Source organism: Euprymna scolopes, chromosome 32 (genome assembly GCF_053919585.1).
Source record: "Euprymna scolopes isolate OS-2025 chromosome 32, ASM5391958v1, whole genome shotgun sequence".
NCBI classification, from domain to species: domain Eukaryota; kingdom Metazoa; phylum Mollusca; class Cephalopoda; order Sepiida; family Sepiolidae; genus Euprymna; species Euprymna scolopes.
Window position 1 is genome coordinate 37,922,773 of NC_136513.1, and position 265,000 is coordinate 38,187,772.

Genomic DNA, 265,000 nt, shown 5'->3' on the forward strand with positions numbered 1-265,000 from the left:
AGATATTTGCCGGTGACGTTCTTTCATAGTGCTAGGGGAGATCTGGAGTATATTTTCTAGAATTTGTGAAATATGAGAATTTTTTTAATCAATCGATATTCTTTCATTTTGTTTTCCTTTTATTTTAACTCTTAGTCTGGTTTAAAAGGGGACATAATTCTGTCAATACGAATTAGAGTTACAACCCTTGATCAGTACTTATATTGATTGCGATATTTCAATTCTGTATTGCGTCTTATTTAAGAGAAGATGATTCTTGTAACATGTTTTTACCTCCCTTGAACATCTGTATTACTCTGGTTCTTTCTGTTAGAAAATTACGGTTAATTTGTAGCTGAACGCATTTAAACGAAGTTAAAAAAAAAAAAAAAAGATGTAGAAAAGTTTCACTAATTCTACTAAATAGCTAGGTGTATCAGAATTTTTGTAGGAATTTTTGACACCCCTAACACGAAACTGCGAATAAAATATTTAAAAAAAAAACTCGTAATTCTCTTTTAAAAGTGGGATGTTTATTTTCTTTATGGATTATACTTCCAAAATAAACTATTAAAGTTGGATAAAAAGTAATAGAAATATTAATTTTTTATTTTTTTAAAAACAGTTATGGAATTAATTGATTTTACGAGTTCAGTATTTTTCAATTTTTAAACTTTAAAAATCTATCAAAGTTTTTTCTATTGATTCTATTTTTACGATATTTTCAGGATCAATGTGAAATTTTATGCTCTTTCCAATAAACTGAATATAATATTTTAGACAAACTTTTTTTTTAAATTCACGCCTCCGCCCATTTTCAAATGTCTATTTAAAAGTAAATAATTAATTTACTCACCAAAGTTTTATATATCACAAATTAAAATAAAAGATCAATAAATAATATATTCAAATTTAAAAACAAAAAAAGTAGTGTTTTTTTAGAAATTTACGTGTAAAGTCCGAAGTTTAAAACCTTTTTTGTTAACAAATCACGTTGTTTTGTTTTTGTTTTTGTTTTTTTAATGAAACCTTGGTCCTTGCTCCTTTAATTGAAAAAAAAATTAGGGCTTGAATTACATTTTTCGAGTAGTTATAAGCTTGGAAAGACAGGGTGTCAAATTAATTCACGCCTCCAATTTTGTAAATGTCTATTAAAAAGTAAATAATTAATTTACTCACCAAAGTGTTATATATCACAAATTGAAGATAGAACATCAATAAATAATATCTTCAAATTTAAAACAAAAAGTAGTGTTTTTTTATAAATTTACCTGTAAAGTCCGGAGTTTAAAAGCTTTTTTTTTTTAAAACACGTTGTTTGTTTTTATTTTTGTTTTTGCTTTTTTTTTTTTAATGAAACCTTGGTCCTTGCTCCTTTAATTGAAAAAAGAATTAAGGCTAGAATTACATTTTTCGAGGAGTTATAAGTTTGGAAAGACAGGGGTGGAATTATTCAATATTTTTCACGAAATTTCTGACACACCTACCAAATATCCTAAAAAACTACAACTAACTCTGAGTAAGAATATGTGTCTGCCGGCACTAACCCTATTCGGGTTTAACTGTCTACCTCAAAACGAGGAAGTTTTATGGGATTATGAAATTCAAAAGCGGTCTCCAGTCGCATTTATTTTCCAAAAATAACCTCTCGAAGCTTCTGAGTAAATTAAGATGCTGACGTTAGGTTTTGCGACTCTTGCAGGGCGATGTCGACGTCTTCCTACATACAGCGCCTGGAATTCCCAAATTGGTCACCCATTTTAGTAATAACTAGGCTCAACGTTGCTTAACTTCGGTGATCTGACGGGAACTGGCGTGTCAACGTGATTATGCCGTATGAGTAAGAATAGACACTACATCATCTTTTTAGAAAAAATAAAAATGTTTAAACCAGAATCTGGTTATGTTTAAGATTTTATTAAAACCAAATTATAGTTTTATGTATTTCAAACGCTGTCTAATTGAAAAATGTGTAACCATTAACGTTAAACTGATTTCTACTTTACTGAAGAAAACTTCCGATTTATATTAAATATTCTCTCTTATACGAATGATCTACTAAGTTCGTCAGCGCAATAAATGAATAAATAAACAAACAAATAAATAAATAAATAAATGAATAAACAAAAATAAATAAATAAACAAACAAATAAATAAATGAATAAATGAAAAATAAATAAATAAATGAATGAATAAATAAATAAATAAATAAATGAATAAATAAATAAATGAATAAATAAAAAAATAAATAAACAAAAAATAAATAAATGAATAAATAAAAAATAAACAAATAAATGAATGAATAAATAAATAAAACCTAAATAAATGAATGAATAAATAAATAAATAAAAAACAAAAAATAAACACAAGGATGTAGGTAGCCGTGAATAATACGCTTATCGACCAAGAGATGTGAACATGTATTCAAGTTAAAAATTCTAAGTTCAAAACACAAGGTTTAAACTTATCGACCAAGAGATGTGAACATGTACTCAAGTTTAACTTCTTAGTTAAAAAAAAAAAGAGGATGTAGGTAGCCGTGAAGTATAAGTTCACCAACCAAGAGATCTAAACGTGTATTCAAGTGGATACTTCTAAGTTTAAAACACACGAATGTAGGTAGCCGCGAAGAATACGTTTATCGACCAAGAGATGTGAACTGGCACTCAAGTTGAAAATTCAAAGTTCAAAACTCAAGGATATAGGTAGCCGTGGATAATACGCTTATCGACCAAGAGATGTGAACATGTATTCAAGTTGAAAATACTAAGTTTAAAACACGAGGATGTAGGTAGCCGTGAAGAATGTGTTTATAAACTAAGAGATGTGAACGTGTATTCAAGTTGAAAATTCTTAGTTCAAAACATGAGGATGTAGGTAGCCGTGAAGAATAAGTTTATCAACTAAAATATGCTAACATGTATTCAAGTTGAAATTCTTAGTTCAGAACACAAGGATGTAGGTAGCCGTGAATAAAAGGCTTATAGACCAAGAGATGTGAACGTGTATAAAACTTGAAATTCTTAGTTCAGAACATGAGGATGTAGGTAGCCGTGAAGAATGAGTTCATCAACCAAGAGATGTGAACTTTTATTCAAGTTGCAATTTCTAAGTTCAAAACATAAGGGATGTTGGTAGCAGTGATTATCACCCAAAAGATTTAAATATGTATTCAACTTGAAATTTCTAACTTTAAATTACAAGAGATGTTGCATTGAATTCTTAGGCAGTAAATGCACAGCATTAGATTTGTGGAATTCATCCTTATAAATTCATTTAAAATCCTAAAAACCAACTTACAAAATATTTTGGTGTGAACTGTCACAGTATAACAGCTCTTAAGAAGAGGGACACATCACACTTGCATTTATCAGGGACTCTCAAGAGACACAGGCGAACAAATTAACCTGGTGTGTGTAGTCACTTTGACGAAAAATACGTACGTATGTATGTGTGTGTGTGTGTGTGTGTGTGTGCATATTTATCCATATTGATATGTATATAATCAGAGAGATAAAGAGAGGGGCAAGGGGATAAACAATTAACTTGAGAGATAAAATCAGAGTGATAATGACAGAGAGGGGAGATAATTAAATTTCTACAGAAATTTAATATCTATTATTTGAATTACATGCTAGTAAGAAATATTGCATGTTTTTAGGAGTAATGTCTTCATAAACTCCATTTAAGCACACTTAGTATATCAGGGATACAAGCATTGTTTTAGCTGGTTAATTTTACATAAAAATACACTTTTAGATTTTATGTAGATTCTTTTCTATAGGGAATATACAAAGGGATGATCACACATGACATCTACACATATACATATATTTAATAAAAGTTATGAGATATATCTGAATTACTCCTAAAAACGACAATATTAAGTTTATCACTTAGCTTTGAAATTTATCCAGGCGGTATGCCTACCCACATTTAATTGAACACCAGAAAAACATAATCCACTGTTTGGTCGATTATTTTTTATTTCTTTATACACATTTGTAATTATGTCTTACTTTATAGAGTTTTTATTTCTAATCTGTTGTTTTTTTTTTTTAATTACATTTTCACCCCAAACAAGGCACATTGCCACTTTGGTGTAGGGGGCTACTATCAGGGGAAACATCTACTGGGGTACTATGTAGGGATTAGGGCAGCTAGATGTTGGTTCACGTTGCACTTGAACTTATGCATGTCAGTACAGTTGGGGAAGCAGTTACCTGGAATGGAATTCCAAAGTCTAGCAGTTCTGGGGAAGAAACTACTGGAGTAGAAAGATCTTTTACATCTAGGGATCTCTACAGTGTGGGGGTGGGATTTTGCAGCTTGTCGGGTCTGTCGAGGGTGTTCACGTCGTGGGGGCACAAGTGGTTGCAGTTCTTCAGAGCATTCACCATTATAATACTTGTAGAACAGGCAGAGGGATGCAACGTTTCGACGATGGGACAGAGGCTGAAGTTTAGATGCCAGTTTAGGGCCTATCAGATGTGCACAATACTAATGCCATGTTGGGGGAGGGGTTAACATTAATCAATGTTTGTGATTTTGCTTAAAATGTTTTAAATATTTTTTAGTTTACAGAGTCATTCAATTACTAAGTCTGACACTGTAATTGCTCTGGAAAGCGTTGCATTGGGAAGTATTTTTTGAAGTGTGGGGGAATTTCAGTAGGGGAAGTAACTACTGAATTCAGATTCCAAAAGAACAAAGTTGTATTTTATTGCTTTTTGCATTCTTTTATCAATTTCTTACAGATGTTTTTTGTGTTATCAAAATGAAGATATATACAGTATGTTTTTGCATTTTTTTTTTTTCAATACTTCACCTTTTTTTTTATGAAATCCTGAGAGTGGACCAAGAAGGACGAGTTTTATTCAGCAGAGTTTTGTTAAATGCAAAAATAAAACAGGGTATCATTGGTTGGCCTCAATGGATCTGTCCAAAGTAAAATGTGTCCAAGTTATTGCCCTACAGATTGAAACACAAAAAGACAAATATACAATCAGGATAAAGTGATACACATACTCTAAATCTACTACAGAACTCTACTTATGTATTGAGCAGTCACAGAGTTGCTGAACTTACTATGTCGCTTTACTTAAGAACTGAGCACTGTTAAAGTAAATTTGTAAAACAGAATTGCCAAATATGTTTTAAAACTTTTTTTTACAGAGCTTTACTTTTAATTGAGCACTCTCAAAGACAATTTGTCTAGCATAATTTCGAAATATATTTTGAAAAGTTGCTATAGAGGCCTAAAATATATACACATAAATAGGAAACGTGTTTTGACTAATTGCCATATATATTTTGAAATCTTACTATATATATCAATACTTATGTATTGGTATTTATGTTTTCAAAATATATTGCAGAGTTATACATGTATAGCTGAATTGCCATATATGTTTCCTAAATTTGATGTTTTGGTCTACTAATGTATTGAGCAATGACAAAGTATATTTTTGTATCTGCATTGCCATATATATATATATATATATATATATATATTTGTTTTTTCAGAATTTAAACATAACCACTAAACTTATATATTGCTCTATGCTTAAATATCGAGCTTCTCCTTTTTGGCTAGGATCGCCCTGGAAGTATTACTTCAAGTAATATTTATTAGGATCTTTTATCTGATTTCTAATCAGTGTCTTATCTCGATTATATATATATATATATATATATATATATATATATATATATATATATATGTGTGTGTGTGTGTGCGTGCGTGCGTGCGTGTATGTGTGTGTTCTCCATACATTATATTTAGCTCTACTAATGGATTGAGGCCTGTCCAAGTAAATTTATGTATCTGAAATGCCATATCTTGTATCCAAATGTTCGACTTAGGTCTACTAATGTATTGAGAAGTCTTACACATCATTTGTCTAGCATAAATCCAAAACTTACTATAGAGCTTTACACGTATATTAAGCAATTACAAAATAAATTTGTTTAGCATGCGTGCCAAGATATGTTCACCAAACTTACTACAGAGCTCTACAATTGTATTGAGCACTCTCAATTTAAATTGAAATATTTTTCGTGTCTACTCACGGTTATTTTTAAGGAAAAGTAAATAAAACAATAAAATACATAAAACAGAAGAAATGACAAAGTAATTTTAATCTGTTTTTATTCGATCGAATAGGCTTTATTTAGTATATATCTTTCTTCATCAACAAAGGCAATCTGTGTTCTTTGTTTTTAACCATTTTGACGTTCTTTCGTACATTCGTATTCCTGAAATAATAATAATAATAATAATAATAACAACTAAAAACTTTGCAAAGAGAATGTAAGAGATTGGAATTAGAGGGACTGAGGAGAGAAAGCACTATCCAGACCTCCGCTGGATCAGTACAAAACAAGACAACTAATAGGTGTAGAGAAATGCGTAAATTAAGAAAATAAGTTGAAGGTTTACATCTCCAACTGTAAAAGAAAATGTTATCAAGGGTGTGTTAGAATTTGAGATCGATTTTGAATGCAGAGATCAATTTTAATTTAGAGATCGATTTTGAATGCAGGGATCAATTTTAATGTAGAGATCGATTTTTGAATATAGAGATCAATTTTAATGTAGAGATCGATTTTAAATGCAGAAATCAATTTTAATGTAGAGATCGATTTTAAATTTAGAGATCAATTTTAATATAGTGATCGATTTTGAAATTAGAGATTAATTTTAATGAAAGATCGATTTTGAATGTAGAGATCACATTTAATGTAGATACCTATTTTGAATGCAGTGATCAATTTTAATATAGAGATCGATTTTGAATTTAGAGATCAGTTTTAATGTAGTGATCGATTGATCGATTTTGAAATTAGAGATCACTTTTAATGTAGAGATTTTGAATGTAGAGATCAATTTTAATGTAGAGATATGTTTTGAATGTACAGATCCATTTTAATGTAGAGGTCGATTTTGAATGTAGAAATCGATTTTGAATGCAGAGATCAATTTTAATGGAAAGGTCGATTTTAGATGTAGAGATCAATTTTAATGTAGAGATGGATTTTTAATGTAGAGGTCACCTTTAATGTATGACCGATTTTGAATGCAGGGATCAATTTTAATGTCGAGATCGATTTTGAATTTAGAGATCAAATTTAATGATGAGATCAATTTTGAATGCAGAGATCAATTTTAAATTAAAGATCAATTTTAATGTAAAGTTCGAATATTTTTGGCGATTTTAATGTTAGACATCAATTTGATGTTGAGATTAATTTTAATATATAAATCGATTCCAATGTTATGATCGATTATAATGTAATGATCGATTTTAATGTAATGATCGATTTAATGTTGTCGATTTTAATGCAGTGATTAATTTTAGTAGAGTAATCGATTTTAATTTAGAGGTCGATATTAAATATAGAGCTTGATTTTATTGTAGAAATCGATTTTAATGTAGAAATCGACTTTAATGTAGAGATCGATTTTGAATGTAGAAATGGATTTTAATGTAGAGATAAATTTTAATGCGGAGTTCGATTTTCAGAATATAAATATGAATATTTAAAATGTCACCTTTTAGCACGGCACTCGGCTCGCGTCCGTTTTACTAAAACAGATTTGATCTACCTGAAAATAGAAAATACAACCAATGACAAGGAGAGAAATGCAATTTACTAAATTTTCATCACAAAAATTCATTTAATATTTATTAATTCATAAAAATTAATGATTTCAAAATAAATGCTAATCAATATTAATAATATATTACTTAATAAGTTTTGACTCTTAAATATAGCAAAGTAAACCAACACACATGCCATGTCATATACTCATACATATATTACTTACACATGCACATTTACACTATGAACAGATTGATTTACAAATTTCTAAGTTTTATGGCGAACTCAACTTTCTTCACACATTTGCATAAATGACTAAAACTTATATTCTTGTTTCAGGTTATAAAATTTCGTTTTCTCCATTTTTCGTTTTCAAAACTGGGTTTATGTTTTAGGTGGCACTTGCTACCTAGTGATTCGTCTATTCGTTTTTTTTTTTTTACATTTTCACCCCAAACAAAGCACATTGCCACTTTGCTGTAGGGGGTTACTATCAGGGACACAAGAATCCAGGGTACTGTGTAAGAAGATGTCGGTTCATGTTGAACTTGAACTTCTGCATGTCAGTATAGTCGGGGAAGCAGGGACCCGGAAAGGAATTCCAAAGTTTAGCTATACTGGGGAAGAAACTACTGGATTAGAAGGTTCTCTTGCATCTAGGGATCCCTACTGTGAAGGGGTGGGATTTAGCTGCCTGTCGGGGTTGTCGGGGGTATTTACGTCGAGGGGGCACAAGTGCTTGCAGTTCGTCAGAGCATTCACTGTTAAAGTACTTGTAGAACAGGCAGAGGGATGCATCATTTCGTCGATGTGACAGAGGCTGAAGTTTAACATTTCACTTCTCTTTGTCATGTTATATATATATATATATATATATACTAGCTGTACCCTGCCACGCGTTGCTGTGACTCAATTCGTGTAATGGAAAATTCTAATAAAAAGAGGAAATGCATGTTTCTTATATTCTTAGTACAACAATCCACTCCAAAAAGTTAAAAAGAAAAAAAGGCGAAAATGAAAAAAATATGGTACTCTTGCAGAATTGGATCCAAATCCTCGGGAGTTACCATCAATCATGGCTTGGGCTCGACCAACATTCAGTGGATTAAGCCGAAAGTTGCTAAACCATTGAAACGCTAAATAGTTTTCTTTTTTATTGTATTAAAAAATGTGAGTTTTTAATTAATATTTGGGTAAGGGGGGATGTTACTATACACAGATTCGAAAAAGTTGTTCAAAAACGAATAAATGAAAGCAAAGGTAAGGTAAATTATGTTTCTATCTAACTGGATAATTTTTTAGTGTTTTTATTCAATGTAAAATGTTTAATCGGCTTAAAAAACACAGTGTTTATCTATGTATTTGAAAAAGACGAATGGTCGCGGACTATGTTGAATACGTTAAGTTTGGGAAAATAAGTTAAAAACTATACAAAACAATGTCAGACACTTACTGATTATATGTTATTGCGACATAGGCTGACATATTCGGTGGGTTTCTTATAGTATTTTGTATAGTTTTTGTTATATCGTAGATTATATGAATAACAAGTCATTACTGGGGTTGTACAGAAAGGGTTTATTTAGGTAAAAAGGTACACACATTTCTAAGCGTCCATTGACAGCTTAGTACTAAATTCTGTCTCCCACGTGAGGAGAGTTTGCTTGTCTTTTTATAGACGTAACAGTCCATTCATTTCAGGGGTGTTGGATCAGTCCATTATATCACCTTCCTCCCAAGCTAAATTCTTCCCTAGAATTTCGCTTCACCATTTTTTTCTTTTTTGACTTTGTCCAAAAACTTCAGTTCTTTTTCTTTTTCTTTCACTTCTTAAAATTTGCGTTTGCGAATTTCTTGATTTTGGAGAGTGACTTGTATTTTCAGTTACTGGTGCTTCCTTTTTTGGAGGCTCTATGTGAAAAATGTCATACAGTACTTCCATCGGTATTTCATTGTTTTTAACTATTTCAATATATCGGGGTCTGAGTTGGTTTATATGTTTTTTGTGGGAAAATGTCTGACCTTTTATAATGTAGACCATTCTTCCAATTCTTTTTGAGATTATGCCTTCTTCCCAAAAACTCTTCCCTGCCCGATAATTGTTGAAAAAAACTTTATTCCCGTCCTTATATATCTTGTATCGTACATTATCTTTTACACTTTTTTTAAACTTTTTTACTCGGAATTAACCGGTCGAACACAGAGCGCACTTTTCTGGCAAACATTATTTCCGCTGGGGATAAATTTGCATTTGTATTCGGATTAGGCGTTATCCTGTACACTGCTAAAAATTTCTGAAGACTTTTTTCTTCAGTGTCGATGTTATCGTTCTTTTTTAACGCTCGTTTAAAAGTATCGACAAATCTTTCAGCTTGTCCGTTAGATCGAGGGCTAAAATTTGGTGTTGTGATATGCTCTATGGCCAGTGACTCACAGTAGATCTTAAATTCTTGACCTTTGAACATGGTGCCATTATCACTAACAATTGTTTTTGGTACGCCAAAACGCCCAAATACCTCGTCCAACGCCTTTATTGTGTTTGCCGCTGTAGGATGTTTGAATTTAAAAATTTCTGGCCATTTCGACATGTTATCTACTATTACCAGGTAATAATATCCTTTTAGAGGTCCTGTGTAATCTATATGGATCCGCGTCCATGGTATATCTGTTTTAGGCCAAGGTTGCGTCTTAGTGGGCGGCGCTTTTGCTGCTAGTTGGCAACCCTTACATAATTTTATCATTTTTTCTATGTCCTGATCCATTCCAGGCCAGTACGTATATGCTCTCATTAGTGCTTTCATTCTGGAGATTCCAGGATGTCCCATGTGGAATTCTTTTAAAATTCTCTTCTGTAATACTTGAGGTACTACCACTCTATCTGCGTACATTAGAGTTTCATCGCACTTTGAAAATGGAAAAACTGTTAATCCTTTCCTCTTCTTTTCTTTTTGTCCCACTTGTTTTTTTATCTTGTTAATGTATTCATCTGTTCTTGCTGCTTTCTTTATTTCCTCAAGTGTTACCGGAAGTTCCCTAACAGTATTTATTAATATATCTGTTAGTTCATTTTCTTCTTTTAGTGCAGCTATAACAGTTTTTTCAAGTAATTCACTTTTATTTGGGATTAACCTGGACAAACCATCTGCATGTGCAATTTTGCTGGGTGCTAGGTGTTTCATTTTAAAATTGTAGTTTAACAGAATCATGCTCCATCTTTGTAACCTATTAGCCGTATGAGTAGGAACTCCTTTTTTGGAACCAAAAATCGATAACAAAAGTTTGTGGTCCGTTTCCAAGATAAAAAATCTTCCATGGATGAACCTATGAAATTTCCTCATGGCGTATACAATTGCCAGACCTTTTTCTATCTGACTATAATTTTTTTCTGCGGGTAGCAAAACCCTTGAGGCATGAATAATTGGTTTAGTCGATCCATTTTTGAGTGTGTAGTAGCACAGCACCTAAACCGTATCCGCTCGCATCTGCTGCTACAATTAATTCTTTTTTCGGATCGTAGTGAGCTAGTGCTAAATCCGATAACAGACATTTTTTAAGCTTTAGGAATGCTTCATCACATTCTTTTGTCCAGAGACATTTTTTATTCTTTTTCAATAATTCGTTTAAAGGTGCTCTTAGTTCATGCATATCTGGAATATAAGAATTATAATAATTAGCTAGTCCCAAAAATGACTGTAGCTGCACTATATTTTCTGGTCTAGGCATGTTTTTGATTGCTTCACTCCTATTAGGATTAGGTTTTCTACCATTTCGATCAATCACTTGTCCCAAATATTCAATTTTGTCCATCCCAAAATTACATTTTTCGAGAGCCACTTTCAATCCATAGTTTGATATTCTCTCGAATACTTTGCCAATGTGGATTTTATGCTCTTCCACATTTTTACTTCTTATAAGGATGTCATCTAGATAAGCCATAGCAAAATCCAAACCTGCTAGCATTGTATCCATAATTTGCTGGAACAAATTTGGGGCTACTTTTAAACCAAAAGGCAAACGTTTTAGTGAAAATAGTCCTTTATGGGTATTTAATGTCAGGTACTTAGCACAATCTTCCTGGACTTTTACTTGCCAATACGCTTCAGACAAATAAATTTTTGTAAAAATTTTTCCTCCGCTTAACTTCGAAAAAATTTCCTCTGGGGTAGGAAGCGGGTAGTTATGCTCCTTGAGACAATCATTTAGACCTGTCGAAAAGTCCGCGCATACCCTGATTTTATTATTTTTCTTCTTAACGTAAACCGTGGGTGAAGCCCATTCAGAGTAGTCCACTTTTTCTATTACTCCAATATCTTGAAGTCTCTTTAATTCTTTCTCTATAGTTTCTAATGCTGAATATGGAACCTTTCTTTTGGGTTTGAAAACTGGTTTAGCTTCGTCCTTTAGTTCAAATTTCACCTCCGTTTTCGTGCAGCAACCCAAACCTTCAGAGAATACCTCTTTAAAGTCTTTTTTTAATTCGTCAATAAACTTTCCTGGTAGTTTGGAATTTTCTAAACCCGCCAGACTTACTTTATTTCAAAATGAGCTTATGGGGTTTCCCCATAAATTAAAAAGAATCATTAAGTCTATACCGAACAAATTAGAATTTTTCCCCGGTACGACATAACTTGGTTTTCACAGCATTCTCCTTTAGAGACACATTGGTAAAAAATTAACCCTTAAATTTTAGTTTATTTCCAGACACACTTCTGACAATTTTTTTTGTATTTTGTAACTTTGGAAACCCAATTTTCTTCCAAGTTACTTCGTCAATTATACTTATGTCGCTTCCCGTATCTAGAAGACAGTTCACATTACAGCCATTAATTTTAATTTCAATATATTTTCTTTTATCACACCTAGACTCATTTTTAGAACCAATGGTCTTTATTTCTGCTTTTCGGTATTTTCCTTTCCTGCATACCGTTGATTTATGGCCTTTTATTACATTTGTTACATATTTTGTATTTAAAGTAACAATCTTTAGTGAAGTGGTTTTTTCCCCCACATGTCTTACAGGATTTTTCGTGTGCACATTTCATCACCCTTTCCATTTTTTTTTCCATATTTTTTTCTTCAAAATTTTTTCCTTCGATGCTTGTATTGCCCTGCTTTATATTTAGCAGTTTCTGACACTCTTCCGTAACTTTTTGTCACGTTATTTCTGTGTCTTGGTTCATAATGGATAATATCCTTGAACGAATATCCTTATCTTTAGAGGCTGTTAAACCTTGCACAAAGATTAGACTTTTAAACATATCCTCTGAGGTCTTTTAATTTAAAGGATTCACAATGAGCATTCACTTTCCCTGCATAAGTAATAAAATCTTCGTCCTCCTGCTTCGTGATATTTAAACATTTATAACGTGTATAGAATAGACTATCTCGTTCACTGAAAATGTTTGACAATATTTTTTATTGTTTCACTAAAAGAAATCTCTTCAGGTTTCTTTGGCAGGATAAAATTAGTATACTTTGTATTTTCCTGAAATCCAAGTTTTTGAAGAAGAAGGATAATCTTCTCTTCGTCTGTCCAAGACTGACATCTCTTAGCAAAAATATTTTCGTATCTCCGAAAATATGCCGGAAAAGTTAACCCATTTGTCGGCTCGTATACAAATTCGGATAAAAAATTTGCTATTCCTTCAGGAGTGAAACGACAGTCTTTCTGCTGCGTTAAAATACTCTGTAGTATTTCGCTTTGCTTCAATTGTTGTTGCTGAAGTAATTCCATTTGCTTTTGTATTGCAAACAATGCCGATTGCATAGTTCTAGTGAATTCCGCTAATTGCTCCATGTTAAATTTTTTTTTTTTTTTTTTTTACAAAACCACACAATTAAACGAAAGATTAACTCAAATGTCCTATAAATTCAATGTCCTTCCGAAGAGAAAAAATACTTCCAGCCGAATAAAACTTGAAATGGACACTTCTTTTTTTTTTAAATGTTCTTTTCAAACAAATGTTCGCTTCAAAATGTCAATTTCTCTTTTTTTTAGGGCCGTAACAGACTGAAACACTTACTTTTTAAATGTTGGCTCTGTCGAAGTTTTTTTTTTTTCTTCTTCCTTCTTTGGATTTCTTTTGTTTTCTGCTCGTTAATCTTCTTGTGTGCTTTTTCCTTCGCTTTGTTTTTTTTAGTGAGTTTCGTTCGAATTCTTCGTCGCTAGTTGTTTTATCGTAGATTATATGAATAACAAGTCATTACTGGGGTTGTACAGAAAGGGTTTATTTAGGTAAAAAGGTACACACATTTCTAAGCGTCCATTGACAGCTTAGTACTAAATTCTGTCTCCCACGTGAGGAGAGTTTGCTTGTCTTTTTATAGACGTAACAGTCCATTCATTTCAGGGGTGTTGGATCAGTCCATTATATCAGTTTTTTAGTTTTAAATCATTTTCTCAAACTTAACATCATCAACAGTGTCCATTACCGTTTGTATTTTTCAAATACACCGATAAACACTGTTCTTCGAGCCGACTAAACGTTATAGTAAATAAAACGGGGTTGTATTACTAAATACAGAAACGAAAAAGTTGTTGAAAAATAAATATAACAAATAAATGTTATCAAAGGCAAGATAAGTTACTTTTCTACCAAACTGGATAAGATTTTAGTGTTTTTATTTAGTGTAAAATGTTTAATCGGTTTGAAAAAATGTAGTGTTTATCACTATATTTAAAAAATACAGATGGCGGCAGACTGTTGAACACATTAACTGTGGGAAAATGAGTTAAAACTAAAAAACTATAAAAATACTGTCAGGAACTCACTCAATATATGTTACTGTGACATAGGCAGACATGTATTCAGTGGTTTTTAACAGTATTTTGTATAGTTTTTTAGTTTTAACTCGTTTTCCCAAACCTAATGTGTTAACACAGTCTGCCGCCATTTGTAATTTTTAACTATAACAGTAAACGCTGTGTTTTTTGAGCCGAATAAAAATTTTGCATTAAAAAAACAAAAAAAATTATCCATTTCGGTAATAAAGTAACATATGTTGCCTTTGATAATATTTGTTATACATTTATTTTTTGACAGCTTTTTCGAATCTATATGTACAGTAGTACAAACCCAATAAAAACACTAAAAATTATCCAATTAGGTAGAAAAGTAACTTATCTTGCCTTTGAAAATATTTACTTGTTATATATTTGTTTTTGTTGACAACTTCTTCAAGTCTTTGTGCAAGTACAAACCCAAAGGTGTATTTTTCTGGCCAGTTTTATTTTTGCTACCGCGCTTAAATTAAAATTTCACAATATCTTTTTTTTGGGGGAGGGTATTTTTTTTTACATTAGGTCCACCTCCACAATTTTCGACTATGCTGAATAAGAAAATCTCATTAAAAATTTGCAGAGGCCATTAGTTTTCGAGATATAAAGACCTGTACTATGCACTATAATTCACTGACAGCCATGAATAAACACTCCCAACCACCCCATATTAAGAACGACTTTCGGAATAAACAACACCCATGCCTAACCACATGTTTTAACCTTTTACCTGTCTTTCGTCTTTTAAAAACGGCTTTTGAAATAAATGCCACCATTCTCCCATGTTAAGAACGGCTTTCAGAATAAACACCCCCAATCTACCCATGTTAAAAATTGTGGAGGTGGACCTAATGTAAAAATTTACCTTTTGTTTTTTTAATAAATTGTTAGTTGAAAGCACAGAATAGTGACAAAACATCATCCCCTCCCCTTGGTAAGAATAGCAAAAAAAAAAATGGTTTTCTTGGTAGAAACCTTTCTGTATTTCACCTAACAATTTCTGGTGCTAATGAACTTACTAATCCGCGCTATTTTTTAAATCGAATTTCCAAGTTTTATGATATGTTTTTTTATTCAATTGTAAGGTTAAAGTACAGAATAGATACAAAACACCCTCCCCTCCCCATGTTAAGAATGGCTTTTTAAATAATAACGTTATTATTTCAACACGGATCACTCTCTACAGGAGTACCTAATTCTTTTTCAGCCATTCTTACCATAGAGAGGGGATGGTGTTTTGTAACTATTCTGTGCTTTTTTAACTAACAATTTATCATTAAAAAAGGATATTGTGAAATTATAAAAAAATAAAAAGATATTGTGAAAGTTGAATTTAACTCGAAAAAAAAAAACAATGTGAACGGCGCGTTCAACATTGTAGCCGGAACTTATTTGGCAATAAGGTCACGTGAGTTGATTAATAGGTGCTAATGCACTTACTGATCCGCGCTATTTTTTTAAATCGTATTTCCAAGCTTAATTAAATTTTTGTGTTTTTTTGGTATTTTTTTTAGATTAGGTCCACCTCCACAATTTTCTTTTAAATGACGACTTTTTAAGGTTTCCGACTATGCTGAATACAGAAATCGCATTGAAATTTTGCAGAAATAAGTAGTTATCGAGATATAGATAGTTGTTTTATGCATTGTATTCTTTGGCGGCCATCTTTGTTATGCGCGTAGATTTGTTTATGACGCGTGCAAAGTCCAGAATAGTTACAAAACACCCTCTTCTCGCAATGTTAAGAATAGCTTTTTAAATAATAACTTTATTATTTTAGCACGGATCAATAAGTGCACGAGTACCCAATTTCTTTAATAAAGAAAAAGCATTCATATTTTCTTACGAAAAAACAACTTCTGTAAAAAAAAGAAAAAACGTGTACTTTCAATTTTTGTTAAAAAAGGTTTTCTTGAAAAGAAAACAAAAAAAATACGGTAAAAAAAGCAAAGAACAAAACATTAATCGGTATTCATGCAGAGAGTGATCCGTGCTGAAATAATAACGTTATTATTTAAAAAGCCATTCTTAACATGGGGAGGGGGTTTTGTACCTATTCTGTACTTTAACCTTATAATTGAATAAAAAACATATCATAAAACTTTAATTAAACGTAGAAATGCGATTTAAAAAATAGCGCAGATCACTCTCTGCATTAGCACCGAAAGTACAGATTAGTTAGAAAACATCCTCCATCCCCATGGTAAGAATGGCTTTCTAAATAATGTTAATGATTCAGTACTGTTCCTTGTCTGCTTAAGTTTAACTTTTGTTTATTAAATTGTAAGGTGAAAGTCCAGAATAGTTACAAAACACCCGTATCCCCATGTTAAGAATGGCTTTCTAAATAATAACGTCATTATTTCAGTGGGGTAGCTTCTCTGCATAAGTACCATGTTTTGTTTTTAAATTGTTAGGTGAAAGGACAGAATAGTTACAAAATACCATCCCATGTTAAGAATGTCTTTCTAAATAACATTATTTCAGCACGGTATTTTCTATGCATACGTACTATCTATTTTTGTTTATTAAATTGTTAGGTGAAAGTCTAGAATAGATGCAAAACTCCCTCCCCATGTTAAGAATAGCTTTCTAAATAACGGTATTATTTCAGCACGGTACCTTCTCTGCATAAGTACTATCTTTTGTTTATTAAATTGTTAGGTGAAAATATAAAATAATTACAGAACACTCTCCCTTTCCCATGTTAAGACAGCCTTTCTTAATAGCGTTATTTCAGCACGGTACCTTTTCTGCATAAGTACCATCTTTTGTTTATTAAATTGTTAGGTGAAAGTATAGAATAGTAACAAAACGTCCTCCCCATGTTAAGAATGGCTTTCTAAATAACGTTATTATTCTATTATTATGGTACTTTCTCTGCATAAGTACCATGTTTTGTTTATTAAATTGTTAGGTGAAAGTACAGTACTCATGCAGAGAGTGATCCGTGTTGAAATAATAAAGTTATTATTTAAAAAGCCATTCTTAACATAGGGAGGGGAGGGTGTTTTGTACCTAATCTGTATTTTAACCTTTCAATTGAAAAAAAACATATAATAAAACTTTAATTAAACCTGGAAATCCGATTTAAAAAATAGATCGGACCACTCTTTGCATTAGCACCAAATATTATTTAAGCAAGTTACCAATCCGTAAAAAACCTGTACTTTTACCAACCAATCTTATATCGAAAAAAAAACTCAAAAAGCAAGCGACAAACTTTTTTTTTGCCTGATATAATAAAGAAAAAATGTTTAAATTAAAAAATTTGGAAGATAAACAAATGAATTATGTTGTTTTTTTTTTTTTACTTATCGAGTAAACAGAAAATGAAATCTACTTCGTTTCGTCAATTTGTGGCTGTGAAATGAATCGAACCGGAAGTTCAGTTTTATCAACAAAACAGGTTCGCACTAACGGTTACGAAAATATATTTATTTTATTTAATATTTTAATAATTCGCGACGTAAATTTATTTTAATAACATAAAAACATCCATCGACGCTAAAGATGGGTTGTCTGAAAATTTCAAATAAATTGGTAACGTAGAAATATGGTTTTATTCACTTATAACGTACCAAGAATTACATTTGTATATATATATATATATATATATATATATATATATATATATATATATATATATATATATAATTGTGATAAAACAATAACCTTTAAATGCATTTTATAACATTTAATATCCAATTAGATTATTATTTTAAAATATTTAAATTATTTCAGTGCAGCTGATGGTGCAAATTTAGCAGGATTTTTGTTAGAAATCAATATTGTATTCGTCACTTTACTTTTGTATGCAATAAAAGTAAGTTAAACATCTTACATGTCATGAGAAATTTGGTTATAGATGGACGGTCAGTTTCACTTTTGATTTTGCAAAACCTAGTGACATTTTTTGGTACTACTTTTATACCTTCTGCTTGCAAAAAATTATTTGCTTACGTGTTAGCTGATGGCTATTTAGGAGCATTATTTCCTTTCAGGAATGTGATGTAAACTTCTAGAGTACGTTCATGCACATAGCTAATAGTCTATAATTTATAATCTTTACTTTAAAGTCTTGTGTTATTTGACTCCTTGAGGCCGCGATTTAGCGATAATTAGAAAACTTTACACCAGACACAACTCTGATCAACCTTCTGCCTGTAGGGTTAGGGAAATTCCATGAATGGAAATTTCAAATATGGTAATTTCCTAATCTATATTTCAGCTATCTTAGAAGAACGAAAGGCTCATTTAACCCTACCAGACCGAGTTACCGGTATTTTTCCGACCACGTGTTTTTGTGTTGTCAGGGAGCTAAAAATAGCTACTAAATCGCGCCTTCTCATTTGACCACATCTAATAGCTAAGATACAATAGAACACAACCTGGAGCATCTTACAAAAACAAACATGTCCGAACAGTTGGGGAAGCAGAATCCCGGAAGGGAATTTCAATGTCTAACAGTTCTAGAGAAGAAACTATTGAAGTAGAAGGCTTTCTTACACCTAGGGATCTCTACTGTGTAGGGGTGGGATTTAGCTGCTTGTCAGGTTTGTCGGGGGTATTTACGTCGTGGAGATACAAGGGCTTGTAGTTCGTCAAAACAATCACCATTAAAATACTCATAGAACAGGCACAGAGACGCAACATTTCGTCGATGGGACAGAGGCTGAAGCTTAGATGTCAGTTACGGACCTATCAGATTGAGGACTCTTTTTTTTTTAACCCTGTCCAGGAATGAAAGACTAGTAGCAGATTCACCAGCCCAAATGTGACAACAATACTCCATACATGAACGAATAGGGGCTTTATAGAGGTGCAGGGTACTTTCAGGCGTAAGTAGTTTTCTAGCACGGTAGAGAGAACCTACCTTCTTCGCAGCGACCTTAGCAATGCTCTCAATGTATCTGTTCCAACTCATGTTTCCTGTGAATGTTAGGCCGAGGAGTTTAAAAGAAGTACTTTCAGTAATGTCTGTGAACATTGCTATTCGTGGTAGAGAAGGTTTCTTGTAATTATTGAAGGAAACAAGCTTAGTCTTAGCAGCATTGAATGTCACCATCCATTTTTGTCCCGATTCCACTATAGATTGGAGGTCTTCCTCAAGTGTTTCTGCCATTCCCTTAGATATGTGTTCATTTGTTTTCCCGTCATGCCTGTTATAGGGTGTGGTGTCATCAGCAAATATACCCATCTCAGAAACAATTTCATCAATCAGGTCATTTATGAATATTAGGAATAATAAAAGTCCAAGGATAGACCCCTGAGGTACTCCTGTATTTATATCATATCGTTTAGATGTACGACCGTCGAGGACAAATTGGATTTTTCTCTTATCTACTTTTTTTGCGTCTTCTCTTTTTCAGACATCTTTTTGCCGATATCTTTCCCGTTTAACGATAATTTGAATAAAAGAAAACAAAGCAGCAAAGGAAAAGGAAGCTGTACATGTTTTTATTAAATGGCTTCATCATGAGATTATTTTTATAAATTAAAATTTTGGAGAAATTATTTTATTTTTAATTTTTATTTATTTATTTAGAATAGCAGTTATTTTCTTAAGGAAATTTGTTGCAACTTCCTTTTCTTTAACTTCAGAAAGAAGACTATATAAAATAAAAGCAAATGAAATAAGAAACAAAAGTGTAATTATTTCAAAATAACTATTTTAAGACGCAAAAAGCCGGTATTATCTATTTTATTAATTTTAATAGTTTTTGCGTGAAAATACGGAACTTTTCGATTGCTATTATTTTACTTTTATTCAAATTCTTGGTAAATGCACATGATTTCGGGTGAAAAAACTTGTCTGGAAAAGAAAAAAATGCTGAAAAGTTGTTTTTATTTTTGCGTCAAAAACTATTAAAACGAATTTCGTTCTTATATCCATTTCGCAATTTAAAATTATTACGTGACGTCATCGTCAGTCGGCCATGTTGGCTAATCGGAAGAATCTCTATAATGGTTTGTTTTTGTATATTTCGCTTGTTCATAAAAACTTATTTCATGTAAATATATTTAGATAGGTAATTGTATACTTACCTGACTTATCAACTGGCAGAGTATATCATCTCGATTTGTGCATTTAATTTGTAGCGATCCATCCATAAATCTTACACCATACCTCTATATATATAAATATATATATATATATATATATATATATATATATATATATATGAGAGAGAGAGAAAAGTGACATTATATAGCATTAAGTCAGTAACTATATATTATATAATTCTTATTATAAATTAAGTCAGTATATTATGTACAGGTATTATGAAATATGTTTTTTTATATAATTCTTATTATATATAATATATATTATATAATTCTTATTATATAATATATATATATATATATATTGTTATTATGAATGAAGTCAGTATCTATATCATGTACATGTATTATTAAATATATATTCTTATATATTTCTTATTATATAATATATATATTATATAAATCTTATTATATAATATATATTATATAATTCTTATTATATAATATATATATTATATAAATTTATTATATAATATATATTATATAATTCTTATTATATAATATGTATATATATTATATATTTCTTATTATATAATATGTATATATAGTATATAATTCTTATATAATATATATATAGTATATAATTCTTATTATATAATATATATATTATATATTTCTTATTATATAATATATATTATATAATTCTTATTATATAATATATATTATATAATTCTTATTATATAATATATATTATATAAATCTTATATAATATATATATTGTATAAATCTTATTATATAATATATATATATTATATAATTCGTATTATATATGTATATATATATTATATATTTCTTATTATATAATATGTATATATATATTATGTTTCTTATTATATAATATATATATTATATATTTCTTATTATAAATTATATATATTATATAAATCTTATTATATAATATATTATATAATTCTTATTATACAATATATATTATATAATTCTTATTATATAATATGTATATATATTATATATTTCTTATTATATACTATGTATATATATTATATAATTCTTATTATATAATATCTATTATATAATTCTTATTATATAATATATATTATATAATTCTGAGTATATAATATATTATATAATTCTTATTATATAATATATATTATATAATTCTTATTATATAATATATATATATTATATAGTTCTTACTATATAATATATATATTATATAATCCTTATTATATAATATGTATATATATTATATAATTCTTATTATATAATATATATAGTATATAATTCTTATTATATAATATGTATATATATTATATAATTCTTATTATATAATATATTATATACTTCTTATTATACAATATATAGTATACAATTCTTATTATATAATATGTATATATAGTATATAATTCTTATTATATAATATATATATATATTATATAATTCTTATTATATAATATGTATATATATTATATAATTCTTATTATATAATATGTATATATATTATATAATTCTTATTATATAATATGCATACATATTATATAATTCTTATTATATACTATGTATATATATATATTATATAATTCTTATTATAAATGAAGTCAGTATATCATGTCCATGTACTATTAAGTATATTTTCTTGTCTTTTAACCTTGCTATACATTCTTAGAGCCTTAGGTATTCTTGTTTTTGATTTCAATCAATCAACAATTAATTACAATTAAAAATAATAATGCATGCAAACGTAGAAGATAATCTCTGACATACTAATACATATGAGAAATGCTAATCTGATTCTATCAACGTTAAATAACTACATCTTTGTCAGTAGAAAGAAACCATTCTTTAGCCCTCTGGTTCGCAGCGGTACCCTGGTCTCTTATTGAGATATTCTTAGAACTGTGTTGACCCCAGTCTTTAAGCTATTTATTCAGTTTTATAATAAATATTATATGTATTATATTGTATGTGTGAAGTGGAGCCTTCTTAGAGTTTCTGTGGTATTTTGTTCCCGGGGCTGACTTGCATTTGATTTTGATAATAATGAGATAATGCAGCTGATAGCCGAGCGAATGTAGACATGGTTAGTTCCTAACTAGTATTACAGACCATGTGATGTTAAATAGTTAAATGGTCGGTTCGTTTCCTTATTTCTGAGAAGAGACTAAAATAACGAGATTCTTCCATCCCCTAAAGAAGACCATTAAATAATTAAAGAATATTTGTCAGTAGAATGGAACCATTCTCTAGCCCTCTGGTTCACAGCGGTACTCTGGTCTCTTAGTTGATATGTTATTTTTTGTGTTTCGAGATGAATATAGTGCAGTAATCGGTATTTCAAAAGATTCATCTGGACGTCGTGGGAAGATTTCGTATGTGGCTTGCGTCGGTGGAATAAGTTAGTCAAAGACAAGAACAACAACGAGACTCTTCCAGCCCCTAAAGAAGACTTCCCAGCAGGTTCTGAACTCCTCCGGAAAGAGTGGCTAGCACTCAATAGGGTGTGAGGGATGGTTTCTAAAATACCTAACAACTTGCACTAATGGGGTTGCGTACAATACGCTTGACGCCTCTGTGGTGCTGACGTGCAGACTATCGCACACCTCATCGCAGACTGTCCCCAAAGCGAGGTGTTCTCCGATGCGAACCTGAGGGATGCCTTGGACACTGTTGGACGATGGACTTCGAGATGGAGTGAAGCGAAACACAATGAATATGATAACAGCTTCTTACAATTGATATTATTATTAGTATTAGTACGGCATAATCACGTTGACACACCAGTTCCCGTCATATAGTCAGTTATAAATTGGGTGACCATTTAGGAATTCCAGGTGCTGCATGTGCTGTGTGCTTATCTCTACATTGTCTCCGGTCAGGTTTGGGCTTCTCATTCTTACTAGACTCACGCAGTGCCGATTCAGGAGTGGTGTCGCTTGGGATTGCACAACCCTTGCCTAAGAATTACATGCGCAACTACCCTCACACGGGTGACCATTGTCCCTTGAGACTGAACGGAGTAGAAGTAATATTAGTAGTTATATCATTATTTTTTTTCATATTTATTATTAGTCGCTTGTGTCAAAACAGGCAACATTAAAACACATGGAAACATAGAATATGGCTGGGTTGGGCGGTTTTCCACAAAAACAGCAACATTCTAAAATGAATGCCAATAACCGTTAAAGTAAAAACTTATTGAATTTATCTTCTCCCAGTAGCTTTATATGGCCTTGATTGTATCACATGGGCTAAACAATTAGCCAATTGCTTTGAAGTGTTTCAAAATCACATAATGCATTTCATTACGGGACGTCGTCTGATAGAAAAAAATCTACCCTCCATCACACTACTTTTTTACCCCTCTATATCCAAATTTACAATCAGCACAAGTTTCATTCATTTTTAATTTTTTTTCCCTTAGATCAGATCGTCTTTAGTAAGAAAACACATTTGATTTGCATACCGACTCTAGAAGTGTAAGCCATTTTGAGTTTCAGAACAGTTTCAGATGGTTCGCTGTTACACACAAGTCCTGGGAGGTGACTTGTTTGTAGTAGACAGTTCCACAGAACAAAATATTCTTACCGTGTCGAATACAGTTCCATTCGGGTATACCAGTTTTGATTTATTGGGACTAAAGTTTATATTTGCACCTTGTTTTGTGGCAGCTTGTATAGAAAATATATTTTGTTTAAATTTTGGGATTAGAAGAGCGTTTTCTAGAATACAGAAACAGTTCACCTTTATTGTTCTTTAGCGAGATTTTCGCATTGCCTCTTTTAAAAAAGATATCATTGACTCGACTCCCGTCAGCTAGTTCTACAAAATGATTTTGTGGCTTAAAGTTGGGATCAAAATTGATAAAATCAGATACCTTTATAATCACATGTGCCGTGGCCCCACAATCGACAAGAAAATTATAATTGTTTGTTGAAGCATCAAATGTACACGAATATAAAAATGTATGTTCGCTAACAGTCGCCATTTTGAGTCCTGTATCTACATTGGAAACTCTTGTGATTAGGTCGTCCACAATTATAGCAAATAATTTTTGTACTTTTCTTAGGAAAAAAATTGCTTTTGGTAAAGTTGCGTTTTTTATTCCTGGCATGGGTATAATTCGATTTTGGTACTTTTATGTGTGTATTTTTAAATTTCATGACATTCGGGGATTCGTTTTTTTCTGTGATCATTTTTTTCAGTTTCTTCGTAACTTCTGAGTGCTACCTTGAATTGGCTAAAAGTCATGGGTTTTTCTTTCTGGGTTATCCTTTCGATAAATAATGCTCTCTCAATATGTTTAATGCTTTGCAGCCGTCGTCCAGGGCTTCTCTCATTACCAGTGATAGACTTCGGTCATCTAAACACTGTATTAATTCCGCAAAGACATCATAGATAATCATTACATAGATCTAGTTAAAACTTACCAAAAACTTGATCCAGAACACATGTTCGTTCATCACTTGCGAAGTTGACAAGCAATTATTCTACGGGTTTGGAGATCGCTTTTAAAATATATTTATTAATTTCAGCAGCACTTTTGAAACATATTAAGGTAATGATTATGATATGTCGGATTTTGGGATCAAATACAGTAAAACATTTGAGATAATTTTCTATGAAATCACAAAGTTCCAACAATTAACTAAAACTTTATGTAGAACACCTTAAAACAACAGTTCTTTTTCTTTTGGGCGGCTCGCCATAAAAGAGCCGTTTTGAGAGCCTTACGTTAGGCATGCGGAATATACGACCTGTCCAACGAAAATGGCACTGCTGCAAGAATGTCTACTAACGGGAAGTTTGACCGGGCTTAAACCTCTATGCATTGTATCTTGTCTTGCCGCTTGATTTTCAATAGTCTGCAGAGGCAGGTCATCTGGAAATGTTTCAGTTTCTTGACATGCTTGGCATATATCTTCCAAGTTCTATAAACTTGAAATTTGATCTACAGTCGAATTCCTCTACGCTACCACACAAGAGTTCGGAGACGTTCAAACGTTGTGTTAGCCTTGGCTATCCTGTAGTACACCTTACGCAAGTAAACGCAAACAACGCGTATGTATTACCGTTCACAAGCAAGAATTGGCTTAAATAGGACAAAAGCATGAAGTACGTGCAATATTGTTCGACACATTGGTTGGCATTATCTAAGAATTGAAAGATGATACCAACTCATATTGGTCTACTCCGATGAATTTTTATTGAATGTGGGTCTCTTCTGTATAGTGGAAATCCATTTAATATTGATATATGGTCAGTAGAATTGATACATCGATAGTTGAAAATCTTCTTAGCATATAGTATAATAAATGAACGAATGAATCGTTGATTATACGAGGTGCTTTCAATAAGTTTTCAGACTTTTTATAAAGTTTTTTTTTAAATAGTTGTAGACACTTGAACATTCAGTATTTCATTGCTATGCATGTTATCAGATGACTGGCCAATTTTTATGATTTCAAGTTCAAATGAACAGTTACAGCAGTAATTAGAATACACCGTGATTGTCACAGCTGGTGAATTTACAAAAATGCAATAGACGTGAGTACATTTTAGAAGAACGATATGTAATAAAACCCTGTTTTAAACTTGGGAAAAATGTTACATAAACATATGGAATGCTTCGGACTGTTTTTGGACCATCTTGCATGAATCGAGCATCAGTTTTTTGAATGGCATAAGGGATTCAAAGAAGGCAGGGCGTCTGTGAAGGATGCTGAGAGGTGTGAGAGGAGTAAAAAAATCAGAAGACCAGAGTTGATGGGCCAAATAAAGAATTTCATGAATAAGGGCCGTCGTGTGTCTATAGACAACAAGAGCACTGTTTGATGCCAGTGTGGGAACTGTACACACAATTATTCGTGAAGAACTGAAGATGTGGAAGATTTTTGTGAAGTCTGTTCCAAAGGTGCTCCGAGAAGATCAGAAAGATAGACATTGCCATGGGCATCAAGACAATTTCTCGCTCCCCCTATTCTTCAGACATTGCTCCCTGTGACTTTTAGTTATTCCCAAAGCCCAAGGAAAACCTCAAAGCCCGTCATTATGAGACAACTGAGGAGGTGAAAGAGGCTATGACGAGGGTCATTGACACACTCACACAAGAGGACTTCCAGAGGTTGTTGGACCGGTACAACAGGTACATTGCTGTCGGAGAAAATTACTTCAAAGAGGCCTAGAGTTTCATGTATGTACTATCAATAAAAGTGTCCATGCGAAAAAGCGTCTGGAAATTTATTCAAGGCACTTCGTATCATAACAAAAAAAAACAACATAAAATTTACAAACAAACGGAAGAATACAAACATATATCTAAGAAAAATAAAAATACAACTTACGCTTCCTGAGTCCACAATATTGAGTTTATGTATGTGCAAATTACACCAGCATCTGCTATTGAGCTGTTTTACTTCTTCTTTAATATTCATCTAATAAGAAATAATGATAATAATTATAATAATGAAATAATAGTGTAAATCATTAAAAGAAAACGTATGAAAATGACTGAGCCGTGTGCGAGATGACGTCATGGCAAGGAAAAAGGAAACAGATTATACTAAAAAAGAATGTGTACGTAAACCGATGATCACGACAGAGACATGTGGGTTATGCCACAGACAAGACGAGAAGTCGCGCGTGACCGGAGAAGAAGGAATAATAGTCTTGTTGGTAAAACTTATAAGAACGAGTTGAATTCCTTTCCTTTGCCTTTCTTATGTTCCTTTCCACGGAGCCTACAACGCGTTGTGTCCCTACTTACGGACGACCATGTTACACCAAATGAGATAAATTAGTAAGTATTAATAAATACTCAGAAAGTAATATTGTGCTACATAGTTCAATACAAATAATGAAATCACATTTTAAGAGACAACCTTTAATTTGCTCCTTCAGTCCAGCACCTCTTGGCAGGCAATATTCTTTTTTGCTGTTTCTTTCGAATGTTCCCTTTGTTACGTAACCGTTTGCTGACTTCTTTCTTCCGTGAAAAACCGCTGCACGTCGAAATTACTATTAGTTTCTTTTCTCACGCTATTATAACAATGATCCTATTATTATGATATTCGAAAACGAGGCTACATCAAAACAAGATCACTCTCATATTCTTGTCCAGTGTTGGCAGGTGGGACTTTTATAAAGAAAAATTTAGCGAAGTTAGCTTTTTTGGAGCATTTTGTCCCTCAAAAATTGTATTTTGACTTTTGTAAAGCGTAACGTATGGACTAACTAAGGAATGAATTAAACAGAATAAACAGGCTCCTTCTTCAGTCTTGGACAGACAATAGATACCCACGAGGGGTTTCCTGCACGTGAAATTTTTGTGGCAGGAGGTGCACAATCTCCAACCACACATGAGACGACATTGTTAAATACCAGTGGCAAGTGAAGTACAGGACGACTAGAAACAAATGCCGAGATAAGTGGAGAGCGCATACAGCACTTAGAATTCACAAATGGTCACCCATTTGATACTAACCAGGCTCAACGTTGCTTAACTTCGGTGATCTGAGAAGAACGCGATTATGCCGTATATAAATAAACGGAATAACAACTCGAAATTGATATCAGAGTTGGTTGATGATTTCAGCCGGTGAACGTTTTTTTTTTCTCTCGTCAAATTCCTCGCCGTGCATCATTCTCCCTCATATTGCCAAATCGTTACCACCATCGACAATAAAGATTTACTATATTTTTATACAGTGTGGCCAAGTTAAAAGTAGTCCGATCTTTCCAAACTTTCTTACACCAACTGACACCACATGAAGAAAAAAAATGTAATTCTTTTCCCAACAAGATGGAGCTACATGCCACATGTTTTACAGATTACTGACACGAGTTCATGACATATTTACGGAAGAGAGAACAATAAGCAAAGGGTTACGGCCACCACGTTCCCCGGACTTCATTCAATCCCGACAACGTCGGGTCTGCCTGCTAGTTAGTCCATATTGAGACATAGATTAAAATATTGATGGAAATAGTCAAGTTTTAGAGAGCGGGGAAGGGGGGGGGTGATATCGCTGGAAATCTTCTGGAAGGTTGGATTTAATTTGTAACATTTAAAAAAAACTTTGATAACATGCGTATACTTGTTTTCAATTATCTCGTAAAGAAGCAAAAAAAAAAAAAAAAAAAGAAAAAAGACCAGCTTACCAATAACCAGTGAGGCATGTCTGGATATATTCCCCATGAAATCTAAAAAATAAAAATAATATGATGAGCTAAATAAAAGTAATTACGGATTACAATAGAAAAATCCGAGCATGAAAAGTAATATGGTTAAGCTTAAACATGGAAAAGTAAAGAACTAGTTGTTAAAACTGGGAAAGAAAAAGACAAGATATTCTAGTAAAAAATATAATAAATTTATAACTTAAGACATTGCAGCATTATGTTTATTTCTATGCTTTTTAATGAAGACATGTCAGAAACAAGGAAATTTTCAAAGTTAAAGATTAAGAAATTAATGTTCTACACATTTGGCAGAGAGAAGTTTTATCACTAATTTATATTTGCACTAGCAGGCCACCCGGCATTGCCAGGTCGTAAAACATGCTTAAATATGATATTTTTATTAATTCAGATTTCGTATTTATCACCAATTCATATTTGCACTGGCAGGCCACCCGGCATTGCCAGGTCATAAAACACGCTTAAATATGATATTTTTATTAATGCAGATTTCGTATTTATTATTATACTAGCGGGGGTACCCGGCGTTGCCCGGGTGTTTGGAGATGTGTGTTGGTGGTGTTAAAAAAAAAGTTGGCCGGGTGTTTGGAGGTGTAAAAGAAAAAAAAGTTTAGTAGAAAGGTAGGCTTGAACCCTGAACCTTTGACGCGAAGGTGGAAAGGAAATGGAAAAAAAACCTGCGACCAAACCATCTCGACGACGGGATCAGATGAATTGATAAATGTGTTAAGTTGACGTTTATAAACCGAAATTAGCAGGTGCGACAACGTCAAGTTGCGTGATGTTTGACCTAGTTTTGCGCTGGAAGCCAGTTTCTGTTTTCCCCGCTACGAGGCGACCTAAAAGTTTCTCGAAAATAGCTTGTAAAAGTCGTGTAAATTAAAACGAAGTAAAAGAAAAAAAAACACAAAATAACTAACGTAAGGCAAACGAACGATGTTAAATGCAAAAATCTGAAAAACAAAACAAAAAAGAAAACAGAAAAACGAACGTTAAAACTTATCTGAAAAATAAAGCGGGGAGGGTACCCAGCGTTGACATAGTGTTTGGAAAGGGTGGTGTTGTTAATGAAAACCTAAGAATAAGCGAAGTAAAAATGAAAACAGAAAGCGGGGGGTATCGGGAGCGGGGGGTAACCAAAACATCGAAAAAAAAACACAAAAAAACTAACGTAAGGCAAACGAACGATGTTAAATGTAAAACATCAAAAAAAAAAAAAACAGAAAACAAAATAAGACTGAAATTTAACAAAGAGCAAATTGGAATCCTGGAAAAATCGTGGATTACAATAGAAAAATGCGAGCATGAAAAGTAATATGGTCAAGTTTAAACATGGAAAAGTAAATACTAGTTGTTAAAACTGAAAAAGAAAAGGACAGGATAATCTAGTGAAAAATGTAATAAATTCATAACTTCAAATATTGCAGAATTAAGAATTGATTATATAATGTTATAAATTGAATTAAAAAATCCTAATGCTGCAATATTTTAAGTTATGAATTTATTATATTTTTCACTAGAATATCTTGTCGTTTTCTTTTCCAGTTTTAATAACTAGTCTTTTACTTTTCCATGTTTAAGCTTGACCATATTACTTTTCATACTCGCATTTTTCTATTGTAATCCATGATTTTTCCAGGATTCCAATTTGCTCTTTTTTAAATTTCAGTCTTATTTCTTCTGTTCCAATAAACACATGTGTAATAACGATGTACGACACTCGTCTGCTTTCAATAAAATCTCCCAATTATCTCCCTTTCACGCTTCATTCTCTCCGTTTCACGTGTTACTTCTCTTTCCGCGACAACAGTGAATTAGTAGCAACCGTAGTTTCTGAAGCGACGTGGTTGCTATGGAAACCAGTCATAAAAAGTGTCGCTCACCTCCTTGGATATTTTTACGATTTTGAACACCAGAAAATCCATCATAACTTTTATTTTACTGATAGAAAATTAAAAATTATTTTTCATAATATAGGGGAGAAGGTAATCTATAAACTGCAATAATTGTTTGAAATTTGGTCGAAATTTGAGCGGTGAAGCTTTAAAGCAGTTCGAAATGACTAAAACTGCCACTTTACCATATATTAAAACATTACCGTGTTTAAATTATAAAATAATCGGATAAAGGAAAAATTTTAAGCAAAAAAAGCCAAACTGCTTAAAAAAAAGCTAGTGCTTCTACACTATCAGAACAAAATTTTGTAGTCGATAAATGGAGTTTTCAGATAAAAAACGTGTTTGAATGATAATGGAAATTAAAAGCAACATCTACGGATTGAAAAATTAGTGACAATGATTATTTTCTGAAACACGATACATTAATCGCATGATTTGGACTCATTCGACTACTGTTCTTATTTTAAGTGTCATTTTCATCACGTTTCGGTCGATGTAACCTCCGACCTTCTTCAGGTGTTTCTTGTCGAACTGGGGAATGTTTCTCTCGAACTCGGGAATGTAGACGGAATTTCGAACGAAACCCTTTATTTACTTGACGGGTGTAGCATGCTCTTGTCCCGTCATCCATGACTTGATAGAAGTTCTAAGTAATTAGCAAGTGCATTTTTCGGTCGCTCACACTAAGAATTGAACCTTCAACCGTCAGTAGAATATCACTTTTACAATTGATTTTTCAAGCACTCTAAGACTGATGACAAAACCCGCACCCAAGAATATCTGGACATAGCCTATAAGGAAGACGGAATTTAAGGAGGGGGAGGGGTTAAATCTCGCCAAATACAGAAATTGGAAAATCTGAAAGTTAAGGACGTAAGATTCCATGTCCACCATTCACTAATAATAACAAAAGTAAACATCAGCTAACTCCCCCTGAGGAACCAGTGCTAAACGAAGATCTTAACTTCGCCCAACATCAAGTGGATTCCATATTAGATATGATAACTCAAATAGACGAGGCAGTCTTGAATAAACCCAAGACACAAGCATATGAATTAAGATGGAAAATGAGACACGCACTCTAGAATTCAAAGCCTCCAAAACCTAACTCCTCAAAGGAAGAAGTATTGGCAACTAAGTCACTGCGCAGTGACAATGCTACCAGCAGATAAAGACATAGCTATCGTGTTGAGGGATGGATCAGAATATTCCAGAAATTGGCAGATTTGATAGAATTTCGTGTCTACTGTAAAGTGAAAAAGAATCCGACTACGAAAACGGATAGGTAGCTGTCATAGATCCTCAATAAGAACAAAGACCTAATCGTCATCGGCTCCCGCTCGTGTCTGAGTATTTGGTCCTGTCGCTTGTCACCAGTCTCCTATCTTTGGGACTAGCCTGGGTGCCCAGCGTTTCCCGGGTGTTTAGAGGTGTGTGTTGGGCAAACAAAAAAACAGTGGTAATAGGCAGACAGGCTCGAACCCGTACCACGAAGGGGAAAAAAGTGAAAAAAAAAACAAAAAAACTGACGTCTTTGCCGTTGCGTCCATTGCAAAACCGGAAGTGATGAAGGTTTAAATTAATGCTAGTCAATTGAAAAGAGAGGATGACTTTCGAAAATATCGGTGAAAAAGGCGACCCTCCCTGTAGAAAGTGCCTCTGTCGAAAGTTTTGGCCAGACATGCATCATACATTTAAACAGACAAGTGAGATTTATATTATAGTTTAGCCTGGGTGCCCGGCGTTGCCCGGTATTTGCAGGTGTGTGTTGAGCAAACAAAAAAGTGGTAGCAGGCAGGCAGGCTCGAACCCGTGCCACGAAGGCGGAAAAAAAGTGAAAGAAAATCTGACGTCTTAGCCGATGTTTCCATGAGGCGACCAGCAATCAAAACCGTTGAAATTAACCGAAGTCAGTCCAACGGTGACGATGACTTGCTAAAATATCGGCGAAAAAAATCGACCCCTTCTTATACAAAACGGCCGAGTTTAGGCCGAAGAAATTAATGTTTTTGACCAATTTTTCGATATCTGTCGTCCAAGACGTAAAGCTTCAAAATGATAGCGATCTTGTCAGGATCCGTCGCCTCTGTCGAAAGTTTTTGCAAGACATACAAACATACACACATACATACATACATTTAAACAGACAGGTGAGATTTATATTATAGACTCAACGGGGTACTAGGCGTTGCCCGGATGTTTGAAGGTGTGTGTTGAGAAAAAAAAGTTGTAGTAGACAGACTCGAATCCATACCGCGAAGGAGGAAATGAAAGTGGAAAAAAGTTACCGCCGAACCGGAAGTGCCGAAGGTTTAAATTAAAGCTAGTTAATCAAAAAGAGGCGATGACTTTCGAAAATATCTGCCCATTGTAGGATACTTCTGTCAAAGGAGACATTTATTTTTATGCGTAACTTCTACATATAGCATTCTTCACATCATATCGACTGAGTTATGGTTATTAGTATATCACATTAAATTAAATCATTTTAAATAATTAACTCGATTATATTGCCTATTCAATAGCCTTGTTAATACTGTACTATTTAAAAATATAATTTTAAATGTAATTATTTAGCTTATTTTCATTTCAATTTATATTTTATTTAACTTAAATTTACTTATTATTATTGTAAATCTGAAATCTTTTAATTTTCAAGCCAGAAAATCAAGGGGAGTAAATGTGATAATTTAATTCTTTGAGCACGTTATTAAATATTTTCTATAATAGATTTGTTTTCATTTCAAAATATTCTTCTAAGTTGAATTATTATTTTTATTTTTAATTCGGAGGTAATTTTCTTCTCTTATTCTTAATTTTTAAGTAGCCTTTTGGTACTCATGCAGAGAGTGAACTCAAAGTCCACCCGGCTTTCTCCGGAACATGACGCCAACAGCGGGAGTAAACCAAGCGTTGCTGAGGAAATTCAGCCGAGCGCCACCGATGAAAGCATAACAAGAAAAGAAAACCTACCTTAAATTTTAGATTTTATTAACTGTAAAGAAAAATTTATAATATTTTTTGTTTTGTTTTGTTTATTTTAGATAAATAATGTTAAAGATTTTTGGGTCAATGTCAAGTTTCTTTCCAACTCCTCAAAAAACTTTAAGATTACGACTTTTACAGGTTTTCGGTGGTGCTGAAAACGAATATCACATTTAAATTTGGGGCTTGATATGAAGAAATTACTTTTTCAAAAAGTGGGGGATCATTGTCCTATATAAATTTAACGTAAAATGAGCACCCACATTCTGGCCACCTAATAATTTCTTCATATCATAAAACAAATTTAACTGTGATTTTCGTTTTTAGCACCCCGGAAAACCGGCGCTGTTATTATTTTTTTTTTTTAATTTAGAGATTCGTTCATTTTTTTATAAATTAGGACGCTACTAGTGCCGTCAGTAAGCTTACACGAGCGTTTTTTTTAGGTTGGTATTCAATTATAGAACTTGTATAGATTTTAACAGGTGCTTCTGTAGTTTAATTAACCGTTTTTCCGTAAGTAACGTGCCGACATTAACCATTAAACCATTAAAGCAGAATCGTTTAATATTTCACATTATGGGGCTCCAAAACCCCCCAATGTAAACAGAATTTTTGTGAAATATTTAACTGAATATTAAGCACCTGTTAACAACTATACAAGTTGTATAATGAAAAAAAGAGTATGTTTTTGCAAACTTACTGACAGCATAATTAGCGTCCTAAATTATGAGATGAAAAAATGAACGAATTTTAGTAAAAAAAAAAAACAGCGCCGGTTTTCGGAGATGCTGAAAACAAATATCAGTTAAATTTGTTTTAATATAAAGAAATTACTAGGTGGCCAGAAGGTGGGTGCTCATTTTACGTTAGATTTATATAGGAAAGGGATCTCCCAGTTTTTGAAAAAATTTCTTCATATCATGAAAACTACTTATCTGACCCAAATTTAAATGTGATATTCGTTTTCAGCGCCACCAAAAACCTTTAAAAATGTTTTTTGAGGAGTTGGAAAGAAACTTGACATTGACCGATTTTTTTGTCCGAGAAAAGGTTCACCTGGTAAGTCAAATAAATACTTTTTTTTTGTAAAGTTTTTTTTTCAAGAAACATTGAACAAAAATTATTTCGTTGTTTTTTGGGGTGCTATTTTTATTTGTTTTATTTTTCTCAAGGAAAAACCTGAAAACTAGAAAAATTGAAACAAAACTGGGTGGGATAGATTTTTTTTCTTTTTTTTTTTCATATTAAAACAGATATTGATGTTGTTTCCTCAGACAGTTGTTGTGTGTGTGCGTAAATCGTATTCCGCATTCGCGCTGGAGGTCTTTCTGTGTTGCTCGCTCAAATGCCCACAATGGCAATTGCAGGTATAGACTTGGCAAAAAAAATGTCCCAGTCCAAACGATGTAAAGGTTCGGCATGTGGTAGCCTGACACCTCCAGGCACAGCCATCGCTTACCTTTCCTTGTCAACATCATGCACAAGATTTCGTCCGTGCCAGTAAATTTTTTTCTTAACAAAAGTCGAGGACTTCAGTTGGTGTTTCCAGCTGATCACTTGAGGCTGTAAAATTCATTTTTTTTTGTTGTTTTTCTGACGTTAAAGTACGAAATGGTATGCTTTTTTTTACGAATTTATTTTCTTTTCTTTCTCTTCCAAATTGTCGTCTGCTGCTTTGAATTTTCAACTCGCATGAACGTGCGTCGCGTTGAAAATTATCGCGCTACATTGTCACAGGTTCAGCTTTATGTTTCGTCAAACAGCTTAATTTTCTCGGCGACGCTCGGCTTACTTCGGCTGTTGATGTCATGTTCCGGAGAAAGCTGGGCGTGCCGCGTGTGCTGAGTTACGTCTGGATCACTCGCTGCATGAGTATCAACCTTTTTTATTTGTTATTGTTGAGTTATCCGGGGGGGGTATTTTCACTGTATTTAGTAGTTTTACGCCGATATAATTCATCCTTCTGTTTATAATTTTTATTTTTGATTAAAAAAAACTTACAGCCATTGAAATATAAGTGGTGTGTTTGCCATACTTATAGGTAAATGTGCACTGAACAGATAGCATAATAATTAAAGTTAAATTCAAATTTTGATGTACTTTTAATTTAAACGTGAAAAAGAACCAATTGGGATGCTGAAAACGTACGCAGTAAAACAATACGTTGTAAAATGCTCTTATGGTTGTCAACGGGTTAATGTAGATTTATCTGTAAGAAAATTGCGTTAAAATAACTTAAACGTAATACGGAAATGAACGATGTAAAAAAAATGCAGAAAGTATTAACAATTTTTATTTGGATAATTTAAACGCAAAAAAAAACAATTGGGACGCTGAAAACGTACACAGTAAAACAATACGTGCACAACGGGTTAACGTTGATTTATTTGTAAGAAAATTGTGACAGTATAGTTGTAATACAGAATAGTTGCAAAACATCCCCACCCTTCCCATGTTAAATAATAATTTCTAAATAATAGCGTTAATATTTTAGTGCGCAGATCAAATTCTGCAAAAGTAGCGATTTATATTTATTTGCTTACGCTGTTATGGGTTTATATTTATGTACGCATACGCAATCGGAAGTTGTAAACCGAATGTTGGGGCACAATACCCGTTACAAGATCATTTGAGTTTTATAATTATATAGATTTAATATAAAATATATTTTTTTACCATATATGATATCACATACATCGCTATGGAATAATTATTACTATAAATCGGTATTTTTTTTTTTTTTAGTTTACCGACCCCTCGGCATTCACCTTTGAATTGTTCACTTTTTAAGGTTTTGAGGGACGCCGAGAACGAATATTGTATTTATTTCTTGTGCAAACGAATAGTTATTCATATTTGAAGACATTCAATATCCAACGTAATCACTACAGTTTGGCAAGCAAGATGGCCGCCAGTACATTTACTAAAAAACACCCAAAAGAGCCAAACAAGCCAAAAAAATGACCACAGGCCTCCTTTCACTTTCTCATGATTGGACAAATAATTATTTTTATGATAAAAAAAGACATTTATTTTCGTTTTTTTGTTACAAACCGATTTTTTCTTCTGACACCAAATATACCGTTTGCATGGTATGAACTCCTGGATCCTGAGATTTTTTAAAAGAAATGTTAGTTTCAATAAAGTGGGGGATCATTTTTCTATGATAATTTAACCTAACATGAGCACCCACGCGTTGATCTACCCCCAAAAACATTTTGGTTAAATAAACATTGGGGCGGTGGGGGGAAGTCGACGGAGGCCGGGGGGATGGTGGGGTGTTGTTGTAATTGTACTATTTAAAAATGTTTCCTGTGAAGGTGTGTTTTGCCATGAGCATAAATAAAAGTCAAGGTCAGACGTTTAAAACCACTGGCGTAGATCTAACATCAGACTGCTTCAGTCACGGTATGTTCTACGTCTCCATCAGCCGGACAGGTAGTTCAGAAAAACTCTACATTCTGGCTCCAAATCAAAGAAGCAGAAATTTAGTTTACCACGAGGCTCTTCAATGAAAAGTTCTACAAAAGGATATGATGAAAAACTGATCTGATCGGATTGTGGTATGTTTTCAGTATTCAATGTGTTAGATAAGATTTTTTTTTTACATTTTCACCCCAAACAACGCACATTCCCATTTTCGTGTAGGGGGCTACTATCAGGGGCAACAACTACTGGAGCACTATGTTATGATATGAACAGCAAGATGTCGGTTCACGTTACACTTGAACTTCTGTATATCAGTACAGTTGGGGAAGCAGGGACCTGGAATGGAATTCCAGAGTCTAGCGGTTCTGAGGAAGAAACTACTGGAGTAGAAAGATCTTTTACATCTAGGGATCTCTACTGTGTGGGGGTGAGATTTTACTGCCTCTTGAGTTTGTCGAGGGTGTCAACGTCGTGGGGGCACAAGTGTCTACAGTTCGCCAGAGCATTCACCATTAAAATACTTGTAGAACAGGCAGAGGGATGCAACATTTCGTCGATGTACCACCAGTTGGAAACAGCAGCCAGGAACTGTCAATCAGGTACCCTCAACCCATCAGAAGAAGGTCAACCCAATCTAATTGCACAGGCATGTGTGGTACTCAAGCACTCCCAAGTGCCTAGTTTTGAGGGGTGGGATGTGTTGGGAGATGGAAAAACGGCGTTCATTGCCATAGACAAGAAACAAGATCTACCACTAAGTTTTTTGCCGAATCACTGTGATAGTGTTTCTGCGCCTGACTAATAGGCAAAGAAGGAGTATGGAAGCCGGGCGATAGACAGAGACTATCTACTCCTTAAGCAATTTAGGTTTGCAGACCGGTAATTTATTTGAGTCACCAGCTCTAGGAAGGTTGTCATTCAAAACTGGAGAGGCCTCCCTCCCCTTAGATTTAGTTTCAGAGTTTTCCTTCTCCTAGACGGGTGATCTGGGAAGATCTACTAGGTCCATCAGCCCTGAGAAGGTTTGCTACGCGCGGCTGGGTCCTAATCCAGGTATTTCTGCGACCCCGCGTGGTTAGTTAATGTTACAGGGTTAGTTTGTAGAGGTTATGTATCTAATGAATAGTTACACCCCTCAAAGTGATTTAGGGGCATTGCTATTTCATTGTTACTAAGAAGAAAAAAAACTCAAGCAATTATGTGAGCAGGCTTGTTAGAAAGGCGTTAGTGCGGATTAAGATTCTACCTTTGGATTTTTCCATTTTTTAAAACTTTATATGTAAGTTTAGGTACAGGATAACGTTATAGTGTGAGTAGGTATTAGGAATTGAGCTAAGAATTTTGCCCAGTTACTGTATATTTTAGATTTAGGAGGGTTAAGATGTAGGTGCAGTACAGTAAGGGTATAACTGGAGGTACATTTTAAGTCATGGCGTATTCCGTGTGTATAATTAAGTAAATAGATATTTGGGCAAGTTTTCAGTAGATGCGAATAGATAGAAGTTGTGTTAGTGTGTTTCTACTATTGAAGGGAGATAATTTCAGTTTTCATTTAAGAGTCATCGAGCGTTTTGCATAACAGGGAGTATCGGATTTGTTTTTGTATTGATCGTTGCAAAGCCATCTAGGAAGAGGCATTGTTATGTAATGAAGATCCCTTTGCATCTGAGTGCATACTTTTGCTGATAAGTACCAAACTGGATAAGAATGAACTCTAATGCATGTCATAGAGGTGGAAATGTATAGATGTTTAGTGATGACTGTTAGGCGGTTAGCATGTTAAAGTTGGGAGCTGAAGGCTAAGGATTCTACTACCAAGGCGTGTGTAATGAAGAGTTTTAGTGGCAGCTAGAGGGGGGGAGCAGATTGTTAGCTTTCAAAGGACGGGGTTATTAACTTAGAGAATACAGTAGAATTTCATTAGGATTTAGAGTTTCAAGTAATCTTTTAGCTTGGGAGAAAAGAAAAAAAACATATTCCCTTCTTTTTCCCTATTTAGCATGCAGGTTAGACATAGACAGTTGTCTTGGAGGTAAAGAGAAACAAATATAACATAGTGATTCGGAATTCGTATTTATAGGAAGTCATTAAGGTCGGGGACAAAACATTGTATCTATACAGAAAATAGTCCTAGTGACGCAGCTAAGATCACTGTAGATTTCAATTACAATTATAGTAAGAGTTATTTATAAGCTATATCCAGTGGTTTGGTACAGATATCAACGGGGCCTATTTATTAATACAAGCGAGCATATGGTAGTTGTAGATAGTATGTATATTACTTAAATAAAGTTCTTCTGACTTCTATGGCAGAAAAAATAAATCCACGTTTGTGCTAATTTCGGAAAATTTATCCTGCCCAAGGTATTTTTATCTCTAACCTTCCTTAGTACAGAGTGTGGAATTAATCATTTATTTAAGCTGGTAGAGAACTTGGTTGGTGTTTTGCTGGGGGAGAATTTAAAACTAAGCAAAGAAAACAAAAAGACAAATGCATATATAAATTATTAAAATGCACATAATTACAAATTACAAAATGAAATAAGAAATTTAAAAGAGAAGAAATAACAAAGTTAGTATTTTCTTAGGATGAGGATGAATTAGGATAACGCTTATCTAGTCATGAGCACCACAGCACTTCCAGTAACACGGATAACTATATTTGGTGGAGGGGTGGAGTTATTTCTTTGACCGGATATTATACGTGTTTTTATCTATTTATATCTTTCGATATACACATCGAGTTGAAATTTACTTCCCTCTTACAACATTCACTTACTGGAAAGGTCCCCACAAATCGCGTACCTAAGTGTAAAAAAAAAATCCTGTGCGATGCGCGGGTATCATTGCTAGTACTTGATATTTCTCGTCCAAAGGGTTGAGCTTCAAAACGATACCGTGAAAATTCATCGCTTCCATCAAAAGCTTTAGGCTGACATACATGCATAATACATACATTTAAACAGACATGTGAGATTTATATTATAAACTAGCCTGGGTGCCCGATGTTGCCTGGGTGTTTGTAGGTGTGTGTTGGGCAAAAAAAAAGTGGTAGTAGGCAGGCTCGAACCCAATATGTGAAAGCGAAAAAATAAGTGGAGATATGTGTAAAAGTGTTGGTTGAGCAACAAAAAGGGGGGGGGGAGCGGTTGTAGACAGGCAGACTCGAATCTGTACGGCGAAGGAAGAAAAGAACGTGAAAAAAGCGTGACGTTTTCGCTGTTGTGCCCAACCGGAAGTAGCGAAGGTTTAAATTGATTTTAGAGTTTTCCTTCTCTTAGCCTTTAACTAACAAAGCACATTTGATAAGGCAGCAGTGGGTTTGGATTTAGAGTTTTCCTTCTCCATATATATACATCAATACGCACACACATACACACACACACACACACACACACATATTTATTCCAGATAGAAAAATATTCAAAAATTAAGAATAATTGAATTTTAACAAGGATTACTATATATATATATATATATATATATATATATATATATATATATATATATAGTAACCCTCCAAAATCTCGATAGGGAGCTAACAAGTGCTACAGTGCCAATAGTGACCTAGAATTGTGGAAGGCAGGGGCGTTCATCTACCTGAAGGAATTATACATATCCGCATATGTAGAAGGACATAATACTACTTGCAAAATACAGGCAGCTTGTACAGCATTGCAGCAAGCTACCACACCTGTCCAGCCTCTGTAAGATTCATAAAGATGGTTTTCCGTTAAGGCCATTATCCAGCGCCCGAGGTTCAACATGGCATTCATTGAGCCGATTCCTGGTATATATAATCATCACAATTATCAGTAAATCGCCATCGTACGTCAAGAATTCAGCTCATTTCATGGAAATAATTAACAATGCTTCCATTAATTCCAACCAGATGGTGATTTTAGATGTTGCGAGTCCGTTCACGAAAGTACCCACTGATGAAACTCTGATAGTGGTACGGGATAAGCTGACTTCTGATGACTCACTGTAGGAACGCACTTGAATCCCAATTGACAATATAATGGAGATGCTGACCGACTGTGTAGGAACTGCTTCGTAATAAGATCTGATATATATCGGGAAGAAGAAGTCTGGCGATGGAATCAGCATTGTCCCCAGTACTGTCGAATTCATGCATGGAATAATTAGAGGAAATGGCATTACGATCAACACCACTAAAGCCAACAATGTGGTTGCGATATGTGGGTGGTACATTCATACTCTGGCCCCATTTGAAAGATGTTCAAACATTACTAAACCATGTGTGAATTTATCCGTCCAACTATACAGCTCACGATGGAAAAAGAAGATAACAAAGGTATCGTTTCTGGTCAGGGGATTATTTTATCTATATACTGAAAGCCAACTTACACAAGACAGTGATTAAACTGAAACCCCCACCATCCATATAATGTAAAGTAAGGAATCGTCTATTGCCTAAAATACTGAACAAAAGAGATACGAAGTAATATATCAAGAGGAGATGGACAGCTTAAGAGAAATCCTCCATCGAAATAATTATCCAGAGAGCATGCCATCAGCTCCAAGAAATCTGGACCCGACACCAAAGAACAGCAATTTTTATACCATACCGTTGTCTGGAAAACTTCAAAGAATAAGTAATTCATATGACACCAGGAAAGTATTCAGAAGCGATTCAACTCTCTGAAAACTGCTTGTGAGAGCCAAGCCCCCTACAGAAAAAAATCATGACTAAGAACTGTGTATATGAAATTATATATAAATGTGAAAAGCTAAACAAAGGTGAGACATGCCGCCTACTAAAATTACGGTTAGAAGAACATCAAAAAGCCGTAGTACGTGGAGACATTGAAAATCAGGTATGGATCACCATATCTGGAGGGAAAAGGGAAACCATCTAGCATTATGGGACAAAGTAATAATTAGAGAAAGAGAAAGAACAGTGCAGAGAAAGTCTCGCAATAAAGACGGAACGTTGATGAACACATAGCTTGGTTTGTTCCTTTTATTTCTCCATTAAAAGTAATTGATTTTTTCCAGCATATATATATATATATATACATACATATATATATATATATATATATATATGTATATATATATATATATATATATATATATATATATATATATATATATATATATATACTGGGAAACAATCAATTACTTAGTAAATCCAGTATAGAATTTTACACGATATGAGAACCGTTAATGAAAAATAATAGGTAATATATACTGTAATTGATAAATAATATATATGCAATAATGTATATATAGTCACATAAATAATAATGATTAGTAATAAATAGTGATATTTACAAATAGAAATGAAATAAGTTTAAGGCTCCTAACATTCGTACTAGAACTGTCCGCAAGAATCCGTAGCGCAGTGGTTAGAGTACTTTGAAAATCAATTGTAAAATCAAGGTTCAATTCTCAGTGTGGGCGACCGAAAAATACAATTGCTAGTTACTTAGGACCTCTATCCAGTCATGGCTGACGAAAAAAAGAGCATGGTACCCTCGTGAAATAACTAAAGGATTCCATCCGAAATTTCGTCCAAATTCCCGAGTTCCACAAAATACATCTGAAGAAGGCCGAAGGTTACTTCGACCAAACTGGCAGGTGCTCGTCTGAACTCCAATCTCTGGCCCCCCTTCGCCAATCTTTCACGAAAAACACTCGTCTAGCTGAATCCACTGTGAAAAATTTCCCCCACTCTATATCTGTGCCTAAATCAAAACGCGGATTCCATGAACAAAGCTTCTTTCTTAGAGCTGCACACCTGTGGAACTCTGTTCCGTCTGCCTGCTTCCCACCGTACTACAACTTGGATGTGTTCAAGTCCAACGTTAACAAATTCCTAATGAACCGCCCCCTTAAGTAAACACTTCATCAAATCTCCACACTAACGTAATGTACTTGCAATAACCCTTATCCCTGAGTGGCTTCCGAGCCTTGATAGGTGGTGATCAAAAAAAATGATGATGTAAAAAAAACAAAAAAAAACTGTTATCAAAATGACGCTCAAGATGAGAACAGTAGTCTGATGACTCCAAATAATACTAATAACTAATCCTCGTCTGAAAAAGTTAAAAATATGATACGTTAAGAGTTGCAATGAACTATTTTGCATTACAAAACCTATAGAACCCACAATACTCTTCTTGAGACAAAGTTGGCCAAGAGGAAGTTTGATGCTCAACAATTCAATTCGTGCATCTAGTCGAGTTAATACACATGTATTCTATATAGCACCGAGGGGAATTGATTAACAACGACCATTCAAACGGGCATCCGACAAAACAAAAGTTAGACGACGGACGTGTATTGCCTGTTTTATCTCAGCTCGAGATGGATGGAAAAGATGCGGCCAGTCTTTCGGACTTTGTATGAATGTCAGTTCGAAGAGGATAGCTACACAAACAGTTTTATCATTTCTTGTCTGTTCATTAGCGCCGATAAAGTTCTCTGTATTTACATATCTAAATAACTGTTTCTTTCGTTTCGTCTTCCTCGAATAAAGGGGGTGGGGAGAGGCAATTACAACAGCACATCAGACAGACAAGCAATAAACGGATGAATATAAGCTGCTTGACTCCAGCTTAAGAAATGGGGAGAAGATACGCCCGTATTTTGGGTATTTCTATTTGGCGCCACACGATGAGCGTAGCGGTACACAATTTTTAAATAAAAGCAATGATCCGTATTATTTAAATTTTTCGAACCATTGTTCCTATCTTAATGATTCGGTCGATGTAACCTCCGACCTTCTTCAGATGTGTCTTGTCGAACTCTGAAATCTTTCTGTCGAACAAGAGAATCTGCATCGAATTTCGAAAGGAAACCTTTTACTTAAGCAACGGTGTAGTGTGCTCTCTTTCCATCAGTGGCGGTCCTTAGTAAATCACAATCGTATTTTTTGCGATTGGTGTAGAAGATAGTGCCATACTTTGAGTATATCTATTTGGCGACACACGGCGAACATATTTGTAAACGATCTATCCATATCTATCTATATATCTATAAACGTGAACGTGTCTGTATCTGTCTGTGTGTCCGTCATTGTACATTTCCATACGCAATAACTCCGTCAATTTTAAGTCTACAGACTCGAAATTTGATATACAGTGTACTGAGTTTGGGAAAATCGATGTGATTAGTTTTCGGTCAGAAGGTTGGCGATTAAGGGGTCAAAGTTTAACGATTTGATCTTTGAGAACTCTTCCAAACTCTTCCGACAATTTTGTGTCTAAATACTTGAAATTTTAGATATAGGTGTATTGAACATGGATCTAACTTAATAATGTGATTTGAGCTCAAAACAATAAATTTTAAGGTATCATAATAGGGGTCAAAATTAAAAAAAATGAACGCTTTTTTTATTGTTCAGCATACACCTCCAAATACCCGAGCAACGCCGGACACCCATGCTAGTATATCTATAAAGTGAACATGTCTGTGTATCTGTCTGTCTGTGTATCTGCGTGTCTGTCTGTATGTGTACATTTCCATACGCAATAACTCTGTCAATTTTTAGTCTACAGACTCGAAATTTGATATACAGGGTACTGAGATCTGGGAATATCTACGTGATCGGTTTTCGGCCAGAAATTTGGCGATTAAGAGGTCAAAGTTCAACGATTTTACCAAACTCCTCCGACAATTTTGGGTCTAAACACTTGAAATTTTAGATATAGGTGTCTTGGACATGGATCTAACTTAATAACTTTATTTGAGCCCAAAACAATAAAGTTTAAGGAGTTATAATAGGGGTCAAAATTAAAAAAATTGACCGCTTTTTTCTTTATTTTTCTGCTCAACATTCACCTCCAAATACTCGGCCAACGCCGGGCACCCAAGCTAGTACATATATATAAAAGTGAATTTGTCTGTGTGTGTGTCTGTGTGTGTACATTTCCCTACGCAATAACTTTGCCAATTTTTAGTCTACAGGCTCGAAATTTGATATGCAGGGTACTGAGATTTGGGAAAATCTTTGTGATCGGTTTTCAGCCAGTAATTTGGCTGTTAAGGGGTTAAAGTTCAACGATTGTACCTTTGAGAACTCTACCAAACTCCTCCGACAATTTTGGATCTAAACACTTGAAATTTTAGATATAGGTTCCTTGGACATGGATCAAACTTAATACCTTCATTTGAGCCCCCACCCCAAATAAATGTTAAGGGGTCATAATAGGTGTCAAATTAAAAAAAATTGACTGCTATTTTTTTTTTTTTTTGCTCAACATACACATCCAAACACCCGGGAAACGCCGGGCAGAAATGCTAGTATATCTATAAAAGTGAAATTGTCTGTGTGTGTATATTTCCCTCCCAAACTACTCTGTCAATTTTCAGTCTACAGTCTCGAGATTTGACATAAGGGGTATTGAGATTGGGGAATACCTTTTTAATCGGGTTTCGGCCAGAAATTTGGCTGTCAAGGCGTCAAAGTTCAACGATTTGATATTTGAAAACTCTACCAAACTTCTCCGCCAATTTGGGTTTCAACACTTGAAATTTTAGATATAAGTTACTTGGACATGGATCAAACTTTTTAACTTGATTTGAGTCAAGAACAATAAATGTTAAGGGGTCAAAATTGAGGTGAAAGTTTTAAAATATTGGAAAGCTTTATATATATATATATATATATATATATATATATATATATATATATATATGCACATGAAGTTATTAACAGTACACAGGGCCCGAGCAAAGCCGGGCTTAACTGCTAGTTTTTAATAAAAGCAACAATTTGTATATAGCTTATAGCAAAAGTAATTATTAAAATATTAACTTACCTTTACATTTTCATCCTAAATAAAAATGAAAAACACCAATATTATTTCAGAGTAACGAGAGTTTAAGATACAGTCTTAATAATTCAAAATCAATATGTACAGTTTCTGAAATGAAGGTTAGTCAAAATTCGCATTTTTATACATCACTAGCTGTACCCTGCCACGCATTGCTGTGGCTCAAATTGGCGCAATGGAAAAAAGTTCCAAAATGAGAAAAAGCATGTTTCTTATACGTTTAATTTTCCATTTTGCATGGGTACACAGTTTTTGTTGTTCCATTTTCTTAGCTGATATAGAGATTTTCCGGTTTGGTGACTCTTGAATACGTTACATAAATTGTTCATGTGAAAAAACAGTCAGTGTGTAACTGTAAGGCCCACAATTGTAAAGATTGTTTCCTGTGCTTTGTTGATGGTTATTGCAAATGACAATAAAATTGGAAAGTGCAATTTCCTAAAGTGTAATGATGTATCCGGTTGAATCATAGGAATGCATGGAATGAAGATATATTCATCTGTGAAAGGTCCTGACGCAGTGGCATCCCTGGCAAATATAGCTGTTGGATAATTAACCACTTTATCTGCTTTCACAACATTGTCGATGGATTTGTATTTGACTACCTCACTTGGAATTTTACATTGAATAATAGCGTTAAGTTCATGGGCATCTTTGTATTGACCTGCAAGAATAGCTCATTCACTCAGTCAAATGGAATTCTTATAATTTGAATATCTGCAAAAACCTTTTAAACTAACTATTCTTTTGATGAAATAAAATTACAGAAATTACAGAAGTTAAAAGTCAAAGAATTTTGCCCTTAACTCTGATCAGCTGGCACCTTTTCGTACCCAATTTCCCACAAGTGATGCAAAAGTTTTTGTGCGGATCGAACAGTCTGCAACTGTACATGCATATTTTGAGTTAAGTTTAAGGTCTTCACATGGAACAAAAAAGTAGTGTATTTGAGGTAAGCATTTATTTCATCTGCTGGTGTTGATTGAAGAATAACAGGTAACATTTGTCTGAAATCTCCTGCAAGCAATATTACTGCATTCCCAAATGGTCTGACATTGCCATGCAAATCTTGCAAGGCTCGACCAAGAGCCTCAAGTGATTTTTTGCGTACCATTGTGCATTCATTCTAAACAATAAGTTTGCATTTCTGCAATATTTTTCCCCATATTTGATGTTTTGGATCTTTTGGAGATGTCGAACATGAGATTTTTGAAAAATTAAATGTTTTAAAGTACAATAAATAATTCTTCTACTTGGCAGCAAGGTCGCAGGTATTCCTCAGGCAGCAAGGGCTAAGGCTATGTCATTTTGTTACCAAATGGCTGCCAAAATCAATTTAATTAGAAAGGTTTTACCAGTTACTTCTGGTGCTGTTCAAGGTAGCAGTAATTTCCAAATAACTTCTATTCTCACAGTCAGTAAATTAGGTGACTAAAATAGGATTTATCCATGTTTTGACAATGCCTTATTCACTGTAATTAATTTAGGAGACTAAAATAGGATGAGGGATAGAGATGGACAGATAGAGAGGAAGATATATAGATAGAAAAGAGAAAGTGAGAGGAAAATAGAGAAAGAGAAGGAGATAGAAAGATAAAGGGATTGATAGATAAACAGAGAGAGGGGGAGAGTTAGAAACAGAGAGGGATCAGACAGAGGAAAGATGAGAGATAGAGGGAGTTAGAGAGAGAAAGGAGCTCAAAGAGAGATGGAGGGGGTGATATAGAGAAAAAGATAGAGAAAGATAGGGAAAGGGAGAGATGGATAGAGAGAGATATTAAGAGAGGAAGAGAGAGGGGGGAGAAACAGAAGGTGAACTACACTTCACCGTTTTTTTCCTCTTCAGTAGAGAAGAAATCTTTCGAGACTGAGGCAATTTTAATGTTTTGTTATTGTCCAGAGTACCCCTTTTTTGGGGGGGGGCTAGATTTTTCTCACATTAGAAACCGACCGGGTTATCTGTACTTTCACTTAACAAATTAATAAAAGAAAAACATATTGTAAAATTTGAATTTAATATGAAAATACTATTTTTAAAAATAGCACAATAACATAAGTGCATAAGTGCCACTTTAGGTACTCCTTGGGCGTTGAGTTCCATGGCGACCAGCATAATTATTTAATGGTTGCTCCCTTAGCCCCCCCTAGTCAAGGCTAATGCATGCGCACGTAACATTTTTTTATTTACTGACGTTGACTTAGTAACTAAACGATTTATTGATAATTTCGTAACCCTTAAACGCATGCCGGAAGATTTAAATTGGTTCATTATTGTTGTAATGAAAAAAAAAAGTTTCATTCAACACAAAACCAAAAACACATATTAATGATAAATGATTTATTATTCTATTCATTGAAATTTACTAATTTTTAAACAAAAAATTAAAAAAAAGTTAATAAAAAAAATAGTTGCTTATGTGCGCATAAAAAACTTGTTTTTTTGTTTGTTTTTTAGATTAGGTCCACCTTATAATCACCCCCAACCTCCTCATCTTAAGAACAGCTTCCGGAATAAACACCACTTTTGGATGGGGGTGGGCTATTTGCAAAATTTAACTGATATTTGTTGTCAGCATACCCACCCGAAAATACTATTTAAAAAAAGGAGGGGTTCAGTGCCCGTGGCAGAGAAGTAGATTTATTTATCAATAAAAGTTGCGGAGAAGTAAATTTATTTATCAATAAAAGTCGTCATTTAAAAAAGAAAATTGTGGAGGTGGACCTAAATGTATATATTTACCCCAAAAATTATCCCGAAGTTTATTACAAAAACGTTTTGTTTTCGCACTATTCAACAATTTGTTCATCCGCGCATGTAAATTAAAAAATATTTATAAAAGTGAGAAGTTACACTGTGCAACAAATTTGAATTGAAAAAAAAAGTACAAGAAATATAAGACCTGTTTAGGTGTAAGAAAAGTATGCTGATTCCAAATCTGACATTTATTTCTCTGGATTAGGTACCATTTTCATGTACTTTATTATTAATTATTTTGAATTCACCAGTTTAAACAACATTTGTCCTCTTAACTCTCTTGTGTAGAGTGTCATCATCCTTTTTTAAATTCCAGCAGTAGTCTGCCAATATACCAGTGTTCCATTTTCCTTTAAAACGTTTTTCTATTAAAGAAATATCTTGATGGAACCTTTCGCGATGTTCATCACTCACATAGCCAAGATTCTCAGCAAAAAAATCCAAATGAGAGTGGAGCACATGAACTTTTAGAGACATGTTACATCCCATATCATGAAAATGATGCAATAGATCATTCACAGCTTGCACATAGTCTTCTGAACGATGTTTTCCCAGGAAGTTATCACAAACTTTCTTGAATGACTCAAAGGCACATTTTTCTTTTCTCGTGAGATGTGTGTTAAAAGTTTCATCAAGAACAATTTTTCGAATTTGGGGACCTATGAAGATACCTTCTTTTATTTTAGCTCGACTTAATGAAGGAAACTTTTCTGCAAGATATGCAAATGCCAAGGAATCCTTGTCTAGTGCTTTCACAAACTGCTTGAACAAACCGATTTTAATATGCAAAGGTGGTAAATGGATTCTATTACTTTGCAGAAGTGGTTTGTGTTTGATGTTATGTTTTCCTTGCTCAATTTCATCTCTAGCAGGCCAGTGCTTGCGTACAGCATTATGTTTTTACTTTTGAAAAAATTAGCCCTTGGTCTAGAAAATATTATGCTAACCAAGCTAGCTCTGTCATCTAGCTCTCTTAAATCTGGAAAAATAGCTCATTTCGGCTGGCTTTAGCAAATAAATGATTCAAATAAATGATTTAACAAATAATGTACATAATATGTGTATATTAAACTGTGTTTTTCTCTTAAGCATAATATGTGACTGCAAAGTCGTCAGTAACCCATTTTTGACGTTTTTACTGACATTTACGACTGTGGCAATTTTGCACAAATTATACCTAATTCAACAAAAAGAAAGCCAGAAATAAAATTTCCACGTTACTAGGTATACAAAAATTGCTGCAGATATCCTGTACATTTTTTAGTGTTGCACAGTGTTATCAGTAAATGATTTAGTTTTTTTAAAAAATGTATTTATTTATTTTTTTACATTAGGTCCACCTCCACAAATGTTAAGAACGGCTTTCAGAATAAACACCCTCAACCTCTCCATGTTAACAACGGATTTCGGAATAAACACCATTTGGGGGGGGGATATTTAAAAAAAAGTCGATAAAAGTCGTCATTTAAAAAGAAATTTAAAATCAAATGTTTGTAAAAGTGAGAAATTATTAATAAATGTTTAGTAACATTTTTCGGGGCTAATGCAGAGAGTGGTCCGCGCTATTTTTAAAATCGTATTTCCAAGTTTAATTAAAGTTTTATGATATGTTTTTTTTTATTCAATTGCAAGGTTAAAGTACAGAATAGGTACAAAACACCCTGCCTTCCCCATGTTAAGAATGGCTTTTTAAATAATAACGTTATTATTTCAGCATGGATCACTCTCTGCGTGAGTACCCATTTTTCTTTCAATATTCATAAAAAGTAAAACTTTTTTCAAAATAAATAAATAAATGTTTGTAAATGTGACAAATAATCGTTTAGTTACGGCAACGTCAGTAAATAAAATATGTTACGTGCGGGGTGGGGGGAGCGACTATTGTTTTTTTCTGCTGGTCGCCATGGAATTCAACGCCCAAGGAGTACCAAAATGTAATTTTTTTTGTCAAATAAATAAATTTCAAGCAATTTTTGCAATAAATAATAGATAACAACTTAGTTAATTTTACGACTCGCCCCAGCATATTATAAACACCCTAACTTCCCCATGTTAAAACAGCTTTCGGAATGAACACCCCCAACCTCCCCATATTAAGAACGGCTTTCGAGGTTTATGGAAGGGCGTTTTTTTTGCTAACATGGGGAGGTTAGGGTGTTTATTATACGTTGAGGCATGTCGTAAAAATAAAACAGTTTAGAAAAAGTTAAAACAAACTTTTTTATGTAAGCAATGCCGTGAAAAGAAACTAAACAATTAAAACGTAATGTTTCATGAGTGAAAAGCCTTAACGTAAATAAAGGAATTTAAAATTTAAAAAATTGGTAAGTACATAAATGAATTTAAATTTTTAAAATATGGGATTATTTTTTTGTGTGTGTGCTAATGCAGAGAGTGATCCGCGCTATTGTTTTTAAATCGTATTTCCACGTTTAATTAAAGTTTTATGATATGTTTTTATTCAATTGTAAGGTTAAAGTACAGAATAGGTACAAAACACCCTCCCTTCCCCATGTTAAGAATGGCTTTTTAAATAATAACGTTATTATTTCAGCACGGATCACTCTCTGCATGAGTAATTTTTTTTTTTTTTTTACTTATCTGGTAATTCGAGAGTAGTTGAAACGGAAGTTACCAGAAATAAAACCGGGCAAGTCTCGCAGAAACGACTTCGAAAAATATTTATATTTTATTTAATATTTTAATAATTCGCGAGGTAAATTTATTTTAATGACATAAAAACATCCCTCGACTCTAAAGATGGGTTGTCTGAAAATTTCAAATAAATTGGTAACGTAGAAATAAAGTTTTATTCACTTTTAACGAACCAAATTTACATTTATATATATATATATATATATATATATATATATGTATGTATATATATATATATATATATATATATATATATATATATATATATACGGCATAATCACGGCCACAGATTCTCGCCGGATCCCAGTAGTTAAGCACGATGACACTGGCCACTACCAGTTCGGTGACAATTTAGGAATACTAGGCTCTGTATAGGGTAGTCGGACAATACTACTGTGCGAGACCCTTGGGCAACTCACTTCGCTCCGTCTCTCCCAATCCTGAGAACGTGAGATCATGGAAAGCAGCTTACTGATATAATACATAGGTTTTGTATCTCGTTGTGATGAGCAGAAGATTTCTTTAGATCAAGACCATCACCTAGTACGGACGCTGCACGGAGAGAAAGAAATCACTGTTTGTAGATCTGTAAGGACACCTATGGTAATACATCAAACGCTTTCAATAAAGCGTGAACGGAGTCCTGAATAATGAGTAACAATGAATTCATGAATGCCTAGAGAGAGAGAGAGAGAGAGAGAGAGAGAGAGAGAGAGAGAGAATTGGACGAATATAAATATTTCAATTTGCATTTTTAACAATGAAAATTCTATTCCAAAGACAAACGTGATATCTAGGGTAGGACAACAGCATATTCTTTTCATTATTTTGACTCTCCAGTGTGTATCAGTTGATATCTTACATGTTTGATATAGAGTAATGTGGTTGTCGGGTGATTATATGTGTCTAATTGTATCGGATATATACTCGAAAGTCAAAAGGATGCAAAAATATGCTGTTGTCATAGCTCTAGTGATAACATCTAAAAATCGAACAAAAACTATTTAATCTGAGAGTAAAGTTTAAAAAAAAAATGATTATCCTCTTACCAAGCAGATGACTCTTACGGGAAAATACACGGCGCACACCAAAGCCAGCAAAAGTAGTTGACGACAAGCCATGGTAAAGGAATTAGTGAAACAAGTTCCGTTTGAAGAGAAGCCCTATCTCTAGTTATATAGGAGATTACAGGAGAGGTGGTGTAAGTCAGTAAAGAGAACTGGCGTACTTCTTCATTTAAGAGATTACAGGAGTGGTGGTGGTGGTGGGAGGGCTTGATCGACTCTTTTGGAAAAAGTTAAAAAGTGATAAATTAGAAAAAGAGATGGAGGGAGAAGGGTAAGAGAAAAATGATAAGAAAGTGGGGGGGGGGCATTAACAGAATATAAAGTAAGTAAAGAGAACCGGCGTACTTATTTGACGAATAGAAACGTGTCGACGTTTACCGAGACACGTTGGCGGTTGCATGTTACGAGTGATGATATTTTGGTTATTTTGACATAAGATCAATGAAATGGAGTTGGACATCATGGATCTAAACAATTGTACACATGTAACATTGTTCGTCGAACAAAGACAGGATTGTGGAATAAAGAAGATCATAGAAATCCACAACAATAACATTTACATGTGAAAACAAACTCGCATTTATCTATACATATATATAATAGCCTGGGTGCCCGGCGTTGTCCGGGTTTTTGATGGTGTGTATTCATCAAACTCGTATCGCGAAGGAGGAAAAGAACGGGGAAAATTCCCATCTTTGCTGTTGCGTTCATTACCAAAGCGGTAGTGATGAACGTCAAAATTAAGGCTAGTCAATAAAAAGAGCGAATGACCTTGGAAAAACTCTGCAAAAATGCGACCCATCCATGGATAAAACTGTCGGGTTAAGAATGAAGGAATCAATAATTTTGGCCAATGTTTCGATATTTGCCGTCCGAAAGTGCGAGGTTAAACACGATACCGGTTTCATCACATTCTGATGTGACTGTCAAAAGTTTTAGGCAGACATACATACATGCATACATACATAAATAATGATTGCAACGTCTTGTTAGACGAGTGCCACTCCCTCAGACACTTAAATCCATGAGCCCAAAAATGACTTTTTTTAGTCCTACTGGTAAATTCACACGCTCAAGCAGTCATAACACTGAAGACTGTCATTGAGATCAATTATTACATGATTCAAACAAATTAAAAAAAAAAATCAATTCAGCCTTCAAAATTTAATATTTCCAATTATTCTCGTTCGAATGCATAAAAACACAACTCTCGAAATTTTTAAATTGTCTACAACAGAGTTCAATGTCACTACATAAAAACAGATCAATCCAGCAAAAATGTTTTGTTAAGGTTCACGAACTGCTGAAAATAGTATTCTCGTTTTTTTCCCAAAATAACTTTTTTTTAACGAAAGTCAATTACCGAAATTCTCCCTTCACAATTTAAAATGGTAACTAAAGTTAAAAATCATTATCATCAGAGCCCGCCCGCTCTCAACACAACTCAACGAATAGTCACTTTAAAATAAGTGAACAAAACTCTCTACCCTTGTATTAAGCTATTCTCGAGGTAGGGTACCCCCTTTTCCTTCTAGATATCGCATCGGGTGGGTCATGGGGCCACATGTCACCTCATTTCCGATTTCTCGTTCCCCAGGTGGCAGGCATTCTCTCACAATTCTCATTTAACCTCAACAACGTTATTCGTCGTTAGTCTCTGGTGACACCAACCAGAATCAAGCCAGTCTTCCGGCCCTACAGTAATTTCTCTGGGCTGCCGGGTTGTCTCTTGATATCTTTGTTCTCAGCCAACACCACCGAGAGGGCTGCTAAGGCCTTCTCTCCTCCGTAGTAAAAGTTAATTCTGCCACCAACAACATCGTTCCCTGACGCCACGCACTCCCCTCCTTGTTGTTATAATGCCTGCATCTCGTAATCCCTTTTACGTCTTAACTAAACATTCTCGCACAATTCCATTATTTATCTCATCAGTATTATTGATTATCTCTCCGTGCTCCCATGATATCCAATCCGTCATAATTTCTCGTTAATTCAATTAAATCACCCTACGTCCTTATGATACTCAAATATTCAAATATACACAATATCAATTACTTCTATAATTACATAAACAACAAAGAAGAATAACAAAATTCAATTATGCAATCACCAAAAAATTTTGAACAAAAACAATAAAAACCTCCTCACCTTCTCCTCCTTCTTTCAAGACTTTAATTCAATATAGACAAAACTATAAGGTTTATTTAAGCATCAATTGGATTATAATCGATTGTTTTAGTATTTAAAAAAACAATAAAACTTTCTCTTTCTTCTATCTCAAGACTTTTAATTCAATAAAAAGAAAATATATACGATAACTCAATCCCACCCCCAAAGAAAACGTCCAAGCAACAACGACCGATCAGCCTACCTCAGTTTTTTTTTCTTTCTTTTCTTAAAAAAAACTTTCGTTCCGGTCTACTATGACCTGAATTTACTGATTAGATGACTATGTGTACTAATATTACGTTAAATTCACAGCGACAAGCAAAAACACGCGTTCTTATGCTCTCTCTCTCTCTCTCTCTCTGATTATATACGTTAATTTCATAGCAAAAACACGCTCTCTCGCCCCTCTCTCTCTCAATGTCAATTGCACAAACGACAACAGAGATAAAGGGTTCGCTTACCCGACTCTGTTGCATCTTTTTCCTTACCCTCGATGTCTCGCCGCTGATTTGTCGCATGCACCTGTCGTCAACTTTCGATTTATCTCCTCTCTCTGTATCGTTTTTCTCTTTAAAAGTCTTTCTTCTCCCTATTGCCATATATATTTTATAACTTACTATCTAGCTCTACCTACGTATTGAGCACTGTTGAAGTAAATACTTAGTTAAGTTTACGCATAAATGTTACATGATAAGGGCTGTCCCCTGTTCATGTAAGTATAAAAATAGAGAGATTAGTTAAAATGAAAATAAGAGAAAGCAGAAATCGAACCCTGGACATAAGTTTTAAAGAACAATAGGTTTAAATGGAATTTCCAGTAAATTGTTAATTCGGATGAAATAAATAATAGATAAACTATTCAATTGTTAAAAGAATGTGGATAATAAAATATGGGTTAAATAAATTAGATATGTAGGTTGAATTCCTTTGTGGAAATAACACAAGAAAAATAGGTTATTGGGAAATCAATGTTGGAAACGTGCAAAGTCGCGCATGTTGAAACACGTGAATTTTGCTCACGTGGCCGGGATGCATGGATTTCTCAATATAGGAAGGAGAGTTAGTTGGTCGGGGAGACGGTCAGTGAGAAAACTCAGAGACAGGCGGACGTCTGAAGCGAGACGTCACTTCAGAAACTAAAATGTGAAACTTTGAATTCTTAATGAGGAAATCACGACCGGTCGTAAGGAAATAAATTCATCATGTGTTTTGTGATAAAGCTCATCTTTGTGTTTGATTTCTACAAAAAGGTAAATTGTATTGTTATTATATGTCTGTGTATAAAATGTCATTACATACACATCTCTCTCTCTCTCTAAGATACAACATCATATGTAATAAGACAAGAACTCTCACTAAGACTCATATCTTTACTAATAAGAACTCACGTAACATACGCGCACAAGTGGTATCGTCTAATACTAATAATAATAACTATATAACATAAATTTATACGTTCGTATATTAATTGATGTGATTAAATGAAGTAATCATATATATATATATATATATATATATATATATATATATATATATATATATATATATATATATATTAGGCACCGCCTAAACTGGGGGGGCAGGTCAGTACTTTTTGACGGACCGTCTTTTTAAAAATCTACCAAAATTCAGGTAATTATCCGATCAATACGAAATTTTCAGCGATTATTAAGAGAAGAATAAACTTTATAACAGTGTACTTATTTTTCATAAACGATATTTATATATATATTTTTTGCTTACAACCCCCCCTTGTTTTGAAGTGGGAACAAATATGCTTAAAATAATCATCTGAAACTGAACACAACATATTGTGTTGTTGTAAGGGACAGAATTATAGATTAAAAAAAATGTTTGCATACCTTATTTTGACGTCTGAATATCAGAACTTCGATTGTGTTTAATTATCCCACTTTTGAGTTTTGAAGTGTGAAATTCAATGAATATGTTAAGTAAAATAATTAATTTAAGTTAAGCAAAACAAAAAATTTTTTTTTAATATTTATACGAAAAAAGCCATTTTAAAATCTTTGATAAATAAATTAACAATTTTTTTTAGCGAGCCGAATAATGCATGATCATTATCAAACAGGGCATGCTTTGAAGAATCGATACAAAAAAAAATTCGATAAATATTGTGCCCTTTGTGTTAAAAATAGCATCATTTTTTTCGATCCCATTTGAAAACGTTTGCCGCCTTTCGACCACGGTGGACCAAACGCGCTGAAATAATTTTCTTTTATTCTGCTTTAAATTGGGGAGGGGGGCATTTTGGGGAGCCTGGCCCTCACACACATACACATTAAAAATCAAACTCATACAAATGGTCACCCATCTGGTACTGGCCAGCCTCAGCTTAATAATATATTGAAATTTTCGTCACTGAAAAATAATTTTTTTTTGCCTGTTTGGTCTTCCATAGTTTGCTTTTTATCAAATGCAAACGTAAACAGTGTCGATCTAGACTCTAGATCGACGCAAAATTACTGGTTGCCTATATGAATAAGTGGAATTATTTGAAATCAAGGTACTTATATTATAATATTTTTGAATATTCTCTTAGAAAATCATCCTAAATCTTAGTTAGACAACAAATAAATTAATTATTTCAAAATCTTCTTTTTTTTTTTTTAAATATTTATGTACGTTTTTTGTGCAAGACAAAAAATGTCAATTGTTAACTTTTTGGGAAAATTTAACATTTAAAATGTAATTAAAAATAGTAGAAAACTTTTTACATTATTCTGTTTTCTATATGATAAAATTCAGGGTTTTATCTTTCTGTGGACAAAAAGTTACTCAGAAATAATGGATTTTAATAAATTTAATTTCGTTTTAAAAAACAACAACAACTTGATTTTTCTGCCATTTTTGGCGGTGCCTAATATATATATATATATATATATATATATATATATATATATATATATATATATATATATATATATATATATAAATGTAATTCTTGGTTCGTCTAAAGTTGATACAACCATATTTCTTACTCGTGAAAGAATCTTTTTACTATATTCACTTTTTCCCCCTTTCTCTTGTCAAATGCTTGTCAAGGTTCGATTTAAAAAAAAAAATTCACAGAAACCTACTTTATCTGTCAGGTATTGGTTTTGCCTCGGAATGCCTCAGATAAGTATCGAAAATTGATAATCGAAAAAAAATCCGACTAAGAAGGTAAGGTTCGATTTTGAACACAGTTACCATAACCCGTGCATTTGAGAAGATTTTTCATCGCATAAGTAGAAGGATCGGGCGTATAAAATCAAAAGTATATTCTTGGATATGACAACGGTCTATCTGAAATTAATGTTTCTGTTTAGAGCACAACTGAATCACAATACTTGACTTTTCCATTTTAACCTTTAATTGAAGCCATGATATAAAAATAATTGTATAAAATCCACAGTATATTAGAGAGAGAGAGAGAGAGAGAGAGAGAGAGAGAGAGAGAGAGAGAGAGAGAGAGCGGTGTAAATTATATTGAGACACGTTGACCGGAAGTCAAGATCAGCTGATCAGATTGCGTGTGAGTCACGTGATCAGGTTAGCTGACTCGTCGAGATTTGGTTTGGGCTTAGAAGGCGACGGACGGCTTCACTGGGGTGGGACGCTGACGTGTGTAGAAACGAGACCAAGAGAAACCACACAAGCCATAGGTTCACTTTCCATCTTCTGCGAGACACCTGAAAAGTGAAATAAAAACTATAAAACAAATTCATCGTGTTGGAGTGAATGAACCCTCGTCCAAAACAGGTACCGTCTCCCCTCCAAGACACGAGATGTTTCCAGATGGACCAACATCCAAGACACAGAAGATATGTTGAAAAATACATGTACCACACACACACACACACACACACACACACACACACACACACACACAACGGCATATGAACATATTTAATAGACTGGACCACTAGACGATCAAACGACATTAAGGCTGATGAGATATATCACACACGATCCCCTTTATGATACAACAACACAACAGATGGGTCTCCTACTAGAGCAATCAATTAGTGGCCAATTTAACTGATTTCGATGACAATAAAAAGTATTGGAAGTGTGGAACATTCGTTGATTCTCATTTAATCCCGGGCAAAATCAGGTTTCCCTGCTAGTCTGATATTGTTTAATCCATTGGTATCTTATAGAAATATTTTGCTAAATAAAACTTAGCAACATTATGACAACCTTGTGAAATAATCTTTTTTACTACATTCAATTTTTCCGCCTTTCTCTTGTCAAATACTTTTCAAGTGTTATAGCTTACTCTAACAATGTCTTTATTAACTTTAACAATTATCGATATTGTGTTCTTGTTCAGTTTATTGTTAAATGTCATGGTATGATCAATAAAAGAGACAGCTTGAAAACAAGACGGGAAAACGATGTTGACATTTGGATGTTTTAATGTTATTCTTTCAAATAAACATGCCAGATTGCCGGAGCATGACTCCAACGCGCTCATCCCCGATCGAGTAATGCAGAGAGAAGTAAACATAAAATGCATTGGCGAGGTTGACATTTGCTAAAAATTTAATAAAATTGAACGATTCGAAAGATAAAGCGCGGTTTATATTACAAAGGATAAATAGTTTGCGAATATATGTTCAGGGGAAAAAAAGGTGATGAGCTGTGATCAGTAGCGGAATTAAAAGTCGTCGAATTAGCAGCCAGATGAATTATAGCCGACTAAAGAAGGAAAAGTTCGATTTTGAACACAGTTACCATAATAAGTGCATTTGAGAGGTTTTTTCATCGCAGAAATAGAAGGGCCGGGTGTATAAAATCAAAAGTATGTTCTTGGATATGACAGGGGTCTATCTGAAATTAATGCTTCTGTTTAGAGCACAACTGAATCACAATACTTGACATTTCCATTTTAAACTTTAATTGAATCCATGATATAAAAATAATTGTATAAAATCCACAGTAGATTCTCTACAGTGCAATGTAGACTACAATGTATTGTGAACTTCCTCTTGGTGTAGCACGATGGGTCTTCTGCTAGAGCAATCGATTGGTGGACAATTTAACTGATTTCGATGACAATAAAAAGTATTGGAAATGTAAAACATTCGTGATTATCATTCAATCTTACAAACGACAAATAGTTTGCGCATATATGTTCAGGAAAAAAGAACAGTCATTTATGGGTTTAGTTCAGACTAGTCAAAAGTGATGACAAATCGATAACAAAGATTATATACGAATTCGAATTCGGTGGGATCCTTGAAAGATGGATCATAGACGGGTGCAGATAGAGTAGCGATGTTATTTACGCATTTTATCCGATAGTAAGGTTAAATTACGCCCTCAATTTAACAGAGGATGGAGAGAAAAATTGTTTCCCTCAATTGTCTTGAAATTACATAAAGGCATATTTCCACTGACGGGTACACTTCGTACAAACTTTGCACTACAAAGAGAAACTAGAACACTTGAGTTTTTAACGGTTTCAAGATGCAGGTATTTCTCAAATTGGATTTCTTCAGATTATACTGGGATTAATCAGGAACAATATTGGTAAAGGGTTGTACAATAAGATGCTTGTTCTTATTATATTAAACACTCTACATAGTGGTGAGGAAAACAAGGAACAGAGAGGGAATTCCAAAATCAATCGATCCGATGAAAAGAACTCTTAGATTAGGAAATCAGTTGGCATGTAGGTGCTTCTACATTGAAGAGGTGAAATTATGCTGCTAGTCAAGTGAATTCAGCGTACTTAACTTGATACAAAAGATAAACATCCTTCATAGATATGAAACTGTTTCTTTTCTATATAGAAATCGCTCTCGACAAGACATGAAGCCACTTGATGCAAGGACACACACACTTCCTAAGTAACTCATTTGTTGATGATGATGATTCACCTAACTGAATTATGTGAGTTTATAATCATAAACTCACATAATTCAGTTAGGTGAATAGGTGTTGTATAGCGGGATGTGCATATATCGGGGACACATATATAACCGTGGGTGACATAACACTGAGGATGGAGGAAGCGACATTTATGTAACATGTTACACAGCCACGACTGTGATGACATTTCTTATTACATTTAGGTGATGAACATTCATTACTGGAAGCTTCTATACGTGGGAAGAGAGACGTAAAATACTGTTATTTTTAGCACCGGGGGAATTATTTTTTTACAAAGGAGTCAACTCTTATCAAGGCTCAGAGACCACTCGAGGATAAGGGTTAATAAGTGTACAGCGGTCAATGGGTTAGTGACGGAGTAATTGTTAGTAGTGGAAATTTGGTAAATTGGATTACTTAAGGGTGAACGGCTCATCAAGAACTTGTTTACGATGGACTTGAAGACGACCATATTATAGTCAGATGGCAGGCAAATGGAAGACAGTTCCACAGATGTGCAGTTCTAAGAAAAAAGATTTGTTCATGGAATCTACGTTTTGATTTAAGCACGGATAAAGAGTTGGGAAAATTATTGATTGTGTTTTCAGCCAGACGAGTGTTTTTCGTGAAAGTTTGGCGAGGGGGGATTATAGATTAGAGCCCAAACGAGCACTTGCTAAAAAAATAACGATAAGGCTGAGAAAGAGGTTAAAGTGAAGAGAAAAGGTTACAAAATGTATTTTGAATTCTGGCAATGCATGATAAGGTCTTTTACTTAGCTCCTGCCCAGATGTGGCAACAGTACTCCATCCTCGGACGGACCTGTCTCTTATATAGGTAGCATCAGCAGTAAGATATCTACTGAATCGATAGAAAGATCCCACATTTTTCCCAGCGATTTTGGCAACAGATTTTATGTACGTGTTCCATTTCATATCAGGAGCTTGTCAAAACATGGAGCCTCATCAGTGAAATTTCTACTAGAGTGGTAGAACGACCCCACCATTTTTTTCCAGCAACCTTGGCAACGAATTTGATGTACGTGTTCCATTTCAGATCAGGAGTAAGGTCAAACCCAGAAGAGTATAAAAAAATGGAGCCTTCCCAAGCCAAGAGCCATTCATTTCAATTGATAACAGATGGAGATCAGGCCGTTGATGATGTAAAGATAGAAGCTTGGTTTTAGATGCATTAAAAGTAATCAGCCACCTCTTTCCACTCTATCATTAACACTGTGGGCTTCTGCTTTCTGCCCATCAACCACTACTCTTATGAACCTATCAGAGAGAAATGATTTAATAACTGAGAAGACATTTCCAGCTATACCGGAGCTGGAGATTTTGTGGAGAAGACCTTATGCCATACCCTACCAAAGGCCTTTGATATGTCAAGAACAATTTCCCTAGAAAGGAAGCCTCCGTTAAGAGATTCATATTGCCGAATAATGCGTGTTTATTATCTCTCAACAAATTAGTTACTCAGAAAGTGCCTGTGTCCTTACATCAAGTGGATTCATGCTTTGTCTGGAGCTATTTCCATGCAGAAAAATAACTAGTTTTATATCTGCAAAATGTGTTTATCTTTCGTAGATGTTTAATCTTATTCCACTTGTATCGTAGCAAGTTCAATACGCTGAACTCGCTTGACTAGCAGCATAATTCCACCTCTTCATTGTAGAGGCACCTACATATTAAATGATTTGTCCTTATTATAATTCTTTTTGTTGTGGGTGTCTCTTGGATGAGAAGAAAAAAATGTTAATACCTTTAAACGGAAAATATGGGAGGGAATTTTATCTTCAAATATCTCTAATTTCGAATTAGAGCTACGAACTTATACTAAGTATCATCAGGGGTTTAATAAGTCCTTTAAACCCCCTTATTTAATGGAGAGTAGACAACGCATTGTGGCTGCGTTATCAGCAGCTCTTGTTACTCTCCCTTCTACTTATTTGTCCCTCAGCCCTTATTTCGAATGAGTGATTTTTCTGACAAAGGGTAAAGAAAAAGCTGCTTTCCAGGACGGCAGAACTTCGAGAAAAGTAGCCTGAGATGTCGGAAATCTTCTGTTTCTATGTCTATCCTTGTGCCCATGCCACTAGTAAAGGTACTGAGGGTGAACGTTTCATCTGGGTTGATGTTATCCGCCTGATAGGGACCCGAACCTTGGATTAACAACTAAGGAGGCTGTCCTATCAGCAAGTCCAAAGGACTGGGGCTGCTGTATTGCCACCTGGTGAATGGATTCTGGACCATGTTTCTGGACCATGTTTCTGGTGGGACCTCTCGATGTCATACTAGTGGGTAATTGCTAAGGCTTTACCTTATCATGTGCAACAAAAAAATAAATAAAAAATAACTTTTTCCTGTCCTTTTCTCTATTGCTTTCCTTCTCTGTCCTGCTCTAACCAAGTCTGTCGACCTGTTCCACAAATCCCAAATCTTCAACATGAAATATCTCCAGAGAAAACACGAATAAACCTAGAACCCCATCCTCCAACGTAGACCCCTACTACCATGTCTCATTTTCGAACATCAGGGGTTTACGTTCCAACCTTCCAGAGGTTGAAATCCAATTACAGGAGACAAAACCAGACATATTCTTCCTAAGCGAAACTGGCATAGGGCCGACCACTTCCCTGGGAGTTCATAATTAAAGTATACTCTAACTTAACATCTAAATCTGACCCCCCAAAATCGCCATGGGCATGGAATATGTGCCTACATTACTGATGGCTTTCCGTGTGATAGGGATATCTCCAGTGAAAACCGTAATTTACCTTATATCTGCTTCCGGGTTGCACTTGCTTACACCACTGCATTTATATTTTTCCCTCTATCGCCCCCACAACAGCGGAGTTACTCTCATTAAGAGTATATCTGAGAAATTTTCCACATCCTGTCTGCTCATCCTTCGGCCAACATCCAATGTGGAATGGCTGACCCACTCAAACAAGACAGATGATGAAGGAAGGTTCTGTCATGACCTCGCCATTGCCCCACCCAGATTGTTCAAAATCCCGTGTGCCCGATACTTCCGGTAAGTACACTAGCCTTCAAGACCTTTTTCCTTCCACTTTCCCTGAACTATGTTCATGTTCCGTTCTGTCTCCACTGGGATCTTCCGACCACTCGGTTGTATCAGTTAAGATAAAAACGAAATGCAATAAGTCTTCAGATGTACCTTTCAACCGTACTGTATATCGATGCTCTCCGGCTGACTAGGATAGCTTCCGTACATTTATATCTGATCTACCCCTGCATTCCATGTTTAAAAAGGATGTGTCCTCACTTTTTCCATAGCTACCAACGTAATAGATGTACTGAGACTAAAGCTGCTTTCAGGACTGCCAGCAACCACTGTAAAAGAGTAATAAAAATGCAAGAGAGCTATATACTCAGTCCGTTAAATCCAACGTAGTTGAGCAGCGGCTTGATTCCCACCAGTTTTGGCAAATAGCAAACAGGATCCTGAACAGAAGTGTGCGTTCTATCCCAATCATCATCAATGGATGAGGTCATCTCGTCAGCATCAGACAAGCCAAAGTATTTGCCTAGAACTTTGCAACTAATTCTACCCTATGCGACGAAGGCCATCAACTCCCCGTATTTCCTCCTATAACAGACAACACGCTATGAAGCATACGCGAAGTCGCCAAGCTAATCAAAAACCTTGATTCCAGTAAAGAAACTGACCCTGACGGTATTCCAATTATAGTGCTAAAAAAGCTTCAACCATAACTTGCCCCCATACCTACAAAACTGTTTAAGATTTGCCTTAAGGAGAAGTGCTTTCCAACACCCTGGAAAACCTCATCAGCATGCCCTGTATTTAAGAATTCAGGTGATAAGTCATCTCCCTCTCATTACGTACCAATAAGTCTCCTGTGTGTCATGAGTAAGTTGCTGGAATCCATATTAAATAGAGAAGTTGTAAACCACCTTAGCAGAACTAACCTTCTTAGTGACATGCAATATGGTTTCCGCTCTGCCAGATTTACAGCAGATGTGCTAACGGTTATATCTCATAGGATTAGTGAATCTCTTGACAAAGGCTTCCTTTCTAGGGCAATTGCTCTTGACATATCAAAGGCCTTCGATAAGGTATGGCATAATGGCCTACTTCACAAGATTTCCAGTATAACTGGAAATGTTTCTCAATTATTAAATCATTTCTCTTTGATAGGCTCATAAGAGTAGTGGTTGATGGGCAGAAATAAGAGGCCCTCAGTATTAAAGCTGGAGTCCCTCAGGGGTCCATCCTGGGCCAAACTCTCTTCCTGATCTACATCAATGATCTTCCAAAAAACATACTTAAATCATTCGTTGACATCTATGCTAATTACAGGACCGTCTATGACAACACATCATAGGCCGTAAATGACAAAGTTCTCTCTGATTCTCTCTCCTCTGATCTTGAGCGTGTGGTACAGTGGGGAAGTGGTGGCTGGTTACTTTTAATGCATAAGCATCTGTTTTTACATCATCAACGCTCTGATCCCCATCTTGCATCAATTGAAATGAATGGCTCTCGTCTTGGAGAGGCTCCATGTTTTGACAAGCTTCTGGGTTTGACCTTTACTCCTGATCTGAAATGGAACATGTACATGAAGTCAATTGCCAAGGTCGCTTGGAAAAATCGTAGGATCCTTCTACCGCTTCAGAAGATATCTCACTGCTGATGAAATTCTCTATCTATATAAAAGCCAAGTACATCCAAAGATGGAGTACTGCTGCCATATCTGGGCAGGAGCTGCTAAAAACAGCCTATCCTAGAACCCCTTACCCTAACCCTAACCTCTGCTGTCTGGAAACTTAGGCTCGGATCGTCTAGTCCTTCTCAGAGGGTTGTTACATTGAATCCTGTATGCTGAAAGCGAATATCGAAGCTGCAGACAGAAAGAAAAACAGATACGTGAAATGCTAATCTACGAGAATTAATTCACGAAATTATGTACAAATGTTTTTACAAATATCATTCAGTTCTTAGTAAGTTTTCAAAGCCCCAATCTCTCTTCACAGACAGCGTCAGACGTGTTTGGAGGAGGATGGGGGTCACGTCTCCGGGAGCTGTGTGATTACTTCGAGTTTCATGCAAAAACTCTCGCTGGAAACTGCTTTGAAACTCCTTCAGAAACTGACTAATTTCGTGCGACACCAGCATTAATATGAGTGTGTGTGGTCGGGGTGGAAGTTTTCTCTGCCAATCAAATCACGCTACATACTTATGGAAAAAACCCATACTGCGGGTTTGCCATTCAGCCGGCGATCTGAGATTCAAGTCAATATTAAATTCTCATGACCACTAAGGTCAACACTGTCAGTCCGACATCTGACTTTTGAGTTCATCGAGGTCAGACAATGTTATGTTATTGTTCTAAGTTTTCTGTCATCAATTTCAAATGCAAAGTATATCTCTCTGACTTCTAAACAATATCTATTTTGACAATGAAATAAAATATATATCTATATCCTCTATTTTAAATCATCGTGATATCTGCTGTTACTCGGGATCGATTAAAGCTATCTTAGCATACCCGGCTCCCCAATGAGGGGCAATTCGCTCCCTCAGGTCGAGTACGTTACATTCGCCCCCATTAGACTGTATTGCTTCGATATAACTAATGGTGTCTAATTCCTCAACACACTGCTCCATCCCTTTCACAGTTCGCCGTCAAATTTTTCACAGACCCCTCTCTCCATCATCAAATTACCTGTCAAGAAGATAACATACACACAACCCAATATCCACCCTTTAATCAGGGTTTTCTCCCTTTTTCATTCAAAAGCCCATAAGAAAGTCAATTCAAAAAGCTCATAAGATCATAAATGTAAAAGTTCAGAGTTCATCTAATACAGTCTCTTTTTTTTCACATGCGAGTTTTTTTTTGTTTGTACATTCTTTTTTTTTCAATTCTACATTAATAATTCAAAGATAAGATAATCACCATTTAAAAGTTGTCACTCAATTAGCTCATAAGAGTTACTTCCCTTGGTTAAAAGTTTTTCCCCCTTTCTTTCTCCAGGGTTGTATAAGAGTTATTCCTCTTTCTCCATTTTTTCATCAATTCATAGTTCAATTTTTGTTTTTCACAGAGTGTCAGTCACAATTTACAAGACTTTTTTTCACTTCGGAACCACTTTTTATTAAGCTAGGGGAATCTTTCTCACCTTAAGCAGTTGTTGAACCTTTACCTTTTATTTGACAGTTCAAATCTCCTTCATAAGCATCTTGTAAGACTTTCTTTAACTGAGGACTTCTTCTCACCTCAATAGATGGTCATTCAGGATTGGGGATCTTCCTTCGACGTTTCTCAGCTTCAGCGTCCTGCAAAAATTTTGATAAAACAGAGAGAAAAGAAAAGAATCTTCAAGCCGTCTTCAATTCCTTTGGGTTTCCGCATCAGGGAGGCCTTCGGGTTGCATCTCGTTTTCGTTAACACCAGCGTCCGTATTTTCCAGAATCACATGCGGGTTCGAACCAGGGTCTCCCTTGCCACCTGTGCAACCAGCCTCGAAATGCTCATCACCTTACTTTCTTCCTACATTCGCTCTTTTCATGCACCATCTAATGACCAACAACAGCATAATTATCGTTACTAGCGTGATCACTCCCGCTCCTGTAACCACTACTTTATGAAGGCTATCCCTAGCTTCTGTAATCTCCAGACCGTTTAATCGGGCCTGCAATTCACTCAAATCTATTCGTTTAACTCCTCCCATAGCTTTTGGTAGCCTAAGTCGGTATGAGGCGGTGAACGATGGATCAGGGCTTCCCAGAGGTCAGTGAGGTTAGTCAATTGGTCATTCGCCCACTCTACCTCAGGTACTTTTAACAAATACCGTTCCTCAACCTGATAATACGCAGGTAACCCTATGCCCTTTCCCCGGGCTTCACAACCCCTGTCTAGTTCTACCATAGTTAAAGGTGGTCTCACCTTAATTACCCCAGTAGCCGTATTACCGCATACCTTGGACAATTCCATCTTCTGTTGCATGGATACCAACTAGGTGCATTCAGCTACTCTTATAGTCAGTGGCAACAGACCCTCATTTGCCACTTCAACCTTGCAGACGCTATTTATCACTCTCTCATCCCCCTGAAATAATCTCAACACACACAACTCATGATCTCCACTGACATACAACGATGTACAACGGACTTTGTGACCGGCAAATTCCAAGGCCATTATTTCGGCATTTTCCTGCCTCTCACTGATTCAGCAGCATGAATCTATCTCTTGTCATATTAAACGCTACATATTCGGACTCCACTCTGTAACTGGCTACCAACTCTAACTTGGATGTTCCCAGAAGATATAGAACGGGTGGAGTAATAACTTGATAAACCTCATATTTAGTTCCTCGGTCTATCGAATCCTCTTCGATAATTCAAACACAAACACTAATGTTTTCTTCTCCAAGAGTTCAACATTCGGGTATATTATTCTACTACCCCCAAATATCTCTTGTATCCATTAACGCAGCTATGACTGACAGCCATCGATCTCCCCAACTGTCCTGCAGGCGGAGCGTTCATCAATGCTATTTTTTCCTAACCACAAGCAGAGCGAACGTGGTGCTCAGGGCCACCGAGGATCAACAATTTGTGATTCTGCCCACGTCGCATTACACAGCTCCCTCCTTCTGTCAGCTACTGCTCGCCTCCCTGCTCTCAGACCATCTCTCCTGGTCTCCATAGATGCACCAGCTTGATCACGACCATTCCCGGAACAAAGCGAGGAAAATTCCGCCCGTCAGCACACAACTATTTACAAAACGTCAATACCTTTTTGTCACAGGCTGTTTTAAACAACCAATTCAGTTTCACTAAAATTACTCCGTACCCTCATGAATAGTCAAAATAATAATAAAAACTACAGGAAGCTAGATACGCCCCCTAATTTATCGAATTCCTTTCGATATTTCAAAACACGTTCCCATAATACACTTCTCACTCTCTGTGTGACGCACACACGCTCGTGCAGACAACGACCTTAATTCCAACATCTGTCTCCTTATGGACAGCTAATAATAAAAAAAAACACAGGGAACTATCCACGCGCCCATAGCGTCCTCCCAGGCGAGGTGTTCGAATGAATCCATATCCAGGAATGCACAACGAGGTCACGCAAGGATCGGCAAACTTCAATCATTACTGATTCTTACTCACAAAATTCAACTTAATTTTCCACCAGAATTAAAATTGATTACTAAAATGCGTAATATTTAACGGCTTTGCAGGCAGCGTCCTTCAAGGAGACTCAGTTAATGCCTCGTTATTGCATGAGAAAATCTGTCTTTTTGTCATTAATATCTCCAGGTGCAAACATCATGCGCCTGGCCTGATTTACTCGCAATGAAAAATCCATCTAAAAAATAATAAATCACTTTTTCGCGCACAATTGAGTGTACCACACTTCACTCAGTGATGCTAATAATTATTTCAAATTATTTTCATTCAGTTTTGCGGCCTTTTGACCCTTATTTCACAATCAAGAAATCCTTCCTGACCGAGGAAAAATTTTAATTCCTCCAAAAGTCAATTCAATCGCCGAAATTAAGCCTCCTAATTATTCTCAATTGAACTCAACTAAAATTTGTTCAGTTTAATCCTTCCAGACTGAGGTAACAAAAAACAATTTTTCTTTCAAAAATTATTTCAACCCTCAAAATTTAATATTTCCAATTATTCTCGTTTGAATACATAAAAACACAACTCTCAACAAAAAGTTTTAAATTCTCCACAACAGCGTTCAATATCACCACATAAAAACAGATCAATCCAGCCAAAATGCTTTGTCAAAATTCACAAATAATTTTAAATAGTATTCTCGTTTAAAAAAAACAACTTTTTTTTCAACTAAATTCAATCATCGGAATTCTTCCTTTCATAATTTACATGTAACTAAAATAAAAAATCATTATCATCAAAGCTAACTCGCTCTCGACAGAACTCAACAAATAGTCACTTTAAAATAAGTGAACGAAACTGGAAAACCCCAGATACGTACCATGATCTGATTGGCTGAGTAGATTTTCCACCCCGACCTGACACGGTATATATAAGGCCAATGCCGCTCGAAATTAGACAGATTGGAGGAAGATTGGAGAGAGGTTTGCACCAACCTCAAAAGGAACCAGCTCCCAACGCCTGACCCCCTCTCCATTCCACCTCAGTACCCTCTACGAGAAAAGATTTGAGACTTTAAAAATGTGCTAAGCACTGAAGTGTACATATCTGTAAAAAGTTTATAATTTTTGTGAAATTGATTTTTAGTAGAATAGAACTCAATTGTCTTCCTTTCTTTCTGGTATATGCGACGAGCTTCATTTTTTTTCCACTTCCAGAGAATTCTACACCGAGGCGTTCAGAATTAATGTGGAGACTCCCGGACACTAGACATCACAAGCCAAAGTCCGAAGATGATCTGGGGTCAGTTGCTTGACCTCACCACGGGAGTCGGCCACAGTATTTTAAATAAGTTAGAAGGGGGATTTAACAGTATAGGACGATAGAGAATAGAATACGCTTTAGGCAATGGTTACTATATATCATGAAATTTCATTGACTACTTAATTGATCAATTAGGCTTCAATGAAAGTTACATATGTCGATCTATACAAGTAAAATAAAGAAGAAAAGATAAGAATAAAATAAGCGTATGAAACAATAAAAATATAAAACGGATAAACGTAAAAACATAAGGTAAATGAGGAAAATAGAATCTGTATGCAAGAGGTGAAAAGTAAAAAGGGATGCTGACAAGTGTTAAGTTGGTGTTGTATAGTAATAGGATAACGGGACAGGTGTTCGTACAGATAAGATATATTCTAGTAAAAGCAGAAAAATCTCACTCCAAGACAGGGCCCAAAAGAAAGTCGCCAACCTGATAGGTTCTGAACTGTCCTCTAGGCTTCAGCCTTTGTCCCATCGACGAAATGTTGCGTCCCTCTGTCTGTTCTACAAATACTTTAATGGTGAATGCTCTGACGAACTGCAAGCACATGTACCTCCTCGACGTGACTACCCCCGACAAACCTGACAAGCAACTAAGTCCCACCCCTTTACAGTAGAGATCCACGGGTGGAAGAAATCCTTTTCCTACAATAGTTTCTTCCCCAGAACTGCAAGTCTTTGGAACTCTCTTCTGGGATACTGCTTTTCAAACTGTACTGATATGCAGAAGCTCAAGTGTAATGTGAACATTCATCTTTCTACTCATCTCCCTTCATAATAGGCAATAATATCCCTTCAAAAGTTCTGCATAATCGATATGGATGCATGTCCAGGGTACATCTGTTTTAGGCCAAGGTTGCGTCCGTATGGGGGGAGATCTCGCGGCTAGTTGGCAACCTTTACATAATTTCACCATTTTCTTAATGTCCTGATCCATTCCAGGCCAGTATGTGAATCCTCTCATTAGGGCCTTCATTCTGGAAATTCCAGGATGTCCCATGTGGAATTCTTTTAGAATGTTCTTTTGTAATACTTGCAGTATTATCACTCTGTCTGCATACATCAGACTCACATCACACATAGAAAATGGCAACACTTTTAATCTTTTTCTATTCTTTCTCTCTTGTCCCACTTGATTTTTTTATCTTGTTAATATATCTATTTGTTTTCGCTGCCTCCTTTATTTCTTCAAGTGTAACAGGAAGTTCCCAAACAGTATTTATTAATATATCTGTTAGTTCATTTTCTTCTTTTAGTGCTGCTATAACAGTTTTTTCAAATTCAGTTTTACTGGGGATCAAACGCGACAAACTATTTGCATGTGCAATTTTACTTGATGCTAGGTGTTTCATTTGAAATCGTAATTGAGCAAAATAATACTCCATCTCTGTAATCTATTTGCTGTATGAGTAGGAATCCCTTTTTTTTAAACCAAAAATCGATAGTAATGGTTTATGCCCCGTTTCCAAGGCGAAAAATCTTCCATGAATGAATCTATGAAACTTTCTCACAGCATACACAATCGCCAGACCCTCTCTTTCGATCTGACTATACCTTCTTTCAGCGGGTAATAAAACCCTTGAGTCGTGAGAAATTGGTTTAGTAGATCCATTTTCCATTCTGTGTAGACGCACCGCTCCTAAACTGTATTCGCTCGCATCTGCCACTACAATTAGATCTTTTTTCAGATCGTAATGTGCTAACTCTAGATCCGATAACAAACATCTTTTAATGTTTTTGGAATGCTTCCTCACATTCTTTTGTCCGGACCCATTTTTTTTATTCTTCTTCAATAATTCAATAAGTCTCTAATTGCGTCTGTCCTATTTTCAAGCAATTATTTGTCCCAAATATTCAATCTTGTCCATACCAAAATTACATTTTCGAGAGCCACTTTAAATCGTAGTTTTCTATTTTCTCGAATACCTTACGGATATGGTTTTTATGTTCTTCAACATTTTTGGTTCTTATCCAAATGCCGTCTAAATAAGCCATTGCAAAATCCAAGCCTTCTAGCATGGCATCCATAATTTGTTGGAATAAATTTGTTGCTACTTTCAACCCAAACGGCAATCGTTTTAGGGAAAATAATCCTTTATGAGTATTCATTTTCAGGTATTTAGATAAATCTTCGTGGACTTTAACCTGCAAATATGCTTCTGATAAGTCAATTTTTGTGAAAACCTTTCCTCCATTTTATCTAGAAAATATTCCCCAGTCAATATATCCATAGTTAAATTCATCTATGAAGTGCATAGTTATGATCCTTTAAGCAATCATTCAGTCCCGTCGAAAAATCCCCCCATACCCTGATTTTTTCTTTTTCTTTTTCACATATGGCCATTAAGAGTAGTCCACTGTTTTTATTACTCCGATATTTTCGATTTGAAGGTTATTTCTATGTCTTAGTTCATAATGGATAATATCCTAGAACGAATCTCTTTATCCTTCGAGGATGTTAACCCTTGCACAAATATCAAGCATTTAAACATGTCCTTTTTTAGGTCTTTCAACTTAAATAACTCGCATTGGGCATTTACTCTCCAAGCATAGGTGATAAAGTCTTCATCATCTTGTTTCAAAATATTTAAACACCTATAACGAGTATAAAATAAGCTATCCCGTTCCCCGAAAATGTTCGATAAAATTTCTATAGTCTCTTTAAAAGAAATATCTTCGTGTTTCCTTGGGAGTATAAAATTGTTATACTTGGTATTTTCATGGGAACCCAGTTTTTGCAATAGTAAAATAATGTTTTCCTCATCCGACCAGGTATTACATCGTTTGGAAAAAATATTTTCGTATCTATAATATGCTGGAAACGTTAAGCCATTAGTTGGTTCGTATAAAAATTCTGTCAGCGATTTTGCAATTCCTTCCAGAGTGAACCGACAACCCTTTCTTTTTCTTTTTGTATCATTAATATTATTTTTAATACTTCATTTTGTTTTAACTGTTCCTTTTGTAAAAATTCCATCTGGCTTTGTTGAGCCGCCAGTGCTAATTGTATAGTTTTTGTGAACTCAGCTAATTATTCCACTTTGAAGAATTTTTTTAAACACAGTAATAAAACAAAAGGTTAACAGTACATGCAGAAAGCATTAAATAAATTCAATGAATAGTTTTTTTAAACCACAAAACATATTCTTTTGTAGACAAGGTTTTTGGAGGGGGGTACACACATAAAATTGACACCGAAAAAACAGCAGCAATATGTATACGTGCGTTCCTTTCCACCGTATTTTTTTCTTATGAAACAAAAGATATTGAAATAGACAACTTTCTTCCGTTCCGAGAAAAATTGCTTTTTTCTTCATGCAATACAAATAAATTTGAAATAAAGAACTTTTTTCTGAGAAAATTGTTCTTGTCAATGCTTCGTGAAATGTCAATTTCTCTTTTTTTCAGTAGGACCGTAACAGACTGAATTAAAAAAATAACTTACTTTTTGTGTGTGTCTAAGATTTTTTTTCAGTAGTTGATTTTTTCCATGCAGTATTTGTTCCCATTCGTTGTCCAATATCTTTTAGACTTAAAGTTTCCTTTTTGTGAATTCGAATCCTTTCACCATTTGTTATATCCTTACTTTAAATAAAAATACAGCAAGAAACACGGGGTTATGGGTGAAGAACAAAGGGGTTTATTTACAAGGGAATACATGTGACATAAGAGTTACTCGACATATTTTCTTAATCTCTTTCTGTCTTTTTTCCTTCTGCCTCAGTCACGTGAGAGGGTCAATATACACATAGTTCATTTTATCTATAAACGAATATTAGATTATTCCATTACATCACACACCTAGGCTGGGAGCACGTATTCAAATTTGGCTAATTTTCATACACCGACTTGCTACATGTATCCATCTTCTGTCAAATGCCACGCGATGCAGCTTTCTTCTATCACATCTGACCTTCACCGGTAGTTGGTGTTTAAAGTAAGCAATCAAATTCTGATCAGAAAAAGACAACACCCCCGGCCACCTTGCAGACGCGACGTCCAAATCACCATTCTCGCCACGACCAGGATCGTAATGTAGACCATTTGTATTTCCCTGTCTCACGGCGGCCTCATGTTGTCAACGACATTGGATACGGTATTCGGGTGAGGATGTTCGGGATCGATATGATCTGTCACCTCGCTGACATACAACCAGTACCGGCGGAGTTCGTGGCAATCAAAGAAAGCGTGATCAGTCGTTTCTACGGCCATTGTTTCACAACAGGGACAAGCAGGCGACTCCAAAAAACCGGAACTGCATTGTGTGTTGTATAGTGGAAGTGCATTCCGGACTAATCACCAGGCCAGAGAGAACTCCGAATTGTTCAGATGACTCGAACTCCGTATCTCTTTGCTGCCAACCCAAACACGCACATAGCGGGTCGTCGGTAGACACTCTCACTAGATCCTTGTGGAGTTCCCTACGGGTAGCAGTTACAAGATCGCTGGACCTTGGTAGTTGTTTTAGTGCGGCTCGGCACTCTTTTAGGAAGGCAGAAAGGTGACAGTAACCGCAGGGTGCGAGTGTTGATCATCTTGCATATAATGGGTTAGGAAGGCCAGCTTCTCAGCGCCTCTATGATGCTTCAATTCCGGTATTCCGAAGTCTCCCTCACATGGACATTGAAGACCTGTCTACTCACCCAGTGTCTTCCACTGTCCCAAAAGAGCGAGAGCAAGAGTTCGACAAGAGCTTTTAGGTGTTATGCAGGAAAGGGAAGTATGGCTAGTCAGTAAAGGATGAGAGGAAAGACGTACGTGGTGCACGCCTCAGCTCTACTCTTTAAGGAAAGTTTCCTAGGAAGCCACGAGTTGATCGCAGCCTCCACCTTTGACCATACCTTCGACTAATTTTTATTAAGCTTGAGACCCTGTCTGAACCACATTCCGAGGATCCAAACCGGGTCATCCGTCCAGCTGAAGGGTGCCGGGAGGTTTGCGTTGCCACTCCAAATGCCAAACCGCAGTCCAACCGACTTGCTGTGGTTTATCTTTGCTCCTGTAATTCTTTCATACCGATCGAACGCCTCTGACACGATCTCAATGTCTTGGAAGCTCGACACAAAGACTATGATCCATCGCTGAACGCGGATACCTTGGCTGCTGAGCCATCAGGTATACAATTCCGTGCAGGGCTGAATTTGCTTCCCCACGACTCAGCTTACAGAGCAGAGGCTCCAACGCAGAGGCGACAGTGGACAACCCTGATAAACCGACCAAGAGACAAGAAAGGGTTTCGAACACTTTCTGTGTACTTGCACAACCGCCGTGGGCTGTCATTACATCATGGAGATCCACTTGCAGAAGTCCGGTTTAAAACCGGCGGCCTCAAAGACAAATGCCAGGAAGCGATTGTCGACCCTATCGAAAGCTTTGGACTGATCTAAATTGATCAGCGCAGCTTCCATGCCGTCTTCTATGGCCCCCTCTAGGATCGTGCGGATCAAGTGCAAGTTGTTGTGAATCGATCTTTTCTTCACGGTTTGATCAAGCCGCCGATAACAACCTGAAGCCGATTCGATAAGATCTTGGCCAAAGTCTCCAACTCAGTTTAGCAGAGTTATAGGCCTGTAGTCATCAAATTCTTCTCCGCCCGCCATGCCCGTCCCCAGGGATGGATCCCTGAGCAAACCAATGGTTGAACACGTCCGTCAGAAGAGGCAGAAGCATGGGAAACAGTCTCAAATATAGTTCGCATGGCAGACCATCGAGTTCCGGCGATCTGTCATAGTTGATCTGCTTCAGCACAGTAAAAACTACCCGCTCCGTCACCTGGTCCTCGCAACTAGCCGATCTAGCTGCATAAAGGCAGGGGGAGTCTGCCAAATAGTCGCTAAACTCAAGAACCAATGAACGAAATGTTCTCGAAACCGCTCGCAGATCTCTCGAGTCGATTCCAGGGTGCGTCCATCTGGATGTTTCACTTTGTAAATATACTTTTCCGAGCCACACCTATAAACCTTACGACGCACGTCCGCATCAGAATTAACTGCTTCGTTGCCTATATTTCTAAGCCTAGCTCTAACTAATTGGTCTTCGTAACGCTCGCTAGTCTCGCATAGTAGAACCTGCTTAGCTAGTTCCTGATTAACCCTATCACCCTCCCCTGTAGCCCAGGCTAGTTTCTGCTCTAGCTGCTTCTTCGGCTTGGCCTTATCTAGTGCGAGGAGCTGGGCATGCTTGACGGAGAAGCTTCTGATCTTGGCTTTGAGACCTAACCACCACTTACTCCAGGTAACCGCTCCAACTAGCGCCTTTTTAATTAAATCTCTTAACTTATCTCGGAAGCCTTGTATCTCCAGAAGGGAGGTGTTTAACTTCTAGTACCCCGCTAACTTAGGCATATTTTCTAGCTTCAGCTGGGGCCATAACTAGTTTATGCTCCGTCTGGCCTAGTCAAGTGAACGTGGGACAGGATAGGAAGTCTACTTCGCCTTTCCTAACTAACATCCTGTCCAAATAGGTATTTGGATAGGAAGGAACGCTATTGGTCCACGTCCACATCTCCCTCCCGAGATGCTCGACGCGAAACCTGTCGACCAGACCGCATCTAGCCATTAGATCAGCCAGACTGGACTCAAACCTCTCCAACCCTCTAGCTTTGCTTCCTACCTTATCTATCTCGGGGTCTAAGATGGCATTCCAATCCCCCATTAGCATTACCCGCTTCCAACAATCTACAAACGCGTCAAGCTGACTGAAGAATGAGACCCTCTTACAAGTGGTGCTGGGCGCATGAATCGCGATCACCCGAAACAGCATCTTTTACGGCAACATCGGCCACGACCAGCCTGCCCTCCATATCCCTATGAACAACGTCGACCGTCACGGACAGGGTACGTTTAACCAGCAATGGCTCCCTTCCCTGCGGGCTGCCATATGTTGAGAAAACCTCAAAATCTCGGGCCAGCACGTGACAGTCCACAGAAGAAACGATATGTGTCTCCTAAATCGCAACTACATTCACACCCAGGGACAAAAGGTCGTGCCAGAGACGAGCCGCCTGGCCCAATGATCTCAAGCCTCTCGCATTCAGACTAGCCAAATTCAAAGCCATGCTACCTACCTTAGGGTGTGTCATATTCAGCTTCGAAATCAGTCAGGGAATGGACGCCGACGTTTTATGCAATGCTCAAGGTGTTCAAGTTTTCATGTCCTGGTCTTCTCTCACAATGCCAATAAAGGAAAAGTCAATTTAAGGGCTTTATAGAGTGATGGATGAACCAACACTAGGGCCCTTCCCTTGCATTGTTTTGACAGTTCATCCAGGGAACGGATATTTTTCCTAATAAGTTCAATTCCAAGAACAGCCAGCAGCCTCCACCATTGTCCACAGGTGGGTCTTGCAGGCCTTTGGAAGCCTGACAAAAGTTTTAGGAGTGGGGCTCCAGGAAATTAGAGGGGCCATTAACGTCTTTTTCTCCTATCTGTTGGTAGTCCAGCAGAGGTTTTAGATTTTTTCTCTGCCGGTGATGTAAATCCATTGCCACAGACAGGTCCTCCCTCGTTTCAAGTAGGAAGGTCCCTGTTGGGGTAAGTCCGTGAGTGGGAGAAGCTAAAGGGTCTCTCTCCCTCCCAGGTTCAATTTTTTCTTTTTGAGGTGGTGGCTCAGTTTGCATTTGTGTGGGGACAGGTGTTTGTGTGGTGTTTGGTGTTGCTATTGATGCTGGTGCAGTGTCTGGTGTTGGTGAAATGTCTGGTGTTGGTGCACTGTTTGTTGTTGGTGCGGCATGTGGTTTAGGGATGAAAGTGGATCATGTTTTTGTTAGGGGTGTATGCTCAATGGGGGTGGGGGCAACCTTATCTTCCCCTTTCATTCTTTTCTTTTTTTATTTCGAATGAACCAGAGAGTGAGGTTAAGTTCTTCTCTCTCTTGCTGGCAGATTCATCCTCAGAGGAGCAGTCTTTTCTCCGCTTGGTCCCTGTCTCAATTAGTATGAGGACTGTTGGTTGTTGCTGCTCCTCTAGTTGCTGCCCCTGTTGTTGATTTTGCTGCAGCTCTGGCTGCTGCGGCGGTTGTTGTTGCTCCTGCTGCTCTGGCTGTTGCTCTTGTTGTTGCTGTTTCGTCAGCTTTGGTTGTTGCTGTTTTTGCTGCTGCAGCAGTTGTTGTTGAAGCTGTTTCTGTGGCTTCGGCTGCAGCAGCTGTTATTGTTGCTGCAACTGCTTCGGCTGCTGCACCTGCTGCTGTGTCTGTTGCTGCTGCTGCTCTTCCTGTCGTTGCACCTGCTGCTGCTGATGTTGTTGCTGCTGTTGTCGTTGTGGCTGCAACTGTTGCTGCTGCTCCTCTTGAGAAGGTGGTGAGATTGAGGTAGAGATAGATGTGGTCTTCCACTTACGCCCCGCCACCATACTCCACTGATCCTTTGTTGATTCTTTAGTTAGACCCTCGACCACCAACGTCATGTTAGCTTCCTTGAAGGATATTGTTGACGGTATACCTAGGAACCCCTCTCTTTTTACCTGCATTGCTACTGTATAGCTTCCCAGGTGGACACCGTTTTTGGAGCGCACTGGGTCCATCCGCTCCACCTCTCCAAAATTACTGAGGAAGGCTCCGAGCAGTTCTGAGCGTAGGTCAGCACGAGCATTAAATAGTTGTACCCGGGTTCTTCTCCTATCTTGGTACTCTGGCAGTAGCTTGACTCCTGTGCATTTCAGCTCTGTACGTGAGAACTTTTCTTCTTCATCCTTGTTGGGAAGCAATATGTCCCATATCGCGAAATTCCTCTGGTGTATATACTTGGCAGGTATATTCAGTTTCTGGAGGAGCTCAATCATTTTGTCTTTTTTCATCGCCTTGAGCCGATTTTCCCTGATGTCCGAAGTGACAAAGGACAAGACGTTGTCCTCCATCGCCTCCCAGTCCTCAGGTATTGGCTTGAGGACGTTCCCCTCAATATATTCCTTTTATTTGGTGAGGTACAAGTCTTTATATTCCTGTGGGGAGAGTCTTTTTTCGGTAGTTTTACCCCATGTGGATCCTTCTAATGTGTTGGGCAAAGGGTCTTTTTGGGAGTTGGATGATCGTTCCTCTGTCTTTGAGGTGTTTTGCAAGATGGCTTTCCCTTTAGGGGTTGATTCTCCCGTGCTTTCCTTGGTTATGCCCAGTACTGCTCCCTTATTTGGGGAGCTTCCCTTTGGGAGAGCATTCTCCTTTATTGTGTCTCTTCAGATAGCTACCTCCTTGCCGGCGTTCATTTCTGGGCGGTAATGCCTCTTCTTTTTCGGGGAAGCTTCCCTCGTGGGGAGCTTCTCCCCGGTAATGTCTTTTGAGGCCGCTGCCCTTGGTTTGGAGGATCCCGTGGGTGTGCCTCCTCAGTTTTGTAATTTGCTCCTTCTTTGGGGAGCTGTCCGCGTGGGGAGCATCTCCCCACGCACAATCTTTTGGGGCTGCTGTCCCTGCTCCCATGTTATCTAGGCGGTACGCCCCTTCGTTTTTTTAAGTGTTGCTCCCCTATTTGGGGAGTCGTCCTTTAGGGGAGTTATCATTTCCTTGCTGAGGGTTGTGTCCTTTTTCTCTCTTTCCGTATCTGTAGTTTCCATGGTCAGTCAAGGGGTGTGGTAAAAATCTGAAAAATTTCACTGACATGGAGACGGTGTTGAAAGTGGGGAGTCTCGTTTGGGGTCCAAAACAGTAACATGCCCAGCTCATGAATTGAACATTATTTACAATTTCTGAAAAATATAAAACAAAAGAAAAAGCAAAAATTATGTACAAACTTAGGTATTTTTTTTTTAAACAAACAGAAAACAAAAGGATGAGACATTGGGAGTGGGACAGACGCTAAGATACATCAAAAAATAAAGAAAATATAAACAGCTAAAAAAAGTGCCTATGGCGCGGGTTAGTAAGGGCCCTCTCTACCTACTTCTAAGTGTAGAACGCCCGCTGTTTTCCGACACGAGTCAAAAACAAGCAGATTGTTCCCTAGTGTAGAGTGGAGGACATAAGGGTAATGTTTCAAAAAACAAATTAGGAAATATATAGGAAAGTAGTGGAATGAACGTATAAGGCCGGGGACAAAACAAAGCCTGGAATGAGCATCTTTGGAAGCTCTCCTAGTACCGATAAAAAAGTAAAACTGAGACAGTATAAACTTTCATACTCACCTTAGTCTAAAGCCTTATAAAGTTTTCCACTCGAAGTTGTTTTACCCTTACTAGAATCTTCGGGACTGCGTTCCGTAGAACCTGGTACCGCATGCGCCATGCCTAGGGCAGGAACACAAACTTACTTGCACAAGCTACTGATGTTCACCCATCTATCGAAATCCCTGTGTTGCAATCTGTTCCAATCGCATATGATTTGTTACTGTAAGTTGGTGCTTAACATAAGCAACCAGATCCCGATCGGAAACAGATCCCACTCCATGGACTACGTTAAGACATGTAGTCCACGTCACTAACCTAGGTACTGTTAGGATCGCTAGAAACATTATTTGTTTCTCCGTGGTCTCTATGAAATCGACTGCAGAAGAAAAATGCGTGGTCTCTTTTATTATCAGCGCAGACAGAAGGGAAGCTTGTCTTCGTTTCCTCCATCCCTGGCGAGTTAGTCGTAGAGTGGCAGAGCATACCGGACAAGCCTCCATGTTATTGAAAACTCTGAATTGTTTTAATAGCTTTGGCCAGGCGCCCAATTTTTCTGCAAGCGGACCGCCTCTGCCAACATGCGTAGCTGCTTAACCAGCGGATCTTTTGCGGTACTCACCACTAAGTCCCAATATAGTTTCTTCCTAGACCAGGCAAGGTCACTAGACTCTGGCAATACCTTAAGGGGAACCCAGCATTCGGCGAAGAAAAGCAAGTGGTTCGGTATGAGTTGAAGAAAGGAGCACTCGATCACAGGAACCCATGGAGAATCTTTGAGTAATGTTCTACTCAGGAAAGCCAATCTTTCAGCGTGCCAATGACACTCCAGGTTGGACATTCCCAAGCCTCCCTCACTAAGACTTTGCATAAGACCTGTCTACGGACAAACGTTTTTCCCCTCTTCCAAATTAGCGAAAAGAGGAGTCGCTCAAAGACCTTAAGCGGTATGCAGGCAGAGGTAGTACAGACAAACAGTAAATTATCCATGAAAACAAGAAAGAGGCGCACGTTTTCGCGTAACCCTTCAAAGACAATTTCATCCAAATCCAAGTCCCCAGAGACGATTTTAACGTAGCCTGTACCTCCGACGAATTCTTTTCCAGCTGGAGACCGGGTCCAAACCATATTCTGAGAATCTGAACCGGACCATCCGACCAACTGAAATCACCTGGAAATGTAAGAACCCCCGACTGGACTCCCAACCGCAGACCAACGGATTTGCTATGATTGAAAACGGCCCATGTAAAGTTTTCATACTCAGCGAGTGCTTGAATCACCGCTTTAATATCTTCAAGGCTGTACACACACAGAGATATTATCGGTGTACGCAGACACCCTGGCACATTTTCCGCCGCCTCGTCCCTTAACTTGCAACGGAAGGGCTCCAACGCCAGGACATAAAGCAGAGGTGACAGCGGCCAACATTCACTCACCGACCGACAGACCCCGAATGATTACGAGAGCCTACAATTTATCTGCACTGCTACCGTCAGTCTGAGATACAGAACAGAGACCCACTTGCGCAAGTCAAGAAAAACCCGGCGGTCTCTATAACAGCCTCTCAGAAACCATGGGCAACCCTATCGAAAGCTTTGGACTGATCCAAATTGATCAGCATGGCTTCTGTGTCGTTTTTCAACCTCTCTAAGATTGTCTGCACCAAGTGCAAGTTGTTTTAAATTGATCTCCCCTTCACAGCGTAGTTCTGATCCGGTTCGATCAAATCGGTGATAACAACTTGCAGTCGTTTTGCAAGAACGCGGAACAAAATTTTCCACTGTGTTTAGCAGTGTGATGGGCCTATAATCGTCAAAGTCCTCCCCACCATGCCGCCTTTTTCTTCAGTAATGTAACTACTCCTTTAGTAACCTGCCCAGGGATGGATCTCTGAACAAACCAGTGGTTAAACACATCCTTCAGAAGAAGAACAAACATGGATGGAAGCCGCAAAAGCTGCTTCAACGTAGTAATAGTCTCACGCTCCCTAACCATCCCATCACAGCTAGCCGCTCGGGCTGCAGTAAGGCAAGACGAACCAGCTAAATAACTGCCAAACTCCTGGCCGCAGAGTCTGGGTAGTTTGGTGAAGCGCGCCTCCAAATGCTCAGGAAACTCTTTGTGAATCTCGCCAGTCGACACGAGAATACGTCCTTCCAGGTTTTTCATTTTCCAAATGTATATCTGCGGTGTAAGGCGACCTTACGCTCATTCACATTAACATTCACAACTTCGGTAGAGACTGTTTAACGTAGCCCTAACTACTTGGTCTTTATATCGCTCGCAAGCCAAGCGATTGAGGTCTCCCGTTTCTAACATTATCTCTTGGGGATTTCTCCCAGCCACAGCCCAGGTCAGCCTATCTTCTACGTGGTTTTGGCTCGAACCCTATTTAGAGCAAGGCTTTGGCTATATTGGATATAAAAGCACCTAATTGTCTAATCCACCAACTACTCCCAATAACCGCCCCCCACGTCAGCTGGTCCTGGAGGTCGACCATCTACAGTAAGGAGGCGTTCATCTTCCAGTACTCAGCCATTCTAGGCTTGTCGCTTAACTTCCAACAGGCCATAACGAGTTTATGGTCCGAATGACCTAGCCAGTGGAACGTGGGACAAGATAAAAAAATCTATGTCGCCTCTTCTAAGTAACATTCTGTCCAAGTAGGTACTCGAACAGACGCTCGGTAGCACCCCAGACACTTGTTCTCAACTTCCGTCGCGTTAAAATAGATGAAAGAAAAATATTTTTACAATACAAATATATGGGGGGGGGGGTCCAAAGAGTACCTTTTAGCATTTATTATTTAAATAAAATTTCGGGCATATGATTCGGTGGCTCGCACATAATCAACGCATTAAATTAGTCTGTATTTCGGCAATGCTTTCTTCCAAGTAAAAATACTCTTACAGGGTAAAATCGCACGAACAAGATGTCCAGTGGATAACTCCAATTCATGAAATTATTCATTTATCAAATTTTTCTATTAGTAAACTGATCGTATCATGTTCAGTTTGCAAACACTGCTCGGGTGTCAGTCTCTTCATAATGAATTGCCAAACCAAGCTGAGCATAAAATAACCTATAGTTACCAATCTGCAATTAGTTAAAATAGAGTTGTCAATTTAAACTTCGCTCCTTCTAAGAAACACTGTATTAAATTAAACTATGAAGGAGACTATGAATAAGACTTAAAATTGACGTGATGGAGGCATTAGGAATGTGATTTGAAAGAGGTCACAATCGAAAAAAGGCCAAGAAACACTTGTACACAACTAGTGTCCCAAATTAATTGCTTACCCTACGAAGGCAAAGTTAGACATAAGATCAGTTTTTAATGTCAGGAAAGTCCGGTTTCCTCCAGATATGCCATCGATTTTCCAAACAGCATTTGAAAACTACTTAATAATTCAGAATTAAAGTTTAATCAAACAAAATGTACACCATCTGGGTCTCGATTATTTTATTCAATCATTTCTATTAAAATTGTTTAGATATCGATTTCTTTGGGTTTGGCCATGAATCATTGTCGAAATCTGAAAGAAATATGCAAAATAGGTAATTCCTTCCAAAGTTCAACTCTGCAAAAGCGAGCAGGTGGCGTATCCGTCCGAGCGCTTACCGCCACGTTGTAATTCAACAGCTGGTTTAGTTAGTAACTATCCACATTTTTAACCTATCAAATGTATAAATTTAAAAATTGCAAAATAGCTAAGTCTCCCCCCCCCATAAACTCTGCTACCCCCCCCCACACACACATACATGATCGGGTTCTTATGTTATATTGTGGGGTACCAACACAAAAAGGGGTTTATGAGTGATAAGCATTTTAATCTCAGACAGGTCACATATATATATATATATATATATATATATATATATATATATATATATATATATATATATATTTGTTTACTGTTTTATGGGAAAGAATTCCAACAAAGTGCTCGATTACAAAGAAAAACTTTTTCGATATAAGAGCTTAATATTTATTTATTTGATTGTACAGAAGTCTAGAAAAACATTGGTACCGTCGGTTTCAAGGCCAACATAAAGGGGACCAGTTAATGGTAAAACGTAAATGATGTTAGCCTCTCGTCAGCCATATATATATATATATATATATATATATATATATATATATATGTATATATATATGTATATATATATATATATATATCTTCTATGATATAAAGCTGAATGTCTGTGTTTGTGTGTGTGTCTGGTCACGAATAGGCTCCTATATGGTTAGCTATTTTAAAAAAATGATCACATATAATGATAGAAGATGTATCGAGACACAGGAATGGGTATGTTTGATCTGGCAGAAAGGTGGTTCATTAAAATTGTGTATGGTGTATGTATGGAAATAAAAATGTAAAAATTAAAACAAAAACGTTTACAAGTGTTTTTGATATAGATGTACATAATAATACTTTGATAAGTGTTTTAACTTAAATAGGGATGGTATAATAAGATTGTGGGCACTGCGTTCGCGCCTGGCCTCCATAGAATGGAAATAGGCACAAACTTTAATAAATACTTTTCATATCTATCTGCGTAAGTATACTTTGATAATTATGTTTCAGTTTGAAGAAATATGGTATAATAAAATTATGGGGTGTTCGTTTGCGCCTGACCTCCATAGAATGGAAATATGTCACAAAGTTTAACAAGGTTTTTTAATATAGATCCACAGAATATTGTGATAAGTGTTTCAGTTTGGACAGGTATGGTATAATAAATTATGGGGTTTATCTATTTTATTTTTACTTTCATCATATTTTGCTTTAGTTTTGATACCCCTAAATTCGAAGCTATCTCTTTACAACCCTTCCTTTTCATAATCTGTCATACTTTTATAAATCAGAGTCCATTTTCTGTAGGCTGTTTTTTAACCCAGTCAACGACGGGTACCTTTGCTAGTATATATATATATATATATATATATATATATATATATATATATATATATATATATATATATATAGGGTATATTTTGTATAATCATGTCGATGGTGTATTCTTCACTATTTGGATCATACGAAGTCTTATATAGGAAGTCTCGAAATAAAGATGAAACGTTGATGAACACATAATACGGTTTGTTCCTTTTTATTTCTCTCTCTCTCTCACACACACCCTCTCTCTCTCTCTCTCTCTCTCTCTATATATATATATATATATATAGTAATTTATAAAATATATATGGCGATTAAGCTACACTGAATATTCTGCGTTTCATCCAGTATAGGATTCGTCAGGCTTATGCGCGAATTCTGTGGTTGTTTCTTGTTTTTATATATGTTGAGGATTTTTAGTTAGCCAATCAGCTTTCTAGTATCCATCGCGCCCCTTCCTATCAGCCAATGGGCATGCATTTTATCGAACAAAGGATCTGTTTTAGAACTATGTTAGTGGTTTAAGGTAGACGTTTTCCTTTTTTTTTATATATATAAATATACATATGTGTACACACATACATGCACATATACACACACACATATATATATGTATGTATATATACATATATGCGTGATCGTTTATGTATATTCATGTTTATTTAATTTATTTATTTGTTTGTTTTCTATTGTTATTGTTAGTTTTAAAGCTATTTTGTATCGCTATCCTAGAGTAAGTTTTATTTTGTGAACACAGTTGTTTGCTATTTCTCGTCTACAGTTTAATAGATTTTGGGGTTCTTTAAAGTACAGAATAGCAAATTTTTCATGGAGGAATAATTTACATGGGTCGTCTAAATGTCTGCACGTGGTAGCTTGTCTTATTATTTTCCATTCGACTACCGGCGAATGTCCGCTTTCTTTGAGTTCCCAGTATTTATTCGCTAGTGTTGTTTTTATATGGTGTTTTTTATTCTTGAATGTACTTCTGTGGTCATAGTATCGGGTTTTGAAATCTAAGGAAGTCATGCCTATGCAATATTTCTTGTTATTCAGGTTGTTGCTTGATAAACTACGCTTTTTGTTAGACATTTATTTTGGACTGGGCAAAGTGTGCGGTGTCTACAGTTGCATTTATCTTGTTCGTTATTAGTATTTTTATTTATGGTATGGTTGTTCTTGTCCGGGGTTGGTTCGTTATTATTATTATTATTATTATTATTATTATTATTATTATTATTTCTGCTAGTGTTGGTTTTATTTTTGGCATGATGTCTACTTTTTTATTGTTTATTTTGTTGTTGTTTACATTGTTTTCATTTAGTATTTTGTTATTATGTGCTTTAATTATCATCTCTAAATTTTCGCAACAACTGTAAAATAACCTCAAGGTATTTTATTGAAGATTTTGTGTAAGGGGTTGGTTGCAGGAAAGTGTTTTTCAATAAGATCTAGAAATTTCTTGCCAAGTTTTGTTTTTAACATTTGATTGTATGAGGCCTTATACCAAATTATAGTTCTTTTTCTTCTATTTTTGATTTTATTATAGTTGTTGGTGTTTTGTTGCTTATATTTGATATCGATATTTTTGTATCCACTATTTTGTAGGGCTGTTTCGTAGATATTGGTTGACCTGTTAAATACATTTTCATCGCTTGAGTTATTACTGAGCCTACTTACGATCGAGTTAGGAATGTGTTTTATAATTGATGGTGGGTGGTTGGACTTGGGGTTTACGTAAATTGGAGTAGCGTTATCTTTTAAGTATGGTTCATATGTATTTTTATCTAAGTTTAACGTGACGTCCAGGAAGTTTGTTATTTTTATGTTAGCTGATACGTCCGCTTTTAGGCCTAATTTTTTCATTTCCTTGTGTATGATTTTCTTAAAGTTTTCTCCCTTGACTTTGTTGGAGTTTTTTATTATAGCTAGTCCGTCATCTCTATATAGGCCGATATCCGTAGTATCGAATATGCTTGTGAGGGTATATAGAATTAATAATCCCACAAGATCTGATGCCTCTGCAGAGTCTCTGGCACTCATCGCCAAATCGAATGAATTTTTCATTTTAGTTTTTATCCATTGGTTATTGTTATTTATTAGAACTGATTTTCTACATTTTTTAATGATGTTGATTTCTTCTGAGGATATATCAGTGTATGCCTCGGCAAATTCTAGAGCGATGTTAAAAAGTTCTTCGGATATCGAGGGATAAAAGTCTATGATGTCAAACTGTATGAACGTACATTTATCTTTGTTTTCTATATTTTTAAACCAGGTGATTGCTTCGGTAGTATTTGCCCACTGGTTTAGTTCTAGGTCCTGTTTGATTTGTTTGTTTACTCTAGAAAGTATAGTTTTGCTAACCTATTTCTGGTTTAGTTGGGTTTATCAGGCGGGTGCTGGGATTATTATTATTTGTGGTCTTTAAGCAGAATGTATGACTCTCTAGGTTTCAATTTGCCAACTTTATCGCTAATTTTTAGTTTATCGGTAATTTGTTTACTTTCAGTATTTATTATATCTATGTAATCGCATTCGTTTGTGTCTAGTTTTTTGTAGTTTTTGTAATGTTTTCTGTGATTAGTTTGTTATATTCTTGCTTATCTATTTTATAAAAGTTTCTGGTTTTATCTGCTTTTACAAAGATTTTATTAGAGTTGTTTATGTTTCTAACGATTTTGTATAGTTTCCGTTGGAAATTGTTAGGTGTAGGTTTTTAATTACGTTTAAAAGGTCATTTTCAAAATTTATCAAAAGGTCTACTGTTTTCGCATTTTTAAGGGTTTTAAAACCATAGGATTCTTTTTTGTTTACGTTTTCATTTTTTAGGAAGAAATTTGCTCGCCATCGCATTCGGCGTATTAGTTCATCTGTTTTTTTGATTAATTTAATAATATAGCTATGCTTGCTGGGTGTGGGGATGTTTTTTAGCAATGTTTCGAAATCAACTCTTTCCATATCTATTTTTAATGTGGTGAAATAAATTCTTTTGAGAGTGCTCAATACGTAGGTAGAGCTAGTTAGTAATTTATAAAATATATATGGCGATTAAGCTACACTGAATATTCTGCGTTTCATACACTATAGGATTCGTCAGGCTTATGTGCGAATTCTGTGGTTGTTTCTTGTTTTTATATATGTTGAGGATTTTTAGTTAACCTTAAACCACTAACATAGTTCTAAAACAGATCCTTTGTTCGATAAAATGCATGCCCATTGGCTGATAGGAAGGGGCGCGATGGATACTAGAAAGCTGATTGGCTAACTAAAAATCCTCAACATATATAAAAACAAGAAACAACCACAGAATTCGCGCATAAGCCTGACGAATCCTATACTGGATGAAACGCAGAATATTCAGTGTAGCTTAATCGCCATATATATTTTATAAATTACTAAGTAGCTCTACTTACGTATTGAGCACTTTGGAATAAATACTTAAAGTTTACACATAAATCTATACTTTCGTATATTAATTTATGTGAGTAAATGAAGTAGTTATATATATATATATACACGTAAAAGTCTATTTTTAGTGTTTTTACTGTGCATGTGTGTGTCAGACATATATATATACATATATATACATATATATATAATCGACCACACACACACACACACACATATATATATATATATACACACATATATATATATATATATATATATATATATATGTATATATAATCGACCACATCCTGTCTGCTCATCCTTTGGCTGTGGAGACTTCATTGTTCAAACAAGACGGATTATGAGGGGAAGTTCTGTCATGTTTTCTCCATTGCTTAGGACCTCACTCAGATTGTTCACGAACCCACCCATGTGCCCGACAATGATGACCAGTATGTAAGTCTCACAATTTGCCCTGAGTTATGTTCATCTTCCGTTCTGTCTCCATTGAGATCTTCCGACCAGTCGTTTGTTTCATTTAAGATACAAACAAAATGTAATAAGTCCTCAAACGTAGCTCTCCATCGTACGGCATATCGATACACTATAGCTGACTAGGAAAGCTTCCGTACATTTATATCAGATCTACCTCTGCATTCCATGTCTAAAAAGAACGTGTCCTCTATGGTATGAGACCTGACGGAATGGTTAATTGTAGGTATAGACCGTTTCATACCCTTGAAAAAATTCCAGCAAAAACCTAACAACCAACCGTGGTTTTCTCCAAAATGTGCTGCTGCAATTGCGCATAAAAAATCACTTTTTCCATTGCTTCCATCGTAATAGATGTACTGAGACTAAAGCCGCTTTTAGGACTGCCAAAATCACTGTAAAAGAGTAATAAAGAACGCAAGAGAGCTGTATGCTCAGTCCATCAAGTTCAAAGTAGCTGAGCAGCTGCTTGGTTCCCACCAATTTTGACAAATAGCAGACGGTATCCTGAACAGAAGCGTATGCTCTATCTCAACTATCATCAATGGACCCGAAGTAATCTCGTCAGCATCAGATAAAGCCAAACTCTTTGCCAAGAACTTTGCAGCTAATTCTACACTATGCGACCAAGGCCGCCAACATCCAGTATTTCCTCCTGTATCAAAAAATACTCTATGAGACATACAAATATCTGTGTGTGGTGTTGCCAATTTAATCAAAAGCCTTGATTCTAATAAAGCCACTGGCCCTTACGGCATTCCCATTATAGTGCTAAAAAAGCTTCAACCAGAAGTAGCTCCCTTACTTAAAAAGCTGTGTTAAGCGGTGTCTTAAGAAGAATTGCTTCCGAACGCCATGGAAAACCTCGTCAGTATGCCCTGTATTTAAGAATTCAGGTAATTGGTCATCTCCTTCTCAGTATAGACCTATTAGTTTCCTGTACATGATGAGTAAGTTGCTGGAATCTGCGTTAAATAGAGAAGTAGTCAACCACCTCAATAAAAATAAACTTGTTAGTGACATGCAATATGTTTTCCGTTCTGCTAGATGTACAGCAGGTGTGCTTATGGTTATATCTCATAAGATTAGCGAATCTCTTGACGTAGGCTTCCTGTCTAGGGCAGTAAGGCCTTTGATAGAGTATGTTATAAAGGTCTACTTCACAAGATCTCCAGTTAAGGTATAGCTGGAAATATCTTCTCGATTATTAAATCATTTCTCTCTGATAGGTTCATAAGTGTAGTGGTTGATGGACAGAAATCAGAAGCTCACAGTATTAAGGCTGGAGTCCCCCAGGGATCCATCCTAAGCTGAACTCTTTTCCTGATCTACATCAATGATTTTCCAAATCACATCTTAAGATCATTCGTAGACATTTATGCTGACAATACTAGCATTTATGGCAGTACAGGAAGACCGTAAATGACCAAGATTCTCTTTCCTCTGATCTTGGGCATGTGGTACAATGAGGAAATAGGTGGTCAGTTACTTTTAATGCATATAAAACCAAGCTTCTGTTTTTACATCATCAACGCACTGATCCCAATCTGGCATCAATTGAAATGAATGGCTCTCATCTTTGGGAGGCTCCATGTTTTGACAAGCTCCTGGGCTTGATCATTGCTCCTGATCTGAAATGGAACACGTACATCAAATATGTTGCTAAGGTCGCTGGGAAAATGGTTGGATCTTTCTATGAATATGATAGATATCTCACTGCTGATGCAATTCTCTACCTATATTAGAGCCAGGTACGTCCAAAGATGAACAACTGTTGCCACATCTGTGCATGAGCTGCTAGAATTCTTTATCCTTCCTTGACAGAGTTCAAAATAGATTCTTAGCCTAGTAGGGGATGCCCTTTTCTCTTCCCTGCAATCTCTTTCTCACAGAAGACAGGTTACGAGCCTGTCTCTGCTTTATCACTATTTTCATGGCAAGTGCTCGCCTGGGCTCCAATCTATGCCCCCCTACGTCGCCAAACTTTCACGAGGAGCACTCGTTTAGTTAAAAAGACTATCAATAATTTCCCCCACTCATTATCTGTGCCTAAACCTAAACGTAGATTCCATGAAGAAAGTTTCTTTCTTAGAACTGGACACTGGATCTCTCTTCCATTTGCCTGCTTTCTGGATGACTATAATATGGTCGTCTTCAAGTCCAACGTAAACAAGTTCTTGATGAGCAGTTCCCTTAAGTCATCCAATTTACCAAATTTCCACTACTAACAATTACTACGTAACGTGCCCACTATACACTTATTAACCCTTATCCTCGAGTGGCTTCTGAGCCTTGATAACTGGTGACTTCTTTGTAATTTTTTTTTTAAATATTAAAGTAAATATTTAGTTTTAAACTGATAAAAATATTAAAGTATATATAAAGTTTTGAACTGATAAAAATATTAAAGTAAATATTAAGTTTTAAAGTGATAAAAAATATTAAAGTAAATATTAAGTTTTAAACTGATGAAAAATATTAAAGTAAATATTAAGTTTTAAACTGATAAAAAATTAAGTTTTAAAGTGATTAAAAAATATTAAAATAAATAAAGGTTTTTAAGTGATTAAAAAATATTAAAGTAAATATTAAGATTGAAACTGATAAAAATATTAAAGTAAATATTAAGTTTTAAACTGATAAAACTTCGATTTAACCTGAAAAAAAAAACATATTTAAAAAAAGGGCGGTATCAAAAGTGCATTTTTTTTAAGTTGGAATTATTTTCAGTTTGTTTTATTTTTTAAAGTTTTTTATTAAAAAAAAAACAAAACAAAAACAAAAAAATGAATTTTACGGACAGCAAAGTACCACAACCGTTGCAAAAACCATGTTCATAGATCTTTCTAGACTGAGGCAGCATTACAGAAATTCGCTTAAGCTGGTATATAGTCATCAAAAAGTGCTCAATATCCTGAGAATGGCTTGTTATAGAGTATATTTTATTTTTGAAATTGTTGGGGAGGGGGGTATCGACGTTGCTCACGATGTAACTGACATATAGGAATGAAGAGTTAATCGATATCCATAGTATAGCAGATGTGTCCAAACGAAACTTCATTTCGATCCTGGAAACGCTGAATATCCCTGCGAGTATATATATATATATATATATATATATATATATATATATATATATATATATATATATATATATACACACACACACATACATACATATACACTTGTGCCCGATATTATTCATACCCCTCAGATCTTTGAGATTTCTATAAGAATATTGCTCAAACCAGAAGGTAGACAATATTAAAGGGATTTCAAACAATAAATCAAGCATAAGCATTTAATTTAAACTCAACAAATAAATAAATTATGCAAGTTTGAAACATTATACAAAGAAAAACAATAATGGCACTAGTTCAAAATTATTCATACCTCTCTTACTAATAGTCAATAGCATGCCCTTTATTCTTAATAACTGCCTGTAACCGTTTTGGATATTTATCAACAAGGTTTTTACAAGCATCAACACTGATTTTTTACCATTCTTCAATGCAGTAGTTCTCCAAATCCCTCAAATTTCTAGGTTTACGCTTTTTAACCTCAGTTTTCAATATGTGCCAGAGGTTTTCGATAGGGTTCAGGTCGGGACTCTGGCTAGGCCATTCCAAAACATTAATTTGATTATCCTCAAACCATTTCTTTACTATTTTGGCAGTATGTTTTGGATCATTATCCTGTTGAAGGACCCAGTTTGGTCCTAAATGGAGCTTCTCCGCTTCCTGTCTAATGTTTTTCTGGAGTATCTCCAAATATTGCTCCTTCTTCATGGTTCCATCTATCTTGACCAAACTACCTGGACCACTAGCCGAAAAGGAGCCCCAAAACATTAGGCTACCACCACCATGTTTCACCGTGGGTATGGTGTTCTTTGGGTTGTAAGCTTCTCCTTTCTTCCTCCAAACGTAAGAAGCATCCATATGGCCAAACAATTCAATTTTTGTTTCGTCAGTCCACAAAATACTTGAGAAAACGGACTCTGGAGAATTCACATGGGTTCTAGCAAACTTTAGACGTGCTGCAAGGTGTTTTCCGGTGTGCAATGGAGTCCTTCTTAGTCTTCTTCCGTTCAGACCATTTTCATGCAGAGTCCTTTGCAATGTTTGCCTTGATATTTTTATGCCAGAAGACTCCAGATTTTCTAAAAATGTCCTTAGTAGTGGTGGTTGGATTTGTATTAACACTTCTTACAATATTCCTGGTGGCTCTAGCAGACAGTTTCCTTTTCCTTCCTCTACCAATCAAGTTGTTTGTTGTGTGGTCGCTCTGGAATGTTTTGATGATGCTCTGTACTGTTGCTGTAGGGACCTCAAATTTCTTGAAAATTGACTTATAACCTAAACCATCCTTATGTGAATTCACAATTTTAGTCCTAAGATCATTACTAAGCTCTTTTTTCTTCCCCATTCTAATAATTTTTATTCTTTTATTCGTTTTCAGTTGATATCATTTTAATTTCTGAAAAATGCAAAAAACGAAATTAAATTAATCAAAGGTTGTATAAAAGCATTCAAAATAAGAATCAAACAGGAAACAAACAGTCAGAAACTCGATTAATACTGAAAAAATAAGGGGGTATGATTATTTTTGAACATTGCAGATTTTATAAATAGCTGTATATTTCTTTTATTACAAGTATCCCGAGATTTTAAAATGACGAAAATGATCAGAAGAGGTTTATTAAGCATATGTATCAATATGGACGTAAACAATAAATTCTTACAAAGTTACACCTAATAAACTCAATTTTCAAGGGCGGGTATGAATAATATCGGGCACAAGTGTACATATATATATATATTATATCTATAAAAGTTAAAGTGTCTGTCTGTCTTTCTGTGTGTGTATCTGTGTGTCTGTGTGTGTATATTTCCCTACGCAATAACTCTGCAAAATTTTAAGCGTACAGACTCGAAATTTGAGATATAGGGTACTGAGATTTGGGAAAATCGATGTGATTGGTTTTCGGACAGAAAGTTCACGATTAAGGGGTCAAAGTTCAACGATTGGACCTTTGAGAACTCTACCGGGTACATTGGACATGGATCTAACTTAATAATCAAATTTGAGCCGAAAACAATAAATTTTAAGGGGTCATAATAGGGGTCCAATTTTTTTTTTGCTTAACATACATCTCCAAATACCCGGGCAACGCCGGGCAACCATGCTAGTATATAGATAAATGTCAGTTTGTTTTCACATGTAAATTTTATTGTTGTGTATTTCTATGATCTCCTTTATTCCAAGATCCTGTCTTTGTTCGACGAACAATGTTACATATGTACAATTGTTTAGATCCATGATGTCCAACTCCATTTCATTGATCTTATGTCAAAATAACCAAAATATCATCACTCGTAACATGCAACCGCCAACGTGTCTCGGTAAACGTCGACACGTTTCTATTCGTCAAATAAGTACGCCGGTTCTCTTTACTTACTTTGTATTCTGTTAATGCCCCCCCCCCCCACTTTCTTATCATTTTTCTCTTACCCTTCTCCCTCCATCTCTTTTTCTAATTTATCACTTTTTAACTTTTTCCAAAAGAGTCGATCAAGCCCTCCCACCACCACCACCACTCCTGTAATCTCTTAAATGAAGAAGTACGCCAGTTCTCTTTACTGACTTACACCACCTCTCCTGTAATCTCCTATATAACTAGAGATAGGGCTTCTCTTCAAACAGAACTTGTTTCACTAATTCCTTTACCATGGCTTGTCGTCAACTACTTTTGCTGGCTTTGGTGTGCGCCGTGTATTTTCCCGTAAGAGTCATCTGCTTGCTAAGAGGATAATCATTTTTTTTTTTAAACTTTACTCTCAGATTAAATAGTTTTTGTTCGATTTTTAGATGTTATCACTAGAGCTATGACAACAGCATATTTTTGCATCCTTTTGACTTTCGAGTATATATCCGATACAATTAGACACATATAATCACCCGACAACAACATTACTCTATATCAAACATGTAAGATATCAACTGATACACACTGGAGAGTAAAAATAATGAAAAGAATATGCTGTTGTCCTACCCTAGATATCACGTTTGTCTTTGGAATAGAATTTTCATTGTTAAAAATGCAAATTGAAATATTTATATTCGTCCAATTCTCTCTCTCTCTCTCTCTCTCTCTCTCTAGGCATTCATGAATTCATTGTTACTCATTATTCAGGACTCCATTCACGCTTTATTGAAAGCGTTTGATGTATTACCATAGGTGTCCTTACAGATCTACAAACAGTGATTTCTTTCTCTCCGTGCAGCGTCCGTACTAGGTGATGGTCTTGATCTAAAGAAATCTTCTGCTCATCACAACGAGATACAAAACCTATGTATTATATCAGTAAGCTGCTTTCCATGATCTCACGTTCTCAGGATTGGGAGAGACGGAGCGAAGTGAGTTGCCCAAGGGTCTCGCACAGTAGTATTGTCCGACTACCCTATACAGAGCCTAGTATTCCTAAATTGTCACCGAACTGGTAGTGGCCAGTGTCATCGTGCTTAACTACTGGGATCCGGCGAGAATCTGTGGGCCGTGATTATGCCGTATATATATATATATATATATATATATATATATATATATATATATATATATATATATATATACATACATATATATATATATATATATATATATATAAATGTAAATTTGGTTCGTTAAAAGTGAATAAAACTTTATTTCTACGTTACCAATTTATTTGAAATTTTCAGACAACCCATCTTTAGAGTCGAGGGATGTTTTTATGTCATTAAAATAAATTTACCTCGCGAATTATTAAAATATTAAATAAAATATAAATATTTTTCGAAGTCGTTTCTGCGAGACTTGCCCGGTTTTATTTCTGGTAACTTCCGTTTCAACTACTCTCGAATTACCAGATAAGTAAAAAAAAAAAAATTACTCATGCAGAGAGTGATCCGTGCTGAAATAATAACGTTATTATTTAAAAAGCCATTCTTAACATGGGGAAGGGAGGGTGTTTTGTACCTATTCTGTACTTTAACCTTACAATTGAATAAAAACATATCATAAAACTTTAATTAAACGTGGAAATACGATTTAAAAACAATAGCGCGGATCACTCTCTGCATTAGCACACACACAAAAAAATAATCCCATATTTTAAAAATTTAAATTCATTTATGTACTTACCAATTTTTTAAATTTTAAATTCCTTTATTTACGTTAAGGCTTTTCACTCATGAAACATTACGTTTTAATTGTTTAGTTTCTTTTCACGGCATTGTTTACATAAAAAAGTTTGTTTTAACTTTTTCTAAACTGTTTTATTTTTACGACATGCCTCAACGTATAATAAACACCCTAACCTCCCCATGTTAGCAAAAAAAACGCCCTTCCATAAACCTCGAAAGCCGTTCTTAATATGGGGAGGTTGGGGGTGTTCATTCCGAAAGCTGTTTTAACATGGGGAAGTTAGGGTGTTTATAATATGCTGGGGCAAGTCGTAAAATTAACTAAGTTGTTATCTATTATTTATTGCAAAAATTGCTTGAAATTTATTTATTTGACAAAAAAAAATTACATTTTGGTACTCCTTGGGCGTTGAGTTCCATGGCGACCAGCAGAAAAAAACAATAGTCGCTCCCCCCACCCCGCACGTAACATATTTTATTTACTGACGTTGCCGTAACTAAACGATTATTTGTCACATTTACAAACATTTATTTATTTATTTTGAAAAAAGTTTTACTTTTTATGAATATTGAAAGAAAAATGGGTACTCACGCAGAGAGTGATCCATGCTGAAATAATAACGTTATTATTTAAAAAGCCATTCTTAACATGGGGAAGGCAGGGTGTTTTGTACCTATTCTGTACTTTAACCTTGCAATTGAATAAAAAAAAACATATCATAAAACTTTAATTAAACTTGGAAATACGATTTTAAAAATAGCGCGGACCACTCTCTGCATTAGCCCCGAAAAATGTTACTAAACATTTATTAATAATTTCTCACTTTTACAAACATTTGATTTTAAATTTCTTTTTAAATGACGACTTTTATCGACTTTTTTTTAAATATCCCCCCCCCCAAATGGTGTTTATTCCGAAATCCGTTGTTAACATGGAGAGGTTGAGGGTGTTTATTCTGAAAGCCGTTCTTAACATTTGTGGAGGGTGACCTAATGTAAAAAAATAAATAAATACATTTTTTAAAAAAACTAAATCATTTACTGATAACACTGTGCAACACTAAAAAATGTACAGGATATCTGCAGCAATTTTTGTATACCTAGTAACGTGGAAATTTTATTTCTGGCTTTCTTTTTGTTGAATTAGGTATAATTTGTGCAAAATTGCCACAGTCGTAAATGTCAGTAAAAACGTCAAAAATGGGTTACTGACGACTTTGCAGTCACATATTATGCTTAAGAGAAAAACACAGTTTAATATACACATATTATGTACATTATTTGTTAAATCATTTATTTGAATCATTTATTTGCTAAAGCCAGCCGAAATGAGCTATTTTTCCAGATTTAAGAGAGCTAGATGACAGAGCTAGCTTGGTTAGCATAATATTTTCTAGACCAAGGGCTAATTTTTTCAAAAGTAAAAACATAATGCTGTACGCAAGCACTGGCCTGCTAGAGATGAAATTGAGCAAGGAAAACATAACATCAAACACAAACCACTTCTGCAAAGTAATAGAATCCATTTACCACCTTTGCATATTAAAATCGGTTTGTTCAAGCAGTTTGTGAAAGCACTAGACAAGGATTCCTTGGCATTTGCATATCTTGCAGAAAAGTTTCCTTCATTAAGTCGAGCTAAAATAAAAGAAGGTATCTTCATAGGTCCCCAAATTCGAAAAATTGTTCTTGATGAAACTTTTAACACACATCTCACGAGAAAAGAAAAATGTGCCTTTGAGTCATTCAAGAAAGTTTGTGATAACTTCCTGGGAAAACATCGTTCAGAAGACTATGTGCAAGCTGTGAATGATCTATTGCATAATTTTCATGATATGGGATGTAACATGTCTCTAAAAGTTCATGTGCTCCACTCTCATTTGGATTTTTTTGCTGAGAATCTTGGCCATGTGAGTGATGAACATCGCGAAAGGTTCCATCAAGATATTTCTTTAATAGAAAAACGTTTTAAAGGAAAATGGAACACTGGTATATTGGCAGACTACTGCTGGAATTTAAAAAAGGATGATGACACTCTACACAAGAGAGTTAAGAGGACAAATGTTGTTTAAACTGGTGAATTCAAAATAATTAATAATAAAGTACATGAAAATGGTACCTAATCCAGAGAAATAAATGTCAGATTTGGAATCAGCATACTTTTCTTACACCTAAACAGGTCTTACATTTCTTGTACTTTTTTTTCAATTCAAATTTGTTGCACAGTGTAACTTCTCACTTTTATAAATATTTTTTAATTTACATGCGCGGATGAACAAATTGTTGAATAGTGCGAAAACAAAACGTTTTTGTAATAAACTTCGGGATAATTTTTGGGGTAAATATATACATTTAGGTCCACCTCCACAATTTTCTTTTTTAAATGACGACTTTTATTGATAAATAAATTTACTTCTCCGCAACTTTTATTGATAAATAAATCTACTTCTCTGCCACGGGCACTGAACCCCTCCTTTTTTTAAATAGTATTTTCGGGTGGATATGCTGACAACAAATATCAGTTAAATTTTGCAAATAGCCCACCCCCATCCAAAAGTGGTGTTTATTCCGGAAGCTGTTCTTAAGATGAGGAGGTTGGGGGTGATTATAAGGTGGACCTAATCTAAAAAACAGACAAAAAAACAAGTTTTTTATGCGCACATAAGCAACTATTTTTTTTATTAACTTTTTTTTAATTTTTTGTTTAAAAATTAGTAAATTTCAATGAATAGAAATACCTGGAGTAGGACCCAGGCGCGGAGCAAACCCTCTCAGGGCTGATGGACCCAGTAGATCTTCCCAGATCACCCGTCTAGGAGAAGGAAAACTCTGAAACTTAACCAAAAGGGGGGGGGCTCTCCAGTTTTGGACGACAACCTTCCTAGAGCTGGTAACAAATTACCGGTCTGCAAACCTAAATTGCTTAAGGAGTAGATAGGCTCTGTCTATCGCCGGCTTCCATACTCCTTCTTTGCCTATTAGTCAGGCGCAGAGACACTTTCACAGGTGAATCGACAAAACACTTAGTGGTAGATCTTGTTTCTTGCCTAGGGCATTGAATGCCGTTCCCCCACTTCCGACACATCCCACCCCTCATAACTGGGCACTTGGAAGTGCTTGAGTACAACGCATGCCTGTGCAATTAGATTGGGGTGATCTTCTTCTGATAGGCTGAGAGTACCGGATTGACAGTTACTGGCTGCTGTTTCCGACTGGTAGTACAGTAACTCTTTGGTAATGCTTAGAGCGGCTGCTCCATCAACAGTTGTATAATATCGGGTTGTTTGTAGTGCCATGTCGCGCATGGAAAGGGACCCTGCACTCATCCCCGATGGGCTTTCCCGAGGCCACAGTCCTAGTTGAAGAAAGTTCAGCTAATGGTCTGATTGTGTTGCATGTCTGATATCCTGCATAACCTCTTGTTCAGCTCCCTCTCACCTAACTGAAACTCTTTAAAAACATGATGACACTACAATAAAAAAAATAAGCTTAAACCAGGCCTAGGGACAAACAAATTCAACTTGCCTCCTCCCTTGAGGCTTGCATTCACTAACATCCATGGGCTTAGAACTAATTTAGCTGATGTTGAAGCATTTCTCCTAACAAATACCCCAGATATCTTAGCACTAAGCGAGACTAACCTACACTCCTCCATCCCCTCTAACTACTTTAACATGCCTGGCTATCTACCACTCTGCCGTAAGGACTCTGACAGACATATGCACGGACTTGGAGTCTACATTCGTAACACCCTCCCCCTGACTAGAGAAACAAACCTAGAAACGGACGATCAAGCCTTTATGTGATTTAGACTAAACATACAACATAACATTAACTACTGTTATTTTCTCCGCCGCTCTCCCTCGACCCAGGACTGCACCATAATAAACAAAGTCTCTGACAGCATAAACACAGCACTCTCCCTCGACACTAGCGCACAAGTCCATGTATTTGGTGACTTTAATGTTCACCACAAAAACTAGCTTGGATTCTCTACTCACACAGATGCAGCGGGCAGCACAACACATAGTTTTGCAATATCTCACTCCCTATCACAAATGGTTACGTTTCCAACCCGTTTCCATGACCAGCAAGAACAACAAGCATCACTTCTAGATCTGTTTCTGACTACAGTTCCCGAGGATTGTAAAACAAATGCTGACAGCCCACTCGGGAATGCTGACCATGCAGTGATAATGGTAGAAATCGCCCTAAATTCTAGACCTAAAACTGAAGAGCCGGTGCTCAAAACAATGAGATATTATAAAAAGGCTGACTGGGAAGCTGTTGTGGTGGCACACATTCATTTGCATATGTGGATAGTAATTACACATAAATAGGAAGACTCAGTTAGTCTGAGTGTGTATTCACCAAAAGCCACCGAGAGCAGATATGTTTCTCCAGCAAAGACTCTTATTTGACACCATTATGTAAATATCCTGTAAATATAGCTTTTCCTAATACACTTCTTATTTGATCTACCTTTGTTTGTTGAGTAGTCATTTGTATTGCTTTCTACGTTACTTGTTTCAACCTGCAAACTTAACAGTGACGACGAGGATGAACGTCGAATATAACAGTTTGACGAAGAAATGGAAAGAACTCACTAAAAAAAAAGTACAACGCAACGGTTGACCTTTCTAAGGAATACAAGTTTTGACGAACGAAATAGTCGTAAAAACGGATTTTACGCAAAAGCGAAGTTCGACTCAAGCAGAAAAAATGAATAATTCAGCGAACATTGGTAAACTGTAAAATATTTTCCTTGCGAAGTACAACACTAAAAGAAAGAAACGGTTGTTTCCCAAATTCCAAGAACAAAAACTACATTCAGGTAAAAAAAAGTAACCTCGATTAATAGTATTTTATTTACTAAAATACTAGTCGGAAAAAAGAGACAAACCAAAACCTTTAATTGCAGTCTCAAAGAGAAAAAAAAAACTCGAACGTGGCAAAAAAAGCGATGATTTACGCCGTTTCCCGTGGAATCCACCTTAAAAAAAATAACAAACTGTAAAAGTGAATTTTTGTAAAACGGCAAACAGATTCGTATTACTAAATTACGAAGAACAGATTCGTATTACTAAATTACAAGGAAGTAACATACGAAAAAAAAAAGGAGTTCACCAGTGGATTTCCTAAATTGCTGTAAATACCAACTAAATACTTTTTGGTAAACCAAATTTTTCTCTTCGGTATTAAAAAAAAAAATTGCCACAGTTAAACTAAAATCAAGGAGAGATTTTTTTAAACTAAAGTTGTCACTGGATAACGGGTATAAGACAGTAAAACGTCATGTAAAAAAAAAAAATTAAATGTAGTCCATACATTTTATTTTTTCAATTGTGACTCGAGTTGAAAAACTTCTTTTTTTTTCTGTGGAAAGGGTTGTACTTAAGTTCGGCTGTTATTTATTAGGAAATGCCTAAAGCGGAAAAGTAAATCGTATTTTGTGGTTTCAGCAAAAGCCTCAGTTCTTATGTTGTGGTTGGATGAGCTTGACTCGCTAGCGAAGTGAGAAAATATTATTCGAGCAGCGATATTACTATTGAAAACAGGAACTATGAACAATTTTTTTTTGTAACACAAGCAATTTTATATAGTACGGATATTGTGTTGCATGTGAATTGTACAATTTTTCTTCATAACTGCATTACTGCTACTGAAGGATACAAAAAAAGTGGAAGAGTTATCTAGAATGTTAATGCAACTTTTGCAGACGCAACAAAAGGCGCAATCCGAGCTAGATGCACGTAGAGAGGAGAAATTATTGAAATAGCAAATGGAACAAGAAGAAAGGCAGAAGAAATTATAATTTGAACAAGAAGAAAGGCAGAAAAATTACAATTTGAACAAGAAGAAAGGCAGAAGAAATTATAACTTGAACAAGAAGAAAGGCAGAAGAAATTACAATTTGAATATGAAGAAAGGCAAAATGAACGTTTTGCTAAAACGCTGGAACTATTAAAGACTAATCAAGAAAATGTCGACAGTACTAATTTCTCGCATACAACTATATTTAATAGCATGGACACATTTAATTATGTGTCAGAGGAAGAAAAGACTTTTGAAGCATACTATACAAGATACGAGGATGTCTTTCAACTAGACTGCAAAAGTTGGCCAAATAGCCAGAAAGTGAGCCTTTTACTCAGGAAGTTGGGTGTAAGAGAACACAGCAAGTTCGTAGATTATATACTACCTAAAAAAAACTACGGAATTAGATTTTATGGAAGGTGTAAAATTACTAAAAGAATTATTTAATCCGAATATATCTCTTTTTCATAAGAGATGGTTGTGTATGAATCTAAGGAAGATGGACAACCAAGATTATTTGACATACGCATCAGTTGTCAATAAAAACTGTGATAATTTTAAGCTAGCGGAACTAACAGTAGAAGATTTCAAATGCCTAATCTTCGCACAAGGGTTAGTCTCCTCGAAAAATGCAGAAATACACAGACGAGTGTTGTCTAAGCTGGAATCTGAGCAAGATTTAACACTTCAGAAATTAGCAGAGGATTGTGAAAGGGCCATTACACTAAAAATGGATTAAAAAAAGATAGAAGAATCCGGAGTTGCATATGTAAGAAAGGTTAGAAAACCATACACACCAACCAAGAACTATACAAATAAAAGCAGTCAAAACGGAACGAGATATTCCAAATATAATAATTATAATTATAGTAAAGAATATAACAAGTCTCTTCCTAGATATAACTGTAAGAGATGCGCAGAAAGACATTGGGAATCGGATTGCCCTTATAAGAAGAAAAAATGCTACATTTGCAAGAAAGTCGGACACAAAAGCGATTGTTGTAGATATAAAGATTTCACCAGAAAGAGAGTACAGCAAACAAAATCAAATGAAAAATTAGACAAAAATCGGAGTAAATACATAAAAGCGGAAATATTTAAAACGTCAATAAAATTACAACTGGATTCAGGATCCGATATTTTTATAATAAACTTGAATACATGGAAAAAGTTGGGTAAACCAACCATGATGAAAACAAGTAAATCAGCTCGGACGGTAACTAGTGGTGAGATAAAATTTGAATAAGTCATCCTTCCGATAAAATTGAAAGGGATTACGAAGAAATTAAAAATGTTCGTATTGAAAAATAGCGAAAACCTGTTTGGAATAGATTTAATTGAAAAATTTGTACTCTGGGATGTACTACTCCAACAACAGAAAATATAAAAGAGGACTTTAAAAAAGTATTCCCTGATGTACTTATGACTAAATTAGGTCGTTGCAATAAATTTAAGGCCTCGTTTGAACTTAAAGAAAACACCAGCCCAATTTTTAGAAAAAAGCGAAACGTTCCGTTCGCTGGGTTGGAAAAGATTAATAAAGAATTAGACAGATTGGAACAGACAGGAATACTATCAAAAATAGAACATAGCGACTGGGCAGCCCCCACCGTATATGTAAAGAAAAAGAAGGTGAAATCAGCGTTTGATAAACTATTGCCAAGACAGGCAATTGTCCAAAACACTACACACATGAAAAGAAAGAAATATAACTCGGGAGATCGAGTATATTTCAAGTGATACAGGAATAACAATTCTTACTGGGAATGTGGAGTAGTGGATAAACGCAATGGTGATTGTACATACATGATTAAAGGTCCACAAAATATACATAAAAGGCACCTGAACTAAATAAAAAAACGCCACATTCAAGATGGTGATTATACAACAGCAGTCGAAGAGGAGGAAACCATGGACATCATATACGAATCCTTTAATTTGGAACCGCCTCAATATACACCTTAGCCCCGAAGATCAGGTAGAAAAAGAAAGTTTAATGAACCATTAATGTTAAATCCCAAGAGAAAAAGATATTGAAATCTGTGCGACTTCAAATCTTGGGAGGAGGGTGTTGTGGTGGCACACATTCATTTGCATATGTGGATAGTAATTACACATAAATAGGAAGACTCAGTTAGTCTGAGTGTGTGTTCACCAGAAGCCACTGAAGGGCGCCGAGAGCAGATATTTTTCTCCAGCAAAGACTCTCTTATTTGACACAATTATGTAAATATCCTGTAAATATACATTTTCCTAATACACTTCTTATTTGATCTACCTTTGTTTGTTGAGTCATCATATGTATTGCTTTCTACGTTACTTATTTCAACCTGCAAATTAAACAGAAGCCATCAGAGATCTTATCAGAGATGCTCCATGGGGAATTATTTTTTCTCTTCCTGCTGAACAGTGCGCAAATGAGACCGCTGAATGGTTCAAAACAGCAATGGAAGCACATGTTCCCATGCGGAAATTTTATAGCAAGCCCCACTCTCCCCAATGGTTTACTTCGACTTGCGCAACTGCCATTGCTCAAAGGCAGCATGCATACCGCACATTTAACCAACATAAGTCCAGTTCAAACAAACATAAGTACATAGAAGCTAGAAATAACGTTAAGAAAGAAATGGCGACAGCCAAGAGAGAATTTACTGAAACCACTAAAAAATGCATCGAAGCACAAAAATAAGGAAATCGTGACTTCTGGAAAATCTACAACAGTGTAGTAAATAATGAGCAATCAACAATACCCCCACTAACCAACAATCACGAGGTTGTTTGCTCAGCAAACGACAAAGCTAATTTGCTTGCCAGCCGGTTTGCCTCAAACTTCACACTGGACCCTTCCAACCACTCCCTGCCTGACTTTCCTTTGCGGACAGACGCCACGCTAGACGATCTAAAAATCATCCCTGCTCAGGTACATGCTATCATAAAAAATCTTGACACTTCAAAAGCATCTGGACCTGATCTCATCCAAGCTGTGCTATTAAAAAAGTGCTCAGCCGAAGTAGCTCCAGTTCTCTCCAAACTCTACAACAAATGCCTTAATGAATCTTGTTTTCCGGGCTGTTGTAAAACTGCTTCTGTGGTACCAGTATTCAAGAATTCTGGCTAAAGAACTGACCCATAAAATTATCGCCCTATTAGCCTCCTCCCACTTTTTGCCAAAATATTTGAGACCATAATTAACCATGCTCTAGTCTGGCACCTTACAGATGCTAAACTTCTGATTGACAAACAATATGGATTAAGACAAGCCCGTTCCACAGCTGACATCCTCACTGTAATCTCTGAACGTATATATCATTCACTGGACAAAGCGGGGGAGGGTAGAGCGGTAGCTCTAGATATATCTAAGGCTTTTGACAGGGTATGGCACAAGGGTCTCCTCAGGAAAATTAAATCATACGGTATCACTGGTAGAATACTTAGCATAATTAAATCCTTCTTAGATAAGAGAAAAATCCAGGTTGTCCTCGACGGTCGAACATCTAAACAGTGTGATATAAATGCGGGAGTGCCTCAGGGGTCTATTCTTGGACCTCTGTTGTTCCTGATATTTATTAATGACCTCCCCGACAAAACTGCCTCTGAGATGGGTATGTATGCTGATGACACTACACTCTATAACAAGCATGACAGGAAAACAAATAAACACATATCTAAAGAAATGGCAAAAACACTAGAGGATGACCTCCAATCTCTAGTGGAATGGGGACATAAATGGATGGTCACATTCAATGCTGCCAAGACTAAACTGGTTTCCTTCAATAATTACAAGAAACCTTCTCTGCCACCAATAGCAATGGCCAGTGACTCCCTGTCTGAGAGTACATCTTTCAAACTGCTTGGCCTAACGTTCACAGGAAACATGAGCTGGAGCAATTATATTGAACACATTGCCAGGGCAGCTGCGAAAAAGGTAGGCTCTCTCTACCGTGCTAGAAAACTACTGACACCTGAAAGTATCCTGTATCTCTATAAGGCCACCATTCGCCCATGTATAGAGTATTGTTGTCACATCTGGGCTGGTGTGTCTGCTACTAGTCTCTCGCTCCTAGATAAGGTTCAAAAAAGAGTCGTCAATCTGATAGGCCCTGAACTGGCATCTAAGCTTCAGCCTCTGTCCCATCGACGAAACGTTGCATCCTTCTGCTTGTTCTACAAGTATTTTAATGGTGAATGCTCTGACGAACTGCAGACACTTGTGCCTCCACGACGCAGACACCCTCGACAAACCCGACAGGCAGCAAAATCCCACCCCCACACAGTAGAGATCCCTAGATGTAAAAGATCTTTCTACTCCAGTAGTTTCTTCCCCAGAACCGCTAAACTCTGGAATTTCATTCCAGGATCATGCTTTCCTCACTGTACTGACGTGCAGAAGTTCAAGTGCAACGTGAACCGACATCTTGCTGCCCAAATCCCTACATAGTGCCCCAGTAGTTGCTGACTCTGATAGTAGCCCCCTACATCAAAGTGGCAATGTGCCTTGTTTGGGGTGAAAATGTAATAAAAAAAAAATATTAAAGTAACTATTAAGTGTTAAACTGATTAAAAAATTAAGTTTTAAACTGATAAAAATATTAAAGTAAATATTTAGTTTTAAACTGATAAAAATATTGAAGTAAATATTTAGTTTTAAACTGGTAAAATATTCAAATAAATATTAAGTTTTAAACTAATAAAAAATATTAAAGTAAATATTTAGTTTTAATCTGATTTAAAATAATAACGTAAATATTAAGTTTTAAACTGATTAAATAATATTAAAGTAAATATAAAGTTTTAAACTGATAAAAAATATTAAAGTAAATATTTAGTTTTAAACTGATTAAAATATTAAAGTAAATATTAAATTTTAATCTGATTAAATAATATTAAAGTAAATATTAAGTTTTAAACTGATAAAAAATATTAAAGTAAATATTTACTTTTGAACTGATTAAAAATTAGGTTTTAAACTGATTAAAATATATTAAAATAAATATAAGTTTTAAAGTGATAAAAATATTAAAGTAACTATTAAGTTTTAAACTGATTAAAAAATATTAAAGTAAATATAAAGTTTTTAACTGACAAAAATATTAAAGTAAATATTTACTTTAAAACTGGTTAAAAAATATTGAAGTAAATATTAAGTATTAAACTGATTAAGAAATTAAATTTTAAATTGATTAAAATATTAAAGTAAATATTAATTTTAAACTGATAAAATATTAAAGTAAATATTAAGTATTTAACTGATTAAAAACATTAAAGTAAATATTAAGTATTAAACTGATTAAGAAATTAAGTTTTAAACTGGTTAAAAAATTACAGTAAACTGATTAAGTTTTAAACTGCCGTGGTCCGCCTGTGTTATGGCCTTACCTGGAAATACCATCCTTCCTTGAGGGAGCTGGAATCTGTTAAACAAAAACGTTATAAACGATCCAAGACAATGACTGGTGTTTTTATAAAGATTTTATTTCACTTCCCGAGTGTCGTTACGCAGAAGAATGGAAGTGAATATCTGGCTTCTGGGGTTTTCCTAGTCTCCATGCCACCTCCCTCTCTTCATGGAGGGAGACCCTTTTAACCCATCCGCTCTCTTCTACGTCTGACATCCAACTCAACCAAACTAACCTGGCTTCTCAAAAACTGGAAGAACGGGCACGTCACTTCCGGCCACAGCACTTGATTTGTCTGTCAAAATAATGATACTTTAACTTTCTGTGTTTACTTTCACAGTTAGATACTAATTACGTAAACCATATAGATAGACAGATATATAGATATATAATTAACAGCTACGGTATCACTGGTAGAATACTTAACGTAATTAAATCCTTCTTAGATAAGAGAAAAATCCAGGTTGTCCTCGACGGTCGTACATCTAAACAATATGATATAAATGCGGGAGTGCCCCAAGGATCTATCCTGGGACCTCTGCTGTTCCTGATATTCATAAATGACCTCCCCGACAAGATTGCCTCTGAGATGGGGATATATGCTGATGACACCACACTCTATAGCAGGCACGACAGGAAAACAAACGAACATATATCTGAAGTAATGGCAGAAACACTAGAGGATGACCTCCAATCAGTAGTGGAATGGGGACAAAAATGGATGGTAACGTTCAATGCCACCAAGACAAAACTGGTTTCATTCAATAATTACAAGAAACCTTCTCTACCACCTATAGCAATGGCCAACGACTCTTTATCTGAGAGTACGTCTCTCAAGCTCCTTGGCCTAACGTTCACTGGAAACATGAGTTGGAACAGTTACATCGAGGGCATTGCCAGGGCCGCTGCAAGGAAGGTGGGCTCTCTCTACCGTGCTAGAAAACTTTTAACACCCGAAAGTATCCTGTACCTCTATAAGGCCACTATTCGCCCATGTATGGAGTATTGCTGTCATATTTGGGCTGGTGCATCGGCTACTTGTCTCTCGCTCCTTGACAGGGTTCAAAAGAGAGTCGCAAATCTGATAGGCCCTAAACTGGCATGAAAACTTCAGCCTCTGTCCCATCGTCGAAACGTTGCATCCCTCTGTCTGTTCTACAAGTATTATAATGGTGAATGCTCTGAAGAACTGCAAGCACTTGTGCCCCCACGACGTGAACACCCTCGACAGACCCGTCAAGCTGCAAAATCCCACCCCCACACTGTAGAGATCCCTAGATGTAAAAGATCCTTCTACTCCAGTAGTTTCTTCCCCAGAACTGCTAGACTTTGGAATTCCATTCCGGGTCACTGCTTCCCTAACTGTACTGACATGCATAAGTTCAAGTGCAACGTGAACCAACATCTCGCTGCCCTAATCCCTACATAGTACCCCAGTAGATGTTTCCCCTGATAGTAGCCCCCTACACCAAAGTGGCAATGTGCCTTGTTTGGGGTGAAAATGTAATAAAAAAAAAAAAAAAAAAAAAAAACCTGCTATTATCAAGCACTTATTGTTACATTTGGCTCAGGCAAATGTTTTTTTTACTGTTCCTTTGACGATAGTGTGGTCCGCCCACACTACTGCCTATACTATAGAGACCTAGTATTTTCAAATTGTAATCCTTCTGGTTATGGCCAGAATCATCGTTGCTTAACTTCTGGGATCTGGCGAGAACCGGCGTGTCAACGTGATTATGCCGCATATGGTGTATAAAAATACGAATTGTGACTAACTTTGCTGTTTATTCATTATTTATCGTATTTATTTTGATTTGAATCATTTACACTCTCGCTACTCTGAAGTAATATCGTTTTTTTTATTTTTATTTAGGTGGGTTTAGAAGCGGTAAGTTAATATTTTCTTTATTACTTTTGTTATAAGCTAAATAATACGAATTATTGCTTTTATTTAAAAATTGTATACAGATATGTGCGCCGTGTGTTGCCAAATACATAGACTCAAAATATAGGACTATCTTCTACACCAATCTCAAAAATACAAATGTGAATTACTCGGAATCGTCACCCCATAATTGCTGACGAAACGAGAACACCATTGCTTAAGTAAAGCGTGTCCCTTCGAAATTCCATACGGATCCCCTAGTTCGACAGAAAGATTATAGAGTTCGCACAGGACACACCTGAAGAAGATCGGTGGTTACATCGACCAAAACGTTTAGATAGGAATAGTTGAATCGTCCGAAAAATTTAAATCATACGAATTATTGCTTTTATTTAAAAATTGTATACTGATATATTCATCGCATTTCGTTAAACAGAAATAACCAAATACGTATGTATCATTTCCACAAATACTAAGCTGTTTATTGCTTTTGGTATGAGCTAAATAATACGAATTATCGCTTTTATTTAAAAATTGTACACAGATATGTGCTCCATGTGTTGCCAAATAGATATATTCAAAATATAGGACTATCTTCTACACCAATCTCAAAAATACAAATGTGAATTACTCAGGCCGCTACCCAATAATGACTGACGGAATGAGAGCATGCCGCACTATAACTTAAATAAAAGGGTTCCCTTCGAAATTCCATACGGATTCCCTGGTTCGACAAAAAAGATTCCACAAACTGAAATAGAGAGAAGGAGAGTTTTAAAATGTAATCTTAAAAAGATAAGATACAAGTTAGAAAAGCACTTCATCCAAGGCATGAAAATTGTTATACAAAATGTTTTTAATATAGGCTTTAAAAATAAAAGTACAACATTCAATTTGAAATTTATTTATCTTGAAAGTGCACTTTTATAAATTTTACTAAGTAAGGTATAAAAATGTAATTTAAATTGAATCAAAAAATTACCTTGGATTTATTTTGTAATGTACATTTTTTGCACTTTAAAAATATTATCTTTCATCTAGCAATTAATGATATAGATATAAAATTTTTAATGATTTTTTAAGTGCAACAGAATGTACATTACATAAAATATATCCAAGGTAATTCTTTGATTCAATTTAAATAAAAAATTGTATACCTTACTTTGTAAAATTTATAAAAGTGCACTTTGAAGATAAATAAATTTCCAATTGAATTTTGTACCTTTATTTTTAAAGCCTATAATAAAACCATTTTGTTTAACAATTTTCATGCCTTGGATGAAATGCTTCTCTAACTTGTATAAATAGATTAGTAAAACATTTTCCAGGAGAAAAAAAACTTTAAGATAACATCTACGACCAGACACATGGTGTGATTTTTTAGCCTCAAACTTCCTCTTGGCCAACAGTTCCTCTGACTCAACAAGAGGTTTACCAGTAATCTGGCTTGCGTATTGCGGATTCTATACGTTTTGTTCCGGTTTGGTGATGGGCGCAACAGGAAGAGCGTCACTTTTTTCATGTCCTTTTCCTCCTTCGTGGTATGGGTTCAAGCCTGTCTATTACCACCTTTTTTTGCTCAACACACACCTCCAAACACCCGGGCAACGCAGGACACCCATGCTTGTCTATAATCTTCTATAATATAAATCTCACCTGTCTGTTTAAATGTACGTATGTATGTATGTATGTATGCCTAAAAGTTTCGATGGAAGCGACAGATTTTCACGATATTGGAATCATCTTGAAGCTTGACCCGTTGGAGGACAAATATCGGAATATTGTCTAAAAACATTAATTCCTTCACCCTTAACTGCGCACATTTCTACAAGGAGGGGGTCGCTGTTTTTCGCCGATATTTTCGAAAACATCCTTTCTTTTCGATTAACTAGCCTAAATTTAAACCTTCGCCATTTCCGGTTTGGCGATGGATCCAACGGCAAATATGTCACGTTTTCTCACGTTCTTTTCCTCTTTCGTGGTGGGGATTCGAGCCAGGCTGCCTTCTAAATTTTTTTATTTTTTGCCCAACATACCTCCAAACATACGGGTAACGCCGGGAACACAGGCTAGTCTATAATATAAATCTCACCTGTCTATTTAAATGTATGTATGTATGTGTATCTGCCTTAAACTTTCGACAGAGGCACGGATTCTCAGGAGATCGGACGACAAATATAGAAAAATTAGCTAAAAAATAATTCTTTCACCCTCAACTGGGCACATTTTTACAGGGAGGAGTCGCTATTTCCGCCGATATTTTCGAAAGTCATCCCCTATTTTCGATTGACTAGCCTTAATTTAAACTTTCGCTACTTCCGGTTTGGCGATATGTGCACCCCTCTTTCTTATCATTTCTCTCTTATCCCTCACCCTCTATCTCTTTTTCTAATTTATCACTTTTTAACTTTTTCCAAAATAGTCGATCAACTCCTCTTCCTACCCTTAAATCTCTTATATAACTAGAGATAGGGCTTCTGTTCAAACGGAACGTATTTCACTGATTCCTTTACCATGGTGTGTCGCCAACTACTTTTGCTGATTTTGGTGTGCGCCGCGTATTTTCCCGCAAGGGTCAACTGCTTAGTAAGATGATAATCGATTTTTACTCTCAGATAAAATAGTTACTTTTTATTTTATTTTATTTTGTTCAATTCTAGATGCTTTCATATTTATTTTTGAAATAGAATTGTCTCTTTCTATTTCTCCCCCCCCTTCCCTCTCTCTCTCCCTCTCTCTCTCTCTCTCTCAAGCTATTCATGAATTGATTGTTGCTCATTATTCAGAACTCCATTCAGACTGTTTTCCGAACGTGTTTAATGTATTGTCATACATTTTTTTTTTGCAGTTGTACGGACAGTAAGTTGCAGTTTCTTTCTGTCCGAGCAGTGTCCATACTGGGTTATTGTCCTGATCATTGTAGCCAAAGAAATCTTTTGCTTATCACAAGGAGATACGAAACCATAGATTAATTCCTGATTTCCTATTATGTCCGTTACCTGATTTCCATGTTATTCTGATTGGGAGAGAGGAGGCAAAGTAGATTGTGGACCTTGCCCAAGGGTCTCGCACAGGCTATCAGAAAGAAAGAGACGCCTTACTTTTCCTTTGACAGTAGTGTGGTCCGGCCACACTACTGCCTATACTATAGAGAGCCTGGTATTCCCAAATTGTCACCCATTTCCATGGAAAGTGCTCGTCTTATCTCCAATTTATGGTCTCCCCTCGCCAAACTTTATTGAAAAACACACGTCTAGCCAAAACCAATATCAATAATTTCCCACAATCTTTATTTGTGCCTGAACCCAAATGGAGATTCCATGAACAAAGCTTCTTTCTTAGAACGGCTCGCCTGTGGAACTCTTTTCCGTTTTCCTGCTTTCCAGCTGACTACAATTTGACTATCTTCAAGTCCAATGTAAACAAATTCTTGATGAACCGGCCCCCTAAATAATTCAATTTACAAAATTTCCACTACTTATGTTTACTACGCTATAATAACATTGAATAATGTATACCCTTTAACTATTATCCTCGAGTGGCCTACGGGCCTTGATAGTGGTGATTTCTGTGTAAAAAAATCTGGGCATTGCCAGAGGCATTGTTTCTTAACTTATGGGATCTGGGGAGAACCGGTGTGTCAACGTGATTATGCTGCATATGGTATATAAAAATACGAATTGTGACTAACTTTGCTATTTATTCATTATTTATCGTATTTATTTTGATTTGAATTATTTACACTGCGCATTAAACTCTTGCTACTCTGAAGTAATATGGTTTTTTTGTTATTTTTATTTAGGACGGTTCAGGAGTGGTAAGTTAATATTTTCTTTATTACTTTGTTATAAGCTAAATAATACGAATTATTGCTTTTATTTAAAAATTGTATACAGATATGTGCGCCGTGTGTTGCCAAATAGATATACTCAAAATATAGGACTATTTTCTACAACAATCTCAAAAATACAAATGTGAATTACTCGGAACCGCTACTCAATAATGGCTGACGGAATAAGAGCATGCTACCCCATGGCTTAAGTAAAGGGTGTCCCTTCGAAATTCCATACGGATCCCCTGGTTCGACAGAAAGATTATAGAGTTCGCACAGGACACACCTGAAGAAGGTTGGTGGTTACATCGACCAAAACGTTAAAATAGTGGTCTGTAGAATTTAAATAATATAAATTATTGCTTTTATTTAAAAATTATATACTGATATATTCATCGCGTTTCTTTAAAAAGAAATAACCAAAGTACGTATGTATCATTTCCACAAATAGCAAGCTGGAATCAAGCAGGTGATATGCATCTGTTTATCGCTTGTCTAACTGATGTACTGTTGTAATTGCCTCTCCCCACTTTACTCGAAGAAGACGAGAGTTAAGATCCATCAATTTAGATACGAACAGAAAAGAGACGACAATTTAATGTGACATTTTAATGCCTACTTAGTGTACAACTGTCCTCTTTCGACTGACATTTGTACAAGGTCCTAAAGATTGATCGCATCTCTTCCATCAATCTCGAGCTGATATACACGTTCATCGTCTAACTTTTGTTTTGTCGGATGTCTGTTTCAATGGCCGTCATTATTTAATTCACCTCGGTGTTATATAGAAACAAACAATCAGTGAATCATGAGTAATTACACAACAAAACACCCATATATTGCTCATACAAGGGTGACTGAACATAGCTGTGCCCTCCATTTCTAATGTCAGAAATACTACATAGGAAACATGAGTTGGAACAGATACATTGAGAACATTGCTGCGGCTGCTGTGAAGAATGTTGGCTCTCTCTACCGTGCCAGAAAGTTATTTACGCCGAAAAGCATCCTGTACCTATACAAGGCTACCATTCGCTCATGTATAGAGTATTGGTGTCACATTTTGGTTGGTGCATTTGCTATTAGTTTCTCACTCCTGAACAGGGTTCAAAAGAGTCACAAACCTAATTGGTCCTGAACTGTCAGCTAGGCTTTAGCCTCTGTCCCATCGACAAAATGTTGCATCCCTCTACCTGTTTCGCAAGTATTTTAATGGTGATGCTCCAACGAACTACAAACCTTTGTGCCCCTTTGGCGTAATACCCCTGAAAATCCCTACAAGCAGAAAAAAATCCCTCCCCGTAGAGATCCCCAGAAAGCCTTGAACTCTAAGAATTTCCTCCCCAGAACTGCTAGACTTTGGAATTCACTTCTGGTTTTATGTTTTCCTCGACTGTACTTACATGCAGAAACTAAAATGTAATGTAAACAATTGCGTTGCTGCTCCACTCCCTATATAGTGTCCCTTCAACTATGTCCCAGATAATAGTCCCTTACATCAAAGTGGCACTGTGTCTTGTTTGGGCTAAAAATACATCTAAAAAAAAAAAAAAAAAACTTCCTGTGAAAATGTCCACTCTGACCTGAAATGTATCATATAGATGATTGCATATAAAGGTGGCAATATTTTAATAGATATAGATTAGTAAAACATTTTCCAGGAGAAGAAAAAACTTGGCTGTGATTTTTTAGTCTCAACAGTTCCTTCTGACTCAACAAGAGGTTTACCAGTAATCTAGCTGGTATATTGTGTGTTCTGTACGTTTTGTAATGCATCACATTAATTGGAAGTTTTAATGTATCTTGTTTCAGAAAATGCTCATTGTAACTAATTTTGGAAATCATAGATGTTTTTATTTTAATTTCCATTATCTAATTTTTATTGAAGCTCTTTTCATAAAACATTATTCATCTTTTATTTTTAGATTAATTGGTCCTATGACATGCGTCATAATGGCGTACTGGTAAGCTTATCTTATTTCTTTATTTTTCCTTTTTCCCGGAATAATTAAAAACAAGTGCTTATTTATTCCATATGCATGTTATGCCGACTTTAAATAATGTTACAAAGTTAATCCAACTTTCCCGGGGGGGTTCCAGCGATATCACCTCCCTGCTCTCATCACCTAAAAACTCTAAAACTCGATTGTCGACACCAATATTTTAGTAAATATAGACTAATTAGCATTTCGCATATGAAAATCAGTTCAACTACAAACATTTACATTTGTGAAGGTAATGCCTTATAAGCTGGCAGATAGGTACGACATGCGGATTATCTTATTCTGTTTCCTGTTGGTAAGTGTCACTTTTAATTGTTACAATACAGATAAATATTTACCTTTACACAAATAGAACGAGGCAAATGAAAACAAAGAATAAAAACAGAAAGAAAGGTCATGCCTGCTCTAAACTCTCAGCGTTGTACTTAGCTGAGACAAGAGGCTTTTCTCTCCCACGACTCACTTTGCATCTTCGCCCAAGAAACCGCCATATTTTTATTTCCGTCTTCTTCCCAACTGACAGCAACCTCTCGCATAAACGAGATAATCTCTCTCTGCTATTGTCGATGGTCGCACCAAAGTATATAATTGATCTACATTCTTCAGAATTGTATTATCTATTGTAAAGATACTGTGAAGATAATGCTTTATTAACTGGCAGCTAGGCACAACATGCGAATTAACGTATTCTATTTCCCGTTGGTAAGTGTCACTTTTAACTTTTACAATACAAATGTTTACCTTTACACAAATAGAATGAGGCAAATGTAAGCAAAGAAAACAAAAAGGAACAAAGACCATAACTCTCCTTAACTGTCAGCGTTGTACTTAATCGAGACAAGAGGAGTTTCTCTTCCACAACTCGTTTTGCTTCTTCGCCCATATCCCGTGTCTTTCCAATGCAATTCCGGTTGCTTGCTCGCTAGCATTGGCGGCGCACAATTCGGTCCCTGGCCGTCCACGAGCCAGTAACCACAAGCTGGATCATTCTGATTCAATGAGTACACCGTGCCACACCTCATATGCTTAGAAGTGAGTCATTTTGGCATCCCAGCCATTCGGGTTCTAAATAGCTCTCCAGCAAGAAAAATACAGTCGTCTTGTGACGATATCAGAGACATCTGACTTTTCTTTTTCACAACTCTCTTGCTTCTTCACCCAAGTTGCTGTCGTATTTTTTCCGGCTTTTCCAAACGATCAACAATTTCGCATGAAAGAGATAATATCCCTCTGCCACGAAAAACATCCCGACTTTTTATGCCGTCATCTCGAACTCCAATAGCACTAAAATTTGCATTTAACTTCTTATTTTCGTATTATATTTTGTATCGGAGGAGTTGCATCATTCGGGCGTCAGTGCTTCTCTACAGAGGGAACACGCCAATGTATGATAGGATTTCTTTCACTCTATTGGGAGTTGAGATCAATTAGGCAAGACACATATGCCCCGTCACATTTGTTTTCTTTCCGATGAACGATTACCATATAAATTAAAGTGGTGTAGAAGCATTCCACAGAGAAACAAGAATCAATGAAACTGTGCATCTTGTGTAAATTCAAAATGGCGTAATGAAAACATATTAAAGGTATTCGCAGCTTCTATTCCAATTTTCGGATTTTAATCATGTGAAATCACACTGTATTTCCTTTTGGCGGATTGATTGTTGCTATTTACGTTGGCATAATAGATTCACTGATTGATATAATAATTAAGTGATTGATTTTGCGCTACGAAACAGATACTGTCAAGAATTGTAAATGTCAAGTGAATTATAGGAATAAATTATCAGTTGGTCAACATCATGAATTTTGGAATATAGTTTTTGTTATTTATCCACTATATATATATATATATATATATATATATATATATATATATATATATATATATATATATAAATGGGAATTTGAAAACTTTGAAGTGTCGAGTATAATGATAAAATCATTTCTATTTACTGATTTATCTTTTTGTAAGTCCGATATTTCGCAAATACATTGTCTCATCAAGGTCGAAAGTCCGGTTCGTGAATTTTTTTTCTTTTTCTTCATTTTGGCGTTATAGCGAAGAGAAGAGAATTTACTGTTATTCCGATGATTTCAAGTGTATAATGTTCCAGTTTCGATCGGGATTTAAAGTAAAAGATGGTCACACACATTTTGAAGACACTTATTTTTAAAGTAAAATTTATCATTATACTCAACACTTCAAAGTTTTGAAGACACTTATTTTTAAAGTAAAATTTATCATTATACTCAACACTTCAAAGTTTTGAAGACACTTATTTTTAAAGTAAAATTTATCATTATACTCAACACTTCAAAGTTTTGAAGACACTTATTTTTAAAGTAAAATTTATCATTATACTCAACACTTCAAAGTTTTGAAGACACTTATTTTTAAAGTAAAATTTATCATTATATTAAACACTTCAAAGTTTTGAAGACACTTATTTTTAAAGTAAAATTGTATCATTATATTCAACACTTCAAAGTTTTGAAGACACTTATTTTTAAAGTAAAATTTATCATTATATTCAACACTTCAAAGTTTTGAAGACACTTATTTTTAAAGTAAAATTTATCATTATATTCAACACTTCAAAGTTTTGAAGACACTTATTTTTAAAGTAAAATTTATCATTATATTCAACACTTCAAAGTTTTGAAGACACTTATTTTTAAAGTAAAATTTATCATTATATTCAACACTTCAAAGTTTTGAAGACACTTATTTTTAAAGTAAAATTTATCATTATACTCAACACTTCAAAGTTTTGAAGACACTTATTTTTAAAGTAAAATTTATCATTATATTCAACACTTCAAAGTTTTGAAGACACTTATTTTTAAAGTAAAATTTATCATTATATTCAACACTTCAAAGTTTTGAAGACACTTATTTTTAAAGTAAAATTTATCATTATATTCAACACTTCAAAGTTTTGAAGACACTTATTTTTAAAGTAAAATTTATCATTATATTCAACACTTCAAAGTTTTGAAGACACTTATTTTTAAAGTAAAATTTATCATTATACTCAACACTTCAAAGTTTTGAAGACACTTATTTTTAAAGTAAAATTTATCATTATATTCAACACTTCAAAGTTTTGAAGACACTTATTTTTAAAGTAAAATTTATCATTATATTCAACACTTCAAAGTTTTGAAGACACTTATTTTTAAAGTAAAATTTATCATTATACTCAACACTTCAAAGTTTTGAAGACACTTATTTTTAAAGTAAAATTTATCATTATATTCAACACTTCAAAGTTTTGAAGACACTTATTTTTAAAGTAAAATTTATCATTATACTCAACACTTCAAAGTTTTGAAGACACTTATTTTTAAAGTTAAATTTATCATTATATTCAACACTTCAAAGTTTTGAAGACACTTATTTTTAAAGTAAAATTTATCATTATATTCAACACTTCAAAGTTTTGAAGACACTTATTTTTAAAGTAAAATTTATCATTATACTCAACACTTCAAAGTTTTGAAGACACTTATTTTTAAAGTAAAATTTATCATTATATTCAACACTTCAAAGTTTTCAAATTCCCATTTAATTTTTCAAAATGTCTGTGCCCATCTTTTACTTTAAATCCCGCTCGAAACTTTGAAGTGTCGGATATAATGATAAAATCATTTTTATTTACTTATTTTTTTGTAAGTCCGATATTTCACTAATAGATAGTTTTCAAATTCCCCATTTAAATTTTACTTTAAAAATAAGTGTCTTCAAAAAGTATGTGGCCATTTTTTACTTTAAATCCTGCTCGAAACTGGAGAATCATACACTTGAAATCACCGGAATAACACGTAAATTCTCTTCTCTTCGCCATAACACCAAAATGAAGAAAAAGAAAAAAAAATTCACGAACAGGACTTTCGACCCTGATGAGGCTATGTATTAGCGAAATATCAGACTTACAAAAAAAAATCAGTAAATAAAAATGATTTTATCATTATATTCGACATTTCAAAGTTTTCAAATTTCCATTTAAATTTTATTTTAAAAATAAGTGTCTTCAAAAAGTGTGTGACCATCCTTTATATATACAGTATCAGCCATAATATAAGGAACGGAAAAAATTTAAATTATTCATGTATATTTAAAAAATTACTGCATGGATTTTTATGAAATACTCAGAATAAACAAATAGAACCAATGTGTATAAACTAGTACCAAAAAATAAAAAAATTACGATTCAATATTGAGAAATATTTTAGTTTAAAATTATATCTGTGGATTTATCCTGGCCAAAAGTTAAGGAACGAAATAGAAGATTTATTTTTAAGAGACTAAACTTTACATAAAAATAGCTAGTTTTTAATATTGGAATTGCTGATAAGCACAACAAAGAAAAATGGCGTCACCGACTCGCAAAACTCTGTCTCTCCAAGAAAAAAAATTAATTTTAAACAATTACAAAGAAAAGAAATCAATTTCAACAATTTCTAATATCGTTCGAAGATCAAAAAGTGTTGTTCATCGTGTGATAGCTCGATATGAGAATAAAAATGCATTAGAAGCATCCCCTAAAACCGGCAGACCCCCTAAAACGTTTCAAAGAGAAGATAGGATTATGGTAAGGCAGGCTCTTAGTGACCGATTCAAATCCGCAACATCAATTTCTCGTGATTTTAATGAACAAACTGGGAAAAATATATCTAGAAAAACTGTTTCTCGACGGTTAGCAGCTGCCGGATTGCATGCCAGGGTGCCAGTATCTAAACCCTTGATCTCCAAGAAGAACAAAAATAGCCGTTTGAAGTTTGCCCATGAGCATGTCGTCTGGACTGATGAACAATGGGCTAAGGTTCACTTCAGCGATGAATCCAAGTTCAATTTGTTTGGATCTGATGGAAAGAAGCATGTGTGGCGTAAAGCAGGTGAACGATTATCCTCCAAATGTGTTAAAAAGACACTTAAATTCGGAGGGGGAAGTGTAATGGTGTTGGGTATGATATGCTCGGAAGGAGTTGGCCCTCTAGTTTGAATCTATGGTAGGGTTAATGCGGAGGCTTATAAGCAGCTCCTTCAACATGTCATTGAGAGCTTACGCCTTTCACCTAATCAGCCAAGCATTTTTATGCAAGATAACGCCCCTTGCCATTAAGCTAAAAAAGTGATAAATTACCTCGAGGAAGAAGAAATAAGAGTAATGGACCGGCCAGCGCAGAGTCCGGATCTTAATCCGATAGAAAATGTTTGGAAAATGATTGGAGAAAGAGCACAGACGAGGAATCCCCAAAATCAAAATCATTTGTGGGATTTATTGAAGGAAGAGTGGGCAAAGATAAATCCTGAATTTTGCAAGAAACTAATCCAGTCTTGTGGTCGAAGATGCAGTGAGGTCATAAAGAATAAAGGGATGTTCACTAAATATTGAATGAATTTATTTTTTTAAAACATTTGCATTAAAAAAAACATAAAGTCTCTGTTTCGTTCCTTAACTTTTGGCCAGGATAAATCCACAGATATAATTTTAAACTAAAATATTTCTCAATATTGAATCGTAATTTTATTTATTTATTATTTTTTTGTACTAGTTTATACACATTGGTTCTATTTGTTTATTCTGAGTATTTCATAGAAATCCATGCACTAATTTTTTAAATATACATGAATAATTGTAAATTTGTTTCCGTTCCTTATATTATGGCCGATACTATATATATATATATATATATATATATATATATATATATATATATATATATATATATATATACTTATCCACATACAGTACAGTACTGTTTCGCTGTTTCAAAGCTACTTCAAGCCAGGATAGAAACCCAACCGCCTGTACGACAGTCAAGGCTTCTAAACATTACGCTAATCGGCGGCTGATGTGCGAGTCGTGAATTAACGATGTTTTTACATCGTTCAAAATACCTAAGCTCGATTTGTTTACACAAAGAACATCGCTTATACGCTAATGGTAATTCGTGTATCACCTCTCAATATGCTCAACTCAAGATGCTGTTTCACAGATTATCGTATAAATATAGTACATTTTGAAAACTTACGACCTAGTTCTACTTACGTTTCGAATCATATCGAAGTAAATACTAGAAATATTTGCATATTATTTTATATATTTGCATACAATATATATATATATATATTGCAAGAGAGAGAGAGAGAGAAACAGGGAAGCTTGTGTGCACTTTTACATATTTATAAATCATATACGTGATAAAATTAAACTTATTTTATTGTTATATTCGAAAGAGAAAGGATACCCAATGTAGGGGCAGCTGCGTAAATTGTAATAGACGTTTTGTGTATGGACTATTTCAATATTTTTACCGATTCCGATACAATAATCGATTCATTACCAAATTCCCGATTCCGATACAATTACCGATTTCGATTCTTTATAAATTTCAACATATTTACTAAAACGTTGGTATTTTTCCCCGATTACCATAAAAAGCTGGTGTGTCAGCGTTATTATGGCGTTGTTGTTTTACTATTGTGCTAAAGAATAACACCACAATAATATCATATTGTCGGATTTAATCCAGCTTAACAAGCACAAAAATATATAAGAATATAGTAATCAATTTTTATTGTCGATGACGGCAAGGAATCTGCAGTATGAGTGTGACGGGCGTACGAAAAAAAAAGTAAACAAACCCGTCGAGACGACACGTTGACAAGAGAGAGAGAGAGAGGGAGAGGGAGAGGGAGAGGGAGAGAGGGAGAGAGAACGCAGAGAACGAATATCAGCCGAAGCGAGGACCAAGGGAGATAACTAAGACGGAAAAAGAAAAAAAAAAGAAAAACAAAAAAATAGTCAGTTGCCGAAAAGATTGAAAAATGGGATAGGCACAGCGCACCACGTGGGAATTAAAAAAAAAAAGAGGAATCACCATTTTAACCCCATCAAGATAAAAAAAAATAAAAAAAGAAAGATGAATACAAACCTGGAAAACCTAAGGTAAATACAGGCATTTTCTTTTAATGCGGAAGGCGATACGACAAATATGAAAAAAAGGAATTTTTCACAGCGGGGGTTTTAATTATGTAAAAAAAAAAAAAGAGAGAGAAAGCAACCAATATGATTCTCGGAAGAGATTTAAAAAGTTTCGCAGATATGTCCTCTTTTCTATGTCTTGAAGTGCGGACGCACTATGAACAAAAAAAAATGATTGATTATTATTTCAGCATCAGTATAGTGAATTGGCATATATATATATATATATATATATATATATATATATATATATATATATATATATATATATATATATATATATATATATATGAGTAATGTAACATTTCATTTTTAATATAAAAAAAGAAAAGGAATCAAATTCCGATTTAATGTGCGAATGATTGATTATTAATTCAGCATCAATATATTGAATTGGCATATATATATATATATATATATATATATATATATATATATATAAATGAGTAATGTGACATTTCATTTTAAATATAAAAAAAGAGAAAAGGAATCAAATTCCGATTTAATGTGCGAATGGATGGTTATTATTTCAACATCAATATGTTGAATTGGCGCATATATATATATATATATATATATATATATATATATATATATATATAAATGAATAATGTGACATTTCATTTTTTTTTTTATAAAAAAAAAAAAAAAACAACCAAGAGATCTCCCTCTCCATATATTTCTATATTTAGTAATAAAGGAAGAATCGCGCGTGATGCACCCGTGATTTTTGGAATTAAAACATAATCCGCCATTTGTTTTTCTTTTTTCTTCTCTTTGTTATTTGATGTATATAAAATATCACAATGGAACATTATCCCATCTAACCTCAGCTTTGGATTATAGAAGGGAGAAGCATAGCTTAGCGCATTCGCTGATCGGTCCTTCCCGAGTTCGTATGTATCAAGTATATACATACCCAGCAGCGAATGTCACATGGGAAACTCGTCCGAAAAAAATATATATATAGATATATATATATATAACATATATATTAAAAAAAACGAAGAACCTGAATACTGTCCTGGACAACCAGTCGTGCGAACAAATCACATAAAGGGGGCTCGATAGCCAGGTGATATATATGTCAGAGAAAACATTTTTTTTGTTTAACAAAATTCTTGGAAAAGAAAAGAAAATAACTAAAATATGAAGAAAGCAGAAAATAGGCGGACAAATAAAAAAAAAGAAAGAAAAATGGCTACAGGTAGAGTGGAGAAATTCCTAAATGAACCGTCTCTCGAAAAGCTTGAAGAAATGAAGAAAAGCGAGCTAATTGCAGTAGGAGAGAGGCTGGAATTAGAAACAAAAATGGCCATGAGAAAAAACAAAATTATTGGGATAATACTGGAGCACATGGTGGAGGAACAGATCTTCGCGCCAGAAACGCTAGATGAATGGCACAGTGACTACAGTGAATTATCAAGGGAACAGCTAGAGTTAGAAAAATATAAAATTGAAGCAAAAGTGGAGTTGGAAAAAGCGAGGATGGAACAGGAAATTCGGATAAGAGAAATCAGGTTGGCTGAGGCAATGACAGAAACGAACCGAGACAGGTTCGATTTGGCGAAACAGATACGGTTAGTACCTAAATTTACAGAGGAAAGCGTAGACGAATACTTTTCACATTTTGAAAGTATGACGGTCAACATGGAATGGCTACAGGAAAAGTGGACCACACTTATACAGAGCACGTTAACAGGAAAAGCACGAAGAGCTTTTACAGTGTTATCGGCCGAAGAACGGGCAGATTATGAGACAGTGAAGCAAGCCATACTGAGCAGTTACGAACTAATACGAGAGGCTTATCGACAAAAATTCAGAACGATAAAGAAAAGCGAAACGCAGTCGTTCAGAGAGTTTGTCAAGGAAAAGGAACGAGCGATGAATAAATGGTATGATTCAAAAGGGGTGAACGGAGACCCAGAAAAAATCAAACAGCTCATTCTGATTGAAGAAATTTTAAATGGATTACCTGATGACATGCGGATACACCTAACTGAGAAAGGAGCATAATCAGGCAGTGAGCTGGCAACACTGGCTGACGAATATATAATATCCCGTCGGAAAGAAATAAATAAATTGCAAATAGTAAATCGGGCAAATGAACCGAAAGAAGTCACTATGCGAGGAGATAACTCAAGGAATGGCCGACCAACACAGCTACAGAGGATGAAACCACCCACGTGTTATAAATGTGGAAAAATAGGACATATATCAAGTCAATGCAGATCAAATCGAGGAACCGAATTAAGAAACAATGTGGGAACTAAGCCACAAGGAATAATTTTGTCAGTGCCAAAATACGACATATATAAACCTTTCATGAGAAAGGGAACGATAATAAGGAAAGATGGAAGAGAAATACCGACAAAATTATTAAGAGATACGGGGGCCGCGCAATCGGTGATTCTAAGAAAGATGGCGCCCCGAAACAGAATTATCAACCACGTGGTGATCAGAGGAGTAGGAGGATGTGATGTGAAAATACCAGTGATAAAGATTAAGCTGAAGGCAGGGAAGATTACGAGGATAATAGAGGTGGGAATCATAGATGAACTTCCCATGAAAAACATAGATTTATTACTGGGGAATGATGTAAACCTAGAAATAAATGAGATAGACGGATATGACCCCAGACGAAGTATGGGAGCATATAATCTGCGGAACAGAAAAGAAAATACGAACAGAGAACGAGAAACGACGGCACATAAGGAAAGCAGAGAGGCAACGCCATTCATCCAAGTCCGTGACAGAAGACTCATAATGTTAAAGAAATCACGAAAAGAATTAAAAGAGGCTCAGATAAAGGATGGCAGCGTGAAAAAATTATTTGAGCAAGTAAACAAGCCCACAAGTGACCGGTATAAACAGCAATACATTATAGAAGAATGAATATTAAAAAGGAAATAAGACGGTCAAGAGTTACCGGGAAGTAGAAGGGATATGCAATGCCAAATTGTTTTACCAAGTGACTATAGGGGAGAAATGCTAAGGTTAGCACACGAGGCTCCACTAGATGGGCACCTAGGTGTGAACAAGACCTATGAAAAATTAACCAGGCACTTTTACTGGCCCGGAATAAAAACAAGTGTAAAGGAAATCTGTAAATCTTGTAAAACGTGTCAAACGGCGGGGAAACCACAGTCTGGAATTCCCCCAGCACCACTTAAACCCATATCCATAACCGGGAAACCGTTCGACCGGATACTAATAGATTGCGTAGGACCCTTGCCGAAGACAAGGACAGGACATCAATATCTGTTAACATTAATGTGTGCTAACACAAGATTTCCGGAAGCAATACCACTGCGAAATATTTCTGCTAGAAAAATAATCGAGGAATTATTGAATTTCTTTACAAAGATGGGGATACCAGAGACTATACAGTCTGATTAAGGAATAAATTTCACGTCGAAAATATTTAAAAAAATGACAGAAACGTTGGGAATTCAGTACGTTACATCGAGCGCTTATAATCCTCAATCGCAAGGAGCGCTGGAAAGATTTCATGCCACCATTAAGAGCATGCTGTGAGCACACTGTATAGAAAGGAAAAATAAATGGGACAAAGAGTTGCCGTTCGTATTGTTTAGCCATAAGAGACGCTAAACAAGAATCCTTGGGGTATAGCCCTTTCGAATTGGTATATGGCAGAGAAATGAGAAACCCAATAAAAACCATTAGAGAAGAATAGGAAAATTCAGATAAATGGGTCGAACCCATAAGGGATTATGTTACGAAGTTGAAAAATACTCTGGAAAGATGGCGAAATATCGCAGAAAATAATATGCTGAAAAATCAAACCAAAATGAAAGAATTATATGATCGGAAGGCTAAGGGGAGAGAATTCAAAAGAGGCGACAGAGTTATGGTTCTTGCACCCTCGGTTAAATCACCATTTGGAGCAAGATTTAATGGACCCCATATAATATTGGAGAAAATCGACGACCAAAATTACAAGGTGAATATGAGGACCAGGGTACAGATATGTCACCTGAACTGGTTAAAAAAATATTCAGAACGTAAGAATGACCCTGAACGTCCCATAGGGCAGGTCATTACTACAGAAGAAAGGGGAAAAGATGGAGATGATCGCTTTGAAATTAAGAACATCCCAATGAAATTAAATAATTTCATAATTATGGAAAATATCGATAGCAAGCTCAAACACCTGGCGGAGAAGGACAGAACTGAGTTAAAGGAAGCTATGCAGGAAGTACCTGGATTATTTTCGAATGTTCCCAGGCAAACAAATATCATTGAACACAATGTGGAACTAACTTGCGAGAAACCAATAAGACTACATCCTTACCGAGTCAATCCGACGAAGCAGAAAACCATCCAGAAAGAGATTGAGTACATGTTAGAGAACCACATCATCGAACCAAGTCAGAGCGAATGGGCGTTCCCATGCGTCCTAGTGGATAAGCCGGATGGATCAGTCAGATTCTGTACAGACTATAGGAGGCTGAATGAGGTTACGAAAACAGATTCATACCCCATCCCTTGGATGGACGACTGCATTGATCAAATCAGCAACGCTAAATATATAACCAAGTGCGACTTACTTAAAGGGTACTGGTTAGTTCCTTTAACAACAGAAGCAAAATTGAAATCTGCATTTGTAGTGCCAGGAGGCAAATATCACTATAATATAATGCCGTTTGAGATGAGGAATTCCCAAGCCACCTTTACTCGATTAATGAATCGATGCCTGTCAGGAATTCCGAATGTAAGCATCTATATCGACAATACAGTGATATACAGTGATGATTGGGAGAAACACCTAGACATCATCAAACAAGTATTCAAGAGGCTGAATGACGCGAGATTGACGATCAATCTAGAGAAGAGTGATTTCGGAAAGGCTGAAGTCAAGTATTTAGGACACAAGGTCGGATACGGAAATATCAGCCCGAGTGAAATAAAAATACTGAATATCAAGGAATATCCCAGACCTAAAACCGCAAAAGAAACCCGACGATTTCTAGGTATGACCGGCTATTACCGTAAATTCTGTCAGAACTTTTCAAGTATTGCCACGCCTCTAACGGTTCTCCTGAAGAAAAACAAGATTCAAATGGACGGCAGAATGCCAAGAGGCTTTTGAGAAAGTAAAGAAAATGCTTAGTGAAGAGCCCGTACTATTAGCTCCGAATTTTGATAAACCTTTCACTCTGCATACTGACGCTAGTGATATTGGGGTAGGAGCTGTATTATCACAGTTAGACGATAAAGGAAACTTGAGACCGATTAGCTACTTCTCAAAAAAGCTAAATAAACATAAAAAAAACTATTCCGTTATCGAGAAGGAAGCATTGGCGGTTATTCTTGCAAGCGATAACTTTGAAATATACCTCACATCTGGGAAGGATCCAATTGGACTATATGTCGACCATGAACCAATCACATTTTTGAGCAAAATGCGAAACAAAAATAGACGACTGCAAAATTGGTTTTTAACTTTACAGGAATATCCTTTGAAAATAAAACATATCAAAGGAACAGAGAACAAAGTAGCAGACACGCTTCCGCGTTGTCAGGTGATATAAAATAGAAAAAAAAAAAAAAAAGAGATGCTGGGATGAACAAATAAATTAGACGCAATCCAGAGACTGGATTTTAAAAAAAAAAAATTTTCTGATAAAATTTTTTTTTTCTTTTCTGGAGGACGGTGTGACGGGCTTACCAATCATTCGCACATTAAATTGGAATTTGAAAAAAAAGTAAACAAACCCGTCGAGACGACACGTTGACAAGAGAGAGAGAGAGAGAGAGAGAGAGAGAGAGAGAGAGGGAGAGAGAGGGAGAGAGAGAGAACGCAGAGAACGAATATCAGCCAAAGCGAGGACCAAGGGAGATAACTAAGGCGGAAAAAGAAAAAAAAAAAGAAAAACAAAAAACAGTCAGTTGCCGAAAAGATTGAAAAATGGGATAGGCACAGCGCACCACGTGGGAATTTAAAAAAAAGAGGAATCACCATTTTAACCCCATCAAGATAAAAAAATAAAAAAAGAAAGATGAATACAAACCTGGAAAACCTAAGGTAAATACAGGCATTTTCTTTTAACGCGGAAGGCAATACGACAAATATGAAAAAAGGAATTTTTCACAGCGGGGGTTTTCATTATGTAAAAAAAAAAAAAAAAAAGAGAGAGAAAGCAACCAATATGATTCTCGGAAGAGATTTAAAAAGTTTCGCAGATATGTCCTCTTTTCTATGTCTTGAAGTGCGGACGCACTATGAAAAAAAAAAAAAAATGATTGATTATTATTTCAGCATCAGTATAGTGAATTGGCATATATATATATATATATATATATATATATATATATATATATATATATATATGAGTAATGTAACATTTCATTTTTAATATAAAAAAAAGAAAAGGAATCAAATTCCGATTTAATGTGCGAATGATTGGTTATTATTTCAACATCAATATGTTGAATTGGCATATATATATATATATATATATATATATATATATAAATGAATAATGTGACATTTCATTTTTTTTTATAAAAAAAAAACAACCGAGAGATCTCCCTCTCCATATATTTCTATATTTAGTAATAAAGGAAGAATCACGCGTGATGCACCCGTGATTTTTGGAATTAAAACATAATCCGCCATTTATTTTTCTTTTTTCTTCTCTTTGTTATTTGATGTATATAAAATATCACAATGGAACATTATCCCATCTAACCTCAGCGCGCTTTGGATTCTAGAAGGGAGAAGCATAGCTTAGCGCATTCGCTGATCGGTCCTTCCCGAGTTCGTATGTATCAAGTATATACATACCCAGCAGCGAATGTCACATGAGGGAGAATGGTGCATGGCGAGGAATTTGACGTGAAATCATTCTTGGGCCAAAATTTTCATCCAACTCTGATATCAATTTTGGGTTGTTATTCCGTTTCTTCCTTACTTAGTTAGTCTGTACTTTACGCTTTACAAAATTCAAAATACAAATTACTTAAGGCCAAACTGCTTAAAAAAAGCTAACTTTACAAAATTTTGCTTTAAAATGTACCACCTGGCGACCCTGGACAAGAATATGAGTGTGAACTCAGATGTTGCCTAGTTTTCGAATATCATAATATTACGAATATTTTTATAATGGCGTGAGAAAGGAAACTAATAGTAATTTCCACATGCAGCGATTTTTCACGGAAGAAAGAAATCAGAAAAAGCGTTACGCAAAAAGGAAGCATCTAAAAGAAACAGGAAAAAAAAAAAGAATACTGTCTTCCAAGAGGTGCTGGACTGAACAAGCATATTAAAGATTGTGTCTTACAATGTGATTTTATTATTTGTATTGAACTATGTAGCACAATATTATTTTCTGAGTATTTATTAGTACTTACTAATTTATTTTATTTGGTGTAACGTAGTCATTAATATGTAGTGACCAAACACGTTGTTTACTTCGTCGCAAGAAAATAGAAGAAAGGAAGAGGAAAGACATTCAACTCATTGCTTAAGGGTGTAACAATTGACTTCATTCCTCTTTCTTTGGTTATGCGTGACTTTTCGTCTCGGCTGTGACGTCACCCCCTGTCTCTATCGTGATCATCAGGTTGCGCACATATTCTTTTTTGTATAACATTTTCCCTTTTTCCTTGCTATGACGTTATCTCGTTCGGTCATTTACATAAATTTTAAAAAATGTTTTACATCGTTATTGTATTATTATTATTATTATTATTATTATTATTATTATTATTATTATTATTTCTTTGCAGACTAAAATTAAGGAGATAGTAAAAAGCTACATGGACCAGTGTGGGTGTCCATTTGAAAATCAAGACCTCAAAATTATTGATATGACTAACGTAAGTTGTACTTTTATTGTCCACTTGATTTTCTTACATATTCGTTTCTTTTTTTCCGTAAATTTAATGTTTTCCATGTCACCATATTATCAATTATTCATTGCTTATACTGTTGTTATATAGAAACGTTAATTTAATGTTCATAGTATGTTATCACCTTATACCCCTCTTTTTAAAAGATTTCATCTCCCGATTACAAAATTATATAAAAGCGAAAATATATGTGTGTATGTATGTACGCTTTTCCCCGATGTCCACAAAAGGCTTCTTTTTATTTTAACACTTTACTATTTTCCAACTGCGCGTCGTGAAGGCTTCGTTTTTTTTCACGGGCACCTGTTTTTTTCACATACCCCGAAAAACACCCGGGCAACGCCGGGTACCCCTCGCTAGTTACATATAAACGATGCTGCTAGATTTGTCATTATCTCGATATATACACGTGGCAGTGAAATAAAACACACACAGCTAGTTACAATATATTTTGTTTATTCAGATAAACTTCTTCTATTTCAGAATGGCAGTTATAACATTTGTGTAGGCACGCATGGCAGGGTTGGTGTGCTTTGCATCGCAGAAAAATGTGTCGCTTGTCCTTCTGTTGTCGCTGTTCTCTACTCTTAACGTTACCCATCCCTTTATTTTATTAACAAAGGTGATGTCAAAACATTGCACCATGTATTGTCTTGAAATGTTGGTCAATCTCGTCTGTTACGAGTCTGCTCTGGCTAAATGTAAGTTTTCCACCGGGGAACGACAGTACACACGTACTACTAGTATATAGTAATACAGATGACACATATTGACTCAACGCTTCATCGATGGCCTTTTCTAATCGTGACACTCTGCACTGATTATTTACGTACGGATGAAACACTAGTGTTTGTAGGTACTACAAAATGATCATATACGTATATATATATATATATATATATATATATATATATATATATATATATATTGTGTACAGAAAGTTGTTAGTTGAGACAGGTCATTGGTACCGTCGGTTTCAAGCCCGATAATAAGGCCCGTTTAAGGTATCCTTATCGAGCTCTCTTCAGCCAATATTCGTCTCTTGAAGAGAGCTCGATAAGGATACCTTAAACGGGCCTTATTATCGGGCTTGAAACCGACGGTACCAATGACCTGTCTCAACTAACAACTTTCTGTACACAAAATATAAGTACGCTCTTAAAATTTGGATTTTCCTTTTAATTGAGCACTCTGCTGGAATTATTTTTCCAAAAAAACTAATCATAATCATATATATATATATATATATATATATATATATATATATATATATATATATATATATATGACCTTGTAACGGGCGTTGTAACCAACATCCTGTTTACGACTTCCGGATGCGCATGCGTGTATAGACTTAAACCTATAACAGCGTAAACAGAAAAATACAAATCGCAACTTTTGCAGAATTTGAGCTGCGCACTAAAATATTAACGTTATTATTTAGAAGTTATTATTTAACATCGGAAGTGTGGGGATGTTTTGCAACTACTACATATTACAAGTATACTGTCGCAATTTTATTACAAATCAATCAACTTTGACCCGTTGAAACGTATTGTTTTACTGTGTACGTTTTCAGAGTCCCATTTTTTTCGCGTTTAAATTATCCAAATAAATAATTGTTAATGCTTCTTTTATTACGTCGTTCTTTTCCGTATTACGTTTAAGTTATTTTGACGCAATTTTCTTACAAATAAATTTACTTGAACCCGTTCATAACCATAAGAGAATTTTACATCATATTGATTTACTTTGTACGTTTTTAGCGTCCCAATTGTTTGGGTTATTTTTTTCGCGTTCAAATTTTCCAAATAAACAATTGTTAATACTTTCTGCATTTTTTTACATGGTTCATTTCTGTATTACGTTTAAGTTATTTTAACGCAATTTTCTTACAAATAAATCTATTTTATCCCGTTGACACACATAAGAGCATTTTACAATGTATTGTTTTACTGTGTACGTCTTCAGCGTCCCAGTTGTTTTTTTTTTCGCGTTAAAATTAAAAGATATACCAAAATTTGAATTTTAGTTTATGTATTATGGTATTTGTTCTGAGAACATTTACCTATAAATATGGCAAACCACTTATAATTCAATGACTGTCAAATTTTTTTTCCAAAATAAACAATTATAAACAGAACGACTCATAGAAATCTATCTATATTCTTTTTTCACGTTAATATGCGTTCATAGAAATGTTTCTGTTATGTCACAAAAAAACTATTTTCTTTACGTCACAAGTGTCACGCTCATACATTAATTCCATAGCTCATATAACATACTGACCCAACGGGTCACGGGTAGGCTAGTATATATATATATATATATATATATATATATATATATATATATATATATATATATATATATATAAATTACAATTAAATTTACCAAAATGATCCAAAATGGTAAAGCTAAAGTATATTATAAATATTAAAGAATTAATATTTATAAAGTAATCTCAACGAGATGTAAAAGCCCGATAAAACCAAATAGGAGATAGAGCTTATAAAGTGTTTCCTTTTCAGATTAAATATGTTTTTAACTCTTTTTCAAAGTGTTTTAACATGTTTTATTAACTGTTGTGTCATATATATATATATATATATATATATATATATATATATATATATATATATATATATATATATATATATACACACACGTAAATTTTGTCAGCAGGTGATTATGGAGGTAAATTTGGTTAAATGTTTTACTTTTGTGGTGATTTTCTCGATCTGTCAAATAGTTCTTCTAGTTTGAGTTGGTAAATTCTCTATTTGGCTGCCGAGTTATTTTTTATTTGACATTTTTTTTTCTCTAGCACTTTCCACCAATGATCGACATAAGGAGTAATTTTGCTATGGTTAAGGATGCGTTTTTTCTGTTGCGTTAATAGATATATTTCTTCTGTTGTCTTCATATAGATATTATGTCTGTTGCCCTTACAGATATTTTTTTCTGTTGCTTTTATATAGATAAATCTTTTCTGTTGTCTGAATATAGATATTTTTTTCTGTTGTCTTTACATAGATATCTTTTCTGTTGTCTTTATATAGATATTTTTTCTGTTGCCTAAATATAGATATTTTTTCTGTTGCCTAAATATAGATATTTTTAGGTTACCTTTATATATATATATATTTTTTTTTTTTCTGTTGGATTTATATAGATATTTTTGCTGTTGACTTTATGTTGATATTATTTTTCTGTTGCCTTTATATATTTTTTCTGTTGACTTTATATATTTTTTCTGTTGACTTTATATAGATATTTTTTCTGTTGCCTTTATATACAGCTTTTTCCGTTGCGTTGATATAGACATTTTTTTGTTGCCTAAATATAAATATATTTTTTCTGTTGCATTCATACAGATATTTTTATGTTGCCTTTGTATAGATATCTTTTTTGTTGCCTTACAATAGATTCTTTTTTCTGTTGACTTTATAGCGATATTTTTTCTGTTGGCTTTATATAAGTATGTTTTTTCTGTTGCCTTTATATATAGTTTTTTTTCTGTAGACTTTATAAAGACATTTTTTGTTGAATTATATAGGTATGTTTTCTGCTGCCTTAATATAGATATTTTTTTCTGTTGTCTTCAAATATGTGCATTTCTGTTGACTTTATATAAATATTTTTTCTGTTGACTTCATACAGATTTTGTTTCTTTTGTCTTTATATAGTTAGTTTTTTCTGTTGCCTTTATATAGATAATTTTTTGTTGACTTTATATAGTTAATGTTTTGTTGCGTTAATATAGATATTTTTCCTTTGCATAATATGAATTTATGTTACTTTTATATAGATATTGTATATGTTGCCCTTTGATAAGTATTTTTCTGTTGCCTTAATATATATATATATTTTCTATTGCCTTTATATATATATTTTTCTGTTGCCTTTATATAGGATATTTTTCCTTTGCATAATATGATTTTTTTCTGTTGCCTATATACATACTTTTCTTTCTGTTGCCTTTATATAGATATGTATTTCCGTTGTTTTTTTATAGAAATGTTTGTTTCTGTTTCTTTTATATATATATTTTTTCTGTTGATTTTATATAGATATTTTTTACTTCAATAGAGATATTTTTTTGCCTTAATATAGATATTTTTCTGTTGAATTTATATAGATATTTTTTGCGGTGTCCTCTATATAAATATTTTTCTGTTTCCTTATTATAGATATTTTGTCTGTTGCCTAAATATAGATTTTTTTTCCGTTACCTTTATATTTTATTTCTGGTGCCTTACTATAGATAAGTTTTTTTATGTTGCCTTGATATAGATATTTGTTTTCTGTTGCCTGAATATAAGTATGTTTCCTGTTGCTTTTATATAGATATTTTATTTCTGTTGGCTTATATAGGTATTTTTCTTGTTTCCTTAATATAGATATGTTTTCTGTTGCATTTATATATTTTTTTTCTGTTCACTTTATATAGTTATTTTTTCTGCGGACTTTTTATAGATATTTTTTCTTTTGAGTTTATATAGATATTTTTTTCTTCTTTCGTTAATATAGATATTTTTCTGTTACCTTTATATATTTTTACTATTGACTTTATATATTTTCTTTCTGTTGCCTTTATATAGATATTTTTTCTGCCTTAATATGTTTTTTCTGTTGCCTTTTTGGGGATATTTTTCTTTTAACTTTATGTAGATATTTCTTTCTCTTGCACTAATGTAGATATTCTTTCTCCTGCCTTAATATAGATATTTTTCCTGTTGCCTTTATATAAATATTTTACTTCTGTTTTCTTCATATAGATATGTTCATCTGTTGTCTTAATAGAGATATTTTTAACTGTTGCTCTTATATAGATATTTTCCTTCTGTTGCCTTAATAAAGATAAGTTTTTTTCTGTGGCCTAAATATAGAATTTTTTTTGTCTGTTGCCTTAATATATAGATAATGTTTTCTGTTGACTTCATATATATATTTTTTCTGTTGCATTTAAATAAATATTTTTTCTGTTGCATTTATATAAATATTTTTTCTGTTGCATTTATATATTTTTTCTGTTGCATTTATATAAATATTTTTTCTGTTGCATTTATATAAATATTTTTTCTGTTGCATTTATATAAATATTTTTTCTGTTGCATTTATATAAATATTTTTTCTGTTGCATTTATATAAATATTTTTTCTGTTGCATTTATATAAATATTTTTTCTGTTGCATTTATATAAATATTTTTTCTGTTGCATTTATATAGCTATTTTTTCTGTTGCATTTATATAGCTATTTTTTCTGTTGCATTTATATAAATATTTTTTGTTGCCCTTTTATAGATATTTTTTGTTGTTATATAGGTATTTCATTTCTGTGTCTTAATATAGATATTTTTTTTACTGTTGTCTGAAAAAATATATATGTATCTTGTTGTCTTTAGATAGATTTTTTCTTTTGACTTTATATAGATATTTTTTCTTCTTTTTTATTATAGTTATTTTTCTGTTTTATATATATATATTTCTGTTGACTACTTATAGATAATTTCCCTCAGTTTTATTAATACAAGAATAAAAAAGCATTGGAAATGCAAAAGGATATAGGGATGGTATGCCAAAAAGTATACAAACAAGATAGCTATGAATGGCTAGGCACATGGAAATAGAATTGCATCCAAAGTATAGCCCTATAGCTTTTCTCCAATCTTCATTCCGTGCCATCATTACGGTTGTAAAAAGCTATAGGGCTATACTTTGGATGCAATTCTATTTCCATGTGCCTAGCCATTCATAGCTATCTTGTTTGTATACTTTTTGGCATACCATCCCTATATCCTTTTGCATTTCCAATGCTTTTTTATTCTTGTTAATTAGTATTTTTACTTACAGTCTTATTTTTAAACTTACATTCATGATAGTATTGTCTTTTTTAGGAGGCGGCTCATTGCCACCTCCATTAGTAGCAGGTCGCTTCCTGCTGGGTTTTAGGTCTTTTTATAATAGTTTGTGCATGAGGCAGCTTTTTTTTCCCTTGGGATCCCTGTTATACCGTGCTTTTGAGTCAGCACGTGAGGCAGCCTTCTTTTTTTCTGGTTCTTTGTTATAAAGAGCACGTGAGGCAGCCTTCTTTTTTCTGGTTCTTTGTTATAAAGAGCATGTGAGGCAGCTTTTTTCTCCTCAGAATCCCTGTTATACCGTGCTTTTGAGTCAGCACGTGAGGCAGCCTTCTTTTTTTCTGGTTCTTTGTTATAAAGAGCACGTGAGGCAGTTTTTTCCCCTTCGGGATCCCTGTTATACCGTGCTTTTGAGTCAGCACGTGAGGCAGCCTTCTTTGCCTCAGGATTTGCATGATACTTAATTTTTATTATTTCAGCATTTTTCTGATAGTATTCTTTTTGCTCAGATAATACCTTGACTTTGTTTTTTTCATAGTCTATATTTCTCTGAGCTTTTTTACTACGTGCTGACTTTGGCATTTTTTATTAAATGTAAACATATAACACTTATGTGTATCTTACTATAATATCACTTATCTTATAGCAAGACAACTCTCGTAGAATTAAGATACTGCCCCGTCACCAATAGTTAAAGTGTGGAACGGTATATACACCAATAGTGTAGTTGTTATCTTTATATGAAGTCCTAATCAGTGACAGTGTGAGGTTACTTGGTTAATTTATTGTAGTTTATTTTAGAAAACTTACTTGTTTTTATTAGTAGATTGTGTATAGTAGCCACAATATCTAGTTATTTTTGTGGCTAGGGCTTGGATTTTGATTCTTTTTGGTCAGCTTCCAGTGAGTTCTTAGAAGATGACTTTCTTGCAGTTTCTTTTGCGGTTAATTTAACTTATTTCCTTTGGCGTTTGCTGAGTTCTTAGAAGAACTGGTCTGATCTACTTTTCTTAGCGAGCGAAGAGATTCAGCTGCATTTAACAATGGTTGCTATAGTGTATTTTTTCGCATGCGTGAGAATTTCAAGTTTCCTCCTTATTTTTCAATAGTTTGACAGTAGTCATGTGTCTTTCTGCCAAGAGCGACAGACGTCAGTGTTAGCCGTGATCGTCTAGAGGTTAGGACCCCACGTTGTGGCCGTGCTAACCTAGGTTCGAATCCTGGTCACAGCATTGACATTTTGTACATATTTTACAGTCCAAAATCTGAAGAATTATTTGTTTTTATAACATTGTTTTTTGACGTCGTACTTGCTGATAGGTTACTCTTATAGCAATTTTGATCAACTGAGATAAAGATTTCGTGGTTTCATTAACGCTGGTGGGTTACTGTTTAAAGAAAAAACCTTAACGTTCACCTCAAATATTCAGCGTCCAAGAAATATAGGCCACTGGCAAACTGGAACGTCTGTGAGCATCCGGTGTATTATTTGGAGCTGTCCCTTTTGAGAGAAGTTCCGTGTTCGAAGTGGTCTGTCTACATTGGGTATATAGTGTTTAAAACTTGTTATTACACGTAATATTATTTAATTATGGAGTTAGCTACAAACCGATCGATCACTGCACTTCTCCGTGTAAAGAGCAGTCGATTGATGCTTGAACTGTTGTCAGAGACCGTTCGTACACCGAGATACATCGTCTCAAAAGAAAGAAGAAAGAAGAACAAGAAAGAAGAACAATTGGCCATTTTTGTACCCTTTTTTTTGCTCTCTTTTGACATTTTAACCGACGTTCTGACACTTGCTGGATTCGTAAGATGCTTCTCTGTAAGAATATGTGCTTTTTGAAACTTATAGGTTGATTTTAGTTGAGATTTGGATAGTTTTGTTTTGTAGGCGTATATAGGCGTGTACGCGCCATCCCTATATAGAGAGTGCTACCGCCTCTCTGATAAATATTTTTCTGCTGCGTTTATATAGATATTTTTTCTGTCGTCTTAATATAGATAATTTTTGTTGCCTTAATATAGATATTTTTTCTGTCGTCTTAATATAGATAATTTTTGTTGCCTTAATATAGATATTTTTTCTGTCGTCTTAATATAGATAATTTTTGTTGCCTTAATATAGATATTTTTTCTGTCGTCTTAATATAGATAATTTTTGTTGCCTTAATATAGATATTTTTTCTGTTACCTATGTATAGGTATTTCATTTCTGGTGCCTTAATATAGATATTTTTTTACTGTTGTCTGAAGAGAGATTTAGATAGATTTTTTCTTTTGACTTTATATAGATACTTTTTCTTCTTTTTTTATAATAGTTATTTTTTCTGTTGCCTTTATATATATTTATATTTATATATGTTGACTTCATATAGGTATTTTCAGTTTTCTTTATATAGATATTTTTCTGTCTTTATATAGATAATTTTTGTTGCCTTAATATAGACATTTTTTCTGTTGCATTTATGTAGATATTTTCTTCTGTCGCATTTATGTAGATATTTCTTTCTGCTGCATTTATGTAGATATTTCTTTCTGTCGCATTTATGTAGATATTTCTTTCTGTCGCATTTATGTAGATATTTCTTTCTGTCGCATTTATGTAGATATTTCTTTCTGTTGCATTTATGTAGATATTTCTTTCTGTTGCATTTATGTATATATTTCTTTCTGTTGCATTTATGTAGATATTTCTTTCTGTTGCATTTATGTATATATTTCTTTCTGTTGCATTTATGTATATATTTCTTTCTGTCGAATTTATGTAGATATTTCTTTCTGTTGCATTTATGTAGATATTTCTTTCTGTTGCATTTATGTATATATTTCTTTCTGTTGCATTTATGTAGATAGTTTTTTCTGTTGCATTTATGTAGATATTTCTTTCTGTTGCATTCATGTAGATATTTCTTTCTGCTGCATTTATGTAGATATTTCTTTCTGTCGCATTTATGTAGATATTTCTTTCGGTTGCATTTATGTAGATATTTCTTTCGGTTGCATTTATGTAGATATTTCTTTCCGTTGCATTTATGTAGATATTTCTTTCCGTTGCATTTATGTAGATATTTCTTTCCGTTGCATTTATGTAGATATTTCTTCCTGTTGCATTTATGTATATATTTCTTTCTGTCGCATTTATGTAGATATTTCTTTCTGTTGCATTTATGTATATATTTCTTTCTGTTGCATTTATGTAGATATTTCTTTCTGTTGCATTTATGTAGATATTTCTTTCTGTTGCATTTATGTAGATATTTCTTTCTGTCGCATTCATGTAGATATTTCTTTCTGCTGCATTTATGTATATATTTCTTTCTGTTGCATTTATATAGATATTTCTTTCTGTTGCATTTATGTATATATTTCTTTCTGTTGCATTTATGTATATATTTCTTTCTGTTGCATTTATGTAGATATTTTTTTCTGTTGCATTTATGTAGATATTTCTTTCTGTTGCATTTATGTAGATATTTCTTTCTGTCGCATTCATGTAGATATTTCTTTCTGTTGCATTTATGTAGATATTTCCTTCTGTTGCATTTATGTAGATATTTCTTTCTGTTGCATTTATGTATATATTTCTTTCTGTTGCATTTATGTAGATATTTCCTTCTGTTGCATTTATGTATATATTTCTCTCTGTTGCATTTATGTATATATTTCTTTCTGTTGCATTTATGTAGATATTTCTTTCTGTCGCATTCATGTAGATATGTCTTTCTGTCGCATTCATGTAGATATGTCTTTCTGTTGCATTTATGTAGATATTTCTTTCTGTTGCATTCATGTAGATATTTCTTTCTGTCGCATTCATGTAGATATTTCTTTCTGTTGCATTTATGTAGATATTTCTTTCTGTTGCATTTATGTAGATATTTCTTTCTGTTGCATTTATGTAGATATTTCTTTCTGTTGCATTTATGTAGATATTTCTTTCTGTTGCATTTATGTAGATATTTCTTTCTGTTGCATTTATGTAGATATTTCTTTCTGTTGCATTTATGTAGATAGTTTTTTCTGTTGCATTTATGTAGATAGTTTTTGTTTATTGTTAATACTATCCGTTATATATACATATATATATGTGTATATATATATATATATGTGTGTGTGTGTGTGTGTGCGTATAATTATCTCTATATAATAATCTATATATAATAATTGTTAATTATATATATAGGTGTATGCTGTACAATATAAAAATGAAAAAAAAATTATGTGCCCCGTACTGCAACCATCTGCTTCATGCCCGTACTTTCTTTCCCAGAAGGTAAGTATCCTATTTAATTATCTTTATATACAGTTTCTTTTTTGTTTCAATATCAATATGTATTACTCGACATGGAATAAATAACATTTTAATGGTAAACTTGCATCGTTGTAAGTGGTATTTTGTAAACAACAATTAAAACATTACTGTCACCATGACTAATGTTTGTGGCAGAAAACTGTACATATGTAAATTAGGAAGTGTGCACGAAAGGGGGAAGGAAAAATAAGAAAAGTACAACACGTGCTCGTTAAATAGAAAAGTGGATGACGCTGAAACAGACGTGTAAAGTCACAGGCGAGAAATGGCTAATGCCGGTGTGAGTGGGTAAATAGCTGGCTGTGTTCAAAGGAAGGAGAACCCACACTGGGTAAAATGAACATGTGGCAGCGAGAGACTTTTTATGCGAAAGTTACGGTAATAAATGCTTTTGTTAAAAAAAAGAAAAAAATGTCGATCCAGATTTTTTTTTTTAATTTATTTACATTATTTGTTTGTCCATTTGCGACGTAACGGCCACGCTACATAACAATTAATCAATGATAATTTAATCAATTGTGTTTCTGTGCTTCTCATTATTTGCATTTTCTATTTTCAGGTAGATAAAATCTGTTTCAATAAAAATGAGGATGCAACTAATTTAAACCCAAGGGCATGTTAAAAGGTAAGATTTAAAATATTCATATTTTTATTTTATTTTTTTTAAATTTTTTTTTTACTCAAGTTCGTCCATAACAAGGCAGATCGCCACTTTGATGTAAGGGGCTATTATCTGGGACTATACTGAGGAAACATTAAGAAGATGTTGGTTTATGTTATATTTAAATTTCTGCGTATCAATACAATCAAGGAATTTCAGAATTTTGCTGTTCAAGGGAAGAAACTATTAGGGTAGAAACTTTTGTGGCGTTGAGGAACTCAGTGAAGGGGTGTGATTTTGTTGCTAAGCGGGTTTGTCGGGGTTATGTAGGTCGAGAGGGCACAAATGTAACCAGTTCATCAGCCCATGTTCTATTTTCTAGTCACAATCGCCGGGGTTTTCCTTGTCTCTGGTAGATCCGTACTGAATTGACCATGTATTTTCTTTTCAAGCCATTTGTCGTTAACGTTTTGTTCATTTATTGCCTTAAATCCTTTTCTCCTAATTGTTGTCTCGCTTGCAACTTTTCAAATTTTGACACCTTTTTTTCAGTTGGAGATGTCAACCTATTTTCTTAATTTACGCATTGCTCGGCACCTATTAGTCGTCTTTTCTTTTTACATGGACATCAGTTTTTCGGTGAAAATCTCCATCCATTGTCATTCTGTTCCTTCCTGTCAATATCTTTTCGTTTTCTTTCCATTCAATTATACCCGCTCCATATCGAAATGTAGCTACTGTCCATGTGTTTACTACGGATATTTTGTTTTTCCTATCTAATATTGATTTATTATTATTATTATTATTATTATTATTATTTATTCACGAGGAGTAGTCACATAGGCTATCATCAAAGATTTCTCTTTGAGAACAACTTGTGTGGTGTTCTCTAGAGTCTGAGTGATAGCAATTCTCCCCAGATTACCAGTACTCTCCACCTCTTGATAATCATTGAAGATGAATTTGCATCATCGTATCAGCCGCTTACCATTGCTTTCTCTTCTCGGTCTTTCCATCCTCCTTGACCCTCCTCACTTATTTGCTGTGCATCAGTTTTTTGTGTCACACACACAAACAAAAAAAACTAAGGGAGAAGGCAGAGGCGTAAGAGGGTTAACTTCAAATTATACAATTTCTGTTTTTATGATTCCATGTAATGTTCCTTTGTGTTTTACATCTGTAGTATTTTTGCAGTTTTGTGCCTGTAGTTCACGTGTGTTAGTCTCCGTATTCAAGGAGTTCCTTAATATTCCAGCCTTTTTTATCACTGTTATCCATTGTATGTCACCAGCTATCCTTATTCTTCTTATTATTATTATTATAAATTATTATTATTGCAGGAATACAAATGTACGAAATAACGTCAAAATGGTTGAAAAAAGAACACAGATAGTGTTGGATGAAGAAAGATGTACACCAAATAAAGACTATTCGATCGAATAAAAACAGATTAAAATTAATTTGTCGTTTCTTTTATTTTATGTCTTAGTTTTGTTTATTTACTCAAGATTTTATCTTTGTATGAAATAACGTAAATAAAACACTTGGATAGAAATTCTAAGTAATTCGCAATTGTATTTTTGGATCGCACGCACTGAGGATTGAACCTGCAATCTCCAGGAATGTAACTTTTACTACTGAATTTCATCAAATACTCTATCCACTGTTCCACAAATCCTTGCGGGTTCGATAGAAAAATTCCCGAATTCAACAAGATAGATCTGAAGAAGGTCACATGTTATTGATATGGTCCGAAGTTTGGGATAACGGAAAGAAACACAGAACACGGATTAGGTGATTAGGTAAGAAAGATATATTAACCGAAAAGGATACAAGGATAGGATAAAGGGTAAGCGGTGCTTACACAGAGTTGGAACAATAAAAGTGTCGCCCTAAAGAAAACAACACTACAGCTTTATTTTAAAACTTTTATTGAAAACATCAATTCAGGTAACTGGAATGTGTAGTAGAATTGACATTTACTCAATGTAGCCGGCTTCAGCCTCAATCACAGCCTTGATACAAGTCCGGAACTGGCCATGACATTTCCACAAGTGCTGGATCACCACACTCTTCAGCACATCTAAGTACACTTTGGTGTTGACTTTCAAGTTGAATGTGAGGTGGCATGATGTGCCCTCACTTGTAACCACAGCAAAGTCCATAAACCTCTATTAATGATAAACTATATCGAGATGACGTCAAGGTTGTGAGTTCCATATAGAAACGTAAATTTAATTTGAATAAAATAAAATACGCATCAAGTGCGCTTGAAAGCCAAATCACAACATAATATTAGGAAAATAAACCAATATTTTACTTGTTTGAAATTTAAAATACAAATATATTTCAGAGCTAAACTCCATCCTAAGTATGTTGTTTTCTTTTTCTTCTTTCTTGCCATGTTGTAAAGTTGGAGAAAGAAAAGTCTGTTTGTAAAGAGCTGCGCATTGTATCTCAGCCGTTGTATTTTGAAATGTTGGAACAGTGTGTAGGCAATGCAAGAATAAAATCAAGGGTGTGGGTTCCATATAGAAACGTTAATGTAATTTGAATAAAATACGCATCAAGTGCGCTTGAAAGTCAAATCACATTATAGCTTAAATTGAAATAAAATATATAAATGGCTATATGTCTGTCTGTCAGTCTACATATTTTCTAACTCTATCTTGAACTATAGCGAAATTATGTGTGTATGTCTGTGTATGTATATTTCCTACCAAACCACTATCAATTTTTAGTCTACAGACTCGAGATTTGACACAAGGAGAATTGAGAAAATCTATTTAATCGGTTTTAGGTCAGACATTTGCTGGTAAACGATTTTTCCTTTGAAAACTCTACCAAACTCCATCGCCAAATTTGGGTCTAAAGACTTGAAATTTTAAATGTAGGTTACTTCGACATGGATCTAACATCTTAATTTGATTTGAGCCCTTAAGAATTAATGTTAACAGGTCAAAACTGGGATCAAAGTTAAAAAAATTGACATCTGCGGTCTCTACCAAATTACTCAGATAATTTTTAGCCTCAACATTTAAAATTTTACATATATGTATTCAAACACATGGCAAGCTTTTTAATCGGTATTTGGCCGAAAATGTGACTGGCAAGGGGTTAAAGTTCAAAAGATCTGACCGTTGCAAGCTATTCAGGTAATTTTGAGTCTAAACATTTTAAATGTTAGATAAAGGCTATTCAGAAATGCAGCAAGCTTTTTAATTAGTTTTTGGGCGAAAATTTGGCTGTGAAGAGATCAAAGTTGAAAGAGTTGACCTTTGCAGACTCTACCAAACTCCTCCGGCAATTTTGGGTCTAAACACTTGAAATTTTGGATGTAGGTTATGTGGACATGAGTCAAACTTTTTAATATATCTATAATATAAAGCTGAATGTCTGTGTGTGTGTGTGTGTGTGTGTGTGTGTGTGTGTCTGGTCACGAATAAGCTCCTATATGGTTGACTATTTAAAAAAAATGATAACATATACTGATAGAAGATGTATCGATACACAGGAATGGGTATGTTTGATCTGGCAGAACGGTGGTTCATTAAAATTGTGGGGTCTGCGTACGTGCCTAGTCCACAAAGTTTGGAAAAAGAACACCAAAAAACAAACGTTTACAAGTGTTTTGATATAGATGTTCATAATGATACTTTGATAAGTATGTTTTATGGGATGGTATAATAAAATTGTGGAGTCTGCGTTCGCGCCTGGCCTCCATAGAATGGAAATAGGCACAAACTTTAATAAAGACTCTTCATATCTATCTGCGTAAGTATACTTTGATAATTATGTTTCAGTTTGAAGAAATATGGTATAATAAGATTATGGGGTGTTCATTCGCGCCTGACCTACATAGAATGGAAATATGTCACAAAGTTTAACAAGGATTTTTTATATAGATCCACAGAATATTGTGATAAGTTTTCCAGTGTGAACAGGTATAGTATAATAAATTATGGGGTTTATCTATTTTATTTTTACTTTCATCATATTTTGCTTTGGTTTTGATACCCCCAAATTCGAAGCTATCTATTTACAACCCTTCCTTTTTACAACCTATCATACTTTCATAAATCAGTCCATTTTCTGTAGGCTGTTTTTGAACCCAGTCAACGACGGGTACTTTTGCAAGTATATTATATATATATATATATATATATATATATAGGGTGTTCCAAAAGAAGCTGAATTGATCAAATATAAGATAGAGCAATAGAAGCATCAAACTAGCGAAAAAAGATTTCAGAGCATCTAGATTAACTCCACTAAAGTCATAATCAGTCGTTACACCATCAAGGTGTTGATATTTATCGTAGAGTGGTACTTTCAGTTGAATTTAAATTTCAAATCCGTCAGCTTCTTTTGGGACACCCTGTAGATGTGTTTGAATCGATAAAAGCGTAATTTTGCTAATTCATCGAAAAAAAAAAAAATAAATAAAATAAAACGAAACGGTGGAGATTACTCTAAAAATCTTTACAGTAAAAATGAGAAAGAAATATTTTTCTAAAGAAGAATTCAGTTTAGCATATAAATTTAACGTAAAATGGTGACGCATTTCCCAATGAGATAGGTTTAAAATACAAAGAACTATGATTTGTTTCAGCTAAATATTAAATATATCCATGTTCTGGCTTAAACATTTTTATTTTTTCCTGAAGAGATGATGTGTCTACTGCTACTCAGAGTTAGTTGTAGTTTTTCAGGCTATTTGTTAGAATTCGTGACACTTTTCTAAAATGTTTTCCTGTGTTCTTCACCTACACACTAACCGTAAAGTTATAACATAAAGAATCGGAGCAATGCATATATACAAGGGGGGTAATCCTAATAAAATGCTAACAAAAATCATCTCCCCTTAAAAAAGATCCAAACCAGAATTGAAAAATTATGATAATCCACTGTAGGGCGGAAAAGATGGAGTGGTGTATATTGCTACTCAGCGCTAGTTGTTAGTTTTTAAGGCTATTTGTTAGAATTTGTGAAACTTTTCTAAAATCTCTGTGGATGCTCTTTTTAATGAGTTTATGTGCCTTCATCTACAAATTAACCGTAAATTTATAACAGAAAAATCGGGATGAATCAAATGTGCAAGGGAGGTAATAAAGAAAACGTTTTAACGAAAATCATCTATCCTTAAATTATTCACATAACAGAATTAATAAATTGCAATAAACTACTGATCAAGGGCAGTAACTCTAATTCTTATTGACAGAATTATGTTTCCTTGGAAACTGGACAAAAAGATAAAATGAAGTGGAAAAATGGAAGAATATCGACTTGATTATAGACTTTCTTTCATTTTAAAAAATACCAGAGAGTACTATCCAGACATGAACGATATAACGCCACAGATGAATATCTTAATATCCGATGGAGTGTGAAGCACATTTAGAACCACACTTTATACCGATGAGACGGTCATAAAAGTGATTGAGGAATAATGTTGCTGTCAATGCAAGGTATGTTTATTTTTTGTCCTTTTCTCCTTCCCCTATTGCAATCCCGAACTAAGGAAAGAAATAATAGAATACAAGTTTTGTTTTTATTTCGTCTGTACTGTCATTGCGTACTTAGGGTTATTGAAGAGCATAATTGATTTATTTTTTATTTAATATTGCCATCATGGATAAGTGTTGATGTTAATGACAGACATTTTTTTTTCTTTCTGTATTTAAATCCCGAACTGAGGTTAGTGTTAGAGGTAATGAAATACATTTTTTTTAAATTTTTTTATCTTTTTTCGTATTGCAACTTTGTGCTTAGGGTTTGAGCTGGGATTAATGAAGATCGTGTTTTTATTTTGTTTTCTGCATTTCGTATTGCCAGCATGGATAATTTTTTTAAGGTAATGATAGATGTGTTATTTATATTATTTCCTTTTTTATCATCGTATTGCAAATACAGACTTAAGATGATTGTTGACGTGATTAAAAAGCGTTTTGTTCTGTTAGAACTTGTGCATTCTACATCTATATAATTTTTTCTTTCAATGTTTATCGTGATATTTCAATTTTGAAATATCACAATAAACCGCTGATCAGGGGAAGTAACTCTTAATCCTGTTGACAGAATTATGTCCCCTTGTAAACCAGACCATCAGATAAAATTAAAGGAAAAGAAATGGAAGACTATCAATTGATTTAAGACAGTATGTACACCTTACACGCTTTCTATCGCCATGGCCTGGATTGACTTTCTTTCTCTCTCTCTCTCTACAACAATAGACTTTCCCTCTCACCACCTAACAGCGAGAGACGCACGCCAAACTAAACACGTACTGTACCCTTTTCTTTCATTTATTTCTTCACGAAATAAATCCTAGTTCGTTAATTCAATACAAGTTGTTCGTTGCTTCCTCAAAACAATTCATTTTTCATATTTTATACGACTGGGGGATATATATAATATATCCACCAGTCGACAACAACTTGGTGATCCGACGCGAGATGAACACGCATTTCCTTCTATACCACCACACTACACCAAATTGGTGACACCCGAACGTGAGATGAACACGATACCAGTCCACTACAAGTTTTAGAGATGATGAAAGACGTTCTTTTTGCTTTGTTTTTATTTATGTGTTTGTAAAATACATGCAAACCAATTGTTTGGGTACTGTATGTGAATTTGATTTTCTCTAGGAATTTCCTCATTCGGAAGAAGTGGGTTCAGACTTTACAAGGCGAATACCATACAAAACACCAGTTTGTGAATGTACTGGAGATCGGGGCATCCGTTAATTTTCATTATTCTTAGACCCATTCTGTTTTTAGCAGATTCTCTTATCTATATATCTATAAAAGTGAACGTATTTGTGTGTGTGTGTGTGTGTGTGTGTGTGTATGTGTGTGTGCGTGTACATTTCCCTACGCAATAATTCTGTCAATTTTAAGTCTACAGACCCGAAATTTGATATACAGGGTACTGAGATTTGGGAAAATTGAGAGGTTCACTAATGTGAAAAAGAAAGCAAGAAAAATTGTTAAAAATGTTCGAACGTTTGCTGACATTTATTGGATGTGTTTCTACCTGTATTTTACTTAAATTTCGAGTTTGGAGCGATTATCAAGTCTCACAAGATTATTGTAAAATGTGAGACATTTCTTGTTCTAACTTAAAACTGTGCGCTACTTTTGTTTGTGTTAAATACACGATTTAAAATAAGTTAAAACAACAAAAACGTGAACTAGGTAGGTAGAATAGTAATTTATCTTGCCTTTGGTAGAATTCATTTAATTTATCTTGCCTTTGGTAAAATTCATTTCCTATATATTTATTTGTTAACTACTTTTTCGTTTTTGTTCTATTGAATGCGAAATATTCGTCGTGGAATTTACACGGGTCTCGATTATTTCGTTTTATTAATCTAAAGTTTCATAGAATAAAATGTTCAGATACAACTTTGCCAAGACATTTTTAATCGATTTCATTTAACTTCCGTTTGACCCCAGCAAACTGGCACATGCAGAGAACACCATCCTTTCTCTCTTTCCTTCCTAACACCTCTCTTTCTCTCTTCAATCGATTCTTTCTTCTTCCTGCTTGGTGATAAGCGATGCTTACAACAAACAACTTGTCAAAACGTGAAAGTTTGAAGTTGTCCATTGAATTAGACTTTTCGGCGTTCGACCACGAATTAAAAAGAATTACTTTAACCGACGCTAAAGTTAGACATAAGGTCGTTTTAAAAAGATCATTGTTTAAACATTAAGTTTTTATTTCAGCGAGCTTAAAACAAATAATATATATTTGTAAAGGTAATAAACGATATTTAATAATTTCCAAACAATAATAAAAAGCTATGTCATTTTACTGCAGTTACACAGTATTATTATTATTATTGTTTTAAACCAAGTATAATTATATAATAATTAACGTCTATATCGATGTCGATTAGCTGGTTGTAAATTCGATAACTGGATCTGATGAGTTTTAGTCTAGTCATGTTTAAAAACTGATACAGCGTCTCTGAAAAATTAGCGACAATCGCATGACTCAGTGAAAGTGTCGACTGTCGAATAGCTGGTTGTAAATTCGATAACTAGGTCTGATGAGTTTTAGTCTAGACATACTTAAGAACTGTGATACAGCGGAACAGTCCACCTGTGGAAAATTCAATGAAGAAGCAAATAATTATGGTTCCCTTGATGATAATAATTGTTATTCTTATCGGCTTGCCCCTGTGTTGAAAATAGAAATCCATTCCAAACCGAACTTGTTAAAACTGTTCTTCTTTAAAGAAACAAGAACAGCGACAATAGACTTTTTGTCGACATTCCGATCTTCACTTCACTAATAAAGTTGTTCTTTTTAACGGGATCAAAATGTCGAATCTCAATTGAAATTGAAAGTCAAGTTAGACACGAAGGCAATTTCATTACTTTTCCAAACTTTCAATGCATAACGATTTGCAAAAATTTTAATCAACCTTTATCGTGCTATTTAATGTCAGGTGCAATCCGGCCATTAATTTTGTATTGTTTTATGGCATATCACTCCTTTTCGTGTTTGAAAATGAAGAACAAGATTCCCGAGGCGGAATATGAATAAACCGATTCCAGAGTTGGAAAATGAATGAATAGATGCCTGAATCAGAACACGAGTAAAAAGGTTATCGAGTTTGAACACATTAAAAAATTCCTTTAGAAGAAAATAAAAAGATTCCCGAGTTAGAAAACGAATAAGATTCCTGAATAAGAATATAGATAAAACGATTCCCGAGTCTGAACACAAACTAAAAGATTCCCGAGTCTGAACACAAACTAAAAGATTCCCGAGTCTGAACACAAATAAAACGATTCCCGAGTCTAAAAAGATTCCCGAGTCTGAACACGAATAAAAAAATTCCCGAGTCGGAACACAAATAAAAAAGATTCCCGAGTCAGAATTGCTTAAAAGTAAAATAAAAATAAATAAATAAAAATTAAATGAATTCCGTACACATTTCCGACTTCGACAACCATGAAGAAGTAAAAGACTACTTTTTCAATGTTCTTTATTAAATTGTTAGATGAAAGTACAGAATACTTAAGAAAGCACCCCCCCGTTCCATATTAAGAATGGATTTCTAATTAATACCGTTATTATTTCGTCATGGTTTGTAAACTACAGAAGTTCCTTTTTACCTTATTAAATTGTTATTTTTTAAGAAATTTATTAAAAAGTTTCGTTGACATATGAATGATGAAAAAAAAAAAGAAAAGAAAAAAAAAAGGACGACGGCAGAGAGAGAGAGAGAGAGAGAGAGAGAGAGAGAGAGAGAGAGAGAGAGAGAGAGAGAGAAAAGACAATCTGTTCCTCTTTCTCTCTCCTATGCATTCTTCGTGTCCCCTGCTACTAAGACATTTTTTCTATTAAAGTGAAAGACGGGGGGAAGGGAGGGAGATAAAGTGGCGGAGGCGGTATAGAAAGATAGGTAGAGGAACACATACACGTAAACACACACACATACACAAGTAAACACACGCAAACATACACACACACCCCGACACACACCCACAGCAGCGATCAACTTAGGTGTACAACCTATTTTTGGTATCTTCTGCGCGCTTATTATTATTATTTTTTTTTAAGTCGATTTAAATAATTCGCTTTAACTAATGAGGTCCGTGGAAATTCCACGGCGAATTATTAGGAATTAAGTTAACAAAACGAAAAAACAGCTAAAAACAAATATAATAACAAATAAATGTTACCAAAGACAAGATAAGTTATCCTTATACATACCTGAATAAGTTCTTAGTGTTTTTACTTTAAAACATTTAATCGCTTCGAAAATTAAGAAAACGTTTAATCGCTACGTGAGAACAAGAAAAATAACTTATTTATTTTCTTTTAAAGGAGGGGGTGGGTTCTTTTAAAAACTATATCTACCTAAGAATTTTCTTTAATTTTCTATTTTTGGGCAATTATCGAGCCTCCCAGGATATTATCCTCTCATGTTAGACATGTTTTTGTTCTAAAGTAATACTAGACACTATTTATTTGTTTAACAAAATAAACGCTTTAAAATAAGTTGATCCACTAAAAACTGGCAAAGCTAGGTCGAAAACGAATACTTAGAAAAATCAATTTTATTTTTTTTAAACAGTAAACAAGTAAGCATATTTTTTAAAATATTATGGGGTGTGTATGCTCTCTTAAAAATAATATCTCCTTCAATAACGACCATAAAATGTGTTTTCAATCAATATTATTCAATAATTGACAAGTTTTCATACCTAGCAAAATTGGATAAGTTTTCCATGGACCAGTCTTCCGTGGACGAGTCTTCCTAAATTCACCAATGTTACCTAGCTTGATAAGGTTTTAGTGGTGTTCAGCCTGTTTTAAAGCATTCATTTACCTTGAAACAAAGTTAGAACAAGAAAAAATGGCTGACATTAAACTCTCATCTGATGAAACTAGATAATCGCTCAAAACTCAAATAATTTCTAAGCTGAGTCGCTTAATATACCAGTTTGCCTACTAATCTATATAAGCACTTGAATTTTCGGTACGTGCTATATTTTAGATAAAAATTGAATCTAATTTGAGATTCTATGATATGCTTTATTAAATTTTTAGGTGAAAGTACAGGATAATCTTTAAAGATCACAGTCAAAGAAAAATGCGAAAAAAATTCTGTCTTCCATTCAAAATGAGTTCATGTTTCTGTTAAATATTAATTAATATTATTATTAATAAATATTATATGACAATTGAATATAATTATATATTGAGCGAGGAATACATTCAAGAATCGCTTTTAGATAAACTCGACATCAGGTGAAATTTATATAGTTTTGCTTTAGCTTGTTCACAGAATGTTGATGCATTTGAAGCATGTTTTTTTTAAGTTTTGCATGCATAATACTTAATGGATTTTAAATAGAAATAATTAATTTCATTTATTAATAATTTATAAAAATAATATAAAATTATTTTACTATTTATTCGCCTCCTGCTCTGGTCGCGACCTTTAAAAATTACCCCGTATCCTACTAAGTACCGACTTTTCTATACATAGCAAGGCTGCGTAACATAAACATTAGAATCGTATTCACTGCAGTTTCCGAGGATTTTCATTTCAAGAAGAACAAAAAAAAAAAAAATTTTTAAATTAAAAAATAAAAAATAAAACAAGCAAAACGTAAAACTTCTAGACCAGTGAATGAAGTTTCACATTTTTAATCTTGAGAAAAAATTCGTCCTCCGTCAAATTTATTTTTTGTCATAAGTTTTTGTTTTCCCTGGCAGTGTGCAGATTTGTCTTCTCCTTCAATAACACCACCATTCCTGGGCTTACCGTTGCCTATCGAGAAATAAAATATTTAAATAAATCAAATAAATAAATGGAGAACTGGATTTTTCTCATATTAAAACCGATCATGGGCCAAACTCTGCCCTCGTGGGGAGGCAAGTAACCAGCATTCACAGAATTTAACCCTCCTCTTTTAATAAGCATTACAAATCATTTTGCGTTTTCGCAACAGCTGTTCACTATTTCGTATTCTCTTCCCTCAACCAATTAATTTCTATTCAACAGTTAAAGACTTCAAAATTATATTTAAATTCCGAAAGTTGAAAGTTATTTTGAAGATGGTTTGGCTTTGACTGTTGCTTCAACCGTTTTGGGGTATTTAATGCTGAAACAGAACTTCCGTTGTAAACTGTACATGCTATACAATTTATTTCCATTTCAAGCAAGTAACATCTTACGTGAGCACACATGAATTTTCAAAAAGCGCATTTCGAGGTTATTCTACATTTTTAGGGCAGTTAACCAATCTTATCATTTGCTATGGGAGATAAATTCTTTTAAGGCGATTACATGTTATTTTACGAGCTTGTAAATCAATAGATAACTGTCACTCCTCCAATTAGAATTTTAAAAAAAATAATGCCTTTATTAACAGTTGACGTCAGCGAGAGGGACTGGAGTGAACCAGTATTGACGGCCATGGGGGCCGATTTATATAAGCACCAATGTTTGCTGTGAAATTTTCTTAATTTAATCAGATAGATAGATATAAAATTATTGTGAAATGTTTTTTTAATTTTTAAATTTCGGATGGAAATCCCCCCCCCTCTGGCTCTCTCGTTTTCTCTTTTCTTCGTTTTAAAATACGAAAGTAGACGACGCATTTATTTCAGCACGGTCCGTAAACTGCACAAGTGTTCAAATGAACTTCGTTAGTATCACCACACTTGCAAATACCTCGAAATTATCCAAATTTTACGTCTTTTTTTTTTTATTATATTATGTATAGGTGAAAAAAATACAAAATAGTTAACAAAGACCCCTCCGCATGTTAACTGCTCAAATACCGTGACAATTGTGCAGTTTATAGACCGTGCTTTCCTTGGTTAGACTATATTAAGTTAAATTCAAATTTAACGTCCTTTTATTAAATTGTTGGGTGAAACAAATATATTGCTATTATTTCAGGCCGGTCCGTAAACTGTACAATTACTTAAATAAAAAAAACAGATCACGCTTTGATCTTAAGCCAAAAAGAAATATTTGGTAATTATGCACCGTGTTTTTTTAAATAGTATTTTCAATATAAATTTAAGTTTCACAACATTTTTATTAAAATGTTAGATGAAAGCACAAAGATTGGATTTCTAAATAATCACGTGATTTCAGCACGGTAACAAAAGTGCATAAGCAGCATTTTTAAAAAGCTTTCTTTTTTTCCTGTTTTAATTATATTTTCTTGTAACAATCTTTGACGTAACTGTTGCCTGCTTTGTCTTTGAAATGTTATTTTATTTAATTATTTTCCTGCAACTGTCTTTGAATTTTTTTTTTCATATTCCAAACGTCACATAGTTTTCTTAAATATAATTAATTAATTAATATTTTAATTTTTATTAAAAAAGAACCCAGACCGCCAAATTTCTCTAACGGTTTTTTATTATTTTTAATTATTTTCCTGTAACTGTCGTTGAATTTTTTTTTTCATATTCCAAACGTCATAGTTTTCTTAAATATTTAAATTAATTAATATTTTAATTTTTTTTAAAAAAGAACACAGCCCGCCAAGTATCTCTAACGGTTTTTTAAATTTTTAAAAATTATTTTCCTGTAAGTGTCGTTGAATTTTTTTTTTTTTTAATATTCCAAACGTCAGTTTTCTTAAATATTTTAATTATTTGATATTTTTATTTTTATTAAAAAAGACCCCGGACCGCCAAGTTTCTCCAATCGTTTTTATTTTATTTATTATTTTTCTGTAACTGTCGTTGAATTTTTTATTTTCATATTCCAAACGTCACATAGTTTTCTTAAATATTTTAATTAATATTTTAATTTTTATTAAAAAAGAACCTAGACCTCCAAATTTCTCTAACGGTTTTTTTTATTTCATTTATTATTTTCTTGTATCAGTCTTTGATATTTTTTTCATACTCCAAACGTCACGTTTTTCTAAAGTAGTTTATTTAATTAATTGATATTTAAATGTAGCTGATCGTAGAATTCCATCATGATCAAGACGAGTACCTGAAATTACAAACATGCACACAAAAGGAAAGAAAAAGAATACTTACTTTACTTCTGTGACAATGACTTGCTGTTAAGATTTCCAGCGGACATATAGTATTAATAATGTTGGAAGGAACAGATAGACGTCCCACAAAGTTGGATTGTATCCACATGTGCTTGAACGAAAAGAAACACTTGATTCAAACCGCAGAAAACACGTGGCAGACAGGATCGGTGTGCTGCTTGCTTTCGTCTTTTGTTCCAATCTATAAAATTATTAAAACAGATGATATTTATAGTGTTCATAATCTACTGTTGTGTGGTCTTCAAGGCTGGAGCAATGGAAAGAGTTAAATTAAAATTGTCAATCACAAAGACTCAAATCGAAATGGAAAGAAGAAAGAGTGATACTATACTCATCTTCCTGTCGGAGCATACCGCTGGCTGGTGACTGTTAGTTCACCATTAAACTGGAAAGTAAAATAACAAAAAAAGAGAGACACGTTATCAGGTTTCGCTCGGGAAAGCTCTAGTCTCGGCGGCAAGGTGATGAACTCCCGAAAGTAGGGGCACTATATAAAAACAAGCTTTGCTGCGAACATCTCTTAAAAGCAGTTTCTACCTAGAATAACAGGCGGAGCAGAAAACAGAGGTGTTCTCTCTACACAACAGGATTCGTAAAGATGCCACTAACTTGTGTTCATAAGACGGCGATGATCGCTCACAAAACTGGCATTCCTACTATCATATCGGATAATATCGGAGGACCGTCATATATAATTGCACTACCATACCGTTTCGGACTTGATAGATAGTAGGAATAATAAAAGCGGCCTTAAAGCGGCTTCTGAGCACACAATCTAGTTGAACTCTAGTCATCCTTAGTCGAGTGAAGGCAAGCATGTATTACATAGTGACATGAGCGCGTGTCGCCTGCTTAGAGGGTCGCCCCACTTGAGGAGATTCGAAAGCGCACCTCAAAGCAGAAGAGCTTCGGAACCAATCAGATCGTACACAGACTTGCAGCTATTTGTTAACTTGGAAGTGGAGTCAACACCCCGACACTGAGAAAAGAGCTTTTGAAAAGCTCAAAACCAGTTGCATGCAAAATTGGGGAAACTAGGAGTAGGCCGGGGAGAACACGCTCAATTGGGGCCTTGGAAGCAAACGGGAGGCCCATTTTTTTTTCGTTCGGTCTACGTCTTTCGGGGAATGTTCTCCTTCAGCCTGCTCTTCACGCCTTTTCGGTCGCCACATGCAAGCGGATAAAAGACGACCAGATGACGGACGCAAGCAAACTCATGCCGACATCTTCTGGATTTTTTTTTTTTTTGCCAGAGCCCATTTAGCCGTGTAGCTGTTAAACTACAACGTTACACCCCCCTACCACGGTGAGGATAGGGTTGGACTTTAGGGGGGGATAATACACATCCAGAATTATTAATCTTCCTATTCGATTGCTTTAAGTTAAGTTTAGGAAAATGAGGGTACTGGTCGCGATTAGAGTTCCCTGCCGAACACCCTAAAAAAACACTGACTTCTCCCCACGCAGGAGCAAAGGACATGTTTTAGTTGCCATAGTAACTAAACGATCATGAATTTTTATCGACTTTATTTTACTGTTTATGAATATTGAAATAAAAGACATTACTACACATTTATTAATAATATCTCACTTTTAATCACTTTTATCGACTTTTTCCTTTTCCTTTTTAAATAGCATTTTCTTAAAATGAATATTAAAATAATTTCCCAACTTTTTTCATTTCTATGTGTTTTTAGTTTTGTGTGTTGAATGAAACTTTTTTTTTTTTTTTCATTACAACAATAGTTATCCACCCCGGTTCTTTGGCTGACAAACGACATCTGTCGGCGGTTCTTGAAACTAAATTACACGCATTCGCTTCATGTTACTGACATGCAGAAGTGCCAATGGTGCCATAGGTGTTATTGTAAATTAACACTCTTAGCTAATTCCGTAAAATGAGATTCTACTTTTTTAGGCGAATTTGCATAATATCTCACTTTTATCGTCTTTATTTATTTATTTTTTTTTATTTTTTTACTGTTTTACTGTTTATGTGTCACTTTTATCGACTTTGTCTTTTTTTAAAATAGCATTTTCTTTTTAAATGACGATGTTTTTACTGTTTATGAATATTAAAAGAAAAATAATTACTAAACATTTACTATTAAAAAAATGGGTGCTAGTGCACTTATGATCCGCGCTATATTTTAAATCGTATTTCTAAGCTTAATTAAAGTTTAATGTTTTTTATTCAATTGTAAGGTTACAGTAGAGAATAGGTACAAACACCCTCCCCATGTTAAGAATGGCTTTTTAAATAATAACGTTATTTCAGCACGAATCAATAAGTGCACTGCACTAGTACAACAAAATGGTGATAGAATAATAAATTTACATACGTTTGTTTATTTAATCAATGTTATTTTCGCACCATTCAAAATTTATAAATTATAAAATTAAAATAAACTAAAAAGAAAAGTAACTAAACAATTTTAAAGAACCGCCGACAGATGTCGTTTGTCAGCCAAAGAACCGGGGTCGATAACTATTGTTGTAATGAAAAAAAAAAAAAAAAAGTTTCATTCAACACACAAAACTAAAGACACATAGAAATGAAAAAGTTGGGAAATTATTTTAATATTCATTTTAAGAAAATGCTATTAAAAAAGAAAAGAAAAAGTCGATAAAAGTGACACATAAGCAGTAAAACAAAAGTCGATAAAAGTGATTAAAAGTGAGATATTATTAATAAATGTGTAGTAATGTCTTTTATTTCAATATTCATAAACAGTAAAACAAAGTCGATAATTCATGATCATTTAGTTACTATGGCAACTAAAACATATCCTTTGCTCCTGCGTGGGGAGAAGTCAGTGTTTTTTTAGGGTGTTCGGCAGGGAACTCTAATCGCGACCAGTACCAAAATGAGTTAAACTAAAATTATACAAAATACTGTCAGAAACCCACCAAATATATGTCAGTCTATGTCACCGGAACGTACATTAAGTGAGTTTATAACAGTATTTTGTATAGTTTTTTAGTTTGAACTCATTTTCACTTTACGTATTCAACAGAAACCTTGCCAAAATCTGTCTTCTTTAAATGTACCTATAAACACTCAATATTTCTCCTAGATAATAAGGTTATCCTTTACGGAGATGGTCCAGACGTCCGCCTCGTTCTGAGTTTGGGGAGAGGACGTCTGACGTAGGCGGTGTCGAGGCAGAAAATTACCCTAACCCTAAAATATGCGATATGTCACAGATGGTGCCCGGAAAACTCGTTCCGGGAAAACTCGTCTCCGGAAAACTGGTCCCCTTTCGCTAGGTAGGAAAACTGGTCCCTTATTGAATAAATATCGATTGAAAACACATTTTATGATCATTCTTGAAGGAGATATTATTTTTTAAAATAGACTATAGCCCCCCCCCCCTAATATTTAAAAAAAATACTTTTACTTGTTTAATGTTTTTTTGTTTTTTTTTTTTAAATAAAATCGATTTTCTAAGTTTCCGTTTTCTACCTAACTGGCTAAGTTCTTAGTGGTTTCACTTATATTAAAGCGTTTGTTATGTTCAAACAAAGTTAATTACAAATTTTTTTTTGTTATTTTAACGATGTTTTTTGGAGTCATAAAAACAATAATTAAAAACAAAACCAAAAAATTTAAAAATAGGCAGCGATTCGATTTTTCGTTGCTTTTTTTTTTTTTTAATTATGATAGTTTTTTTTTGTTGTTATGTTTTTGTTTTCTCTCATACAAAATGCACTCATGCGTTATTTAAAATTATAATTTTATCAATTATCAACATTTATTGTCGTCCTGTCAAATTTTGCAAAAATTAACTAATAAATTAAAAACGAAATATTTTTTTGGCGCGAGGGATGCCATGTGCTAACAATCTCTCGTTAACTAATTTTAAATTTTTTTAAATTTTTACTTCGAAATTCTAAAATTAATCATTAAGAGAAAAAGTAATCACTAAATAAATTTATTAATCAATTTTCGGGTTTGTATTACTATACACATAGATTCGAAAAAGTTGTCAAAAAACAAATATATAACAAATAAATGTTATCAAAGGCAAGATAAATTACTTTTCTACCAAACTGGATACAATTTTCGTGTTTTCATTCAATTTAACATGTTTATTCAGCTCGAAAAGCATACAGTGTTTACCGATGTATTGGAAAATTCAAAATGGCGGCCGACTCTCTCTTTAACACGGTAAGTTCGGAAAAAGATGTAATAAATAATAAACTAGACAAAATACTGTTAGAAATTTGCTCAATATATGTTACCGTGACATAACTTGACATATATTCGGTGTTTTTTTAATAGTATTTTGTCTAGTTTATTATTTATAACACTTTTTCCCGAACTTACCGTGTTAAAGAGAGAGTTGGCCGCCATTTTGAATTTTCCAATACATCAGTAAACACTGTATGCTTTTCGAGCTGAATAAACATGTTAAATTGAATAAAAACACGAAAATTATATCCAGTTTGGTAGAAAAGTAACTTATCTTGCCTTTGATAACATTTATTTGTTATATATTTGTTTTTTGACAACTTTTTCGAATCTATGTGTACAGTAATACAAACCCATAAATTCTTTTTATATTAATATAAAAAAGCGGTCTCGTTTATGAACATACTAACCGCTTTAAAATAAGTGAAACCACTAAGAAGAACTTAACCAGTTAGGTAGAAAGCGAACACTTAGAAAATCGATTTTATTAAAAAAAAAAAAAAAAAAAAAAAACATTAAACAAGTAAAAAAATTTTTTTTTAAATATTATGGGGGTTATAGTCTATTTTAAAAAACAATATCTCCTTCAAGAACGATCATAAAATGTGTTTTCAATCGACATTTATTCAATAAGGGACTAGTTTTCCTACCTAGCGAAAGGGGACCAGTTTTCCGGAGACGAGTTTTCCCGAGACGAGTTTTCCTAAATTCGTCACAGACAGATGCTTTTACAAATATTGTGAAACAAATCACAGAATTTTACAGGGTTAACTAACCACGTGGAACTATTATAATCATGTGGACTGCTTTTTTTGTTTTTAAATTCTAATTATTTGAACTGTTTATTTTGTAAAATTCCAATTATTTGAACTGTTGAATTATCAAAAATTTAAACTGTTTATTTTGTAAAATTCTAATTATTTGAACTGTTTATTTTTTTTAAATTCTAATTATTTGAACTGTTTAAAATAAAAAAATTAAAATTCTAATTATTGGAACGAGTTTTTTTCTCCTTAAGTTAACAACTGGGCACTTTATTGAAGGGGTAATTTTCTGCCTCGACACCGCCTACGTCAGACGGCCTCTCCCTGAGCTCAGAACGAGGCGGACGTTGGGACCATCTCCGTAAAGGTTACCGACTCAGTGACTCACTGTGTTCTTTTTTTGGGGGGGGGGTTGTATTACTGTACACATAGATTCGAAAAAGTTGTCAAAAAACAAATATATAACAAATAAATGTTATCAAAGGCAAGATAAGTTACTTTTCTACCAAACTGGATATATTTTGTGTGTTTTTATTCAGTGTAACATGTTTATTCAGCTCGAAAAACATGCAGTGTTTACCGATGTATTGGAAAATTCAAAATGGCAGCCGACTCTCTCTCGGAGAGGGTACGTTTGGGAAAAGGTATTATAAATAATAAACTAGACAAAATACTGTTAGAAAACAACCGAATACATGTCAAATTATGTCACGGTAACATATATTGAGCGAATTTCTAACAGTATTTTGTCTAGTTTATTATTTATAATACCTTTTTCCAAACGTACCCTCTCCGAGAGAGTGTCGGCTGCCATTTTGAACGGTAAACACTGCACGTTTTCCGAGCTGAATAAACATGTTACACTGAATAAAAACACACAAAATATATCCAGTTTGGTAGAAAAGTAACTTATCTTGCCTTTGATAACATTTATTTGTTCTATATTTGTTTTTTGACAACTTTTTCAAATCTATGTGTACAGTAATACAAACCCGAAAAAAATATCAAAGACAGTTACAAGAAAATAATAAATGAAATAAAAAAAAACCGTTAGAGAAATTTGGAGGTCTTGGTTCTTTTTGAATAATTAAAATGTTAATTAATTAAAATATTTAAGAAAACTATGTGACGTTTGGAATACGAAAAAAAAAAAAAAAAATTCAACGATAGTTACAGGAAAATAATTAAATAAAAGAAAAACCGTTAGAGAAATTTGGCGGTCTGGGTTCTTTTGTAATAGACATTAAAATATTAATTAATTAAAATATTTAAGAAAACTATGTGACGTGTGGAATATGTAAAAAAAAAAAATCAACGACAGTTACAGGAAAATAAATAAAAAAATAAAAAAAAACCGTTAGAGAAATTTGGCAGTCTGGGTTCCTTTTTATTAAAAATTAAAATATTAATTAAAATATTTAAGAAAACTGACGTTTGGAATATGAACAAAAAAAAATTCAACGACAGTTAGAGGAAACTAATTAAAAAAAATTAAAAACCGTTAGAGAAATTTGGCTGTCATGGTTATTTAAAAAAAAAAAAAAAAAATTAAAATATTTAAGAAAACTATGTGACGTGTGGAATATGAAAAAAAAAAAAAAAAAAAAAATTCAACGACAGTTACAGGAAAAAAATAAAAACCTTAGAAACATTTGGCGGTCTGCGTTCTTTTAAAAAAAATTAAAATATTAATCAAAATATTTAAGAAAACTGTGACGTTTGGAATATGAAAAAAAAATTCAAACACAGTTACAGGAAAATAATAAATAAAATAAAGGTTCTTTCTTAATAAAAATTAAAATATTAATTAAAATATTTAAGAAAAATACGTGACGTTTGGAATATAAAAATAAAAAATTCAAAGACAGTTTCAGGAAAATAATTAAATAAAAGAAAAACCGTTAGAGAAATTTGGCGGTCTGTGTTCTTTTTTAATAAAAATTAAAATATTAATTAATTAAAATATTTAAGAAAACTATGTGACGTTTGGAATATGAATAAAAAATTCAACGACAGTTACAGGAATCGGTCGACCTAGACGAGAGTGCCCAAAATGGCCGACCAGGACTGAGATATGACACGTGACCGGATGTAATGGAAGAAATATCTCATGTATTTAATTTAAGCCGTCGTTTCGTATCTTACAACATATACAACAAATACTTTATTGTAACTTTTTCTTTAATCTTTAATAATTTATAAATATTTATATAAAATTATCAGAAAAAAGCCAAAATTGAAAAAGAAACCAAGCTGTCAACCCTGATAGGCACTTGAATTTACTTTGGCAACACTCTTCTGAGAAGAGTGTTCTCTCTACCGTATCGCTTGTAAAAAATGGCTACTTCTCCAAGAATGGAAATTCTCCTTAATTTTACCCAGGAGAAAGGATTACAGTATGCCCAAAGTAAACAGCTCGTGTCCACCCAGAAAATATTTGTTGTATACAGGGTTGCCAGACTTTTAAAAATATTTAAAGCCAAATTTTGCAGGAAAAAAAGCCAAAAAAAGCCAAATTCTAAAGCGAAACCACAATTTTTAAGTAAAAAAAGCCAAAAAAAAGCCAAAGTGAAAATTAGAGAAAAATTGACTATATTGAAGTTTTTAACTCCTATATTGGCTGTATTTTTTTACTATATTAGTTTTGTAGTATTTTTATTGACAAAGATGTTACCTATGAAATTGAAACTGAAAAATATACCCCCTCCGAACACATTTTTAAGTAAAAAAGGCCAAAAAAATGCCAAATTGGAGATTAAAGAAAAATTGACTATATTGAAGTTTTTAACTAAATTCTGCAGTTTTTCCTGTATTAGTTTTGTAGTGTTTTTATTGACAAAGATGTTACCTACGAAATTGAAACTGAAAAATATGCTCCCCCTCCTCCTCCAAGCATATTTTCGGTTTTAATTTAACAGGGAATGGTTTTTAATAATCTCATTACAATAAATTATACAGTTTAGATATGTTAAATATTATACAAGAAATCATTGAAGAATATTTAGTATTATTTTAATATTAAATAATTTAAGGAAAAGTTGGTAAATTTGTAAATGAGAACTTTAGAGGACCCCCCCCCTCACGAATAGATCTACTTTTTTAAACAATTACGTTTGTATATCTTAGAAAAACCTGTGTATTTTCGAATTTAGAGTGAGAGATCAGTCTCAGATATAAACATAGAGTGATCACCCATTTTAACATGATAGCATTTTAAGGGCATATAACCAGAATTTCATCTGCGAAAGGAGATATACAAGATTATTAACTTAAATTATTTAAATATAACATTTTCACATGTTATTTTTCTTTAACATCCTCCAGTACGATTTTAAAATATATAGACTTATGTTTCACAGTGTGAATTTATTTATCTAAATATATTTTTTAATTCCCTTAAAAATATATCAAAGAGGCTACGGTTTCAATTTCATAAAGAAGGACTTTGCATTAAGAAAATAAAACAGAGGAAAAACACAAACATTTGACAGTCAACATCTTCAATATAGCTGAAAAATGTGTTCAAAATACTTTTCATTAATTACTATCACAGATTGGATATAACGACAAACACAAAAATCATGAGAGAATGAAGAAGTGAGTTGGGCTTTTACATAAATAAGGTTGAACTCATTCAGTTTATTTTTAGAAAATATAAAAAACATCAAAACAAGAATAAAACGAATATTGAATTAAAACACAGCTATGAACATAAATGTTTGTGATAGTTCATGTGAATAGAATGTCAGAGCAGAGGTAAATGTGGTAGAAAGGTAACAGAAATATAACTTGTCCAAAAAGTTCAGTTTTTCTGATTTGTTTATATATACATGAAAATGCAGAATCGCAAGTCTGCAGAATTGAATGTATTTACAATTAATGGAACATTTTCAAATGGAGTAAAATGACATTGTATAAAAGGCACATATGAACATATATATTATTTATAACAATGCAAAAGAACTTATTTAAATTTGGTCAATGGTAGCAAATAGAAACACAATTCTTCCTGAAAATAAAAAGTAATAAGTTGAAAATTCATGGCCAATAGTGGAGAACTTCTTCTAAATACTTAATTTCATCATTATTTATGGTTTCTTCTTGACTATAAAGATTATCAATGTTGTGTAGCTGTATCATTTTAGTTGTGCATATAAAGTCTTTGCAACAAATTCCATTATATAAAAGGTAAGAACGAACTTTTACAATAGCATCCAGTACTTTACTTTGCATTCTGTTACGAGGTTTTGTTCTGATAGCAGTAACTAAAGAAAACATTATTTCAACAGTTGCATTACTTGCGGGGGTTATTAGGCATGTTAAAGCATATGCTGCAAGTTCCTTAAAATGATCATGTTTAGCCACACCTTGCCAGAATTTAAGAGAATCTGGGGGGATGCCATTCTCTGCAAAATACGGTTCTTCACACCATTCTACCAAACAAACCTTTCTGTATTGTGCCTCGATAATAGAATTATTTTCCATAATATGTTGAAATGGCAAATCTTCAAACTTTGCTCTTAATCTTTGATTAAGAACTTTGCCCGGGTTTAAAAATGAGAGCCCTTTAAATAGGTTGACAGCGTCAGGAAGTCTTTTTTCTACTTGATGTAAGGCTTCTTGTAACATAGCTTGACATCTCAATTTCACTTCTTTTATTTTTTAGTTTTTGTTCACTTGTGTGCCAGCAGTTAATGTAAAGTTATTAATTTCTTGAATGAACTTGGCACTAAACTAAAGTCAACATTTTCTAATGTTTTATATGTTCCATCTTTGTTCAAAAGCCTTTCGTATAAACTCTGGTGATGCATCATCAATTCTTTCGACAGTTCATGTGGATCAGTTTTCTTGTTGAAATGTTGAATTTATCATTTCAAATTCCTGGACAACAGGAGTTGCAAACAAAAAATAAAAATTATTTATCCTATCTGCCAGCATTTCTTTTAAGAGACGACATTTGTATTTTGCACTAATACTTAACTTTGCTTCACAAGTGCTAAAATAACCTAATAATTCCTCCCAGTTCATCAAAATGTTATATAAAACTTTGCCTCTTACTAGCCATCTTGTTTTAGATAAAGTTTGAAATGGAAGAGAAACATTTCCTTCGTTTACAGGATTCATTATTTTAAATAAACTCTTGAATTCTTCTCGTCTAATGGCACTATTACTGAACCATAATGGCACTTCAGTTAAAAGAAAACCAACATTAGCAGGCAACTTTGAGAATGCATGTTCGATGCAAAGACTCAAAGAATGACAGATGCATTTCATCTGCATACAATCTGGTGATTCAGTCTTAATTCGTGACCACACTGAATTTTTACTGCCAACCATAGAAGCTGCGCCATCACGAGCAAATCCTATACAGTTTTTAAGAATTTGGCCAAAATCAGTTATTTCTTCAACTATTTTGTCAAACAAAACATGTGCAGTAGTTTCAATTAGTAGATAAAGTTAGGTCATCAGAGCAGGTACTACACTTTAATATAAGCATTGATTGACAACGGGGACGGATTACATAAAAAAGATGTTTATAAATGTTTGTTTTTTTACGATTATGACATTAGTAACCATTTGGAGTTAGCATCTATTTAGTATTACGCATGAAATATGAAGAAAACACTTAAAATGAGTAAACATGTGAGTATAATTGACATATTTCTAAGATGACAGCATAATTGAAAGGTAGTTGGTTATTATCTTAGACTCCACATCTACTTACTATTTTTACTAGTGCCATTTTTTCCATACCATATTTATTGGTACAATTTGTACATAAGCTTCTATTTGTCAATCATATTCTTAAAAGAATTATGTCAGTCATCAGAAGACCAAATTTAATCAGGAGTTTGGAGGTATCAACTTAAAATATCTCTAAAATATTGATAAATTTAATTTTAGTCATAACTCTAAAACTAGACTGTTTCCAAGAACAATCTATGCGTTATTATTAAGGCAAATATGTCTATTAATCCAAGATAGTTAGAAAATCTATAATTATTGACTTTTAATTAAACTTTTGGGACTACTCAGGAAAAAGTATATGAATACTTAAAAAATATTCATTTTAAATACAACTTTAAATAGCTATAGTTATAAGTTTTCAAATTTCTATAAATTCAAAATAAATTGATTCAATTAATTTCAAAACACTACTTTTAAAGAATTTCAAACGAAAAATACAAGAATTAATTATTTCAGAGGAAATATACTCAGTGACCTAATTGGCAGAGACAAGGCGCCAGCACTAAAAAATGTCCCCAAAATGGTTTCATACTCAACTGTGAACTCTTTGAAAGGGTCCATATAGACATTTAGTAAATAACTGTGAAACCGGATTAAACATTTAGGTGTGATATTCCCTTAGTGCGAGAGGGTGGGGTGTGGTGGTGGAGGCGGCTTTATTCTTTAGAAAAAAGATTTTTTCCTGATATGACAAATGTTAGTCGGACTGTTTTCCTCATGTAAATCCATGAATGGGAGTGAGAGGTCAAAAGTTTTTTTTTAATCTACAAGTTTTGACATCCAACCAAATGTTTAAATTACTTTATTATAACTTTTTCTTTAATAATCCATATTTAATAAATATTTATATAAAATTATCAGAAAAAAGCCAAATTTGAAGCCAAAATTGAAAAAAAAGCCAAACAAAAATTTTAAAAGCCAAACTGCTTTAAAAAAAGCCAAATTCGTGAAATTTGGCTTTAAAAAAGCCAAGCTGGCAACCCTGGTTGTATATGTTGTAAGATACGATGTTGTAAGATACGAAACGACGGCTTAAATTAAATACATGAGATATTTCTTCCATTACATCCGGTCACGTGTCATATCTCAGTCCTGGTCGGCATTTTGGGCACTCTCGTCTAGGTCGACCCAGGAATCTAATTAAAAAAAAATAAATAAAAAACCGTTAGAGAAATTTGGCTGTCTGGGTTCTTTTTTTTTAAAATAAAAATATCTAGTAATTAAAATATTTAAGAAAAGTATGTGACGTTTGGAATATGAACAAAAAAAAATTAACGACAGTTAGAGGAAAATGATTAAAAAAAAATTAAACGTTCAGAGAAATTTGGAGGTCTGGGTTTATTTTTATTAAAAATTAAAATATTAATTGATTAAAATATTTAAGAAAACTATGTGACGTTTAGAATATGAAAAAAATTCAACGACAGTTACAGAAAAATAATTAAATAAAATGAAAAACCCTTAGAGAAATTTGGCTGTCTTTGTTCGTTTTTAATAAAAATTAAAATATTAATTAAAATATTTAAAAAAATATGTGACGTTTGGAATATGAAAAAAAAAAAAAAAAAAAAACGACAGTTACAGGAAACTAATTAAATAAAAGAAAAACCACTAGAGAAATTTGGCGGTCTTTGTTCTTTTTTAATAAAAATTAAAATATTAATTAAAATATTTAAGAAACTATGTGACGTTTGGAATATAAAAACAAAATTCACAGACAGTTACAGGAAAATAATAAATAAAATAAAAACCGTTAGAGAAATTTGGAGATCTAGGTTCTTTTTTAATAATAATAAAAATATTAATTAATTAAAATATTTAAGAAAACTATGTGACGTTTGGAATATGAAAAAAAAAAAAAATTTCGAACACAGTTACAGGAAAATAATAAATAAAATAAAAACCGTTAGAGATATTTGGAGGTCTAGGTTCTTGGGTTTGTATTACTGTACACAGATTTGAAAAAGTGGTCAAAAATTAAAATATACAACAAAGAAATATTTACAGTAGCTATAAAAGTTACTTTGCAACCTACCTGAATCACTTATTAGTGTTTTTAAGTAGTTTTAAATGCTCTTTATTTCATACCAAATATTAACTTTTTACGAGTCGTAAGAATTCAAGATGGCCAAAATTACTACCCCCCCCTTCTTCTTCGAAGAGAGAAGCCTCGTTTTCAAATTATAGTTCGCGCATATTTTTGGGGGTGGAGCTTGACTCGTTTTCAGCACGTGTCTCTGCGGACATTTTGCGTTTACATTTTTTTTTGTTTACATTTTTTAGGAGTTCCGTCCTCGTAATGAAAGTATTTGTAAACATTACATTTAATTTAGATATTTATTGCGCACAAATGCTTTTTACTTTTTTGGGGGGAGGGGGTGATAACATAAAGTGGTCAAAACGGTAAATATTTTTTTAAGTTTACATTTTTAAGAAGTTTTGGTACTAGAATCCCTTGTTGCTGGGCAAGAATCATCTGTGATATTAGACTGCCATCTTAAATGTTCCCATCTGGGTATAGGGTCAACCTTAACGGAATTGAGATGTCGTGGATACTGGGTACCTCAAGGGAGGCAGGCAGTCAAAAATGCCCTGAATTCCTGCACAAGGTGTAAAAGATACAATTCTAGGCCGGTGTTGCCTGAGAACATGGCCAATCTACCAACTTCTCGTGTCGAATTTGAGGTTCCTTATAGGAATACTGGAGTGGACTTCATAGGACATTTTTGGGTGAACGAGGGTAACAGTGAGAAAAAAATGTATCTGTTGTTCACTTGTTTGAGTGTAAGAGCAGTGCATATAGAGGTGGTGCCAGACATGAGTATATTGTCCTTTTTTCAGGCTCTAGCCAGGTGGTGCCTGGAGAAGACAAAGGTGCTTAAACAGTCTCCCACTACCAAGAAAGGTTTTTGCGTTGTCGCTGAGAATTGACTGGAACACCATGTGCATTAGTAAATCTGACTCATGTCTGGCACCACCTCTATATGTGCAACTCCTGCTCCGGCCAAGTCAAGACCCCACCGCGCAACCAGGAAGGGCCATGGTATCAAAAGTCAAAGTTGTCTCGGAACTTCCTTATCGTTAATCCACGAGTGATTAAGTCAGCCGGGTTTCGGTGGTAGAAACATACCTGAAGGTCGGCCTGATGCCGTAGTTTGTTTCCAAATCCAGGCTCATTAGCAGAACATCCTTAACCTGTTTCTAGCAAAGATGCTTTTACTAGTCATCGTTTCTGATAAAATCCATGACAGTACTACTTGTGCATCTGTTACCACACACAACCTAGAAGGGCGGACACCCTTGCATCCTACCAAGATAGTGGGCAAACACTTCAGAGCAAGAAATACTGCCATTAGTTCTGGTTCTAGTTTGGTGAACGTCCATTCACTGAATTTATATCCAATAGAAATTTCACAATCTGATGATGATCTTGGGGAAAGTGAACCGAGTCAGGCGGGTGCATCCTCTCCTGTTGCTGCAGGTAGCAGTCAAAACCAGGAATCCTCTAGTTCATTTTCGGAAGGAGATGGCACCATTTGGTTGTGTCCTGCCTGCAATAGACCTCCAGGGAACCAAGATATGATATGCTGCGATTCCTGTGATGAGGGGTATCATTTTGAGTGTGTTGGAATTGACTTGGCTCCACCCGCTAGACAGAAATGGTACCGCAGTGATTGTGCACCTCAAAAGAGACGAAGGGGTGGACCTAGTCTGTTACCTGCTCAATAGAAGTAGTCTTGGGTAGGACTATAAACAACAACCGACAGCGGAGCCTAGGCTAAGAGACAGAATGAGGGTACCCTGAACAACTGTTACCTCTAGGTGGCCCTTGACTGAGGCCTAGCACCTGTTAGTCCCCCTGCAGGGTCACGCCAACTTATTTTTTTTTTTATGAAGATATATATATATATATATATATATATATATATATATATATATATATATATAAAATGCACCTTTTCTTTCTTTTTTTTTTTTTTTTTGTTGGGAGAGTGTGGTGAATAATACATAGCTTACCTGAGTGTGGCTGCCGGAGGTTAGGATGCTCTTCCAACAATCAAGAAGAACAATAGCCTTGTGGTTATTTATACTAATAGAGTAAGGTAATTGTTATAAAAACCTTCCTCCTTTGTGAAGAGTCTTATTCCTTTATTTTTATTATCACTCCTGAGTCTACGCTGCGCGCTGCGATTATTTTGTAAGTCTGTTATCTCCTCTCTGTCTTTTTCCTCTTCTTCCTCTTCACTGAGCCGGATTTTTTTCTACACAATTTTTTCCCCCCTCCTACTGTTTTTACTGTTATTTATAACAGTTTTTGTGAACTTTTTTAACCGTTTTTTTAAACGGTTCGGCTATGGCCGCTTCTGCGAGCCAGACGCCTGTTATCATCAATATGGAGACGGAGAACGGCGCAGCTGCAAACCCCCGAAAGTCGACATTGACATAGACCAGTTCATAGAGAAGGCAAAACAATGCCTAGACAAAGTCACCAACACCGGACTTATAGTCGACATACCGAAACTCGAAGAGATCAACAAGAGATGCCTTACACTATTCGTCGTGGATAGAAAGTCCAAAAAAGTAATACGAGCCTCAGTCGACATCATCCTAAACCTACTAGCTAACGCAGGATTGAGACCCTTACGCGTCATCAAATGTAAGGGGTATAACACGTGGAGCGCTCTCTTCAACACCGCGCAGGAGTGCCTCACTATTTCCCAAAAGGGAATCATCACCCAACAACATATCCTCAGAACAGAGTTCATGGGCAAGAGACGCACCACAGTCTCGGTTTTCCACGTCCCGCACCACATTGACGGCGAACAACTTGGTGCCTTCTTCTTAAAATTCGGGGAGATGGTCCACGTGGAAGTGGATGAGTTCCACGGAGTATGGAGCTTTGACATACTCCTCAATAAAGAGGATTTTATGAGTATACCGTTCTTCTTAGAGGTTGGCGAAGAAAGACTACCGATAATAGTGGCCGGCAGACGTCCCACATGTTGGAACTGCGGGGAAATCGGACACCTAACATCCGAGTGTCCACTTAAAAAACCCCCACCAAACCAAAAGAAAACTACAGGCCAGCACTTAGGAACCAGCATGCCAAGTATTCCCAAACAGCCAGCTGATGAAGCGACCAACGACATCCTGAAAGGAGAACCCTGGCAGATTGCTCCCGGCAAAAAAAACCCTGGAAGCATCTCCCTCGACCAGATGAGGGAGGAAGCCATGCTGCAGAAAGACCCTGGTAGTGAAAAGTACCTCGAAATCATAAACTTAAAAAAAAAACTGGACCTTAAAAAAAAACAAATACCTCAATCCCCATGTAAATCACCTCCACCCAAAAACTTGAAGCTAATCACTAGTTCCCCCTCTACATCCAAAACTCCTTCCCCGTTCAAAATGCCTCCTCCAGTCACATCTCCCGTCCCTCCAAAACACCCAAACTAATACCACTAAGCCCCATTAAGAAAAACAAATCCTCCATTCCTGTCCTAGCTACCTCTAAGTCCCCTCACAATACCCCTCCCACTTCACCTGATAAAACCTCGACTAACCCTATTAACATGGACACCACCCCCGCAATTGATATAAAGAAAAAAACCCTCTACCTCCCTGGAAAAGATATCTGTATATTAAATTCTGCTGCATTGAACAACAACAAAAATTTTAAAGGTGCTGACCTCAGCAAGTTAATCGATTTCAGGGAGATAGGGGGAAAGCTAATAGACACCCCCACCAATTTTCCCAATGCAAAACGGATTTTGACCGTTATTAGGAAGAAAGAAGAAGCCAACCTATGGCAAATGCTGGAGGAGGCAAACAAGACCTTCAACCTTTTTCCTCCCATAGTAATATTCAAAGACTCTGACATAAAAAGCCTAAAAAAATGTTGTGTTGGGAGGGTCCCGGTAAAAATGCACCCCTCCCTGTATAGGATAGCAAAACTAACCTATCCTTTGCATGTCGGTGGTATCTCTCCTGACGGCCTCATCGATACTATGATGGGTACTTATTCCCTCACGAGAGCCGTCGGCATGCTCACGACCGCGATGTTCGTTCCTGGTTCCCAACCCTAAGGCACCACCATGGATCTCAAGCTTGCTAGTTTAAATGTCCGAGGGCTAAGGGCCGACTCGCGCAAATGGCGCTTGAGTTTGGACCTGCAGCACCTCGGAGTGGATATCTGTTGTGTGCAGGAAACCCACCTTATTCCTGGTGACCATTTGGGTGCACTGTCTAAGACCTTTGAGGCTTACTCAGCGCACTATAATTCTCGCTCGAGAGGGGTTTCCTGGCTAGTTAAAAGGTCTCTAGATGCGTCGTGTGACCCGTGTTACTTGGATCCGGAGGGAAGACTATGTGTTTTGGATGCTACCATAAAGGGTAGGGCATTACGTCTTATTGGGGTTTATGCGCCCAATAGCCATTCTGAGCTGGCTGGTTTTTTTCGGCGGATCGAGTAGTTCATAGATGTTTCCAGAACGGTTATCTTAGCGGGAGACTGGAACGCCGTCCTGGATCCCGAGTTAGATCGATTTGGGTTAACATCTAGGGGAACTAACAGAGATCGGGATGCTGTTTTATTTCGTGAATTTGTGGATAAGTTTGATCTTATCGACAAATTCCGAAATGAAAAGCCCCGTGACTTAGTGTGGACTTGGACAGGTAGAGGCGGCTCCGATTCGATACAGCTCTCGAGCTATATCGACCGGTTCTTAGTTAGGCGAGTCGACGTAGGAGTATTGAATTGTCCAAGTTTCCACAATATAGTTTACTCGGATCACAGACTTGTTCGTGTACGGGTAAACTTAGATAGACCTAAGCCTAGATTAGCCGGTTACTGGAAGCTCAACACATTGTTGTTCGATGTGAAGGGCTTCCGTGACGGGCTATTACTAACCCTACAGCGGGAATTGACGGGGGCAATTATTGGGAATAAGTGGTGGGTAAAAGTTAAGGAAGCCATTAGGTCCTTTGCTGCTGACTTTAGCAAAAGACTCAAACTAGATTCTAGGGCAGCTAAAGTGACACTAGAGTCTAGACTAGATCGGGCGGTGGAGGAAGGGGATAGTGCTAGCGTTAATATAATTAGGGCTCGGCTTGCCTCCCTTGCTGAAAAGGAGCACCAAGCCTTAGCGCTTAGGGCTAGGTTAAAAAGAATGCCCCAGGAAGCAACAAACATGGCCGCTGAACTGCGTGCAGAGGAGCTTAGGCAAGCGGCTGATAGGCACATCGCTCGTGTCACATTGCCGGACGGGCGTACCGTAACCACAAACCAGGGTGTGCTGGAGGCGTTTAGATCCCATTTCCAGGAGCTTTTTTCCATGGAACCCCGTCTGTCATTAGAACAGTTTGACACTTATTTGGCTGACTTTTCTCGTCTTTCGATGACCGAAGCGGCTAGGTGCGAAGGTGGCATAACGGAGGATGAAGTCATTGAAGCCTTAAAGCGGGTCAGCCTTAATAAGTCACCGGGGATCGATGGTCTTCCCTACGAAGTGTATTTGAGGTTGTCGCACATCTTTGTCCCCTTACTGACGGTTTTGTTTAACTCATGGTTTAGGAACGGCACAATCCCCAAGTACTTTACCATGGGTGTGATAAAGCTTGTTCGTAAAAGCAAAGATGGAGGGGATGGGTTAGGTAATTTCAGGCCCTTAACGATGCTTAACGCTGAGTTAAAGATTTTGGCCAAGATTCTCGCAAATCGTCTGCAGCTTGTCCTGGCTCGTCTTATTAGCCCCGAGCAAACGTGTGCCGTGAAGGGCAGGACAATCCAGGATAACTTGCACTCGATACGCCTGATGATAGAAAAAGTCGACACTGAGGCCGCGCTGATCAATTTAGATCAGTCCAAAGCCTTCGATAGGGTTGACCATCGGTACTTGGGGGCTGTTTTATCGGCGGCCGGTTTTGGCCCGCAATTTCGCTCTTGGGTTCATCTTCTCTATGCTAACCCCGCGGTGATGGTAGAAGTAAATGGGAAGAGGTCGAGACCCTTCAGTTTGTCACGTTCCATTCGTCAAGGGTGCCCGTTATCACCCATGCTATATGTGCTCGCAATCGAGCCATTTTTGCGCAGGCTAAGGGTGAATCCGGTCCTACGCGGAATCACTTTGCCAGGTGTGGATGCCCAGGCGAAGTACTCCGCCTATGTCGACGACGTAACTGTGCTTGTAACGAGCAGTGCTGAGATTAGTGTTGTCGGTGTAGAAATCAGATTGTATGAAACGGTAACAGGGGCCAAAATTAACTGCGACAAGTCTTCGGGTTTGCGCATTGGGGCCTGGAGGGGTATGCCCCTTCAGGGGCCCTTTAGTTGGAGCGATGGGCCTTGCAAGATACTCGGCGTCTGGTTTGGTCCTGACCTCCAGCTCGAGAAAAATTGGTCGGAGGTTCTGAAAGCGGTACGGTCTGCAGCTTCACGGTGGATCAGTAGAAACCTTTCATTAAAGGGGCGAGCGGAGGTGTGTAATACCCACATCTATCCAATCGCTATTTATCGTCTATCAGTGCTTCCAATCCCGTCAGATACACTGCTATATTTGCAGAGGACTCTTTTCAACTTCTTATGGCTTGGAAGGGCCCCTAAGGTCTGTCGCGATGTCTGCTACCTACATCCTTCTGAAGGCGGTCTAGGTATGCCAAACATGGAGATTCGGCTATACACGCTACGGCTCTACTACCTAGATCGAATGTGCACACAAGATAGGGAAAACGGTGGCCTCTGGATGGAGGACACTAAGAAAGCCTTCCCGGCTTTGAGAGGGGTGCACTACTCCGAGGGGGAGGCACACAGGTTGCCCTGAGGTGAATGTCCCTTCTATCGCGAGTGCCGGCGCGCACTGAAGTCCCTCTTAAGAGTGAAGGAAAGCCTCTCTAACACTCTGCTGTTGTCCAGAAAGGAATTATATCGGGTTTTAGTGAGGGGATCCGTAACGGATGTCATCGGTGGGAGGCTCCCTTTGACGAAGGAGCAGCTCCGCTCAATCTGGCCTTGGGCGCCTGGGTCAGGATGCCTCACTAACGACGAGGCTTCCTTGACCTGGCTGGTAATTCGGGATGCTCTCTGGGTCGGTAAGAGACTCCACTCAGATGGCTTGGTGGACTCGCCTATTTGTAAACGGTGCGGCGATGAGGACGAGACTTTGTCACGCCTTCGTTTATTGTCGCATCGTGACACCGCTGATTGAGTTTGTTACAGGTCTCATGGTCCACATACTACACACATCCTCACTAACTTTGGTTCCTATTAATGTCTGTAGCAATTGGGCTCCGACAATGGATAGGCTCAGAAAAGATTTGTGCTTGACCTTGCTAGCTGTGATGAGAGGTGTTATCTGGAACACACGTATGAAAGTGGTCTATGGATCTGAGGACTTTGCTCCCCTCGACCTTATACGACTCTTCCGTCATTATTTGAAGGATCGTATCAAGGCCGAGAGAGTTAGACTCTCTCCGTCAGACTTTGTTGAAAGGTGGGTGTCAGTTGCGCGTGTGTCGGGTGAGAGATGCAAGTCTTGACTGGTTCTTGGATGTTTCTTAGGAAAAAGAATTTTGGGTGACAGGAACGAACGTCAGCTCTGACTCGTTTTTAGTCCTCAGTAGGTCACGATATAGGCAAGAGTAGGACCATTATTTAGGCTTCTTTGTTCATAACCTAGCTAGTGTGTGATAGCGATCATTAGGCCCCTTTTAAGTTTGTCCCTGTGTTTTTTTTTATTTTTTTTTTAACCCCACTCCCCTCCCCAATTAGGTGACAGGTCGCTTGATTCGCCAGAGATGCGGGTTCCCTTTCGAAGTTTTCGTAAGAGGTGTTTTAAATAAAGCGTTCGGACCCGCATCACCCTTTCGACTGGCGAATTGGTGTATCTGCCATAGTTTAACAACGGGGGTTGTTGATGAAGGATGTATACGCTGATGGATGTATAGTATGAATGTGGTATTATGGTGCAAGTAGGAACTAGTTAGGTTAGATTAGTTAGCACTAGTCAGAGAAGACCGTCCTTTCCTCTCCCCCATCTTCGGCCTTGTGCCAAATTTTTCTGATTGGTTTACTTGTAAATTTTCTGAAAATAAATACCTTATTCCTTTATTTTTATGTTACTGTGGTTACAAGACCTGAGAAGAAGGTTGCGAAGAAGATTGTATTTTTTTCGCAACCTCACTTCAGTTATATGACTCCCCCCCCCCCCCCCAACAGAAAACGAATATCACATTTTACGACATTGCAAACATACTTTTCTGCATGTTTCATCCAGTAATGTATGCGGCGGCCACAGTTGTTCATAAAATACTTACAATCAAACACTTTTACCGATATAAGACATCGTTGAAATCGTTTATTCAGTCCTGAAAACAAATAGGGATAGATACACAAGAAAATAAAATAAAACAGTTTAAAAAATGTGAAATTTAATTTTATTTTTAGTAAAATGGGTACATTACAGACACTTGATGCCAAAAATTAAAAAGTTTATTGTCCATGGTTTTGAATCTTTGTACCAACATGAATTCAGCTAAGTAGTCTCCACGCATGTTACTTGTAATGCCATGCATGGATTTAAATTTGCCCTTGCCATTGGCCCACATTGATTCAATTGAATTAGTGCATGCACCCGTCTGTGGATCCACAAAATGTTGCCTGTGGTTCACTTTCACATGTGTATAGCCTATTCTATCGAGGCCTGTATAGCCTCGCCAGCCATCGCTATAAATAATGCTTCCTGGCCTTATTCATTCTTTTATAAGAACAAGAAGCGTTTCTGCAGACCGGTCTTTTACTGGCACTAAAAATCCCAATTTCGTTTGTCTATCATACCCACCAAAATCCTACTCCTGTCTAATTATACGGCCTCTGTTGTACTTCCGGCGAGTAAAAACTGACTCATCCACTTCTATGTGCCCAGGATTTCCAATTTTGCAGGAATGTGTTTCCAAATAACTGACACACACATCCCTGCAAAATTGGAACCAATCTGCAATGGTCCGTGTGGACAGTTGTAGTTCACGTGACAACTGACGGATACTCAAGCCTCGGTGCACACCAGCAGAAAGGCACCATGTGTACACTACGGCAATTACCTTCCACAATGGCATCCTTGATTTTTCCAGAAATGATCCTATAAAAAAATTGAAAAAAAGAATGTGTCAGTTGTTTGAAGAGGCACAAACATTTGCTAAATAGGCTATGTTGAAGAATAGTTTACCCGCCTCCACGAAAACAGGGCAAGGTTAAGTTAAGAACCCACAACTTAAATGAAACAAAACTCCCTGTCGGTGTAAAAAACAAGAATGTTTAGAAAAAAAAAAAAAAAAAAAAAAACCCTAACGATTTATTCGATACAAATTTGTGTTTTATTGAAAATATTTTGGTCAATTTTTAGGACACGCCCCTGCATATTATAAGCACCCTAACCTCCCCATGTTAAGAACAGGGGGTTTATTTATTACAAAAAAATATGGCGGCCAAAACAGGGTTCCATTAAAGAGCACAAACAAAAGGCCAAATTTGGCCTTCCAAAATGCCAATCTGTCAAACCTTAGAAAGGCCAAATTTTAAAAGCAATATGGCAGCCTTGAGTGTCGCACATTTAGTCTAATAAAAAATGATGAAAAAATAATAAAAAATGAATTTATTCTGGTTTTATGTCAGCCTTAGGGTCTAATGTGTTTTATATAAACAAACAATTTTTGTCTGTCAAATAATTTACACCGCTAAACTACACATTTGCCACCAATATTATAAAAACACTAAAAACTATATCCAGTTAGGTAGAAAAGTAACTTATCTAGCCTTTGATAACATTTATTTGTTATATATTTGCTTTTTGACAACTTTTTCGAATCTATGTGTACAGTAATACAAAGGGAATTTGAGCGCTTATTTAATAAGAGTGAAATTTGGAGAGAAAAAATTTTACGCTGAAGTGGGTTAACTCATCTTCAACCTTGCCGTTAAATGAAATTATTTTAAAGGTCCTAATAGCAATGAGATTTTAAACATACCTTTGCGAATGCCGATATAAGTTTGGCACCCTTTTCCGCAATACCAGACATAATTATCTTGGAGTCTGGAGTCCTTAACTGTATTCATCTCCTCTCCACATTTACAGCATTTCATCCGTCGAGCGATTATGCCAACCTTCCAGGCAAACTTTAGTGACAATTCACTGAAAGCCCTATAAACAATCTGCGCTTGAGCCATTTTTTTTTTCCAGAAATGGAAGTTGTTACGTTTCAGAAAAATACAGTTTCAGGAATCGATGGATATAAATTTAAAAGAAGTTTCCGAAAAGTGTATTATATAAATTTAAGTTTCGGAAAAGTATGATATTATATGGAAAAATGCGCGCATGAAAAGTAATATTAAGATTTTATTAAACCTGGAAAAGTAAAGGACAAGAAATTCAACCTGGAAAAATAAAGAATAAGATATTCTAGTAAAGTAAAAAATAAGAATTTTTTAGACTTAAAATATTGCAGCTAAAAATAAAATTTGAATATTGATAAATATTTTTATTATTTGCACAGGTTGTTGTTTATTGTTGAGTTAGAAAGGGTGTCAATCGCTGGATTGAACTTATTTCCCCCCTATTATTTGCATATATTTATGTAGTGAAAATTGTTTGAATAAAATTAATTCATTAGTTAGTAGATGGAATTAATAATTTTATAATATCATAATTAGGATCATTTAATTCTTTCTAACTCAACAATAAACAACAACGTATGCAAATAATAAATAAAATATTTATCAATATTCAAATTTTATTTTTAGCTGCAATATTTTAAGTCTAAAAAATTCTTATTTTTTACTTTACTAGAATATCTTGTTCTTTACTTTTCCAGGTTTAATAAAATCTTAATATTACTTTTCATGTGCGCATTTTTCCATATAATCCATGATTTTTCCAGGCATTGCTATTGTATTAATATATAAATTTATATTTTTTTATGATTGTCAAAAAAAAAATTAGCTCTCAAACACACATTTATGCAATATTTATCATTCAATCACAGTAGTTCCGAGCCAGGGTCTCTACCGAGACTGCGATTCATGAATTCGTGATCTGTATAGAGCGTAAACTAACAAAAGAAGATGGCACTCGGTGTCTTTTTAGATATCGTTGGAGCTTTTGACAACATACCCTTCAGTAGTATGTTCAAGTCGCTACGAGAACTCAGTGTGTCACCAGTACTCATCCGATGGATTGAGTATATGGTGAGGCACAGAACAGTTCAAGTAGAACTACTGGGGGCAACTGTTAAAAGGGAAGTAGTTAAAATCCCACTTTGGGGGTTTCATTTATCACCTTTACTATGGAACTGTATGCTGAATCCTCTTTTAAAGGAGTTTAAAAATAGGAATATTTATGGCCAGGCTGATGCTGAGTGCGGGTTCAAAAGCATCATTGGTCAGACGCATTGCCAAAATGGGACTACATTTTTCATCAAATGTGATAACGAAAAATTTGAGTTCATTCAAAGAATATGTATATCATAGAATTCACATATATTTTTAATCGATAAATTCACCATTTTTTTGCTATAAAATCATAAGGAGAGTTAAAAAAAATTAGTTAAAAAACCGAACTTTTTTTAATAACAAAAAAAAAAAAAAACACGATACACGGGATTGAACCTAAAATCTTTCAACCAGCCCCGGTACTCTAACATGTCATATTGGCAAAATAGCAATAAAAAATATTTATATACAAAAAAAGTTATGCAAAATAAAAAAAAGCGTTAGTCACTTATGTACTTACTCTCCTGTTTGTGAACCCACATATTTTGTTGTAACTTTTTTTCTACTAAAAAAATTTTCGAAAATTTTTTTTTCAAAATGTAGCTAATGAGGTGTTCTATCCTATATAACCTGTTTGAAATTTGGTTGCGAACGGAATTAGTGGTGGGGGTTTGAATGTGTCTCGATTCATTCAATTTCGGACTTAAGCATATATTCAACCACGGTAGTGGTTGAATGATAAATGTAAAAATTTCAGGAAAGTGTATGAGATAGGCATAAAAGAAGTCTCAGGAATTCGAAGTCGTCATTTACTGGAATAATGAAAATGAAATTGGTCAATTATGAACACGTGAACATTCAAGCGGAAAAGTTTATCCACACGCGTGTGCGTTGTTCTCGGGACTTAACGAGAGTTTATTCTATCAGGTTGTTGGATTAATTTTGGAATACATAGCGACCAGAGCATTTCTGGATTGGGAAAAGACTATGTCTTATATAAGTAAAAGAGTTTGTCATCGAGAATTTTGATTTTGTTAAGTATTTTATGAACATCTATGGCCGCCGCATATATTACTGGATGAAACATGCAGAAAAGTATGTTTGCCATATCGTGAAAATGTGATATTCGTTTTCAGCACACACGAAAATCCCTAGAAAACAAGTTTCTTAAGGTAGGTTTTGTGTTGGTCTACCAGGCCATATTTACCATTTTTTTTATTTATACCACGTATTTAGTATTTAATTGCCATTTATAAAAAAAAAAAATAAAAATAAAAAAACTCCCGTGCTAGTGCACTTACTGATCCGCACTATTTTTTAAACCGTATTTCCAAGTTTAAAGTTTTATTATATATTTTTTTTATTCAATTGTAAGGTTGAAGTATAGAATAGGTACAAAACACTCTCCACTTCCCATGTTAAGACTGGCTTTTTAAAAAATAGCGTTATTATTTACGTCCAAATCACTCTCTGCACTAGTACCAAAACTTCTTAAAAATGTAAACTTAAAAAAATAGTTACCGTTCTGACCACTTTATGTTATCACCCCCCCCCAAAAAAAAAAGTAAAAAGCATTTGTGCGCAATAAATATCTAAATTAAATGTAATGTTGGGTTTGTATTACTGTACACAGATTCGAAAAAGTTGTCAAAAAACAAATATAGAACAAATAAATGTTATCAAAGGCAAGATAAGTTACTTTTCTACCTAACTGGATATATTTTTTGTGTTTTTATTCAGTGTAACATGTTTATTCAGCTCGAAAAACATGCATTGTTTACCGATGTATTGGAAAATTCAAAATGGCAGCCGACTCTCTCGGAGAGGGTACGTTTGGGAAAAGGTATTATAAATAATAAACTAGACAAAATACTGTTAGAAATTCGCTCAATATATGTTACCGTGACATAAGTTGACATGTATTCGGTTGTTTTCTAACAGTATTTTGCCTAGTTTATTGTTTATAATACCTTTTCCCAAACGTACCCTCTCCGAGAGAGAGTCGGCTGCCATTTTGAATTTTCCAATACATCGGTAAACACTGCATGCTTTTCGAGCTGAATAAACATGTTACACTGAATAAAAACACAAAAAATATATCCAGTTAGGTAGAAAAGTAACTTATCTTGCCTTTGATAACATTTATTTGTTCTATATTTGTTTTTTGACAACTTTTTCGAATCTATGTGTACAGTAGTAATACAAACCCGTAATGTTTACAAATACTTTTATTACGAGGACGGAACTTCTAAAAAAATGTAAACAAAAAAAATGTAAACGCAAAATGTCCGCAGAGACACGTGCTGAAAACGAGAAGCTCCACCCCCAAAAATATGCGCGAACTATAATTTGAAAACGAGGCTTCTCTCTTCGAAGAAGGGGGGGGGTAGTAATTTTGGCCATCTTGAATTCTTACGACTCGTAAAAAGTTAATATTTGGTATGAAATAAAGAGGGTGCCGGGAAAACTCGTCCCCTTTCGCTAGGTAGGAAAACTGGTCCCTTATTGAATAAATATCGATTGAAAACACATTTTATGATCGTTCTTGAAGGAGATATTGTTTTTTAAAATAAACTATAGCCCCCCGCCCATAATATTTTTTTAAAAAATATTTTTACTTGTTTAATGTTTTTTTTTGTATTTTTAATAAAAGCGTTTATTATGTTCATAAACGAGACCGCATATTTTTTTTATATTAATATAAAAAGAATTTACTTATATACTTTTGTTTATAAAAGGGTAAAATCGATTTTTCTACCTCGCCGACTATGTTGTTTATTTAATTCATTTGGAATCGTTTATTTGGTAAAGAAAAAAAAACAAAAAACACGTCGAGTGTTACGGGAGATCGAGAAATAATGCCCGGTATATCACATCTTAGGGGGGGGGGTCTTGATAATCGCTAAAATATAGAAAATTAAAGAAATTACTGAGGGAGATTTGATTTTAAAAAGAAAATCAATTTTAATATTTTTTAAAATATAATTTAGAGAGAGGGGGGAATAAAACCTATATCTCCCTTCGAAAAGCAACCAACAAAAAATGAAATTAAAAAGATTCTTGATAAACGATAGCGGAGTTTTCAATAAAATTGATTAATAAATTTATTTAGTGATTATTTTCTCTTAATGATTGATTTTAGAATTTTGAAGTAAAAATTAAAAAAATTAAAAATGAGTTAACGAGAGATGTTTGCACATGGCATCTCTCGCGACAAAAAAATATTTCGCTTTTAATTTATTACTTAATTTTTACAAAATTTGACAGGACGACAATAAATGTTGATAATTGATAAAATCATAATTTTAAATAACGCATGAGTGCATTTGGTATGACAGAAAACAAAAACATAACAAAAAACTATCATAATTAAAAAACAAAACCAAAAGCGTAACGAAGAATCGAATCGCTCCCTGTTTTTTAATTTTTGGGTTTTGTTTTTTTATGACTCCAAAAAACATCGTTAAAATAACAAAAAAAAAATTTGGGGTTTGTATTACTGTACACAGATTCGAAAAAGTTGTCAAAAAACAAATGTTATCAAAGGCAAGATAAGTTACTTTTCTACCTAACTGGATATATGTTTTGTGTTTTTATTCAATGTAACATGTTTATTCAGCTCGAAAAACATGCAGTGTTTACCGATGTATTGGACAATTCAAAATGGCGGCCGACTCTCTCGTAAACACGGTAAGTTCGAGAAAAGGTGTTATAAATAATAAACTAGACAAAATACTGTTATAAATTCGCTCAATATATATTACCGTAACATAGGTTGACATATATTCGGTGTTTTTGTAGCAGTATCAGAATTTTTGTAGGAATTTTTGACACCCCTAACACGAAACTGCGAATACAATATAAAAATCTCGGAATTTCTGTTAAAAGTGGGTGGGTTTGTATTACTGTACACAGATTCGAAAAAGTGGTCAAAAAATAAAATATACAACAAAGAAATATTAACAGTAGCTATAAAAGTTACTTTGCAACCTACCTGAATCATTTATTAGTGTTTTTAAGTAGTTTTAAATGCTCTTTATTTCATACCAAATATTAACTTTTTACGAGTCGTAAGAATTCAAGATGGCAAAAATTACTACCCCCCCCCTTTCTTCTTCGAAGAGAGAAGCCTCGTTTTCAAATTATAGTTCGCGCATATTTTTTGGGGAGGAGTTGCCTCGTTTTCAGCACGTGTCTCTGCGGACATTTTGCGTTTACATTTTTTTTTTTTAGAAGTTCCGTCCTCATAATGAAAGTATTTGTAAACATTACATTTAATTTAGATATTTATTGCGCACAAATACTTTTTAGTTTTTTTCTTTGGGAAAAGGAGTTGAAAATAAAAAAATATGCAAAATACTGTTAAAAACCCACTGAATACATGTCAACCCATGTCACGGAAACATATATTGAGCGAGTTTTTAACCGTATTTTGTCTAGTTTTTTATTTATAATTCCTTTTCCCAAACTTACCGTGTCAAATCGTATTTCCAAGTTTAATTAAAGTTTTATGGTGTGTTTTTTTATTCAATTGTAAGGTTAAAGCATAGAATAGGTACAAAACACCCTCCCCTCCCCATGTTAAGAATGGCTTTTTAAATAATAACGTTATTATTTACGTCCAGGTCACTCTCTGCACTAGTACCAAAACTTCTTAAAAATGTAAACTTAAAAAAATATTTACCGTTTTGACCACTTTATATGTTATTCCCCCCCCCCCAAGAAAAAAACTAAAAAGTATTTGTGCGCAATAAATATCTAAATTAAATGTAATGTTTACAAATACTTTCATTATGAGGACGGAACTTCTAAAAAATGTAAAAAAAAAAAAAAAAAAAAATGTAAACGCAAAATGTCCGCAGAAACGCAAAATGTCCGCAGAGACACGTGCTGAAAACGAGGCAAGCTCCTCCCCCAAAAATATGCGCGAACTATAATTTGAAAACGAGGCGTCTCTCTTCGAAGAAGAAGGGGGGGGTGTAGTAATTTTGGCCATCTTGAATTCTTACGACTCGTAAAAAGTTAATATTTGGTATGAAATAAAGAGCATTTAAAACTACTTAAAAACACTAATAAATGATTCAGGTAGGTTGCAAAGTAACTTTTATAGCTACTGTTAATATTTCTTTGTTGTATATTTTAGTTTTTGACCACTTTTTCGAATTCTATGTGTACAGTAATACAAACCCAAGTGGGTTATTTATTTTCTTGGGTTTGTATTACTGTACACAGATTCGAAAAAGTTGTCAAAAAACAAATATAGAACAAATAAATGTTATCAAAGGCAAGATAAGTTACTTTTCTACCTAACTGGATATATTTTTTGTGTTTTTATTCAGTGTAACATGTTTATTCAGCTCGAAAAACATGCAGTGTTTACCGATGTATTGGAAAATTCAAAATGGCAGCCGACTCTCTCTCGGAGAGGGTACGTTTGGGAAAAGATGTTACAAATAATAAACTAGACAAAATACTGTTAGAAATTCGCTCAATATATGTTACCGTGACATAAGTTGACATGTATTCGGTTGTTTTCTAACAGTATTTTGTCTAGTTTATTATTTATAATACCTTTTCCGAAACGTACCCTCTCCGAGAGAGAGTCGGCTGCCATTTTGAATTTTCCAATACATCGGTAAACACTGCATGTTTTTCGAGCTGAATAAACATGTTACACTGAATAAAAACACAAAAAATATATCCAGTTTGGTAGAAAAGTAACTTATCTTGCCTTTGATAACATTTATTTGTTCTATATTTGTTTTTTGACAACTTTTTCGAATCTGTGTACAGTAATACAAACCCATTTTCTTTATGGATTATACTTCCAAAATAAACTATTACAGTTGTTTTAAAAGTAATAGAAATATTTTTTTTTTTTTAAACAGTAATGAATTTTCCGAACTCAATATTTTTCAATTTTTAAATTTTAAAAATCTATCAATTTTTCTATTGATTCTATTTTTACGATATTTTCAAGGTCAATGTGAAATTTTATGTTCTTTCCAATAAATCGAATATAATATTTTAGACAAACGTTTTTTTTTTTTTTAAATTCACGACCCCCCCCCCATACCAATTTTTAAGTGTCTATTAAAAAGTAAATACTTAATTTAGTAACCCGATGAGTACATAATTATTTACTCACAAATTGAAGAGAAAAGGTCAATACATAATATATTCAAATTTAAAAAAAAAAAAACAGTGTTCTTTTAGAATTTTACCTGTAAAGTTTGAAGTTTAAAACCTTTTTTTAAACCACGTTATTTGTTTTTTTTTTTTCTTTTTTTTTTAAATGGAACCTTGGTCCTTGCTCCTTTAATTGAAAAAAAATTAGGGCTTGAATTACATTTTTCGAGGAGTTATAAGCTTGGAAAGACAGGGGGTCGAATAATTCACGCCTCCCATTTTGTAAATGTCTAATAATTAATTTAGAACCCGATGAGTACATAATTATTTACTCACAAATTGAAGAGAAAAGGTCAATACATAATATATTCAAATTTAAAACAAAAAAACATAGTGTTCTTATAGAATTTTACCTGTAAAGTCCGAAGTTTAAAACCTTTTTTAAAAAAACAAACAGGTTTTTTTTTTTTTTTTTTTTTTTTAAATGAAATCTTAGTCCTTGCTCCTTTAATTGAAAAAAAAATAGGGCTTGAATTGCATTTTTCGAGGAGTTATAAGCTTGGAAAGATGGGGTGGAATTATTCGCTATTTTCACGAAATTTCTGACACTGCTATAGTATCTTGTCTAGTTTATTATTTATAACACCTTTTCTTGAACTTACCGTGTTTAAGAGAGAGTCGGCCGCCATTTTTAATTGTCCAATACATCGGTAAACACTGCATGTTTTTCGAGCTGAATAAATATGTTACATTGAATAAAAACACAAAAAATATATCCAGTTTGGTAGAAAAGTAACTTATCTTGCCTTTGATAACATTTGTTATATATTGTTTTTTTGACAACTTCTTCGAATCTATGTGTACAGTAATACAAACCCAAAATTTGTAATTAACTTTGAACATAATAAACGCTTTAAAATAAGTTAAACCACTAAAAACTTAGAAAACGGACACTTAGAAAATCGATTTTATTTAAAAAACAAAACAAAACATTAAACAAGTAAAAATATTTTTAAAAAAATATGGGGGGGGGCTATAGTTTATTTTAAAAAACAATATCTCCTTCAAGAACGATCATAAAATGTGTTTTCAATCGATATTTATTCAATAAGGGACCAGTTTTCCTACCTAGCGAAAGGGGACGAGTTTTCCTAAATTCAATAAAGAGCATTTAAAACTACTTAAAAACACTAATAAATGATTCAGCTAGGTTGCAAAGTAACTTTTATAGCTACTGTTAATATTTCTTTGTTGTATATTTTATTTTTTGACCACTTTTTTCGAATCTGAATACAAACCCAGGTTCTTTTTTAATAAAAATTAAAATATTAAATAATTAAAATATTTAAAACTATATGACGTTTGGAATATGAAAATAAAAAAATTCAACGACAGTTACAGAAAAATAATTAAAAAAACGTTAGAGAAATTTGGCGGTCTGGGTTCTTTTAATAAAAATTAAAATATTAATTTATTAACAATATTTAAGAAAACTACGTGACTTTTGGAATATGAAAAAAAAAAATTTAAAGACATTTCCAGGAAAAATAATTAAATAAAATAACATTTCGGTACTCCTGCAGTATTTTACCCACCGATTTCACGATCTTAGCCGAGCGACCGAGCGTTGATCGATATCCGTCGGAAAACGCCGAAACATGGCGAGCGGTACGATACTATCAGCCAATCAGGGCGCTTCAAACGAACGCGCAGCAGACGAATAATTTTCATTGAAATTACACACATAGCGTTTCATTTCAGTTTTTATTGTTCAAAGTAAAAATACACAGCCTTTCATTTCAGCTATTTAATTTAGCGATAAAAAAAAAAAAAAAAAAAAAAGAAAAAAGGAAGAAATATGAACCTAGGACTGCTGGAAACAACCTTGCACTCCACTGAAGCCGTCGTCGAGTTTTGCCAGGAGAGAAAATTAATTCCTACATCGGTCGCCTGCCCAAAATGCCAGACACAGTGTGAATTTAAAAAAAAGGGACCAAGTAAAAGACGGCTTTGCGTGGAGGTGTAGGAATACGCGTTGTCGAAAATGGATTTCGCTGCGACACGGGACGTTTTTCATGGCCTCCAAGCTGACCATAAAAGTGATACTAAAACTGATATATCTGTGGGCCTTTGAGTTGGCTACAAAGAACGTCCGCCGGGAATGTGGGATATCCTCATCTCATACTATAACCGACTGGAAGAACTTCCTACGGGACGTCTGCCTAGATTATTTACGCAGGCATCCTAGGCAGATCGGAGGCCCAGGCCACACAGTGGAGATAGACGAGTCTGTCTTCAACCGACGCAAACATAACGTCGGCAGACTCGTCGAACCGCTGTGGGTTTTCGGCGGCTATGACCCCGCTGAGAAGGAGGGTTTCTTGGTAACGGTACCTAATAGAAACGCTGAAACCCTCCTTCCAATAATTAAAAAATATATCTTGTCGGGGACAACGGTCGTGTCCGACTGTTGGAGAGCCTATAACAGTAGGGAGCGAAGGGTTTTCACATCTAACTGTAAACCATAGTCTCCATTTCGTGGATCCAATTACGAAGGCGACCACAAATCACGCCGAGAGGATGTGGAAAGAAGCCAAAAAGAGAAACAAGCGAGAATGCGGCACCAACCGGGAGCTGTTGGAAACATTTATGCGAATTTATGTCGAGACAAAAATTTGGACACAACCCTTGTCTCCATAATAAATCAAATCGCGGAAGGCTACCCGGTTGGGAAGGAGCTTCTTTCCACATCCTCTGAAAAACCTTTGTTCCCTACTTTGCCTCTACAGTCAGTAGAAAATCTTCCAGTCGGAACTAAAGATAAACAGTAATTGTTGTCCCCCCCCCCCTACAAACATTACTGAAAAAAAAACAAAAACATTGTTGTTACTGTTTAATAACGTTTTGTTAAAAAACAAACAAAAAATATTGAAGTGTTTATTACTGTTGCTTACCCCCCCCCCCCAAAAAAAAAGCTATCGGAAAACAAAATGAACCAAAAAAAAAAAAAAAAAAATATTCAACAAAATAAATGGTACTGGTCGCGGTAAGAGTTCCCTGCCGAACACCCTCCAAAAACAATAATTTCTCCCCGCGCAGCCGCAAAGGACATGTTTTAGTTGCCATAGTAACAACACTTTTTATCGACATTGTTTTACTGTTTATGAATATTGAAATAAGACATTACACATTAATAATATCTCACTTTTAATCACTTTTATCGACTTTTTAAAACTTTTTTTTTACTCTTTTTAAATGACAACGTTAATGTTTATGAATATTGAAATAAAACATATTACTACACATTTATTAATATCTTTTTTTTTTACTGTTTATGTGTCAATTTTATCGACTTTTTCTTTTCTTATATTGAATATTGAAATAAAAGACATTACTACACATTTATTAATAATATCTTTTTTTTTTTTTTACTGTTTGTGTTACTTTTATCGACTTTTTTCGGTTCTTGAAATTTACTTACCACAAAATGATGATAGAATAATAAATTTACTTACGTTTAATCAATGTTATTTTCTTTTTTAAATAGCATTTTCTTTTTAAATGACGACGTTTTTACTGTTTATGAATATTAAAAGAAAAATAATTACTAAACATTTATTAATAAGAAAATGGGTGCTGCTAGTGCACTTATGATCCGCGCTATATTTTAAATCGTATTTCTAAGCTTAAAGTTTAACGTTTTTTTATTCAATTGTAAGGTTAAAGTAGAGAATAGGTACAAAACTAATTTCAAAATTGACACATAAACAGTAAAAAAAAAAGATATTAATAAATGTGTAGTAATTTTTTATTTCAATATTCATAAACATTAACGTTGTCATTTAAAAAGAGTAAAAAAAAAGTTTTAAAAAGTCGATAAAAGTGATTAAAAGTGAGATATTATTAATAAATGTGTAGTAATGTCTTTTATTTCAATATTCATAAACAGTAAAACAATGTCGATAAAAAGTGTTGTTACTATGGCAACTAAAACATGTCCTTTGCGGCTGCGCGGGGAGAAATTATTGTTTTTGGAGGGTGTTCGGCAGGGAACTCTTACCGCGACCAGTACCAAATAAATTTATTCTACTTTAAAAAAAAACTTACGGTAAGTGTTTGTGATTTATTTTATCCAAATTTTTTGTATTAATTTTATCCATTTTGTTGTGTGTGTGTGTGTGTGTGTAATATCTTTTCCTTGTAATGTTGCTATTCACATACTTTTAGCGTTCTTGCATCGTAGCTCCGAATTCTCGGCTTTCGTCGGCGTTAACGCCGAAAGCGTTCGTCAACGCTCGGCTAAGATCGTGAAATCGGTGGGTAAAATACTGCAGGAGACAAAGCAAGCAACAGTTACGTCAAAGATTGTTACAAGAAAATATAATTAAAACAGGAAAAAAAGAAAGCTTTTTAAAAATGCTACTTATGCACTTTTGTTACCGTGTGAAATAACGTGATTATTTCGAAATCCAATCTGTGCTTTCATCTAACATTTTAATAAAAATGTTGTGAAACTTGAATTTATATTGAAAATATTATTTAAAAAAAAACACGGTGCATAATTACCAAATATTTCTTTTTGGCTTAAGATCAAAGCGTGATATGTTCTTTTTATTTAAGTAATTGTACAGTTTACGGACTGGCCTGAAATAGCATTATATTTATGTTTATTGTTTCACCCAACAATTTAATAAAAAGACGTTAAATTTGAATTTAACTTAATATAGTCTAACCAAGGAAAGCACGGTCTATAAACTGCACAATTGTCACGGTATTTGAGCAGTTAACATGCGGAGGGGTCTTTGTTAACTATTTTGTATTTTTTTCACCTATACATAATATAAAAAAAAAGACGTAAAATTTGGATAATTTCGAGGTATTTGCAAGTGTGGTGATACTAACGAAGTTCATTTGAACACTTGTGCAGTTTACGGACCGTGCTGAAATAAATGCGTCGTCTACTTTTGTATTTTAAAACGAGGAAAATGTTTTGTTACCTTAAATTTGTTTGCCATCAGAAAAGTAGATAGGAATATAGCAGCGGCAGTCGTCGGGTTACCTGCGTCTTCTTGCTGGTCATTTATTCTCCTGGAAACTCCTTCTCGCTCGCCGGTTTGTCCCTCGGTGTAGGGGTGTTTTATATTTTACCATCGGCGTGCAAGCCGTTAACTTTTTCGAGGAAAAATCACACATTACGCCGTAGACGTTACAACATTTTACCTTTTATGGTGTTTGAAGGCAGAATTTTTTGTCGAGCCGTCGTGTGTGGGCGTGGCTTGTGTTTTTCATTGGTTAATTTTAAACATGTGCGTTTTTTTTCGTTTATGCGCACACACACACACACACACACACACACATATATATATATTTAAATATATTTATAAAAATATATATATTTATATATATTAGAGCAATAGAGAGAGAGAATGGGAGAGATAGGGGAAAATGGAACGAAAGAGAGAGAGAGAGAGAAAAAGAGAAAGAGAAAACGAGAGAGAGGTAGACGAAGAGAGGGGGCGGGGCGGGAATTTCCATCCGAAATTTTAAAAATTAAAAAAACATATATTTCACAATAATTTGATATCCATCCATCCATCCATCCGTCCGTCCGTCCGTGGAGGAGTGACAGTTATCTATTGATTTACAAGCTCGTAAAATAACTTCATTTTATTTCTGTTTTATTAAATGCTAGCTTCTTTTTTTTTTTTTTGTCCATAAATGTTTATTTATCTACCAAGTTGATTGCATTGTGGATGCGTTATCGGCAGCTCCTGTTACTCTCGCTTCTTCTTATTTGTCCCTCAGTCCTCATTTTTTAATGAGTGATTTTTCTGACAAAGGGAGAAGAAAAAGCTGTTTTCTAGGTTGGCAGTATTTTGCGTGAACAGTTGGCGGAGATTTTCTGTTTCTATGTCTAGCCTTGTAGCCATGTCACTAGTAAGGGTGCTGGAGGTAAACGTTTTGTCTGGGCTGACGTTATCCGCCTGATAGTCAGGGACCCGAACCTTGGATTAACCACTAAGGAGGCTGTCCTATCAGCAGGTGCAATGTACTGGGGCTGCTGTATTGCCATTTGGTGAATGGATTCTGGACCATGCAGTAGCTTCTGGTGGGGCCTCTCGATGCCATACTAGTGGGTAATCTCCTTCAAGAACGATCATAAAATGTGTTTTCAATCGATATTTATTCAATACGGGACCAGTTTTCCTACCTAGCGAAAGGGGTCGAGTTTTCCCGGGACGAGTTTTCCTAAATTCGTAGTTTTTACGCCCCCCCCACTGTCTCTCTCTCTAAATTATATTTTAAAAAAATATTAAAATTTATTATTTTCTTTTTAAAACCAAATCTCCCTCAGTAATTTCTTTAATTTTCTATTTTTTAGCGATTATCAAGACCCCTAAGATGTGATACACCGGACATTATTTCTCGTTCTCACTTAACACTCGACATGTTTTTTGTTTGTTTTCTGTGTTTTTTTTTCTTTACCAAATAAACGATTCCAAATAAATTAAACAACATAGTCGGCGAGGTAGAAAAATAGATTTTACCCTTTTATAAACAACAGTAAATAAGTAAATTCTTTTTATATTAATATAAAAAAAATGCGGTCTCGTTTATGAACATAATAAACGCTTTAAAAGAAGTGAAACCGCTAAGAACTTAACCAGTTAGGTAGAAAATGGACACTTAAAAAATCGATTTTATTTAAAAAAAACAAAACAAAAAAACATTAAACAAGTAAAATTATTTTAAAAAAATATTAGGGGGGCTATAAGTCTATTTTAAAAAACAATATCTCCTTCAAGAACGATCATAAAATGTGTTTTCAATCGATATTTATTCAATAAGGGACCAGTTTTCCTACCTAGCGAAAGGGGACGAGTTTTCCGGAGACGAGTTTTCCGGAGACGAGTGTTCCGGGCACCAAAAACTACATCTCCCTCCGAAAAACAACCAACAAAAATGAAATTAAAAAAATTCTTGATAAACGATAGCGGAGTTTTCAATAAAATTGATTAATAAATTTATTTAGTGATTACGTTTTTCTCTTAATGATTGATTTTAGAATTTTGAAGTAAAAATTAAAAAAAATTAAAAATTAGTTAACGAGAGATTGTTAGCACATGGAATCTCTCGCGCCCAAAAAAATATTTCGTTTTTAATTTATTAGTTAATTTTAGCAAAATTTGACAGGACGACAATAAATGTTGATAATTGATAAAATCATAATTTTAAATAACGCATGAGTGCATTTGGTATGAGAGAAAACGAAAACATAACAAACAACGACAAAAAACTATCATAATTAAAAAACCAAAACAAAAAAGTAACGAAAAATCGAATCGCTCCCTGTTTTTAAATTTTTTGGTTTTGTTTTTTATTATTGTTTTTATGACTCCAAAAACATCGTTAAAATAAGAACAAAAAAAATTTGTAATTAACTTTATATGAACATAATAAACGCTTTAAAATAAGTGAAACCACTAAAACTTAGCCAGTTAGGTAGAAAACGGACACTTAGAAAATCGATTTTATTTAAAAAAACAACAACATTGAACAAGTAAAAATATTTAAAAAAATATTAGGGGGGCTATAGTCTATTTTAAAAAACAATATCTCCTTCAAGAACGATCATAAAATGTGTTTTCAATCGATATTTATTCAATAAGGGACCAGTTTTCCTACCAAGCGAAAGGAGACGAGTTTTCCGGAGACGAGTTTTCCCGGGACGAGTTTTCCGGGCACCAGTGAACAGCTGTTGCGAAAACGCAAAATGATTTGTAATGCTTATTAAAAGAGGAGGGTTAAATTCTGTGAATGCTGGTTACTTGCCTCCCCACGAGGGCAGAGTTTGGCCCATGATCGGTTTTAATATGAGAAAAATCCAGTTCTCCATTTATTTATTTGATTTATTTAAATATTTTATTTCTCGATGGGCAAAACCAGGAATGGTGGTGTTATTGAAGGAGACGACAAATCTACGGTGCCGGGAAAACTCGTCTCCGGAAAACTCGTCTCGGGAAAACTCGTCCCCTTTCACTAGGTAGGAAAACTGGTCCCTTATTGAATAAATATCGATTGAAAACACATTTTATGATCGTTCTTGAAGGAGATATTGTTTTTTAAAATAAACTATAGCCCCCCGCCCATAATATTTTTTTTAAATATTTTTACTTGTTTAATGTTTTTTTGTATTTTTAATAAAAGCGTTTATTATGTTCATAAACGAGACCGCATATTTTTTTTTATATTAATATAAAAAGAATTTACTTATATACTGTTGTTTATAAAAGGGTAAAATCGATTTTTCTACCTCGCCGACTATGTTGTTTATTTAATTTATTTGGAATCGTTTATTTGGTAAAGAAAAAAAACAAAAAAAAACATGTCGAGTGTTACGGGAGAACGAGAAATAATGCCCGGTATATCACATCTTAGGGGGTCTTGATAATCGGTAAAAAATAGAAAATTAAATAAATTACTGAGGGAGATTTGGTTTTAAAAAGAAAATAATAAATTTTAATATTTTTTTTAAATATAATTTAGAGAGAGAGGGGGGGGATAAAACCTATATCTCCCTTCGAAAAGCAACCAACAAAAAATGATAACCGATAGCGGAGTTTTCAATAAAATTGATTAATAAATTTATTTAGTGATTACTTTCTCTCTTAATGATTGATTTTAGAATTTTGAAGTAAAAATTAAAAAAATTAAAAATGAGTTAACGAGAGATTGTTAGCACATGGCATCTCTCGCGACAAAAAAATATTTCGCTTTTAATTTATTAGTTAATTTTTGCAAAATTTGACAGGACGACAATAAATGTTGATAATTGATAAAATCATAATTTTAAATAACGCGTCGCATGAGTGCATTTGGTATGACAGAAAACAAAAACATAACAACAAAAAAACTATCATAATTAAAAAACAAAACCAAAAGCGTAACGAAGAATCGAATCGCTCCGTTTTTTAATTTTTGGGTTTTGTTTTTTTTATTGTTTTTTATGACTCCAAAAAACATCGTTAAAATAAGAACAAAAAAAAAATTTGTAATTAACTTTGTATGAACATAATAAACGCTTTAAAATAAGTTAAACCACTAAGAACTTAGCCAGTTAGGTAGAAAACGGACACTTAGAAAATCGATTTTATTTTAAAAAAAAAAAAAAAATTAAACAAGTAAAAATATTTTTAAAAAAATATTATGGGGGGGGGGGCTATAGTTTATTTTAAAAAACAATATCTCCTTCAAGAACGATTATAAAATGTGTTTTCAATCGATATTTATTCAATAAGGGACCAGTTTTCCTACCTAGCGAAAGGGCACGAGTTTTCCGGAGACGAGTTTTCCCGAGACGAGTTTTCCCGAGACGAGTTTTCCCGGGACGAGTTTTCCTAAATTCCAAATCTACACACTGCCAGGGAAAACAGAAAATTATGGCAAATAATAAATTTGATGAAGGACGAATTTTTCTCAAGATTAAAAATGTGAAAATTCATCCGATGATCCATAATTTTTTTTTTTTTTTTTTGCTTCGTGAAATGGCAATCTTCGGAAACTGAAATGAATACGATTCTAATGTTTACTTTACGCAGACTTGCTATCGTATAGAAAAGTCGCTACTTAGTAGGATACGGGGTAATTTTTAAAGGTCGCGACCAGGAGGCGAATAAATAGTAAAATAGTTTTATGTTATTTTTATTAATTATTAATAAATGAAATTAATTATTTCTATTAAAAATCGATTAAGTATTATGCATGCAAAACTTAAAAAAAAAAAAAATGCTTCAAATGCATCAACATTCTGTGAACAAGCTAAAGCAAAACTATATAAATTTCACCTGATGTCGAGTTTATCTAAAAGCGATTCTTGAATTTATTCCTCGCTCAATATATAATTATATTCAATTGTCATATAATATTTATTAATTAATATTTAACAGAAACATGAACTCATTTTGAATGGCAGAAATAATTTTTTTCGCATTTTTTTTTTTTTTGACTGTGATCTTTAAAGATTATCCGGTACTTTCACCTAACAATTTGATAAAGCATAGCATAAAAATTGAATCTAATTTGAGATTCTATCTTAAATATAGCACGTACCGAAAAGTCAAGTGCTTATATAGATTAGTAGACAAACTGGTATATTAAGCGACTCGGTTTAGAAATTATTTGAGTTTTGAGCGATTATCTAGTTTCATCAGATGAGAGTTTAATGTCAGCCATTTTTTCTTGTTCTAACTTTGTTTCAAGGTAAATGAATGCTTTAAAACAGGCTGAACACCACTAAAACCTTATCAAGCTAGATAACATTGATGAATTTAGGAAGACTCGTCCACTTAAGACTGGTCCATGGAAAACTTATCCAATTTTGCTAGGTATGAAAACTTGTCAATTATTGAATAAATATTGATTGAAAACACATTTTATGGTCGTTATTGAAGGAGATATTGTTTTTAAGAGAGAATACACACCTCAGCATATTTTTAAAAATATGCTTACTTGTTTACTGTTTTAAAAAAATAAAACTGATTTTTCTAAGTATTCGTTTTCTACCTAGTTTTGCCAGTTTTTAGTGGATCAACTTATTTTAAAGCGTTTATTTAGTTAAACAAACAAATAGTGTCTAGTGTTACTTTAGAACAAAAAACATGTCTAACATGAGATGATAATATCTTGGGAGGCTCGATAATTGCCCAAAAATAGAAAATTAAAGAAAATTCTTAGGTAGATATAGTTTTTAAAAGAACCCACCCCCTCCTTTAAAAGAAAATAAATTTGTCTAATTTTAGGTAATGTCCAAGATCAGTACTCGGAAAAAATATCAAACTACCGCAAGTGGATACGGTTGATTATGTAATACAATCGAACGGAATGTGTACCCTCAGTTAAAGTTACACTTCCTGTCCATAAAATACGGGACCTCGGTGAGGGAGATCTTTACTTACTATCCTACCTTTAACTCGACACATTCGGACCCATTCGTCCAAGTGCTTTAGATTTTGTTTCCAATAGTGTTTTGGCTGTGTTTGAGTTTGGATCGATTATCGAGTCTCACCAAATGAATTAAAATTTGTTTACAAAATATAGGTTGAAATTGAAAATAAAATAGATCGAAGTCTCTATAATGGCTCAAAAGTAAACAAACAAAATACAATAATCCATTAATAATATCATAGTTATATTTAGAGGCTGGGTTTGTAATTATATTTTGTTACATTATCTATATTTAAGGCATTATCGAGACTTCTAAGATGTAATATTGCGACCAGTTTTTTTCTTGTTCTCACGTAGCGATTAAACGTTTTCTTAATTTTCGAAGCGATTAAATGTTTTAAAGTAAAAACACTAAGAACTTATTCAGGTATGTATAAGGATAACTTACCTTGTCTTTGGTAACATTTATTTGTTATTATATTTGTTTTTAGCTATTTTTTCGTTTTGTTAACTTAATTCCTAATAATTCGCCGTGGAATTTCCACGGACCTCATTAGTTAAAGCGAATTACATAAGCGCGCAGAAGATACCAAAAATAGGTTGTACATTTCCACCTAAGTTCTTTCATGTCGGGAAGTTGGTCGCTGCGTGTGTGTGTGTGTGTGTGTGTGTGTGTGTGTGTGTCGGGGTGTATGTGTTTGCTTGTGTGTGTGTATGTTTACGTGTCTTTACTTGTGTATGTGTGTGTGTTTACGTGTGTGTGTTCCTCTACCTATCTTTCTATATCGTCTCCGCCACTTTATCTCCCCCCCCCGTCTTTCACTTTAATAGAAAAAACGTCTTAGTAGCAGGAGACACGAAGAATGCATAGAGAGAGAGAGAGAGAGAGAGAGAGAGAGAGAGAGAGAGAGAGAGAGAGAGAGAGAGAGAGAGAGAGAGAGAGAGAGAGAGAGAGAGAGAGAGAGAGAGAGAGAGGAACAGATTCCCTCTGTCTATGTCTGTCTGTCTCTCTCTCTCTGTCTCTCTCGCTCCCTCTCTCTCTCTCTTTTGCTGGTTGCCAATAACGATTGGCCGTCCTCCATTTTTTTTTCATTCATATGTCAACGAAACTTTTTAATAAATTTCTTAAAAAATAACAATTTAATAAGGTAAAAAGGAACTTCTGTAGTTTACAAACCATGACGAAATAATAACGTTATTAATTAGAAATCCATTCCTAATATGGAACGGCGGGGGGGGGTGCTTTCTTAAGTATTCTGTACTTTCATCTAACAATTTAATAAAGAACATTGAAAAAGTAGTCTTTTACTTCTTCATGGTTGTCGAAGTCGGAAATGTGTACGGAATTTATTTAATTTTTATTTATTCATTTTTATTTTACTTTTAAGTAATTCTGACTCGGGAATCTTTTTTATTTGTGTTCCGACTCGGGAATTTTTTTATTCGTGTTCAGACTCGGGAATCTTTTTAGACTCGGAAATTATTTTATTTGTGTTCCGACTTGGGAATCGTTTTATTTGTGTTCAGACTCGGGAATCTTTTTGTTTGTGTTCAGACTCGGGAATCGTTTTATCTATATTCTTATTCAGGAATCTTCTTACTCGTTTTCCAACTCGGGAATCTTTTTTATATTTTTATATAGGAATGTTTTTATGTGTTCAAACTCGATAACCTTTTTACTCGTGTTCTGATTCAGGCATCTATTCATTCGTTTTCCAACTCGGGAATCGTTTTATTCATATTCCGCCTCGGGAATCTTGTTCTTGATTTTCAAACACGAAAAGGAGTGATATGCCATAAAACAATACAAAATTAATGGCCGGATTGCACCTGACATTAAATAGCACGATAAAGGTTGATAAAAATTTTCGCAAATCGTTATGCATTGAAAATTTGGAAAAGTTTTTACATGTAATAGATTAAATCAACAACTATGATTTATAATGAAATTGTCTTCGTGTCTAACTTGACTTTCAATTTCAATTGAGATTCGACATTTTGATCGCGTTAAAAAGAACAACTTTATTAGTGAAGTGAATGTCGGAATGTCGACAAAAAGTCTATTGTCGGTGTTCTTGTTTCTTTAAAGAAGAACACAGTTTTAACAAGTTCGGTTTGGAATGGATTTCTGTTTTCAACACGTTCAGAATAACAATTCTCAACATGATAAGAATAACAATTATTATCATCAAGGGTTAAGGGAACCATAATTATTTGCTTCTTCATTGAATTTTCCACAGGTGGACTGTTCCGCTGTATCACAGTTCTTAAGTATGTCTAGACTAAAACTCATCAGACCTAGTTATCGAATTTACAACCAGCTATTCGACAGTCGACACTTTCACTGAGTCATGCGATTGTCGCTAATTTTTCAGAGACGCTGTATCAGTTTTTAAACATGACTAGACTAAAACTCATCAGATCCAGTTATCGAATTTACAACCAGCTAATCGACATCGATATAGACGTTAATGTCCCAATTATACTTGGTTTAAAACAATAATAATAATAATAATAATAATAATAATAATACTGTGAAACTGCAGTAAAATGACATAGCTTTTGATTATTGTTTGGAAATTATTAAATATCGTTTATATCGTTTATTACCTTTTAAAATATATATTATTTGTTTTAAGCTCGCTGGAATAAAAACTTAGTGGTTAAAAAATTATCTTTTTAAAACGACCTTATGTCTAACTTTAGCGTCGGTTAAAGTAATTCTTTTTAATTCGTGGTCGAGCGCTGAAATGTCTAATTCAACGGACAACTTGAAACTTTCACATGTCGACAAGTTGTGTGTTGTAAACGTCGCTTGTCACCAAGCAGGAAGAAGAAAGAGTCGATTGAAGAGAGAAAGACAGGTGTTAGGAAGGAAAGAGAGAAAGGATCGTGTTCTCTGCACGTGCAAGTTTGCTGGGGTCAAACGGAAGTTAAATGAAATCGATTAAAAATGTCTTGGCAAAGTTGTATCTGAACATTTTATTCTATATGAAACTTAAAACGAAATAATCGTGACCCGTGGAAATTCCACGGCGAATATTTCGCATTGAAGGGAACAAAACGAAAAAGTAGTCAACAAATAAATATATAGGAAATGAATTCTACCAAAGGCAAGATAAATTACTCTTCTACCTACCTTGTTCACGTTTTTGTTGTTTTAACTTATTTTAAATCGTTTATTTAACACAAACAAAAGTAGCGCACAGTTTTAAGTTAGAACAAGAAAGAAATGTCTCACATTTTACAGTCATCTTGTGAGACTCGATAATCGCTCCAAACTCGAAATTTAAGTAAAATACTGGTAGAAACACATCCAATAAATGTCAGCAAACGTTCGAACATTTTTAACAATTTTTCTTTTTCACATTAGCGAACCTCTCAATTTTCCCAAATCTCAGTACCCTGTATATCAAATTTCGGGTCTGTAGACTTAAAATTGACAGAGTTATTGCGTAGGGAAATGTACACAGACACACACAGACACACACAGATACGTTCACTTTAATAGATATATAGATAAGAGAATCTGCTGCCACCATGTAATGTTAAAGTGGATTGATTTAATGACGGAGGTATTGTTTTATTGACGTTTTATTAACATGTATACAAGATGACTTTTGACGAGTTAGGCCATTATTATAACGAAGCATTCTTCAGTAAATTTCATATTTTCCCTAGCACACTTTTGGACACAATTATTATCTCCAACACTAATTACCTGAAAGATATTGATTTTAAAATGTAACGAGATCCTTATCCGAATGCGTTTGTCATTACATTTTTAAATCGAGAAATCTGGTAGAAAAACATTAGTATCACATCAAAAACCACTTGTCACTTAAAAAATACAGTAAAAATCATAAAAAGCTCTCTCAGTTGGAATATCTAAGTTAGCGGGTGCATGTTTGGCATCCGGTAGAATGCTCCATCTCAAGTTTTAACAAATGAATAAGCATTTTGTGTCCAATCTGGAGATAGACGAATGCATTGTTTTGGTCCGTCACATCGGCCCCAACTTTCTGCCAATGACACTCATATGGGGATAGTAGTTCGAATAATGCAAATATCACAAATTATAAATCATTATCTTAAAAATTCAGAAACGTAAACACGTAGCTACTAGATGCAGTTATATAACAGGCTCTGTTCATCAGTATAAATCGTATTTTGTTGGTCCGTCACGAAATTTGTGTCATTCACGCTATCAGTCTGTCATGTTTAACATGATAATTTACTGCTAAACGCATTTTTGTTTTTAATGCATCAACATATCACTATAATATGTTCCGCCCGATTTTCGGTTCACTTTTGAAAGATTTACCTAAAGATAATCGTCCTGCAAATCACGATTGTGTTCCTACGCCAAAATGTCATAATCCTTGCACGTAGGAAAATAGTGCTGCTACTTTTACGCATCATTAACATTGTTTCAATATTAACACTGTAAAGTTAATACCAGAACTTTTGGGTAGTCATTCTATCTCATGTCAGATGACAGTACAAAGAATAGATTTCTAAATAATAATGTTTTTATTTCGACACGGTAGCATAACTGCATAGGATGCATATATTTTTTTAAGGAGAGATTGGGTACGCTGGGGTAGGTCGTAAAAGTAACCTATTTTTCTTATTGCAATTTTTTAAGAAATCATTAACTTAAAAGTTAAGAAAGCCATTCTTAATGTAGAGAGGGGAATGTTAACTATTCTGTACTTTCATCCAATAATTTAATAGGCAAAAGATAGGATAAAAATTGAATTTAACTTGAAAATTTTACCCAAAAATATCGCAGAAGTTTTCTTTGATATTTTTTACAAGTTGCCCCAGCGTAGTATTATCACCTCCAACCTCTCAATGATAAGAACGGCTTTCTGAAAAAAACACCCCCAACCTAGAAAGCCGTTTTTAACATGGAGAGATTTTTGGTAGTCATTCCATCTCATTAACCTTCATCCTTGCGTGGCTGCTGTCTTGATCCGTAGATTATAAGTGCTGATTAAAATTTTATTTTTTTTGGTGGTATATCGTTGTTACTAACATGTACAGAGACGATTACTTCAACGTTGAATGTGCTGGATTGATAATCGTAAGCCTAGAATTTATTCTGGTCATTGTCTCCTCCTCAATTTGTTGCTGTTGTTCTCCCACAACTGCAGTAAGTAACTTTGTTTATTTTTCCATCAATTGTGTTTATTATTTACATTATCAACTTATGTTACAAGAAAAGGCTGTCCCCTTTCCATGTAAATAAGAAGAACATTGGATAAGTGAACATGAGATTAGGATTCGCCGAGACTCGAACCTTGTAAGCAAGGTTCAGAAAGTGGAATGGTCGAATGCAGCTATTGTTAAATTCTATTGGAAATAGTAAGATATTGTTCGTATTGTAAAAAGAATTGATTATTCTGTTCTTTTATGAAACTGAATTACAAATGTCAGCTAAATAGAATAAACAATACAAATTAAAAATGTACTGTTAAAGAAAAATAGGTTAGGTTAAAAAATAGGTTGGTTGAGAATTCTTTGTTTGCGGAAGTGTGTTTTGGACAAACGTGTGCTTAGCCACGTGAGTTGGTCACGTTTTGAAACCACACATCTGACGTCATAGCAAAAAGGGAATTCTCAATATAGGAGCTACAATAAGTCAATGAACAATACAAATTAAAAATGTACTGTTAAAGAAAAATAGGCTAGGTTAAAAAAATAGGTTGGTTGAGAATTCTTTGTTTGCGGAAGTTTGTTTTGGACAAACGTGTGCTTAGCCACGTGAGTTGGTCACGTTTTGAAACCACACATCTGACGTCATAGCAAAAAGGGAATTCTCAATATAGGAGCTACAATAAGTCAATGAACAATACAAATTAAAAATGTACTGTTAAAGAAAAATAGGTTAGGTTAAAAAATAGGTTCGTGGAGAATTCTTTGTTTGTTTGAAGATAATATGATTCATTTAAATGGTGTCTTTTTTACACGGTGTTCACCATTTATCAAGGCCCGGAAGCCACTCAGGGGCAAGGGTTATTGAGTGCACAGTAATCAATGAGATAGTATCGTAGTAATCGTTAGTATTGGAGATTTGATAAAGTGTCTTACTTATGGGGGCGGTTAATAAGGAATTTGTTCATTCGCTCTCCATCTATCTCTATCTTTCGATGCATTAATGAATTCATTGTTGCTCATCATTTTCTATGTTGCCCAGGTGTTTCACATCGCAATATTCATCGGTTTATTCTTTGCTGGTTGTTGGAGAGTAGTTTGATAGAGAAGGAGGCGCCTTATTTTTCATTTGACAGTAGTGCTGTCCCGCAACCAAACATATCATGATTACGAAAATATAATCGGAGTACAGAGGTTGAGAAGCAATATATATGTGATTCTGTTAATGTTGTCCCCCCCCCGCCAAGTGTTAGGAAAAAATTTTAAATAGGAAAGAGTGTAACAAAAAAAAAAAAAAGAAAAGAAAACGAGGAAATAAGTTTAAGGTGCAAATGTATAGGAAATATGGTTTATATCTCCATCAATTATGTTTATTATTTACATTGTAAACTGTGCTCGGGTAAGTGTTGCAACAATGAACGGTTCTAGAAACCGTTTTGCTCTGCTTTTAATCGTCGATACTTTATTCTACAGGAACCCGACAAACATTCTTTACGTGATCAGTTTCATTGGTTACTCTTTATGCCGTTTATCTTTTCAGAGTACCACAGTCATTGTTCAAGCACCATCTCAACAGATCATCACTACAGTACCAGGCCAAAGCACAATCCAGTACCAGCTGCCACCTAACACCATAATTCAGTACCAACCTCCTGGCGATAACACGGTTGCATTACAACCACCTTCTTACCAACAGTACCCAACGAAGCTTCAGTAATCGACAACGCCACGCACTGCACCAAACAGACAATTGCTTTTATATACTTGTAAATTTACCAAACAAATAAATCTCTGTTTCATATCATGCGCATGCGCAAACGACGCCATTGTCGCTTTGTGTCGTCAAGTTGTCATTTCTTTCAAGTTTGAACCCCCTCTTTGAACCCCCCTTTTTGAACCCCTTAGAAATTGTTAGAATAGAAACGGGGACACACACACACACACACACACACACACACACACACACACACACACACACACACACACACACACACACACACACATAGTGAGTTTTATATATTAGATTACATTTTATTTAAATATGGGAGTTATATACATTTCAGTGTAATTTTAGCGAGTAACAACATATTGTATAAAATTCATGGATGTTTTCATTTGACTTTTCTACTTTTAAACAATATTTAGTTATTTTATTTTTTTAAACCAAAGAGTGCTTCTGTAAATCCAGGAAAAATCCATTTATGGATGTGTAAATGCAACAAATGTTATTTTGTCGACCAGTGTCAATATCAATTCCAGACATCATAAAATGATCTACACAATACAGACAAACCCTTTTTATATTTATTTGCTTTGCTTTTTACTATTGTTGCATATTGGTTTTTCATTAAAAGAGTCTTAGAGAGAGATGCTTATTAAAAGTGATGCTTTTTCTTGTGAGAGAGAGAGAGAGGCTTAGAAGGAGTCTTATTACAGTGAGGGATGTTGTAAGACTCAGAGAGATGTAGCTGTATTGTAAGAGACTTGTTGTAGAAGAGACTTAGAGATATTGTTCATGTTATAAGAGATTCTTATATATTAAAATGTTCATTCTTTTCTTATGTAGATTAGAAGAAGAATGAGAAAGCTCTTGAAGTGAAGGGATAGTGTTCAAACAGTTCGGACATGATGATGTTGAGACGTGTATGTAAAGACATATAACACAAATATATAATACAATTGGACTTTACCTTTTTGTATGAATCATAAGACACAAGACGAGCTTTACAAAAAACACTTGATGGTTTATTCTTCACACGGCCGTGATCCCATCATCAAGAATTCAAAGTTTCACATTTTTTTCTAGAAGTGACGTCTCGCTCCTAGACGTCTGACCCCCTCCGAGTTTCTTCACTGACTGTTTTCTAACTAAAGTTTTTCTCTATTCCTAGAACTTTCTATTTTCCGTGACATGATACACATGTTAAAACATGTGCCTTCTTTCACGTGTTTTGGACATACGTGTCCAAAACTTTTCCTATTTCTCAGTAACCTATTTATCCAATATGTTAAAAACATTATCTTATAAGCTGCATTCTTTCAATTTAAAATTTCATAACAAACTTGATAGTTAACATTCTTTCCTTGAAATATTTATCTATATTCTAAACAAATGTTTGTTTTACATTTTTAAATTCTCACACGTAATCTATTTCTACACCTAGATTACGAGGTTCGAATTCCGCCTATGCTCTTTCATTTTCATTTTAAACTAAATTCTCCATTTTCATACTTACATGAAAAGGGGACAGCCCTTATCATGTAACACTATAACTAAATTGAACTTTAAATTAACCCTAAACTACATTTTTCAAATTGGTTTCCTTCAGTTTATATTGCGTAGACATTCATTAAAAAAATGGCTTCGACAAAAAAAAAATGGCTTCAACAAAAAAAAAAAAATGCAAATTCCTGGTTACTTAAATAAACACCAATAAAAGGGCACTCTTATGGGTTTATCTTAATGATCACAATGCAATTCCACATTTTAATTAAATATTTCATTACATAAAAGTCTTCCAGGGAAACATTCCTTTAAAAGCATGTCAGTTTCTGCAAAATGTTTGATTTAAAGACTCAGGAATTTTAAGAAAATATGTTCTTATTACATTTTATTTACGTATAGAAATGTTTAATGCGATTATACTGCATATGTTATGGTAGCTGAAGGGTCAAAGCAACGAAAAGAAGATGCTGCTGTCACAGCCCTAATAATGACTTCTTGAAGAGAATGGCGAAAATATGTGTTTTTATTTATATTTTTTGTTTTTTCGCAAACGTAATTTGTTCTTCATTGAAATTTTATTTTAACTTAATTTTATCGTCTAGGATTAATTGATTGTTGGATTTTAGGATATATCAACCGTTATTTCACGACGAAATCCTACACTTGTTTTGTAAACAATTAGTTTTATATATTTTACAAACACATTGTAAATAAAATTTCCTATTTGGATTATTGTTTGGACTAAAACAGGTACTAAAGTTCTCCCGACTGAGAATGGGTCTAAGAATAATGAAAATTAACGGATGCCTCGATCTCCAGTACATTGACAAACTGGTGTTTTGTATGGTATTCGCCTTGTAAAGTCTGAACCCACTTCTTCCGAATGATGAAATTCCTAGAGAAAATCAAATTCACATACAATACCCAAACAATTGGTTTGCATGTATTTTACAAACACAAAGCAAAAAGAACGTCTTTCATCATCTCTAAAACTTGTAGTGGACTGGTATCATGTTCATCTCACGTTCGGGTGTCACCAATTTGTTGTAGTGTCGTGGTATAGAACATCCCTTGTGTTTTAACTTAAAAATTGTCAACTTGAATACACGTTGACATTTCTTGGTATGTTAGCCTTTCATTTACTGCTACCAACATCCCTTGTGTTTAACTTAGAAATTTTCAACTTCAGTACACGTTGACATTTCTTGTTCGATTAGCCTTTCATTCACTGCTACTAACATCCCTTGTGTTTTAACTTAGAAATTTTCAACTTGAATACACGTTGACATATCTTGGTCGATTAACCTTTTATTTACTGCTACCAACATCCCTTGTGTTTTAACTTAGAAATTTTCAACTTGAATACACGTTGACATATTTGGTCGATTAACCTTTCATTTACTGCTACCAACATCCCTTGTGTTTTAACTTTGAAATTTTCAACTTGAATACACGTTAACATATCTTGGTCGATTAGCCTTTCATTCACTGCTACCAACAAAAACACAACCATACATATGGACAAAGGATTGAGGACCAAGCAAGACTAATACTCAAGAGAGGCTGGCTCTTAAAACGTGAGCTAACGGAAGTATAGCGGAAAACAAAAAACGAAATTGAGCATGACGCATCCTCCATTAGAACCACACTTGTAGAAGCCCCACCAGGAGAAACAACACAAGTTTACCTACAAATACTAGACTCTACAAAAGAGGAAATTAAGAACAATGAAACAGAGCTAACAGAGGATGAAGCATCAGAAATAGAAAAATAATACTCTTTCGGAACTAGAAAAAATAAAGCGCCCACCATTAAGGAACCACGAGCAAAAGAAATTAAAAACAGAAACAGAGGTTAACAAGTTCCTCCCTCACACATTACAACAGACACAATTACTGACCTAAACAATTTAATCTATGCAGGCGGCTAGACAATAAGTATGGAGTTCAAAACACACAGGGAATAATGGACCGACAAAACCCGGCAGGGAGAGGCTAAAAAGAAACACTAAGATCTGAACCAAGAAATAGCAGCAAAAAGAGACTTAAACGATATCTGAACAGTGGAAGCAAAACAAGACATTTGAAAACAATGAAAGCCAATTCTATCAAAATGTGAACGACAAAACAGAAACAAAACACTATTGGAGTAAAATATGGGAGGAAGGACAGGAACACAACAGAAATGCTGAATGGCTTCAAGACATGAAAGATACAACAAATCGAAGAAGATAGAGTGAATGAAATCAGCAAGGAAACCCTAAAGAAAACCATAGGAAAAATAGCAAAATGGAGAGCATCAGGACACGATGGGATACATGCATACTGGTTCAAAAGAATTCACAGTACTAGACAAAAGACTAACCCAAAACATAAGATGTATACAGAAACAAACGTGCCAGATTATATGACAAAAGCCAGAATCACCCTGATACAAAAGAACACAGAGAAAGGAACCACCCTCAGCAACTATAGACCTATCACGTGCTTACCCAGTATGTGGAAGATATTAACAGCACAACTGAGGAAACAAATCTACCATTCCCTGAATAATCGTGGACTTCTCTCCGAGGAACAGAAAGGATGCCAAAAAGGAAAAAGAGGAACACATGATCTGCTATACATAGATCAAAAGATCCTGAAAGAGGTAAAAAGAAGGAGAAAGAATTTAGCCATGGCATGGATCTACTACAAAAAGGCGTATGACAGGATCCCACTAACACGGGTGATAGAATACTTAAAAATGGATAAAACACCAAGCAGGATCAAGTATAATAGAAAATGCAATGAGAACACGGAGACTGGAATTGACAGAAATTAATATACAAAGACACATCTTCCAAAGAGATTCACTATCACCATTGCTGTCCATCATAGGCATGATACCCCTGGACAATATACTGAGAAAGTGCCAAGCTTAATACAAGTTCCTTAATATAGAGGAAAAAAATGAACCTAATGTACGTGGACGACCTGAAACTTTTTGAAAGGACCGAAAAGAAACTAGAGACACTAATAAACACTACCAGGATCTTAAGCCAGGATATCAAAATGGAATTTGGTATGGAAAAGTTTGCACTACTAGTTATAAGAAAGGGAAAACTGGAGACGACAGAAGGCATGTACTACCTAACCAAACAGAAATGCGGGCACTAGGGGAACAAGACGACTATAAATACTTCAGAGTTCTAGAAGCAGACACCATCAAAACAAAAGAAATAAAAGAGAGAAACCCCAGGAGAACAAGAAAACTTCTAGAAACTAAATTATATAGCAGAAACCTAATAAAAGGTATAAATACATGGGCAGTATCACTAATAAGATATTCAGAACCGTTCATAGGATGGACCAAAGAAGACCTGAGACTGCTCGATCAGAAGAACAGGAAACTCATGACCATGCACAAAGCACTACACCCAAAGGACGATGTCAACCAACTTTACGTGAAAAGAAAAGAAGGCGAGAGAGGACTAGTTTCTATAGAAGATTGTGCATGACGCACAAAAAATAATTAGAAAAATACATACCGTAGAACACGGAAAGGATAATCATGGCAGCGAGAAACACTAAGAAAATCGACAAAGCAGAAAATAGAGAGAAAAAGGATAAGACGAGAAAGGAAAATAACTACATGGAAGATTCATAAGGATGATAAAAGATGACAATAACGAAAACACTTGGAATGTATGCGAAAAGGACACGTAAACATAGAAACTGAATCCCTAACAACTTCTGCACAAAATTAAGAACCACAACAAAGCAAAGATCGACAAAACACAAGAAAACAGCAAATGCAGACTCTGTGAACAAAAAGACGAAACGGTAAACCATATAGTAAGCGAATATAGCAAACTAGCCCAAAAGGAATACAAGGAGAGGCACGACCAAGTGGAAAGGGCAACACACTTGGAACTATGCAAACAACTGCATCTCGAACGCATGGAAAAATGGTACAAGCATAAGCTAGCAACAGTACTTGCAAATAAGAATAACAAAATCCTATGGGACATGGACATACAAACAAAGAAACCCATCCAAGCAAGAAAACTGGATGTCATGATAATTAACAAGAAAGAAAAGTCCTTCCAAATCGTAGACTTTGCTGTTCCAGCTGACCACAGGATAAATATCAAAGAAAAGGAGAAACGAAGCAAATACACAGAGCTAGCCAGAGAGCTGAAAGGAATATAGATGATGAAAAACTCAAGATAGTACCCCTTATAGTAGGAGCACTAGGAACAAATCCCAAAAACTTTGAAAAAAGAATGGGAGAAATTGGAATCTGAAGAATAGCTGGAAAGATACTACGAGTAGCAATAATGAAAACAGGTGAAATATTAGGGAAAACTCTCAAATGCGGAAACTAATACATGTGCCACATGCGCGGGCCACATGCGCGGGCCAGACGAACTGCTGCAGAGACAAAACATAAAACGTTACATGGAATCAAGAACAACGAAGCTGCACCCTTATAAGCTCGCTATCTCCTGCCTCTCCTCTCCCATTACCTAATGGCCGCTTCCTCAAAAAAAAAAAAAAGAAAAAGAAGAATGATGCGAAATAGCCGAGAAGGGTTGTGGAGGATGGAAAGATCGAGGAGAGAGCGCTGACCATACCTCCGGTGGACAAGTGCCAAGAGAACTGGAACCATGGGGATACTTATTTCCACCCAAATTCTAGTGGAGACTAATAGCCACTGATAGCGAGAAATCAATGGTAAGCGGCTATTGCGATAATACATATTCATTTACAAATGCCATCGAAAGTGGGGGAGATTACTGGAAGTCTGAGATTTGTTGTTACTCAGCTCTCAGGGAACACCACAGGTTGTTCTCAAGGAGAGATCATTTATGATCTGTATGAAAGCTCCTTGCTAGACAATAATAATAATAATAATAATAATAATAATAATAATAATAATAATAATAATAATAATAATAATTATTTTGAAAGAAAAGTAAAAAATAAATGCAAGATGTAGAAGGAAAAAAAAATTACCCAAACATTGAATGTTACAGAAACTGCGTACATCCACCATGCGATTGCACAAAAAATACAAGCTGACAAGATGGCGGTCACCATAAAAGCAATTTTCTGTAATAAAAGAAAGACAAATAGAGGATGAGTCAGAAGTAACTGGTCAGTCAGAAATCGTTTTAAATCAACTAATAAACTCTATTTATATTGAGGTAATAAATTTATTTAAGGTACATGAAATAAAGTTTTGTAAAAAAAAAAAAAATGCAGTAAGCGCTCAAAATCTCGGGAGTGTTCTCCGATCAACATTTTTTTAATAGAAATTACTTGAGACAAGACATAAAGCCACTTGATCTAAGGAGCTAAAAAACAAACACAAAAAAAAAAAAAATAGAAATACTACTTCAAGATCAATAACTAACAAACAATAGATTTTGACCCCCCAAAACAGCAATTCTTTCCCCTTTGACAGAAATATTTCTCATTGAATGTGAGGAATAAAGGACAAAATAAATAAAGGGTAAGTTTCGACGCTGCTGAAAGTGAAGAATCAATAAATATTTACTTAAATCCAGATTGGAAAATTTTAGAGGGCTTTGGGGCATAAGATACAGGGTGTAACAGTAAAATAAGATACAGGGTGTAACAGTAAAAGTGTCGCCCTAAAGTAGACAACACTACACTTTTATTTAAAAACTTTTATTGAAGAAATGAATTCTTGATTATGTAGTAGAGCTGATATCTATTCAAAGTAGCCGCCTTCAGCCTCGATCACCGCCTCGATACGAGTCCGGAACTGAGAGCATGCCTTTTCCACAAGCGCTGGTTGGAGCACGGCGAATACTCGGCAGATGGCGGTAATGAAACTGACTTTGGTGTTGTGGAAGGTCATGTTCGTGATGTTCTCGGCGTATGACCAGACAAGATAGTCCAACGGGTTTAGGTCTGAGGAGGAGAAGGGTACAAAGCCGTAGCGCTGATTCTGAAGCAAAGCCTGGATCTCTTTGTCCTGCTGACATGCCCAAGATCTGCCAGCTGCCACGTGATTGCACCAGAGGATTACCACACACTTCAGTACATGTAGGTACACTTTGGTGTTGACTTTTGAGCCGACTTTGGTGTTGACTTTTGAGCCGACTTTGGTGTTGACTTTTGAGCCGACTTTGGTGTTGACTTTTGAGCCGACTTTGGTGTTGACTTTTGAGCCGACTTAGAAGATGTGAAGTGGCATGATGTGGCCTTCACTTGAGAACACATCAAAGACCATAACCGTATCTTGGAAACGTCCATGTTATTTGTGATAATTAATCAATGCATCTTGAGGGTGCTAGCAATGGTCCTGTTGTCAAAACTTGGATCGCTAGAGAGCATGAGTTGTGCCACGGCGCATCTCTGACCTTGCTCGTTGAACATTGTGTTACTTTCAGACATGATAGTAGGCTCCTATCGATCTTAGGATTTATACACAACTGGCCAACTAGTAGAAGGTTTGCAACAAAAAAAGAAGACCGGTTTTAATCAAACGGAAATGTGGATGCTTTCTCTGACGTCACCGGTTGATGCTGGAAGAGATGTCTGGCGAAAGACATAACACCGATTTCTGGCATGACTTCTTTATTTCGTCTAACAAGTGAACAGGGATGAAAGCATCGTATTGTCGACCACTTAAACTTTCGTGCGTTACTTTCTTAGACGCATCTTCGCGTTTAACCGAGACGTCCGCTTCGTCCAAACTTAGAAAACCGATTGCTTTTCATGTGAACCAAAAGATTTCTTTTCCTTCTTTCCTTTTCATGGTTTGTTTTTCTTTCACACTAACCCAATCACCCTCGGTTGTAATCACTGATCCTAGCTACCCGTTTAAAGTACGCCAAGAAGACAATAGAGAAATACCGAGCCTGTCCTTGTTTTATCGTTATTTCCATGGCAGATGCTCGTCTGAACTCCAATCTCTGGTCCCCCCTCGCCAATCTTTCACGAAAAACACCCGTCTAGCTGAATCCACTGTGAAAAATTTCCCCCACTCTATATCTGTGCCTAAATCAAAACGCGGATTCCATGAACAAAGCTTCTTTCTTAGAACTGCACGCCTGTGGAACTCTGCTCCGTCTGCCTGCTTCCCTCCGGACTACAACTTGGATGTCTTCAAGTCCAATGTTAACAAATTCCTAATGAACCGCCTCCTTAAGTAAACACTTCAGCAAATCTCCTCACTAACTTAATGTACTTGCAATAACCCTTATCCCTGAGTGGCTTCCGGGCCTTGATAAGTGGTGATCACTGTGTAAAAAAAAAAAACAAAAAAAACGCCACCTTAACCCGTTGAACTGTTTTTTACAGTAACCCTAACCTGCCAGCAATTTACATTTCCAACATGCTGGCGCGACCCGGTATATATTATATGCTATTACTAGTACTTTTTCAAATTCTACGGTATTACTCTATTGTCTTCTGAGTGTTATCGCACATCGTAATATAGTACTGGAAGAGTGAGTGACTTATGTAAGTTTCTTTCTCACAACTGTTACATCAACCGAAACGTTGTTGGAAAAAAAACCCCAAAAAACAACAACAATCAAGATAAGAACACTAGTCTGAAGAATTAAAAAGTAAATAATTAATCCTAAACAAAAAAAAATTAAAATAAAAGCAGAATTCTATAATTGCCTTTAAATAAATATATTAAAAGTCTAATTCCAAAACAAAAAGTAATCTTAAAGATTTTATCTAACACCATGTCTTTTAAATTTAATAAAAACCCTTCAAAATCTGCTGACGAGGAGACCTTGCTTATTAAAAAAACTATATGTAATAATTATTGCCCGTAACTTGATGTCTACCACAATAAAAAGCATTGTTTTCCGAAACGATCGTACGGATAATTGATTTTGTTGTTGTTCCTTCTTATGAAACAAATTTTTAATTTAATTATAATTTGATTTTTAAATTTTAAATTATCAATCACATTACTTAATATATATATATATATATATATATATATATATATATATATATATATATATATATATATATATATATATATATATACAAAAGTACCCGTCGTTGACTTGGTTCAAAAATAGCCTACAGAAAATGAAGATTTATGAAAGTATGATAGGTTATGAAAAGGAAGAGTTGTAAAGAGATAGCTTCGAATTTGCGGGTATCACAACCAAAGCAAAATATGATGAAAGTAAAAATAAAATAGATAAACCCCATAATTTATTATACCATACTTGTTCACACTGAAACACTTATCACAATATTCTGTGGATCTATATTAAAAAACCTTGTTAAACTTTGCAAAATATTTCCATTCTATGGAGGTCAGGCGCGAACGAACACCCTGCAATTTTATTAAACTGTATTTCTTCAAACTGAAACATAATTATCAAACTATATTACACAGATAGATATGAAAAGTCTTTATTAAAGTTTGTGCCTATTTCCAATCTATGGAGGCCAGGCGCGAACGCTAACCTCACAATTTTATTATACCATCCTTATTTAAGTTAAAACATACTTATCAAAGTATTCTTATGTACATCTATATCAAAAACACTTGTAAATGTTTTTTTTTTTAATTTTTTTATTTCCATACTTTGTGGACCAGGCGCGTACGCAGCCCCACAATTTTAATGAATTATCATTATGCCAGATCAAGCATACCCATTCCTGTGTCTTGATAGATCTTCTATCATTATATATGATCAGTTTTCTATAATGGTCAATCATTTAGGAGCCTATTCGTGACTAGACACAAAAACAGACGTTCAGCTTTAGAGGATAAAAATTACTACCGAAACAGTGGTAGAAACTCGCTATGAAGCAAGCGAACAACAGAAGATGTATTTGAGAGAAAGAGCTTACCTTATTGGCTGATGTGTGTTAGCTGTTTTCTTTTTTAATAAAATCAATGTCAAGGGAGAGATAAAGCGCCTTCATAGGGCTTTCCTCGTCTGAGTTTTATAGGATGGTGCTTTTTGGGGGAGTATTTAATAGCATGTCTTTTAAAACTTTATATAGTTATGTTTGGGGGGTATTTCGTCTTATAGATAATATTAGGTCATCAGGAGAGAATACGCACCGTTTCGGGGCCTTCCTCTCTACGGCTTGTTCGCGTATCGGGTGCCCTCACTGATGTGAGGCCCAATTATCTGCTCAATACAGTTAAAGGAAAAGACGTTTGATAATTAAACGACTCTTGTTACGAGCAACGGCTTTGCGCATGTCATTCAATTTTCAAAGGCTACGTCTGACATGTTGTTGGGACGTGCACATATCGAAGAAAATAATGATAATATTAACAATAATAAATAATAATAACAACAATAATAATAAAAGTACTATATATATGTATATATATATATATATGTATATAACTAAAGGTATATATATATACATAACATTAATAAAAATTATATATATATATGTATACATGAACACATAAAAAAATCTACTCACAGTAATAACTACACTGTAGACCCTTGCGAACATACCATGCGGTGTTCCTTTTCGCCTAGATTGTAACGTCAGCTCTCTCTTTTTTTTCACGTATTAATGTTGTTTCTACTCGACTGTTATAAGTTATTGTAAATCCAGTCTAGGTGAGTATTTTCCTTGTTACAGCTTTTTAGCATCAGCCATATTCGTTGATGCGAGGCTTAGATATCTGAATTGCATTTGAATTAACTGTGCAATGCAGTAAAAATGTATAAAAATTGGTGTTTCATATAACGATGGCTTTGTGCGCATGACGTTTAAATTTAAAGGCTGCGTCTATATCAAGTCCGTTAAGTTAAGACGTGCTCATATCGAAAGAATAGAAAAACAAAACGGAAACAAAAAAAGGGAAAGAAAGAAAATAAAAAAGGAGAAAATAAAGAAAATAAATAATGAAAAAAAAAATGGTTAAACAAAATAAAAAAATTAAAATCATTAAATAAATAAATCAGCACTGTGGACACATATTACCACTCGGTATTTCTTTTAACCCAGAGCCAGATTGCACATTGTTCAGTAATTTCTGTTAGATTTTTACATGCTGCGCTTCTTTTTCAGCCTTTAATTCCAAGCTGTCCTAAAAGTTGATATAAAGAGCCTGAAATGAAACCTCTTGCTCCAATTTCAACAGCTCGAAGAATTGTAACGTAACCTTTTAGGTCTTCATATTTCTCCATCTTGTATTGGTGTTGCTTCTCTACCCGGCTCTCATAAGGTACTGTCAATTCAATCAAAACGAATGTTTTTCCTTGTTATTGACGAGAGAACAATGTCTGGCCCTTTGCTTTTATAATATTTGGATAATTACTTTGCCAGCCAGAGAGATCTGCGGCGACTATCCAATCATCATTGATTCCGAGAATATTTTGGTTCTGTACTAGCAATGGGCTAGTTATACGTTTTGAGCAAAAAACTTGTGACTTATGTTAGCTGCTTCGGGCTTCATATGGTTGCTTATTGTTGTGGTCAGTTCTTCCAATACCCTGTTGTGCCGCCACGTATATCGCCCATTAGCAAGGGCCACTCTGCAGGTACTAAGCACATGTTCCATAGTCTGAGGGTTTTCTTTGCATACAGGACAGGTTGCAGCATCTCCTTTCTTCCATTTGGCAAGGTTAGTCATTGATGGAAGCATGTCGTAAGTTGAGCGTATTATAAAACTCAACCTTAGCGGCGACATTTGCCAGATGTCATTGCACGTAATGGATCTTTGCATAACTTCTTCCCAGTTTGTTCATTGTCCCTCCTGTGACTGTTGAAGAGCTTTTACGAGACTTTTGCTTTCCTCCTTGCTCTATATTTCCTGAATGACCAGATCTCGGCGCTCTTTGGTTGTAGCCGTAGACCATCTTTGAATGCTGGTCATTCCCAGTCCAGATTTCCCTGTCGTACCATCTTTCCAGGCTTTTTATTGGTTCTTCTGAGACTGTAGGAATTTTCTGACCACCCACTGAAAAACAGATATCTTCATGCACTTTTCCTTTTCTAAGAGAGAGGCTTCTGGACTTCTTAGGCTTGAAAGTCATTCTGGACCAGACCATCATTTCATCCACAATGCTGACTAACTTGCGGGTGTCAGCTTCTTTTGATGTAAGGCTTGTGGTATCGTCCATGTAAGCTTTTAATGGTGACATTTCGCAATCTTCGCCTAATTTAGTAGGGCTTACATTGTTTCCTGCTGCTTTGAGAATTACTTGGATCGCTAAAACAAAAAGTATAGGCGATACTGTACATCCCATTGCAATTCCCACCTCAAGTCTCATCCAGTTTTTTGTGTAGGCATTTGTGGTAAACCGCATGTGAAACCCATCAAAATACATTGCAATCATCTTGCGTATTCCTTCCGGGATGTGGTGAATTTGAAGGGATAGTTTAATCATTTGATGGGGCACTGATCCATATGCATTAGCTAAATCGAGCCAAATGACGTCCAAGTCAGTTTTTTTATTTTTGCTCTTTGGATAGCCTCCCATATCATACTCCCATGTTCCAGACAATCAGCTATTCCAGGGATACCACTTTTTTGCACAGAAATATCGATATATTTGTTTGATGGTAGGAATTTTGTTATTGTTGAAGCCATTACTGCGAAAAATATTTTTCCCTCTACGTTAAGAAGTGAGATTGGCCGAAATTGATTTATAGCTTCTGCGTTTTGCTCTTTAGGTATGTACACACCGTCTGCTTTCATCCACTGGTTACTGACATGACAGTTTTTCTATGCCAACTTCAAATTTATATATAGCCATTTAAGTACTTTTGCGCATCTTTTGTAAAGTAAGAAGGGGATGCCATTCGGGCCTGGTGCGGATTTATTTCTAGCTTTGAAGACAACGCGTTTAACCTCTTCATACGTCATTATGTTCATATTGAACTTTTTATGAGGAATTTCTGGCCATATCAATTTGCTATTTTTTTCCAGTGGGATGTGCCGGTTGTGGTCTGAGTATGTGTATCTTAGATGGGTTTCTGAGACATGTTGTTCAGTTTTTAATACTCCTGATTTTGGTTGTTCAAATAGATTTCGAGCATATTTATATGGTCCTTGAATGAACCGATCGCGCTCTTTTCTCAGCTTCAGTCGTTTTTTCCTGGCGCATTCCGCCTTGCTAAGAGCGCTATGCCTGTCTTTGAGATCTTTCCAGATATTCAATAAACCCACTTTTTCAAAAGGATTTGAAACGTGGAGTTTTTGTTTCAGATGTTTTTTCTTATTCCTAAGATCTGCCATTTCCCGCTGTCGTCAGTTTTTCTTTACGGGCTTTCCTCGTCTGAGTTTTATAGGATGGTGCTTTTTTTGGGGGGGGGGGGTATTTCATATCATGTCTTTTAAAACTTTATATAGTTATGTTTGGGGCGTATTTCGTCTCATAGATAATATTAGGTCATCAGGAGAGAATACGCACCGTTTCGCGGCCTTCCTCTCTACGGCTTGTTCGCGTATCGGGTCCCCTCACTGATGTGAGGCCCAATTATCTGCTCAATACAGTTAAAGGAAAAGACGTTTGATAATTAAACGACTCCTGTTACGAGCAACGGCTTTGCGCATGTCATTCAATGTTCAAAGGCTACATCTGACATATTGTTGGGACGTGCACATATCGACTGGGTTAAAAAATAGCCTACAGAAAATGGACTCTGATATATGAAAGTAGTATAGGTTATGAAAAGGAAGGGTTGTAAAGAGATAGGTTATGAAAAGGAAGGGTTGTAAAGCGATAGCTTCGAATTTGGGGGTATCTAAACCAAAACAAAATATGATGAAAGTAAAAATAAAATAGATAAACCCCATAATTTATTATACCATACTTGTTCACACTGAAACACTTATCACAGGATTCTGTGGATCTATATTAAAAAATCTTGTTAAACTTTGTGACATATTTCCATTCTATGGAGGTCAGATGCGAAGGAACACCCCACAATTTTATTATACCCTATTTCTTCAAACTGAAACATAATTATCAAAATATACTTACGCAGACACACACACAGATGTTCAGCTATATATATATATATATATATATATATATATATATATATATATATATATATATATATATATATAGTACTGGAATGGCGTGTAGTAAACTCGTTACAGCAAGCCATCTGATATCAAAAGCAAAGGAACTCTGAAGATATCGTCACGTTAGTATCCAAAAGTATATTTATTTAAGAAGAATGTAAAAACCGAAAAAGAAGACAGAGAATAAACGATTCGGAAACGCGTGGAAGAAGAAAATAACGTCACAATTCCGACGACGATAAAATGTCAACAAAATTCGAAAATAGGACCAGATAAATGTTCTTAATACGAGATAGTCCTAAATGTTTCAATATAAGTTTAACATGCCGTTTGTTTCTGCCGATTCAACGGGTTTACTTTATATTTGACTATTTTGATTCCACGATATCATTAAAGGGCTACCTTTTCCCCGTCGGCCTGAAACCAAAATATTCCCCCATTCTAAGAGAAAGAATCAAAGGGAGGTAATCTGGGGTGCAAAAGGAGATTTCTTTTCTATCAAGCAAGATATAAGGGGCTTAACTCTTAGTCAAAATTATCTTTTTATTTATCTAAACTACTAATGGGAACAGAACACACACATACATATATATATATTATATATATATGTATATAATTAATGTATATATATATATATATATATATATATATATATATATATATATATATATATATAATAGATTCCGGTGTCGATTAAAGCTAATGCACCTAATAATATGAAAATATGTTTTTATTTTTGAAATCGCAACTTTATAATATATAAAAATAGATAGAACATTAACTCTATAATAATATATACGAAATCTGCATAAATTTAGATATCATATTTTAGTGTATTGTATGACCTAGTTACGCCGGGCGTCCCTGCTAGCATAGATCAATACTTTTGCAGTTTTAACAAAAGAGCTATAATAATATCAGGGCATCTCAATATACGCTGAACATCTACAGAATGCCAACATCAATATAGTACATATGAATGAGTCCTCTGTGGAATTTCCACAGGTCCCGCTAATGCGTATTATTAGGATTTGTAGCATATCAACCATTCTCAAGTTATTTTATGCCGAATCTGGTCATTTTGGGACAAGTTTTTTTATGATTATAATCTATATATATAAAAGCGAAAATGTATGTATGTTTGTGTGTATGTATGTATGTATGTTTGTGTGTCTGCTAAAAAGTTTCGATCGACGGAACAAAAATTCACAAACTTAGTCTCATATGAAAGCCCCACCTTCCGGACCACAAATATCGAAAAATTGGCCCAAAGTGACCATCAGAAGTGCGTTAACGGATCGATTTTCTGCAGGGGGGGCCAAAAGTGACATATTTATGTTAAACATTACATATTTTTAAATCGATTCATAACTGCCCCCAAAAATACGGGCGTCAACTCTTCTACCTAAAGTATACACGCGGCCGTTTATTTTGGGCCATTTTGGGTATTTAAAACCCGCCGAGTCATGTCACGTGATCTTGACGTCAGCAAGCTCTAATGGCGGTCTGAATTTACAATTTAAAAATGTTGTTATCGGTAAAAAAATTAATTAAAGCTAAACTATGAACTTCTACGCTATGGCAACGTTACCAAAGTTATTACCACATTTAAAATAGTTAGATACGATAGTTAAACGAAAAATAACAAGCCAAGCATGTGAAGTAAAAAAAATACGCTTACAAATAATATTAACGAACGAAGTTTTTAAAAATAAAAACAGCCAGACGCCATTTTCCAGTCTTTAGAGTAAGGAAGACGAAGTGTGTGTGTGTGTGTGTGTGAGAGAGAGAGAGAGAGAGAGAGAGAGAGAGAGAGAGAGAGAGAGAGAGAGAGAGAGAACGAGAAAAACGTTTACTTTTTCACCCCGAAATCGACAATTTTCGACAGGGGAGGGTCAACAACGTATGCGTCAGAAAACGTCATGACGTAGTGACCTGATTTATTTTAAATAGTTGATAAACCGAACAAACTTTATATACGTCGCTTTAGCTCAGGTAGTTAAGGCCTTGGTTCATTATCTAAACGTTTTAGGTTCGAATCGTCGCGTGAGAAGTTTTTTTTTTTCGATTTTTTAAATTTAAATATTGAACCCTGTATTATTTAAGCCATTTTTCACGTAACGTTCGTTCTTTTTTCTGTTTTAATCGTTCGTTTGCCTTACGTTATTTTTTTGTGTTTACCCCCCCCGCTTAATTAAAACGTTGTTTTCTTTTCTTACTTCGCTTATAACAATGCTTACATCGTCATCGTTGTCGTCGTAACGCTCGACGACTTTCAAACATCTTTCACTTCTGGCTGGCCGATTTTATTTTCAAACTTCGCCTCAAGGGTTCGGCTTCGATTCTACCTCCGGGTTGTTTTTTATTTAACACCACACACCCCTACAAACACTCGGGCAACGCCGGGTACCCCTCGCTAGTATCCAAGAAAAGTGAAAAAGGATGAAATGTGAGTTATGTGATTGGTGTGATTGTAATGAAATTACCAGCACAGACAATGTCTCAAATGTATTAATTTAGAAAGAGTAAGAGGATTATATGGGGTAACTCATGAAACATGATTGTCGAAATTAGTAACATATCCAAGAATTATGCAAAATGATGAAATGTTAGTTATTTGATGTGTATGTTTGTAATGAAATAGACACTCTAGACAATGTCGCATGATTGTTATTTTTTGTAAGAGAGGGGAGATTATGTGTGTTAAATCATGGAAAATGATTGTCGAAATTAGTAACATATCCAAGAATTATGAAAAATGATAAAATATGAGTTATTTGATTGGTGTGTTTATATGAAATTACCAGAGACAGTGTCTCAAAGTTATTATTTTAGCAAGAGGAGACGGGATTATGTAGATTAAATCATGAAAAACGATTGTCGAAATTAGTAACAAATCCAAGAACTATGAAAAGTTATTAAATGTAAGTTATTTGATTGGTGTGTTTGTAATGAAATAAACAGACCAGATATTGTTTAAAGTTAGTAATTTAGTAAGAGGGGGTCGATTATGTGGGTCAAATCATAAACAATGATTGTCGAAATTAGTAACGTATCCAAGAATTATGAAAAATTATTAAATGTGAGTTATTTGATTGGTGTGTTCGTAATGAAATAGACAGGCTAGAAGAAGTATCAAAGTTGTTATTTTTGTAAGAGGAAGGGGATCGTGTCGGTTAAAGCGGGGGCTATTATTTGGGTTACTTCATTAAAAATGATTGTCGAAATTAGTAACATATCCAAGAATTATGAAAAATGGTCAAATGTGAGCAACTTCATAGGTGTGTTTGTAATGAAAAAAAAAAACAGCCATACAATGTCTCAAAGTTATTATTTTAGTGATAGGAGGTGGCGATAATGTGGATTAACTCATGAAAAATTATTGTCGAAATTAGTAACATATCCAAGAATTATGAAAAATGAAGTTTTAGTTATTTGATTGATGTGTTTATAATGAAATAAACAGCCCAGTCAATGTAGCAAATTTATGATTTTAGTATGAATTAGGCGATTAGATGTGCGTACTCATTAAATTTGATTGTCGAAATTCATAACCTATCTAAGAATTATAAAAAATAATGCAATGTGAGGTATTTTATTGATGTGTTTCTAATGAAATAAACAGCACATAAATGTCTCAAAGGTAATATTTTAGTAAGAGCAGAGAGGTTTGAAATTAGCAACATATCCAAAAATTATGAAAAATGATGAAATGTGAGTTATTTGATTGGTGTATTCGTAATGAAGTAGACAGACCAGACAATGTATGGAAGTTATTATTTTAGTAAGAGGTCGCAATTATTTTCGTTACTTCATTAAAAATAATCGTCGAAATTAGTAACATATCCAAGAATTATGAAAAATGATATAATGTGAGTTACTTCTTTGGTGGGGTTTTAATGAAATAACCAGCCATGCCATGTTTAAAAGTTATTATTTTAGTGATAGAAGGGGGCAATAATGTGGATAGTCGAAATTAGAAACATACCATAGCCTATGTATCAAAGTTTTTATTTTAGTAAGAGTGGTGGCGATAATGTAAGTTAAATCATGTGACATGGTTGTTGAAATTAGTAACATATCCAAAAATTATGAAAAATGATGAAATGTGAGTTATTTGGATGATGTGTTTGTAATGAAAAACCAGCTAAGACAATGTCTCAAAGTTATTATTTTAGACAGGTGAGCGATAATGTGGGTTAAATTGTCGAAATTTGTAACAATTCAAGAATTATGGGATTTAACGAGATACGTCCACATATATACTTACAAATTACCCGGAGTCACCCTGGATTCAATGAGATACGTGCAAATGTATGCAAGCAGAATACACGGCCGTTTGGGATGTAATGAGATAGATGCAGATATATACTAGCAGAATACTTGGCGTTGCCTTGGATTGAATTAGATTGATTGAAATATATACTAACAGAATACCTTGTGTCACCCATGATTTAATGAGATTGATTGAGATATATACTAGCAAAACACCCAGCGTAGCCTGGGATTGAATGAAATAGGCGAGAATATATATTAGTAAAATACCTGGCATCGCTTGGGATTTGATGAGATAAATGTGTTGTATATTACCCGTCCTTTCATATACATGCTATAAATGACCTACCCTAGGTAAGATACAATTATTTCATATGTGTAATACCCGTCTTATGTAGGTAAAATATTCTTTTGCTCAAAATAACAAATGATACATAAACATACAAAATTCCTATCTCATAAGAATAACAAATATATTACAAAACCAAATTCAATTTTCTCATTGTTTATACGGCCCGAGTAACGCCGAAGAGCTCTGCTAGTATATATATATATATATATATATATATATATATATATATATATATATATAAGCGAAAATGTATGTATGTATGTATGTTTGTATGTCTGCTAAAAACTTTTGACCGACGGAACAAAAATTCACAAACTTGGTCAGATAAGAAAGCCCCCCCCCCTCTCCGGACGACAAATATCGAAAAATTGGCCCAAAAGGACGATCAGAAGTTCGTCAACTGATCGATTTTCTGCAGGGGGGGGCAAAAAGTGACATTTTAATGTTAAACATTACATATTTTTAAATCGATTTATAACTGCCCCAAAATTACGGGCGCCAACTCTTCTACATAAAGTGTACACGGGGCCGTTTATTTTGGGTCAACTTGTACTTAAAACCCGCTGAGTCATGTCACGTGATCTTGACGTCAGCAAGCTCTAATGGCAGTCTGAATTTAAAAAAACATTGTTGTTATCGGTAAAAAAATTAACCCTCACACAAGCTAAACTATGAACTTCTACGCTAGGACAACGTTACCAAAGTTATTAGCACGTTAAGAATAGTTAGATACGATAATTAAACGAAAAATAACAAGCCAAAAATGTGAAGTAAAAAAAAATACGCTTACAAAAAATATTAACAATCGAAGTTTTTACAAAAAAAAAAAACCCAGGTGTCATTTCTTTTTTAGTAACACTCTTTAGAGTAAGGAAGCGAAGTGTGAGAGAGAGAGAGAGAGAGAGAGAGAGAGAGAGAGAGAGACACACACACACACACATACACAAACGCAAACAGAGAGAGAGAGAGAGAGAAAAAGAGAGAGAGAGACAGATAGAGAAAGATGTCTAGACAGGAAACGAAATACGTAATTTAATAAACGCTACACGCTGAATCATAAAAAATGTGAAGTAAAACAAAAAATATGTTTAAAAAATTATTAACGTGCGATGTTTTTAGCATTACTTCATATTCTTTTTTATCACTGTTTAGAGTAAGGAAGACGAAGAGAGACAGACAGATAGAGAGGGAGAGGGAGATAGAGAAAGAGAGACACACACACACAACAACAACTCAACTTAACACGCTAATCAATTACTGTCACTCGTGACCGAGACCGTTAAGTAGTTGGCATTAGTTTCCACCTCCGCGTAAAGGCTTCGGGTTCAATCCCTCCTCCCGACCAAGTTTACCCCCCCCATACACAGGTTTATTTATGCCATTTTTTTCCGTTTTGGTTTTGTTTTTTTTTTTACATCGCCTTTTTTATAATATTTAAGCAGGATTAATAATTACCCACCCCATACACACACCTACAAACACCCGGGCAACGCCGGGTACCACCTCCCCGCTAGTATATATATTTAAAAGAGTGTAGCCATCAACAATTGTGGCGTTTTTAGCCTTTTATCATATTTTTATTTTAAATATTTTTATAACGCGTTTCAAGCTTAGGTTCGCTCTCTTCAGCTATTTTCGTAAAAAGTTTTTTTTTTAAATGGGAGTTTTAAATGCTATTTTAACATTTGCTGATACTAAATGTGTTTTTCAGAGTGACGTGGTCTCAGACATTTTGTCCCCAACAGTAAGTGTTGGTAGTGTCCGGTCAGAGTTAAGTTAAAAGTGGGGGCTTTTGGTCCATTTGGTGAAGGTTTTTATGGCGTTTATGACTTTCTTTCCCCCATGTATAGCACACACTCACACACAATCACACACGCATACATATACATACATGTACATATACACATGCACACGCATACGCACGCAGGCATATACACATATACACAAGCACACACATAGAAATATGTATAGTAGCATACATATATACATACCCACCTACACACACACGTACTCACACAAATCCACCAACTAATATATCACACACATATTGATTACATTTCTTTTTTCCAATCAAAACACGCATGCATACATGTACTAAATCATTCAAACATAAGTACACGTACACACATCCAACATCAAAATCGCGGAAAATAGACACCTGCATGTGTCACAACATATACACACATGCAGTGGAGGAAGATTCGAGATAATGCCCATCTTTCAAATTTTTTTTTTTTTACACAGTGATCACCACTTATCAAGGCCTGGAAGCCACTCAGGGATAAGGGTTATTGCAAGTACATTACGTTAGTGTGGAGATTTGATGAAGTGTTTACTTAAGGGGGAGGTTCATTAGGAATTTGTTAACATTGGACTTGAACACATCCAAGTTGTAGTCCGGTGGGAAGCAGGCAGACGGAACAGAGTTCCACAGGCGTGCAGTTCTAAGAAAGAATCTTTGTTCATGGAATCCACGTTTTGATCTAGGCACAGATAAAGAGTGGGGGAAATTATTCACAGTGGATTCGGCTAGACGGGTGTTTTTCGTGAAAGATTGGCGAGGGGGGCCAGAGATTGGAGTTCAGACGAGCACCTGCCATGGAAATAACGATAAAATAAGGATAGGCTCGCAACATCTCTTCTGTGGGAGAGAGGTTTCAGGGTAGAGAAAGGGGCATCCCCCACTAAGCCACGAAGTCTATTTTGTACTCTGTCAAGGCAGGATAGGCTGTTTTTAGCAGCTCCTGCCCAGATATGGCAACAGTATTCCATCCTTGGACGTACTTGGCTTTTATATAGATAGAGAATTGCATCAGTAGTGAGATATCTTCTGGAGCAGTAGCAGGATCCCACAATCTTTCCAGCGACCTTGGCAACAGACTTGATGTACGTGTTCCATTTCAGATTAGGAGTAAAGGTCAAACCCAGAAGCTTGTCAAAACACGGGGCCTCACCCAGACGAGAGCCATCCATCACAATTGATGGCGGATGGGGATAAGAGCGTTGATGATGTAAGGATAGGCGTTTGGTTTTGGATACATTAAAGGTAACCAGCCACATCTTCCCCCACTGAACCACGCGCTCGAGATCAGAGGAGAGAGACTCAGAGAGAACTTTGTCATTTACAGCCTTTGATGTGTTGCCGTAGATGGTCGTGTCATCAGTATTGATGTCAACGAATGATTTAAGTATGTGTTTAGGGAGGTCATTGATGTAGATCAGGAAGAGAGTTGGGCCTCGGATTGACCCCTGAGGGACTCCAGCATTTATATTGCACGTCTCCGATTTTTGTCCATCTACCACTACTCTTATGAGCCTATCGGAGAGAAATGATTTAATGATTGAGAAAACATTTCCAGTTATACCGTAGCTGGAAATCTTGTGAAGTAGACCCTTATGCCATACCTTGTCGAAGGCCTTTGATATGTCAAGAGCAATTGCCCTAGAAAGGAAGCCTTTGTCAAGAGATTCACTAGTCCTGTGGGATATAATCGTCAGCACATCTGCGGCAGATCTTGCAGAGCGGAAACCATATTGTATGTCACTAAGAAGGTTATTCCTGCTGAGGTGGTTGACTATTTCTCTATTTAATATGGATTCCAGCAACTTACTCATAAAACACAGGAGACTTATTGGTCTGTACTTAGAGGGAGATGACTTATCACCTGAATTCTTAAAGACAGGGAAAACTGATGAGGTCTTCCGGGGAGACGGAAATCACTTCTCCTTAAGGCAGCGCTTAAACAGTTTCGTAAGTATGGGAGCAAGTTCTGGTTGAAGCTTTTTTAACACTATAATTGGGATGCCATCAGGGCCAGTTGCTTTACTGGAATCTAGGTTCTTGATTAGCTTGGCGACCTCATGCACGGATATTTGTATGTTACCTAGCTTGTTCTGTGTTATAGGAGGAAATATGGAGTTGATGGCCTTCGTCGCATAGGGTAGAATTAGCTGCAAAGTTCTTTGCAAATAGTTTGGCCTTATCTGACGCTGATGAGATGACCTCTGGTTCATTGATAATGGTTGGGATAGAACGCACACTTCTGTTCAGGATCCTATTTGTTATTTGCCAAAACTGGTGGGAACCAAGCCGCTGATCAGCTACCTTGGATTTAACAGACTGGGCATATAGCTCTCTTGCATTTTTTATTACTCTTTTACAGTGGTTGATGGCAGTCCTGAAGGCAGCTTTAGTCTCAGTACATCTATTACGTTGGTAGCTATGGAAAAAGTGATTTCTGTGCGCGATAGCAGCAGCACATTCTGGGGAGAAGCATGGCTGGCTGTTAGGTTTTTGTTGGAATATTTTAGATGGATAAATTGGTCTATGCCTACAATTAACCATTCGGTCAGATCTGATACAATAGAGGACACTTCCTTTTTAAACATGGAGTGCAGAGGTAAATCAGATATGAATGTACGGAAGCTATACCAGTCAGCCATAGAATATCGGTATACAGTACGGTGGTGGGGTACGTCTGGGGACTTCTAACATTTCGTTTTTATCTTAACTGATACGACGGAGTGGTCGGAGGATCCTAGAGGAGAATGAACGGAACATGAACATAGCTCAGGGGAAGTTGAGAGAAAAAGGTCTAGGAGGCTTGCATATTGACCGGGTGTATCGGGCACACGGGTGGGTTCACGAACAATCTGAGTGAGGTCATAAGCAATGGCAAAATCATGACAAAACCTCCCCTCATCATCTGTCTTATTTGAATGGGTCAGCCATTCCACGTTATGGACGTTGAAGTCACCACAGATGTGGATGTTAGCCGAGGGATGTGAAGACAGTATGTGGTCTATTTTCTCAGATATGCTCTTAAAGATAGTAACTCCGCTGCTGTGGGGCCTATAGAGGGCAAATATAAATGCAGTGGTGTTAGCAAGTGCCAACCCTGAAACACATATAGAGTAAATTAGGATCTTCTCTAGAGATATCCCTGCCACACGGGAAGCCATCCTTAATGTAGGCACATATTCCATGCCCATGGCGATCTTGGGGGTCAGATTTAGCTGTTAAATTAGAGTATCCGTTAATTATGAACTCATATAGGGAAGTGGTCGGCCCTATTCCAGTTTCACTTAGAAATAATATGTCCGGTTTCGTCTCCTGTAATTGGGTTTCAACCTCTGGAAGGTTGGAACGTAGACCCCTGATGTTGGAGAAGGAGAACTGGTAGTAGGGGTCTACGTTGGAAGATGGGGTTCTAGGTTTAGTCGAGTTTTTATTCTGGAGATATTTCATGTTGAGGTTTTGGGATTAGTGGAATAGGTCGGCATACTTGGTTAGAGCAGTACAGAGAGGGAAAGTAAGAGATAAAAAGACAGGATTTTTTTTTTGTAGCACACGAAAAGGTAAAGCCGTAACAATTACCCACTAGTATGGCATCGAGAGGCCCCACCAGAGACTACTGCATGGTCCAGATCCACTCACCAAATGGCAATACAGCAGTCCCAGTACTTTGCGCCTGCTGATAGGACAGCCTTAGTGGTTAATCCAAGGTTCGGGTCCCTGACTATCAGGCGGATAACGTCAGCTCAGACAAAACGTTTACCTCCAGCACCCTTACTAGTGACATGGCCACAAGGACAGACAGAGACACAAAAATTTCCGACATCTCAGACTACTTGTCACCAAGTACTACCGACCTTTAAGCAGCTTTTTCTTCACCCTTTGTCAGAAAAATCACTCATTGAATGAGAACTGAATGCCAAAATAGGAGAAGCGAGAGTTACTGGAGCTGCCGATAACACATCCACTGTATTATCTACTCCCTATTTAAAAAAAAAGGGGAAAGGAGGGGAATGGGTACAAGTGACTTATTTGTATCTAAGTAGTAAGTCCGGTGCTGTTAACAATTCAGGACACTTGATGATAATCTCCCCTCCCATATTAATGGGTGGAAGTTTGTCGTTATCTATAGAGTTGAATCATTAGTTTCACCTTATAATTAATTAAAATCCAATAATTAACTATTATCAATTTGTAAAGTCGGCTTAATATTAATTTACATTCGAGTTTAGATAATTATTCAAGGTTTTACTTTAGGAGGTTCGTTTTCATGAGTAACTGTTTCTTTGCACTGTATTATATTTCGACTGTACTTGAACATAAGGCTAACTATATTAGATGGTTTGATTGGCCAGCAAGGAAGCAAGCATTTTCAATACAGGCAAGCTTGCAGTAATAGTATATATTAAGTATACTACTTAAATAAAGTCCTAAGTTTATCTACTCTATAGAGAATAATTTCCGGCATTTTTCTTTTATCGTTAGTTGCCGGCATTTTTTCTTTTATCGTTAGTTGCCGGCATTTTGTTTGTTTTTATCGTTTAACTTTGTAGCATGGGGGGATGACGGATAAGACAGGAGAATAGTCTTTATACATTTAAATCCAACCAATTCTAGCCATGAAAAAAATTAATTCTAAACTAGATGTTTTGGGGGTGCAAGCTATGATGACTGACTTTATGCATTCATGACCTACACGTTTCATCTCTCTGTTGTAAATATTGACAGTGTTGTACTCTAAGGAAGCAACCCGTTATTAAAAACAGATGTGCCATAATGGTGGCGATTGTAATAGTATATATTAAATAAAGTCCTAAGTTTATCTACTCTAATAGAGAATAATTCCCGGCATTTTTTTTATCGTTAGTTGCCGGCATTTTGTTTATTTTTATCGTTTAACTGACAACTACTTCTACTTACAAACACAAGAAAAAAAACTTTATAGCAAAGTTCAACCCCGCTTTGAACATCTCTCAATAATTATAAACATAAATAGGTAAAACACAAAATACACTTACACGCATGCGTACTTAGGCAAATGTGCACCCTCACACACGAAACATAAGAAGCACATCCATATCCAGTATAATACCATTTCCTTACAATAAACAAATAATTAGAAATTATACGTGTGTATGTGTATGTATTCGTGTATGCATGTGATTGTGTATAGGTGTGTGTATATATATATATATCATCTGTTATCTATCCTCCATCTTGTTTGTGTTAGTGCGTGCACTTATGTTTGGGCGACTGAATACATGTATGAATATGTGCTTGGATTAGGAAAGAAAGAAAACTTCAACCAATATATATGTAAGGTAAGAGTGTATGAATATGTATGTGTGTGTGTGTGTGTGATTGTGCGTGTGTCCATATATATGGGTGGGTAGATGTATATGCATCTGTATATGTATGTATACATATATGTATGCATATATATGGGTGGATAAATGTATTCGTGTGTGTATATGAATGTATGAATATGTGTGAGCTTCTGCATATGTCTCTCTATATATGCATGTGTGTATGTATGTGTGTGTGTGCTTGCATAGTATGCGGATGTATGTGAGTGTGTATGTGCACACATGTATGTATATATATGTGTGTGTGCGCATGTATATGTATGTGTGTGTGCGTAGGTGCGTGTGTGTATATATATCTTCTCCTACCTATTCTCCATCTTACTTGTGTGTGTGTACGTGTACTTATGTTTGAATGATTAAGTACATGTATGCATGCGTGTTTTGATTGGAAAAACAAAAAACCAATATGTGTGTGATATGTTAGTGGGTGGATGTGTGTGAGTACGTGTGTAGGGTGGTATGTATATATGTATGCTCCTATACATATTTCTATGTGTGTGCGTGTGTATATTTGTATATGCCTGCGTGCGTATGCGTGTGCATGTGTATATGTACATGTATGTATATGTATGTGTGTGTGATTGTGTGTGAGTGTGTGCTATACATGGGGGAAAGAGAGTCATAAAAAAACATAAAAACCTTCACCAAATAGACCAAAAGCCACCTCTTTGAACTTAACTTTGACCGGACACTACCAACACTTACTGTTGGGGACAGAATGTCTGAGACCGCATCACTCTGAAACACACACTTATTATCAGCAGATGTAAAAATAACATTTCAAACTCCCATTAAAAAAAACAAACCCTTTTTACGAAAATATTTGAAGAGAGCGAACCTAAGCTTGAAACACGTTATAAAATATTTAAAAATAAAAATATGATAAAAAGCTAAAAAAAAAAAAAAAATCAATTGTTGATGGCTACACTCTTTTAAATATTCATTTTTTCTCTCGTTGGAACTACACAACCATCACTTTAAATATATATATATATATATATATATATATATATATATATATATATATATAGCAAATAGTTAATAAAACATGTTAAAAACACTTTGAAATAGAGTTAAAAATATATTTAAGTTGAAATGGAAACACTAAATGAGTTGATACTCCTTAATTCACGGAGTTTCGAAGAAATACTTTCCTTCTCATCAGAGGGTAGGAATTAGCAAAATGCGGGATCGGATTTTGCATGCAAAAGTATTTGATGAAACTGCAAGTAAGTAAAATATCTTACTTGATAACAAAAAGTGAAGCAGAGGGAATAGGGTGAAGAAAAAGGTGATTTCACGTGAATGGATAGTCTGGTGGAAGCTAAAGTATCCAATGACGGTAAAATCCAAAAATGTAAATACAAGAAATTAGTTAAATTTCCATTCGCACAAGTAAAATTCAAGGAAATCGCGTAATTGAAAGATGGCCCAAAATAATCCAAAAGGCCGAAATCCGTGGAATAATTCACAAATAGGTACAAGGAAAAGGGAAAAGAATTCAAATAATATTATTAAAAGAAAAATAAGATGTGCATTAAACTCGGCTGCCGAAACTAATATATATATATATATATATATATATATATATATATATATATATATATATATATATATATATATACACACACACACACACATATATATATATGTATATATTGTTGTATCTTCAAATATTTATTTATCGTGTTTGATTTGATAGATAATAATTTTCACATGCATGTACATAGACCAAATATCAAGGTCTCATGTATGATATGAAAAGAAACTGGAATCTTAGAGAGATATCAGCCATACCAGTTATTATAGGTGCCACAGGACTTATGAAAAAGAACCTGAAGTCCTACCTAACTAATATTCCTAGTGAACCAAGTGCAAAAGAGATCCAAACAATTGCACTTAAGAGAACAATGAGGATACTAAAAAGAGCTCTCAGTTGGTTTCAATAAAAAGAAGGGCAATGTTGGCAGCTGGTTTCGCTGCCCCATACCCAGCGTTACAATCTTCAAATGTAGAAAAGAATTCATATGCCTATAAGAGATGTTCAGTTTGTGTCGGTGATCACTGTTTCACCGTTTAATATAAAAAATATATAACCCTCAACCTTACCTTAATTTCGCCCACTTTAAATATATATTTTTTAAATACGCAACACCTATGATGCAATCATGCATTTAAACATTTCATATGCAACCAACCAGAATTTTTTGAATGCAAGGCCTCTAACGCCACGATAAAAAAAGCAGTAAATTATAAACAAAGTTTATATAGACGTTAAATATATTTTTTTAACATTTATTTTAGATTTTCAGTGCAAGGAGATAGACGATTATTTAAACAAACCTTTTACGAGAATTTAAAGGTAAGATTTTATAGTTATATTACCGTGGTGTTTCTTATATTGCGCAGATCATTTTGGTTTCGTAGTACAGCACATTTGAACTATAATACTTGATGTTATCTGTTTGTTTGTTTCTGGGTTGTTGATTTTATTTAAATATTTATTTTAATATTATTGTTTTATTAATCACACACACACACATATATATATTTATATATATTTTGTAGTCATCGGCATACTGTCCTGTTTCGTTGAGCCCAGAATCATCGCAATTATAGTCAACAGTTCTACCGATCGATCCATGGAAGCGGTGCCCGCAAATAACCTCGCCAAATGTCTTTTTTAAACAAAAATTCGTACATCACTTTTATTGTGCTCCAACCGCTTATTTATACACAAACAGAGGGGCTTGAATTTTTCGACAAATCAAGTAGCGGGTGAGATTATTTACGACAGTACAATATATATATATATATATATATATATATATATATATATATATATATATATTACCATAATTATTTTTAATACCTACAGACACTAGCGTTTCATCCTTTCGGGAATCATTAGTGCAAGGTGTCACGATTAAAGCTCGTCGTGAGATTCAAAACCATCTTTATGTCCAATAAGCAAGGAACAAATCACACGGGCAAGGTTAACCGCGAGAATACAGTTAAAGTCAACACGTTTGTGAAGGTTAAGACGGTGGTAGTGATCAAATGAGTATAACAACTTTATATATATATATATATATATATATATATATATATATATATATATACTTGTTTATTGTTATATAAACATGGTCACATCATGCTGCTACAAATAGCCACTTGTTTCAATCAAACAACAGATATCATCAGGCAGCGACTTGACTATTCAAAAGTTCAATGTTTGTAGCAGCAGGATGTGACCATGTTTATATAACAATAAACAAGTATTATCAGCTCTTTTTATTGAGCACTATCTAACAACCTCGTTGAATTCATTAGTCCATTAATTTTGAATAAAAAAACCCGAGTATATATATATATATATATGAATACAACAGCTTAATTGTTTTCGATTCTGGTTTGATGGTAGTTGCCTGTCTACCCGCACTAATGAGCTGTGATACAGCAAAACAGTACTCTATGTGATGACTATATATATATATATATCTGTGTGTGTGTGTGTGTATGGGAGGATATGCTTTTCAATATAGTTCAACAAATACAAAATCTAATAATGACATAAAAATAATTTCATAAAAAAATGTTTAAGCTGTTCAAATGTCCAATTTAATAACATGTCCAGACATAATACCCGTGAATTAATCCTTAGCCTAAACCTAACCGTATCCCACTGAACCATCGAGAACTTTTATATCGCACACACACACACACACACACACACACACACACACACACACACACACACACACACACACACACACACACACACACACGCACAAAGAGAAAGAAACAAAGGTATTTCTTTAGGAATCGAAATATATATTTTTCAATGGTGCCTCAAACATTTATATATCCTCGTCTTTAAAATTTTTAAATATAATGAAAAATATTACTTTTGCATGCGTTCCTCTCATATAAGAGGGTGTGTCCGTCAGAGTACCTGTCATTGAAATACTTATAAAACAAGCAAATTTTGCATAATAAACAAAAACGATTACGCAAGATAACAATAAATACGTAAAATATAATTTTATTTAAAAAAATCTAAAGTAATCAAATGTTTAATGTAATCAACATAGCCAGACCTAATACATGTGAACCAACCCTTACCCCCAAACCATGTCCCAGCAAAATATTGTGAATTTTTATATCACACAACAAAAACAAACAAACACGTATTTCTTTAGGAATCAAAATATGTTTAATGCTGCCCCTATTTTACAATTGAAACTAACATTTAAATATCCTTGTTTATTTTTTGATTTTTATATATTATGAGATATATTAGTTTTGCACGCGCCTCTCTCTTATAAAAGAACTCCTTTTTTCAGTATTCATTAGGCCAACTATATTATTATGGCAAGTTTTAATGTTGAAGATTATTAATCGAATAATCTGGAGTAAAGACAAAAAATAGATGTGACAAGGATTTTTTATTTGCTCTGACAGAAGACACAACACACACTATGTCTTGAATAAAAATACATTTTGTAGGAATAGATACGACGCAATTAAAAATAGCAGAGAAAAAAGTCGCTAGTAATTGTCACAACGAGGGGCGTGCAATAAGTCATGCCCCTGACCCACTTCCCATAGCAGAAGAGCAACAAAACTTGGAACAGTTATAAGTCTTTCTCTACATAGCAACCACCCAGATATGCATTTCTCCCAGCATTTGATGCAGCTCTGGAGACCGTTTTTGTAGAACACTCCAGGTCGGTCCTCCAACCAGACGTGGCTTCATAAATCAAGTCTGCATTGTCTGGGAAATGCTTTCCTTTAAAAAACAACTTCATGTCTGGGAAGAGGTGAAAGTCAGAGGATGCAAGGTCAGGACAGTAGGGAGGATGAGGGAGGATTTCATAATCACACGTACGTGCTCCTGATTTGGCGACATAGGAGTTGTGGACCGGAGCGTTGTTCTGCAGCAGGAGTGTACCTTTGCTGATCTTGCCTCGCCTCTTGATTTTGATAGCTTCTCTTAATTTCCTCAAAAATGAAGCATAACAGGCTCCTGCAATTTGCCAGGAAATCTGTCATCACTACTCCGTCCTGGTCCTAGAAGATTGTGAGCATGACCTTGCCAGCGGAGGGCTGCACTCCTGCCTCCTTTGGAGGTGATGAGTCCAAGTGCTTCCACTGCATTGAATGGGCTTTGGTCTCTGGATCATAGTGATGGACCTAGGTCTCATCCTATGTAATCAGTCTTTTGAAAAACCTTGACTCATCTTCTTGGCACATCTCCAAATTCCTCCTTGAGCACTCGATGCGTTCTCGCTTCTGGAATGGTGTGAGCAACCTGGAAATCCATCTGGCAGACACCTTATGCATATGCAAATGGTCGTGAATGATAGTTTCCACAGACCCTGTACTAATCTTGACATCTTGGGCTATTTGGCGAATAGTAATGCGCCGATCTTCCAAAATGGCAGCCTCAACTTGACGGACAGATGCCTCATCAATGGCAGAAGGGGGGGGCGACCAGGTCTGGGAACTGTTTCCACAGACTTCCGGCCATGTTTGAATTCACGATGCCAGCGTTTTACAAGGTCATATGATGGGGCATTATCACCATAATTTTTTTTTCATTTCATCAAAAGTCTCCTGTGGTGTACGTCCTTTCAAATACAAAAACCGGATCACTGCTCGACATTCAACAGGCTCCATTTCACACCTGACTCAGTTCAAACACCTGTAAAAAATAAACCACAATTCGTTCAGAGCTGTAATTTGCCACATAAGTCGTAGAGATATAAATCATTGAACATGCAAAATTTCAACTAGATCAGACAACTGGAAGTGGTCAGAGGCATTACTTATTGCACACCCTCGTACAATATGGTATTTATTTTAGAGACCGTTTTTTATATTAAAAATTTGCTATTTACCAAGACTAAAAGCCACTCAAAAATAAAAGTTATTGATATCTTCAGTTAAATGATGGAACTACACATAGTTGTCGTTAGCCAATGAGAAAAAAAGCTAAAACCGAGATGAATTTTCTGTCCCGTGATCTCACGGCTCCTTGTAGGTATATATGTCAGTGATGCGCTGTGTGCATGTGCGTAGTGTATTTATGTGGCTCATTGTGTGTATATCATAGTGTGGTGTATGTCTATGTGTATGTGCGATGTGGTGTGTGTATATCTGTGTTTGATGTGGTGTAGGGTAGGTTCTATAGAAAAGACGTCGCTATCTCCTTCTCAAAAAAGAGACATCGGTATCTCCTTCTCACAGAAGAGACGTCACTATCTCCTTCTCAGAGAAAGGACGTCGCTATCTCCTTATTACAGAAAGGACATCGCTATCGCCTTCTCACAAATAAGATGTCGCTTTCTCCTTCTCATAAAAGAGACGTTGCGTTCTCCTTCTCCCAAAAGAGATGTCGCTATCTCCTTCTCACAAAAGCGACCTCGCTACCTCCTCACAAAAGAGATGTCGCTATCTCCTTCTCCCAAAAGAGACGTCGCTAACTCCTTCTCAAAAAAGAGACGTCGCTATCTCCTCCCAAAAGAGATGTCGCTATCTCCTTCTCCCAAAACAGACGCCGCTATCTACTTCTAACAAAAGAGACGTCGCTATCTCCTTCTCCCAAAAGAGACGTCGCTTACTCTTTCTCATAAAAGAGACGTCGCTTTCTCCTTCTCATAAAAGAGATGTTGCTATCTCCTTCTCCCAAAAGAGACGTCGTTATCTCCTTCTCCCAAAAGAGACGTCGCTATCTACCCACAAAAGAGATGTCGCTATCTCCTTCTCACAAAAGAGACGTCGCTATCTCCTTCTCACAAAAGAGACGTCGCTATCTCCTCACAAAAGAGACGTCGCTATCTCCTTCTCATAAAAGAAACGTCGCTACCTACTTCTCCCAAAAGAGACGTAGCTATCGCCTTCTCACAAAAGAGACGTCGCTATCTCCTCCCAAAAGAGACGTCGCTATATTCTCCCAAAAGAGACGTCGCTATGTCCTTCTCAAAAAAGAGACGTCGCTATCTCCTTCTCACAAAAGAGACCTCGCTATCGCCTTCTCACAAAACAGACGTCGCTTTCTCCTTCTCATAAAAGAGACGTCGCTTTCTCCTTCTCCCAAAAGAGACGTCGCTTTATCCTTCTCATAAAAGAGACGTTGCTATCTCATCCCAAAAGAGACGTCGCTTTCTCTTTCTCACAAAAGAGACGTCGCTATCTCTTCCCAAAAGAGACGTCGCTATCTCCTTCTCATAAAAAAGACGTCGATATCTCCTCCCAAAAGAGACGTCGCTATCTCCTTCTCATAAAGAGACGTCGCTATCTCCTTCTCACAAAAGAGATGTCGCTATCTCCTTCTCACAAAAGAGACGTCGCTATCTCCTCCCAAAAGAGACGTCGCTATCTCCTTCTCATAAAGAGACGTCGCTATCTTCTCCCAAAAGAGACGTCGCTATCTCCTTCTCACAAAAGAGATGTCGCTATCTCCTTCTCACAAAAGAGACGTCGCTATCTCCTTCTCCCAAAAGAGATGTCGCTTTCTCCTTCTAATAAAAGAGACGTCGGTATCTCCTTCTCATAAAAGAGACGTTGCTATGTCCTTCTCCCAAAAGAGACGTCAATTTCTCCTTCTCATAACAAAGACGTCGGTATCTCCTCATAAAAGAGACGTTGCTATATCCTTCTCCAAAAAGAGACGTCCCTATCTCCTTCTCATAAAAGAGACGTCGCTATCTCCTTCTCCCAAAAGAGACGTCGCTTTCTCCTTCTCATGAAAGAGACATCGCTTTCTCCTTCTCATAAAAGAGACGTTGCTATATCCTTCTCCCAAAAGAGACATCGTTTTCTCCTTCTCCCAAAAGAGACGTTGCTATATCCTTTTCCCAAGAAACGTCACTATCTCCTCCCAAAAGAGACGTCGCTATCTCCTCACAAAAGAGACGTCGCTATCTCCTCACAAAAGAGATGTCGCTATCTCCTTCTCACAAAAGAGACGTCGCTATCTCCTTCTCAAAAAAGAGACGTCGCTATCTCCTCCCAAAAGAGATGTCGCTATCTCCTTCTCCCAAAACAGACGTCGCTATCTACTTCTCACAAAAGAGACGTCGCTCTCTCCTTCTCCCAAAAGAGACGTCGCTTACTCCTTCTCATAAAAGAGACGTCGCTTTCTCCTTCTCATAAAAGAGACGTTGCTATCTCCTTCTCCCAAAAGAGACGTCGTTATCTCCTTCTCCCAAAAGAGACGTCGCTATCTCCTCACAAAAGAGAGGTCACTATCTCCTTCTCACAAAAGAGACGTCGCTATCTCCTTTTTCACAAAAGAGACGTCGCTATCTCCTTTTTCCCAAAAGAGACGTCGCTATCTCCTCCCAAAAGAGATGTCGCTATCTCCTTCTCATAAAAGAAACGTCGCTATCTACTTCTCCCAAAATAGACGTAGCTATCCCCTTCTCACAAAAGAGACGTCGCTATCTCCTCCCAAAAGAGACGTCGCTATCTCCTCCCAAAAGAGACGTCGCTATGTCCTTCTCATAAAAGAGACGTCGCTATTTCCTCCCAAAAGAGACGTCGCTATCTCCTTCTCACAAAAGAGATGTCGCTATCTCCTTCTCACAAAAGAAACGTCACTATCTCCTTCTCACAAAAGAGACGTTGCTATCTCCTCACAAAAGAGACGTCGCTATCTCCTTCTCACAAAAGAGACCTCGCTATCGCCTTCTCCCAAAATAGACGTACCTTTCTCCTTCTCATAAAATAGACGTCGCTTTCTCCTTCTCCCAAAAGAGAGGTCGCTTTATCCTTCTCATAAAAGAGACTTTGCTATCTCCTCCTAAAAGAGACGTCGCTATCTCTTTCTCACAAAAGAGACGTCGCTATCTCTTCCCAAAAGAGACGTCGCTATCTCTTTCTCATAAAAGAGACGTCGATATCTCCTCCCAAAAGAGACGTTGCTATCTCCTTCTCATAAAGGGACGTCGCTATCTCCTCCCAAAAGAGACGTCGCTATCTCCTTCTCACAAAAGAGATGTTGCTATCTCCTTCTCACAAAAGAGACGTCGCTATCTCTTCCCAAAAAGAGACGTCGCTATCTCCTTCTCATAAAGAGACGTCGCTATCTCCTCCCAAAAGTGACGTCGCTATCTCCTTCTCACAAAAGAGATGTCGCTATCTCCTTCTCACAAAAGAGACGTCGCTATCTCCTTCTCCCAAAAGAGATGTCGCTTTCTCCTTCTCATAAAAGAGACGTCGGTATCTCCTCATAAAAGAGACGTCGCTATCTCCTTCTCACAAAAGAGACGTCGGTATCTCCTTCTCATAAAAGAGACATTGCTATGTCCTTCTCCCAAAAGAGACATCGATTTCTCCTTCTCATAAAAGAGACGTCGGTATCTTCTCATAAAAGAGACGTTGCTATATCCTTCTCATAAAAGAGACGTCGCTATCTCCTTCTCATAAAAGAGACGTCGCTATCTCCTTCTCATAAAAGAGACGTTGCTATCTCCTTCTCCCAAAAGAGACGTCGCTTTCTCCTTCTCATAAAAGAGACGTTGCTATATCCTTCTCACAAAAGAGACGTCGCTTTCTCTTTCTCATAAAGGAGACGTTGCTATATCCTACTCCCAAGAGACGTCGCTATCTCCTCCCAAAAGAGACGTCGCTATCTCCTTCTTATAAAAGAGACCTCGGTATCTCCTTCTCCCAAAAGAGACGTCGCTATCTCCTTCTCAGAAAAGAGACGTTGCTTTCTCCTTCTCATAAAAGAGACGTCAGTATCTCCTTCTCCGAAAAGAGACGTCCCTATCTCCTTCTCACAAAAGAGACGTCGCTATCTCCTCCGAAAAGAGCCGTCGCTATCTCCTCCGAAAACAGACGTCGCTATCTCCTTCTTATAAAAGAGACCTCGCTATCTCCTTCTCCCAAAAACGACGTCCTTATCGCCTTACCCCAAAAGAGACTTCGCTATCTCCTCCCAAAAGAGACGTCGCTATCTCCTTCTCATAAAGAGACGTCGTTATCTGTTCTGGGGTAACTGACACCCCTATTCCTGTCTTCACATGGACTCTCCCATCGCTGTGAAAGGCAGCCATTTTGGATTCTCTAATCAGAGACTTCATACTAGCCTAATCGTTATCCATAGTCTGTTAAAAGACTGAAGGAGCCCGTTTATATATATATATATATATATATATATATATATATATATATATATATATATATATATATATATATATATATAGAGAGAGAGAGAGAGAGAGAGAGAGAGAGATAAAGATATAGATATAGATATATATATATAAGTGAGAACGTGTTTGTGAGTGTTCTGGGGTAACCGACACCCCTATTCCTGTCTTCACATGGACTCTCCGATCGCTGTGAAAGGCAGCCATTTTGGACTCTCTAATCAGAGATTCCATGCCAGCCTAATCGTTGACATGACTTTACAGACTCTCCTGTTTGATATTGTGAACCCCTAATAAAAGGCCACAACATCTGGCGACGTAGCAATTAAAAAAACTCACAAGGACCCTTTCCTTTGGACTAATAATCAAAAACGTCTATTTTCCTATTTTTCTGACACAACTTTAAATTTTTCTACCAGCTTTGAAAAGTTCAACAAGTTTACTTCTTTTTTTTCAACAACAAGAAAAAAAAAGAAAGTTATCGCCAAACCAAAACGGTGAGTAGAAAAAATATATATTGCTGTCCTAATCAATTTCTTGTTTTAAAACGAAATAGATTACATTCTATGCTGGGAAAAAAGTTATTGGTGAACTTGAATTTACGCTTTTATATTTTTTAACACACGTGTGGTTAGCTGGCAAGCAACCATTTTTTTCTCTGTTACGGTGAACGAGAAAAATAAAAACAGAAACAGAAAAGTCATTAAACCGACTCTACACAGGACACTTGCATCTAACCCACAATTATTTATGGAAAAAAGTTCTACCAACGTGCCAATGTGGATATGTACTGACCATAAAAGCATATTCGAGGATTGTAAAAATACAACTCTATAAAAGGAAAATATTTCAGCAACAACAACAACAAAAGGAAATTAGAAAAATACTGAAAGTCGAAACTAAAAAAGTTTATGGACTTCAAAAAAGAAAAAAAAAAGAGAAAAAAAAACGGTAACTTTAAAAGATTTTTTTTTCTCTCTCTGATATTTCTTAAATACTTTTGATGTTGGCAAAATTCTCTGACTTCAACAAATAGTACAGTTATTCACTATTTTTTTTCTTTTCATGGAAATTAAACAAAGACTTTTTAAGTGTCTTATTACATTTTCTGCTAAGATACAACACGGAACTTTTTTTCTTTTCCTTCTGTCCCTCCTCATGTGTGAATATTTATTTCATATATCATCTTCATAAAATTGTTTTTTTCTTGGTGAAATTTCTCAGACCTAGAAATTCGGAGACTAGTTTTTTTTCAACATGGAAGAACTTTCAAAACAAATAGCTGCTATGATACGCTTGTAGCAAACTCAGTTCTCCGAAATACAAAAGCAAAGAGAAGAAGAAAGAAAGCAAATGGAGGAGGAAAAACGACAAAGAGAAGCAGAAAGGTTCGAAGAAAGAGAAGAAAGAAAACGAAGAGAAGAAGAAAGAGAAGAAGAAAGAAAACAATTTAATGCCCAAATACTTGAAATGCAAGAACAAGCAAAGAGAAAGTTGGAAATATTATCTAAGGTTATATCTAAAAAAGACAGTAGAGAGTCAAGCAAAGACGTTTTTTCCCAAACTGCAATCTGGTCAGCGTTGGAAACTTTTCAGTACCGGCCTGATGAAGAATTAACTTTTGAAGCCTATTTCCGCAGATTCGGCGACGTGTTCAGAATTGATTGTAAAACTTGGAGCGAGCAGATGAAGGTTCGTCTCTTACTACAAAAATTGGGAGCCATGGAACATAGTAAGTTCGTGGACTATATACTGCCAAAACAGACGAACGAATTGTCATTTGACGAGGCTGTAAAATCCTTAATGGAGTTATACTGTCCGAAAACTAGTTTATTCCATAAGAGATGGAAATGTATAAACCTGACTCGCAAAGAAGACCAAGACTACACAACATTTTCGTCAGTCGTGAACAGGCATTGTGATAATTTTAAATTATCTTCGTTAACGGCCGACAATTTCAAGGTCTTGATTTTTATTCAAGGTTTAGTCTCAACCAAGGACGCTGAAATCAGACGCAGGGCATTGAACACACTCGAAAAGGAACCGGACATTACCCTTCATAAATTGGCTGAGGAATGCCAAAGAATTATTTCTGAGAAACAGGACTCCAGAAATATAGAAGAGGCAAATGTATCATACATCAAGAAAGTGCAAAATAAAAAAACGTTCTTCCCAAAAAGTCAAGTGAAAACCAAACGCAATACTCAGGAAACATACCAAAATAAGCCTGATTTACCACGTTACCCATGCCGAGGATGTGGAGAACTCCACTGGCAGAAAGATTGTCCTTACCGGTCCCGTAAATGCGACCTATGCAGACGCAATGGCCACAAAGCCTCGCATTGCAGAGTAAAAGGACCTCGCAAGAGTTACGTCAAAACGACGAGAATTCTAGGGAAAGATGAAAATGTACGGAAGTACGTAATAGTCAAAATCGGGTACAAAAACGTAAAGCTTCAACTTGACAGTGGCTCAGATTTGTCCATAATAAACTATAATACTTGGTGTAAAATTGGCAAACCAAAAATGAGACAAACCAACAGAGTGGCTCACTCGGTAACGGGAGAAAGCATTAGGTTTGAAGGCGAAGTCACTACAACAAAACATTGAAGGGCAAAACTTTAACACTAAAAATGTTTGTGTTAAAGAAATCAAATAATCTTTTCGGGACAGACTGGATTCAACAATTTGAACTCTGGGACTCGCCCATGAGCGATTTTTGTCAGAAAATAGACAGCCCTACAGCCGAAGCAAAAAAACTTAAGGAAGACTTGATGGAGTCATTTCCTAATGTTTTTTCAGGCAAATTAGGCTGCTGCACAAAAATGAAGGCGAAGTTCGAATTAAAAGATAACATCACTCCGGTTTTTAAAAAGAAACGCAGCATACCATTTGCCTCCATACAAAAAAAAAATGACGAGGAACTAGATAGACTCGTCAAGGCAGGAATACTGACCCAAGTCGACTACAGTGAGTGGGCTGCCCCCACTGTATACGTAAAGAAAAAAATCAATGGATATTAGAGTCTGCGCAGACTTCTCGACAGGGTTGAATGCAGCACTAAGGGATCACCACTACCCGCTACCTTGCCCCGAGGAAGTATTTACGAAATTCAATGGAGGAAAAATTTTCTCAAAACTAGATTTAAGCGAAGCATACCTACAAATTCCCGTGGAAGAAGAAAACTCCAGACTCTTGTGTATTACCACCCACAGGGGACTGTTCAAGTTTAATAGGTTAGCTTTCGGGATCAAGGTCACCCCGGCTATCTTTCAGCAAATAATCGACACTATGTTGAGCAGTTTTGATTTTTTTATAGGATACCTAGATGACATTCTAGTAAAAAGTGAATCTATAGAAGAACATAAAAGACATGTTTTTCGGGTATTTGAAAAAATAAGTTAGTATGGCTTCACACTGAAAGACACAAAATGCGAATTTTTCCTCAACCAAATTAAATACCTTGGTCAGATAATAGACAAGAACGGTAGACGGCCCGATCCTGAAAGGTCCACAACGATAAGAAATATGCCTGAGCCACATGACTTAACTTTGCAAAGTTTCTTAGGCTTAGCCAACTATTATCAAGCTTTTATTCCAAACCTGCATACTTTACGTGCACCCCTAAACGAGCTACTTAGGAAGGACAAAGTTTGAGATTGGACCACAGAATGCCAGACTGCATTCGAAAAGCTAAAAAACGTGCTCACATCAGAACTGTTCCTGACCCATTATAATCCGAAACTGGACATAATCGTCGCTAGTGACGCTAGCGCATATGGAATCGGCGCATGCATCCTAAATAAAATGCCTGATTGTTAAACGAAACCGATAGCACATGCGTCTAGAACCCTACTACCGGCGGAAAAAAATATTCCCAAATAGAGAAAGAATCTGTAAGTATTATTTTCGCTGTGACTAAATTCAATAGATTTTTACATGGAAGACATTTTAAGCTTCAAACGGACCATAAGCCGCTCATCGCTATCTTTGGTTCAAGAAAAGGATTGCCTACACATACGGCAAACAGACTGCAAAGATGGGGGAACAATCCTACTCAATTACGACTTCGAAATGGAGTTTCTACCATCAAAGAAGTTAGGACATGCTGACGGCCTATCCCGGTTAATACAAAAACTGGAGAACCGCTTGAGGATTCTGTTATCGCATCACTCCAATCAGAGAAGAAATACAGCTTGATTCTATGTAACACAGTGAAAGAACTTCCGGTTACCCTAGACGACATAAGAAAAGAAGCCGAGAGTGACGATTTTATAAAAGAAACCAAAGCAAAACTGGAATCGGATGAACAAGTAGCAGAAGCTTTCTCAGTGTGCGACCAGGTTCTACTATACAGAGATAGAGTAGTTATTCCAGCGACCCTACATAAAAAAAAAATCCTCAAGGATTTTCACACAGGACACCCTGGCGCCACCAGAATGAAGAGCCTCGTGCGTTCATACGTGTACTGGAAAAGCATGGACAAGGACATTGAAGAAAAAGTGAAATCATGCAGAAGGTGTGCTCTAGCTGCGAAAGCACCACCTATTCAATTCAGTCCATGGCCCAAAGCCGACTATCCATAGTCACGAATACATGTGGACTATGCAGAACCACTTGATGGACACTACTACCTTATAATAGTGGACAGTTTTTCTAAGTGGCCCGAAGTCTTTAGATGTAAGAGCCCAACCACGGACTTCACCATAAAAACATGGGTTATTTGCACGATTCGGAGTGGTCGACTGTTTAGTGTCAGATAACGGCACTCAGTTTACGTCCGAGGACTTTAAAGAGTTCATTAGAGACTTCCAAGTGGACCACATTACAACTCCGACATACCACCCCAGGTCAAACGGCCAGGCGGAAAGATTTGTGGACACACTGACGAGAGCTTTGAAGAAGGCTAAGGACACGCCATCCGAAAAAGCCCTACAACAATTTCTTCAGGTGTACCGCATAACGCCCAACGAAAACACACCATCCCAGATGTCTCCAGCGGAAGTAATGTTTGCAAGGAAAATACGGCCAGTTTTTGATAAGTTATTACCAAAGCAGATAAAACACACCAAGCTGACGATACCCAAGAAGAACTACATGCCGGGAGAAAAGATATTTTTCCAAATGCATTAAGATAATAGTACCTTCTGGGAGTGGGGAACAATCATTAACAGGATCGGTCGTATGGTCTATATGGTGGAAGGACCACACTCCACACATAAGAAACACTTAAACCAAATTCGCAAACGCACTTCAGACGAGCCAAGTGAAATTCCATCTGAAGAAGAGACGATGGACCTCCTATATGAGGCATTTGATCAGGAACATCCTCAAACCAGTACGGAATTACGTCGTTCCACTAGAAAAAGGAAGCTGACGGACCCCTTGGAAGTCAACCCTAAGAGAAAAAAATATATTTCAGGGAAATAAATCTTCGGAGGGGGGTGTTGTGGGGTAACTGACACCCCTATTCCTGTCTTCACATGGACACTCCCATCGCTGTGAAAGGCAGCCATTTTGGATTCTCTAATCAGAAACTTCATGCCAGCCTAATCGTTGACATGACTTTACCGACTTTCCTGTTTGATATTGTGAACCCCTAAAATAAGGCCACAACACTATCTCCTCCCAAAAGAGACGTCGCTATCTCCTTCTCACAAAAGAGATGTCGCTATCTCCTTCTCACAAAAGAGACGTCGGTATCTCCTCATAAAAGAGACGTTGCTATATCCTTCTCCCAAAAGACACGTCGCTATCTCCTTCTCATAAAAGAGACGTTGCTATCTCCTTCTCACAAAAGAGACGTCGCTTTCCCCTTCTCATAAAAATGACGTCGTTTTCTCCTTCTCATAAAAGAGACGTTGCTATATCCTTCTCCCAAAAGAGACGTCGCTTTCTCCTTCTCATAAAAGAGACGTTGCTTTCTCCTTCTCATAAAAGAGACGTTGCTATATCCTTCTCCCTAAAGAGACGTCGCTATCACCTTCTCACAAAAGAGACGTCGCTTTCTCCTTCTCATAAAAGAGACGTTGCTATATCCTTCTCCCAAAAGAGACGTCGCTATCTCCTTCTCATAAAAGAGATGTCGCTTTCTCCTTCTCATAAAAGAGACGTTGCTATATCCTTCTCCCAAAAGAGACGTCGCTATCTCCTGCTCATAATAGAGACGTTGCTATATCCTTCTCCCAAAAGAGACGTCGCTTTCACCTTCTCATAAAAGAGACTTTGCTATATCCTTCTCCCAAAAGAGACGTCGCTATCTCCTCCCAAAAGAGACGTTGCTATCTCCTTCTCACAAAAGAGACGTCGCTTTCTCCTTCTCATAAAAGAGACGTTGCTATATCCTTCTCTCAAAAGATACGTCGCTATCTCCTCCCAAAAGAGACGTCGCTATCTCCTTCTCACAAAAGAGATGTCGCTATCTCCTTCTCCCAAAAGAGACGTCGCCATCTCCTTCTCACAAAAGAGACGTCGCTGTCTCCTCCCAAAAGAGACGTCGCTTTCTCCTTCTCATAAAAGAGACGTCGCTGTCTCCTCCCAAAAGAGACGTCGCTATCTCCTTCTCACAAAAGAGACTTCGCTCTGTCCTTCTCACAAAAGAGACGTCGCTATTTCCTTTCTACAGAAGAGACGTAGTTATCCCTTTCTCACAGAAGAAACGTAGCTGTCCCCTTCTCACTTTTCGACTGTAGCCACAAAGTGTGTACAAATGTACAAGGTTGCAGGCAATACTCCAAATATTATTGCGAATTACTTAGGACTATTTTGCGGTTATGGTTGGTTGAACGGGGGCATGCTACCCTCGTAGACTAAATAAAAAAGGTCCGTTCGAAATTCCACGCCGAATCCCAAGTTCGACGGAAAGATTCCTGAGTTCCACAAAATACAACTGGAGAAGGTTGGAGGTTATAACGAAACGTTATTAAAATAATAAGAATAGTAGTTTGAATGACCCAAACAATATGAATACATTTAATTGGCAAGTTGTACGTATGCGAATATATTTAGGAAGCCATGGTGTTACTTTTATACCATTACATTTTAATTATATATAGAATAAATAAGTAATGACTTAAGTTTACAAGCTCCTGTAAACTTAAAGCATGAGTACGAGAGTGAGCCAGAACAGTGTAAAAAGCATATATGGGTGTGGTGTAATGTGTGCATTGGTGTGTGATTTTTTTGTGTATATGTGCGTGTGGCGTGGCATATTGGGGTGTGTGCGTATGTGTAGGTCGTAGTGTGTGATGTGGTGTATGTATGCGTGTGTATGGTGGGGGGAGTGTGTGTTATGGTATGATGTTGTGCGTGTCTGTGTGTTTGTAGTGTGTAGTGTATGCGTGTATGTTGTGGTGTGTATGTGTGTGTGTCGTGGTGGGGTGCAGCATGTGTTATGGTATGATGTGGTGTGTGTATGTGTGTGTTGTGTATGCGTGTATGTTGTGGTGTGTATGTGTGTATAGAGATAGATGGATAGATAGAGTGTGTGTGTGTGTGTGTGTAGGAGAGAGAGAGAGGGGGGGGGAGGCGAGCAGTGCCAAAAACCATCTTACTCAAAATACCCCAAAGAATTAAAAAAAAATAAATGTAAAAATAAATTTACATTTGAGGAGTGGGCAATAAAAAACCGGTTAATACGATTTTTCTAAACAATTGCGCTTCATTCTCACATTGACGAAGGCAACGTTTTTGTATTTCCAGTTTAGTTTGAATGTGTTTAATCATATGTGACGACTGACCTTTTTATCATTGTATTGGCATTAAAATCAATTCAGTATTACACACGCAACAATAAATACATATATTTACATTAATAAATTCGTTTTGCTATTTATATACGACAATTCATTTTGCTACTTATATACGACAAATTTAGGTACGACAAGGCACGACAAGGCTCCTGCTGATTCTTTATTCGTTCAATTTCCAAAAATCATTGCAACAGACTTTTTATGTCGGACACCAAGACACGATAAATAGTGGGTGTTGATTTTATATTCAAGAAATATAAAAACAGTAGTTTAAATAATCCAAACAATGTGACTAAAGGTATTGTTATCATATTTAATTGACAAGTTTAGTTTCCTAAACAAATATTACATATGCGAATATATTTAGGCAGCCGTTAGCCAACTATCTTCTGTGTTTATTTTTTAAATATGCGTTCATTTCCTCTTTACATACAGATCGGGGGAATTTTTACTCTTACACACATATATCCTCTGTCCACTAGCAATTACATTCATACAGAACGTTGTTGGTTTTCTTTCATATTATGTTGATTTATCGAATCTACATTTATCCTCTAACAAGCTGGCAGCTTGGCGTTGCCTGGTAATACAATAAGTTTAAACACGATATTCTAATTCATGCAGATTGCATATGTATTATTATAGAATACACCCTCTCTATTGATTATTATATATTACGAGGAATAATTTGTCCGGTGGACTAATTCGAAAAAAATTAAAACAACAAAAAATGAACGTGTAAATAAAAATATTTTAATGATAATATCGTACATCAAATTCCGTCGGTGTTTGTTTACAGTATCACGTCAGCTGATATTTGGAGTTGCCGATGAATATCCTGGAAAATTACCTTTGGTTAATGTTTAGTTTTAAAATATGCAAACAAAGCGGCGATATTGTACTTTGGTATGCAGTAATTTGCATATCAAAATCTACACGCATAAATGACGTAATAGAAGATCTGAAATAAAGATGGCATAGGAGTGGAGTTTGGAGAACCGGACTTAATAGATCGGAGTTATAACGGCGATCGAATGCTGAAAAGAGTCCAGTTTGATTTGATTACAAGCTATTTCGGCAAAGAACTTTAAAAATTGAAAGTGTCAAGAGAATGGAAATACTAAATGATACGCGTCGAATTTTAAAAATTGTAGGCGATGAGAAATGGAAAAAATTAAATGATTCACCTAGAACTTGAAAAATTGAAAGTGTCGAGTGAATAAGAATATTACACGATACGCGTGGAATTTTGTTGAAGGCGTTAAAAAGGGAGAAAGATTGAACGAATCATGTCGAGCTTTGGATGTGTCGAGAAGGAGAAAGACTGAAATGATTCGCGTCGATCTTTAAAAAATTGAGTGTCGAAAATTGGCCTCGAATTTTAAAAACTCCCGTTAAGATTCATTGGATTTTCTTTTTAAATTGTCGTTATGACTCGAAGTGAACGTGTTGGGATATGATTCGGTTAAATGTTGGAGGCACATTCAGAAGTCAACGAGAAAATTCGCCATGGTATGGCTAATTTAAAATATGCGTATATTTATTTAACTGGCAGTTATTTTCATGAAAAAAAACATAAAATGTTTAATAGCATTTAAATGTAACGTGCTTTAAATACACTTTGGGCAGAAGTTAAATGATTTTTTTGTTAACATGATTATCCCTTTAAAAAACGCAAGCAACTAATAGGGAAAAATGAATGTTTAAAAAAAGGAAAAAAATAAATGTTTAAAAGAATATGCAAATTAGATAGATCGTTTGCTAGTGAATGCAATTCCCCAACCAAGATATAAGAAAATTGTATTTTCTTTTCAAATAAATAGAAAAGAGGCTTGCCTTTTTCTGTTGTTCTCGGCCTTCGGGCCGGGATCAAAGTGTATTATCTGTTCCGGCAGATACTGCAAGCAAAGACCATATGTGGGGGCAACCCCACATATAAGACCTTGGTCAATGTAGGGGCAACCCTTCATACCAATTGTCACTATCCAGCTCCCCTACTCCCCGGGGAGTTGGTCCCCATTTCCCCTTCACTCCTCACATTAAAATCGGCCTTGTGCCTAATTTGCTCGGTGGGGGAGCAAATAAATACCATCTGTTCCGGCAGATACTGCAAGCAAAGACCATATGTGGGGGCAACTCCACATATAAGACCTTAGTCAATGTAGGGGCAACTCTTCATACCAATTGTCGCTATCCAGCTCCCCTACTTCCCGGGGAGTTGGTCCCCATTTCCCCTTCACTCCTCACTTAAAAAATCGGCCTTGTGCCTAATTTGTTCGGTGGGGGAGCAAATAAATACCATCTGTTCTGGCATTATAAGACCTTGGTCAATGTAGGGGAAACCCTTCAATACCAATTGTCACTATCCAGCTCCCCTACTCCCAGGGGAGTTGGTCCCCATTTTCCCTTCACTACTCACATTTAAAAATAGCATTTAAATGTAACGTGCTTTAAATATTTAAATACACTTTGGGCAGAAGTTAAATTATTTTCTTGTTAATATATGATACTCATTTGAATGTTAAACACGAATTTGAAACATTCTTGATGCCTGGATAATTTATATACGTATTCAAAAGCAGGGCTTTGCGAAAATTTGATACTATAGAGAAGTTAAATCTGCATTCGAAGCTCGGACTTGTTGATGTGGCACTATATCTCAGTGCCCCGGTTGTTAACACACTCTTCAGCATGGCCGGATGGTGATTTGGCCATAAGCGTAAAGATACACAGAAAGTCAACCACAGAATTCCCTTTCCTCTAACAGGCTCTTTCTATCTGGACCGTCATGAGGTGAGCACACATGTTTTTGTCTTTTCGTAAATGAGAAGGGGAAAAGGTACCCCTTCCCTCAACACTAGTTAGATTAGCAAGCTTAGTTTTAAAGAAGTAATGGCAAAAAATCAATTGTAGGACATGTAAATTGTATATTGTATTGTAATATATATATATTTGTAAAAAAAAATAGGTAAGATTATATAATATACTAGCATGGGTGCCCGGCGTTGCCGAGTGTTTGACGGTGTACGTAAGCAAAAAAACCAAAAAAAAAAAAAAAAACCCACAAAAACAAAAAAAAAAAAGGTCAATTTTTTTAACTTTGACTCCTATTATGACCCCTTAAAATTTATTGTTTTGGGCTCAAATCAAGTTATTAAGTTAAAATCATGTCCAAAGAGCCTATATCTAAAAGTTCAAGTGTTTAGACCCAAAATTGTCGGAGGAGTTTGGTAGAGTTCTCAGAGGTCAAATCGTTGAACTTTGACACCTTAACAGCCAAATTTCTGGCCGAAAACCGATCACATAGATTTTCCCAAATCTCAGTACCCTATATATCAAATTTCTAGTCTGTAGACAAAGTTATTGCGTAGGGAAATGTACACAGGCACACAGACAGACAGACACTAACACTTTTATAGATATACTAGCATTTCAGCCTGGTGTTGCCCGGGTGTTTGGATGTGTATGTTGAGCAAAAAAAGTGATAGTAGGAAGGCAGGATCGAACCTGTACCGCAAAGGAGGAAAAGAACGGGGGAAAAAACCTGACGTCTTTGCGGTTACGACCACCGCCAAACCTGAAGTGACTTATGTTTAAATTAAGGCTAGACAATCAAAAGGAGAGAATATCTTTCAAAAATATCGGCGAAAAAAGCGACACCCCTGTAGAAATGTGCCTAGTTAAAGGTTAAGATATTAATGGTTTTAGCTAATTTTTCGATATTTGTCGTATTAAAGGATGAACTTCAAAACGATGCTGATCTTGGTAAAATCCGTCACCTCTATTGAAAGTTTTAGGCACACATGCAAACATACATATGTACATTTATATATTGGTAACTAAAAATTTTCGACCCAAACCGATGAAAAAGCTTGCCCTATCTCTGAATACCCTCTATGTAAAATTTCAAATGTTTAGACCAGAAATTGTCTGAGTAATTAGGTAGAGACCGCACTGGTCTAATTTTTAAAAACTTTGACCCCTATTATGGTCCCTTAAAATTTATTGTTTTGGGCTCAAATCAAGTTATTAAGTTAGATCCATGTCTAAGGAACCTATATCTAAAATTTCAAGTATTTAGACCCAAAATTGTCGGGGAAGTTGGGTAGAATTCTCAAAGATCAAATCGTTGAACTTTGACACCTTATTAGCCAAATTTCTGTCCGAAAACCGATCACATCGATTTTCTCAAATCTCAGTACCCTGTATACCAAATTTCGAGTCTGTAGACTAAAAATTGACAGAGTTATTGCGTAGGGAAATGTACACAGACAGACACACAGACAGACACACAGACAGACACACAGACACGTTCACTTTGATAGATGTACTAGCATGGGTGCCCGAGGTTGCACGGGTGAAGTATATGCTGAGCAAAAAACAAAAACAAAAAAAAAAACAACAAAAAACGGTAAATATTATAAAACATTGACTCCTATTATGACCCCTTACCATTTATTGTTTATGGCTCTAATAAAGTTATTAAGTTAGGTCCATGTCAAAGGAACCTATATCTAAAATTTTAAGTGTTTATACCCAAAATTGTCGGAGGAGTTTGGTAGAGTCCTCAAAGGTCTAATCGTTGAACTTTGACCCCTTAACAGCCAAATTTCTGGCCAAAAACCGATCACATTGATTTTCCCAAATCTCAGTACCCTGTATATCAAATTTCGAGTCTGTAGACTAAAAATTGAGTTATTGCATAGAGAAATGTACACAGACAGACAGACAGACAGACAGACAGAGACAGACTCGTTCACTTTTATAGATAGATATATAGATATATAGATAGATAGATTTGTTTTACAAAAATATATACGTATACATAAATATATATGGAAACAATTTTTACTATAAACTTTTTTCAAAAATATTATATGCTAGTATAAATAATGTAGAATATCTGCATGAATATAATTACAGGTAATAGTTAACTAAAGATGATTATCTCTTTAAAAAACCCAAGCAACTTATAGGGAAAAATTAATGTTTAAAAAAAGGGGAAAAATAAATGTTTAAAAGAATATGCAAATTAGCTAGATCGTTTGCTAGTGAATGCAATTCCCCAACCAAGATATAAGAAAATTGTATTTTCTTTTTAAATAAATAGAAAAGAAGCTAGCCTTTTTTCTTTTGTTCTTGGCTTTCATCAAAGTGTAGTATCTGTTCCGGCAGATACTGCAAGCAAACACCATATGTAAGACCTTGGTCAATGTAGGGGAAACCCTTCATACCAATTGTCACTATCCAGCTCCCCTACGACCCGGGGAGTTCGTTTCCATTTCCCCCCTTCACTTCTCACATTAAAAATAGGATTTGTGCCTAATTTGCTCGGTGGGGGAGTAAATAAATACATTACCTTTTTTCTGTTGTTCTCGGCCTTCCGGCTGGGATCAAGGTGTAGTATCTGTTCTGTGGATGCTACACTTAAGATAATTTGTACCAGTCAATGGAGGGGAAACCCTCTATACTAGGACAATTATTATTTTTGGTAACCAGAGTGTCCCCTTTTTGCCTACTTTTAGGGGAGCTGGTTTTTACCCCAAATAAATACATTAAATAAATAGAAAAGAGGGGGTTTAATATGAATATCGATACACACAAAAGAAAACCGAATTTATCGGAGTATAGATAGATTTGCAATTTTGTCGCGTATCGTTTTTTTTGTGTCTGCCATAAATTTCTTCATTTAAAAATGAAGTTGTTTTAAGGAAAAGGAAGACTGCAACCCAAATTCCATCAAAGGTCAAGACGTTTCCTGAGAGAAGAAGGAGCCACACAGCCATGTCCAACATCTCAGGTATGATTTTCTTCTTAATAATGACTGGCCACTTTTTACATCTTCATGGGACCGTTTCTAAGACATAAATGGTGGGATCTTTCTATCGATCCAGTAGATATCTCACTGCTGATGCTATTCTCTATCTATATAAGAGCCAGGTACGTCCAAGGATGGAATACTGTTGCCACATCTGGCCAGGAGCTGCTAGAAAGGACTTGTCCTGCCTTGATAGAGTTCAAAATAGACTTCGTAGCCTCGTAGGAGATGTCCTTTTCTCCTCCTTGCAACCTCTATCTCACAGAAGAGATGTTGCGAGTTTGTCTCTGATGTATCGTTATTTTCATGGAAAGTGTTCAACTGAGCTTCAATCTATGGTCCCCCCTCGCCAAACTTTCACAAGAAACACTCGTCTAGATGTAAACACTATCAATAATTTCCCCCACTCTTTATCTGTGCCTAAACCTAAACGTAGTTTCCATGAACAAAGCTTCTTTCTTAGAACTCCACGCCTGTGGAATTGTCTTCCGTTTTCCTGCTTTCCGGCTGACTACAATATGGTTGTGTTCAAGTCTAAAGTAAATAAGTTCTTGATGAGCCGTTCCATATAAGTTATTAAATTTACCAAATTTTCATTACTAATGATTACTATATTGACCAATTTCTACTGTACACTCTTTAACCCTTATCCTTGAGTGGCCTCTGGGCCTTGATAATGTGGTGATGCCTTTGTAAAAAAAAAAAAAAAAAAAAAAAAAAACACGTGACGCCGGTCGCACGCTAGTGACCGGCTGATCGTGTTATAGTGATAATTTGTCGGGCTATGGTAAAACTTTTATATGTACATGCAAGTCGAACTTTGAAAATTCGTCATTTTATAGAAGTTTGAATGGCAATTCGAGTGCCGAACTCGAAAATTCGGTTGTATTTGAAAAAAACACCCCCCCCCCAAAAAAAAAAACCCACCACCACCACCACCAACAACAACAACAACAAAAACAAAAACAACAACAACAACAACAACAAATTGTCGCTTTTAAACAAGAGCCATTTTATGTTAGGTCTTTTATGACGTCATTTTGGCGTATACATTTTGACATGCAAATTACTGCGCATCAAACTAGATATTAAATGGTACTTTTATTGTAAATTTAACTCATGAGAAACTTAAAATAAAATAGTGAGGTCTACCCGAGCTAGAACAGGGGATCAGTCGATTTGTAGTCGAATGCCTTACCACTAAGCTACATCTCCAGATTAAAATAAATCTGTTTTAAGAAATAATTTACTGAAATTTTACTATCTCCTATGACGGTGTAACTTAAAATATCCCCCCCCCTGTAAAAATTATTCCTTTTTTTTATCTATAAGAGAGAAAATATATTGTAAAGATCGGATTTCTATTTTCAATACTTATCTGATAAAATTCTGTATGAAACATCTAAGAAACACTGCCAGACATATGAATTAGCTTTGTGCAAAATTGCAAAAGATTGGCTCAGCCGTTTTTGAACCTATGAGGAAGGAACTCCCTCAGACATATACATAGACACACAAACACACACAAAGTGACTTTTATATAATAGTAGATCATGAACAAAATATTTTTGAGTTTGCATTTAAGTTGAATCGGGTAGAGATCTTTACCCCTGGGCCCACAAAATCACCAGAGATTAGAGTATTCTCTTAATGACCCGATCTCTACAAATTTTTCGGCGTGAGTTTCCTTCTGTTTAGTTCTAGGTAGTCCACTTTCCACGATCTTACCTTCTCTCTTTGAGAAGGAGTTAGTTTATTCCTAATCGTCTTAGGCACCGTTATCGAGGAATACTGACACGGTTGCCCAAGTACTTTTGCAGGTCAAAGTGCTCCTCCTCTGGGGGTGCTGACTTCTCAATCCACCTTACCGACTCTGGTGTCTAAGTTCTTGCAGTGGGAGAGAACTATTTTTTATTGAATCAGTTTCGTGTGGATGTTTCTAATCTGCAATTATAGAAATTGTTTTCTGATAAATAACTTTTCAGTTCAGACAGGGATGGAACAGCACTAAAGTTTTCAGATTTGCCTTCACTGTTGCAAAGTGTTTAAAGAACGCTCAACTTAGCAATACAAGCTTCTCAATCATTGTATGACTTTGAAGCAAGACAAAAAAATATCATTGAAGAAAAAAAAGCTCCTTTCCCAGAACTTCTCGCCTGTGGAACACTGTTCTGCTATCCTGCTTCCCGATTGGATACAACATGATGATCTTCAAATCTAATGTAAACAAGTTCTTGTTGAACCATGCGCACAAATAATCCAATCCTACACAATTTACACCATTAACGATTACTAAACTAACACCTTATTAACTCTTATCCTCAATTGGCCTTCGGGCCTTGATAAGTGGTGACTCCCAAGTAAAAACAAAATTTTCTAGCATGAAGTAAGGGTATCCTCTGCCTGAAAGGGGTCTTATATAGAGTCATTTATCACTGTTAACTATGCAGACTTATTTATTACTAGCAGACAAACCTGACATTGCCCGGGATTGAACGAGGATCAGCGAGTGTTCAACCCTTCCAATACTTCCAAATCCAAACGGGAAACTCGTTATATATGAAGGACTCGATATACTTTTAGGTAGAGCTTATAACAATACTTTCTACCATTTTATGAAACAAACTTTGTGCGAGTCTGTGTGTGGGTGAGTTCGTTTCGCAATGACTCGAAAACGGCTGGGCCGATTTTTGTGAAGTTTCACACGAATGTACTTTATGTAACTGGCAGTGTTTTTAGATGGGTTTTGTATCGGAATTGCTGGGATGAGAATCGATTATCTATAATCGAAATAATCCGATGAAAGAAGGAACAGGCGATTTTAACACCACAAGTGCATTTGAGAAGTTTTATTACCACACACGCCGAAAAGCTCGGTGTATAAAATAAACTGTAAGTTCTTTGATATGATAGGGGCGCGTTCGAAATGTATGTTTCTGTTTAAAGCACAAGTGAACCATAATACGTGTCTTTCAATTTAAACTTAAATTCAAGCCATTATTCGCGCACGACTACTAAGGCCATGCATATAAAATAAACAGTAGGTTCTTTTATATGATAGAGGCGCGTTCAAAATGAATATTTATGTTTAGAGCATAATTGAAGCACGATACTTGACTTTTGCATATTAAACGTTAATGCAAGCTGTTATATATAAAAATAGTTTTATAAAACAAACAGTAGGTTCTATACAACGCAATGTAGATTGCAATGTATTGTGAGATAAATCACTGCAAGAGGCATGTGAGCTTCCTACCGGTGCAACGTGATGGGTCCCCAGCTAAAGCAGACAATCAAATTTCACTTATTTCGATGACAATAAAAATTAAAGATTGTGAAACATTCGTTTATGTCCCGGGCAACGTCAGATCATACTGTTTGTAAATAATAAATGTGTCTTGTCTTTAATTGTTATTTTTAATTTATTTTAATTTAATTTATTTTGCAGACATATCACTGTGTTCATCTCACACAGCTAAAGAAATCCTAGCAAGGCAAAATGATCCCTGGTTACCCATACACTAGCATGATGGTGACAGGAATCCTGCACTGTTTACTCGGGGTCGCTTCCGTTATCACTTCAAGTATTGGCTTATCAACAGGATACAATTTGTCCATTTATTTTATAGTGACACTTCTTATCGGCTTGTATGTAAGTAAAAAATATTTTCAGTATCTTCATCTGGAATTGCTTCATCTCCAATACTAAGTTTCGATTCTTTTTCAAGAACTGTTACCCTCACTTTGTAGATACGCTCACTTCTTTTCACTTCATCTATACATCCAAGAATTTCTGTAAGTGGTTTGGTCCGTCAGTCCATCAATCAAACTTCAATTTACATAGTCTTATTATTACAGAGTGAAAAAGATAAAAGTGTCTCCCTAAAGAAAGCAAGACTACAGCTTTATTTTAAAACTTTTATTTAAAGAAATCAATTCAGATAACTTTAGTATATAGTAGAGCTGACATCTGTTCAATGTAGCCACCATCAGCTTCAATCACCGCCTCGTCATGGGTCCGGAACTGGGAGCATACCTTTTCCACAAGCGCTGGCGGGAGCTCGGCGAATACTCGGCGGATGGCGGAAATCAGACTGGCTTTAGTATTGTGGATGATCATGTTGGTGATGTTCTTGATGTATGTCCAAACGAAGAAGGTCAGCGAGTTCAGGTCCGGGGAGGAGGAAGGCAGTGAGAGAAGGGTACAAAGTCATAACACTTCTGAAACCAAGCTTGGGTCTCTTTAAACATCTGTCCGGCACTACGTCCTGCGGCCACACTCAGGGTCTGTCAGCGGTTACTTGATTGTACCAGGAGATCACCACACCCTTCAGCAGATCCAGGTAAACTTGGGTATTGACTTTCAAGCCAAGTTCAAAGATGTAATGTGGGATGTGGTCCTTACTTGAAATCTATAGACTATAACCAATTTAAGATTTAATTATCAACGGTAGAAGGTTGCGATTTTGTTGCTCAACAGATTTGTCTGGAAATGTACGTCGTGGACGTACAAGTACGATGATTTCATAAGATCCCATTCCGTTAAAATACTTGCAAAACAGGCAAAAGTATGCATCATTGTGGCGAGGGGACAGAGGTTTGATCTGTGTCGATAGTGCGGTTCCTATTAGATTGGAGACTAATTTTTGGACCTTTTCTTTTGGGGGAGGGACGAGTGGTGGATGCGCCAGCCGAGATGTGATACCAATACTCCATGCATGGGGAAATGGTGGCTGTGCAGATATACAGGACACGATCAGGTATAAGGACGTGATAGCACGATAGAGGGAATCCATCTTCTTTGCAGCAGCTTTTGCAATATCCTCAATGTATTTATTCGAGGTCGCAAATCTTACAAAGGAATACTATTCAAATAGCGCTTGTCAAAAACTTTAGCCCAATTGTATTATTAGTTTGCAATAGTGTAAACTGGGCATCTTCACATTGAAGTTCTTGTTTCTAAGGAAATCGCCCATTTTTTTTTTATTTGGACGTAAACAAATAATATTTTTATTAATTTATTTATTATTTTTGAAACGGTAATCTAATCTCTCTCTTTATATATATATATATATATATATATATATATATATATATATATGTATATATATATATACATATATATATAAATTAAATACTTCTGTAAACTTGAAGCAAATACAAATAATAATATTTAACTTGTAATCCCAACCATATAAAAAAAATTAATGCAAACAAGATGAGAATAGAAGAACACAATTTTTGAAAAGAATTTAATTTTACTTCTCCATGATCTCCATGGATTTCATGGAAACAATAATTTACCCTGGATTTCTGTAATTATGTTTTCCCATTCTTATAAATAATCTACGGATTATGAACGGATTATCAATGAATCATCAATGAATTATCAATGAAATATCAATGAAATATCAATGAATTATCAATAAATTATCAACGGACTTATTTGGATGTATCCTGTTTCCTTCCGGATTTGACCTTCTTATGCACTGGATTTCTTCCATATTCTTGTTTTTTCTTTCCTTGTTTCTGTTTTCATATTGTTTATAAACTTTCACAAACTGTTCAATAACCTTTTATGCAAATAGGATTCAGTTCATATTTATAATTTCCTTTAATGCATTAATTTGAAAAAATTATTGTATACATTCCCCCTGATGGGAAGAATTACAAGGATTTAAACTCTGCGGAATAAGGTCGTTCAAGTTTATTTGTACACCTTGTCGGATAATTAAAAATTCTACAGGGTTTTAATGTCTTATGTTTTTTTAAATTTGATTTAATTCTCAATAATTAAATTATATAATAGTATATATATATATATATATATATATATATATATATATATATATATATATATATATATATATATATATTTAAAAGAGTGTAGCTATCAACAATTGTGTGTTTTGGTTTTCAGCCTTTTATCATATTTTTATTTTAAAATATTTTTATAACGCGTTTCAAGTTTTGTTTTGCTATCTTCAGATATTTTCGTAAAAAGTTTTATTTTAAATGAGAGTTTGACATGTTATTTCTACATCTGCTGATACTAAATGTGTTTTTCAAAGTGATGAGGCCTCAGACATTCTGTCTCCAACAGAAAGGTTGATAGTGTCCAGTCAACGCTGAGTTCAAATAGGGGCTTTTGGTTGAAATGGTGAAGGTTTTATACATATATATATGTATATATATATACATACACACATATATACAGGTGCGCGTACATTCAAAATTTAAAAAAATCTAAATTGCACCTCAAAAAACGTCGTCTATGCAATAAAATGTGCAGCATGCGATAAATCCTACATAGGTACCACAAAAAACCTTAGTAATAGAGCAGACCTACACCAATCCAACATCAAAATCGCGGAAAATAGACAACTGCATGTTTCACAGCATATACACACATGCAGTCGAGGCAGATTCGAGATAATGCCCATTTTCCAAACTGACAACTGCTTCTACTTACTAACATAAGAAAAACACTTCATAGCAAGGTTCAACCCCGCCTTAAACATCTCTCAATAATTATACACATAGGTAGGCAAAACACAGAATAAATTTACACGCATGCATACTTAGGTAAATTAGCACCCTCACACACGAAACAAAACAAGCACAATAAAGCATGCGCACATTTTCACGGGCGCGCACATCCATCTCCAGTATAATACCATTTCCCTAAACTAAACAAACAATTAGAAATTATACGTGTGTATGTATATGTACACACATATATGTGTGTATATATATGTGTGTGTGTGTGTGTGCGCGCACGTGTGTGTGAGTATGTATGCGTGTATGTGTATATATATATCATCTGCTATCTATCCTCCATCGTGTTTGTATGTGTACATGCACTTATATTTGGGTGACTGAATACATGTATACATAGGTGCTTGGATTAGGAAAGAAAGAAAACTTCAACCAATATTAAAAAATGCTCTGCCGAGGTTGCTCCAGTTCTGTCCAAACTTTACAATAAATGCCTTAACGAATCTTGTTTTCCCGACTGCTGGAAAACCGCCTCTGTGGTACCAGTCTTCAAGAATTCTGGTGAAAGAACTGACCCACTAAATTATCGCCCCATTAGCCTCCTCCCGCTTTTCGTCAAAATATTTGAGTCCTTAGTTAATCAAGCCCTAGTCCAGCACCTAACAGCTGCTAAACTCCTGACTGACAAACAATATGGATTCAGGCAAGCCCGTTCAACAGCAGATATCTTAACTGTAGTTTCTGAACGTATATACCGTTCATTGGATAAAACAGGGGAGGGTAGAGCGGTGGCCCTCGATATATCTAAGGCTTTTGACAGGGTATGGCACGATGGTCTTCTAAGGAAAATTAGATCATATGGAATCACTGGAAGAATTCATAATGTAATTAAATCCTTCTTAAGTAATAGAAAAATCCAAGTTGTCCTCGACGGTCGTACATCTAAACAATATGACATAAATGCGGGAGTACCTCAGGGGTCTATCCTTGGACCTCTATTATTCCTGATATTCATAAATGACCTCCCTGATAAGATTGTTTTGGAGATGGGTATATTTGCCGATGACACCACTCTCTATAACAGATATGAGGGGAAAACAAATGAACACATATCCAAGGAAATGGCAGAAACGCTAGAGGATGACCTCCAATCCGTAGTGGAATGGGGACAAAAATGGTTGGTCACATTCAATGCTGCTAAGACTAAGCTTGTTTCCTTCAATAACTACAAGAAACCTTCTCTACCACCAATAGCAATGGCCAAGATCACATTACCTGAAAGTACTTCTTTTAAACTCCTCGGCCTAACGGTTACAGGGAATATGAACTGGAATAGATACATTGAGAGCATTGCCAAGGCTGCTGCAAGGAAGGTTGGCTCCCTCTACCGTGCTAGAAAACTACTTACGCCTGCCACTATCCTATACCTCTATAAGGCCACCATTCGCCCATGTATGGAGTACTGTTGTCACATCTGGGCTGGTGCATCTGCTTCTTGTCTCTCGCTTCTGGACAGGGTTCAAAAGAGAGTCGCCAACCTGATAGGTCCTGAACTGTCATCTAGGCTTCAGCCTCTGTCCCATCAACGAGATGTTGCATCCCTCTGCCTGTTCTACAAATACTTCAATGGTGAATGCTCTGACGAACTGCAAACACTTGTACCTCCCCGACGTAACTACCCCCGACAAACCCGACAAGCTACTAAGTCTCATCCCTTTACAGTAGAGATCCCTAGGTGCAAGAAAGCCTTTTACTCCAATAGTTTCTTCCCCAGAACTGCGGGTCTTTGGAACTCCCTTCCGGGATTCTGCTTTTCCAACTGCAATGATATGCAGAAGTTCAAGTGTAATGTTAACAAACATCTTTCTATTCATCTCCCTTCATAATGACCCCGCTAATTAAGTCCCTGATAGTAGCCCCCTGCTTCAAAGTGGCACTGTGTCTTGTTTGGGGTGAAAATTGAATAAAAATAAAATATATGTAAGGTATGGGTGTATGAATGTGTATGTGTGTGTGTGATTGTGGATGCGTGTGTCCATATATTTATGGGTGGACTGGGTGGATATATGCGCACCTGTATATATGTGTGTGTGTGTATATATATATATATATATATATATGTATATATATGTATGTATGCTTATGTATGGGTGGGTACATGCATTCGTGTATGTGTGTATATGGATGTATGTGTATGTGTGAGCCCCTGCATATGGCTTCATATATGTGCATGTGTGTATGTATGTGTGTGTGCCTGCATACGTATATATGAGCATGTTGAGCAACAGTAGCGATGATAGTAGGAATGTCAGCCTCACTCAGGACGCTGGTGTTGGTGCGTCGGTCCTTCCAACTGATTCTGAGGATTTTTCGGAGGCATCTTTGGTGGTAGGTCCAGGGTTTTTACGTGCCTCCTGTCTGTTGTCCAGGTCTCCGATCCATAGAGAAGAGTGGGCAGCAAGACAGCTTTGTATACCATGATTGTCTTTGCCAGAAGGTCACGGTTCTCAAATACTCTCTTCCTTAGCCTTGAAAAAGCCCCACTTGCACAGCTGAGACGGTGTTGTATTTCATCATCTATGTTGGCTTTTGATGATAGGATGCTGCCTAGGTATGGGAAGTAGTCCACATTTTTCAGTCTAGCGTTATCGATGGAGATGTTTGGGGGTGAGACTGGAGTACTGTTTGGTGGTGATTGATGGAGGATTTGAGTTTTTATATTAATTGTTAGTCCTAGCTGTTTGTACGCCCTCGTGAAGGCAACCAGCGTACACTGTAGATCCTCTTCTGCGAGGGCTACAAGGGCGTTATCGTCTGCATACTGTAGCTCCATAATGGATATGGTGTTCGTTCAACCTTTGGCCCTTAATCTGTTGATGTTAAAAAGTCGCCTGTCAGTTCTGTATATAATCATAAACTCCACGGGGAAGATGTTTGTCCGTAAGATGGGGGATAGCAGTAATGAAGATGGAGAACAGGGTTGGGGCAATGACACATCCCTGTTTCACTCCCGTATCAACCCTGAAGGGCTCTGTTTCATCTCCACTACTACTGAGGACTGTAGCTGACTTTGTACTGACTGACAAACAATATGGATTTAGACAAGCCCGTTCCACAGCAGACATCCTCACTGTGATCTCTGAACGTATATACCATTCACTGGACAAAGCGGGGGAAGGCAGAGCGGTAGCTCTAGATATATCTAAGGCTTTTGACAGGGTATGGCATGAGGGTCTCCTCAGTAAAATCAGATCATACGGTATCACTGGTAGAATACTTAACATAATTAAATCCTTCTTAGATAAGAGAAAAATCCAGGTAGTCCTCGATGGTCGCACATCTAAACAATATGATATAAATGCGGGAGTGCCCCAGGGTTCTATCCTTGGACCTCTATTGTTCCTGATATTCATAAATGACCTCCCCGACAACATTGCCTCTGAGATGGGCATATATGCTGATGACACTACACTCTATGGCAGACACGACAGGAAGACGAATGAACACATTTCTAAAGAAATGGCAGAAACACTAGAGGAAGACCTCCAATCTGTAGTGGAATGGGGACAAAAGTGGTTGGTCGCGTTCAATGCTGCCAAGACTAAACTAGTTTCATTCAATAATTACAAGAAACCCTCTCTACCACCCATAGCAATAGCCAACGACTCTTTATCTGAGAGTCCATCTTGCAAACTCCTTGGCCTAACGTTCACAGGAAACATGAGTTGGAACAATTACATTGAAGGCATTGCCAAGGCCGCTGCAAGAAAGGTAGGCTCTCTCTACCGTGCTAGAAAACTACTAACACCCGAAAGTATCCTGTACCTCTATAAGGCCACCATTCGCCCATGTATGGAGTATTGCTGCCACATCTGGGCTGGTGCATCTGCTACTAGTCCTTCGCTCCTAGACAAGGTTCAAAAGAGAGTCGCAAACCTGATAGGCCCTGAACTCGCATCTAAGCTTCAGCCTCTGTCCCATCGACGAAATGTTGCATCCCTCTGCCTTTTCTACAAGTATTTTAGTGGTGAATGCTCTGACGAACTGCAATCACTTGTGCCCCCACGACGCGAGCACCCTCGACAAACCCGACAGGCTACTAGATCCCACCCCCACACTGTAGAGGTCCCTAGATGTAAAAGATCTTTTTACTCCAATAGTTTCTTCCTCAGAACCGCAAGACTCTGGAATTCCATTCCAGGTCCCTGCTTCCCCAACAGTACTGACGTGCAGAAGTTCAAGTGTAACGTGAACCGACACCTTGCTGCCCAAATCCCTACATAGTACCCCAGTAGTTGTTGCCCCTGATAGTAGCCCCCTACACCAAAGTGGCAATTTGCCTTGTTTGGGGTGAAAATGTAAAAAAAAAAAAAAAAAAAAATATTGTCATGTAGCAGTCTCAGTACCCGAATGTACCTCTCTGGGCATTCAAACCTTGCAAGAACCAGCCAAAGGACTTGACGGTTCACAGAGTCAAAGGCTTTAGTAAGGTCTATAAAAGCCATGTATAATGGTAAATTTTGCTCCCTGCACTTTTCTTGGAGTTGACGAGTAGTGACATAAATCAAGCTGCTGAGGATAAACGCAAGCACAGAATGGACAGATTATCAACCAGACACACCCAACCCACCCCACAACTACTACCTTTATCTGCCCAAATTGCACAAGAAAAATTGGGTCTAGGATTGGGCTCTATGCTCACCTGAGGACCCACAGAAGCCACAACGGAGGTCTTACTCGGACACGAGTGACCGCCGATGATGATATGAGCATGTATGTACACACATGTATGTATATATATGTGTATGCGCATGTATATGTATGTGTGTGATTATGCGTGCGTGTGGGTGTATATGATATGCCTATTCTCCATCTTACTTATGTGTGTGTGCGTGTACTTATGTTTGAATGATTAAGTACATGTATGCACGCGTGTTTTGATTGGGAAAGACAAAAAAAATTAACCAATATGGGTGGATGTGTGTGAGTACGTGTGTGAGTGTGTAGGTAGGTGTGTACATATGTCTGCTCCTACATATATTTCTGTGTATATGCGTTTGTATATGTATGTATGCCTGCGTGCATGCATATGGGTATGTATGTGTATGTGTACATGTATGTATATGTATGCGTGTGTAATTGTGTGTGAGTGTGTACTATACATAGGGAAAAAATCATAAAAACATAAAAATCTTCACCAATTGAACCAAAAGCCCCTATTTGAACTCAACGTTGATTGGACACTACCAACCTTACTGTTGGAGACAGAATGTCTGAGGCCTCATCACTCTGAAAAACACAGAAAAAAGCTGCTTTCAGGACTGCCAGCAACCACTGTAAAAGAGTAATAAAAAATGCAAGAGAGCTATATGCCCAGTCTGTTAAACCCAAGGTTGCTGATCAGCGGCTTGGTCCCCACCAGTTTTGGCAAATAACAAATAGGATCCTGAACAGAAGTGTGCGTTCTATCCCAACCATTATCAATGGACCAGAGGTCATCTCGTCAGCGTCAAACAAGGCCAAACTATTTGCAAAGAACTATGCAGCTAATTCTACCCTATGCGACGAAGGCCATCAACTCCCCATATTTCCTCCTATAACACAGAACAAGCTAGGTAACATACAAATATCCGTGCATGAGGTCGCCAAGCTAATCAAGAACTTAGATTCCAGTAAAGCAACTGGCCATGATGGCATCCCAATTATAGTGTTAAAAAAGCTTCAACCAGAACTTGCTCCCATACTTACGAAACTGTTTAAGCGCTGCCTTAAGGAGAAGTGCTTTCCGACTCCCTGGAATACCTCATCAGTTTGCACTGTATTTAAGAATTCAGGTGATAAGTCATATCCCTCTCAGTACAGACCAATAAGTCTCCTGTGTGTTATGAGTAAGTTACTGGAATCCATATAAAATAGAGAAATAGTCAACCACCTCAGCATGAGTAACCTTCTTAGTGACACACAATATGGTTTCCGCTCTGCAAGATCTACCGCAGATGTGCTGACGGTTATATCCCACAGGATTAGTGAATCGCTTGACAAAGGCTTCCTTTCTAGGGCAATTGCTCTTGACATATCAAAGACCTTCGACAAGGTATGGCATAAGGGTCTACTTCACAATACTTCCAGCTACAGTATGACTGGAAATGTTTTCTCAATCATTAAATCATTTCTCTCCGATAGGCTCATGAGAGTAGTGGTAGATGGACAAAAATCGGAGGCCTGCAATATAAATGCTGGAGTCCCTCGGGGGTCAATCCTAGGCCCAACTCCCTTCCTGATCTACATCAATGACCTCCCTAAACACATACTTAAATCATTCGTTGACATCTATGCTGATGACACGACCATCTACGGCAACACATCAAAGGCTGTAAATGACAAAGTTCTCTCTGATTCTCTCTCCTCTGATCTCGAGCGCGTGGTTCAGTGGGGGAAGATGTGGTTAGTTACCTTTAATGCATCCAAAACCATACTCCTATCCTTACATTATTAACGCTCTGATCCCCATCTGGCATCAATTGTGATGGATGGCTCTCGTCTGGGAGAGGCCCCGTGTTTTGACAAGCTTCTGGGTTTGACCTTTACTCCTGATCTGAAATGGAACACGTACATCAAGTCTGTTGCCAAGGTCGCTGGAAAGATGGAGGGATCCTTCTAC

The 265,000-nt window shown here is 35.3% G+C and overlaps 3 protein-coding genes, 2 long non-coding RNA genes and 2 pseudogenes across 15 annotated transcripts in view; 3 read left to right on the forward strand and 4 right to left on the reverse strand.

Moving 5' to 3' along the window:
* Positions 1-1,700: 1,700 nt before the first annotated feature.
* LOC145256711 (5S ribosomal RNA) lies at positions 1,701-1,819 on the reverse strand (annotated as a pseudogene).
* Positions 1,820-6,105: 4,286 nt separating this feature from the next.
* LOC145256267 (uncharacterized) lies at positions 6,106-49,778 on the reverse strand. 2 transcript variants are annotated; one of them, XR_013863949.1, is made up of 6 exons: positions 45,690-49,778; positions 28,544-28,585; positions 26,728-26,817; positions 20,411-20,494; positions 7,535-7,588; positions 6,106-6,237 (listed from the first exon to the last, which is right to left on the reverse strand). It is a non-coding gene; the product is annotated as an uncharacterized LOC145256267 (long non-coding RNA). The 2 variants fall into 2 exon arrangements; XR_013863948.1 differs by lacking the exon at positions 45,690-49,778 and having other exon boundaries at positions 28,544-29,813.
* A 20,166-nt stretch (positions 49,779-69,944) lies between these two features.
* On the reverse strand, positions 69,945-168,363 carry LOC145256269 (uncharacterized). Of its 3 annotated transcripts, XM_080114945.1 has the most exons (4): positions 166,641-168,363; positions 154,230-154,283; positions 153,879-154,079; positions 69,945-79,367 (listed from the first exon to the last, which is right to left on the reverse strand). In XM_080114945.1, the coding sequence occupies exon 4, from the start codon at positions 78,543-78,545 to the stop codon at positions 77,838-77,840; it is 708 nt and encodes a 235-aa protein (XP_079971071.1). In that variant the 5' UTR covers positions 78,546-79,367; positions 153,879-154,079; positions 154,230-154,283; positions 166,641-168,363; the 3' UTR covers positions 69,945-77,837. The 3 variants fall into 3 exon arrangements, 2 of the variants coding, with proteins under 2 accessions (XP_079971071.1, XP_079971070.1); XM_080114944.1 differs by lacking the exon at positions 166,641-168,363 and having other exon boundaries at positions 153,879-155,338; XR_013863950.1 differs by lacking the exons at positions 69,945-79,367; positions 166,641-168,363 and adding an exon at positions 151,496-151,635 and having other exon boundaries at positions 153,879-155,338.
* A 6,647-nt stretch (positions 168,364-175,010) lies between these two features.
* Positions 175,011-195,590, reverse strand: LOC145256270 (uncharacterized). 6 transcript variants are annotated; one of them, XM_080114947.1, is made up of 4 exons: positions 188,987-189,301; positions 184,652-184,722; positions 175,592-175,734; positions 175,011-175,533 (listed from the first exon to the last, which is right to left on the reverse strand). In XM_080114947.1, the coding sequence occupies exons 2-4, from the start codon at positions 184,710-184,712 to the stop codon at positions 175,510-175,512; spliced, it is 228 nt and encodes a 75-aa protein (XP_079971073.1). In that variant the 5' UTR covers positions 184,713-184,722; positions 188,987-189,301; the 3' UTR covers positions 175,011-175,509. The 6 variants fall into 6 exon arrangements, 4 of the variants coding, with proteins under 4 accessions (XP_079971073.1, XP_079971075.1, XP_079971074.1 ...); XM_080114949.1 differs by lacking the exon at positions 184,652-184,722 and adding an exon at positions 188,097-188,317 and having other exon boundaries at positions 188,987-189,300; XM_080114948.1 differs by lacking the exon at positions 184,652-184,722 and adding an exon at positions 188,097-188,317 and having other exon boundaries at positions 175,011-175,734; positions 188,987-189,270.
* LOC145256271 (uncharacterized) lies at positions 182,743-202,012 on the forward strand. The gene is made up of 2 exons (XR_013863954.1): positions 182,743-182,945; positions 201,634-202,012. It is a non-coding gene; the product is annotated as an uncharacterized LOC145256271 (long non-coding RNA).
* On the forward strand, positions 185,930-186,829 carry LOC145256391 (uncharacterized; annotated as a pseudogene).
* A 28,259-nt stretch (positions 202,013-230,271) lies between the features above and the next one.
* Positions 230,272-265,000, forward strand: part of LOC145256272 (uncharacterized) — a 126,363-nt gene continuing 91,634 nt past the window's right edge. Inside the window, exons 1-2 of one of the 3 annotated variants that reach the window (XM_080114950.1) lie at positions 230,272-230,474; positions 255,290-255,493. In XM_080114950.1, the coding sequence (XP_079971076.1) occupies positions 255,341-255,493 (153 nt within the window). In that variant the 5' untranslated portion in view covers positions 230,272-230,474; positions 255,290-255,340. The remainder of the gene's footprint in view (positions 230,475-255,289; positions 255,494-265,000) is intronic. The other 2 variants (XM_080114953.1, XM_080114952.1) reach the window with 2 other exon arrangements.

Coding starts and splice junctions, on each gene's coding strand:
- LOC145256269 (XM_080114945.1), bottom strand. CDS start 78,545: ATGGAGGACAACGTCTTGTCCTTTGTCACTTCGGACATCAGGGAAAAT.
- LOC145256270 (XM_080114946.1), bottom strand. CDS start 184,712: ATGCAGTGTTTACCGATGTATTGGACAATTAAAAATGGCGGCCGACTC. Junction 175,735..184,651: donor CCGACTCTCTCTTAAACACG/GTAAGTTCAAGA, acceptor ATTTTTTTATAG/GATCATTTCTGGAAAAATCA.